Source organism: Ctenopharyngodon idella, chromosome 5, assembly GCF_019924925.1.
Source record: "Ctenopharyngodon idella isolate HZGC_01 chromosome 5, HZGC01, whole genome shotgun sequence".
In the NCBI taxonomy this organism is placed as follows: domain Eukaryota; kingdom Metazoa; phylum Chordata; class Actinopteri; order Cypriniformes; family Xenocyprididae; genus Ctenopharyngodon; species Ctenopharyngodon idella.
Genome location: NC_067224.1, coordinates 13,466,686 through 13,751,889, shown reverse-complemented (window position 1 = coordinate 13,751,889; position 285,204 = coordinate 13,466,686). Strand labels below are relative to the sequence as shown.

General features: G+C 38.2%; 5 protein-coding genes across 26 annotated transcripts; 2 read left to right on the top strand and 3 right to left on the bottom strand.

The window, feature by feature from the left end:
- Window positions 1-6,567: 6,567 nt before the first annotated feature.
- Window positions 6,568-101,712, bottom strand: kcnt1b (potassium sodium-activated channel subfamily T member 1b). Of its 16 annotated transcripts, XR_007930433.1 has the most exons (35): window positions 101,212-101,712; window positions 99,422-99,467; window positions 99,127-99,294; window positions 52,264-52,343; window positions 51,829-51,934; window positions 47,662-47,754; window positions 47,489-47,537; window positions 46,410-46,469; window positions 45,663-45,737; window positions 45,270-45,353; window positions 44,221-44,315; window positions 41,553-41,733; window positions 41,288-41,452; window positions 41,041-41,177; window positions 36,651-36,714; window positions 35,534-35,642; window positions 34,235-34,361; window positions 33,717-33,866; window positions 28,770-29,005; window positions 28,336-28,356; window positions 25,408-25,621; window positions 23,456-23,561; window positions 22,654-22,826; window positions 22,079-22,150; window positions 21,853-21,987; window positions 21,566-21,677; window positions 20,769-20,870; window positions 17,613-17,696; window positions 15,692-15,820; window positions 15,395-15,415; window positions 13,909-14,200; window positions 12,762-12,824; window positions 10,972-11,655; window positions 10,517-10,601; window positions 9,100-9,150 (listed from the first exon to the last, which is right to left on the bottom strand). XR_007930433.1 is itself a non-coding variant. In XM_051895526.1 (34 exons), the coding sequence occupies exons 1-34, from the start codon at window positions 101,240-101,242 to the stop codon at window positions 9,033-9,035; spliced, it is 3,783 nt and encodes a 1,260-aa protein (XP_051751486.1). In that variant the 5' UTR covers window positions 101,243-101,711; the 3' UTR covers window positions 6,568-9,032. The 16 variants fall into 16 exon arrangements, 14 of the variants coding, with proteins under 14 accessions (XP_051751486.1, XP_051751487.1, XP_051751495.1 ...); XM_051895526.1 differs by lacking the exon at window positions 10,972-11,655 and having other exon boundaries at window positions 6,568-9,150; window positions 101,212-101,711; XM_051895527.1 differs by lacking the exon at window positions 10,972-11,655 and having other exon boundaries at window positions 6,568-9,150; window positions 34,235-34,343; window positions 101,212-101,710.
- Window positions 101,713-102,186: 474 nt separating this feature from the next.
- LOC127513046 (kelch-like protein 20) lies at window positions 102,187-111,843 on the bottom strand. The gene is made up of 8 exons (XM_051894515.1): window positions 111,681-111,843; window positions 111,185-111,324; window positions 110,491-110,674; window positions 108,639-108,782; window positions 108,312-108,445; window positions 104,845-105,056; window positions 104,504-104,610; window positions 102,187-103,442 (listed from the first exon to the last, which is right to left on the bottom strand). The coding sequence occupies exons 1-8, from the start codon at window positions 111,701-111,703 to the stop codon at window positions 103,364-103,366; spliced, it is 1,023 nt and encodes a 340-aa protein (XP_051750475.1). The 5' UTR covers window positions 111,704-111,843; the 3' UTR covers window positions 102,187-103,363.
- Window positions 111,844-150,430: 38,587 nt separating this feature from the next.
- col27a1b (collagen, type XXVII, alpha 1b) lies at window positions 150,431-265,434 on the top strand. 3 transcript variants are annotated; one of them, XM_051894871.1, is made up of 62 exons: window positions 150,844-151,695; window positions 154,040-154,110; window positions 158,326-159,590; window positions 171,694-171,747; window positions 178,171-178,224; window positions 181,357-181,410; window positions 181,987-182,040; window positions 194,258-194,302; window positions 202,243-202,296; window positions 203,243-203,287; window positions 204,269-204,322; window positions 205,239-205,283; window positions 208,402-208,455; window positions 210,628-210,672; window positions 210,818-210,871; window positions 213,545-213,589; window positions 215,732-215,785; window positions 215,941-215,994; window positions 216,109-216,162; window positions 216,739-216,792; window positions 216,893-216,946; window positions 220,215-220,259; window positions 221,942-221,995; window positions 222,967-223,011; window positions 223,195-223,239; window positions 223,342-223,395; window positions 223,606-223,659; window positions 224,502-224,555; window positions 225,170-225,223; window positions 231,961-232,014; window positions 232,567-232,611; window positions 234,662-234,706; window positions 234,790-234,843; window positions 236,864-236,917; window positions 237,336-237,389; window positions 237,642-237,695; window positions 238,950-239,003; window positions 239,149-239,256; window positions 245,533-245,586; window positions 245,680-245,787; window positions 246,153-246,206; window positions 246,408-246,461; window positions 246,758-246,814; window positions 246,914-246,967; window positions 247,080-247,133; window positions 248,510-248,563; window positions 248,917-248,970; window positions 249,064-249,171; window positions 249,284-249,391; window positions 249,488-249,595; window positions 250,580-250,633; window positions 256,697-256,759; window positions 256,853-256,906; window positions 257,005-257,040; window positions 257,599-257,616; window positions 257,782-257,817; window positions 257,936-257,962; window positions 258,678-258,743; window positions 260,399-260,567; window positions 260,758-260,867; window positions 262,029-262,247; window positions 263,632-265,434. In XM_051894871.1, the coding sequence occupies exons 1-62, from the start codon at window positions 151,604-151,606 to the stop codon at window positions 263,776-263,778; spliced, it is 5,148 nt and encodes a 1,715-aa protein (XP_051750831.1). In that variant the 5' UTR covers window positions 150,844-151,603; the 3' UTR covers window positions 263,779-265,434. The 3 variants fall into 3 exon arrangements, with proteins under 3 accessions (XP_051750833.1, XP_051750831.1, XP_051750832.1); XM_051894872.1 differs by lacking the exon at window positions 222,967-223,011 and having other exon boundaries at window positions 150,846-151,695; XM_051894873.1 differs by lacking the exons at window positions 260,758-260,867; window positions 262,029-262,247; window positions 263,632-265,434 and having other exon boundaries at window positions 150,431-151,695; window positions 256,836-256,906.
- A 2,078-nt stretch (window positions 265,435-267,512) lies between these two features.
- On the bottom strand, window positions 267,513-272,298 carry cfap157 (cilia and flagella associated protein 157). The gene is made up of 9 exons (XM_051894506.1): window positions 272,132-272,298; window positions 271,403-271,674; window positions 270,862-271,015; window positions 270,214-270,481; window positions 268,860-268,990; window positions 268,622-268,772; window positions 268,365-268,543; window positions 268,126-268,263; window positions 267,513-267,996 (listed from the first exon to the last, which is right to left on the bottom strand). Exons 1-9 carry the CDS (start codon window positions 272,281-272,283, stop codon window positions 267,975-267,977), a joined length of 1,467 nt encoding a protein of 488 aa, XP_051750466.1. The 5' UTR covers window positions 272,284-272,298; the 3' UTR covers window positions 267,513-267,974.
- sh2d3cb (SH2 domain containing 3Cb) lies at window positions 271,796-284,981 on the top strand. 5 transcript variants are annotated; one of them, XM_051894504.1, is made up of 11 exons: window positions 271,796-271,940; window positions 277,383-277,422; window positions 278,875-279,003; window positions 279,136-279,569; window positions 281,276-281,352; window positions 281,440-281,921; window positions 282,523-282,638; window positions 282,736-282,907; window positions 283,235-283,346; window positions 283,743-283,949; window positions 284,273-284,981. In XM_051894504.1, exons 2-11 carry the CDS (start codon window positions 277,396-277,398, stop codon window positions 284,440-284,442), a joined length of 1,926 nt encoding a protein of 641 aa, XP_051750464.1. In that variant the 5' UTR covers window positions 271,796-271,940; window positions 277,383-277,395; the 3' UTR covers window positions 284,443-284,981. The 5 variants fall into 5 exon arrangements, with proteins under 5 accessions (XP_051750464.1, XP_051750461.1, XP_051750459.1 ...); XM_051894501.1 differs by lacking the exon at window positions 271,796-271,940 and adding an exon at window positions 275,665-275,881; XM_051894499.1 differs by lacking the exon at window positions 271,796-271,940 and adding an exon at window positions 276,067-276,223.
- The last annotated feature ends 223 nt before the right edge of the window (window positions 284,982-285,204 follow it).

Below are 285,204 nucleotides of genomic sequence, written 5' to 3'. Positions count from 1 at the left end.
AAAGTGGTTATTCACTGAAAATCCTGCTTGAGCCCTGGTCACCATCGACTTTTATTATTTGAAAATGTGCAGTCTGGACATCTTCTCAACATCATCTTCTGTGTTCCACAGAAGACAGTCATAAAGGTTTCGAAAGATGTGCCTAGTAAATTATTTTTAAATGAACTGTCCCTTTAACGGGAGTTTCAGATTAACACATTTTTATGTTCTTTTTTTTTTCTAGATTATCCTGCTGGCTTGACCTCTGTGATTATCTTTGTGAGTGGTTTAGGAGAAATCAACTTGTCCATGTTTAACAGCACAAACCTGACCTCTGTGAACAGTCTGACTATGGCACACCAAGGTGTCACAGCAATAGGACCGCAAACCTTTGATAAGTTTCAAAACCTCAAAACGCTCAATTTGCATGATAATCTTCTTTCCCAAGTCTCGTCAAACTGGTTTAGCCATCACGCTGCACTTGAGACACTCAGACTGTCAAATAATAAAATCACTACACTGGATCACAATTCTCTTGATGGGCTGTCAAACCTGCTCATGCTAGATCTGTCTCAGAACCAGATTTACACTATAACCCAGAGTAGTTTTCTCGGTTTCAGTAAACTGAGGCAGTTAGATCTGTCCAACAACCAATTGACACATTTGAATGCAGATTTGTTTCTTCCACTTAACGGCACAAAGATTCGTTTGGATGGAAATCCCTGGGACTGCTCCTGCTCTGTGAGGGACTTTGCCAAATACCTGAAAGGTATACATTCATTTCATCTCATACTTTATCTAATTCTGCTGAAATGTCCAATATAATATTATAATAAGCAAATAAAACAAGCAGCGTCACCTCACCCTTATTCCATTTGAAATCTTATTTTTTTTTTAAAGAACAAAAATAAGTTTTGAATTGTAATGTTTTTACTGTATATTTGATCAAATAACTATTTTTGTTACCCACATTTAACTGTATTTTTCATAAAATAAATTCAGCATTGGTGAGCATTAGACTTTTCAAAAACATTAAAAAAAAATCTTACAGACTCCAAACTAGGGTTGGGTATTGTTCAAAAATTTTCGATACCAATACCTTGACTTCGATACCGATTCCTGAACGATACCTTTTTCGATACCAATTTTATAAAATCTGTTTAAACAAGATTACATTACCTCAAAAAATATTTGGTTTTATATTTTAAGTTTAGTCTTTGAGTCTGTAAAAAAAAAAAAAAAAAAAAAAAAGTCAATCTCCTGAGCCACTGCACAAAGGAATAAAGTCTGCTTATAAATTAACATTTATTTAAAATTAAAGTTCTTATTTGGCTAAATTACATTTCCTTAACAGCCTTTAAACACAGGCTTTACTCCCTTCAAACTTATATTTTGCCACTGTTTCCCTACATCATTGTTGGATATATAATTATATATAATTATATCATTTCTGTTAGTTAAGCTTGTGTATATTTATAAGTTATAAAGCAATATCTCATGTAGGGTTTTCCTTTGTGTTTTATATAATGACCACTAGGAGGTGATCTAGGCACATGCTTTCCTTGATTGGTTTTCTCTAAGGAGAAATGCGTTCTGTTGAAAACGAAAGTAAAAGAGTGATGCACGTTCATTGTTTCTTGCCGTGAATAATTATTATTATTATTTTTTTTTTTTTTAAATCGACACATTAATGATTTATCACTCATCCACCCGCAATTAATTGGAATGTTATTTTTTATTACTTGGCCCGACCCGCGGATCATAAACACACACACACACACACACACACACACACTACACACACTATATATATATATATATATATATATATATATATATATATATATATATATATATATATATGCTTTTTTAGGAGACAACAGGTTTGAAAATGTCCGCTCTGAGGGTGTGGTTGATGCTTGCACACAGCGGCAGTATCAGGAGGACGCTGATTCTTTTCCACCAGAATTGTTCGCGTTCTGGAGCCAGATCCTGTGCTCGTGCAGGCGAACTAGAGCCCGTCACGAACCTGTCTCATGTTTCCATAGACTTGAGGAACGAACGCTGATGTAACGCTGTGTTGTACCTGCCTATAACAAGTCTAAAAAGACGCGTCCAGCTGTTTGTGCAGGTAGTGCGGCACTGTTTTGCTGTTCACAGTGTCTGGAGTGACTGTAGTGAACCGGCTGCTGGCATAAACAGCCGGTACTCTCACCCGTCCTTTTCGGAGATAAACTGAAAGTGAAACCGTTGATTCATTCGCTCTCTCGCGCTTAGGGTCACTCTCGCGCGCATAGTTTTATATATAATTTAGATATAAATAACAATGTAGTGCAACGTTATTACATTGCTCAACGAGACAGCGACAGCATTTCTCCGCCCACTCTCCCCTGCTCTGTTCGGAGGTATCGAAATATGGTACCGAATGACAAGACACTTTTCGATACTCGATAGTATCGAGGCAATTCGGTCGGTACCTAAAAAGTATCGAATTTGATACCCAGCCCTACTCCAAACTGTACATGAATAGTGTGCATGAGGATTATGATTAGGGATGCACCACTACCACTTTTTCCAGAACGAGTCCAATACGATAGTTTCATTTTTAGTACTTTCCGATACCAAGTACCGATATCTGTATTTTCATTACATTTTTTATTTTTAAAAATATTGGGCATAAAAACCAAAAGAATATGAATCAAATTAATTGGCTTAGTAAATATATATTTCCTGTTATTTTCACACCTAATTATGTCTGTTAAAATGTATTGTAGGAGCTACTGTTCATGTTATTGCTCTATTATATTTTATCTTTAATTTAATAGCACAGTAAATATTTAGAGCTGCTCCAGCAGGGCTCAATAAGGATTGTGTGTTTTTTTTTTTTTTTTTTTTTTTTTTTTCCCTCCTCCTACTGGTCTGGTTGGGCCAGTGGTTCAAATTTTTAGGTACAGAAATCGAATGTAAAAAAAAAAAAAAAAAAAAAACACTGCATAGTCTTCACTGTATAAAATGAATAAAGATTAATCATTATCAAAGCAGTAGGTTTATTAGGGGCCGTTCACACAGAACACGTTTTTCCATTCCAATGCGGTACTTATCCATTGTTTTTCTATGTAAACACGCTAGATGGATGTGCAAAACCGTTGCGCTCGCGTCTTGCGTCTTTTGCAGCGTCTCGCGCATGACATGGCGTTCTAAAAACGCGGCGCTCAAGTTAAAATCAATTCGACTTTTAAAAAACGCGTCTCGAGACCTTGTTTTTTCCCCATTCCACTGCCCACGTCTCGCCTTTTTCAAAGCAGAAATGCATTCTGTGTGAACGAGCCCTAAAGGCTGCTGTCACTTTAAGAGCTGCAAGTATCCAACATAGTTACACACATTTTCTTTCTCAACTGTTTATGTTCACTTAAGACATAACCTACTATGTTTCACAAGGATACTTGTGCATTTTGACATAATTATGTGTGAATTTGTCCGTTCAAGCGCAAGAAAACATGAAAGAGAGAATTTTCGGATGTTTGCGTGCAGAAAACTTCTTGAAAATGCCATGTGATTACTATACTGTACTGCCTTCCGGTAATGTAGGGAACCACTTATTATACATAATCATGTAACAGTTCATGTACTTGCACATACCATTTAGTACACATTGGTATACTGAGTGAGCGATCAGCAACCAAGAGCATGTAACTGAAGTGTGCATGCTCTCTCTCTTTACCATTAATGTTAGTAATACTTCCTTTGCTATTGACACATCCGACCAAACTACAAACTTTCCAGCGATGTTGACAAGCTTGCGCATCTGTGCCGCTGCTTGCTCAGTCTACTCTGCGTTTTTTGCTTACCAGCTCTCACACAGCAGCTGTAGCGTGAATATTTAATTTAATATTCTGTTAATTTGATACATCTTGGACATCCTTCTCTGATATCTCCATTGTGCTCCATGTTTGCTTTTTTGTCGGTGTTACTTTGTCTGGACACAAAAACTATACACACTGCGAGTTACCGGTTTTTAGTATCAGAGCATTTTTGATGAGTACTAGTACGTGAGTGCAGTATCAGGCCCGATGCTGGTATCTGTGCACCCCTACTTATGATAGATAATTTTCATTTTTGGGTGGAACTTTGTGGATTTTAAATGACTTTCATATATCTTTGCAGGTCTGCAGAATGCCTCTTTGCTGGAGAATGAGATGTTGGTGTGTTGTAACAGCCCACATGCTCTGAAAGGTGTGCCAGTATGGCAGGTACCAGAGTGTGAAACCCTCACAACCACGGGTCCTACCACTACGAGTCATACCAATGCAAGCCTCACCACTGGAAGTCCTGCCACTGTAATTATAACCAAACCTCTCACAATTGGACACTCAACTTTAATCATTTTAATTGGTAGGTAGATTCATTGCCTTACTTCAGCTCCCAGTTGGGCAACTTTCATGTACAGTAGTGTGTTGTTATGTTGTGAATGACTAACCTTTTATTATATAACCAGTGGTACTGTGTGCCCTGGTACTTGTCATTTGTGTCCTTTCAGTACTGTACCACAGGAAACGAGAAAGGAAACATCTACAGGCTATAAAACCTTCTTCAGAGAAATCAGAGATTATACAGGCTAGTAACACAACTGCAAAGAGCTACGGAGAAGAAAACAGAAAAGTGAAATCTGAAATTGCTAATAAAACGCAAATTGCCACAAGAGAGGTCTTACTGAGGACAAACCAAATGGTGGTTGGAGACGAGAGGATATCACAGATTTACCATATTTATTCATCTGGGAAATATGAAACTAGAGAACCCATTAAACGTGTGAGCTCCGCTGGGCCAATCCTCTGCAGGACAGAAATATTTGCTAAACAGACTGAAGCAGAAGCAGCCACTGAGGAAGTTGGGGTGAGGAATGATGAGTATTACAATGGATGGATGACCTCCAAAAGACAAGATGACAATCTGAATATTGAGGAGGTGGAGAAGTTGGAAGATGGAAAAAACATAGCAAATGAAGAGAATGATGGATTCACTGATGAGTTCAGTAACACCACAGACACTCTGGAATCCCACATGGAAGGCCTTCAAGAGGAAAATAAAGATACTGGTACTGATAAGAGTGTTAAAGCCGGAACAAGTGTAGACAAAGATATTCCTCAGAATGGTGTGGAGATTGACGTACTGGAAGACCTGAATGAGTTGACCGTTGGAGCAGGAAGCAGTCAAGATATTCTCCAGGTAAAGCATGTGACATCCCATTCTGAGGAGACTGCTGAGAAACTGCCTTACCTCACGATTGGTGCTGATCCGGAAAACCAGACCTCTGTGGTCGATCAGAACACTGTTAAAGGTACATCTGGACCTTTAAGACCCATTCGGCGGGTACTAACCTGGCCTCCAACTGCGGTCCAGTGGAAGAAGCAGTGGGCTCAAAATCAACAAGTCCTCAATGTGTTCCCCAAACTAATATTTGTAACCGGTTGCAGGCATGAAATCAGACCATTTCATCCCAGGATTTTTCCTGCAACCCTCCCAACCGCCCCACAGTTCAATGCACTGGAGTTTCTGCCAGAAATCACAGCCCCAATGGAAGATGTCAGAGTCACTATTGATGAGGACACTTACAGGGCAAGTCTTGAGTCACCCACTCAAAAAGTCCAGCATTTCACTGCACAAGGACACTTCACTAATGCTAATATATCACTGAGGGAAGATGGCAGAATTATTACAAATGAGGAAACATGGAGGTCAGGTCTTGAGTCGACCATTTTCTCAGACTTATCTTCTAAGAACTCGCCTGTCGAAGAAAGTGAGGTCTGCTCTGAATTGTTCAGCATTTTTAATCCATCATTTGGTGGCACCAAGTCAAAGCCTGCTGTTGGAGAGGAGATAATCAACAAAGATTACATGGAGGAAATGCAGAGCGTAAAGAAAAAGACACGCCGAGATCACCAGAGTGAGCAGGTTGCATCAAAACTGCAGAAGCAGTCCAGGAGAGTGGAAAAGGCGGCACCAAGAGCTGATAAAGACCAGCGGCGGGGTCAGGTGTATAATGGCTCTGACTCAAGAGCACCCCCTTCAGGAGGTTCTCCAAAAGATGACAACCTATTACTGGGGAATGAGTACACCTTTATAGACCTGCTACATGAGGTGGTGGAAAATCATGGGCGCTGGACCCGAGACCGATGGAGACAAACACAAAAAAACAAACACAAGCTCAAACAGAGTCGTTAGGTGCTGGAAATAGGTATAAGATATATAAATATATGATTTTGATATATAAATGATTATGATCTGGTGTCTGTGCCACAATTTAAAAAATGACACTATGATCCTAAAATAATCTGTTCTTCAGCTCTGTAGGCGAAACCTGCAAAACAAAAATACTGTAAGATATGCTGTATATGATCTTGTATGTAAAAAATTTCAGCTGCTACAGTATGTACAGTATTTTTATAACAGACTTGTACACACGTTTGGAAATTTCTACTGCATTATTGATGTATAGAATCACAGTATAAACCAGATTTAACACATTTTACTTTTTTTTACATTTAATAGAGTCATAATATCCGTTGGTAGGAAAAACTGTCACATGTCTCTGGCTGCATGCAGCATTTATTGATTCATTCTTACATGTTAGTACAGACTTCATTTAAGAAATTGTACAAAATTTAGAAGTTCATGTATTGTTCAGTACAATCCAAAAACAGGAGCCAGCAAATGTAAACATGGGTCTCTGACACATTTGGCAAGATTAGGACATGCATGGTCCATGTTTTTCTATAACTACCAAAAAAAAAAAAAAACAACACAAAGAAATTCTGTAAATTACAACAGCTGTAATCAGCTGATCAAGATATCGTATTTAAGTCTTAGGGAACTAGTAAAAATAGAAGAAATCTGCAGGCTGTTATTTTTAACATGCACATTATGCACATCCTTTCCAAATGATGGCTAGAAACAGGGGAACAGTGACCGGAATGTAACACAAGCAGTAAAACATGAACACAGTCTGATGTACAGTACAGTATTTTGAGTAACATGTCAAGGGTTGGTAAAACCCTTAGTAACACCCCCATATACTACTGACAGGTCTTGGAGCTATGCTAGAAGCAATAAATAAACTGATTTCCTATACATGGAAGCAAAATAAGGCAGAAAACATCATGAATAATACACCATTCTGAAATATTTTAAACATAATAGCTACAATGATTTCCCTGTTTTGTCACTCTCAATGTCATCCATCACATTTCCTTATGGAGACAGACAGGTAAGAGTTATATGAGAGGTATTCAACTTTAGCTACTTTGAACAGAAAATGTGAATGCCCACTTTGCTCAATGTCTGTCTGTTGAACGAATAGAAAGATTAAAAGCAAAAGCAGCTTTTCATGATAGATTTAAATGTTCGCTCCGCTCCATATATTCTGCTAGAAATGACACTGGGCAATGGAATACAGAAGCATGTCTCGATTCAGAAGGCAAAAAAAAAAAAAAAAGTCTTGTATATAATCCCCAAAAAATAAAATATCCAGAATAAAACTCTTTTTTTCACCTTTGAAATAACTCATAAATTGGTTTCATTTATGTAAAATGTATTGTGAAATGTAAATTTAAAAAATGTTTTCTTGTGTAGTTTAAAGGGTTACTATGTACTGCTCTGTCAACAGAGCTTCGTGCAATAAAATCGGCAACTTCAAATCATGTAGGGGTGAATTCAGGTTTATTGGGACACTTTTCCTAGACGTTTCAATGGCAAAATGTGTCCCATTCAACCTAAATTCACCCTATAATATATCTGTCCATGTGTCTAGATATATTTGAGTCAGAATCAGATAGATTTGTCTTAAATGAGCAATGTCCACCAAAAAAAGTAATAATTCAAATAAATAATGTTTTTCTTTTTAAAGTACAGGTGCTGTTGTAAAGAGAAAACAAATGAACAAAAAACACCTGGTAGCTTTCAGAAATGTCACTGAAAAATAATGTTTAACAATAGTGTATATGACATTTAATAATATTTCTTTTGTATAACCCAAACACAATTCATATGTTTGACATCAAACCTTTTTCAAAGCTGATTTTGTGTATATTATACTGTACCATTTGGCATCTCTTACACCTAATCAAGATCCATGAAATACTTGTGATGCACATGAAGCATAGTTGGCTTGTGCAGTACAGTTCCTGTGAATCTTCATGTTTGCTGTAGGAGAGGTTCCATTTTCTGCTATAAATTTAAAATCATATGGCGATGAACTTTATGTTCTTTTCTCGGCACATGTAAACTGGTGTAGTGATAACTGACAATTTACAGTAAATCATCATGGCGTTTAGTTGCATGTAAAAGCTTCAGCTTGGGATTAGCTTTTCATATTATAAACATAAAACACTGCTTTTAGGACAAAATCACAACAAAATACTGTGAATACTAAGAGGTCACTGAGCATGTAAAAGAATAAGTGACTAACTTATATATGTACAAATATGTACTATATATGTGCTATATAATTACAAAATATAGCACTGATGTAAACTAATTCTGTTCAATATCATACTGAAACACCTCACATGTATTACAGGGCAGTATTCATTGTTCTGGTCCACTCAAGTCAGCTGACTGGTGTAATAGTTGTTTCTTTCTGCTCTCTTTAGCTGCCCTCTTCAATACTGCTTTACCTACTGTTTCTGATATATACTGCCCTATAAATCCAAAGTGCTTGGACAGCCAGTTTGGTCCAAAATGATTCAACATACCCCACACTCCACACAAGTCTAAAATACAAAAATGTAATAACCAGCCACATCCAGAGAAGTCTGAAATGTGCCACGAGATTCTACATGTCTGTGTCGTAGAAAAGAGGAATCTGTAAATCATTTCAATGGTACAGTTTACAGCCGTTTGGCTTGGTTGGGCAGCTTGGGTTGTGAGTGTGTTGGCACATGGGTCGTGTCTGTGTGGTTGTTTGGCTGGCTGTGTGTCCTGACACTCTTCATGCAGATTGTAGCAGCTCAAGGCGGAGGAGGGAGAGAATCAGGGTTAACGAGAACTTCCAGTTCTTACAGATGGGTCTCGTCCCTCGTTTCAGTTCCATAGTCTTGCCGTAGCTTTGCTCCTGCTGGAGCCCCTGGGAGATTCTCAGGGACATGTGCCAGCGGATCTGAGCGGATGATATAGCTACAAAGAGATGGAAATCAGGTTGTAGGGTTAAAAACCAGCCAGACAGACCCAGCACACAGTTTAAAGGGTTAGTTCAAAAGATTAACAAAAGATTTGTAAAGCTTCGAAGCAGTGTTTTGAAATCGGCCATCACTAGATATTGTTGAAAAGTCGTTATTTTGTTTTTTTGGCACACAAAAAGTATTCTCGTCGCTTTATAATATTAAGGTAGAACCACTGTAGTCACATGAACTGTTTTAAATATGTCTTTAGTACCTTTCTGGATCTTGAGAGGTTCAGTGACATTGCTGGCAATAGAGGCCTAACTGAGCCATCGGATTTTATCAAAAATATCTTAACTTGTGTTCTGAAGATTAACGAAGGTCTTACGGGTGTAGAACGACATGAGGGTGAGTGATAAATGACATAATTTTCATTTTTGGGTGAACTAACCCTTTAAGATCAAATGCTGATCCATAATGAAAGTCAGAGCAATCACAAAATGTAAGAAAAAAATGCTGTCTTTTTACAGTAAGTGCAAATATACCCCGTCCTCTTCGCAAATGCTATTTATACTAACTCCGCCCATCACTGTCTGGTTGAGCCAGACAAAATTACAAAAAGAAACCAATCCAGTAACAGGAACAGTGGCGTGGAGGGTGGAAGAATCTGATGTTCTTGATGTTCTTGCAACATGTTCTTGGATCAACATCTTTGTTGATCCTGGAACAACATTACAATCAATCAATCAGATTTGAGGGACAAGTTTACAGTTTATGTCAAGTTTAGGCTTACAACCAGGGTTAGGTGCTTCTACATCAGTGTTATTCACCTATCATTTCCCTTTGATTTTAGGGATAACCAACCTGATCTCATGGCAATTCGTATGTATTTTACAAGGTGGCTAATTCGTACGAATTCGTACGACCTCACTCATACGAATTTTTATATACGTTTTTTGCTAAAGCGTACATATTTTACAAGTTGCCAAATTCATATGAATTCGTATGATTGACTACCCCTAACCCCGCCCCTAAACCTACTCGTCACTGAGGTTTAGACAGATCGTATGAATTCGTACAAGTGAGGTCGTACGAATTTGTACAAATTAGCCACCTCATAAAATATGTACGAATTGGTCGTGAAATAGCGTTGGGATAACTTATGGGTAGGGATATGGATAGGATTAAATTTTCAAACAGAAATATTGCTCTAGGATCAACAAAATATGTTGACACAGGAAACTCGGCAAAATCAGGACGTGTTGGAGAGTGAGGATAGTCAATTTAGCTTTTGACACGACCGACCTAAATTTGAATACTGCATTTCTGATGCCATTATTCTCCCTATTGCAATCGCAAATAAGTTTAAATATGACACTTACACAATGTCATTGAGCTCTAGAATGGTGTCCGGAGGAGGGTTTATCAGCACATACGACAACGTGTTCTGATTATCATTCATTTCATCTGCAAGAGAAACAAAACAGCATCACTGTCGCACTTAACCTGTATCAGTTCTTAATAATCAAAAACATTCATGTAACACAATTCTCTGTAACATTTATCTCTGTCTCTACTCCCTATTATAAATAATGAAACTATACTGTTGAATTGAGTCAGAATAGCCAACAAAAGTAGGGAAATTTATTAAATAAAATGTGAAAAAGTGAAGCAGTTTTTGTGTAACCCCACAGTGTTACGATTTTGTTACCGCTGGGTTTCTGAGGTTTTGTTGTATTTTACCTGCTTGTAAATGAATGAGAAGTGTAAACCTTTGCAGGTCTGGGAATAAGGGACTCAAGACTGGGACAAAGTGCCTCTGCTTCTCCAAACCCACCTGTTTGAGCCACTTATAACGCCAGGCCAGGTAAAAGAGAGAGAAGGGCTAACCGTTACTGACAGGGCATGGCTGCATTTACGGAACGCCCATGCAACCGCAAGCGCTCCCCATGCGCGGACGCATGCAGACAAGGTCCGCATCCACCCACGCATTCAGTCTTTCAATCCATCCATCCATCCATTCATCAGTTGATTACTGCATCAAAATCACAGCTGACCCCATGAACGTTGCTCTGTTGCCATGCCAACACACAGCCCAAAGTCAGCAAACAGTGAGACTGACATACACAAATATAAGCATGCTTAGAAGATCTGTCAGGCCCACCAAGCCAAAGCTCGACCAATCAGAGTGAAGCAAAAAACATTAGTAGTGTGGGATTGGGAGGAGTCAATAGCCAAATGCTATTAATTACACCAATAAGAAACCCAAATACTTCTTCTCCCAGTATTACCCCGTTAAAAAGAATAAAAAAACAAAAACAACGCTGTAAATCAGCACAAGCAGACTTATAAGTGTGCACCTAAATACCTGCACTAGGTGGACCCTTCCGACAAAGACTGAATGCTTTCTACTCCACTCTGTCCAAACATCCTGGAATCAAAAGCCCTCACTCATCATGTCTTATATCAATGCTCATATGCCAGTGAGTACCTGCAGTACCCTCTGTCATGTAAGTACCCTCTTCAGTTCGTACCAGAGGAGAAAAAGACAACTACATCACTAATTTAACTATAAAATCAGACTTCATTATTTCATAAACACGTCAGCACTGCTGTCAAAATGGCATTGTTGTTCATTTTGCAAACATAATGAGACAATCTTAGGTGTGATACTGCTAAGTCTGCAAATACTGTATATTACATCCACACATACAGTAGTCTATGCAGAATGAAGTAACAAACTTTATTTATAATTGCATCTAATTCATAATAAAATGCTATACTTTTTTGCATTTATGTATATGTACGGAATAAGGTACAGCAGTCATCGCAAAATGATTGTAATCAGGACAGTGACAAAAAGCTGAAGGCTTTTATTTTGCAATAACGACTGGCTGACTGTGCATTATATCACTTATTACACGGCTACTTAAAAAAAAATGTGGGTGGATGGGTGGATGTGGATCATTAATTTAAGTTGAAATAACTCAAAATGTGGTCATTATATAAAAATATTGGATTGGAGGATGCTGTATTTGACCATTTAGAATCAAGTATTCCAGTGAGCTGTGTAATAACAATTATACATAAATGCAAAGTCAAATATAATAACATAAGTTGGCTTTACAGATAGGCGCAAGGATCGTTCAACCATGTGCTTCGTTTTGTCCAGCGTCATTAGAATGTCAATAGCCAGCAGTTTCCTGCGGTCTGTTTTTAATAAGATAAGAGGAAGGCTCATGGGACATAGCCTGCTGATGATGTCATCTGGAAAAAATGTAAAAACAGGAGAACTGCAGGCTTCGGACATTTTCATGTAGCTTTAGTAAGAAACTGTTTACCAAGAAAATGTAAGAATTAGGTACATTTTCAAAACTGTGCATATATGACTTGAAAAAACAAAAAGGCCTATTAAAACGCCACATTTATTTTGAATTTTATTGATTATCCTATTAAATACAGACTGCTGATGCTGTTCCAATTAATGTCACTGGACAAACTGAGCAGTGAAGTTTCCTATTTACATCTGTTTGCAGAACATCTGGCTTCATTCAGCTGATTAATCAAGTGACTTGATCTACTTGAACAATCCCATACTACAGGAACAGTGTTGTTGAGTGGATTTACCTTGCAAATATCCTAGATTTACTCGGTTCATCACATCACTTGCAGTTAAATTAGCTACGTCCTCTACAGCGTGCGGGGAAAAGGCCAAAGTTGAAAGAGATAAGAAAGAAAAGGTCAAGCAAGCAGCAGAGAAGGCAGCACTTTTTCAAGAGAAAGATCAAGAAAAATTCACCATGCAAAAAACACATTCTCAAAATATCATGAATATTTATACTATTATGAATTTATATTAATTATAGGACTATAAAATGTCATTAATAATGTTTTATTTGTAAAGATGAAGTGTGTAATTTCTTTGTAAAATGGGATAAGTAGTAGTTTTAACATGAAAAATTACACATTTCACCTTCAGTTTTCAACAGTATTTCTCAGAGTTGATTAATGGAAATCAGAGAATGATTTTTTGCAACATGGAGAATGGAAAGTGAGTAAAATTAAGTTTTTAGAAAGGTGAATATAGAGTAAAAAACAAGGCAGGACACACAAAACAGAAGTTGTCGATGGTGAACTCTGGCCTGTCAAATGACCACCTACCCTTCAACAGTAAATCATAGACCATTGGACACCATTGTAAAAATTCTTGGAAAAAATCTTGGAAAAAGTAAAATTTGAACATTAAAGGGATATTTCATCCAAAAATGAAAATTCTGACATCATTTACTCACCCTCAAGTTATTCCAAACCTGTATGAATGTCTTTCTTCTGCTGAAAACAAAAGAAGATATTTTGAAGAATATGGGTAACCAAACAGTTGATGGGTCCCATTGACTTCCATAAATATTGAAATTGTGTTCAGCAGAAAAAAGAAACTCATACAGGTTTGGTACATCTTGAGGGTGAGCTATCCCTTTAAAAATATTCCCTTATGCACTCATTTATAATAAAGACAAACTATATTTCCTTTCTCTTTCTGTTTGTAGTTTTCCTGTGATCCCTGATAAAGGACTTTATAGAAGAATAATGATTGATGCAGGGGACACAAGCGGAGGGGGATTTACAAAGAGAAACACTGTGAAAACAGATCTCCAACATATGTGTCATTTATAATGACACAATATATCAAAAAAACATTAATGCAAGTGGTTCTGAATCTTCAGTACTTTAGCAGGCACAAATGGAAATACTCACTTCCCCTTGTCAAACTCACCGTATCCTACAGTGGGCAGCCCTAAGTGCTTCATGCGGTTCTTCACCAGCTCCGACAGCTCCTGTCTCTCAGAGCGCCGGTACAGGTTCAGGCGCTGTTGATTGATGCGTTCAGCTCGACTGGGTGGTTTGGTGTTTTTCCTGCTCAGCCGTCTCGCCCACTGCATGCTCTTCTTCCGCAGGAGTGGGTGCTCTGACTGGTCGCTCCCTGTGGAGTTTCTGTGGGCGGTTTTCTCTTTCCAGGATTCCCTGCGGTCCCGTGGGTCCTCACAGTCCTCCACAGACACCTGAGACTGGTCAGCATTGCAACAGGTTGTCAATAGGTTAACAGTGTTTAAAGTGGTGGGCTGATGTTTTCATTGTCTGAAGGCTGAAGTCATTATGTTGTATTTTTTTTTTTGTATCAGTTTATTTGCAGTTGAACTCTGTAAAGGTGCATTAAGTAAAGGCACATATTTTTAGCTGTCTCTAATTCACCTTCTGATATGATTCTTTTAGCCTTTAGTCTATGTTTAAGGTACACTACTGTTCAAAAGTCTGTGGTCGTTTTAAAGAAATTAATACTTTTATTCAGCAAGGATGCCCTAAATTAATCAAAGTTTACAGACATTTACATTGTTACAAAGATTTTTATTTCAAATAAATGTTATTCTTTTAAACTTTTTATTCATCAAAGAATCCTGAATGTATTATGTTTTCCAGAAAAATATTAAGCAGCAACTGTTTTCAATATTCATAATAAGAAATGTTTCTTAAGCACCAAATCAGCATATTAGAATGATTTCTGAAGAATCATGTGACATTGGAGTAATGATGTTAAAAAGTCATCTTTACCATCACAGGAATTAATTACATTTAATAATAAAAAAAAAAATAGTATAATTTTTTTATGAAATAGTAATAATATTTTACAATACTGCTATTTTTACTAAATTGCAGCCTCTGTAATGATAAGAGACTACATAAAACATCAACAAATCTTACTGACCCCAAACTTTTGAATGGTAGTGAAAGTCCATCTGATGCTTTAGAATAAAAATAGCTTTTCCTATTATTTTCCAGATAACAATTATTATTAATTTTAATTATTTGATTGGGTTTCAGTACAGTTATAATAAAAACAATTATTTAATAATGGAAACAACATTATAATTATATGCTCAATAATTTTACACAGTATAAATGGATATTTAAAATATGAAAATATATAGCTGCCTTTATATTTCTAAAAGGAATCCTCATAAGAATCTGTTTTTTTCTTTTTTTTTTTTTTGAGTCTAGAAAACTACTTAATGCACATTTAAATAAACCCACTAACATTACTAAATTATATTTTTTTTTTAAACAAATAATATAGATTACCAGTAGCATATAATGATAGAAAAGAGTAATAGACTCTGTACAGACAATAAGCCATTGAAACACAGCATAATTACATTAACATATGAGAATGTGGTTGAGAAATGGGGTGAAGTCTGTATTCTTACCTCTTTGCAAACCTCCTTAAACTGGAAAAAGCAAAGTTGTGAATGATCAAAATGAGAAATGATTAGCACAAGGATTGCACAAGCTTCAAGTCACAACACAGCTAATAAGGCAGCCAGCAAAGCCATGATCTAGCCCAAAATAAAGCTGTGAATCTTCAACACTGCACAAGATTAAGTAAAGGCACACTGACAGATCGTATCTGCAGTGCAAGCGTCTGGAGCTGCATGGACCGTATAAAATGAGTGTATTCAGCCGTGTCTGAACTCTCGGATCTCTTCCTCTTAATCTCATCTTACCTCTGAGGAAGAGAACATGTGAGATTCAGTGCGGTAAATCCCAATGGGAATTTCTGCACTGGATGAACACAGCTTCTGGAATAGTCTTCCATACGTCCGGATCCATAAGTCCTCTTCCGTTACCTTCATCTGTTTCAAAAGTGAAGGGTAAAGCTTATTAACATGCAGGTCATATTTTACCAAACTAAACTAAACTAACAAAATAGCAAATATATATATATATAAAACGGTTAGTTCCTGTCCTTGATTCTGATTGGTCAATAGCTGTGTTTTATTCATGATAAAACACGGCTATGACCGCTTCACCCAACGGTTCTGTGTATCACTACACAACACCCTTAGCAACCACTCTTAGCAACGTAAACTGTTTGTTCTCAGTTGATATTGTTCATTTTAACAGTTAAGGGGTTTTCCCGTGACTGACAGCACTAGTAAAAGCATTTGTCAGTTGTTTCTTGTTCCGTCTTCACAACGATTCAGTCTTTTCAATGTAAAAGTCTTCGCTACTGACTGACACACTCATAAAGACAGTCTTTGCCGCCATCTAATGCCGTAATAATGTAACTTCTGTTGCTGTTCACGGTCAGGGACTATTTTTTCAGGCGGAAGGAAGGCTTTTAGTGAAAGTTTACTTCATGAAAGTTGCATTGATACATATGTTTGGCTTTAAAGGTTTAGTTCACCCAAAAATGAAAATTCTGTCATTTATTACTCACGCTCATGCCGTTCCACACCCGTAAGACCTTTGTTAATCTTCGGAACACAAATTGAGATATTTTTGTTTAAATCCGATGGCTCCGTGAGGCCTACATAGGGAGCAATGACATTTCCTCTCTCAAGATCCATAAAGGTACTAAAAACATATTTAAATCAGTTCATGTGCGTACAGTGGTTCAATATTAATATTATAAAGCGACGAGAATATTTTTGGTGCGCCAAAAAAACAAAATAACTAATTATTTAGTGATGGCCGATTTCAAAACACCGCTTCAGGAAGATTCGGAGCGTAATGAATCAGCATGTCGAATCCGCAGTTCGGAGCGCCAAAGTCACGTGATTTCAGCAGTTTGGCGGTTTGACACGCGATCCGAATCATGATTCGACACGCTGATTCATTACGCTCCGAATCTTCCTGAAGCAGTGTTTTGAAATCGGCCATCACTAAATAAGTCGTTATTTTGTTTTTTTTGGCGCACCAAAAATATTCTCGTCGCTTTATAATATTAATATTGAACCACTGTACGCACATGAACTGATTTAAATATGTTTTTAGTACCTTTATGGATCTTGAGAGAGGAAATGTCATTGCTCCCTATGTAGGCCTCACGGAGCCATCGGATTTAAACAAAAATATCTTAATTTGTGTTCCGAAGATCAACGAAGGTCTTACGGGTGTAAAACAGCACAAGGGTGAGTAATTAATGACAGAATTTTCAGTTTTGGGTGAACTAACCCTTTAATATTTGTATTGTGTGGTAACCGTTTTATAAAAGCAATAAGGTACTCGAGGCTAGTGCTGTATCGTGAATAAGTCACGGCTGACTTATTCACGATACAGCACAGCCTCTCATACCTTATTGCTTACATATACATATATATATATACATACATACATCCCCATAAAGAACACAAACAAAGCTGATTTTGGGCTGAAATATAACATTTCGTGAGAGTTTTCATGAGATTCACCTATCATATCACATCTGTCTTTAAAACATGCACTGTTATTTTTACACCGTCTGTCTCAATTCAACACTGCTGTCAGCGCCAACGGATTTGTGGGTGGGCAAGTTCAAATAACTAGCTTTATGCATTTTAACTCAAACAATGACTTGCATGATATATGAAAAACAATGAATGATGCCAGACATACTGGCTGCTGAGGGTGTGTGGGTGTGTTTTTGTTTGTGGTTACACTTACAGCACAGAGGTAGCCAGAGCCCGGGGTGGTGTCTAGACCCAGCAGGAGTCTTGCAATAAGAATCATATAGTCCTTCACAAAAGACTAGAGGATAAACAGAAACTATATAAACACAAAAACAGTCCACAGAAAGCACACAGATGATCTCAAGACCTCACACAATCAATAAAAGCTCTACAGAGACTCAGTGCCTAAGGGGAGCAAAACAGGATCACAACCTAATGCAAATGCCACTCAAGGTTCTCTGCTTCTATCTACCTCACAGAAAGGTATCAGCTTTCATGAGTATCGAATGTGTAGAGATACAAAAATAAAATGCACTATTTTTATATTATTATATATTAAAATGTATTACATTTTATAACATTGGATGAGCAGTGTTCTGTCCAGGAGAACATGGCTGTGTCCGAAATTGCCCCCTATATCCTTAAATAGGGTACTATCTGAGGGGACAGCCATTTGTAGTGGTGTCCGAAACCATAGTGGATGTTATCGAGTGCACTCATTCAATCCCATAATGTACACAATAATGAGTGTACAACTGATGTACGCTCAATGGCTAGATAACACCCATAATGCACTGTGAGGATTGTGCTGAATGAATGAATTCCCATGTCTGGCCAGAAGATGGCACTGGCAGCTGAATCATCTATTCATCCATTTTCCAAAGTGCTGCGAACTGCCAGTTTGCTAAGTTTCAAATGTTTATTAAACAGCAAGCACAAACTATACAAAAGTGGCAGCCCTTCTGGCACACTCAGTGTCCAATTTCACTCACTCATTTTCAGTCACTCCTTTAAATGGGCTATATTAGTGGACTAAATAGTGAATTAGGGTATAGTGGCCGATTTCGAACACAGATTATTACTTACTGCTTATCAAGTTATGTTTCATACATAATTGTTTTCTGTCATATAGTACCACATGATACTTACATTATAAAACTATTAAAATAATCATTAATGATATACAGTCATGTAGTACATTTTACTTCATACATTTTAATGTGGGAGGGACAATGAAACATTCAGATGAACTTGAGTTTCTTAACTTTAACATTGGTTGAATTTAACTTTAAGGTGGACTCAGTAGAATTTCAAAAACACTGTTTGGAAGTTAGTCGTATGACGGTCGAGGAGAGAGAACGAGCAAGAGGGAGATTTGAAAATAAGAAGAACAAAAAAAAAACTGCAGAACGAGAGATGCGACACAATACAAAAGCTCAAAGGAATATCACTGGAATGAAGGTTTATGACTGGGCAAACGCTTTAGGACCCGTGTTTATATTAGAAAAGCTTTCCAGCGCTGGAGAGAGCTAAGTGGGAAGGCATGAAAACAGATGCGGAGGCTGCTTTGAAACCGCATCAAATGTGAGTAACACTGGGTTTGTGTGTCATGAGCTGCTGTGCTATTGGCGACTAACAACGAACACTTTGTATTTACTCTTGTGTACTGTACGTTCATTTTTTGTGCTTCCTTGTCGCTCGTTCATCAACTGCGCTTTATTTTTCGTGAAGCATTTTGTTGCGCGTCAGCTGTGATAAACAGACATCCACTCGCATTGTGCGTGTAATTGCGCGTCATTGTTAGTGCACTCGCCTCGCCTGCCAGCAGCGGACGGGCTGGGGTTCTGAATCGGAGACTGAATCAGAGCAGGGTGTTAAGGATTGAAGTGTGCATTTTGGAGGCGGAGCAATGAAAAGAGGGGTGGGTTTGTTTGGGTTGATTTCAAATATCAACAACGTCCAACAGCATTTTTCAAAATCTGCTGATCCCACCTTTAATATTTTTATTTAATGAATATTGTAATTTTTTCCCACAAATTTAGTTTGTGGTCAAACAATTAGCAACCCCCCTGTTGAAGACCAATAACTTAAAATTTAAAAGAACTAACATTTCATATGACCCTATATATATATATATATATATATATATATATATATACACATACACAGTTCAAAAGTATGGGGTCGGAAGGATGGTTTTGAAAGAAGTCACTTATGCTCACCAAGGCTGCATTTTTTTTTAATCAAAAATACAGTAATGAACAATAATATTATGAAATATTATTACAATTTAAAATAACTATATTCTATTTTAAAATATTTTGAAATGTAATTTATTCCTGTGATGGCAACACTGAATTTTCAGAAGCCGTTACAGTGTCACATGGTCCTGATTTCACCCAAAAAGGAAAATTTTGTAATTTATTACTCACCCTCATGTCGTTCCACATCCTTAAGACCTTCGTTCATCTTTGGAACACAAATTAAGATATTTTTGATATAAGTCTGAGAAGTTTCTGTCTCTCCATAGAGATCCAACACAACTATTACTCGAAGGTCCAGAAAGGTAGGAAAAAAGACATTATTAAAGTACTCCATGTGACTCCAGTGGCTTAAACTCAATTCTATGAAGTGACGTGAGTGCTTTGCTTATGCAAAAAACACAAATTACCAATTTATTTTCAAAATAATATAACATAATATAAAAAGCTCTCGTGAACGCGTGTTGTAGATCTATATTTTTCTATGTAATGTGGTAAATTTTTTGCACAAACAAAGCACTCACATCACTTCATAAAACTGAGTTTAAGCCACTGGCGTCACATTGAGTACTCTAATGATGTCTTTTTCCTACCTTTCTGGACCTTGGAATGGTAGTTGCATTGGATCTCTATAGAGAGACAGAAACCTCTCAGACTTCATCAAAAATATCTTAATTTGTGTTCCGAAGATGAACAAAGGTCTTACGGATGTGGAACAACACAAAGGTGAGTAATAAATGACAGAATTTTCATTTTTGGGTGAACTAACACTTTCAGATATCATTCTGATATGCTGATTTGATGTTCAAGAAACCTTTTTTCTTATATCAATGTTGAAAACAGTTGTGCTGCTTAATATTTGAGGAAACTGTGATCCATTTCCCAAGATTATTTGATGAATAGAAAGTTCAAAAGAACAGAATTTATTTATTAATTTGATGCCTTTACTGTCACTATTGGTCAATTTAATGTGTCCTTGCTGAATAAAAGCATTAATTTCTTCATAATAACCCCACACTTGTGAATGGTAATATATTAGAATACTTGCACAAGACTTTTTAATATTTTTATATAGAATTATCAGAATTTGCATCTGATCTATTACTCACCTGGTAAAGGAGAGTGTCCAGCATACTAATACTGAACACTCTGCCAGCAGCGAATGGGAGGCGGAACATGAATGCCAGATTGGAGCCCTTATCTCTCTCTATCTGGAGAAAAGGGAAAAAGATCACAACAAAAGATTGATGGAACTTTCCACTGCTGATGATCTAAGATCATCTGGCAAATTGCAGTATTATCTTAGTTTCAGTATTTTCATTCTTTTGAAGCATGCAATCACCACAAAAATCATAAATCATACTTAGGAATCACTCGAAAGATTCCTAATGGACCATGTCATAATAAATACATAGATCTCAAGCAAAGTTATTTTGTATAATAGAAAAGTTTGAAATGGTATTATGTTAATGTTAGGCCTGGTTAGAGTACAATTAAATTGCCTACTGGCAAGGAAGAAAAATTATTATCCCAAAAGTCTGAGATCACATTGACAATCTTTGACTCAAAATGTAATTTAAAACTGAAAATAAAAAGAAAGGTTTTAGGATTTTGAAAAATGTAAACAAAGAAATTAGCAAAAAATAATTTAGATTATTATTTCCGCTCTATTTCTAGATCATATGAACCCCATGATATGAGGTTTTACACAAACTCATGAGTTCATGAAGCCTGAATTAAATCATACTGAAATTCATATTAATTTTTCAATTTAACTTTTCACCAAAGCTGTTATTGACATTATAATTTGCAATAATTAAAAAAAAACAAAAATCAAATCAAAAGCACGTCTCAGACGTTTGGACCCCAGTGTAAGTCAAATAGTGTGGCTGTTAAGATATGAGACCTTTTCAAGTTTGGAGAGAGCCAGGGAGTAGCAGTCTTTGGCACGAAACTGCATGAATCTCATATTAGAAGGATGGGTTAGCTCAGTGATTATGCTGAGACTAGGAAACAACCTAGTAGAGGACACAATAACAGGAGAACAAAGACGAAAATGAAGCTTTGCGGGAAAACTCAGCCAACAAAGTAATTAGTACCCAATGCCATCATGTTTCCAACTGATGCTGAAAAAAGACAAAGACAAATACAACCAATTTGCTAAAGTTATTAATGTTTGAGCATAAAACGTACCTGAACATGGTCTGCACATTGACTATGGTTTTAGCGTCTGCCATGTAATCTTCTTCTGCACTCATAGTGCTCTCTTTATCCACCACCACCAGGTTATCAGCATAGATGATGCCACACTGCAGCAGGTTATCCAAACTATGAGAGAAACCAGCACAAACCCACCATTCAGACTGGACTAAAGCAAATTTTAGGATGTGTACATTTACTGAAACATTTAAAGACCTACTTGTCTATGGTACCAGCCATGTAGTACACCATAGGGAAACAGCAGATGGCCTCAAGAAAATGATTATCAGGCCTGGAAATGGAGGGGAAGAGCAGTTTGACAATGCTAATCCATTCACAGCTGCAGTTTTAAAGTTCTTAAAGGCTTGGCACTGGCAAACAACCTTATAAAAATGTATTCTCAGGGTAAAAGCTTGTGCAAAATGCATAAGCAGGTAATTGGAAAAAGGTTTTTGACACATCTCAGAGTTGCTATGGAAACTCTGAGGAAGAATCTACAATGTGACGACAACTGTGTACACAATTTTGCATTACTGAAAGGAAGAATATGTGGAGCATAATGAACATAACACTTCTGAAAGTGTATAGCATTAGAGAGCGAGATAATACATTAAGATGTTCAGAAAACTGCAAACTGTAAACATTTCCATCTGATGCACAATAGAGTGTGAAAAGTCGATAAAGAAATGTGTTTTTATGCAGATATGCCTGGAAGTATTTTTAAGTGGTAAAGTCAGGTTAAGCAAAGTCTAAAGTCATCACTATGAACAGTAACATGCTGATGAGGCAGCTCACTCATTATCCAACAGCAGCACAATGGGATTCAGCTCCTTCCTAGGTCGGTAATAGGCACGCAGCGGCACTATGAAGTTGTACAAGCCGTTTCCCGCTGTCTCAGCAGAAACGATAATCAACTTGTTTTTGAAACCATACGCCTTGGCATCTTCAAAACTATTGTGTCGACAACCCTGAATCAAACACAAGTAAAACTCATGATGGACTGGAATAAATAATGATATCTGATTTAAATGTATTGAGGGATTTAACAGACTAAATTAAAAGAATATATAATGAAATTGATAGGTTTACATTAATATTTAAACATAGAATATTGTTAAAATATTATGTTGCAATAAATTGATAAAAGTACAATAAAATGAAAGCATCAATAAAGTCATGAAATACATTTTTTTTAATGTAAAATGAAAAAGTGAAATACCTGAAATATGCCTTCAAATTAAATGAAATATGAACTGAAATACCTTAAATAACATGTAGCATACAACATAAAGCAAATAAATATAATATGAAACTGAATACTTCATGAAATGTTGCAATCAGTAAATATAATCATGATAAAAATGGAGTAAACATAAAGAAATAGTATGTGAAATGTATTTATGTAAAATGAAAAGAGACCTTTAATTATTTAATTTAGACAGTTAAATCCCCCCATATAAATGCATTAGCACAACTACACACACAAAAAGCTGTTGGCTTTTGGACAATTCCTCTTTCATTAAACTATCCCCTAACAATGAATTAAACTGAATCAGAATATCAGTATTTCAGGGTGAATTAAGAGTTACACACTCACCTTGTCAAGTCGTAAACAACAAAATGGCGCCTTTTGTTGCAGAAGGTGGCAAAGAGTTGGGGAGCTTCCAATGTAAGGGGAGTTTGGAGGGTAGCCTTTAATACACCTTGAAAAAGTAGAATGATATAAAATGTCAAAAGTCTGAGTGTGAATTACAAAAAATTCTTCTACTTAAAATGCACAGAAAATACATACATGAACCCCTGACTGACATAAATCAAACTTCAAAAGCTTTATTTTTGAAAGCATTGCATGTAAATGATCAGTAGAGGGCGCTGTGAGTGCATTAAACATTCAGCAGCTCCGTACAACAGGGATCTTCACGAACTCATTCTGTTCACCAGAGGAAGTATTAGGAGACACAGGAGCAGAACAGAGTCCTGCGGCGATAAGGTCTCAATGCTGTTCTGTAAGAGACTTATCTTTAAAGTCTTTATCAATGGTGTGTGTGGTCCTGGTAAACCCTATGCTGTGGAGACAAAATGTCCCCACATGGATGGTAATACCACAAATCTTTGACCTTGTGGGGACATTTTTGGTCCCCGTGAGGAAAACAGCTAATAAATCATACAGAATGATGTTTTTTGAAAATGTAAAAATGCAGAAAGTTTTCTTTGAGGGTTGTGTTTAGGGGTAGGTTTAGGGTTAGGTGATAAAATATATAGAATATATAGATAAAATATGTCTATGCAAAGTCACCATAAAACAGAAACCCAACGTGTGTGTGTGTGTGTGTGTGTGTGTGTGTGTGTGTGTGTTTGTGACATATCAGGACACAAATTTATATAATGACATGGGTATGACACAGGTATTACAAGGAGAGGGTGACTTATGAGGACATTACCCCATGTCCCCATTTTTCAAAAGGCTTATAAATCATACAGAATGAGTTTTTGTGAGAAAGTAAAAATCTGCACAGTTTCCTGTGATGGGTAGGTTTAGGTGTAGGGGTAGTGTAGGGCCATTACGCCCATGAAATGTCCCCACAATTCACAAAAACAAACGTGTGTGTGTGTGTGTGTGTGTGTGTGTGTGTGTGAATGTAAGTGTGTGTGAGAGAGAGAGAGAGTGCACATGTCTCCTCCGGCTCTGACTGACATAAGCAAACGCTGTAATCATTCTGCAGCGTGACCGTTGAAAGGCTGATAGCAACTAATATGTTTAAGGTTTATCTGATCTTCCTGAAAGCAATTAAATGTAATTCAACAATCGCAATAGAGAGGGTGCACAGTAAGGAAATAACTAGAAGTAATTGGGATCAGTATGATATTTTAAATAAATGAATAGTTTTATTCAGCAAGGATGCATTAAATTTATCAAAGATTTCTAATATTACAAAGATTTCTACTTCTACTTCTTTTTAACTTTATATTCATCAAAGAATCCTGAAAACATTGCATCACGGTTTCCACAAAAATATTAAGCAGCACAGCTGTTTATCAACATTAATAATAATAAGAAATGTTTCCTGAGTATCAAATCAGCATTAGATGATTTCTGTAGGATTATGTGATACTGAAGACTGGCGTAATGATGCTGAAAATTCGGCTTTGCTAACACATAATAATAAATTACATTTTAAAATATAAAAGTTACTTTAATTGTAATAATATTTCACAATATTACTGTATTTATTGATCAAATAAATGCAGCCTTGCTGAGCATAAGATACTTCCTTTAAAAAAAAATCTTAACGACCCCAAACTTTTGAACAGAAGTGTAAGTGTATAGGATTTTATTGGCCAATTTATCATCCACTGGCCATTTTATTAGCCTTATTTTTCTCCAAGTATTGTTTAGTAAAGTAAAAGCACAGCTTCATACAACAAGCCTAATGATTGAAGGCTCATTTCTTTAACATTTGCTGTCTGTTTAAAAAGTCAAAGACAAATGACTCTATTGCTCTTCCCCTGAGAAACCTCATTCATTTTGTACATTACAACATTATTTACTCTAAGGCCAGTGCTCCTTCCTCATCTGATTGGTTGGTCTCATCTTCTGAGGGGTCACTGAGAAGATCACAAGGCAGGATGGCAGAAGAATCGGCGATCTCCAGCACAGGGGCAATGCTGGGTCTACGACTCCCAGCTCCGTTCTCCGTGGGCAGAGCCAGTTTACTGCTGTCAGCCGGGGGATCTGGATTCTGCAGGTCAATTGCCACAGTTCCTGCAATACAATACAAATAAACCATGAGATTGAAGGTTTTCCTTTTCGGTTTTTGTGAAGGTGCAGGATGAGGAAATTCATATAGATGTGTTCACCGGGGAAACAATCTATCTAAAATTTGTTGTCTGATCTGATATGTCAGCTGCTTTTGTGCAAATTTGAGTGCAATGAAAACGGCCAAAAAAAATATTGCATTATGAACATCATTTTTGCCGACATGACTCAGAATTGAGGTAAATTCCAGTTCATTTCCACCAGCGCATGAATAAAAACTGAAAAATTTGTGTAAATTACTAGGAAAATTTCTACATATAGAGTAGATGGTATGAATGTTTAATTATAGCATTTCATAAACTCACTGAAGTTGACCTCAACCCTGATTTATTGTTTTTATGAATAAACACTGATTTGCACATTTCAAATCAGTGCTTTGCAACCAAAAATCTTTAAGCACCGTGAGGTTTAATTTAAAAATGCTTAAGGGAAGAAAATGTTCTGAAGGGAAATTCTGCTGTTATGCAGAAGATTGTTCTGCTGTAAAATGTTATAGGGATAGTTCACCCAAAAATGAAAATTACCCCATCATTTACTCACCCTGAAGCCATCCTAGGTGTATATGACTTTGTTCTTTCAGCCAAACACAATTAAAGTTATATTTAAAAATATCTTGGCTCGTCCAAGCTTTATAATAGGAGTGATTGGAGGATGAGATTTTGAAGCCCCAAAAAGTGCATCCATCCATCATAAAAGTAATCCACATGGCTCCAGGGGATTAATAAAGGCCTTCTGAAAGGAATCGATGCATTTGTGTAAGACAAATATCCTTATTTAAAACTTTATCAAGTAAAATAACGAGCTTGCAGCACAACAGCCATTCGCATTCAACTTAGCTCTAAAAAGCGTTAACTTCTGCGATGTAGTACACAATGCCATGACGTTCTACACTATGTCCTACATCAGTGGTTCCCAAACTTTTTAGAGTGGAGTACCCCCTGAGGCATTTACCATCCTTCTGCATACCCCCTCTCTTCCACTTAGACTGCACCTTTTCCATTAAGGAACAATATTTTCCACCTAAATTGACTTTCCAGTGCATTTTTTATCTTTATAAATACCTTTACAACATTAATAATGTTTTAAATTAAAAAAAAAAAATTCAATAGAGAAATATGCAATGATAAAACTTGAAAAGTGATTATTTTAAATACTAAAACCGCCAGTAGATGGCGGTAAGTCACTGTCTTAATGCGTGAGTCATCGAGTCATTCGTTCAACGAAGCAAGTGGCTGTATTTATGAATTAATCATTAAATCACGAACAATTCGTTCAAAGCTGCAGATTCATTCACGAAACATAGCTGTGTGTTGTAGTTCTGCTGTGGCTTTTGTTGGAGCTTTTTTTCATTGCAAAATAGAGCAAATACTGACAATATTGTGAAGAACATCACTTAATATTACCCTTTTGTTTGTTGAAATGTTGTATAAAATCAATGTCACATTTGCAATCGTGTGAATATTTGGATTTGCATTCTTGCTTGTATAATATTATCAACATTAAAAACAAGAACTCACAAAAGGTATGTTTTGTATCAAGAGATTGAATCATAAGTTGATCTCTATGCACCTTTTGTGCCAGGCTATTTGTTCAAGTGCTAAATCTACAGGTAGGCTACATCGTCGAGAGCGGCAGTAATGTAGTGCGATTTGCTCAGGCAGCAGACTGCACGCAACCTATATGCATCCATATGCATGCTGCTTATGTAGAAATGGACGCTGTCAGATTTGACCACAAAAGATGTGGTATTTTGATTGGATGTATTTATGTATTCATGTAGTCATGCATTTACGGCATTGTGCCTGTTAGAAAATATATGGTCAGTTTTAATGTTATTTTAAGGTGGGGAAGAATTAAATGAACGGCAACATTCGCCATTTTGTTCGCGTACCCCCTCTGTCACCTCACGTACCCCCAGGGGTACGAGTACCCCAGTTTGGGAACCACTGTCCTACATTATAATGCGTATTACATAATGTTATTGTGTCCTATGTCGCTTTTTAGACGCAAGTCAAATGCGTATGGCTGTTGTGCCGGACACTCATTATTTTACTTTATAAAAGTTTTTCGATTCGCTTCAGAAGGCCTTTGTTAACCCCCCGGAGCCATGTGGAGTATGTTTTATGAGCGATGGATGCACTTTTTTGGGCTTCAAAATCTCATCCTCCAATCACTGCCTGTGACTGCCATTATAAAGCTTGGAAGAGCCAGGATATTATTTAATGTAACTCCGATTGTATTCGCCTGAAGAAGAAAGTCATATACACCTGGGATGGCTTAAGGGTGAGTAAATCATTGAGTAATTTTCATTTTTGAGTGAACTATCCCTTTAAAAAAAAAAGGGGGGGGGGACTCTGTGAAGTAAGGTAATGGACTAATTGCTTAGAATTCATTATGTTACAGCCTAGGCCAGGGATATTTTACACATGCAAGTGCAGTTACCAAGCCCAATTGGAAAAAAAATATTTTTCTAGGTAAAACACCTTGCAGGACAAAAGACTTGACCTGTGAATTCCTAATGGAAATGAACGGGAGAGAAAGGTTTCTGTAAATGTTAACATTTACACAGACATTCACTAATGATGTCTTATGATTTAACTGTGTCTTATGATTTAACTGTGATTTAACTAATGCTAAGGAAACCACATGCTCAGACTTACCATATGAAGTAGACTGATCAACTTCAACAAAGGAAAAACAATAAAAGAAAGTATATTTTATCATGAGCATGACTTGAAAATCCTTCTATATTTTGATAAAATCATCCTGCTACTGCTGCTTCTGAGTGTTACTTTCACACCACTAACTGGCATATGGCAACCGTATGGAAATTGCATTAAACCAACCCTGCGGCTGCACTGATGTAAACAAATTAAAACTTGTGCTTCATTTGTTTAGCTGCTATGTAACAATAACAACACCATTAATGTTTAAATCAGTAATTATTCTGCAATTCTGCTTGGTACTGCTAGTGGCACTAGTGGCTACATACTGCAGCTTTAAAGAAACTTGTTTTTTAATTCAACCCTTAGTCTGATGATTAAAAGTTTGAAGACTTCTGTTAATTACATGACTTTCAGGTAGGTTCCCTCACCCATGCTTGCGATGATGCTTTGCACCGGGAGACGAGAGGGAGCGTCATACACGCCGGTGGCCGACAGCCCTTTGCTGTGCTTTTCCTCCTGTTTGAAGATGAAGGCAGAGTTCTCCTCCTTAGTGATGTTAATGTAGTAGCAGGTGTCTGTGGCAGACATGATGTGGCGAGGACCGGGGTTCAGCAGTATGCTCTTATTGTCTTCTCTTTTCGTGCCAATTAGGCAGACACCGTACCTAAGGGAAAGACGATTGTGGTGTGTTTAGCATGGAGTTTAAGAGGAAAAAGCATAGTTCTAACTCACTTTTATTTGAGATGATCTACATCCTGTTCCTGCTTTGGGGATTTTTATTATATTACATTCAACTTTATTGTCATTTTGCACAGTACAAGTAAGCCAGAGCCAATAAAACACATCATCATCTAAAAAGCATCTAAAAAGAAGTGCAATATATCATGTGTAATATATCATGTGAATAAAAGCATTACGATACAAATGGAAAATGCAGTACTGTATACACAGTAGTAAAGTGAAATTGACCATTATAGTGCAAATGAGATTAGGCAGGTACAGTATGAGCCATATAAGACTGAGCACACTAATGTACATATCATGTAAGATTGCAAATATCATGTGTCTGTAAGATTTTCATTTAGAGAAATTAATACTTTTATTCGGCAAGGATGCGTTAAATTGACCCTTCACCGGGAGTTTGATTGACAAGCGCTCTAACTAATTATAATGCAGAATCCGCCATTTTGTCCGACAAATCCAATAATAACCAACTGCAGAAACGCAGAACAATACGTCATGACAGTCTGAGGACGACAGCGCCAGACCTACAGTCTGAGGCCGGAAGTGGGCGGAGTAACAGTCTCATTTCGGATGTGGGCGGAGTTAGCGTCAAACAAACAATCAAGAAGAGAATACGGTAAAAAGTTTCTTTGTGTTTTGTTTTTAATCGATCAAGTTTATTTGTTGTGTATTTAATCGATCGAACAGTTAAGATGACTCTAATCTTTTTTTTAAATGGGCTTTGCGATGAAGTCACTTTATCGCGTCTTTTGATATTTTACGACTTCAGACGATTGCCTCACGTTGCTTGGTTACGGTAGGCTATTAATGTTTTGTGATTTTATTTTTTTGTTGGCGCTGTATTTTATTTCATTGGTTACATTTTCCAATACTGACCAATGTTTATGTGGATTTTTAGAGGCATATTAGTATTCGGAGAAGCTTTACTTCAAAACATGCTTCAACAATTTCCACTGCCCAGTGTTTTTAAACCGACCAGACGGCACAGGTTGAATGCACACCTTTGAATTCACACCAAAAAGGCTGTTGTCGACGTTTCTTTTTATATTCTGAATTTAAAATTTTGCATTTGCAATGCAGTAAATGGTCATTTTTACTTTAGAACAACGAAACTTGTCTCTCTTATGCAATTTTTATGGTTATACATTTAAGTTTTTCTGTTTGATTTTGCAATGCAGTAAATTGACAAGCAGAATCACCCCAGGACAGTGGAAGCTGATCAAAAACAAGGTTAGTTTTATAAGGCTTTCATAAAGACATAAGTTACTTATACAGATGGTGTGTTGTTATATCAGTCAAATCTTTTCAGGAATAACTTTCTGTATTTTGGGGACAGTTGCATAAACCACTTAGACTAGTCTTAAAAGTTAAGACACTATTTTTTTCTTGAAGAGTGGTCCCCGTTACATAAAAAGGTAGATTGGTGTAATTGGAATTGGAAAAATAACATTGATTACTCCTTGGTTAACTGCAAGTTGGTCAAACTAGTTCTTAAGACACAGTCTTAATATAGTGACTAAGTTTATGCAACTGGCCCTTGTCTCAGAATGTTCCATCCACAACAGTTGGCCGGCTCTGTTGACTGTGGGGTCTTCATGTTAATGTTAAGATTAAGTTAATGGTAAGAATAAGAACGGAAAGATAAACGTTTTTAAAAATGTATGAACTTCTCTTTTCATTAGAATGAAACAAATGAGGGCTTTTCACACTTGAAATAGTTAACCCTGGGTGATTGTAAACCCCATGTAAACAGAATCCTAGGTTATCTTGATTTCACACTGATCATCATTTACCTGGGGTTAACAATTAATCCTGAGTTTTCATATGAAACGTTTCCCACTGTACATTACCAAACCCTGGGTTAACGTCCTTATCTGCATATTTGCAGTGTCACTGATTGGACGGACAAAGCACACAATATGTTTACCTAAATGCTCAGGCATTGCACATCCTCATATTACCTACATATAGCCAACTTCACTATCAAGTTTATCCTGAATGGACTTTTCAGACTATAAAAGAATTAAACAGTATTTTCTGTACTGCAATTGTTGCATTTTCTGTCAGCATTTGTTGTCTTTTTTTCCAACTCTGAATTTTCTATTTATATACAACGCACAATGTTTCTGTGACTGTCAAAAGCACGTAAATATACAAGCGTGGAGCGTTACTTTACCCACAGTTAAAAGTGGCATTTAGAACGATGATAACCTGGAGTTAAGTGCAGTGTGAAAATTGAATTGCTTGCCTTTTTAAAAAAAAAATTTAAACTGAACATGATTGATTAATTTAATTAGTGACAGGATATGATTTATACCTCCAATATATAAACATGAGAAAAACAGAATGTCAAAACTTTATTATACATGCTATGCTACATCCTAACTACAACACAAAGTATTGTTAAACAAACATTTCATCCCATTTGTTTGTACCCTTCTCTCATGAAGGAACCACGGATCACAGAAGACCTCTGCGCTGCACTTAAACGGCTGCACAACAACCAAAAGTCTTCAAAGGTTTAGTGGAAGAGCCGTGCTTTCTGATATTGAAAGAGGAAGACCAGGAAAAAGCCCTAATTCAACTTTCACAGGCTGAAACGGATGATGACAGACAACTGGCCAAAGAGCCTTTAGTGTTTCACTTCCAAATTAAGGATGGACATTTTTCTTAATGAGTGTCTAGACAAAAAGAGTCTTGGAATTATTTGTATGTTTATGGAGATTTGATTTGATTTGATTTTTTTTTTTTTTTTTAAGATTTAATTTGTCATGTACCTGCTGTGCAATAATTTGTTCAATTTAATCTCTTTGGTTTGATTTTGTAATTTTTTAGAGCAAAGTACAGCTAGTATATGATGCTTTTGCTAAAAGTACATTCTATTAAAATTAAATAATGTTTGTGTTTTGTTTTTGGGTTTGATGTGTCTGAATTTGCTTAATTCATGTAATTTAGTGTACAACTGTGTAATGTGTATTATGTACTGTGGAAAAATGGTTCATTCGTCATGAAATGCTTGAGTAAAATATACATTTTATGTCAAATAAATAAATAAATATCATTTTTAGTGTTTAAGCTTTGTTCAATTTATATTCTATTAATCATTTAAGACAAAACAAGTTGATTAACTTTTAACTTTAAAAATATTTAAAAGGTTACAAGGGGGTTTAATACACACATGTACATTTTATATATATATATATATATATATACATCCTTGTGACATTTGTGTGTACATATATGAATATCTATCTATCTATCTATCTATCTATCCATCTATCATTTCAGTTAGATCGTTTTAATAAAATTTTTGACATTAACATGATTTTAAACTTTAAAACGGATGGAGCAATGTCTACGAAGATAAATTTGCTCCGCCCACTTCCGCCCTCAGACTGTCGGTCTGGCGCTGTTGTCCTCAGACTGTCATGACATATGGTTCTGCGGTTCTGCAGTTAGTCCTATCTCGACAAAGCAGTCAGGAGTTAGAAGATTAAACTCGGTGGACTTGAATTTGAAAAATGGTGTGTATTTACGTCTTTTTCGCGTTTTAAACAACATTCCTTCTCATGTTCATTCATGTTTATTTGATGCTTTAAATTAACTAGTAGAAAGAGATGATTGGTTCACGAGCCGCTTGAGCTGAGGCACTACAGCAATCTGTCACGACACATTAAAGAGCCACAAAACGGCTTTTATTGTTCGAATTTCTTAAAAAATTACACAGTTTGAAAGCTGGGACTTTGTTTAATATCATAAGTAACCTGCTCTGTCTTGTCTGTCGACGTGTTGTCAATGCCCTCTTTGCTCCGCGATGTATTTTTCACTGCGTGTGGCATGACAGCGCCATGGCTTGTCGGACAAAGCAACCGTAACTAAGGGTCAAATTGAGTAAAGACTTTTATATTGCTACAAAAGATTTCCATTTCAAATATATGCTGTTCTTTTAAACTTTCTATTTGACAAAGAATCCTGAAAATGTATCATGGTTTCCAAAAAAAAAAAAAAAAAATAATAATAATATATATATATATATATATATACACATATATTTACATTTTAAAAGATATTGAAATAGAAAACTGTTATTTAAAATTGTAATAATATTTCACAAACTTACTGTTATTACTGTACACTGTATTAAATGTTTCTTTTTGCATGGGCTTTTTTGAGTTTTACTTCCAAATTTTGAGATGACTTTATTTAATTTTGTCAATTCAAATCAATCAATTGGATAAATACAGTAAATTACGTTTTAAGGTTTTACAGTGTATTTTTTATCAAATAAATGCAGCCCTGCATATTAGACTGCTTCAAAAATATTTAAACATTTTACTGACCCCAAACTTTTGAATGATGGTGTAAGTAGGGAATGTGGTTCAAAAATATCATGAATAAAATTCAAAAAGGTGTAAAATGCAAACAGTGGTGTGCGAAGTGGCAAAAGTGGAACAGAAAAATTTGCACAATACAAGCATACTCAGTCAATAGATGAGTTTTTTTTAACACATTTATCAAGAGGAATAAAAAATGTAATATTTTGGGGAGGGTTTATAAAAAAATCATTTCACACACATCCAAATAGTGAATCGTGCAAATAAATAAATGTTAAATGTTCAACAATCACTCACTTTTTATGTGCATGGAAGGAGGCGTAAGTAAAACTCTTCCCGTCATATTCGCCAAAGAACTTGCTGTCCATCAAACGTATGTGGTAAACTTCATTCCCCGAGCAACGGCCATACGTCCTCTGCCACTGTTCTGGAGATGTCTGTCCCTCCCTGAAACCCCAAGCAGACAGTTAAAATGAAAGCACAAAGATAACACTCTAAACAACTGTGATATTACTGTTATTTTTGGATTATTTGAGATTATGAAATGGTTTCCTCAGAAAGTTCAGGTTACCGAATGGTCAGTCTCTTTCAGACAAATGTTCACAGAAAGTTTAATGGCATTGATTGTCTCTCCTGGCAAATCTGCTCTGACTAATTATATGTGACACTATTATTTGTTAGGGATCACAGAATTGGAAAGGTTACGTGAGGAGCCATTATTCATTATTAAATCCTTCAATAAACTAAACAGCATTTCAGAAAACACTTCTCGTTACATCAGTGTCAAATGAAAGAGGCAAGACATCAGTACTCACTGTCCACGAGACGTGTGTACCAGCAGTGTGACCAGTGTAGAGGTGGCTGGACACACACAGTTGAGGGCCAGCATGGCATACTTGAACTCCTCTTCACACACCACATGATCTGGAAAACAAAACATACCTACACATAATCTATGTGAGAATAATATAATATAATATAATATAATATAATATAATATAATATAATATAATATAATACAATATAATATAATATAATATAATATAATATAATATAATATAATATAATATAATATAAATTCAGTCTCACTTTCAATTTTACAGAATGATCAGCTTGAATGTTCTCTTAAAAATGAAGGAATTTCAACAAAACAACTCTCAAATAACAAAGCAACAAGCACAGATGGGCTCCCTGCTGAATTCTATAAACACTTTTATTGGAGACGTTATGAAATTAAAAACACCTCAGTTTCACCACATTTGTGCACTGCCCTAATCTCAGAACTTCTAAAGATGAACAAAAATCCAATATTACCACCCCATATCACTAATCAACATGGCATCAACATCATCAGAACAGCAATTCAAGTGCTATATTGCACTGGATGACTCCTATCAACTTGTGGATCTAGAATATAATTCAGTGCAACAAACACACAAAAATGAGAAACTAAACAAGAATCTTGCTTTAATTTTTAGAAGTTTCAATATACCAGTGAGTTGAAAAGGTTTCCTTCTCCTTTCTCCATTATTTACCTTCCTCAAGGTGTTTGAATTAACACATTTTTTTTTAATTAACACATGATTTTATAGCACACAAAAGCATATATTAAACCCTCTAATACTTCGTCTCCTCTGCTAAATGAACACATGTAAAGGCAAATGCAGTGACCCGAGAGGTGGAGGCCACACTACACTTAGAAAGCGGAAACTCATAACCATGAAACACTTAATGAAGATGTATAACTTGGGAGGCGGAGAGTGTAGAATCAAGATGGATCTATATTTATTATTTATACAGCAAACACACACAAGCTACAACCATATATACTACAGTCAATAAGCTACAATTGCTAACAGATTGTCTAATCGTCAGGATAGTTTTCACATTTTACACTTTTATTGACATTTAGTGACATTTTATGTTTTTAAATCAAAATACATTTAAATGTTACTTGCTTTTTCAGTAAAAAAGTAAAATGGACTATATAAAAAGAAGATAAATTTAAAGGACATTTTGGTCAAAATTTCTGACTATGAAAAATCAACAAGGATAGATGAATGTTTACTAACTGCATATGAAATGAATTGACTTCAGGAAGGCAAAAGACTCACCTGCAAATTTGACATGGAATTTGTTCTCAGGTTTAAGAATCTGGACATATAGAGGACAGTTTGGAGCAAAGTCCTTCACAGCCCAAGCTCGCAGAATGGTTTGATGATCCTATAAGAACAGACAGCATTCTTACAGTGTCATGATATGAAAACTTACATTATTTCATTTTGCCATTAATAGTAGATTAAGTTCAGGAAAATTAGTTGATGTGTTTGTATATTTGTGAAGAAAAACACAATAAAAACACTGTTCTCACTGAATAAGTGTCCTTAAAGGTGCAGTGTGTAAATTTTAGCAGCATCTATCAGTGAGGTTGCGAATTGCAATATAGAGAAGCTACGGTGACCAACACAGGACAAAGATGTCGTCGTCTGAGACAGCAGAGAATAGCTAGTCAAGCAAACACGCTCTGTAGAGCAGTTTGTCCGTTTAGGGCTACTGTAGAAACATGCCAGCGCAAAATGGTGACTTAACATGTAAGGGGACCCACGGTGTATGTAGATAGAAATGGCTCATTGTAAGGTAATAAAAACATAACGGTTCATTATGTAAGGTCTTTATACACCACTGAAAACATAGTTATGTATATTATATTGCATTTCTGTCAATGGATCCTCCTAAAATTTACATATTGTACCTTTAATAACTTTTAGGGATGCTGCTAACAACTATTTTGGCAACCGATTAATCTGTTGATTATTTCTTTAATTAATTGGTTACACAAATATGTGAGGTTTATAGCTTATATGATGTATGCTATTTTTGTGTGCATAAACAATTTATAATGGGTAAGCCTGCAATATGATTAAACTAAAAAAAAAAATCTAAAAGATTTTGAAAGATTTGAAAGATGATAACAGCAGTATAATTTTAATAAAGTATAAAGAACATTAATATATAGGCTTGAAGTTTCTCTCTAGCTTTAAGATTACTCACATTCCATTTAAGATTTCAAGTTTCTAATTATGGTTAATTTAAAAAGTGAATATTGTTTTGATCAATACACTTGGGTTTCTTGTCTTGTGCTTGGGAAAAAGTATTTCTTTATTGACTTCTCATTGCAGCACTAATGACTTTTACTTTTGGCAAGGAACTATATAACGAGGCTGTATTTACAGCTGCGGTGCGGTCCACTTCATTTCTGCTGCTGAGGATGAAGCACGCCTCTGCATCGTCCATCCTGCAGGACACAGAACATCATTACACATCAGCGTCACTCAAAAAGGACACTTCACTATGCTACTGCAAATCACTATGCTACCTTTTATCTATACTACCCATGAAGTGAATTCCTCCAGAAGGACTGCACATAGGTAATAGGTAATTATTGCCATGTTTCTCAGAGTCAGTACTGAGGGTCAATTTCACGGTATACTAGCCTCACGTCCAGCAGATCACTCTAGCGTTAAGTTGTTTCTTCTCATTGACAAAGTAGCCATTAATATTCTCTGGTTTTCCCACTCTTACTGTTTTCTGGACGTGTTTAAGGTTCCAATTAAGCAGAATCTGTGACATGCTGTCAATTACCACAGTAAATAATTTTGACTCTTCCCTTAGTTTGTGAAAAACAAGCAAAAATTGTGTGTAATGCTCAAACAACGGAAGTCTGTGGTGTATGCCATTGCAATGGGACAAATGTCTTAAAATACACACTGCATCTAAAGTACAGCCACAAGACACTGCTAAATCCAGCATCACAATCACTAACTATCCTTACTGTGAGACTGTGTAGATCAGACCACTTATATCTGTAAATCTACATTGTGGAGTAACAGACTCACAAGTTATTAAAAATGCAAAAGCACACATTCACATAGAGTGCAAATGTAAAAGCTCTACATTTATTGGTGCATTAAATTACAGTTACAGAATAACCTGTGTGTATTTGTGGAATGTACAGTATTGTGAGATTACTAAAATATGTATTTTTGCATTTTTCTGCTTGAATTGCAGCATGCTTTTGTGAAAATCTTTGATACTGTTAACTGCTTTAAAGCAAAATAAAACTGTGATGTGAATAATCTCTCTGGAGCTTGAGGGGAATTATATAATGACAACAGTGATTGTGAAGCAGCAGACAGGAAAAATATAAATCCATGTCCTGATTTTAAGAGCCCTACAAACGATAACCAGGCATAGGAAAAATCTACTATGCTACAATGATATATTAGTGATGTACACCATGTGTAGATATATAATCAGTTTTATATATATTATAGTATATATAATTTTGAATGGCCATCAAAGCAGAAAACTGTTTTTGGGAAGCAGCTGGTGTAGTTAAAGTATCTAGCAGCAGTGTCAGAATTGACTATACAGTTCTAACCAGCAAACCCACTGGTGACAACAGCAAACTCCTTGGTGACAACTGACCTGTGCTGAAATTTCAAGTTTCATGACATAAATAGAAGTGCTTTAAAAATATGAGCTGCAATGCACATTTTTGCTTTTAAACCCTCAATGATGCTTGATAGCATAGACTTCCATTGAGTGAATTACTGCAAGAAAACAAATCGGCATCGGCATGTCAACATGTCACAGATGCTTTCAATAGAGCTTGTTTAAAACCCAGAACATTTGAAGCCTAAAGATATACTGTGAGGAATAACTTATTGGCAAAAGAAATGAAAGCACTAACAACATGCATTATTCATCCATTAATATGCAGCAGCAACAAACAGATATTAAAAATAAGAAAGCATTTTTTTTTTCCACATAGAGACTGTTAACAACAAATGCAATTTCCTCATGAAGTCCTTTAAATTCCAACCTTCCAATTACAACACAGAGATTATACAACTGGCCAGAAAACTGACTGAGTTTTAGGAGAAATTCATACACTGGAATATAAAGTGTGCATACTGAGACAGATTTGCTGCATTTATAATGAAGGAATATAGTAGGATTTTAAATGCAGTTACATTGCAAGAAAAAGCACATATATTATCCTTAAATTTCAAGGCTGCTTTAATAAGGAACAGATGGGCTTGAGACTGGTGTCAGGTTTGGCTCTGATGGTGAAGCTTGCAGGTTTACTCTTCAATTTTCCACAAGACTAATTTAGTTTTTTGGGAGCCTGTCCAAAGCTTCCATTTGGAAACAGTTAATCAGTAAGCCTTTGCTAGTTTAAATTATAGAAATGCCACATTGATGTACTGTATATCACTGTTAAAATATGACATCATACTTACACCTCAAGTTTACTCTTTCACTTTTAGACTCTGAAAAGCCGGAAACACAAGTTTTTTTTCACAGAGAAGATTATGCTAATTTAATTAGCTAAACTGTTTAGCCTGCCATTAGGCCAAACCTTACCGGTGAAGCATTGCTGTGCACTTTATAGTGAGACATAAATCGTCCACCACAATTGCTGTTTTAAGTACCGTTCTTGCAAGTTGTACTATTGATGTCTAAATTTGATAGGCAGTGGAACTGCAAGTTGTCTTGTTCAATATAAAACTGTTCAATTAAAGAACTGCACACCATATCTTCTTCTGTCCTTAAATATCTTTGGTGAATGTAACTCTTAAAATACTGATGAATGCACAAGAGCTCTAGCTGACAGGCTACACGACAAATTAAGGTCTCTGACACTATTAATCTCATTCCAAGGTCAATTCTCAAATGTTCTCAGTAATCTAGTCATAGTATTAATGTATTTAAAAAGGACTTGAAAGGATGAAATCACTTGCGGCTACAGATAAATTTGCAGAAATATTAGACTGATCTCTCTATCAATTTAATGGCTCTCTGAAACAGAGTCAGAACCTCAAATCGGTAGCGGTCCTGGCTCACTTAGTGCCCTAAACTAGTAGTTTTTGTTTAGTGTGAAAAAGAACATTTCTGACATTTTGTTCCAGATGGGACAAAATGCCACGAGTTTTGAGGAACACAAGAGTAGATATATAATCTGTTTATGTGGAAGGTGTGATGGGATTAGGCTGACTAAATTTCAATCATGACAACTCTGTTGAGTAGTTTTGACATGTTAATGAATATGGGAATGTTAGTTTGGTCTCGGTGGACTAGATCTTCTACGCACATTGTTGCTGCTGCAGAGCAAGTATAGACTTGCTACTGCCAATAGATACACAGACATGCTGCCGTGAGCATGTAAGTTATGCTGCTGCTGCATAAATAGGCAGATAAATCCCATTGCAGATCTAGACAGGTGGAGCTGGGGGAGGTGGAGGGTTTCAGAGGAACTCTGATAGCGTGCTGCAGGACTAGTATACAGCAAACACTGAACCAGACTATTTAAATGTTAAGCAAGCAATTTCATTGGCTGCAGAATAAGCAGAGGCCAATCGGGTTGTGCCATGTGATAAAGATGCGATTGCTTACAGTTTGCCAGCACCATCTAGAGTTCCATGACTGAAATAGATATTTAAACAGCTTTTTTTAACTGACAATAATTGTTCAGCTTCATTATCAAACATCATTTTTATTTCAAAGCTGCATTTAAAAGCCACTGGGATTAAAAATCTGAATGGGCATGTAAATCGGCATGTAAAGGCTTATCCAAAATAACATTTTTCGTAGCTCTTGTATCATCTTAGTTTGATCAAGAGCAAAATGCATCCACATATAACCAATATACTTTTTAGGCAAAAATAAACAGTAACACTTTATTTTAGGGTCCAATTCTCACTATTAAGTAATTGCTTATTAGCATGCATATTACTAGGATATTGGCTGTTTATTAGTACGTATAAAGCACATATTAATGCCTTATTCTGCATGACCATATTCTACATCCCCAATACCTAAACAACTATCTTACAAGCTATTAACGCTTTCCCTGCCATTGACGGAATTTTCCGTCTTTCCATGTTTTCACTGTTATACGGTAGGGGGTGCTAGTACGCATCTTCTGAAAGAGTACTGAATCTCCTGATCAAAACACAGTCCAAGAAGAAGCAGAAACAATCGATAGCATGTGTAAGCAGATGCGTATGTAAAATAACGCGATCATCAACATTAAATAGCATATAAATCAAAACTGCCTAACATTACAGAATGAAAGCTATAGGACTGTGCAAGCTTTGGGGGTGTTAACTGAATTCGATCTACTCCATCTATGTTTCGATCATCGTTCTGAATCTGATCCAGACATAGTCTTTGACAAAAAAAAATTCTCAGCTTTTGGCTCAAAATGTTGCTTTTTTTATGAAACTTACCCACACTTTAAATGTTGATTAAAAAAAAAGAATGCATTAAGCTAGAATAAAACTTTTTTTTGTTTCTTTAAAAAAAAGGGTCTGTTCTTTCTTTCGACATATTGCATGCTCAGATATTCATAAAGCAAAATATTCTTGGGGCCATGAAAGTTTTGTGAAAACAATAAAAAATGCTAGCGCTGGCTGGCAACTTTTTCAAAAACCCTGGAGGAGAAAGAGTTAATAAGCAGTAATTAGGAGTTTATTGAGGCAAAAGTCATAGTTAATAGTTAGTTAATAGTGAGAATTGGACCCTAAACTAAAGTGTGACCAAATAAACAACCTACTTGGCCCTCATCAGGTCTTGGTCCTTCAGTGCAGAGCCTTGGAGGTAGATGACCCGTTGAGACCACAGCGGGATCTGCAGTATACGCCGCACCTGGATGTCCATCTCCGTGGGACAGAGTATCACCACATAATAATCCTAGACATTTGAGAAATTTTAATACCACCATCACATACTAAGCTAGATTAGCATATTAGCAATACACAGAACAATAATAAGCACTCACATATACAGGTTTATGCATGTACCTGTAGTCTCGGGTGGGCATAGAACTCATTGAGGAAATCCATTAGCAAGTCTATCTTGAGTGAAGTGACACATAGAACCACATGTTTCTCTGTCTGAGCACGATGTCTGCTGTAGTTTCCACCTGACTTCTGCCTCTCCATCCAAAGATATGCCAACTCCTCAAACTGGTGTTGAAATGAGAGACAGAAAGTACTGTGTAAACGCAGTAAATTATTACCAGTACTCATTTTTTTGATTGTGCTGTTCGTGGGCTGATCGTGACACCTGTAATGGCAGCACCACCAGAGCCACACAGATCATGATGACCACCAGTAGCTGAGAGGGCCAGATTTTGGGTGTGACGTCTCCATAACCAACAGTCGAGAAGGTGACGATGCAGAAATATAAAGAGTCAAAGAGGGTGAGACTCTTTCCTGCCCGCTCGAGGTGCTGAATCCCACAAGCCCTGAAGAGCATTACAAAACATTTCAGGAAACGATTTCGAAAATATAGATTACTTAAAATAAATTTAGCATCATGAGATTTTTAGTTTCATTGGAAAGACATTTCAAGGCTCTTCCCATGAATAGGATTCAGCCGAGCTGCTTAGTCATGATGTCAATTTGTAGGCTTGCCCAGAAGGCCATTTCACCATGGGCTCCCTCAGGAATTTCGAATGTGTTTTTAAAATAGCGGTTTTCTATTTGAGTAAAATAAGGTCTGTGGTTAGCATTATTTCAAGAGACTTTCTCATTTTGTTCTACAAAATAAATGACACAGAGTCATACCTCAAAAGGGAATTTTAAAATCACTGTGTGCTTTATAACATTCATTTAATTAATAATATAAATACATTAGGACTATAACAGCTGTCTGATTCATCATGTGAACTCACATTCTGACGTGGTTGTAGTCCTTAGGTAAACACTTTATTCTGACATGTCCCTTTATATTGGTAAAGGTATATGCAATTATATGTTAATACAGAATAAAAATAAAATGGGCTAATGGGGATAAAAATATGAGGTTAATTTAGCAACTGTAACAGACACTTTGCTGAAAAGCAACAAATTTGACTTTCAATCATTTCCTTTGATTCATTAATGCTTACAGAGTGCAACAGTTGGGTTCCAAAACACCAATTACATTCTCCATAGAGAAAGTGTTTTTTAACATAAAAAGTATGCTGTTCAAGACAGACTTATATACTTAAAAACATAATATATTGTAAAATTTTATTTACAATAAGTGTTTTTTAACATAAAAAGTATACTGTTCAAGACAGACTTATATACTTAAAGGTGCAGTCCGTAAGATTTGCCTCTTTGTCGCCATCTCTGTTTGAAACCTGCAATTGCAGTTATATGCGGAATTATTATCGTTACGTGCGTTGTGTATCGGCACGGCTCCTCACTGCGGATGAATCTAATATTTGCTGTCAGTCACCACATCGGTGTGGATACTGTACATCGGAAACAGAGATTCTACATCTTGGAAGTATGACCAAAATAAACATTTTCACCGGAAAATGTCATCTGATCAAGTAAGTAACATGTCTGCCACTTTTGTTCTGACCAACTGAGGTAAAAAGCATTAGGCCTACAATAAATCGTGCTGCCAATTGTGATTAAATCTAACGATCGCTTAGCTCGGATCACGTCAAACCGTGCAAATTATTATCACTGTTATACTTTATCCTCAAATTGTTAATGTTAACAACATCAGCATTGCGTGACTATGTGTATTTAGTGTGTGTTAGCGTTACCTGTAGATTTCAATTTCTGTAGCCACTCTGTCCGCTGTGTTTTGCTTTTGACGACGGGTGAATCTCCAGTTGTCACTGATGAATGTCAGTTGGACCTTTCTGGATTACAATCCACCATCAAAATGATAAGTTTAATTATTTCAGCTGCTGTGAGAAAAGGCTATAAATGATCCGCTACAACCAGCATCCTCACAAGATAAAACTACTGGGACTCCTTCCTTTCTGTTTACAGAGGTGACGTAATGACGCAAAGACGAACGGCTGCATGCTCGAATGCATGCGCGAAAACCCACCAGTACTGCTCTTATTATAAAACATTATTACAAGCTTGCCGTTGTGAATCGAGCTCAGGTAAGGAGATAGTTTTGAACACTGGCTATGTACTTGCTCAAAAATTGATTTTGGATCATTTTTAACCAAAAAAAGTTACGGACTGCAGCTTTAAAAACATAATATATTGTAAAATGTTATTTACAATAAAATAACTGTTTTCTATTTTAATATATTTTAAAATGTAATCTATTATTATGATGGCAAAGCCAAATTTTCAGTAGCCATTACTCCAGTCATCAGTGTCACATGATCCTTCAGAAATCATTCTAATATTATCAATGTTTAAAACTGTTCCGCTGCTTAATATTTTTGTGGAAATTGTGATACATTGTCTTTGTGATTCTTTGGATTCTGTTTTTATATGTGTACGTATGTATAAATTGTATATATTTGACTATTTTGCAAAAAACTTCAAATATTTTCATCTATCTTCATTTTTATTAAAAGATTACAAAAGATGTTCATTTCACAGCCTTGTACCTTTGTCTTTTTCTCAGACCTTTTGCTTTAAAACGAAGTTTGTGATATTGTGATTCATCTCAGAGCTGGGTATGTGGCTTACATCTCTTTACTAAGGATTCTTTGTAAATCCCTACAGAGAAAATGAATGCTAAAATACTTCCAGAAACCAGACTGCTGAAAAAGGGGAGCCGTGACTGTTGTGCTCTATTAAATACTATGGTAGCATCTTGATTTGACACTATGGTAAAAGAGTTAATTTGGATTAACTGATGTACATTATTGATCAGGATGGTTAATTCGTCTGAGTGTGACTGTTTTAGATCTGCAGCATTAGATACAAGCCTGCAAAAGGCTAAAGCCCCATCAGGGATATCAGAGATCAAAGAGCTTTACCCAGTGAAGACCAGACAGAGAAGTGTGCAGATCAGAATGAGGACCTGGTTGAACATGGCAGAGTGTGTGCGCTGAATGGCACGATGGAGATCATTCTAGAAAAGAACAGAGATACAGTAAGTGAGAGAGATCTCTTTTGTCAGAGAATAAGCCATGACGAGAATACAAGAATAACACACACAATGAAGGTGACGTGAGGTATAAAAAAAGCCACGTTCAGAACTCAAATTTTTAATTTCAATTAACTCAAAAATTAAGGCAACCAGGTAACTTACTTTTTTAAGTTACACAAGTTAACAATTCTTTTTTACAGTGTACTGCTCAGCTATATATGAGATATAGGCCTACATGTATGTTAAAGGGATAGTTCACCCAAAAATGAAAATTCAGTCATCATTTACTCACCCTCAGATTGTTCCAAACCTGTACGAGTTTCTTTCTTCTGCTGAACACAAACGATATTTTGAAGAATTTTGGTAACCAAACTGTTGATAGACCATATTGACTTCCATAGTATATTTGTTTCCCTTACTATGGAAGTCGACGGAGCCCATCAACTGTTTGGTTACCCATATTCTTCAAAATATCTTCTTTTGTGTTCAGCAGAAGAAAGAAATTCATACATGTTTGGAACAACTTGAGGGTGAGTAAATGATGACAGAATTTTCATTTTGGGTGAGCCCTTAATTATCATCTCTCTAAGAAAATATCTTTTAGGAAAGTATGGGGGTAAAACAGAGAAATCTTCAAGACATTGTCACATTTTAGTGACTGTTAACATTCTCTTTTACCAATATCTTTGCTAAAAGCATTTGTAAAAGGACATTCCCCCTGCCAGGTTTTCTCTGGCCATTTGACCTGACCATCTGGCAGGGAAGGGAACGCTGGCACACTCTCAGATTTTGCTCATTGATGATGCATTTCCATTTGTCAAGTGCATAATGAAGTAAACCTTTCCAGCACAGCAATAGATGTTATTCTACTAAGACACCCAATATGATTTCCCGTAGGAATGTAAAAAACACTACACAGCCACACAGGCTACTTACAATCATATTCTCCAGCGCTGATTTGGCAAGCCAACAATTAAGAAACACAGGAACAAAAATGTTTCTTAGCGGAGGCCAAAAGATCTACAAAAATAAATAAATAAATCAATTATAATAGAAAAGCTGTGTTCCACTCCATAGTTTTTACATCTGTAATGCCATTAACATAAAAAAAAATTAAACAACATATAATTTGCTCACAATGACTGCAGGTCAAAAAATGGCTATTTGTTACTTGGCTAATTGTTACATTTCAGTAATAATCATTCCTTCTCATGACTGACTTTCCAACAATATAACATTACTCAACAATTACTGTACTATCAACAATAATTGTGTGACGGCAGCAACTGGATACGTGCTTCTTTGTCCACCAGAATCTTCATCACTTACTGTAATTATAAATGGCACTGTATTGATCATCTCAATGATGAAGGAGATTTGGAAAATCTGCTCCCAAATGTTCCCCTAGAAATGAAATAAATATAAGTTACACTGCAGAAGCATTAAAAAGTACAAAAATGCACATTTAAAAAAAATCACAACACTAAAAAACGGTATGCATCCTAATTGACATCCACTGCATATCTGTCATAAACAGTATATGACACTGAAATTAGTGTATCCCAAATTATAGTGTAATAACAATAGTATGTCAAATGAAACTTGTATTGTAAATACTATAGTTTGTGGCTTGACTTGAAAGTCTATGTATTTGAAAGTATGTATGTAAAAGTATGCCAGTTTACAGGTGAAATGTGTAAAACAGTTTCTTATATCCCACTATTGTGTGCAGAGACAACTATAGGCCAGACATCTATTGATTTCCCAGAAAAGTGTATACTGCCTAAACAAGGTATAAGTGGGCAAATTGGGGTGCTGCCTTTAATTACAACAAATATTACATTCAGCTCCCAACAACAGAAAAACCAGCCTTTTATCTTGATAAATCAAAGAAGAAACAGAAAAACAATTTAGAGATGTTTTTTTTTTCTTTTCTGTTGAAAGTGAGGAACACTTCCCATTACAGGGAAACTGAAGAAACAAAGGGACCCTTTAGCAAGCTGAAATTTTCAGATTTAATTTAGATCAGTGGTTAGAAAGCTCACAAGGGCAGAATAATAATGACAATAATCTTACCTTGTAGCTGAGATACACCAGGAGCATTGCTTGCAAGAAGCTAATTAAGGCCACTGTCACCTGTGGTGCAGGAAACATAATCATAATTTTGATTAGCAGAGTATCAATATCAGTGTATAATGAGATTGTAGGAAATAACTCCTATCAGAGTCTGAGTACCATCAGAGTGAGAGATGCAATTAGTATTCATAAAGAAATGTGAACAGTGATGTACACTCTTAAAAATAAAGGGTACTCAATGCAAAACCCTCCTGGGGTCTGTCCTGTGCACCCATAGAACTGTCTGTCAAAAGAAGATTGCAACGGACAGACAAGACCACTGAGAGGGTAATTGTTTTTCACTGTTTATATCACTCTGTTAGTCTGTGTTCCAGTCAGTATGTAGTAGTGGGTATTTTTCATTTTTTTATGCAGGTTATTCCATTATGCAAATTATTGGTGAGAAGACAAAGTCTTTATAAGTCATTAATTCACTCAACCGATTTGTTCAAAGCACACTGATTCATTAAGGAACCAAGCAAGTGACTGAATTTATGATTTATAGTCTTTGAATTACTCACTAAACCGATTAGTCCAAATGCAATACAAGTGACTATGAGTGAGTCATTTGAGTCATTCACTCAAATGATTCATTCAAAGCACCAGATTCATTCAGGAATGAAACAAGTTACTGTTTTTATATATGTATTATTGAATCATTCACTCAAACAATGTTTTCGAAAACAATGATTCAATCAGGAATGAAACATCTCTCCTTAATTTGGAACTATTTTGTTGGAAAAGCAAAAACAGACAAATAACCTGACAATATTGTGTCTAAAATGTAACTCAATATTAACTTTTTGTTTATTGAACTGATATATAAAAGCAATATCACCCTCACAGTTGTGCAGTCGGTCTGAGCTAGGAAAAAAAAATCCAAAATTCAAATCCCAAAAAAATCTATAATAGCTTTGTTGTACAATGTAAAAATATTCTTTAAAGTCACACTGTAAAAATGTTTGGGTTCTAAATGGAACCTTTATTTTTAAGAGTGTAGTTCATAAAAATAAAAAAAATTAAAACAAATCTCAATCTACCTGTATTGCCCATACAGGAACTCTCCTATTCACCCAAAATATTAACTCCCTTCAAGAAATACAGCACAAGAAACACAAGCAGATGAGTAAATAAAGAAGAACAAGCACACTTTAATTATTTAAGTTTATTTGTGATCTGTCATAATATCTATAAGATATATATAAGTTCTCACCAGTTTATTTGCGTGGGATCTGTGGTCAGGTTTGTTGTGTAGTTTGCACAGGTTTTGCTGCAAAGGGCATCTGTGATGTTTGTGCAGTGTTTCCTAAAACCATGATAACAGGCAGTTAGTACACAACAGACATAAAAGTGAAAGACATCAGGGTTGAAAAGCTGAGGGATCATGCCTGCTGGCTCTGACATAAACGACAGCATGAGATGGACTCTCTTATTTGATTGCTGCTAGTAGGGCTCCCTCTTCTCTGCCAGCATGCATGCACACAAGTGCCCACAGCTCTCTCTTTCTGTCACTTAATAAACACACACACTGTGCCTCATTGTCTCTTAATATTTTTGTTGCTTGTACTGAGAATGACTCTTAGGGACACTTCAGACTGAGGAGTCTGGGTTGATCCTGAGAGCATTTTAAGCGGTGCTTTTGAAACGTACGGTAATGTGTTTTGCTTCAGTGAGCTGCTGTTGTTGTTTCATGGAAGAGTTGAAGAAAATCATTATACAACTGTTAGTTCAGGTCCTCTAAGATGATTGGACATGTAGTGTTCAAAGACTGATGATATTTTGTGTGACATTTAGTTGTTTATCATTCTGCTGTTCTGTTTTAACAATGTTCCACAGTATGTGAATGGAAACAGAGTTGTCTTATTTTCCATCAAAGGCATTAAAAAAAAAAAAAAAAAGTCAGAACGTTTGTGTTTTTTCTCACTCCAGGATCACACAGAATGGGTTTTCTTTCAAACGATCGCTTGGTATCTCACTATAGGAAATGCCTCAAGCGTTATATACTATGGAAGCACTAATTACACCACGTCTGTCCGAAGGGCGGACCAATCACAGCTCATGAGAGCCATAGCCACTCCCATTGTGCCAGGACCTGCTGTCACAAGCGAATGGGCAGATATTTCACCCCCACCCGGATTGGGTCAATCTTTGGGTCTGGCCTGTGAGGATTCAAATTTGAATGCACTCAGTCTTCCCCAGGAAGTTATAAACACTATCTAGATCTTTCATGGCGTGTGTTTGAGGACTGGTGCACTCGTAATGGATTTCGGCTTATTTCGGCTTACAATGTAGGTTTCAAAGGAGCTTCGGTGGGACAACATCCTCTTATATGCTGTTTTATGAAGGGAGTGAAGCGTTGGTGATTAGGGCTGCACAATATCATGATTTATCGCAAATTTTATTGCACGCGATTTGGCAAAGGCTGCGATTATTTTATGCGCAGCTTGTCAAAGCTGTACGGCTCTGTGATCAGTAGTAAATGCTGAAAGCCAGAGGGCGCTCTTGCGCAGAAACTCCAAATATGCCCTGCCATAGAAGTAAATAACACGCGTCATTCCAGGAAATCCCTATGGCCATCATACTATTGCTGTAGCTGAATAAACAGAAGATTGAAATGCTTTGATTGATTAAACATGACTAATAAACACACGACTGCCTTATTCTGTGTAAAAAGCCACATCATCTCACAGAAAGATGCTCAACTGTCGTTATGAAGTGAGTTTGGAGTAAAAACATGTTATTAAATGATGTCTTTTGTTGGACAAGATGTTAATAAATGCTTCTCATGTCTGGAAAGATGTTTGACGCGTGTTGCTTTTTCAAATGTACATTATAAGCGACTCAAACTCGCAGTGCTTTCAGATGGATTAGCATTTGGAGCCATACTTCAATGACAAGCTGCGCATAGAAAAATCCTTCTAAATATAAAAGATGGATGTCACTGCACCTACTATGGCTCGTGCAGTTCTTGAAGTTGGATCTTTGGAGAAATAAGAGGTTATCTTTCATTCTTGCCAGGTCTGTTCAGCCGCTTCGGAAAGTATGCAATACGGGAGCTGGCCATATCATTCCCATAGTGAGATACAGAGCGAGTGTCTGAAAGAGAATGTTAGGTTCCTTGCGTAACCCCAGTTCTCTGAGAACAGAACGAGGTATCTCACCAAGATTCCCTACTCAAAAACACGGGGGAAGAGCATGCTTAGAATGCCGTTTCAGGGATCACAGCGGCATATATAGGAAGGGGGTGAGCTCCTTGTCATGAGCTGTGATTGGTCCGCCTTTTGGACAGATTAATTGGTGCTTCCATATTCTATCACGCCCATAGTGAGATACCTCGCTCTGTTCTCAGAGAACAGGGGTTATGCAAGTAACCTAATGTTTTCTCTCACCAGTAAGGAGGAAACATGAAGTGGAGCTAGAACAGGCTAGATAAAAGTAACATCAATCAAGCAAGCGTGCTGTCATGTGATAAGGCAGTTTGTTGTTTACAAAAATCATTCCCACTTTATATTAGGTGTCTTTAACTACTATGTACTAGCATTTAAATGAATCATTTGATACAATGCACTTATAGTGTATATACATGTTTTTATATTGTACTTGTATTTCAAAAAATGCCTGCATTAAATTACATCTATAATTACACTGAACCTTCCCTTACATCTTAACCCACCCTTAAACCTACCCATACTACCAAACCCTAACCATACCCGTATTCCACCTCAGTAGCAGAAAAAGTGTTTGCAGTACAATATGAACACAATAAGTACATTGTACTTATTTTTGGATGTAAGTAAACACCTAATAAAGTGTGACCAAAAATCTATTTCAAATAAATGCTTTATACCTTCCATTCATCAGGGAATCCTGAAAAAATTTATCAAGGTTTCCACAAAAATATTAAGAATAGGGATGCACCGATCCGATACTCAGATCGGGCATCGGCTCTGATACTGCCATTTTTTCCGGATCGGGTATCGGCCGGATGGAACCGATCCAAATCTGATATTGTGCGTGTAGGCTACTATTCTGTGTTATTGTTAAGCTCCACAAAAGGCACAAAAACATTCAAAAGCACCATAAAGTTTCCGTGCACTATATTCCAAGTGTTCTGAAGCCATTCCATAGTTTAATTTGAGGTACAGATAAATATTTAAGTCGTTAAATTAAAGTTCACGTAAATGCCTCCCTCCGCTGCAGCTGTCAGTCATTCTCCATTCAGCATTCAAACTGCGTGTCACGTTCGGTTACGACAGTCAACACAATGAAACTCTCTCCAAGATGAACCAATTTTTCTATTATTATACTTCATCTGTAGACAACGATACCGGTAATACAATACGCATCAATAAATCTTCACTTTGTGCTTTGAACTTTTCAATGCGGAGCGCTGCCGCTGAGCGCTGTGACTCTTCAAGCGCATCATTCTGCATACAGGATGCGCATAAGCGCTTTGTGCCGCTCTGGATGGGAGCCGTTCATATTATAATACTTTTGCGCAATGAAAGATTGTTAATAGCATTTTTTGTTCTGTCCTATCTATCATATGTTGCTGCCTCATTAAAAAAAAAAAAAAAAAAACTCCGCTATAAATTTAAAAGAAATGTCTTTTAATTTTATAGTATAGCCTATATATATAAATATATTTAGTTTATGTCATGTATGACTCAAACATTCATGAAAAACAAGCTATGAGTCATGGATGAAGGAATCAGCTGGACTTATTTTGAATGTCTACCAAGCTAGTGAAGCTATTGGTTTATTTACAGTTGTTGCACTGATGCACAATTATTTAATAAATTATTCACTACATACAAGTTAGGAAAGTAATGTTTAAGTCAAGCCTGATACCTTGCACAAAAGAATGATCCCAGTTTCTTCCACACAGTGAGGCATACAGTTTTTTAGGTAATTTAGCACTTTTTTTAATTATTACTTGAATATCGGATCGGTATCGGTATCAGGCCGATACTGAATCCCAAGTATCGGAATCGGTATCGGAAGTGAAAAAAGGTGGATCGGTGCATCCCTAATTAAGAAGCATAACTTTTTTCAACACTGATAATGAAAATAAATGTTTCTTGAGCACAAAATCAGCATATCAGAATGATTTCTGAAGTATCATGTGACACTGAAGACTGGATTTATGACTGCTGAAAATTCAGCTTTGCCATCATAGGAATAAATTATATTTTAAAATAGAAAACATTTTTGATCAAACAAATGCAGCCTTGGTGAACATAAGAGACTCCTTTCAAAAACATGAAGAAAAAAAAAATCATCAAACATTTGAATGGTAGTGTGCATGAAGTTGAGTAAATGATGACAGAATTTTCATATTTGGATGAATTATCCTTTTAAGTAGTTCATGTTTACTCACCGTGCACATGCGACCTGGTTAGATGGATCATCTAGTGAGACTCTGATTATATAGAGGAGGCATGTTAACAACTTCAAGGAGAGGTTGAAGAGGCGTATTCTGAGACCTGCAACACAGTAAATTATGAAATGGAGCTTCATACAATATAAAACACATCTGGAAAATGTATTAGAAAAGTCAGCAGTCTGGCAAACCTGCAAACTTACAGTACCATCATAAATCCAAACAAACAGTTAAAACCAAGTCACCTTCTCTGTTAGGATGATTTAGCTTGTCATAGGACAAGTAAAAGACAAATATATGGAGGCCTTGAACGTGTACACGTATAGTGATGTCGAAATCCATAAAAATTGTTTATGCTTGCAGTAATGGATTTTGCTTTGTTGGTTTCTCAGTGATTGTAAATGGCTCAAAGAGTCAAAAGATTTGACTTACTTGACCTTTGGTTTTTGATGAAAAAGAGCTTCAACCTCTCCTTGAATGTGTTTTCATTTACATAAAATTCCACCTGAACCCTGTGAAAAGAGAATATAAAATGATGTTTAATACAATTCTTTAAATTCATTGTTTACATACACCCAAAAATATTTGAACACTTTAATCACATTCAGGACATTCACACATTTTTAAGTGTCTAAAATCATTTTAATATGATATGATTTAATATGATTAAAATTAAAAATAATTTTAATTAATGACATATTTATTATGTCTCTGCATTGTGCAACATACACAAAGTAATCCCATAATGCACTGCTGAAAACTTCAAGTAGCTAAAACTGTCTAATGGGTAAGTAACTTCTTTTAATCTCCAGATCCATCTTTAAGATGTATGCGAGCGTTTCAAATCTATCAGGACATCTGACAGGAAACATTAGCAACGGTGACGCTTCAAATGAACTCACAGTAGATGTCATCCTCTGCCATCCGTGAATGTTTCGCTATTTCAGTGTCTAATATTATCATCTTATTGCAGCAAAACCATCATGATCCAAAATCCAGCATCTCTGAATCTAGCCCAAACACTGCTTCACGAAATCTGCAGTGTCACCACCCACACAATGCTGTAAAATTTTGATTGATCACATTGATTCTCATCATCACTAATAAGATGCTTTGGGGTGAAAACTCAAAATCAAACGAAAAATAAAATATTTTCTTACAGAAAATAAATCCTAATGTCAGGACCACAAAAAAAAACAACAACAACAAAAAAAATCATTTTATTTACTGTAATACAGCAATACAAACATTCTGTCCAGATACACTGATACTTTTTTTAATTGAAACCAAAATCAAGTAATGAGTTTTTTTCTTTCTTTTTTTTTCAATTGCAGTAGGCTGCTAAGAATTGCAATGTGTGCTTACTGGTGGAATACGTGACTTAGGTGTCCATCATTTTGTTTTCTTCCATCATCCAACCACACCTTTAAACCAAAACCCCTCTCTTTGACACATTAGCAAACTCAATGCCTGGAATCCCATACACACAAAATCACAGCATCTGAATATACCTACTTCCCTACTATGTTTAGAATGCAGAACACATGGTGAGCAATTCCCACTCCTTCTAAAGAGATACTGAAATGTGCATCCCATGAAGCCATGTTCATACTATACACATGCATATTTATAGAACATATTTTATGGTCAAGAAGTAAGATCATCATCAAATGCTATACATTTGACAGTATGTGATTTTGGAAGCAGCTAATGATTCACAGCAGATAGTGCTTCTCCTTGCTGGTACGCTCATGGGTGTCACAGAGACACACTGTTTCCCAGGACACCAACCTGTATTTCAGTGATATCTGTCAGGTATAGAGATATTTTATGCATGGTCTGAAATACGCACACACATATTGGGTTTTACTGGAACTTTCCACAGACATAATGATTTTTATACTGTACAAACTGTATATTCTATCCCCAAACCCTTCTCCTAAACACAACCCTCACAGTAAACTTTTTGCATTTTTACATTTTCAAAAAATATCATTTAGTATGATTTATAAGATGTTTTCCTCAGGGGAACAAAAACTGTCCTTATAATATTGCCATCTATATAGGGACATTTTGTCCCCATAACATAAAGTATACCTGACCCCCCACCGCCTCCACACACACACGCGCACACACACACACACACACACACACACACACACACACACACACACACACACACACACAGGTTTCCATGTTTTATGGGGACATTCCATAGATGTAATGGTTTTTATACTGTACAAACTGTCCTGTACAAACTTTATCACAAAAATCATTTCAAAATGCAATTTTTATGCAAAACTCAATTTGTTCTTTTGATTTTGGGACAAAATAGGATCTAGAAATTTCTTTGTTTAAAATTTTTAGCTTTCTATTAACCCGTTTGTATTTCTCAGTATATATTTATTCTAATTAAACCCATATTTATGGGTGATAAGGCATATTATATCATAAAGCTTGAATAATACACGATTTTCACATTTACACTTTCATTTGGCCTTACAAGCTGAAATCACTGTGGTATGCATTCACTATGGGAATCATTATCCGAAGTATGTTTGCTATTTGTGATGTCACAGGCATCATACTAATGGTAGGCTAGAGCTTCCCAAAGCCCTTTATATCTGTCGAGGGCATGACATGATGTACATTGCAGGCAGTAATTATGAGCACCATATTCAGCAGAGAAAGAGAGAGATAAGCTAGAGAACAGCCATTGTTTCCTGCTTCCCCTGTTCTGTCTCCATGGTGATGCCTTTAAAACAGGCTCTGGTGACACATACAGTATATGGTAGATATTTACTAAGCTGAGGGCTGTTTTGTGTCATAGGCTAAAAAAAAATTACATAAAATGTTGACCGTTGTGACAAATTAGCAAAAACCAAACAATACCAGCTTCTTGAAATAGAAGGCTGAATTTCACTTACAGATTGTGTATGGATGTATGCATCGGCGATTTGCACCCACATATATGTATGAGCGCACAAGCACAGACCAACAGAAACCTGCTCACACACACATTCCAAACTTGTTCGCAAGTCTTCACTGTGCCAGAAATAATTGCTCTGCCTGACTGTCAAACTGTTTCTCACATTAGAAAGGACTGAAATTATAATTGCAAGGAAATCCATAACACTTCGTGCCAACATGGAACAATAGGGCTGGTCAATAATAGCTGAAGTGTCAGTAATTTAGTCTCTGTAAAAATCTTTATTCTTTTGATTTGAGCAGCCCCAAATATACCTTCGCTCCACCCACGTACACTAGCTCTCCAGCAGACAGATACTCTATTTATAGTGCAAGAAGCATAAATATTGAAGACTCAGAGCCTGTGTGCTCATGTCAGCCTACTTTACAGAGCATTACAAGGGAACAAACGTTAAAAGTTAGAATGTGGACATTCACATCACTGTGTAAAGCAAGTGTTTTCTTAGCATTGGAGTAACAAAATGAAAACATTTATTGAAGTAAGACACACAGCAGCAGTAAGTGTAGAAACTGAACATCAACTGTTCTCCTCCTAGGTAGATGATATAGATTAGGGGTGGGCAGACTCGGTCCTGGAGGGCCAATGTTCTGCAGAGTTTAGCTCCAACCCTAATCAAACACACCTGAACCAGCTAATCAATTCATTCAGGATTACTAGAAGGCTAGAGGCATGTGAGTTTTATCAGGGTTGGAGATAAACTCTGCAGGACAGTGGCCCTCCAGGACTGAGTTTGCCCACCCCTGATATAGATGCACAATATACTTCATAATGTTCTCTGAGTGCTTGTTGTTCTCATTTATGGGTGTTATAAGTTGTTAGTTAAACACAGAATGGCTCACAGAAGACTCGTTTTAGTATCTTAGGGAGTTTTGCCTTCTTACTTTCACCACTGGCTTGATTGCTTGGGATCGTAAGGTTCTATACTTTGTATACAAATAATATATTTAAATGTAACTGAATTTGAACCCTATACAGCACATAAAAAAACAGAAAAGTACATACTAGCTGCTTTTCCACCGTCAGGACGAACGATTCTAAGAACTTTGAAGAATGGTTCCATTATATTTCCACTTGAGCTTGGTTCGGCACGGCACAATTACAAACAGGAATTCTCAGGATGGTTGGCTAACCGTGCTGAACCATGCTGGTAGAATGCGTGTAGTGACGTCACCACTTAGATTGGTCACTTCTCTGTTGCCTGGCTACCAGTTTCTCTGTAGTTGGCCAAGTGCACTATTTGAGCGACGTAAACAAGTTAATAATAAAATTAAAATATCCATAATGTGGTCGCTATTTACATCTCATACCGTTTATAAACTCTTGCATTACCAAAGCAACGACTGACGCATTTGTATTACATTTCAAAGAGCTCTGTTATCAGCCCACCACAGTGGAAAATGAAACCATATCCACACCGGATGGGCCGGATCGGCATAGAATGAAACAGTTAAATAGCGAGAACGTTTTGGCCTGATGGTGGAAAAGCGGCTACTATGAGTCAGGAGTTAACATCCCTTTTGATTCCATAACATAATACAAGATATATTACCATAGAAATAAGGATACAGAATTCCCTTGGGGAAAAAAGACATATGAACATATATTTAAAATCTTAAAAATGCTGCATCAGCAACGCACTTTGTGTAGGAAAGAATAGTTCACCCCCAAATTCTGAAAACTGACATTGTTGTCCTTCACTGTAGCTCTCAAATTTCTAATATATTTGTGCATATTTAAACTTGAATCAAGGCACATCTCAATAGGTTTGATATTAATGATTATGTAATATTTGTGGACAGTACCCATACGTTTATTTTTTAGAAAGTTTAATATGGGCATGAGATGTGTACCATGTGCACTTTTTAAATACTATTTTCTGTGTACACTAGGGCAGGGTGGTATGACAATGACAATATATATTGGGACGACAATATCAAGTGTCTAAAGATGGAGAATTTGCTTTATCATGCATATCCCAGTATGTAAATACACGCAGCGCAGGACTGCTTAAAATTATCCACATGTTAGAGTGAAAAAAACCATATATGAATGAGAAAATAAAGAGAGGGACATGCTTGATTTTGAAAAGAATTATTAAACCTAATAAGCCACAAAAAAAAAAAAAAAAAAAAAAAAAAAAATGGGGTACTCACGTTTGAAGACTGACATAACTTTCAGAGGCTGAAGATGTGTTGTATAACAAATGTGATTTAAAGGAGCACCTGTACCCTCGTTTGAACATACTCCTCTTGATGGTTCAAAGAGCACACATAACTCACTCGAGAATTTTCAGCATGTCCACATTCAACAAGTAAATACAGAGCAAACTGAAAGCCATTTGAGTCAGGAAGCCAAAAACTAGACAGCAATGTGACGTTTGCAGCCTACTAACCACAATCAAGGCACACAGTTGCACAACATCCGCTACCTCTGAAACTTTTTTCACAAGGGCAGCTATTCAGGTATAGGTCCTATTCTGCTCTAGTATTTATTACTGCGACTGTCTTCAGAACAGTGGCGAGGCCAGAAATCTTAAAATGGGTGGACCTTGGTGAAATAGGGTGATCCTCTATTTTTTGTCAAATATATATATAATATACTAAACTAAACAAGATAATGGTTCTAACAAAATTATAATTGCTGCAGTCTATTTAAAAATATAAAATTTGAATTAATTATTAAAAAAAAATTTTTTGAATGGATGATTCAAGGAATCACTCATAAAGACTTTTACTGTTTCATTACTGAACGAATGAGCGTTTTTGAAGGAATCTCTTGAATAAATGATTAAATAAAAAAATAAAAACATTTATCAGTCACTTGAGGCCACCAATTGATACAATATTTATCTGAAGTGTCTAGTTCACTTCAAAAAGATTTAGGCCTACTCAATTTTAATTGCTACTGTGGACATCAGTTTATATCTAAAATATAAACTTTTATCCAAGTATATTGTTTTATATTATATCAATTTGAATGTTTGTTAGACAGAAATAATGTTGAAAAAACTTTCTGTGTTTTTTGTTTAGCCTAATAGGCCTATTTTGATATATGATGAACTAAATAGTCCACTACAAAAAGAAAAAAGAAATGTCATATGGGACTCGAATCGGTGAATCTGTTCATTACGAACCTTCCGAACATAGTGATTCACTAGAATGAATCAGACTTTCCAAAGCTACACATGAGAGAGATAGGACCGTTTAGATGAACCGATTCGCTAGAATTAATCTGTTTTTCCAAAGCGACACATGAGAGGATGACCATTTAAGACGAACCGATTCAACAGAATAAATTGGACTTACCAGCGCCGACAGTTTGATTGTTTACCTCCGCTCACTCGTCAGTAAACAAGTGTGGCATTAAAAACAGAGACTGCCGCGCTACACAGCTATTTTGGGGAAAAAGTAGCTTTTTTACTGAAAAAGCTTGTGTTGAAAGCAGAGCTCTTCAAAGCTATTTAGTGTTTGGAGAGTTACCGTCATAATAGTGTGCGGGACGGACACAATACTGAACCTTAAAGCTCGATTTAATTTAACTGTCATCACTTTATTTTGTAGAAATTGTTTACACACAGGTGACTATGTTACTGTAGAATAAATAATCACTGTAAAAATGAAGCAAACCGACACACACAGGCTACTATAAGCGCGACTCATGTACGGTGACGCACGCTGCATAGAAACAGCTGCTGTCGTGAATCTGGAAAGCTGAGTTTACCGGAGTGAAATATAAACATATTATGTTATATGTATTTTTAATAATCCATTTTTTCAAATTATATATAGGCCTTCACAACATGATTATTTCCAGACCAGAGTAGTGTCTGGAAATAAAAGGAAATATTCTGTCACCTTTGATTGGGTGGACCAGCCAACAATCTGGGTGGGCCAGTTCCACCCTGGCCCTTATGTAGCCTCGCCACTGCTTCAGAAGCCATATGCCTGTTTCAGTGTGATTGTTTGTCAAAACTGTATGTCCTGTTAGACTGATTTCACGGTGTGTGTGTGTGTTCACTGCTGTGTGTGTGCACTTGGATGGGTTAAATGCAGAGCACAAATTCCGAGTATGGGTCACTATACTTGGCCACATGTCACTTCACTTCACTAAAAGAATGGCAAGCAATTTAGGAGATGTGTGCCACCATGCCCCACTGTCTTATGGGAGACGACTCACATATTTCTTTGCTGTTTGTCTGGGAGCAGAGCACGCTCAGTCAGTTCTCGAGGAGGCTGACTGAGTTCATTGGAAGCATTTTAAATAAGGAAGCGTCACTTACCTTCTGACTCTCATCTCGAGGGATGAGAGTCAGACATCTGCTATCTGTGGTTCGGGTCCCGTGTTTGTTGAGGCAGCATGACAGCTTTTGATCAAGGGTATTGCAGGTTGAGTTGGTTATGGCAGAGCATCAAGCATTGACGGCTGTTCTGCCACCCCCTCTTTGGAGGGCATTGGGGCATGTGAGGTTGCAAGAGCAGTTGGCTCCCCAAAAGGTTGGGCACACAACGAGTCTCCAAAATGAGTGCATTGTCTGAACCGTACTCTCAGTATATACAGGTTCAAGTTGTTAAAGCACATCAAGTCTCAAACCTATTCTCCGGATTGGTTTGTCATGAGAGATCTGTAAGATGCTATCTACCCCAAACTAGTAAGTTTCTTGGTATGCCGTGGGTGAAGCAGCTCCCGGGAGTTATAGCCAGGTTAAGCCAGGACAGAGTATGCCTGCTACTCGTAACTACATTTTGGCCAGCCGGGTCTAGTTCTCGGACATAGTCTCTCTCCTGGAGGGCTCTCCGTGTGAGACTCTGACCAGGAGGGACCTCTGTTTAAGTTCAGGGATCGATCATTCACCCCCGACTCCACCCCCAGCTCATAGATTTTAGTCTCTCAACCGAGGTTGTTGAGACCATCATAAATGCTATCAACCCCAGGCTTTCAGGTCCTGTTGGGTTAATCCATTTTACTTGTCCACAGGGTCTGTGCTTATGCAGACTTTTCACAATCTTGCTGGGCAAGTATTTTTCAGTAAGGCAATGTGGGTATTAACATTCCCATAGTGTCAACACTATGACGCAGCATCGAAGTTCCCTCATAAGGGAATGTCTGGGGTTACGCATGTAATGAGAAGGGAACAAGACACTGTCACTGCCAAACTTCACAGATGCCTGCGCTGCTGCACGGATTCTTCAGACAAATAGAATCTGGGGATTCTGTGACGTAATTGCGCTTTTATGGTCTTAATGGCATCCTGAAAGAGGACCTTTTTAGAATTATACTAAAAGGTCTTTTACTTTCTTTTTTTCCTTTTTTTAAAAAAAAAGTAAATCAGATGACAGAAGGCATGTTGGAGACTGTGTACAACAGATTTCGCAGCACAGTGTTGATAATTTAGACCCCTTCGAATTTACGTATCAAATATAATACAGTAGGCTTTATAGGTCAATTTAGAGGTCGACAATAATGCACAATAATAAAAACTGTCACTGACGCCAGACGTGTCCGTTGATCTCTTGAATGCAATGGCCAAACAGAGGCGTTTAAGTTAGTCACTCACCATTCAAAACGCAGGAGTTTTTGTTCGGTACAGAAATCTGCATGCTTGCGAATCCTCTTATTATAACAAAGTGTAGACACAATGTAAATAAAAGATTCACTGTGCAGTGTAGACAGCTTCACTGATTATAACTGAGATGAGTTACAGCTTTTTAGTGATTATAAAGAGAGCACTATTTGCATGCTTTATATAATCCATTCAGAATTTGATTTAAAGTTTTGTTTTTCATGCTGCTAAGAGGACCAACCACCACGAGCACGCTGCAAAGTTAATAACGTAACCTTAGTTCCCTTAGAGGAGGGAACGAGACATTACATATGGGGAAACCCTTTTCCTCTGAAATGCTGAAGCCTGATTGAATCACTCTATTGTTTTGCAATATCCAATTATGTCTGGGCATTCACCTGATTGGCTTGCTCAGCCAATATATAAACGATGTCAAGCGCCAGAACACCTCAGAATCTTTCGACTGAGCAAAAGCTATTGAGGCTATAAGGAGGTTTTTCACACGGAAATCAATGTAATGTCTCGTTCCCTCCTTTCAGGAAACTAAGGTTACGTCGAGTCAATTTCTCGACATTACATACGTGTAAAACCCCTCTATGTGAAAAATAGTGCCAGCCAACTCGCACATAGCCGATGCAATGGGCTAGGCGCTGAGGCAGTAGCAAAGACAATTCAGCATGCTCGCCCTACCCCCTCTAGGTCAGGTATTGGACCTGGTTGAAACACTCAGATGCAGTTTAGGCAAAAAGCCAAGAGTTTCAACAGCTTTTTTGGCAAAGAGCCTCTGCTTCGATAGCAGGCCACCCTTCTTAGCACCTGCAAAGCAGACAAAAAGCTGTTCTGAAGTTCAAAACTGGCTAGTTCTGTTTACATAAGCACACAGTGCATGCACGGGGCACAGAGCGTACTTCTGTGACACTGAATCGGTGTTTGGCTCAGGGGAGCAGAACGCTTGTATTGTGATAACCTGGGCCCTGAACAGTGGGTTGAGAGCACTTTAGGTGTGTAGCCGTGTCTGGGAGTGAGTCTGACCAGGGCGGGAAGGATTCAGCTGCCTTGGACCCCAAAGAAAGCTCGATATTAGGGGGTATTTACCCACCGAACAGCCCTCCAGCATGTTATGAGAGGCCGCGATAGCAGCCATGTAAACTTTCAGTATAGAGGGAGAACTGCCAACATCTAGGCGTTCCTGCAGGAAGGTCAAAACAGTGGGGATATCATAGCTTATCGGGTCTTTATCTCTGCTAGCACACCAGTTCGCAAATACTCTCCACTTCAATGCGTATAGGCACCTTGTTGAAGGTGCTCTAGCTTCCGCTATCGTGTGCAACACTCGCTGTGAAACGGTCAAATGGTTTACTCCATACAGACTTGCCACACATGCAGATCCCACAATTCTGGCCTGGGACAATAAATCACTTCTCAATTATTTGCATCCTTGCTGCTTGAGGGTATTTGCATCCTTGCTGTTTGAGGGTGTAATCTCCACTCTCCATGAACAATGCCCTCCCTGGACAGCATGTCCGCGCCGCGGACTGCCCGGTACATGTACTGCTCGAATCGAGAGGAGTACCTATCTGCCCACAAGAGCAGACATCTTGCCAAGCCCTGCAGGGTGCACGAGCGCATTCCTCCCTGGTGATTGATGTATGCCACCACCGCCATGATGTCCGTTTGGATTAGAAGATGGTGGTCTTTCACGAATGGAAGAAAATCCTGCAGCGCCAAATGAACAGCTTCCATCTCCAAGCAATTTATATGCCAGCGTTTCTGGTCTCTCACCCACACACCGAACGCTGGTCTGCCGTTGCGGAGGGCTCCCCAGCCTGACAGTGACGAGGCCAGTGCACTGTGAATGGACTGTGAATTCTCTGTGCTGATTAGAGTCCAAAACCATACCCAGAAAAGTAATTGACTGGCAAGGCTGAAGCATGCTCTTCTGCATGTTCACAGACAAACCTAGACACACTTAATGGGGCCTGTGTTTGTGTTCCTGGAGCACACTCTTTGATTGAGCGATGATCAGCCAGTCGTCTAGATAGTTCGGCACACTGTATAGCCTGCACTTCCTCTGCTCCTCAGGCGCTATCTTTAACGCCTGCTTGGCTAGAAGGGAGGAGATTTCTGCCCATAACAGCAGGGTGCTCTGACACATCTGACATAATCACACTGCCGAAGCGGGGTGGTCTGCGAGTGAACTGAAGAGTATAGCCGCACTTTATAATGCTGATCACCCAATCTGACGCCGCCGGGAGCGCTGCTCTTTTGGTCGCTGGCCCACTGTTGTGCATGGACCACGCTCTTTTCTTCCTGGCATGAGCATCAGGAACGCTGCTCTTTTCTCTCTGCCGGCCGTCCTTGTTGATGAGGGGCCAGCTTCACTCTGAAACAGGACTTCCTGTACTGCCTTTGACAAAGTGGTGGTTCAGGCTCACGGTGCGAGCCCGCACTTGGGGCTGAGGCGCGGCCAGCGTATCCAGTTGGTCGCTGAGCCGACGATGATCTGGACCTCGCCCTGGGGGGAGCCACACCGCGACCCCAAAAGCGACGTGGGCGTTGGGCGAAACCAGGCTCCAGGTGAAGGAGAAAGATTCTGAGTTGTTCTGGTGCCCGACATCACTTATATAGTGGCTGAGCCAGCCAATCAGGCAAATGCTCAGACGCCATTGGCTATTGCAAAGCAATAGAGTGATTCAGTCAGGCTTCAGCATTTCAGAAGAAAAGGGTTTCCCCATATGTAATGTCGAGAAACTGACTCGATAAGGGAACTATCAGTTAATTAATCGGTTATTGGCAAGTATTGCCCAACTTAGTTCTCGTATCTGTAAAATCCAATATCGGTCGACCTCTAGTTCAAATAGCAAAATCTCTCCCAAACTCTTGGCACAGGATCAAGACTCACCTCTTTTATCAATTATTTGCACTAGGTTTTATTGTACTGTATTTGTATTAGGTTTATTTGTTCTAGGTAGTATTTCATTATATGAACAGGAAGCATTTAATTGCCTTTATCTATTTTCTGCAGCTAAATAAGTCACTCTGGATAAGAGCATCTGCTAAATGTAAATGAGCCATGAGTCTCTAGTCCAAAGAGAGGTGACAACACTATAAAAAGACAGATTTCACTCGCCACGAAAGGCTAGATGGATACGACGCTTCTGCTCTGACTTACTGTGCATTAGTTGAATCCATACTGTACTCCTCTGTGTACCTAGATAAAGCAGACATGGGTGACACAAAAAGGGAAAGAGAGTTTTCAATAAAGGACACATGCAAATTATAAACATGCAAAAACATGCTGGAAAAGGCTGGGTTGGCCACAGTCCTTCTGAAAAGCACTGCAAAGGAATATCTGACACGCATCTTTGTCAAATGTGTGTCATTGTGCTGTGACACACTGCATTTTCACAATGTGTTTAGCTTCTGATATTTTGAAGTGCCATATGAAAGCTTTGAGCACTGAGCTGAATCCACAATCTAGATGAAAACCACAGGAGGATGGAGTTTCCATAGCCCCAGGGTTGCTCTGTGTGGCTATTTAGTTGGCACAACAATGGATGAGCATGATATGGATCACATGGAGGTTAGATGATGACTGCATTATCACAAACATCTTGATCATAAATTAAGAGCGATATGCTTTTATTGATTAATGTAGTGTAATAATATTGCACTAAATATTGGTGTGTACAACTGTCATATAGGTACAACTGCAAAACAACAGAAAATGGAAAAACAAATATTATACTGATAAGCAAAGGAAATGGCCATTTCTGAAGGAACAGGCTGAGTGAATATCCGTGTCATATGAACTGCATATTCTGTCTGAATTTACGGGCTAAATATTCTCTGTGAATGGTTTACATTAAATATTCCCTCTGTGTGGTGTGGTGAGCAGTGCAGTATTTCAGCTTAACAACCACAGGGCTGTGAAGGGTTCATTACGTTGAAGCACCATCCCAGTGGCATAAACAACAAAGTGTAGCTGAAATTTATATTAAGAGTCCAAAGGCAGAAGGCCATAACCCCAAATAACCCCAAACTCAAAAAGACTGTGAACTCAAAAGAAATGTTTTCTCATGGGACTTATTTTGTGTGTTCAGTGCATACTTAATAATCAAATTCAAAAACCTATTATCATTATCTAATAATGTCATTATCACCTAACTACATAGTTAGGGTCACTAACATGACAAAAGTTATTCAATTACTGATTGTACCCTTCCTCAACTCTGTAGGTTTTACTCAAACATTAAAGGTTTAGTTCACCCAAAAATTAAAATTCTGTCATTAATTACTCACCCTCATGTCGTTCCACACCCGTAAGACCTTTGTTCATCTTCAGAACACAAATTAAGATATTTTTGATCAAATCCGATGGCTCAGTGAGGCCTCCATTGCCAGCAAGATAATTAACACTTTCAGATGCCCTACTAAAGACGTATTTAAGGGTGCGTTCACACTTGTCATGTTTGGTTTGATTAAAACAAACCCTGGTGCGATTGCTCTGTTAGTGCGGTTCATTTGAACATATGTGAACGCTGCCATCCGAACCCTGGTGCGCACCAAACAAGCGGACCGAGACCACTGAAAAGATGGGTCTCGGTCCGCTTCCAAACGAACTTTGGTGCAGTTCGAATGATATATGAATGCAACACGGACCAAAGACATGTAATCGAACCAAAAACAGGAAGAGGATACCCTAAAAACAACAGAATCCTCACGCATATCGGTTTTTCGTCATAGTCGTGAGTTTGCCCATGACAGGCATCAGATGAATGTCTCTCACGCAGCAGATCATTTGTGTGTGTGACGGATGGATTCCCGCCGCTGTTTTGACTCCTTTATACATTTTATAAGCTCTTCACGGGTTCCCAGCTGGCCAAAATACCATCATATGCAGGCTAGACACACACAACAAGCGCATTTACCTCAGCACACAGCATTGTTTTGGATGTTTGGTAAGTTCTGTCTCAGAATTGGCAATACGTCATAAAATCCGACCAATCTAAATGCCTTTAGGTTCCGTATCTTTTGGTTAGGTAATAAAATTGCCAATCTGAACGCTAATCGGACCAGGACTAAATGTTTTTTTTTCTTCTTTTTTTCTTCTTTGGCTTCATTTGAACTGCTTCATGAAGCTTCGAAGCTTTACAAATCTTTTGTTTCGAATCAGTGGTTCGGAGGGTGTATCAAACTGCCAAAGTTAGTTTTATTGTATACTCTATACAATACAGTGACTCAAATGAATGAATTTCTTGATGAACCCAATGGTAAAAGTGCTGAAGTAAGTGAATTTATATTTACTTTGCTGGATATAGGATATGATGGCAAAATGGACGTGTTAAACAAGATAAATGGTGTATGCTTAATTTCACGATAAGGGTGCACGATTAATAACGATTAAAAAATTTAATCTATTGACAGCCCTAATATAAATAAATATATATATATGTATATATATATATATATATATATATATATAAATTGAGGCTCAGTGCCATTATTTATCAGTTAGAATAGAGTTTCAGAGAGCCACCTAATTTACAGGTGACTGCATTTCTGACTGCAAATGACTGCATTTTGCAAATCTGTTATTCCAAATCAGTCAATTTTTCACAATGCCTGCTTAACAATGTAATTAACAGGCATCCAATCACAGATGCAGTTTATACAGACATGAGTTGAATCATATATCAACCTGTATGACTTTTTCTTTTCACATAAAAAACATAAGGAGGATTTTTTAATAGTGTACTGGCTGCTCTTTTCCATGGAATTACAGTCAATAGGGTCTGGAGCAGAATCTTCAAAAGCTTCAAGGACAAATAAAAAAGCACCATTAAAGTGTCATACTGTAAGTGGTTCACACGCTACAATCCAAGCATTTCATGATGGCTTCTGTCTTTTTAAGCCTGACCATCCCTTGACCATTATTACATTGAAAAAAGCATTCAGTAACTTTTTGTTTTCACAGTAGAAAGAAAGTTTTTGAGGATTAAAACAACATGAGGGTGAGTAAATGAGAGAATTTTGCTCTGTCCCTTTAATGGGTTGAAAATGGAGTGAAACATCTGTTCTAAAAGTACAAGTTCACATACATCACAGCAGCAAATTAGCAATGACAGTTAAAGCAGCAAGCTCTCCTGTATGGATCCCTGAGACCAAATAATTGGCTAAAAAACATTTTGCTATTGCTCCATCCAAGAAACTGTCAGAACTTCAGTCTTCAAAATGACCACTTTATTCTATAGGGAACTGCTCCCACTTATATCCCCAGAAAATCAGGAAGAAACCAAATGACCAATCAAAACAAGTGACACAGAGAGCCACATACAGTATAGGATTTGTGCACAATATTGAGGTGTAGGAATGATTTTAACAGTCTTCCAAAAACTGAGTGGATGAACCCCACCCCCATCCTAACTCCCATTATACTGATTGCTGTGAGTCCGACCAGGTGGCAGATTTTCAAGCTTTTTTTAGCACTAAAAACACTTGTGTTCTAAGTTACCACAATATCATCTAAATCCCAGTAACATCTGGGGCATCTTTATAAAGCTTCACGCAACCATTTTCCAAACAACATGTCTAACACTTTGTTCCAAAGTGTCACAAAATGTATGCTTTAATAAAGGTAAAATTAGTTACTGGATGATTTCTGTCATGTTTTACAGCACTTTAAAATAATATTTCAAAATTAAGCTGAATCATTTATTGCTCAATCTTACTGCTGGAGCTCAACTTTTCTGCAGAGCTGGGTACTAACCACCAAAGATGGGAATAACGGCGTTATAAATAAACGGATTACATAATGAGAAAGTAGATTATTTCTTTTCATTTTGAATTATTTCGTTTAAAGGTAGACATTTCAAGCTTTCTATAGATATATTTCTCATGTCTGTGAGGCAAGCAGCCGCTGAGTTTTGGTTTATTTAGCGTATAAGAGGCGCTCCAGTTCACGTGCAAGTGATCACGCCCGCGCCTCCATCATGATTATATTGTCTGCTATATTTGCTTCTTATTTATTAAATCCAGGCAAATGGTTGATGAAACATTGATTAAAATTAAGATACAATATTTACAAAATGAAATTCACTTTAAAGAAAGGCTTTCTACAAAACAAAACTTAATGAAGTGGTCAAAATCATTTCTGACCCATCCATGTCTCCCGATGTATTGTGCATCTTATGATGCATCCTATCTTACTCATGCTGTTCACTTTTCATAATCAAATAGATGAATTTAAAACATAACATAGGCCTATTTAAACATAAATATGAAACTACGTTTTACGTTTACGTTACGTTTACGTTACTACGTTTAACTACGTTTCTAATGGCTACCAACACATAGTATACAGAGAAATTTCATGTCTGAGTAACAGCGGATCATGAGTCGAGTTGGATCAAGCATAATTTATTTTTACACTTATATTTAATATTGGGGGCATCCAAGTTATTTGACATATTTGAATTTTTTTTTTAAAAGTAACGCATTAGTTACCCTGGTAATTAGTTACTTTTATAATGATGTAACTCAGTTACTATTTGTGAGAAGTAACTATAACTAATTACCTTTTTAAAGTAACGTGCCCAACACTGCTAACCACACAACCACACATCTTGGGTTTCCATGTTTTATAGGGACTTTCCATAGACTTCCATAGACATGGTTTTTATACTGTACAAACTGAATATTCTATCCCCTATCCCTACCCCTAAATGTTAAAATAGTAAATATAACAGATAAAATGTTAATTAAATGTGTTAATTTAATTAACAATGTCTTAAAGAATATGGAATATGTGCTTCCCTTTTGAAAGGGAACTCGACGCTGCATAAACACGCTAGGGAAACCGCCTCCGCGGGAACCGGTGTCTGAAACACATATCCAATCTCGGCAATATCATATTGCCCGGCGACAGCCCATCACACCATAAGTCTTTTCGTCTTCAGGGTCTGTTTTTTTGAAGCACATATTGGCAAGTGAAAGTAAGCAAAATGAAATGCACAGAAAAAAACAGACTTACTAGGAGGTTTGTGAAGTGTGTTGATCTGTGTCCACGTTATCTGACACCAGATGACACACACGTTCTGTGCGTTCTCTGTCTGGGGGAAAAGCACGCATGGGAGGTTCTCGAGGGAGCTTCCTGTGTGAATTGCGAGCGTTTTCCCCTGAAAATGCTCCGGTCTCGTCTGGCTCTCTTCTCGAGGGGAAAGAGTTCGGCATCTGGACCTGGTGGCTCGTGCTGAGGCAGAGCGGAGACTCAGGTCATGGGGTTCCCAGATGGAGCTCGCCGAGAAGTTTGAGAGGGGCGTGGACCTCTCGAGCGGCTAGGCGGCTGACGAGGCAGCGCTGCTGGGAGAGGATGCAAGCTCATCTGCATCCTCAGGTCCAATGGCCAGTGCTCTTCCAGCCGAGCAGGAGATGGCTGAGGAGGATAGAGAAGGTGATATTACTGAATCCTCTCAGTCACCCTGCCCTGCGTATGCTGAGTTGTTAGAGGTAGTGGAACGCTCTGCTGGCAGGTTACAGTTGCCATGGCAGCACGTTAGGAAAGAGGTTTCTCTCCGGCCATAGCCCTCCAACTCTAGTGAGTCTTCCATTCCATCCCGACCTACATTCTGAGTTTGAGAAGGCATGGAAAAGCCTGTACTCAGCGCGAATCCATCAAAGTCAGCGGGCGAATTTCGCTGACGTCGAGGGATTGGCAGATTATGGCTATGTGTCGATGCCACCGATTGACGAGACGTTCACGAACTATCTCGTATCGGGGCGGACATCAACTCTGAAGGCTCCAACCCTGCCATCTAGACTGCTTAAAGTGACATCACGTCTAAATGGCAGGGCATACGCGGCAGCAGGCCAGGCTCTTGTTGCTATGCACACAATGGCTGTGCTGCAGGCATACCTGCTGAGGGACTTAGACCAGGGGGCAGGGCTGTCCCCTGAAGCGGTCATAGAGCTGCGCCGCACCACGGATTTGGCGCTCTGGGCCACCAAACAGACTGCGGGCTTGGTCGGTCGATCAATGGCGGCAATGGTGGCCACGGAGCGCCATCTGTGGCTGAACTTGGCAGACATCAGGAAAAAAGAGAAGTCCTTTCTCCTCGATGCCCCGGTTTCGCCCTCTGAGCTTTTTGGGACCTCTGTCGTGGTTGGAAAGTTCACTTGAGAGTGGTTTTGAGGCTGCTATTCGATTGCAGGCTGGCCTTTTTAAATACAGGCCACCTTGATAGCCACCTCAGGTCAGGGTAGTTGTCTCCTCTACTCACGTTTTGGAGAATTTTATGTATCAAAGAGACAAGCCCTTTTGCTTCAGATAGATTTATGTCCAGCGTCGGCCCACTGGGCCGCCTGACATGCTTACCTGGTTTATGTCACTCATTTTAAACGAGTTTAGGACAGATAAGACTTTTTATTGCATTTCTTAGCCACCTTTAGCGGTGTTATTTGAGTGTGTTTTGCCTCCTCTCAGTTGAGAGTTTTGCTTAGAGGCCGCTGCTCTGAGGAGCACCAGGTAGATCTATGTGCTATGGGCTGGCCCTCACCCGGGCCACCCTGATAGCTGACTCAAGTTAGTATTAGAGATAGTGAAGGCGGTCTGTGTACATTCCCGCCCCTGACCCCTCATTAGCGAGTGTAGGTCCCCTTTTTTATCTCTAGTGCTGGCCTCCTCTTATTGAGAGTCGTCTGGCTAAGGCCTGGCCCCCTTCTGCATGATGCAGATTGGTGTGGAGGCAGAATAGACTGTTCCCTTCCTATTTGATTAGTAATGTTTGCTGCAGCCTGCATTTTGGAAGCTGAGCTAAATAGGCCCTCACTAGGCTCCTCTTAAGCCCGCTGAACTAGCATTCAAGCGTTGGGTTGAGTGTGGGTGGTTTTTCTATGAAAAGCCCTTATTCCCCTGGGGCTGAGTACAGATATTATTTCTGTCATGATGGAGTCTTTGTGGTTGGCCTCCACCCTGTAGTTTCTCAGGGTTAGGTGGATAGTACTCCCTTGTAAACAAGGTGTTTTCTGAGTGCTTAGCTTATAGCTCTGTTGTTATCTGCCCTGCACCATTGTGGCTCAGGTCGAGCAGTATTTGACCTTCACTGCGGGCTGGTCATTTGGTACGCTCCCTTGTAGCTCAGCATTGCCACGAGCTGACGCTCATGTCATCTGGAGTAGTAGGCCCATGTGGGCCTCCTCCAGGGCATGATGGCGTATGTTTGTACTCCCCTTGCTTAAAGGGTAAAAAGTGTTTTTTCTGAGTACACCGCTCGTTGGCGATGTGATAAGGATATCACCAGGCGTTGTTTGAATAGTAAACTACTTCTGCTACTAGACTCGCTATAGGGTAGTAGGCCCTAACAGGCTTCCTCTCAAGGTAAGTTCCCACCACGTTGGGCCTCTAGCAGCCAGCACATGCGCTGTCAGGTAGCTGGCCTTAACAGGCCTCCCTGTTAGCAGCCCCAGTAAATGGGTTTTCTGGTAGATATTTTTTATGCCGTCAGATAGTAAGCCTTAGCAGGCTTCTCTGTGGTCAGCCCCATTAGTGTGGATGCTGTAGGAACAAGACACGCTCCGGGTAGCTGGCCTTAACAGGCCTCCCTGTGAGTGAGTCCCCAGCACTTTGGTATGTGAAAGCTCAGCTAGCAATGATTTGCTTTGAATAAGTAGGCCTTAACTCCCTCGGGTCGGCGGTCACGCCGGCGATACCACCTCGGTTTTTTTCTTACCAGTGTGAAAGAGACTCAAAATACTCCATCAATGTTGCACATATAATTAAGAGTTATACACCATTAAAATTTGTGGAATATCTTCTTTTATTTGTGTACACTCAGAGTAAAAACAAAATTATGTGCTTTTTGCAAAATAAAGAAAACTAACATGATGCATGATCTCTCGTCTCCCTCTGAACGAAGTTTAATCTGATAGTTCTCAGAAAATGAACTGTAACTTAGTGAATACTAATGACACAAAAATGAGACTTATGTCTCAAAAAACGTTGAAATGTCAGGTTTTAAATCGTGTAAGTCAAATCGAAAACAAATATTCTGTGTTTATGTAATCTGTATGAAAAGAGACACATGTCAGACGCCCGTGATTCAGCTCATTATCTGCTAATGCGGCCACGCCCACGGAGCGAGCGCTATTCAGACGCAAATTCTGAGGCAATACATGTATACATCGTCTCAATCGTGCATTTATTGTCTTGAAAAGTGTTTATCTGGATGTTAAAGCCATGGTTAGCGATCTCTGGAAGATATACCGTTAGTTCCTGAATGTCCTGTTCTTCTTTAGAGTAATTTGTGGACTAACTGTGCACAGAGCGCCCTCCGGCTGCAAGTATGAATTGAAAACACAGTATCCAGCGTTCATAGTGATGACAATAAATATTGAATAAATATTACTCCTCTGTATAGAAAATTGACATAAACATATGAAAATCCATCAATATGTCTCCAAATGTGCATGCTTTTAAGCTAAAAGGCTATATGAAATGCCATAGAGGTAACATGAATGTTTAGACGCTTTGCATCACAGAAATACATTATATTTTAAAGTATATAATAGAATACCATTATTTTAAATTGTAATAATATTTCGCAGTATTGCTGTTTTTTCTGTATGTTTGATATACACCATGATGAGCTTGAGACATGATCACAGAGGGTTTTTTCACAGCCTACCTGACTGAAAGGCCTCATTAATATGCAGCTCATTAGAGGTTCTTTATGCGATTCTTTTGTCTTCTCAGGTGTAAATCAACCATTATTCATGATGATTCACGCCTCCACGCATACTGTGTTTCTTGACAAAAAGTGTCTTACAAAAACTAAATCAATATATTGTTATAAATGAACGAGTATGCAGGATAATTTTTACATCATTTTGAAGCAAAAACTCTAGTCTACAACCTCCAATACCCAGAAGTCTTGTGAACACAGATTTAATATATATTTTTTGGCTTTATTTCAGTGACTTAAGTTTTTTGTTTTTTCAATAACCACGCATGAACGTTATTCCTTCAAAAACACAAACATGTACATACATGTTCCTCACATATTATTGTAGCCTAGTTTGTGCTGAATACAGTGTAATGACACTTTTTCCATTAATATGTTTATGAACAACTGAAAAAAGCACAAATGTCAGGGCATGTCAAAACTTCTCCAGGGCCCCGAAAATACCAGTCTACCAGGCAGCTGTCCCTGATGGGCCGCCCTGGAGGCTAGTCCCCGGCAGTAGTGGACTTGCTTCAGATTGCAGGCCTTAGCAGGCCTCTTTGAGGTTGAGTCCCCAGCAGTGTGGACGTCTGGCATCCAGCTGTTGCTTGTTTTCAGTTTGTTGGCCTTAGCAGGCCACTCTGGAAGACAGCAGGCCTCCCTGTGGGCGAGCCCAAGGTTGTAGGCTTTAGACAGCTAGCTAGCTATTTGCTATCAGGCTGGTGGCCTTAGCAACTAGTTTTCGGGCAGCAGGCCTTAACTGGCCTCTCTGAGAGCCAGCCACTAATAAGTAGGTGTATGGCAGCTAGCAATGGCCACAGTCAGCCATTGAGATGCGTAGCCGTAGTAGGCCCCTTTTCGAGGAGAATTTCCCACAGTATGGTTACTTCTCTGCCAGTCTAGATATCAGGTGGTTGGCCATAGTAGGCCTCCCTGATGCAAGTTCCTAGTAGTTGGGTATCGGTCAGCAGGGTCTTGTTAGCAGGTGCTTGGCCTCCCGGCCTCCCTGAGACCGCACGCTGCTGTGTGTTGCTGGCGTGGCTAGCCTCTCTCACCTTTGTTTCTAGTTTATAGCCTAGTCGACCTGATAGGTCGAGCTGGTACTCTCCTCACTCTGAGAGTGGGCTTGAGTACTTAGCTTCCTAAGTCTGGTCAGTGGTTGAAGGCTTCCCTCGAAGCCTCCCAGTTAGATCAGCTCTTAGGCTGTAAGCATTCCCCTCACAAGGGTTCCTTTTTAGAGTGCACGGCCTTCTTAGCGCCTTGAAACATAGGTGCTTTGTAGATCCTAGGATCCAGCAGAGTAACTCCCCTCGCTTGCAAGGGTTGATAGCACTTCGCTGAGTCCTGCTCTCCAGAATGCCAGTCTCTAAGATCCGGTCTGAGCGCTTTGAGGCTTGTAGCTCAGGCTTTGACAGCTGGGAGCACTGTCACCGACAACTCATTTGTGACCTGTATTGTGAGTGTGTCTGGTATTTCTTTGGAACTTGCCGGATTCTGACAGTTGTCACTGCCATGCATGGCATGCACTCCCCTCAGCATGGCGGCGTGGGTATATCGTTCCCCTAGTGTGTTTACGCAGCGTCGAGTTCCCTTTCGAAAGGGAACGTCTCAGGTTACGGATGTAACCATGGTTCCCTGAGAAAAGGGAACGAGACGCTGCGTCTCTTAGCCATGCCTCGGGGCCCGCCTGCTTACAGTCCCTTCAGACAATAAGTGGATGACATGTTATTTGGGTGCCCCTTATATACATGCGGGTCGCATTGTTATGATGTCATGGGCTGTCGCTGGTCAATATGATATTGCCGAGATTGGATATGTGTTTCAGACACCAGTTCCCAGGGAACCATGGTTAGATGAGACGTTTTTTTTTTTTTTTTTTAATTTTACTTATCTTTTGACTTATCTTAAACATACGGCACTCATCGTGCAAGATGAAGGGGGTGAAAAAAACACTGAAATACTACGCAACAGCCAAAGACTTTAGCGATAGGCAATGGTGCGAGATGAAAGGAAAAAAAAAACATTGTTTAATTAAAACAAACAATACATTGACTTCTAAAGCCACTTTTTGGGATGTCAATGATTTACTTCTCTACCACAATAATGAAATATGTTAAATTATCTTCACTCAAGAGCTTTTCTCAGCAAATGTGGTGAACTGCATTTTGATTGTAATTTAATTAATAAAATGCAATTCATTGATTATCAGCCCTTATAAAAAGCAACAATTAAATAGACAAATAAATGAAACACGCAGAAAGATAAATCTGTAAGAGTAGAATTGACAGACCTATGTCACAGAATCCCCAGATTCTAATTGTCTGAAGAAGCCACACAGGCATGCGTAATGTATGGCAAAAAGACACAGTGGCTCATTCCCAGCTCAAGGAACTGGGTTACATACGGAGCCCCAGACGTTACCTTTCAAGGGAACTTTGACACTGCGTCATGATGTTGATGCTATGGGAATGTTATACCTATGCCATATTGAAAAATGCCAACCCAACAAGACTGTGAAATTATGTACAAACACAGACCCTGTGGACAAGCAAAATAGATTAACCCAACATGACCTGAGAGCCTGGGGTTGAAGAAGCCACACTCCGAGTAGAGTGGGCTCTGATGCCTAGAGGGGAAGCCAAGCTGTGTGCCTCACAGGCAAAGGAATCACATCAGTAATCCAATAAACACTGCCTGGTGGCAACAAAACCTTAGCTGCACCCCAAAAAGCAGTGCAAATCTCCTACTTTTTTAAATGAAGTTATCAGCAATAACAGAGGCTTGAGAGTCAGAAAAACTCTTCTGAGGCTCAAATGGAGCCTTACATATTAATTATAATTCTTATAATTAATATAATTATAAGAATGCATACAGTTTATATTTATGAAACCAATTTGAAAACAAGCAGCTTTGTCATAATTACATCAGAAATACAGAAAATATCTATTACGGGGGCAATATTGTTTTGGACGACAGGGAGGTCTACGTGTCAGAAAGGGTTATAACCACTGATCTAGCTTATCTATTCACTCACAAAAAGAACGTGTATAGGATGATGAAAGAATGTGCAAGGAAGGAACATGGTGCTAGGACATGGTTTCAGACTGTTGAGTCCCTGCTGTCAGATTGGATACATTTTTGCTTGTCTAAAGCTACACCTACATACAGTACAAATACAAACCCTGCACTGCACCACAGCATTTCACAGCACCCTCAGATACATTTCACTCTCACTGCAAGGTGCTCTGAAGCTCTAGTTCTTTTACAAACCTGATCTATGTAAAGCTCAGAAAGGGAGTTGTTGACATATTAATGCACAATCATAGATGATTCATTTACATCGTTATTATATGAAAACTGGTGTCAATCCGCTTATAATTTGGCTCACAATACACTGTGTAACAGTGCACTTATGTAACGCTCATTTTCAAAAAAAAATAAAAAATTTGTCTCAGTGAACCAACTCAATATGAAAAAAAAAGTGACGTCAAATTGTCAAACTAAAAATGAAGCAGACTGTTCAGGTATAGTTCTGTATAAATCAAATAAGTTTTTCCTGCATAGACCTCTTGTTTGACAGCTTGAATTTATGAAACATTTAACAATTTTGGAGCACAAAAATGTGTCATCTGTGTTATCAAAAAGCATGATGGGCAAACACTGCTCTATACTACTGAGTGATCTTTTAATGAGAGTTGACCATGCAAACAATTTCCTTCTCTTTCACTCCTTGCTGTCTTAAACTAAGTGCTGAAATAAGAAATGGAAAGAGCTGACAGGGCAGAGAAATGTCCTCGGGTATAATCAAAACATGCCATGAAGTGGTCTGAAAGTAACTTTGAAGTCACTTTAGATCATTCAATTTTTTTTTATTTTATTTTTTTATATTTGGGTTGTTTAGAATTGACAAAGCAGAGGTGGCTATTTGTGTCATGGTACGTTTTGCATTAGTCAATATCAAAGGTGCAGTTACTGAAACTGAGACATTTAAAAAAAAAAAAAGCGACTCGGTTCCAACTCCATCTTTGCTCTGAGTTTGAATCACTTTAACATGTGAAATGAGCATTTGGGAATGCAACATACAACAACCATCTTCCCATAATTGTAATGAGAAGCACTTATCAGAAACAGAAGCTTTAAGGGCTCCCTGCGGTTTTCTGTCAAAATAAATGTTTGATGGTTTAACATTGGTTTAAAAGTCATAAATATTAGTATTGTAAATTTTACAGTTGCAATGTAAAAGTAAATTACTATTATGATTCTTTTTATTAAAGAGTGAAATATTGTGATAGAAATTTTATAATAATACTAATAAGTTAATTTTCAAGCCAAAGGCAATGCCACCACATGAAGGTAAGCATTAAGTCAAGAAAAGGTTTTAATGAAGTTTTTAAAGTTGAAATGTATAATGCATTTTCAAATGTATTTGTGAAATGCGTATAATAAAACACAATTGTGGAATATATCATAAATGAAAAGCAGCGTTAAGTGTTTGAAAGTTTGTCAAAATATGATGTCACATCAAGAAAGTGCCAATGCACTTGGTTGGGGTAATGATTTAGGGAGTAGTAACAAGGGTGGAAAGCAATTTCACGCTGATTTTGGAATTTGAATGACAACGTAAATACACTGCATAACTACGGCGCACCTAATGGGACATGGTAACGGAGAAAAAAAAGAGATGGAAGTGCAAATAGCAATAGATGCTATTTACAGTAAATTAAAATAGCAGCGTTTTCTTAGCGATATGCTATTTACACTAGGTGAAAATAGCGATAGATTCTATTTACACCATGTAAAAGTATCAGCTCTTTTCAATAAGAGTTAATAGTAATTAGATGCTATCTATACTTTATATTGGCAGATACTATTTGCAGCTCAGTATTTTTGTACATTAACAGGATGCAATAATATCATAGAGTGTAAATGATTATATTTAACCAATAAACATTTTTAATATTATTGAACACTCGTTTGCAGTTTATTTCCACTTTTGAACATTATTTTCATTTTTATTGAAAATAAATGTGAGCTCGACAAAAGGCGGATTCGAACCCACGTCAATCGCGTTAAAAGCTGTGAGCCTTACTCGCTACTGCTGCGCCACTGAAAACACATTTTTAAAACTTGAGTGGCCCAACCAGACATTGGTGGGCAGAGCTAGTTTAAATAGTGTTTGCCAATAAAGGACGCTATTTGCACTTAGTGTAAATAGACACTCCAAAATATATATTTCAACACTTTTGCATTCGCTCGCAAATGTTAATGCGTTCCCCAGCAAAACTTTGCGCTTGCTCAGAAAACCTTGTAAAAATGTAAAAATATTGACAACAAAAACATCGATTTTTTTTTTCCTCCCATCTCATATTTTTTTCCTTCACCATGTCCCTTTAGGGGCTCCGTACATAACATAGAATGACCTGAATGTGTCGTTAAATTTTATGAGCAAATCTAGGCAACTCCTATTCCATTTTACTCTGTATTGTTTTTGCAATTATTTATTTTTACTGGACATCATGATGGTAAGAAAGACAGTTAATTGACATTCCTATTCATCCTTGTGTAAGCTTTTGCCCTATAGCTGCCCTTGGCAACTAATGCCAAGAAAGACTTGCCTATTATACAGTGTTGTTAAGGCATCCACTGAGTGGATCAACGGACATATTTCCTCCTTTCATGCCCTGGAGGACTCAAAGGATACATTAACATCATATTCAATTTATACGATCAATAAATGCTATTAAACACTGCTGGCCACCAGAGCATGTGAGCGGAGTGGAGCGCGAGCGGAGCGGAGTGGCCAATATTTCCTCTAGAGCGGAGACAGTCTTTCTGAAGATTCCGCTCCGCTCGCTCAACCCAGAATGCCCTGAACATCAAAGTTAAGTATGAAGAAGTAGACCTAGACCTAATTGAAAGGGTGTGTGGAGAAACTGAGTTAGCAAAGATTCATTTTGTGATGTAATCACAATGAAGTTCTTGTTTGTACTTTGTTTGGGGGTAAAAAGAACTTTGAAATATCTTCGCAGCGTCATACTGTTAATGAACATCCCGATGTGACCATCTGAGATTAATACGCGAAGTGCGCTTTCCTCTCAATAACAAAAACACACAACAAATATGAAAAAAAAAATTGTAAGAAAGCATCTGATCTGATCATAGCGATGTGGACATGTTTGCACCAGCTCTGTAATTCAGCACTCTCCAGTCAAGGATTTTATTTATAGCCTACCACTTTATACAATATGGCCTATTTCTTTAAAGCCACAAATATCACAACTATCTATATGCCTACTATGATTGAGACATGTATTTAAGAAATGTATTAAAACAGAAAGACATTGTTTCCACCTCAAAGGCCGCGGAAACATAGAGGGTTCGTATGTTATGCACTTCAATCCGCACCCGACGTTCTTGGTTTTGTTCTCATGTACTAAATCTAGGCAATTGGTTGATGAAACATTAATTCAAATTAAGATTTATACAAAACAAAATTCACTTTAAAGAAAGGATTTCTACAAAATAAAACTTAATAAAGTGGTCAAAATCATGTCTGACATGTCTCCTGTACGGTGTACATATTAGGACATTCTCACACCTCAGTCATACAACGAAAAGGCATCATGCCTCAGACTAAAAGGATTCAGTCATCGGACAAAACGGCATCACGCCTCAGACTGAAAGGCTTCAGGTCTCAGGAAAAAAAAACGTCAGGTGTCAGGTCTCGTATAATTAGGCATCGGATGAAACAGCCTCAGACCAAAAGGCATCAGACAAAACGGACTCAAACAAAAAGGCATCAGACAAAAAGGCATCGGATGAAACGGACTCAAGGTCTGATATATTCACTGCAAAGTTCTTTGTTTAGGGTAAAACCAAGTTGGAAATAACAACAAAAATGATGTGGATGTTTGACCAGCTCTGCATTTCAGCCATCTTGTCTTTTCACATCACTTTTGCCTACTTAGCCTAATACAATAGATTACTTTATTATGTTCTACTATAAACAAGGCTCTTAGTCTCTAAGTTTTGTATAACTTTCTATTGGCTTTTATCCCATCATAATGCCACCATAATGCCATCATAATCCCTTTTTATAAAAAACCCTTTTTTTATATTTAACTGTATTCTCAAATTGATGGTGTGTGTGCATGTAGGCCTATGTGAATTATGTAGAATCTATCTATGGTTTATTTTATGTAGGCTATTTATGTAATCCCTGGGCAATGTTCTTTATGTTATTGATATTCGAGCATTAAAAACGAATAAAAAAAAACAGAGAGAGCGAGAGAAGGGCCGAAAGTAAGCTGAAGGCTACCTGATATTTTATTCTTACAGCTTTAATTAAATATTACACTGGTTAGGTTATATACAGAAAAGAACATTACTATTTAACATTGGTCTGCAGAAAAACAGCAACGGGCTGAATGAAAATGTAATCGCCTCTCTGACAGTAGGTGGTGCTGGAACAGCAGAAATAAAGCCGTTTCCCTGGTAACCTCTGTACACAAAGCAGTTGTGCTTATAACAATGCAGCTCGAAAGATTTTTTACTTCCCTTATGAAAATGAACCATGGTTTTACTACAAATAAAACCAAAAACATTATTGTAGTTAACTATGGTAACCACAAATTAACCATGGTTTTAACTATAGTTTATGGCATTTGTAGTAAAACTATTGTTATACAAATACAATAAACCTGCCAAAAAAAACATAGTTGCCACACTTTTACTATAATAAAACCATGGTTAATTTTCGTAAGGGTCACAATAGTTTGTAACATACAAGCTAGTTGCAATGTGTTATTTAGCTAACTTTTTAAACATGCAAATAAAACTAGCGAATAGGCTAATACAAATTTACAAAATAATCTCAGTGGGACATGTTTTATAAAACTTAGTATAACATTTAACAGTTAGAAAACTGCGTGCATGTGACGTCACATTGAGGCGGCGCAATTCGTTTCCTTCTGAGTTCGTTTCATCCGATGCATTTTTGTCTGAGTCCGTTTTGTCTGATGCCTTTTTGTCTGAGTCTGTTTCGTCCGATTAATTTATGTCTGATGCCTTTTTGTCGGAGTCCGTTTTGTCTGATGCTGTTTCATTAGATGCTTAATTGTACGAGACCTGACACCTGATGTAGTTTTTCCTGAGACCTGAAGCCTTTCAGTCCAAGGCGCAATGCCGTTTTGTCCGATGACTCAATCCTTTTAGTTTGAGGCATGACGCCTTTTCGTTGTATGACTGAGGTGTGAGAACGTCCTAATATGTACACCGTACTCCCGTCATTTTGCGCATCTTATAATGTAGTGTCTAACTCATGCTGTTCACTTTTCATAATCAACATAGATGAAATAAAAGAATGAAAATATATATAATATTATAATATTTAAACATAAATATGAAACTAAATTGGCTACGTTTTCTTTAACCCTGTTCAACGAACGCACCGGCGCATTCTGCTGGATTTTTCGACAGCGGAAACAACGCCGTCATTTTTAGCCATACAGATTAGTGTAAGACAAAAGGGTCTACTTTTATTTGTGTACACTCACAATAACATCAAAACCTTGTGCCTTTTTAAAATAAAGAAAATAAACGGCGCGCCTTCAACTGCCTCTGTCTTAGCGAGAATTCTGAAACTCAAAAATGAACTGAAACTCAGCGAATAACCTACTTATCACTCAAACATGAAATATATGTCTAAATAAATAAATAAATAAAACAATTCTCATTTGAAACAAATATTGTCCTGCAATGTAATCTGTATGAAATTAATTATCATTAATGTGATCACACCCACTCACAGAGCGCTCTGTTCATAGGTAATGTGCTGAGGCCATCTATGTAAAATGGTAAACAATGCCCAACAATGCATCAACAAAGGCTATAGTACAGTACATAGAAACTTCATGTCGGAGCGGGATTTGAGCGAACGTTGTTTTACCGGTGAGTGTGAGCGACACACAAGTGGAGCGTTCTCTTGGGCCGTGAGCGATTGAGTGGAGCGCGCTGGCATAGAGCGGAATATTGAGCGGAGCGTCACACCGCTCCGCTTCGCTCACATGCTCTGCTGGCCACCAACACCTCTGGACTGTTTACCTTTAGGGTTTCACAGGTTTATGGGTTTAGACATCAGAACATTAAAAATCTCCATTTCCACTATTACAGAATTTTAATAAGGTAATGCAAGAGAATCAAGGTCTAGAAGAGATGATTATATTGAAGGTAAAGTGTCATAAATACTTATATTTACATGCAATTATATACATAATTGTTGACATGCAATAAAACATAATAATCTTGGTAAACTCAAAGAAGCATCAAAAAAGACATAACCAAAAACCAATTCTCTCTGTGTGCTACTTATAAAAACTATTTTGACATTTTTGCACAACTCTACAGCTCTCTCTTTGCTCATCTCTCATATTCAGCTCAACTGCGAACACAAGTGCCTTTGTGCACCATTATCACAGTACACTTAAGGGCAATAGGCTGAATGGGTAGTTGGAGTGGATTACATTAGAGGACATCATTGAACAGATATGAAACCAGCCCTGCAGAAAGCTGCATTAGGTCCATAGAGCTTCAGCACACATTGAAAGAACTGCTGTATAGTGAGATGAGAGCTGGGTGTGGACTAAGAATAAAGAAAAACACTGTGAATGATCAATCTGCCTAACAAAACCATAATGAAATGTTGAGATGAGATTTGCATCTAGATTGAGATATTGATTTATTCCACCTTAATAAGTGATAGTGTGCTTGACAGCCTCAGGTACATGTTAGGCAAAGGAACTTCAGTCAACAATCATATCAGCATTATATGACCATAGGGTTGTATTATTTAAACTCATTAATATAGTTAAACTCATCTGTCAGTTGGATCCAACAATATTTAACAATGAGATGTAAAATAAGACATGCATTCAAAATGAATGGATGGGGTGTATTAATGAAATAAATACACATTAAATATATGAATATGATATAGGCCACACAGAGCAAATGTGACAATGAAAATACATCCTTTTGCTTGTTCACCGGCTCTTTAAAAGCCACAGGTATATCATTTGTCTATAAAGGCACAATGCGCTTCAAACAAAGCACTATATTTGACTGTCAAAAGAGTATTTGACACACAAAATTATTAACTAGTCCAGCTTTCTGAACTGTTGTTGCATTAGGCTACAATATAAAATTAATATCTACAAGCCTAAGTTTCATTTTTTAATGTAGCCTAATAAAGAGCTATTCTACTGGATGCAGCACCCTCCTGTCAGTCATATTAAACTATAAACGTTTTAAGTGGCTTTAGTAGTCTTTGGGGCAGATTAATATTGCCACGGCATAATCAGGCAGATATGACATTCCTGTAGGCTATTAGATGATCAAAACGAATAAAGATGCACTGATATAATTCGTTCAAGACTACTTGAACAAAACCGCCACCTTTAACACGCAAGCTCCACTAAACACGAAATAGGATGGTTTTTGATAATTTCGTCTAATATAAATAGCCATTAAGCGCATTCGTTTCGAATTATTCTCAGTGAATGTGGCGCGTGCTGGAGGATGCTGCAGTTTTGTTATCAAACAGTGTCACACACATGCTGCTTGAAACGGGACTGCGGTACCTTTGGCCAGCATCGCTCTCAAAAGAACCCATCGTCCGAACCGGCACCGCCGAATTCAGCCAAATGTGCTCGAAGGATTTCCTGGCTTCGGTCTTCCCGTCCGGGTCGATTTCGGACGGCGACTCGGTTCTTTTGGCACCTGCCATTCTTCAGGCTCACAAGTTACTACCAGCTGAGATGTACGGGGACTGTCAGCGCGAGTTCATGCTGCACTTTACCGCGCGTCGCATCGGTAAATACACCTGCTACCGGACGCGCGTATCGCGCTCACGACGTCGATGAGGGTAATCACACAACACACACATTCGCGAATGAAGAACTGAAGAAGCGCGTGGAGTCTTTAGTGCTCAATATGGTCTCAAGATTCTCCAGCCTACAGCCTCAACTGCGCAGGTCCGGCTCAGAAGTGTATCTGTACCGAATCACATTACCACATCAAAACCAAGACATCAAGCTTAGCCACACATTTTAATAATGCTGAATAATACAGCCTTTCCGGTATGAAATCAATGGAGAGATGAAAGGTGAAGATAATGGGCTGTATAAGTTATGCATTTCCGAGAACAACATAATCTGCATTTAAAAATATTTAAGTGAGGCGAGAAAGAATTATTTAAACAAATTCAACTATTCATCCAACCTAAAGTCTGTCTGCCACTGCAACACATAAAAGATTTGTAAAGAATGAAATGAGACATTTTGTTTTTCGATTAAATTGTATTTAGGCCTATTCTTTATTGGTAACTAAATAGCTATTGGGTGCAAATAAATGTGTAACAAACCTGAGATTTACACTAGAGCAACTTTAATGGGACAGTTGTGTGTTAATTTAAGGTTCAGATAATAACAATGGAGTTACATAATGAGCACCGAATAAAATTTTCTGAAGAAAATGCTGATTTAACTTGCCGCCATGATGCTAGGGTGTTGCGAATGGTTGCTTTCATATTGCTATGGTGTTCTGTGTAGTTGCTTATTGCCCAACTTAAAAGAGCCCATCCCCAATTTCTAAGATATTCTCTGGCCTCTAGTTGATTGTCAGGGTGTTGCTATGCATTGCTAACATATTTTGAGTGGTTGTTAGCACATTGCTATGGTGTTTTGTGTAGTTGCTACTTGCCAGAGTTAAAGGATTAGTCCACTTTCAAATAAACTTTTCCTGATAATTTACTCACCCCCAAGTCATCCAAGATGTTCATGTCTTTCTTTCTTCAGTTGAAAAGAAATGAAGGTTTTTGATGAAAACATTCCAGGATTATTATATACTTACAGAAAAAAATTTAACTGCGCTGCGTTCGTTCCGTAAGTTGAATAGGGTAGGCGTAGGACATACAGCGTAAGCTTTTTGAAGAATACAGAAATGCGGTTTTGGCGGAGGCACTTAGAAGGCGAATGTTTGTTTATATAAAGCATATACAGTTGTATTTTTTTCGAAAATGACCGATCGTTTCGCTAGATAAGACCCTTATTCCTCGTCTGGTATCGTTTAAAGCCCTTTGAAGCTGCACTGAAACTGTAATTTTGACCTTCAACCGTTTGGAGGCCATTGAAGTCCACTATAAGGAGAATAATCCTGGAATGTTTTCATCAAAAACCTTAATTTCTTTTCGACTGAAGAAAGAAAGACATGAACATCTTGGATGACATGGGGGTGAGTAAATTATCAGCACATTTTCATTCAGAAGTGAACTAATCCTTTAAAAGAGCCCATCCTCAAGTTGCAAGATATTCTGGTCTAGTTGGTAGTCAGGGTGTTGCTATGCAGTTGCTAAAGTGTTCTGGGTGGTTGTTAGAGTGATGCTATGTGGTTTTTATGGTGGCTAGGTGGTTTCTAGGACGCTGTAATAGTTTTATCCCATTTAGTCTGCTGAAACATATCACACACATCCTCAACAAGTCAAGTGAAATTATGTTTATTTGTATAATTGTTGTAGGGTTTGCTGCACTGTTAAACTGAATCAATGAGACATGTTAGATAAGAAGTACATTATCTTTTTACTTTTAATACAATTGATTTTTCAATTACAGTTCAACACTGATTTGATGAACTGTATATTCTTTTTCATTATGACATTCATTATGTGTAAAGCATTTTCCTTTAAAGGCACTGTTTATAGGCTTACTAATAACTACTGTAGGCCTACTTCAGAAACCAAACACCTTTTATATCATTTATAACAGCACATGCAGTGGAAACCAAACATAAACACGCAGCTGTAAGCAAAGTCGTGAAATCTTCACGAATAGAGAGTACGGCCCACCACCTGAGTGGGAGTCTCTGTTCTTGTTCAGTCTCTGCACTGAGGATGACGATTATGTAACACTAGATTATGAGAACAGTAGACAGGGGATTCCACCAATGAAATATCACAGTGACACCCTGTGGTCAGAGGAAGAGCAATACACATTTTTCTCAATCCTCCCTGACAGTGTTATTATTCTACGTCCTGATTTTTCTGAGTTAGATGCATTCCTGGGTCAACATATTTTGTTGATCCTGGAACAATATTCCTGTCTGAAAATGTACCCTACCCCTAAACCTAACCCTACCCATAAGTTATCCCTAAAATCAGAGGGAGATGATAGGTGAATAACACTGATGTAGAAGCACCTAACCCTGGTTGCAAGTCTATACTTAACATAAACTTTAAACTTGCCCCTCAAATCTGATTGGTTGATTGGAATGTTGTTCCAGGATCAACAATGATGTTGATCCAGGAACATGTTGCACTTGGTGAAATCAGGTTCTGCATTATGGTTACTATTGATTTTTATGAACTGTGTGAGGCAAACATTCAATGAGCTGAATCTAGACATTCACATCACTAACCAGATTTTAATCAGTTTTTCAATCAGTTTTAGATAATCTAGTTAAAAGTTCACTGCAAAATTTCCAGTAAAAATATCAAAATATCCTTAAAACAAGATACATTTACTTGTGAATCAAATTGTGTGAAGACCTTTCAGAGAATATATTTAGAACAGAGTACATAGTACTAAATGTTTTTCTCACCCCAATAAAACTTTTTGATTTTAGGATTTTATGTGTCAGTTATCCAAATCAATTAGCCAATAGTGCAAAAATGTAATTCATAATATATTCTCTTATGTCTCTTATGTTTTTCTGCCATAACAGAGGAAAACTCTCACCCTTTAACATGTAGAAATACCTTCAATTAACAATGACCTTAAAACACTACATGATGTTACATGATGCATGATGACTACATACAAGTACCTTTATGGAGTACTTAATCATGTTTTATGCACTGCAGTACATGTTACTAGAGTAAATTACAAGTTTTACAATGTGTATTTTACACATTTTATGTGCCTTTTTGTATTGTAACTCCAACATAAAAAAAACCCTTTAATAACCTCTAACACTTGCTGCAATTCCTTTTATGCTTTAATACTGTACAACATACTACATATCCCCATCCAACATATTTACCTGTACACATATAGAAACATGCTAGTCAATGCAGCTTTTTTTATTTGGCTACAATTCTCATCTACTTGAGAATGTGTCATCTACATTTAATTTCCTTCTTCACTGATAACTCCTGTCACCAAGACAAATTCCTTGTGTGTGTAAACATACTTGGCAATAAAGCTCTTTCTGATTCTGCTTCACACTATATGTGTCTTTGGTGAAACAATCTCTTGATATTAAAGAGACGTTCACCCTAAAAATGAAACTTCTGTCATCAATTACTCGCCTTCTTGTTGTTTACCTATATGACTTTCTTTCTTCTGCGGATGAAAAATGAAAAATGGTTAAAACCACAGAAGATTTAATTATAAAATATATAACTGGCTAATACCTGTGGTAGCTTGTCTTATAAAACACATTACCTATATGTTGTAGACCTATATATTTCCGGATTATTCTTATCTGCTGTTAATCACATATTATCCGAAGGCAAGCAAACAAATGTTACACAAATTCAAAAAAGCACCGCAAAGTCAGAGAATTCACAGCAAAGCATCTGACAGAACAGACCACTAATAACTAAACCATTTCCCCGTTCAGAACAGCAGATGGAAGTCTTGAGTGCAGAGATGATTTCCTGTCACTACACATTAGCACGAGGCTGAGAGCTCCAGATTCCTACAGCAGCTGCCTGAATCAGTGCGAGAGCCCTACTGGGCACAGTCAGCTCACGGCACCAGCGAAATCAGCAGAAAACACGCCTGTGAGAGAAAACACTTGCTGCATTTCCTTTAATGATCTTCTACAGATATTATATACAGCAAAGAATTGGATTCTTTATGCCTTCTGGCATAATATGACATCCTTATCCAGTCGAGATACAGCATGTGTAAGATGCTCCGGTCTGGAGGGAGAATCATGCAAAGAAAGCCGACGGATTTTACAGATGGATGATTCAGAATATGGCTCTATGCACTGCGCAAGTTCCACATTACTGCTCTTCATTAAAGGGAAGCAGAGATAGAAAAACCAAGATAGAGACAGTCCAAAAGACATCTAAATGAGAGGAAGCATTGCTGGCTGTAATTCTAAGATTTCATGACACATTTCACAAGGAAACTGAACATCTTAAAATTAGTAATTATAGTCATTCAACATTACTGTATACTTGAAAGCCAGGCTTAAACTGCAAATATAGAACATTACAAATATTATAACAACTTCTAATTGTATAAACTTTAACATAAACCTACTATAATAAATGTCACTTTTAGCTGTGCCTTTTAAATGGTGTGTTTGATGATGTTTCTGTCTCTGTCAATACTCTAAGCTCTTGCGGAGCGACAGATAGCTGTAATGCTAGCCAAAGGATGTGGGGAAAAGACATTGGCATAGCTACTTCAGGAATTGAAAAAAATGGATGGAGCATTTGTGTTAATTATTTTTGACATTTAAACAGGAAATATTATTTACAGAAATCAACACCAGTCCTACTTAGAATATTATTTTAAATTATGTATTTAAAATTGGTAGAAAAGTCAAATTCCATAACCAGAGCAATCACTCTGAGATTGTATTTATTTTAAACAACACCGCCAGGAGAATGAATGGATACAAACAGATCTTAAAATTAATATTAAACAGCCGTGTTATTACTGAATGTTAGTTTAGTAGGGAAATGTCTGTATGTAATTGCTATGCAATCATCACAATATTCCAAAAATACAGATGGGATTTCTTGGCTAATCTCTTCATAGGCTGCCATTTTTCAGTAAGGGGGATTGAATAATTAATCAGGGAGATGATATTGTACTGTCGTCTTTGTACAGTGGTTTGAAATTAACACATTTACACAATCAGAGAAGGACTCTGTCTCACTGTTAACATTGATCACAGTCTTTGAATGCAATTCAGATGGCAAATGATGCAGACTGCCTGTTTAAACTGAGATAACGGGTATCATAGTGGTTGTCTCTAATATAAGTTGTCATGGCCACAACACACACTCAGTGACCATAACATTGTTTATTCATGGTCATGAAATGTGCACACCACCCTTAAAGGAACAGCCACCCAAAAATGAAAATTCTGTCATTTTCTCAGCCTCATGTCGTTGCAAACCTGTATGACTTTCTAGTTTCACTTTATTTTGATGGTCCCTTTAACACATTCTTTTGACTATAAGTAACATTGCACCTACATGTCTGCTAACTCTCATTAGTGTGTTAGTAGAGTATTAGTAGCAGGGCTGCCCCCCGAGAAGAGACTGAGTTGACCAAAATGTTATTAGTCGCATAGTCGCAGGAAAAAAAAATCCACAGGAAGTGGCAAAGTCATGCAGTCTGTGATGGACAAATGGTTAACAGCTGGTCTATGTGGTAATTACAGTACATCGGGTAGGACATCCAAACGCTCGCCTATCATTCACCAACCTCAAATATGGCTTATCATATGAAACATGTAAGTAGTAGAAACTTTACATGGCCGCTCACTTTAACGTTAACCTAGAAAAAATTATATTATGTACCCTGAATAGTAGCGTGCTTCCTGCTTGACAGCTAACATGGAGGTGCCAGTGCGATCACAATACTTTGTCATTTTTGGTCATACAGATAAGAGTAATACATCTTTTGAATCTGTAAAGTCTGATTAGGCTATGTATGCATTAAAGGTTCTTTATTATGATTTAAATGGTTTATTAATAAATGTGCGATTAGTCAACTATTCGCTTAAAACAAACGACTACAAGTTGACCAGAAAAATCTTTAGTTGAGGGCAGCCCTAATTAGTAGACTGGTAGGGTTAGAATAAGTTGGCATGTAGTTGCAAAGTTACTCATAGTAAGTAGAATGTCTGTTGGGGGAACATCACAATAAAGAGTTAGCAGATATTGAGCAGAAAGTCTACTAATACTCTAATGAGTGTTAGTAGACATGTAGTTGCAAAGTTACTCATAGTCAACAGATTGTTCAAAAGGGACCATCAAAAAAAAGTGTTACCGACTTCCTTTCTTCTATGGAACATAAAAGAAGATATTCTGAGAAATGTCTCAGTGTTGGTTGCAACATATGCTCATTGGAAAAACATGCCTCATACTGCAGTTTCAAGCTGAAATGAACAGTAGTGGTAGCAAAACACCATCAACATTTATTGCTTTTCACAAAAAAAAAAAAAAAATATGATTACTGGGCAGATTATTGGTTAATCTGTTAATCTTATTGGTACATTCAATATTCATGAAATTGGTTAATTATCACATAACCAGCTTCAAATGTATATCTTTTCTGACATAGTAAACTTACTTGGTAGCTTACCTAGCACAACATTGCACTTGCAAATGTTCAATTAAAGAGATCTATGACTTGTAGAAGCAAGCTAAACTTGCATGGCTTCATCAGCAAATCTATTTTTATCTCATGTTTGCTTTTGTTAACACAATTGGTTAAGTTTAGTGTAGGTGGTCCATTATTTTTTAAATACGATAGATTATTAAGCTTTTAGCTTTTCAACTGCCGTGGTACATACAACAACCATCATAATAAAAGTTGTCAGATTCATCCGTTTTTGGATATTACTGAACCTGCTTTTAGCAACACTTACTAGACATTTCACTTTGAAAGGTTGTGAAACGCACAAGAACCCACATAATATTATTCTGCAGAAATGTTGCCACAGGCAACGGTAACATTCTTAACCCTTTTTCAGTTTTGTTTTGTTTTAATCATTTTGACTATGTTAATGCCAACTGCAAAAATTGTGTGTATTTTTATTGGAATTTTACTATTTCTCCCCCATTTCCTTTAATAAATCCATTTTACACCAGGTACACAACATAGTTACACTCAGGACCTTAAGGACAAAAATGTCCCCATTGAAACCCAGTGAAACTGCAATTTTTAATCCTACGGCCATTTAACTATAAAATAATGCAGTCTTTGTTAATAGGCTTTCATTCTTTTGGCAAGGCTTCAAAATTAAAATCTTTACTATTTTTTTTACCAAATGGTGCCATTTTCTCAGGTTTGGCCTATAAAGCAAATACTCACTTTATTCCTGTTTTCTGCTTCTGCATATTATAGAGCCAGTTGGATAAATTATGTGGCTATAATTGTGTGGGTGTGTTGGTATGGATGTCAGAGTGTGGTTTATATGTTTATATTAAAAAATTGTGTGTGTGTGCATGTAATATTTGAGAGGGTAAAACTCTACTGTACTGCAAATCACAAATCCAACCACTGTGTGTACCAGTGGAGCTTTACTGGCATCTAATGGGGAAAATTTGGTACTGCCCCCCAAACAAAATCTTACTGAAAGCTCATTTTTTGAGATATCAACCTCGAATTTCGAATACAACTTTTTTAGATTTATGGCTTTGATTTTCTAGCAGTTTTAGTGTTCAACATGTTTCATAAAATATATATTTTATATAAAATATTGTTTATAAATCATTTTCATAAACTTAAACCTCTATAACTTTTTTTCTTATTTCACTTTTTAAACATTTTTACTTCAACAATAATCTGCCAAGGGTCTTCTTCAATATTAAAACAAACTTGTGTCTGTGCTTCCCAGCTTCAAATTTTTATGACAGTTTTTGAACATGGACATTTTTGTCCTCTTTGGACCTATGTGTAACTTTTTTTAATTAACGCCCAAGGGTTAAAAACATTATTTACTGAAGACAGAATATTCATTCTTGTGTGAAAACTATATCCTGCACTCACAATCACATTCAAGTCAAGTCAAGTCACATTTATTTATATAGCGCTTTTTACAATGCAGATTGTGTCAAAGCAGCTTTACAGTGATAGAGGGAACATAATTTTGTCTGTAAAGCAGCTCTAGAAGAAAATAGTGTCATTGTCAGTTCAGTATTGATTGATTCCGTTGTAAAAATCATTAGTTATTAATTTAGTTCATTTATCTATACAACAGTGATGTCATCATTCAGCTCAGTTCAGTTTGCATACAATGGTGTCAATCAAAGACTATAGAATAACACAAGACATGTCACTCGTATTGTTTTGAATGGGAGAAAGTGTAACGCACAATATGGCGGAATAAGTCCCGCCTTCAAAATAAGAGCCAATCGCCGACTTGTAAAGTCATCGCGTCACTGCAGCGGCCGTTAGAAGCACCGGTTTCTATAGAAACAGTCAGACGCGCGCCTCCGAAATGAGGCACAAAAGACGCGCATTTAGGTCTGTGCATGCACATTAGCTTGATCCAGCCTGAAAAATGCATTTTTTTTGTCATGATTCGAGCGTTTAGAAACTAAATTTATGAGCCGGTTGTTGTTAGATTTCATTGGTGATTTCAAATATGAAATTTAATCGTAAGGTTGGCGAACAGTTTTGGAGAATTTGATGTTTCCCCATTCAAAGAGATAGGAGCTGCATGATGCCCAGGATGCCCGAGAGGCGTTTCAAAGATGGCCGCCGAGTGAAATGACTTGTCTTAAAGAGACTTTGGTGTCAATGCAGGCAGATCAAAAACATTGTTGAATATCAAGATTCCCACAATATTAATGATGTGTCAACATCAGTTTCTGTTTGGTGCTGTTCACGGTACAGAAAACCGGTTGCTTTAATTGTTCCTTACAAAACTGAAATGTAATCTGACGAACCAACTTAATATGTTCCACAGAAACTAGATTATATACAAGCATAAAATCATCTGTTGGCACTGTGTAATATGAGACGGCAGTATAACATGAGATTAAATGCAAGCGGTTTTATTTTCTGGTCTTGGGAAAATTACTCAAGCTCTAATGAGAGGATTGAAATCTCCACCTCCACTAAGCAGCATGTCTCCCCCTCCACTGAATAGCTCTTCTGGCTAACCTCTGAGACATCTCTTCACACTCGCTGAGCCGTGTGACACACACATACACACGTTCTTGCGCTTTTGCTCTCTCTTTCGCTACCTTCATTAAAACAGCTTATCACATTCGACAGCCAGGGCTTCAACAATGTCAGCTAATTTAATTGTCAAGCCAGAGGTCTTATTTGCAGCACTACCACAATCTTTTATTTGGAGAAGTATGTCAACATATCATAATGGATCCTTTGGAAAACACACTGATGATTGCATTTATAACAAAAGTTGTTTTCTCTCTCTCTCTCTCTCTCTCTCTCTCTCTCTCTCTCCAGATTTTGCCAAGTATCAAAATCCAGGTGGACATAATACAAGCTAAATTTGAGCATTATCTAAAGAAAATGTGATTGATGCTTGCCAGTGCAAAAGTTGATACCATGCAAAGGTTGCCAGGTTGTTGCTATGCAATTGCTAAGGTGTTCTGAGTGGTTCCTAACATGTTGCTGTAGGTGTGGGTGGTTGCAAGGGTGTTGCTGTGCAGTAGTATAAAATAAGCTTGACATTTAGGTTCAGTCCCATTTCTACCCCTTACCCTACCCTTTCCCCTACCCCTGCACGTGAACGTGGGAGGGGGAAGGGCCAGATAGCCCTTCATACAAAGATTTTTCGGGGACCCCACTTCAAATGAAGGGGTACGAGAAATTTCCCTACACCAGCAACATGGCTGCCCAAGCGAACAAGGAGACCCGTAAATAAGTATTTTTTGACATTAATAAGGATTTTAATGACAAATAATCATTTGTTTTATGTTACATTCAATCTTGTGTTCATATTCATGGTCATTTTCTTCAAAGAAACATTTGCAAAAAATCATTAAAGTTCTCTATCGTTACACCATTAAAGGGTTAGTTTACCCAAAAATGAAAATTCTGTCATTAATTACTCACCCTCATGTCGTTCCACACCCCTAAGACCTTCGTTCATCTTCAGAACACAAATTAAGATATTTTTGATGAAATCAGATGGCTCAGAGAGGCCTCCATTGCCAGCAATGTCACTGAACCTCTGAAGATCCAGAAAGGTACTAAAGACGTCGTTAAAACAGTCAACATGACTACAGTGGTTCTACAATAATTTTATGAAGCGACGAGAATACTTTTTGTGCACAAAAAATAAAAATAACGACTTTGTTCAACAAGTTCTTCTCTTCTGTCTGGGCCTCTGACGTGTACTCACAAAAACACCATGACGTAGAAGCTGGCGTTCTGACATATGACCCGGAAGCGCAGCACTGTGTTTGCAAGCAGAGGAAGACGCGCTGTATGTAAGCTATTGAATTCTACATTTATTATGCTTTAGGTCTTGGTGTAGTGTTTAAAATGGTGCTAAAGTGTGCATTTCCTGGATGCCTGAACCATGAGAAATGAATAAGAGTATGTAAAAGTGCCTTATCAAAGCCGCAAAATGAATGGCTTACATTTCACCATTTCCCATCAAATGATTCTGAGCGACTGAAGCTATGGCTGCTGGCTGTTCATCAGGATGTTGATTTACCGCTTGATTTACCGCCACGTCAAACAAATGAAGTTGTGCAGTGGACATTTTTCACCAGACGACTTCAAACCAGGTCAAGGAAACACTCAACGACTTCTGAAACCAACAGCTGTTCCCAGTCAAAGACTGTTTATGTACAGAGCGCTTCTTCCTCTGCTTGCAAACACAGTGGCCCAGACAGAAGAGAAGAACTTGTTGAACAAAGTCGTTATTTTTTTAATTTTATCTTTTGTGCACAAAAAGTATTCTCGTCGCTTCATAAAATTATTGTAGAACCACTGTAGTCACGTTGACTGTTTTAACGACGTCTTTAGTACCTTTCTGGATCTTCAGAGGTTCAGTGACATTGCTGGCAATGGAGGCCTCTCTGAGCCATCGGATTTTATCAAAAATATCTTAATTTGTGTTCTGAAGATGAATGAAGGTCTTAGGGGTGTGGAATGACATGAGCGTGAGTAATTAATGAAAGAAATTTCATTTCTGGGTGAACTAACTCTTTAACTGACTGCACGATAGTCCCACAACATATTTTCATGTCTGATGCCCAGTGACTTGAAAGTATACCATTTCAGAAATAAAAGTCCAGTGGCAGGAAATTTGCTTATCTTTATCACATTGTTTTCTTGTGGTTACATCCATGAATACGTGAACACGATGTAAACGAACAGTGCTTACAGTTCCATGCTTATTGCAACATGATCCACCTTGTATGTTCTGTATCAACCAGAGATGCCTGAGGAAACCCAATGGTTCATACGTTTTTGAGCTGAAAATGAGCAATGTTTTCTGAAGTCCAAATACAGCTGACGACGGCATCTTGGAGGTTTGTGATAAACATCAGCACATCTCCTTTGACGTAGGTGCTAGCGATGACGTATGATGATGTGTAATGGTTTAGGAGTGGTGTTCCATTTCTTAGGGGAATATTTTCACCCCTAGTCCTTGCCACTCTGTTTCAAGAGGCAAGGGGAAGGGGTAGGGGTAGGAGAAGGGGTATAAAATAGAATTGGGATTGGGCCTTAGTCATAGATTATTGTCAGCAAACAACCCTACATTTGCCACACTTATAAGAACATTCTGGGCATACAAAGTTGATTTACAAGAACTTCAGAAAAGGGAGGACTTCAGTGAATGCAGTTGAACGCAACCAAGTGGCTGTTGTGAAAGATGGATATTCTGACAATAAATGGCAGTCGCCCACTCAGTGTGATGCAGAGGCTACTTTGGCCTTTAGTCTAGACTGCATCATAGGAGGAACAGCTGAAGAACAGCCCTAAAGCACCTTCACCCTTCATAATCATGCCAGCACAGGCTCAGATTAGCACACTGGAAAAACACCTCCACACTGATGCAGTCAGATTGACATCATTTAAAAGCCCCCAGACTGCTTTCATCATAGATCATTTACTTTATGTTATAAATCACGTACAGCAATACATATTCAGTCTTACTAGCTGATATAGATATAGGCACTGCATTGTAACAAATCCAACAAGTAGCTGTTGTGCTCATGGGCTTTTTGGAAATAGTTTGATGCAATATTATGCAATAAGTTACTTTTGCTAGTTTAGCCAGAAATCAGTTATCCATCATCAGTTTAGACTAACAAACATTATAATGCCCACAAAAACAAGCCTTTGTATGTTGTTGAGACCATCTGACATCAGTTTTGTGAATGAAAATGAATTCATAAGTGAATATATACACACACACACACACACACACACACAGATTTTATGGGGACTTTCCATAGACATAATGAGTTATATACTGTACAAACTGCATATTCTATCCCCTAACCCTACCCCTACACACAACCCTCACAGAAACCTTTCTGCATTTTTACCTTTTCAACAAAAACAACAACAACAAAAAAGAAAATTTAGTATGATTTATAAGCTGTTTATAAATCATAAATCAAAATGTCCCCACAAGGTCAAACATTTCTGGTATTAGTAATCTTTGTGGGGACATTTGGTCCTCACAACATAGGGTTTACCAGGACCACACAGACAGACAGACACACACACACACACACACACACACACACACACGCACATAAAAATGTTCAAAAATCTGGTTTTTAATACTTTTATTCTGCAAGGAGGATTTAAATTAATCAAAAGTGACAGTGAACATTTATAATTTATAACATTTATAATGCACAATTGATGGTGGTGCAAAAAGTAGCAAAAATAAATTATGAAGGCATGGTAAAATAATTTCCAAGGCCATTTTAATGTGACCATTATGCATCAAAAGGGTATTGAGCCCCAAAGGAACATCTCTGTAGAACACACCCAACCCTATTTTGTATAGAGATTGTTTAGACTAGAATGGTGCATTACTTTTGCTGTTGTTGATGAGGATACAATAGCTTCCACTGACAACCACAAAAAGGTGAGATTGATGTGATTGACTGGAGCAAAGTCACCTTTGACTGTCTGAAATTAAGCTGGAAAAACTACTACTAGTGCTCTGTACTGTCAATTTGGCATGAGAAAATGTCCTCTGTCCTCTTCAACTCCCACACAATATATAGGTGCATATATACATGCACATAAACAGTGAAAACATGAGTGTTGGGATGGACAGAAACTGTAATGGAGGGAACAGTAATGCATCTGAGAGAGCAAAATAGTCAGAGGAAAGGACCTCTGGGTAACCTTATAGATAATCACAGGACTTACAAGCACACACACATACACACAAACAAACAGCCTTAATTTCTGTGTTCAGAACAGACACAAACACACTTTCCCACTCACAATTTCATAATTGAAATGACAACATGTGGAGATTCCCGACTTCACGCCACGTTAAAGCATTAGCCTTTGACTCAAGCGCACTCACACGCACACACACACACACACACACACACACACACACTGTAATCTCTAATGATCGAGGATGATCAGCACCAAACTGTTCTGTTGCACAGACAGCATGCATGTTGATATGCTATGACAAAAAAAATAGCCTGCTTGTGTCACGGTCATGTTTAGATTCACTGTCTTGTTTAGTTTCTAGTCTCGGGTTTCATTGTCTGTATTTGCCTGAGTTCTAGTCACTTATTAGTTGTCTTGGTTTCTCATTAGTTCTCACCATGTTTCATTGATTGCCTTCCTCCAGTCTATTTAAGCCTTGACTTTTATTATAAGATATTACATCTTACAATCATGACAATTTTTCCAGTGTAAAACCAAGCGTAATGTATCTTCACAGAGAAGACATGCTAGTAAAAGAAGTCATCAGTGATGGAATGAGCCCACAATTACAGCACTCACACACGGCAGGATATTGCTTTCTGTGTGCTTCGTTTCTAAAAGAGCTCGAGTCACAGTTAGAGACTTAGTGTGAAGATAAATAATGTAGTGTTCTTGTTAAATTGACCTGGCCTTGCCTGGCCTGGAAAAGAAACTTAGAAAGGGAAAAGTTTGAAGTCAGCAGTCTCCCCTGAGACATATGGACCACTTACAACCTGCCAGAAAGAGCTTAAATAAGTGTGCAATTGTTGCCATAAACATTGCAAAACAATTAAACTGAGCCAGTGAATCTTATAATGTGACTACCTGCTTTGACTAGCTAAGAAATGCAACAGAATGAAAGAGTAATACAAGAACAGAAGCAGATGGATTTCAAATAAACAGATCAATGATTTGTGGCTTGCGCCACAATAGAGCACAAATTTCACACACCAGAGGGAAAACTGATACTGTGGCAACTACACCAAGAAAACCACAGCAGACTCAGAGCAGCCATGATGTCTGTTATAGCTAGCTAAATGATGCAGAAATAATGTATTTCTTGTGTAAATCATTGTAAAGAAACATTCAAAGAAACAGAGATCCCACTCAAAGCCCAAGGATGATAACGTTTTCTTGAAAACATAAAGGTTCTCCTGAATTTCACCTCTGCGTTTTTCTGTATGCATGATCAGAAACAACAGCTCACAGCTATTTAAATAAGTTACAATGGTTCTCTTATACCCAGGCAGTCTTGACTGTACTGTATGTCACGGCCTTGAATCCATCACAAAGCGTTGAGTCATTGAGCAAGATGCAGAAGAAACATTTACAGTGTTTCTTCAGCCATGCATTTCAGCCTCTATTTAACTTCAGCACCACAGTGAAGGACAGCTCCCCATAACCCAACACACACACACACTTCATGTTATTCTCACACAAATGGACAGTTTACACTCATTATATATTATATACATTATATATACATTATATAAGTCCATAAAGCAAACATAGAACATATACACCACATGTACATAAACAATTTGATAAGATGCATTTTATATCTGATATTATATAACAGTTAAAGCCAGTCCACAGGTTTGTCAGTCCAATAGTTTGATTGTACACTTACTTGTGTGGTATTGAAATTATTAATTATGAAACAACATCTGAAATGTAGTCTCTTTTTGTCAGTTAAAGTAAAAATGTGCTGCATGGGGAAACATCTACATGTTTATGTATGTTCACTCTAAAAAATGCTGGGTTAAAAACAACCCAAGTTGGGTTGAAAATGGACAAACTCAGCGAATGGGTTGTTTTAACCCAGTGGTTGGGTTAAATGTTTGCCCAACCTGCTGGGTAGTTTTATTTAACTCAACTATTGTTTAAAAATGACTGTATAATGAACCCAAAATATGTTGGAAATTAACATTTATTAATATGTTTAATAAATGAACATGTATTTATACATTTAATGAATAATAATTAAACAATAAACATTTATTAAATTGCTTATTAATAAATGTTCACCTTTTGATTATTATTGTTGCCTCTAGTAATTATGTGTCTGATTTTTAATTTCCAACCTATTTTGGGTTCATTTTAACCCAGCCATATAGTAATTTTTAAAAATAGTTGGGTTAAATAAAACTGCTCAGCAAGTTGGGCAAACATTTAACCCAACCGCTGGGTTAAAACAACCCAATCGCTGGGTTTGTCCATTTTCAACCAAACTTGGGTTGTATTTAACCCAGCATTTTTTAAAGTGTATGTATGTATTTATTTATTTTTAATTCATTAATTTGTAGTTTAATTTAAACCACAAATTATTTAGTTATATTTATTATTTAAAGCTGCACTTAGTTATTTTCCCCTTATTAAAAACATTTTACACATAAAAAATGAATAGTTGTTTTGAAATATTGTTTAAAATAATGTACACCCACATAAGATGATATCTAATAAGCAGACTAATTAAAGTTGTTTTATTTTACGAGGAGTGGGTTGCCTCAGTAGGGTCGATGCGTTAAGATCACATGACCAATTTCACTTGCAGAATAAATTAAACATGGTTGACTGTTGATAGTCCATTTCTACAATGGCATTAGTAGCTGTAAACTTTTACTTTTGTGTGATTCTGAATGTAAACAACAGTGGTGGAGCCAACAGTGATCTAGCCTAACAGATTTACATTGGGTTTCACCAACAAAGGTAGTTTGTATGAGTCAGATCAGGTAGCACCACGATTTCACTGTATATGTGTGCCTTATGAATGCTTTATGAATTCTTAAAATACACCTCCCGAGAGTGACCCGCTGAGGACACACAGTATGAAGTTACCTGTCATCATTCTGAAATGATTGATCCCCAAGCAGCAGATCTCTAAAGCGGTATCGTGGAGGTAGAGGAGGAACCTCAGAGTCCACATCGGCCATTTTCAGGGTGGAAATGTCCAGAATAACACCAGTATTACTGCTGTTATTCCTCTGAACAGTCTCCGTAGGCAACCTGAAGAAACAGACGTAAATCGTAAATACAATCATGTAACATACATTATGAATGCATACACATAATGTATTATTCATTAATGGTGTCAGGACTACAAATAAGCAATTGTATGTAAGGTTTGGTTTACCTGTCAGCAGCGGAGGGTGAGCATCGTGGCGGAGTCATGCTTGGCTCTGACAATATGCAGAGAAATGGGATGGATTACTGCTAAATGTTATAGTCACATATAAACATACAATTAATCCATGCAGGGTTACAGCACAAATACATTACTTTAGGCTTTTTCACATGTCCTGTAACTGTATGAGTAACTTCTAAGCTGGAAAGCTTTAACAGTTTCTATCTAACAGTTATTCAATAACAAGACATCTTTCACAGATAGTTCACTAGTACTCTTGGCCATAATTATACCCTTGAGGAACTACAATCTACGCACTGATTTTCACCTTTTATGTCATCCTCGTCACATTTTGTACACTGTGAAAACTATCATCTAGAATGTTCCCTGCATGGTTTCTATTAGCACTCTCAGGGACACATGAGTGTGTAATGACAGTAGTGAGCGACTGCATTAGTGTGCAAATCGCTGATGAGTGGGTGGAGGGTGATTTGGTTGGCCAAGGGGTACAATGAAGTACAGTGCATAAAACTCAGACTAAAATGTGCCTTTGCTCAAGGGTTATACAGTGCTCAGACGCTAATAAAAAGGACTGTTAAGGTTGTAAAAAAAAAAAAAAAAAAAAAAAGGTATTCCTAAGAGGAAAAATGGCAGTGACACAAAAAAATGCATCTGAGTGTACTTGCAGATACAGTGTTAATGCCTTTTGACAGGCAACTGAAAAATGTACTTAATAAGGTAACATCTAAACGAATTGGTTTTTATAAATAAATAAATAACTGGAAAAAAAACTGCCAGTAAAACTTTATTTTAATGTGTCCTTGTTACACATGATACATGTATTTACTATAGTAATAACCATAAATTAGGCATAATTACATGCAACTAACCCTAAACCAAACCAAACCCTAATCCTACCCTAACCCTAAAGTAAGTACATGTACTTAGTTAATATTACTCAATACTATTACTGTGTAATTACACAGTAATAGGGACACATTAAAATAAAGTGTAACCAAACTGACTACAGTGCATAACAAATCACACATATATTAAAGTAACTTATAAAAGTCAAATAAAAAAGCACAATTGAAGTGCTAAACAGAAGCTATACAGAATATCACCCAACAATGATATTCACAGTTAACAGATTTAATGCATTGTTTGGACAATTATTCACCCTTTATATATCAGCCATTTAGTCTCATTAAATTATAAATAATTTGACTCAAAAACAAAGATGTAAAAAATCTGCATATAAAAGCATTAATTAACAAAATTATTATTATTATTATTATTATTTGAATAGTCATCATCATCAATGATTATAATATTAATAATAATCTGTACGGGTATTATTGGTCATTTATTATTATTATTAATAAAAATGCAATATTTGTCCAGCTCTACTTTAAGGTAACAACATTAAAATAACATAAAAACATAAAAAACAATGAAAAATCGGTTCTGCATATCAGTTATCAGACACTTACACAGAATCTTCACCACCATCATCATCTGTACTGATATTAGTAATAAAATTCAGTATTTGTTCTTCTATATTTTACAGTAACAACTATATACTTTTACTTTTTATAGCGTTGTTTGCTTTTTTTCCTCAAAATAGGTTTTCAATAATAATAATAAAGCAATGTATGTTTTATTTTCACAAGCAAACCTACAGCACTACTTATGCCTAAAAGCAGTCTTCACAGAACAATATGATACGTGTAAAAAGTACTAAGCACAGCGCAATAAAACACGAATTAGTCATCCATGACATGACATGATGTCCTCACCTGCCTGAGACTGGCTGCGCGGTCCCATCATTGTAAATAACCGTGTTACTGGCGAACCAAGCGCCGCACATTTTTAACAAAAGCCACTGCGAAGTGTCCGTGAAGGACTTCCGACGGTAATGTCCTCCTGATAGATCCGTCCTCCATGGAAACTTGCATTAAAGGGGCGTATAACGACCCTGATTAAACCCTCCTCTTACAGACGACCACCACTGGGCGAAATTCCCAATACCTTCAACATCTCTGTTTCTTTTTGTCGTATGCGATTCAACTTTGCATCTATGAGATGCTGATAATGTTGATTATTATTTAAGCATGATAATATGTTGTCCTCATCATACAACCATCTAGAAGTTCACGTGTTCAGATTCTCTCTGCATCCAGTGAGCCCAAAACCTTGATTCACGAGAAGAAAACGGCAACTGCTGCGCGTCAGACGAGATGTAGAGCAGCAGGGAAATATTTGAGATGCTGTCACCTCTGCATCTGTTAGGTAAAGCCACTAAGTCATCCGTACAGCCTCTCTTCTCTCTCCTTCAAAGCTTATATCGCCATCTCCTGGACCACCTGAAATCCTCTGCAACACGTGCATAATTAAAGAGACAACTAGGCGCATGCAATCTTAATCAATTAAACTATATGCACCACAAACATTCACAAAGACGTCAATCATTTCATGCTATGTGCATTCTTACAATGAGCTGCTAACCAATCAAAATCAAGCCCTAGATGAGGCCATTAACTTTTAGATGCAGTTAATTTCATTTGCTGGTTTAATTCTAGCTATATACAAAGGCAAGGAACTCATTTTCTTTCCCATAAAATCATTCAAGCAGAATTAAAGTGCATCTTTCAGTAACAATCATAGTAAATCTTTATCAACAAAATGACATTTTATTTGACCATAGATTCTAAAAACCAAAGATTAACTAGGCATTTCATATTAACATGTAAAACGAATAATACAAATTCAAAGACAATACAATTGTCCTTTATTTTCAATACTAAGGTAATAAAGAGCAATAATCACATCCTTACAAGGTTCAATAAATAAGGCTTTTCAGAGAAATCTTTTAAAAAACTAGTTTTAAAGACAGGCACAGAGTTCATAGAAATTTCATCTTTGTATTTATGTCGGTTTTTATCTATTTCTAAACAATGTTTATAACAAAATTGATTTGGTGTAACCATCAAATAAAAAGTATGGAAATACTTTCTTGGACCTTGAATACATATACTCAGTGAACAATGTTTTTTTTGTTTTTTTTTCCTCCACATAAGAGTTTAAATGGGTCCTATCTATTACAGTTATATTGTCAGAATTTTGTCACATGACAGTAAAATGTCTTTCAAAGTATTGGTTTCTGACTTTGATTTGGTGGATAACCAAGCTGATTTATTGCTTTCATTATTATAAGAATTAATAAGGAAAGATTATGTCAAACATATGCATTCCTAGATTTCCATTCAAGAATTTCACTCTCTGAGACAGTTGTGTGACATTTTTGACATCCCAAAAAATATCAAAATTACTTTTAATTCTGAAATTGAAAAGATATTCACAGAAAATGTTCTCGCATAATTTGTATGAACCTCCTTGTGTATTTTCATGAGTCGAAGAACAATTTTTAACAGAAGAGCTTTAATATTTTTTACGCAAACTTTTAAGCTTTGTACTTTGTCAAAAGTTGTGTTTAGTTCTTACATGAGGGAGATGTTGAACCTTCATAGGGTGGTTGTACTATTGTGATCTGGGATGGAAACTCAAAGGCCTGAGGTTTATAACCTGAAAGAGGTTAAATGGAGAAGTACTAATATCTCCTTTCATTAAAGTGCCATTGACCAATGCATATAACACCAAATTGCTCCAGAGGGACTGTCTATTAGTAGGAGAACTTAACAAGGCACTTTCAATAACTGTGCACTCATATAAAACCTTCCCAGAGAGATCCATCTAATAAGGGATGGTTTCTCTCATGGTTGATATTAAATTATTTTTCTGCTTACTCATTTCATTACTCACCTCAATAACCTGACATACACTATTAGCTCCACCAATCATAAAACTCGATGATAACGCATTTTACTGCTGTCACAGATCTACTAAATAGATTTTTACTCAAACTAAAAGTTTAGCAAACAAAGCACAAATTTAGAGCAAGTCCTTAATGTGTCTTTTTAGCAAGACAACCCCAGCCCCTGCGTGCTTAGTCTTCATACATCCGAAGTGTCTGTCAAGAGAAGAAAGAGAAGAAACATTACCAAACAAAGAGATAGAGTCCTTTATGTTCTGAATAGAAGACTTGATGGATGTGTAAGAATACAAAGTTCTGTCATGAAACTCTAGATGGTGCAGTCTTATGAACTCAATCTGCTTGTAATCACATCATTCTCTATAAGGCACAGCTGATTGGTTCCTGCTGTATCAGTAGCCAATGAGCTCGCTGCTCAACCTTCAAATACTTGGTCAGCATTTGCAGCACTCTTTACATATACATATGCTTCCACATATACAAATAGGAGGATAGAGGGTTTTGACAATGACAATTATCAAATGATACTAAATTACCATTTTTGCTCTTTATTTCTCATAATCTCTCTCAGCCTGCAACGTGGTATCATTTGTTCAAGCCACACATAGTGCGCATTCTAATTAGGCACATTTGGGCCATATTGACTCAGGCACACATAGCGTAGCCCACTAGCGTTAAGCCATGCAGGCTGAAAAAAACACCTGGGGGGTGGGGGGGTACATTAGTACACTTCGAGCTGTTTCAAACACCTTATATGCACCTAATGGCAGTCTAATGGCTATATCTGCTTGAGGAAATACTTGCCTAGGTAGATCTAGTCTGTCAAGACCAAGCATATGCCCCATTTCTTAAATTCAAATAAAACTAAAGGGCCAGGCACACATAGTTAGCATACATCCAGTTCATATGGCTCTTTGGAGCAGCAGCAGTACATATGTTTTGGTGGCAGATCTGCTGGGGAGGGCCTGAATTGTCAGCTCCTTTGTCTCCTACAAGTTAGGGGGTTTTCTATGGCGTACACTTGGCTTGTATTGTTCAATCTTCATTGTCACCTGCCCTGTTGGGGGGTAATTACTTTCTCACATCAGCGTATCATGTATGAATTGGCAGTAGCAAGTCCTGTACTTCCTTTGCAGCAGCAATGACAGCAGCAGCAGCGTAGCAGATCTATTCCGCCAAGACCAAACATATCAACATTGTCATATCCATTACCATGCCAAACACTCTGAGAGTTGTCATAACAGAAATATAGTTCACACCTCCAAGTGTTTGAGTCAGGATTATAAGCCTCAACTGATGTAAGAGTTGATATCCCATCTGAGCCTCCGACTGCCTGCAGCGTCCCGTCAAACACTGCCAGTGAAACCTCCACAATGCCAACATGAAAAGAGAAGGAACAAAACACTTAGAACTATAACCTCACTTTACTCTGTCAGCCAGGAAGCAAAACTATATTGACTATATAAGACTATATTGACTATAGAGTGTCAGTTTTGCTGCAGTGTACTTCAGTCAAAAAAAAGTCAATAGGTATGTCAATAGGTGTGTACTAAAACATGGAAAAATAGAAAACAGGCTGCTGTGAGGAAAATAGTCTTACTTTAAACCGCTTGTGTCTCATGTGTTTGACCGGGGTCCACTTGAGGTTGTCAGGGTCAAACTTCTCTGCCGTGCTGAGCTCCAAAAGTAGTTCATCTCTGCCGCCCGCCACATAGATCCGTCGTAAGTACACCGCACAGCCTGGATTCTCTCTGGCAGAGCGCATAGGAGGACATGGACGCCATGTTCCTTCCAGTGGGTTAAAGCGCTCAACTGGTGAGGAAAATACAGACTGGTCTGTTATGCATACTTGAAATTTGAAGGTGTACTAAATACTTTATTGTTAAAGGGATGGTTCAGTCAAAAAAATAAAAATTCTGTCATCATTAAAGGCACCAATATACTTCAAGCGAAATTGAAGAATGAACTGGTATGATGTAATTTCAAACAAAATCAGGCCAAAAGGAGTTTGATTCGGCAGTTCAAAACAGCTTGACAAAGTGTTCGCTCTGGCTGGTAAACACCTTCATACTACCATTGGTCCATGGTGATGATGTAATAGGTGGGCGTGAGTTGGAAACTTTTTCCTCTTCATTTCTTCTGTTCAGTCCGTTGAGGTCAGATGTCTGTGAGTAAAAACATGCGAACCCTGGAGAGCAGCTTTATAGCAGATGTTTGCTAATAGTATACTGCACAAGTATTTCAAACTTCTTTTTGGACCTAAGCAAAGAATGAAAAAGAACTTCCCAATGAGTATACTGGGGCCTTTGCTCTTCCTCGTGTCATTCCAAACCTGTATGGCTTTGGTAGAACACAACAGAAGCTATTTAGCAGAACGTCCAAGCTGCTTGTTTCCATATATTGGTTACTCCACACAGAATTTGATTTGGTGCATATAACCAAACTGATTCACTTTAGTATGAACTTCCTCATGTATTTTTGAATAAGTTTCAGATAAATTAAAGGGTGACGTCTTGACTTATGTTGTTCCAAACCTGTATGACTTTCTTTCTTTTGATAGAGGAGCACATTTAGCAGAATGTCCAACTGCTCATTTCCATATAAGATAAGTTTAACAACTTTTCATTTTGAGGTGAATTATTCCTTTAAGCGATGTTTTGATGGCCATATTGGTCTTTATACTGACTATATGTGTAAGTAAAGTGTTACACAAATGGAAAATATTTTGGTTACTGTATGCATTTGTAGCAATATCATAGGCAAAAAAAGTAGAAAATACTACTATTTAAAATGTAAAATAATACTATTTGGCTGGTCAAATGATGGCGACACCCATGGCGACCCACACTATGCAGTTTTCTAGGCCACTGATGTGAGTACATCATATTATACACTACAACATCTTTGACAAATGTACTATTCATTACTTTCGGAGTAGATTTGTATTATTATTTTTAAAACTTCTTTTTTAAAGCGCACTTTTAAAGATGGTGAAGCAAATGATCCAGTAATAATTCATATTTAATGCAGTAAATAATGCAGCACACAATGTTTTACCTCAGTATTTATCTACAAACTGTTATTTTTATTTCTGTTCTGTATAAGATTTACTCTTTTTTTATTTACATGCACTTTTTTTTTCTTTCTTCTTTTTCTTTTCTTTTCACTGAACAGCTTGTTAACATTGGTTCCAGTACACTGATAAGTAAATATCCAGTAAAAGGTTGTGGGAGTTCTCTTGACCCTCACTTCTCACAGACAGAAATAGGCATTAATACATTCAAGTGTAGCACTTATATGTGCCCTTGTTCTCTTGGAATATATTTATAGCTATGACCAGTTTTTTTTGAGTTTGTGTGAGTGTTTGCATGCTGACAGGAGAGGCATTCGGGTCACTACTGACAAAAAAGCATCAACAAACTCTGGTCTGTTATTATTATGTGCAGAGTTACAGCATTATATAGTGTTTTTCATCAAAATAGAATGTTTTTTTATTATTCTTTTTAAATTGCTGAATAACTTTTTACTGTAAACATTGGTGGGCTTTGCGGAGCAGCCATTCAGAAATTAACTGTGAGACCTGTGGTCTAGAAACTAACATACACACTCTGATACAATGAGTCCCAATGGGGGTAATATGAGTTCAAATGTAGTTGGTGTAATTTCCTAAATTTCTTCTTGCCTCTTCTCGCTGCCAATTCCTGTCCTCCCAATAAATAACAGATTAAATAGCACACTTTTTAAAACAAAAAGAAAAATGCTCTCATTTTGTGCTACACTGATTAGATGGTAGAGTGCATAGTAAAAGTGTAAACTGTATAGTATGTTAGTTGGGACACAACTGTTGTTTTAAAATTAAGACAGCTTTATGGATACTAAATAGGCTCATTGTAAAAACGTGCCTCTATACATTTACAACCACATTAATTATTGAAGTTGATTTGACAAAAGAAAAAATGTATTGTGATAAAAAAAAAATTCAGTGTTGTAGAGCTCTTTTATCATGACTCAAGTTTCACTGTACTCATCCACAAGCATTCTGCATCACAAGTGCGATGTTGTACCAGGTGAGCAATCGAGCAAGTTTACTATGTGAGAAAAGATCCATACATGTGGAGCTGGTTATGTGATGCAAATGTAAAAAGGTATTAGTTTACAAATCATGCACTATGGTAAAAGTGTTTTTGAGATCATAAAATAATTGTGCAAGGAATTGTGCAATAATAAATGTGTAAAACATACTTACAATTCACTTTTCCACAATTTCCAGCCTAAATGACCTAAATGATTCCTTTACACACAAAAATTATGATTACAGGGGTAGATTATCAATTGATAAACATTTATTATTGCACAATTCCTTGTACAATACTCTGTTATGATCTCAAAAACATTTTTACCATAGTGCATGATTTGTAAACTAATACCTTTTTACATTTGCATCACATAACCAGCTCCACATGTATGGATCTTTTCTCACATAGTAAACTTGCTTGATTGCTCACCTGGTACAACATCGCACTTGTGATGCAGAATGCTTGTGGATGAGTACAGTGAAACTTGAATCATGATAAAAGAGCTCTACAACAATGTAAAAAATTTATCACATTTTTTTTCTTTTGTCAAATCAACTTCAATAATTAATGTGGTTCAGATAACATAATATTTTGAGTTTCTGTTGATTAAACCAATCGCCTTCATTGTATTTACTCAAATTTTTAATTTCAATGAACTCAAAATTTTAAGGCAACCAGGTAACTTAACTTATGTTAGCTTTTGCTAACACTATTGTTTAGGTTTAGTGTAGGTGGTACATTATTTTCAAATCCGATAACTTCATAGAGCCACTTACTGGACATTTAATTTCCGAACTGCTGTGATACATACAACAGCCAACATAATAAAATGTCGCCAGGTTCACATTTATCTGTTTCAGATAACATTTCATTTTGAAAGAGTTGCAAAACGTACAAAAAGCAATGTAATATCATTTTGCAGAACTGACGTCACAAGCAAGTTTTTTCCAACGAGCCTGGGTTATACTAAACATCACTTCTCAGTTCTGACCTGAATTCAATGGAATGTCTCCATCAGTTCCTCCCATGACATATAAGAACCCATCCAGTACTGCCGCAGCCGCCCCAGAGCGATGCTGGAGCATTGGAGCCATTTTGGTCCAAGTGTTCAGCACAGGATCATACCTGAATAAAATAATTACATTTGTCCAAAAAAATAATAGAGAGGAAACCAGTATGTCATATATTTTCCATATGAACATATGAGACAAAATATATTACTATTGATTTTTGAACACCAACTGTAAAGTTTTGCTATTATCTAAAACATATTTTTGTCTACACAATGGATAGTCTACATGTGGCATCTGTAAAGTACCTCTCTACGATGTTGGTACAGACTGTTCCATCAAATCCCCCCAGGGCGTACATGAACCCATCCATCTCCACCACACACACACCACTGCGGGGGCTGCTGAGGGATGTCACCTCACTGCTCCACAGATTCGTTTTCGGGTCATACCTGGCAAAGAATTGAAATGCCATGAGGAGGTTTAATCATTCTGTTTTAACATGTTTCTGGTGTTGCTGAGTGTGAGATGAGTCAGACTATAGAGAAGGAAGGGACAGTGTTTTGCAACAACATCAAGTCTTAGCTAGAGGTCAATCAGCAAAAGCTTAGAAATAAAACAATAAACTTCATACCGACTGAATGATATCATTGAAATGATGATTAATAGTACAAATGAACTGCAGAATCTGTATCTGCCAAATGAATCTGTCCTCAGAGCTGCTGTACTGGGAGACAGAGGAAGAGGAACTTTATAAAGGCAAAATTGCAGGATGTCACTATCACATAATTTGATCACTCACCCATCAAGTCAAATGCACAGTGGGAATGAAACTTCATTTGTTTTGTGTGTTTATGTGGTTGCAGAGGAAATCAGCTTTTTTAAACCATTTTAATAATGTTTGTGTGTGTGTGTGTGTGTTTAATGAAGACTATATGAGGTATGAGAGTGTTTGTTAATGGAATTGCTCAGTTTTTGGCTTCAGGTTGCTAATTGAAGCCCGTCTCCATATGTCAGGACAGTATCATCATTCCTCATCCAGTTCCTAATCTAATACACACACATACACGATATTAATGATTTTTCCTAACCCCAAACCTTCAAGAGATCTTAATGACCCTATAATGAAAATTCTGTGATACTCAACCTCATGTTGTTTCCATAAGTAAGTAAAAGATGTAAACAAAAGCCTAAATTAAATCTGTTTATCATATAAAGTGACAGTATATCTCTTCAAAAGATTTGGATCAAACCATTCGATTCATATGGATTACTTTTACTATGTTTTTTGTACTTTTTAAAGCATGACATTTTTGGTTGGATGGACAAAATAATGAGAGAATATTACAATTATTTTAATTTCTGTTTTGAAGACGAAGTCTTATGGGTTTGGAATGACATGAGGGTAAAGAGAAATTTTCATTTTTGGGTGAATTATTCCTTTAACAAGCCTCACAGAAACCTGATGATTCGAAGCAAAACTTATTTTGCCCTATTTATAAGGTTTTCAAAGAGCGAGGGTCACTTCAAATGTCTTCACAAATCTATTTTTGATATTTCATTATATTTGTGAGTAAGAATTTTCAAAAATTTGGCCCTCAAAAGTATACACACACATAAACAGCTGAACGAAACCAGAAAGTTTTCAGGAAATCAAATCAATTATGCTTCAACAAAATAGACTGTGAACCCCTATACATATTTAGCAATGATTCATTGTTTCCTTAATGGAAGGTGAATGGAATATATCACTGACAGCATGTGAGTAAAACAAAATGTATCATGTTCAAGCAGTGGTGACAATACTCACTGAAGGTTGATTTGAGTTCAAACTAAATTACACTGCAGTAGGTTATTAGATTAATGATGAGACTGACCAAAAATAGGTGATGATTTATCAAAGAGTAAAAATACCTCACCTTCACACCTTGTGCTGCAGTGCATAATGACCAGCACACTTTTTTCCATCTTTAAAATGATGTACTGTGGAGATATTTAGGAGATGACGAGACCTTCTAAAAGTGCACTGACCTCCTTTATTTACCTAATCTCAATGTTAATAATTATTTTGCTCTTCACATTGTGATTAAGATGGGCCAAGATCAAAGGAAAGAGTACCAAAATCAGAATAACGATTTTTAGATTTCATCATGTTCTTACTTCTCCACACTGCTCAGACTGGTGATGTCATTACGTCCACCTACAGTAAAGATCAATCCACCCAATGAGCAGACAGCTACATCTCCACAACGCTTCAGCATTGGTGCCATTGTTCTCCATTCATTATAGAAAGGATCAAATCGTTCCACAGCACATGACGCAGCTGTTGGGGTCCAACCACCAACTGTAAAAAAAAAAAAAAAAAAAACAAGAAAAAGAGACTGTCAGAAAATATATTTGCTACACAGCATTATATCATTGCTTTGACTCCTCATATCACAGTGTTTGTGAATGACAGCAAACATCATCATGAATTTGACAAATGGATGTATTACGGACCGCTATGTTCCGTCACCCTGAAACAAGATCACAAATTGGTTTATTTGATTAGTGCCCTAGAAATAGTACAGAATATTTCTTTACTCATTTTACATAACATTTATTGAATGCATTTTTCAAAATCCTGTTTATTTCAAGGTTTGATTAAGTCACAGATTGCTAATGTGCTCTGACTTTTGAATATCACAGTAGATAGTTGATCAGAGCTTGAATGTGTACCAAGGGCTGTTCACACAATGTAAAGTAAATGAGAAATGTTTTCTGTCCCTAGTTCCTCATCAGCAATGTAATTTCGCAATTGCAGATTTTTTATTTAATTATTTAAATTTGTGATAGATCATTTAGTGATTCTTACCAATGAACATTGTGTCCACAAGCTGCTTTTCAGGAGGGATTTTGGATGAATGGACGCAGGTAATGTGTGGGCTGAAAGGAAGACGGTTCCCCTGTGGGCTTCTCTGACCCGATGTCTTCATGAGGTCAGTGACTGTCCGTCTGACAGGGCAAAAACACCCATGTTACATTTTGATCTTTTAGAGTTGTCAAATACCTTACAAATGTAACTTTTATAATATAAATAACATTTTGCTTGTGGGAAAGATCCCTAAATGAGTTTGTCAAATGTACTACAACCATATAATTTTAAAAATAAACAACAAAATAAGCCATGGTCATAAGGTTATTTTTAATCATTGTTAGATGAACCTTTTTTCTTAATTAGCAACAATTCATCATAAGTATTTAATAATATTGACTGCATTTCAAAGCATCATTATAGATAACCACATGAGAAATATTCTAATTGCTCCTTTACATAACCAACCACAGCTTTCATAAAGGGAAGTAATTACCCTTGTTCATCAAGTATCCTCATGTCCTCTGTTCACTGGCTCTGTGTGAGGCAGTAGATGTGGTTGTAGTCTGTTGTTTAGTGAGGCAGTATGTAGATATGCAGATGTACATGGTTTTCTTGATTAGATGGTGTCCTTTTCTTGCCCCCACAGATGATGTTTTGCCCTTTGGGTGAGCTGGAGATACCCTAGAGATACATATCGTATTTGCAGTTTGGTTTAACAGTCTCTAATCATAAAAACTCCAAGTCATCTGATATGTCTTTTGAAATAGAATATGTTCTAGAAAGTGTGTGGAAGTGTTTTGGGCCTGTAAACATCACAATAAAGGAACAATCTTGACCAATAATGGATAATACTGAAAATGTCACACACAGTGTTGGGTGTAATTACTTTCAGTGGATAAGTAATTAAATTACTTATCCACTGAAAAGTAAAGTAAGGGATTACTGTTCATTTTTAGGTAATTTAATTACAGTTACTTATAATGTACTTGCGTTACATACTGTAAATTAATTCAACAGTTCTGTATAAATCAATATTGAATTTGAAATCTAAATTGGTCGTCTAAAGGTAAAAGGAACGCCGCCTCTTTAAAATCGTTAGCTGTAGTGCAGTTGCGCGTGAGTTCGCAACTTCGAACCAGTTGGCTGCATAGTCGCTGTCTGAAGATGTCGGCAGAAGCGAGTGGCTGTTTTGCAGAATGGAAATATTCCAATTACTTCACTTTTTTGACACAGGTAGGCAAGAACATTACGGTAAAATGTAAGCTATGTCCTAGGGAGAAAAAACTGCGCGCACTCTCTGAGAGACGGTCTTCAGTTAGTGCGCTCTCAACCAAAGCGCACACACATAGCCGCCTCTCGCGAGTGTGAGATTTTCGCGGTTTATTACACATAAACGTTCAAATACACACACAGTTATGTCAAAATGCCCGTATTCGCGTTGGTTATGTGAATGTGAACAGCATGTGTAACAGCATATTGTCTCCGTCCATTAGCAGCCTTTAAAACATGTCTAGTATTGGCTGTCTGTATTATAAATGACTATCAAACAACAAAAGAAAAGTTTAATAAGGATTAATCTATATTTAATTTATACAGTTATGACTATGCAGAGTTATTTTATATTTGATTATTCAATTTCTGTGGTATTTTTACTTAGCCTACTACTATTAGATACCTGAAAAATATATAGCATGTTTTTTTTTTTTTTTAATCTTTTTATCTTTAAATATTTTTACCGTGGTATCAACTTTGGTGTCGAGTATTGTGCACTTTTAGTGGTATCGGTACCGACTACTAGATTTTTGGTATCGTGACATCCCTATTTGTTACTAAAAAAATGTAAGTATTATAGTATGTTTTAATAAAGCTAAAATGTTTTAAAAAGCTATAAAACGCTAAACTATTCCATGTTTGACTCATATTTAAATTATTAAAAGAGTTTCCTTTCTATTGTCTATCCGGTCAAGGTTTATAGGGATTTTAAGAAGTAATTAGTTGAATTACTTACTAATTAAATTACTTTTCAGACAGAGTAATTAGAAAAGTATTTTAAATACAACATTGATGATGTAATTAGTAATTAGTAATTAATTACTTTTTTGAAGTAACTTACCCAACACTGGTCACACATATGGTTAGGAATTAACTGAACAATCAATAAATTGGTTTAGTATCTTTTTTCCCCCCAAAAATCTGTCATATTCATCTGTTTCCTGTATACAGGTATAATATACAGAAATAAATGAATCAATAAATACTTTTTATTTAGTTAAATAAGGTAAATTACACACAGTTTACAATATATGATATAAAGTCTATAATAAATAAATTAACATTACTCTGATAAACATTTTATTTAATATTGGTTTTCTTACTTTCAAAGTCAACCTCACCTAACAGTCAATATATCCCAACAGTTGAGGGTCCATTTTTCCTAAAAAGCTTATGACAATAGTATAAATGTATTCTTTTAAAATGTTTAGATTCTAGTGTAGTTTACTGTCCAAAAATACAGTGTGTGCAAAAATCACAGCACACCATTCACAGCTCTGACAGTTGTTGTCATTGTTTTGTTGCGCCTTGGGCCATTTGTTGATTTGTCACTTTTTGTTCTGACACAGCATATTTATATGTGCACTTTCACTGCAGACAAATACAGTTCCCATTCAGTCGGTCACGTTCGACGTACGTCGGACAGACCGACGAATAGGAATCTCGCTAGAGAGGCCAATCTACTTCGAGTGTAACTACAACGAGCCAATGCACATTGGCATGCAATCATATGCATCAGCTGCTCGCCTCGCAGCGCGGGTATATAACAAGCAGCAGGTGCGTTGCATCTTCAGCTTTTCGCTTCGGAGCCGAACGGTGTTTGTTCCTGTTCTCTGCAAGCAAGTGTCTGCTAGAAGACGAGTCAAGCTTTTTGGTTGAACTTCTCTTTTTTTTCGAGTGCGGGCGAACAGCACAGCAGCGGGGTCGAAGTCCTCTCTTTATTTTCTGTTTTTTGTTTCGTTTGCCGTTATAGAGCAAATAGCTGTTTTGACAGCGTCAGAAGGCTGTTCTCACGGCCGGTACGGTGCGCTTCGAGCGCTGAAAGCCGTTTTTACGGCTGGTAAGAGTGAACGCCTTCAAAGAGAGAAAGAGCACACGACAGGCTGCACACAATCCCTGTCTGTGTTGCGGCGGCCGTTCCCCTGCGTGCTTCAGCACTCTAAAAGAGTAAAGTCCCTAAAAGAGCTTACACAAATAGAGCTTGCGTCTTTTTAAAGATGACATTCTATTTGTGTGTTTCTGGATGCGGTCGTTTCCTGTCCTCACTGACGGCCACGATCACTGTTTCACATGTCTGGGCGCGTGCTGAAACGATGTTCGTGGGTGGTTCATGTTTTCGTATGAGAACATGATCACGTCGACACGCCGGTCGTGACTCTTCTTTCTCCGGGAAGCTTGAGTCCCCTCTGTTGTTGGCCAGCTGCCGCTTGTGTGTAAAAGCACAGCCGCGGGTCTGCCCGACACTCTGGGAGACCGCGGAGATCAGCGAGAGCAAACCTCTCGCTCCTCCTGCGTGTCGTGTGCCGTCGAGCTGTCTGGCTGCAGCGCGGGTTGTCACGGCAACCCAGCGCTCGCTCGGCGCTCTAGATGCGCGGTCTCCTTGCCTAATCTCCATTGTAGCGCCCTCTCTGGTGCACCAGAAGAGGTCTACTTTGGTGAAATGGCTTGGGTGTCTTGAGGTTGAGGGGTTCCTTCGGGGAACCAACCCCCTAGGGCCCCTCCCTCTAGCGCATTACATGCTGTGCAGCTTCTGGATTGGATTGCTGGTCCTCTTCATAGGGGAACCTAGCATTCCATTTAGGGCTCCAGCTGAGGGTCAGATGTCGATTGCAGCATCGGAGAGAGGGCTGTTATGCTCTGGAAATGAGGGTGACGCTGCCCACTGTAATGGTGTGTGCTTATGCTGACTCAGATTCAGAGTTTACAGCCATGCTTTCCCGGGTGTTCCGGATGTGCATGAAAAACTTGGCAGTATGGAGCTATATTGGTGCCATAAATATGGAATGCCAAAAGTGCCAAAATCTGCATAGGTTTTTACTCTCTCACTACCCTTATGGGTGGGGTGGCTGTTCACAGACCACACCCACCCTGCATGTGAGGCCAAGGCACTCTTTATGCATGAGGGTAGTTCTGAGCCGGGGTTGAGCTGCGCTTGTTGACTAACCGTGATCAAAGTCACGGCGCAGGCCTTCGGCCAGACGATGTCCACCTCAGTGGTCCAGAAGCGCCCCCCTGGCTTACCTTGCTGAGGTGCAAGAGGTCGTCAAGCTAAACGCTTTCTCGACACTCCCATCTCACAAGGTGGCCTTTTCGGTGACACTGTCGGGGACTGAGCCCAGCAGTTCTCCTCAGTTAGTGGCAGACCGGGGAGCCTCCCCCGACAAACCATTGAGTTCCTCGTGGGCCCTCAGTCTGCTCGTCGCCAAGGGTGTCGTCCCCTGCAGAAAAAAAAAAAACTCCGGCCCAGTCTGCTCTACTGTGTCCGCTGCAGGAAGATGACACCTCCCGTCTCTGCTACTGTTTAAGTGGTTAGTGAAAAATCACCCCTGAGACGGGTGACCCAGAGACGGGTGGGGCTGCTCTCCCCCCCCCCCGGAGGAGGGCCGGGTGGTAAATCCTGTTGGTTGGGTTTGTTTCTGTTCTCCCGCTGGTCCAACAGCCAGCGGTACCCAAATTTTCAAAAAGAGAGCAGTTCCTCCATCTCTGGGTCTGAAGAGGGCTCGGAGAGCAGTGGGAGGAGAAAAGCCTCACCACTCTCATCCCCCTCTTCCTTCGCCAGAGGGCAGCAGCGTGCAGTCGAGAAGGCAGCAAAGCCTCTCCTGCGCCCCCTGCCCAACCGTGGAACCAGGTAGGTGTTGCACAGCACACTCTGACCCCGCTTCGGGCCGCCTCGCAGAGAGAGCCTCCCGAGCTGCGTCCCTGTGTTCCACCTCGCTGCCTCACTGCGGGTACGCCTGCGGTCCCTTTGATCCCGCCTGTACGGTCTCTGTGAGCCTGGTTAGCGCTCCCCAGTCCGTCTCGCTGGCTCATTCGGACCATCGGGCTCGGCTATGCGATTCAGTTCGCCCGGCGTCCCCCCAAGTTCAGGGGTGTCCACCTCACTGCAGTGAAGGCTGTCGATGCCCGTGTCTTGCGTGCGGAGATCGCGGTCCTACTGGCGAAGGACGCGATAGAGCCGGTCCCTCCAGCCGATATGAGGTCAGGGTTCTACAGTCCCTACTTCATTGTACCCAAGAAAAGCGGTGGGTTACGACCGATCCTGGATCTGCGAGTTTTGAATCGGAGCCTTCACAAGCTACCGTTCAAAATGCTCACGCAGAAATGCATTTTCGAGTGCATCCGTCCCCAGGATTGGTTTGCAGCGATCGACCTGAAGGACGTGTACTTTCATGTTCGATTCTTCCGCGACACAGGCCATTCCTGCGTTTTTGCGTTCGAAGGTCAAGCATATCAGTACAGAGTCTTACCCTTCGGGCTGGCCCTGTCTCCCCGTGTCTTCACGAAGGTCGTGGAGGGAGCCCTTGTTCCCATGAGAGAACAGGGTGTTCGCATCCTTAACTATCTCGACGACTGGCTCATTCTGGCACAGTCCCGGGATCAGTGGTGCGAACACAGGGATTTGGTGCTCAGACACCTCAGCCAGTTGGGTCTTCAGGTCAACTGGGAAAAGAGCAAACTCGTCCCGGTGCAGAGGATCTCTTTTCTCGGTATGGAGTTGGATTCGGTCGAACAGATAGCACGCCTCACAGAGGAACGTGCTCAGTCGGTGTTGAACTGCCTGAATACGTTCAACGGCAGGACAGCGGTTCCACTGAAATTTTTTCAGAGGCTCCTGGGGCATATGGCAGCCGCAGCGGCAGTAACCCCGCTCGGTCTGCTTCATATGAGACCGCTTCAACACTGGCTCCACGGCCGGATCCCGAGATGGGCGTGGCAACGCGGCACGTTCCGGGTGGCAATCACTCAGGAGTGCCGCCAAACCTTCAGCCCGTGGTCGGACCCCTTGTTTCTTCGGGCTGGAGTACCCCTAGAGCAGGTGTCCCGGCATGCTGTGGTATTCACGGATGCCTCTGCCACAGGCTGGGGTGCCACGTACAACGGGCATGCAGTGTCAGGGGTTGGACGGGCCCCCATCTGCATTGGCACATCAACTGCCTCGAGTTGCTAGCGGTACGCCTTGCCCTGAGCCGCCTCAAAGGGCCGCTACGGGGCAAGCATGTACTGGTCCGGACGGACAACACTGCGACCGTTGCGTACATCAACCGTCAAGGTGGTCTACGCTCCCGTCGCATGTCGCAACTTGCCCGCCATCTCCTCCTCTGGAGTCAGAAGCATCTGAGGTCGCTTCGTGCCATTCATATTCCCGGTGTGCTCAACCGTGTGGCCAACGAGCTATCACGAGCTGCGCGGCCAGGAGAGTGGCGACTCCACCCCCAGGTGGTCCAACTGATTTGGAGAGAGTTCGGAGAGGCTCAGGTAGACCTGTTTGCCTCACCAGAAACCTCCCATTGCCGGTTGTTTTACTCCCTGTCCGGGGAACACTCGGAACAGACGCATTGGCGCTCAGCTGGCCCCGGGGCCTTCGCAAATATGCGTTTCCCCCAGTGAGCCTACTTGCACAGACCCTGTGCAAAGTCAGGGAGGACGAGGAGCAGGTTCTGCTAGTTGCGCCCTATTGGCCCAACCGGACCTGGTTCCCAGAACTCTCACTCCTCGCGACAGCCCCTCCCTGGCCCATTCCTCTGAGGAAGGACCTTCTTTCTCAGAGACGGGGCACTCTCTGGCACCCGCGTCCAGACCTCTGGAAACTCCATGTCTGGTCCCTGGACGGGACGCGGAGGTTCTAGGTGACTTACCCCCCGAGGTACTTAACACCATCGCTTCGGCACGTGCTCCGTCTACGAGACGGGCTTACGCCTTGAAGTGGAACCTGTTCGTCGAGTGGTGTTCTTCTCGTCGAGAGGACCCCCGAAGATGCTCGATCGGTGTTGTGCTTTCCTTCTTGCAGCAGGGGTTGGAGCGTAGGCTGTCCCCCTCCACCCTCAAAGTCCATACTGCTGCTATCTCCGCATATCATGACCACATAGATGGCAAATCTGTTGGTCAGCACGACCTGGTCGTCAGGTTCCTTAGGGGGGCGAGGCGGTTAAATCCTCCTCGTCCTCCCTCCATACCCTCTTGGGACCTTGCTCTGGTGCTGAGAGCACTTCAGATTGCTCCCTTTGAGCCCTTGCAATCAGCAGACTTAAAGATTCTGTCTATGAAGACTTTGCTGCTGGTTGCATTGGCCTCCATCAAGAGGGTAGGGGACCTGCAGTCTTTTTCGGTCGACGAATCGTGCCTGGAGTTCGGGCCGGGTGACGGCCATGTGGTACTGAGACCCCGGCCTGGCTTGTGCCCAAGGTTCCTACCACTCCCTTCAGGGACCAGGTAGTGAGCCTGCAAGCGCTGCCCTCGGAGGAGGCAGACCCAGCCCTGGCTTTGCTCTGTCCAGTTCGCGCTTTGCGACTGTACATAGACAGAACTCAAAGCTTCAGGACCTCAGACCAGCTCTTTGTCTGTTACGGAGGCCAGCAGAAGGGAAAGGCTGTCTCCAAGCAGAGGATGGCCCACTGGATAGTGGATGCCATCGCCCTGGCTTACCAAGCTCAGGGCGTGCCCTGCCCGCTCAGGTTGCATGCGCACTCCACGAGAGGCGTCGCATCTTCCTGGGCGCTGGCTCGTGGCGCCTCGCTACAGACATCTGTAGAGCTGCGGGCTGGGCGACACCTAACACGTTCGCTAGATTCTATAGCCTTCGTGTCGAGCCGGTCTCCTCCCGTGTTCTCACCTCAGGTCAGAGGCACGGAGAGGCCCCGGCTTAGTGTCGGCTTGCTGCGCTTACATGCGCTTTTTTCTCCAGAGAGTCCCTACAAGGCAGACCCTGTTGAGTCCTCCGATCTCCCTTCGGCAGCCGACATGGCGGAACGTCTGGCGCTAGGCCTATACTCCGTTGTATCCTTGAGAACCGGGTTTAGGCTGGGTACCATATGTGTGACCCTACTGGGATCCCATATGTCTAGTTCCACGGTTGCTCCTAAACGAAGCCTGTGTCTTTCCCTCTGGGAGAACCCACCTCTCATCGAGTTGGAGTCACCCCAGTTCTTCCATATGTAGTACAGCCTACGGGTTAGTCCATATGTACTTCTCCACTTAACTCCTTCGGGAAGGATGTGGCTTCCGCAGCGTTCCTTTCCCAGCGGAAGGGTACGCTTTCCCAGCGTTATCCAATAGTCTCACTGAATGGGTTTTGGGGAACAGCAGTGATTGACACTCTCTGTGTTAGCCCTGTCCCTCCGTCCGTAGGCAAGGGGGTTCAGGTGGCTTACAACAGAGCGCTGGAAGAGGGCAGCCCCTGTGGCGCTTTGGTAGGGATTCCTATTCGTCGGTCTGTCCGACGTACGTCGAACGTGACCGACTGAATGGGAACGTCTCGGTTACAAAGGTAACCCTCGTTCCCTGAAGGAGGGAACGGAGACGTACGTCCCGTCGCCACAGTCGCTGTACCCCGCTGATGCTGCCGCCTATCCGGTTCGGCTCCTCAGCGAAAACCTGAAGATGCAACGCACCTGCTGCTTGTTATATACCCGCGCTGCGAGGCGAGCAGCTGATGCATATGATTGCATGCCAATGTGCATTGGCTCGTTGTAGTTACACTCGAAGTAGATTGGCCTCTCTAGCGAGATTCCTATTCGTCGGTCTGTCCGACGTACGTCTCCGTTCCCTCCTTCAGGGAACGAGGGTTACCTTTGTAACCGAGACGTTTTTCCGTTAGTGCTGTATATCACCACCTTGAATGTCCAAAGATTTTCTCAATGTGTCTGTTCACAAATTGCATTGCAAAGAGTTACTGCTCTGTTGGTCCAAAAAACAGAGTTAACGATTGCAAGCAATGCAACCATATATCGGACGACAAACACAGTGTACTGGAATGAACACAATAAGAAAACCACATTGTGATGGGGTTGCTCATTTATGATAATGCTAATATAAATCAACTGATTTACAACTAGGATCGAGAACATGGCCTGTAGTATTTAGAATCCATTGCATAACCAAACTCCCCAGCCACACTGAGATACAACACACAGGGCAGCTGTAAATTTACCTTATTCTTTGCATAATTTGAATGTTGTTTGTTCTAAGATGAGTGCAGTTTGTTAAACTGTATATTGCCTAAAGGGCGAGTGAAAACTGAAATCCCACAGGTTCTAAACAAGCGGCAATCTAGTGTGCTAAGGTAATTTGGGCTTCAAAAATTAATCCATCCAAGCCATTAAATCTTAGTTCAGCCAGAAATAAACATGATTTAAATATTTTTCCCATTGTACCTTTTTCTGAAAGTAATTTCCGTCATGATCAAGTGAGTCTCCAGAGTGTAAGCTCCAAATGGCCATCATTAACTTCTAGTCCTGCATGCTACATTTGGCAGATCTGCTTTTGGGTGTTTGAGCAAACAAGCTGTATATATAATCCTGTCATGTAAATTGTGTTTACTATCAAAAATAATGTAATGCTTCTGTTCCAAAATAATCACATCTAACTGATTGACACTTTTCGTACAAGAGATTTCCTGACTTTCTCTTAAGACTACTATTTATGTGATTGGCTTTCTGAGATATTTGCTAAAACTGAATGCTTATACAGCAGATGTATAGACATCTCAATAACAAAAGCACGTCCATTGAAAGGACTCACCAGGGGGTTGGCTTCTGAAATAAACAAAAACAGAGGTGGTCTTATATGAGACACCAAATGTCAGAACAATTTAAAACCAGACAGAATGTGTTATCCTCAATATTGAACACAGCAGGGAGTTATAAGTTTTCAACAGGTTTTTGCCCTTTCAAAGATTGCAAGAAGGAGCAAAACCAAAGAAGTAGAAATGTTATTGCAAATCGAGAGCTCATGATGTTCTCTGTGCATGTTATTAAAGAGCAAAGGGGAAAACAGCCATAAGGATTTGATATACTTATGACATAGCACTTATTGGGTAATCCTGTGATGAAATCACATGACTGTATTAGTACATGCTCTTTTGACTAGAGGGGTGTTTGCCTTTCATATTTTGGTTCAGCCCTTATCAAATTTTTAGCACCTTATGAGGTTTCTGTGCTAATTATCATTTGATAAAGACTGAACTATAATATGAAATCATCAACTTAAGTTCTAAAACTAAAATGCCCTACATTTGTATATCATTATATAACAATTGGTCCTGGTCCTCAGTCCAGTCTTTATCAAATGATGATTAAAGGGGTGGTTGATTACAATTTCACTTTTTTTAACTTTAGTTAGTGTGTAATGTTGCTGTTAAAGCATAAAATACGTCTACAAATTTACAACGCTCAAAGTTCAATGCATAGGGAGATATTTTCTTTTAAAGAATTTACATAAACGCTGTCCACGAGAACAAGCAACAAAGGGGGTGAGGTCATGTTGGGCTGCTTTAGAGAAGAGGAAGAGTTGTTGTAATAGAGTGTTGTTGCCATGCCATCATTTTTACACCAGACTGCTTTACAAATGAGGGTCAATTCAATGCTGGATTTGCACAAAACAAATGATGGCACATGCTAGTCGATGAGTTGAATCAACTCCACAGCAACTACATAAATTTATTAACCAACTAGTGATGTTACGTTCTGTGCCGAGGCTTCGGAGCGTGTGTCGAGAAATCCCGTAAGCTTTCAGTGAAGCGCGTATCGAGGCTCGTATCGCTTTAGACCAATGACGTCATTGATGACGTTCGAAGCCTCGCTTCCACCTGACTGGTTCAGGATGTGGTTCGAATATTGGCGCAACATTTTGACAGATATATAAGCGACCCATGGGATCCCCTCAAAATGTGTTTTTAGAATAATAATAATCGCCCCTCCTGCCTATTATGACCAAAGAATTTATTTAAACACATTTAATAGTCCCATTCGTTTGAAGCCAATACGTTTATTACTCAGTTATGTTATACAATCATTATATACCACCAGAAAATACACATTATATTCATATAAATAGATTAGTCTATGTGGAAATTGATTTTTTCTTCACCGTTATTCTAAGCCTTAACTGGCGCAAAATAAAGTGTATCACAGATCACATCGGGTCATCTGTAATGTATCGGCTTGTTTTACACTCTTTGACTACTAGGTGGTATTGTGAGCAAATGAAGCCTCGAGAAATGAACCCTTTTGTGAACCACTTGGCTGAAAAGCTTCGATGCTTCATGAGGCTTCATCTCGCCATCACTACCACTAACCGTTCAGAAACGTCCAGATGTATTCTAAAAGCTGTAACTTCTTCCTGAGTCTCTACGACTCTGGTTTGAACAATGTAAGGCTGAACACCATTATGGACAATCGTCATTTTGGCTGTGTGAGATTCTCCAGCTTTGTTGTTGTTGAGCAGCCAAAGCGCAAGCTGTTAAAGCTCCGCCCTCTTCTGGAAAGCAGGTCGGGAGCAGCAGCTCATTTGCATTTAAAGGGACACACAAAAACGGCATGTTTTTGCTCACTCCTAAATAGGGGCAAATTTGACAAGCTATAATAAATCATCTGTGAGGTATTTTGAGCTGAAACTTCACAGACACGTTCTGCTGACACCAGAGATTTATATTACATCTTGTAAAAGGGTCCCCTTTAACACAGAAACCTTTTATCAAATGATGATTAGCATTGACCAGGTGTTCTGAAACAGTCCAACAGCACTATTTGTACTACTCCACTTGTCTGTGTTTGCTTGTTTCAGAAAGACTGTCTGTTAATATGTAGGTGGTGACAAGTGACTGCCTTTATGAGTGAATCACTAAACTGAATGATTCATTCAAGCAATTCATTGAAAAATACTGATTCATTCACGAATGAAACAAGTGACTGTCACTGAATCATTCACCCAACACAACCATGAAAAAGGAGGGATCTTAGTAACACAGTATCTAAGGGCCAAAATATCTATGATTAAGTAATCACCCAGTACACCCAAGCAACTGCATAACAACAAACTAAAAATAACTCTGAACATCCCAGCATATTTTGACAACTTTTGCATGTACAAACAGTTTTAAATGTAGCATCTCACAGCGTATGCCAGAACACTGCATCTTCCTGAAAGATACTGTAAGTTATGATGACTAATGCATTTTGTCTTGGTGGAACGTCCAAGCGGGACTTCTGAAATACCAAAGCAGCTGTCTTAGTCTCTCACAGCTCAGGCAGAAGATTACACAAAGACGTGCCAAAAGACCCCGCAATAGGATTTCTACACCCTGAGCTGTAATAGGGCCTGAATTCTCTTCATTATTATTGTTGGATCTACGTTTTATAAAAAAGCTGGTGATCATTTTACATTTTTGTTGTAAGTGGATTAAATATTTTGTGATAAATTCAGAAAAAAAAAACAACGGAGGCTTTTATTTTTTACATTGAGTTTTCTTTTTCAAAAACATCACAATTTATCTGAATGCGCCCTAGTGAGTGGAGCATATTGACTTTTCTGCATGGACAAGAAACATCCTTCACCATACAGTAGGCTGCAACATTCAGAGTTGTGACAGAGTCAGATTTAAACATACCAATATTACTGGAAGTAGGCAGTGACCGAATCAAGAAACAGGAGCTAGTCTGTGAGACGACTGCTCTGATCGCATGAGTCATAATAACAGAGTGATTCATACAAGCGCATCCATCAGGTCAACCAGACGTTAATCATCAGCTGGCCCTTCTTAGAGACCTGAGGCTGGAAATGTCAACATGCAGCTATTTTCACAGTCAATCTGTCAAACAGACCAACTGGTGAGAGTTGTTGAGTGGCTGAATTTATTAGTATAATCAAAAGGCCATCATCAACCCTACTAGGCTAAAGAAGAGTATACCAATACAGACAGAGAAGATTCAGGGCTTCATATCAAACTGGTACATGTTGTGAAAAAAGTAAATCTCAGAAAATAGATCCATTTAAAAAAAAAAAAAAAAAAAAAAAAAAAGCAAATGCAATTGCTACCTTAGTGTAATAAATGGGAAGGATAAAGTAATATTCTGTGTGTGTGTGTATATATATATATATATATATATATATATATATATATATTAAAGGTTTTTAATAAATATCTTTCTTCAGTACTTAAAATTGAATTTGATTGTCCACTATATCCAAAATGTCCCATTCAGCCAAAACATTCTTAAGGCCAATTCACACTGAACCGACAGGCGGCGACCATAGACTGTAAAAAAAGATGGACGATGCACCTTCTCTCTCTTCCGTTGTAGTAACTGAAGCTGCCAGTGTGTCAATATGGTGCTGACATCTTGAGTCTCGAATTTGCGCATAGTAAACTTGGAGCCTGAGTCTGCAGTGGAGCCGCGATATCAAGGTCCCGCTTACACTCCCGCAAAATCGGTTAATACTGCAGAACAACACATTATGTCGGTGTGAAATAAACAGTTCTGGAAATGTAGAAATTAAAGTTAAAGCTCCTCGTCCTCAGTCCAGTCTTTATCAAATGATGATTAAAGGGGTGGTTGATTACGATTTCACTTTTTTAACTTTAGTTAGTGTGTAATGTTGCTGTTAGAGCATAAAATACGTCTACAAATTTACAATGCTCAAAGTTCAATGCATAGGGAGATATTTTCTTTTAAAGACTTTACACTAACGCTGTCCCTGAGAACACGCAACAAAGGGGGTGAGGTCATGTTGGGCTGCTTTAGAGAAGAGGAAGTATTGTTGTAGTAGTGTGTTGTTGTCATGCCATCATTTTTACGCCAGAGTGCTTTACAAACGAGGGTCAATTCAATGCTGGATTTGCACAAAACAAATGATGGCACATGCTAGTCGATGAGTTGAATCAACTCCACAGCAACTACATAAATTTATCCACTAACCGTTCTGAAACGTCCAGATGTATTCTAAAAGCTGTAACTTCTTCCTGAGTCTCTACGACTCTGGTTTGAACAATGTAAGGCTGAACACCATTATGGACAATCGTCATTTTACCGCGTGAGATTCTCCAGCTTTGTTGTTGTTGAGCAACCAAAGAGCAAGCTGTTAAAGCTCGCCCTCTTCTGGAAAGCAGGTCGGGAGCAGCAGCTAATTTGCATTTATGTTTTTGCAGTACTTAAATTTGAATTTGATTGTCCGCTATATCCAAAATGTCCCATTCAGCCAAAACATTCTTAAGGCCAATTCACACTGAACCGACAGGCGGCGACCATAGACTATAAAAAAGATGGACGATGCACCTTCTCTCTCTTCCGTTGTAGTAACTGAAGCCGCCAGTGTGTCAATATGGTGCTGACATATTGAGTCTCGAATCTGCGCATAGTGAACTTGGAGCCTGAGTCTGCACAGTAGTGAGCGTGAAATGGAGCCGCGATATCAAGGTCCCGCTTACACTCCCGCAAAATCGGTTAATACTGCAGAACAACACATTATGTCGGTGTGAAATAAACAGTTCTGGAAACGTAGAAATTAAAGTTAAAGCTCCAATCTCCTCCCGAAGATCCAGAGAAAAGTCTGTTGGTGCTTCAGTGACGACTTCGCTCAGAGAAGCTGTAATCTCAGCTGTCAATCATGACGTCAAAACCCACGTAGCATCAAATAACTAACTTAAAACAAACTTATTTAAAGAACGAACACTTTAACTAATATCAGCGTGATAAAAACTGCTTAAAATTACAGAAACCATCGTTGGAATAAAAAATATTTGACGCAATTTGTAATTTGATTGTCTCACGTTCATTACATTTCATGGAGAGGGTGGGGTTTATGACCTATTCTGCATCCAGCCACCTAGGGGTGATCAGGATGCTTTGGCTTCACTTTTCAGGACTCGTGTGGCACGTTTAGTGGCAGTGTTGCCAACTGCTTTCAATTGAAAGTAGCTTAAACTGGTAGCTAAATGTCACTAGATGACATCATAATGGCAAATTCATTGAGCTATCTATATAAATATGAATATAGATCAGTGGGCAAAATAAGAATCTAGATAAGGTTTGTCCAAGAAGTTGATAGATTTGTCTCTAAACTTTTGAAAAAATGTCTCAAAAGGGGCGGTGAAGTCACTAAATCTAATAACAAAATCCCTAACACTGCTTAGCGGCGACCAATGATAGACAGACGCTTTGTCAGGTTTTGTCGGATAAGCGTGTTACGCCTGTCAGCTGTGTTGGCATTGGTCAGCAATTGTTTGTTGAGTCGTGGAATGTCTGAGAAGTGACAACACTAGTGAAACAAATAACCAATTCACAACCATTAGCCATATACTTAATATAGTAAATACAAAATGTTGCAAATTCTGTCTCAGAAAAAAAACAATAAAAACAAAAAACAAATGTAAGTGCAATGATATTACAAAGATGCACATACTGTAGACCTCACCATCTCACACACAAACCTCAATAATGGTGACAAATCTTATTAAGTAAGATTCAGACAACAAATAACTAACATTGACGACAAAAAGAACAGCAACACTATAAATAAAGCTTGCAAATGGTAAAACAATAAGCCTGTTACACTAATCGCATAATTTATGCATACTGCAATGCATGCTAGGAGCTTACAAATCAAATCAGTTATATTCAGTTATAAATAAATATTGTTCATCAAACACTTGTACTTGTGACCCAAAAAGCCCTGTATGCTGGATAAATAATGTTTCAAAACTGATTCATTTATATTTACATTGGCAGAATTGAATTTTGGTCAGTCTCAAGGTCTTTGATAACTACATTAAAATGGTCTTGCCTTGAAATGTTACATAATACATATTATCTTTCATGAGGTAATTAAATGCAATAGAAACCACTCATATTTATGCCACTATCTATATTGAGCAATATGGAATAAGAGGTTCCCTGAATATGATGACCAGCAAATGCTTGTCCAGTCACATGGGACAAATGTGCATGAGTGATGCATGCTGATGTGGAGGCTCTGCCCAGTTCCATCTTAAATGTTATTCTGGGGAAAGATAATCCCTCACCTCATAAAGTCCATTTTGGTCTACAGTCATATGGCATATGATCGTGATCATGTCCTTCAATTCCCAGGCCAGCTCCCCAAAGAGAGTGGAACAAGGATATGAGAGTAGAACAAGGATATCAGAGTAGAACAAGGACAGCTACCCGAATATTTTAGTCAGCCAAAGTAAACCTTGATGACCTAAATTATTTTCTGGAAGTAGGTCTGCCCCCTGAGATTTCTAAAAATGTCTCAGAGAAGGTTTTAATACATATATGAAGAAAAACTTCAATGACTTCAACATAAATTTATTTGAATTTTATTTGATACATTATTTATATTAAGGCATTTGGCAATAATTTGACATTTTTTTCACAATATAAAAAACCACCCGCAGTTCTTGTGAATTGTGAACCCCTAGGGATTTTCAAACCCCTATTTGGGAAACCCTGAGCTAGTATATGGTTAAATAACAGGCAATAAATCAATATACTGTATAGGCTTATTCCTGTCTTCTACATCAATACAGATCAGGGTCTGCAATCATTTAAGAGAAAGCTATTAAAATGTAAATTGGCAGTTATATGTATTGTGAGGATGTATTGTGACATCAATGACATTATATATTACAACCAGAGACTTCAAAATTGGATTTGGTCTGATTTTTTGCTGCTATCCATCAGTGGATATCTCACACCTATTGCATTGGTCACATAATATCTAAATAATGAACCTAGTCTGATATTCAAAACTAATGGGTTTAACCAGTAATTGCCCTGTGAAGTCATCAAAATGATATTTAATATAACATTATGCTATTACAAAATCTATGAAAGGTGACATTCTCAATTAGAGCAGTCCCTGAGAATCTTTACACAATAATATCAGTGTTACATTAAAATCTTAATACCTGATGGCAATGAAACTAGATCTTGGACCTGCAGTTACACAGCAACTTTCACTTTATGTAAGTGAGACTGCAGACTTGAGTCTTTCCCAACTCATTGTCCATAACAGTGACTGTTAACCAGCTGTGTCCATAATTGCCCTCTATATCTTTATATAGTGCATTATTTGAGGAGACAGCCATTTGTAGTGATGTCCAAAACCATTGTGTACATCAGGGATGAGATACTTCAGTCATGGAGGGCCACTGTCCTGCAGAGTTCAGCTCCAACCCTAATAAAACTCGCCTGCCTATAGCTTTCTACTTATCCTGAAGACATTGATTAGCTTTTTCTGGTGTGTTTGATTAGGGTTGGAGCTAAACTCTGCAGGACAGTGGCACTCCAGGACCGAAATTGCCCATCAATGGGGCCAGTTGCATAACCTGCTAAGACTTCATCTAAACTGCTAGTCATCTAATTTTTTTCTTCAAGATGGGTCCTAAAATTTTAAAGTCAGCTACGTAAAAAGGTAGATCGGTCTAGTTTGAATTGGAAAAGTCAGACTGATTACCCCTTGGATAACTGCTAGTTGGTCAAACTAGTTCAAACTATTGCTTTGCTTAACCTTTATAACAGAAAATACAGCTTAAAAATAAAAATAATAAGTTTGTCCAAAAATTGAAGAAATTTAAAACAATTAATCACGATTTTTTTTTTCTGGAATTAGCCAAATAAGTATATAAATACATAGCAAACACAAATATTAGGTCATATTTTACACTATGGGATTATCTTTTAAACAACAAATACATGCAATACTACCAACTTGGTCTCATTTCTCTGCAAGAAATCAACAAAATCCTATTTTCTCAGCCAGCCAAACCAATATCAATCAAAATGCAGTTAGAACATAACAGATACTCATACCGCTTTAGTTCAAGAGGAAGCTACTTGTGTTTTGGTTTTTTTACTAAAAGTAACAATTGTTTAAAAGTGAGTTATTGTAATAATGGCCATTTTAATCATGATAGCCAAATGATATCCAGTACAGTTCAAAGAAACATATGTCTGGTTTAGTGTCAGTGAAGGGGTACTTGAGCTGCACTTGATGGGCAAGAGGGACAAAAATGTTGGGAAACTCTGGGAAACTCAGTTAAAAAAAAAAAAAAAAAAAACACTGATTCGAAAAGAAAGGAGTGAACATTTCATGTCAGGACTCGTTGATAACTCATTGCCTCCTGTCTTTGTGCTGTAAGTGAGAAAGATAAGCTATGTGCCATGTGTTGTGAGCAGCAGGAGACAAGAGAGCCTGAAGGGAAGCCAGGTCCTCCCTTCTTCTCACTGTGCTCTCTGCTGAGGTCTCCATCAGCTGTACACTGCCAGTTAACATTAAGAGATCCATTTGTCAGATTTGTCGGCTGCAAGAGCTGATTTGCATTATGAAACTTTTTTTGTTTGTTTGTGTTAAACCAGTACCTATTGTTGAAGTATAAAAAAACAAAAAAAAAACAACAACACTGGAAAAAACACTGGATATGACCGCAGACTGGACTGCACATCATTAAAGCCTTTTTAGCTCTTCCTGTTTTGAAGATGTTCCCATTAAACAGATCTTATTTCATTCCCTTGGCAGAAATGAAAATGTGATACAGCACGGTTACGCCAGGAAAATTAACAGAGAGAGCCAGTAATGGCCAACAGCACAGAGATTCGATTCTCTAGCAGACTCTAGTGGTTACATTTGTTATTGCTATATTTCCAAACAAACGAGAAGCACGGATCCTTCCTCGCCATCACTACTGGCCAACACTTCTGCCTGTCTGATGGTACTTTAAGCAAAATGACTACCACATGTGAATGTTCTGATATCAGCAAAACTCTGACAGCTCCAGAACATTTCTTTGCCTAAAGTAAAAGAGGAAATCAGACACCCTAAACTCTAAAACAATTTTAACAAACCAAAATGCTTAACTTCTCATGGTAAGGCAGGACAGTCCAACTCATTCAGTGACTGACAACTCGCTTTAGTGGGACTGGCAGGGAGCAGGACGAGATCTGCCAAGCACAACACGAAACCTGGGCCTGTTTATGGACATAACGAGCGCAGCGGGGAGGCAGCAGCTGCCCGCTCCAGAGGCTCTCTGAGGCTAATAGAGCAGATCCTTTCCATTCACAGCAACTGCAAAAGAGAGCCTGGGGTGACTGTACAAAAAGATTTAACAGAGTATTGATGAAGCAGAGATGAAGCTTTAAATGACCACAGGCTCATAATTTAACTTTCACTCACAAACAACAAAAATGACTTTTTAAAATGTGCTATAGGTAACAGAAATAACAAATGAGATCTCATTAAAAATCTCAGTTGTTTCTCCAAGACAACAATTTAATTAAATGGAAAAAATTCTGCTTTCCTAGATTTTTCTCTTGAGAAAAAAGACCCCAGTAATCTCATGTCTCCTCATTTTTGTGAAAGATATTAAGCAATGTCTTAAAGGCACAGTATGTAAGTTTCGCCGCTAGAGGGCGTTTATTCAAAACAATAACAAAGGCGTAGCTTGACATCGTGAATGAGCGTGGAATCGTAGGAGTTGTTTCAGACACCGGTCATGCTGGAGGTGTTCCCCAAAGCGTCCTAGGAATCAGTGACTCGTTCCCCTTCTCAGGGAACCATGGTTATATTCGAAGACGTTTCATTAAATTCGTCCCAAACAAAAACAATTTACGCTATCAGTTCTCAGCCAGGGAACTGGGCCCAGTTAGGGGCTTCGGCAAACCTCTAAGGAGCCTCAAAATTATTTATTTTATTAAACTCCCTGAACAACTTTTATTCCCCCCATGGTCTTGAAAAATACATACTGGATACTGTATATGAGGAAGCTTAATTTTTAAATGTGTGACTTCTAGACCTGGAAAAGTCTTAACAGTTCAAATCTTATAAAATAAGATGAAATAAAATCGCATTTTTTGTTAATGAACATACATTTTTCTTGTTATGCCAAGCTCTAAAATATGTTATGAAGTAGAAATTGTGTGCAAAAAAAAAAAAAAACATTTATAAAAAATCTGTATCCTTAATCCTCGTCCATTAAATCACAAACAAGTGAGAAAGACACAGGGCCTTTAAATATTGCTGTGGACAATGGGGAGCCTGGGAGTCAAAAAAGTGCTCGATACTATGTGCCAACAATTACCCCATTCAGAAAGTTAAACAAAACATAATTGAGAATTCCATTCCAAGTTTCGTTAGCTTCAAAAAAACATCTGAGCAATAAAATTTTCATCTGCGTTTGATTAAAACAATTAAAAGTGCCTCTAAAGGCACACAAGGCTTTTGGCTGAAATAAAGTAGCAATTATATCGTTTTTGTTTAGTTTTTTTTCTCGAAGTGTTGCTGCCACAGGCCTTCATGAAGCTTTCAACTTTTAAATGTAGGAAAAAATGGAATAGCGGAAACTAAGCAACACCTGAGCGCAGCATACTTTCCTCTCTGTCCTGCATATGGCCCTTGTACCAGCTGAAGACGGCAGGTCGCAGCCTATTAAAAATACATGCTATTGTAGAGTATAAGACCTGGGCGTCAAACCCATCTAGGTATCAGATGACTCCTTGACGACAGAGAAAGAAACAACAGGTAAAACCACAATATCTCTGCTTTACCCAGATGAAGCTGTGAAGAAAAAATATCTGGTAAGTTTAGACTTACTTTTTTAAAACTAAGCATGTCATCATAATATAGATGTGATTCTAGTTGTGTACTTGGTTGTGTTTTTTAGTGTGAAAAATTTCCATCCTACCATTAAATTAGTTTAAGATGGATGACTGCTACCTATTTTCCAAAATAACCTTCAAATATATTGCAAATCTCTTGTTATCAAAGTAATCTTCGATACAGTGAAGGTATTTTAATAATCAAATAAACAAGAATTTAAATTAGTCAACAAAAGCATGTACATGTATCAACAAAATATGTTTGTACAATTCTAGATTTCAGCATCATTCAAGGCAAATGACTGTTATCTCTCTAAAACACATGTATGGTTTTCATCAGGGTATTCTAGGTATTCATGCATTATTTAAGCATGTGTCTGCACCTTGGCTGTTTTCCTGCCATCTGCTACTGACACTGAACACCTGATGAAATTGCTCAAGACTCACATGTATCTTAGTGTAGAACAGGAGTTGAACCTGAATTTTTTTTTTTTTTTTTTTAAATGAAATGTTTACTTTATTACCAACTGTGAAGTGTGGATAAACAAAATGATCATTTAAAATAAAATTATGCTTATTTGCATTTAAGAGAGACCAAGGATGGAAACATATCAGAATGAGTCCATGAAACGCATCCGCAGACATAGTCAGAGTGTCCTTCAAGACCTGCTCCTCAAAGGGTTCAAAGATGAAGTCAAAGATGTAAGTATTGTACAATAAGATAATTTAGACTGTAAATTGGCTATTGTGTAAGATATCCCATATGGCAAAAACATTTCATATATATAAATTCCTTAGCTTCACAAAAAAAAAAAAAAAAAAAACAACAACATATGAGCAATAAAACTTTCCTCTGGGTTTGATTAAAACAATTAAAAGTGCTCCTGATACACCAGGCTTTTAACTGAAATAAAGTAGCAATTATGTTTTCGTTTTTTTGTTTTTTAAGATTTGTTGCTGCAGGCCTTTGTTGAAGCTTTCATCAAATTTTTAAATGTGGAAAAAATAGGAGTAGAGCAAACTAAGCAACACCTGTTGCTGACACTGAGCACCTGATTGAATTGCTCAAGACTCTGCATGTCCCTATGTATCTTTCTAAACAGATGTACCTGAACATTTTCTCTTTTTTTAATAAAATATATTCTAAAATATATTTTAAAATATAAAAATATGGTCGAAATATATTTCTAATATAAATTTTGATTCAATATTTTGACAACACTTTACAATAAGGTCTCATTTGTTAACATTAGTTACTGTTTTAACTAACATGAACTAACAATGACCAACACATTTGTAGGTTATTGCTGCTGCTGCTGCACAGCAAGTACGGGACTTGCTACTGCGAATTTATAAACGTCATACAATATAGCATACATGAATTACCTGTAGCAGATATATACAGGTGGAGCTGGGGACGGAGGAGGGTTTCTGAAAGCGTGCTGCTCTGCTAAGGCAAATGCTACCAAAGTATTTTGACGGTTGAGCATGCAAGCTCATTGGCTACTGATACAACAGGAACCAATCAACTGTGCCTTATAGATAACGATGTGATTACGAGCAGGTTGAGTTAAACAGGCTATTAGCCTGTGCCATCTAGAGTTTCATGAGTTCCATTTGCTTTTAGCAATGCTAAAAGCTTTTTGCAATGCTTTTCATTGTACTTTTTATGTACATTGTATTTTTTGTATTTCTTACCTCTTGAAGTACATTTGAAATTCATATTTTGGCATTTGAAGGTTTAAACTAAATGCAAAACCACACTATTTACAACATAGCATAGATTTTAAATGTATTTTGGCCAGAAACCATATGGGATGTTTCTTTATTCTGTTTATCCTTACAAATGAAAATCGATCTTGGGCACAACTAACCTTTCAAAACTTTTCTCAATGTTCTTGTATTTGACAGCAGACTCGTCCTCGAGGTCGTAGGGGAGAGAGACCTCTGACTCCAACATGGCATAATTCTTTGGATAGCGTCTTCACACGTAAAGGCAGCCTCATTCTGCTGGATGGAAACAATGCTGTGGAAATCTACAAAGTAATGCAACAGATACAGCACTTGCATGTTGTGATTGACACTAACAGTGAAATACATTTGTCAAGTACCAAGTGAACAAAAGAAGTCGTCTTTTTGTCTTCCATGTTGAAATTATTTGCTTCAATCTGTGCAGTCCAATAAGTCAAGCCAGCCAGCGATCAGAGGACGGTTGAGTGACTTGTATCTTCCTGCTATAAGAGGAACGATGTCAAACCTGCAGGCAGCAAGGGCCAAACTCAGTCACTCATGTCCTTATCTCAGCACCAGCAGACGCCGCGGCTCCACCTCCTCCATCAACTCTCAAAGAGCTCCTGACTTCAAGCAGGTGAGTTGGCTCTGACTCTGTTCAGAGATTACACAGCAGCTTTGAACCAGTTATGTGATGAGTTATAAGTTTTAGTTGGTCTGTCTGTCCCTGGGGAAAAAAAAGGTTCTAAAATGTTTCAGGGCATCTTCACTACAGTATTTGTTAAACATGCCTATTCTTTCACCTTAATGGCTTCTGAAAGAATTACATGATGTGAAGAAGATTTGAATTCTGTCTTCCAGAGTTACCTCAAAGCACAGAAGGAGTCCAAGAAGTCAAATGTGATTGTGACAATGATGTACCTGGGGCAGGGGCTTCCTGGAAGCACTCAGGATGAGATGAAAGTGCTTCAGCAGATCTGTGGAGGGGAGAACATCTGTGTGTTTAAAGGATTTGTCCAACCTGGAGGTAAAGGCCATTATCCTGTTACCACACTAAATACACTGCTTGAGATCTTATGCCAAGGAAAACCATTTATATAATCTTAGAAGCTTTTTCCTCAAATCTAAATTCTGACCACATATAATTGTTTTACCAGTTCTACAAAAGGAAATAAAAGAAATACAAAGAAAGCATTATGCATTTTCAGCATGTATAATCAGAATTTTCATAATGCTGAACTAAGTAGAAATACAAAATATTAATAACGTAATTATGGTGAAGGCATAGTTCACCCAAAAATGAAAATTCTGTCATTAATTACTCAACATTATGTTGTTCCAAACCCATAAGACCTTCGCTCATCTTTGGAACACAAATGAAGATCTTTTTGATGAGAGCTTTCTGTCCCTCCATAGACAGCTACGCAACTGACACTGATCTTCATTTGTGTTCCGAAGATGAACGAAAGTATTACAGGTTTGCAAAGACATGAGGGTGAGTAATTATGACAGAAATTTCATTTTTGGGTGAACTAACCCTGTAATAGAGTAACAAAAAGCACAAAAGTACAAGTGCTATTACTTGTACTAAGTATAAAACAAAAGCTAAAAACAAGATATATAAGTATTCAGCATAAAATAATCAGTTTTTTACTTTGCCCAATAGATCTGAAATATTATTTATTATATTACTAAAATAAATGAAATGTTTAAATGAATATAAAAATAAATGTTTAAATACAACCCGAATTCCGGTAATGTTGTGACATTTTTTAAATTTGAACAAAATGAAAACTTCATCGTAGAAGAGACTGGGTGCTGAATTGGCCTGCCTACAGTCCAGATCTTTCACATATATAGAGAACATTTGGCGCATCATTAAACGAAAAATATGTCAAAGACGACCATGAACTCTTCAGCAGCTGGAAATCTATATCAGGCAAGAATGGGACCAAATTCCAACACCAAAACTCCAGAAACTCATAACCTCAATGCCCAGACGTCTTCAAACTGTTTTCAAAAGAAGAGGAGATGCTACACCATGGTAAACATGCCCCTGTCCCAACTATTTTGAGACCTGTAGCAGGCATCAAATTTAAAATGAGCTCATTTTGTGCATAAAATTGTAAAATTTCTCAGTTTAAACATTTGTTATGTTATGTATATGTATCTATGTTCTATTGTGAATAAAATATGGGCTCATGTGATTTGAAAGTCTTTTAGTATTCATTTTATTCAATTTTAAAAATGTCCCAACATTTCCAGAATTCGGGTTGTAAAGAAATATTTACAAAGTTAAAAAGTATTGTGAATTTAAAAAAACACAACATGTTGACTTTTTGCCACTAGAGCAGTTCCAGTTCACATCCCAGAGACATCTGGGCTTCCCCTTCAGTGCTACTATCTTTGTGAATGGAATCATGGCAGCCAGGATCAGTTCCTGCTGTGAATATAGATATGCCCCCGGCTTTCAGCAAGGCCGCAGGAGCTGCTTCAGACTGACCCGTCTAAATGGAGGGAAACCCTGCTACAAGTGAGAAATGATGCCGTGCAAGATCAAGAAACGATTTAAAGCAAGACCAAATAGGTTGCCACTGTAAACATTTTCTCCTTTTACAGATGTGTGAATTCAAGGCACGGTATTGGCACCCAAGCGATCGATAGTCCAGCTCCAGCCTTGACAAGAGCCATCAATTCTAATGAAGGCTGGTCTTAATGCTATTGCTGTTAGATTTTCCCACTGGCATTCTTCAAAAAATTTCAGGGCACATTATTTACTCAATGCCTCACTGTAATCATGCCTTCTGTGCAGGTGTTATGGAGTCGTGCCCTTCTTCACCTCTGTTTATCCCTCTTGGAATGGAAAGACCTGTGCAGAAGACCAGAAAGCTCTCAAAAGATGGAGGTGCTTTGTCAACTGACAGTGAAGAAATGAATGGCAGCGTGAAAGAAAGCAGGAATCACAAACGCCATAAAAGACCACGCAGCCAGCGGGGAGAGGGCCAAGGTTTGGAGGAATCGCAACCACATAAAGATGGAAATGAACTTGAAGGCAAACCACCTTCCAACACCAAAGAACAACTGCAAACATCAGCAAAAGAACATGTGAAAAGCAAAGAGAATTCAGTGACTGAAAATAAAATGAAAGTGCCAGGTGAGTACAAATCTTTTCCAGCAATATGGTTCTCTACTCTTTATTGTGCCTGTGAGAGGACAAGGCCGTTGGATGGAGTTGCTTGCCAGCACATTGTAAAACTTTGAAGTTGTCTCACGAAAAGCTTTGTTGTAAATCACTAGGTTGTATTTTATTTTGAAGACAGCACTATCAGGACAGTTGCATTTCTTAAGATTCATTGCAGGAAGGAAAAACTCTGACTAAGCGCGATAGGGACAAAATGATGGATCCTTCGAAATCGAATGGAAAAAGCAGGAACAGGGGAAGACTGAGGGACTTCTATGAAGAATGTGTTGAAATGAGCACTGGTCTGGAATCAGGCCTAGACCAACAGAGGTGGTTCAAAGTAAACAGTAAGTCAAGAACTGTGGCTCATTGCTCATAGACAGGGTTTCCCCTGAGTCTTTTAGTCTGATTTAGAGAGAGTCAATCAATTTACCATAAAAGTTATGACAAAAGTAGTTTCTAATGCAAACATATACTAAGGTTAGTGTAAAATTTGATGAAAAGAAATGTATGAAGAAAATAGTTGTTGTGTATTTTGCATTTGCTAGAGTCTGAGAGGAATAAAATCAAAGAGCAGCTCACTTCAGGACTCCCTGCCAACGGCTCGGCATCAGAGGTGGAACTTAGTGAGGAAAGTGACAGCAGTGTCACAGAAGCAAGGAAACCTAAAATTAATAAAAAACAAGGTTGGTAAATCTAAGAAGATCAGATTTTACAATATGGTATTGTTTTATGATCAGTATCTTCTATAACATAAAAAACAGTAGTGTGTTTAAAATATAGTTTACACAGAATGTGAAAGTTCTTTTACAGATATGACAGATATGACATTCTCAAATTCTTTTGAAGGTCCAGAGAATGAGAAGCAGCAAGACTTACAAAAACAGGTAATCTTAACTCTAAAAAATACTTTATCTACAAACCAAATAATACATCAGATATTTCTACAGATAACCAGATACAGATATAATATAAACCCTGTTTTACTGGGCCCTGCTTCTGTTCTGCACAGTTTAGCAAAGGATACAATCTTGCTTACTATTCTAACTTCCGTTCCCTGATAGAGGGAACAAGACGTTGTGTCGATTTGATGACACTAGTGCTCGCACTTGGGAGTCCCAAACACCTCTGATACAGTTTAGTATTTTGCCTCTGCGCCTTTTGTGAAGATGCAAGGTTACAGGGAAAGCCCGTAAGGGAAGAACCTTGTACTGATATGCTCATCCCCAGAGGGCAAACCATAGGGATGGTCTGTACCGAATGAGAAATGAGCACGTCAAAATGTGTTTCTGCGTTAACCTTTTGAACAGGAGCTTATGTAGGGCCCGATTCAATATATCTCCAGTATGATGAAATGAGGGCTGTAAAACCCTCTCTTCATCTTTGTTGGAGAAACAGGCTCTATCGCATCCTTCACAGCAGGACCGCAACCTTTGCATCGAGGGAAAAAGGACACCTCACACCTGGGCAGTCACCTGGCGAACTGAATCAAGTCGGATTGTTCTAATGAGCTGGCACAACAGAGTTGGAAGTGCAAGCCGCACGTTCAAACTCTGCCCGAGGGGCACCAAGGAACAACAGTTTTTCAACATACCTGTGGTGGGTGCTTCGTGGTGAGGCCACATAGAAAGCTTCGCGTCCTGATCCAGTGGCCGTAAGAAACCTACCTTGTTCTGGAGGCCCACAATAGTATCGGTCTGCAACAGTTGAGGAAGCTGTTTTTTGCATCCTTGTAACTACTGCATTTCCCCGACTTCAGCGCTGGGTTGGGACTACTCTCATGCACGTCCATGACATGCAGGGCAGAAGCGGCCTGTCCAGCAGTGCTGTAAGCTCTTGCTGTCATAGATGACGTGAACTTACATGCTTTGGATGGGAGTCTCAGATGGTTCCTCCAGGTGGCGGCGTCTAACGGGCACAGGAGAACTGCAATTGCCCGCTCAACCTGAGAATGTTAGAGCAATCCCTGGCTATTGAGGGTAGTGAGGGCGGAAGAACCTGCAAAGCATGTTCTGGCAGTAAAAAGACACTTTCCACTTCTTCATGAGCTTCTCGTGCACCTCCGGGAAGAGGCCTAACTCATCAATAAAGTCGACAGGGAGAGACCAACATACTGAGAATGGAAGGTCCATGGGGACTCACTCTGCGGAAATGCTTCCATTGGCACCCTCAGATTGCCCTCAGCGCTTGCTGCTGAGGCCTTGTGCATAGTAGCAGAAGGACCAGAACAGGGAGCAACCGAGGTGACTTTCTGCATAGAAAAGCAGATAAATGATAAATTCCCATGGCCACGCTCTCGCAATGACTGCATGTACCATCCACAAAAGCTACTCCAGCTCTGGCATGGCCCAAACTGTCATCAGCAGTGTCATCAAATCGACACAAGGTCGAAGGGACTGATAGATAGGGAACCCATGATTTCATACCAAGAGAGAAAACGGTCACACCACACCAACCTGGCTTCACTCAAACATTCCTACAATATATCTTAAAGGCACAATATGTACATTTTCGCCACTAGAGGTCGCTTATTCAAAACAAAGGCGAAGCTTGATGACGCATTATTATGCCGCAGTCACCACTTCCACTTCTTCGGTTAAGCATATGTGAAGTAAAGCAGCACTGTTTTATCATATTAGATACATTAGACACATCTTAGAAATCAAGATGGGAAATTTAATAAGCAGAAAACCACAATATTGAATAATTTTTGACATACTTCATGAAATAATACAAGACTGGCATTACTTATATGAGCAAGAGAACATTTTAGATATTCTGTAAACTGAGAATTTATTATTAGAGGAATCTGCTGTCTTTGCTTCAGATGGATGCCATGACAGAAGTGCTGAACAATTCTGATGAAGTGGAGCAACTAATACTGAGAAACACAGGTCTGACTGATGAACTGCTCAAGAGTTTGGCAACAGCACTCAAGAGAAGCCCATCCGAAGTCACGGTGATTAACCTTAATCTGAACCAAATCGGACCCCCTGGAATCACTGTTTTACTGGACCTTCTGCAAGCCAAACCACAGATCAAAGAACTACTGTACGTTTCATGCAGACCTTGTAAATATGTCTAAAAATAAGCTGACTTTACAGGACAGCATTGATAAAGAAACTCTTGAAGGGTGTTATAAATCATTATGAATGATGAAGGTCTTTTTCTTTCTTCTTTAGATTGTTTGGAAACCAACTTGGCGATCTTGGAGTGCAGACCCTGCTTAGTGGATTGGCTGAACTTCAAGATAAAACAGCAGCGCTGTGTGGAAACTCTGACCAGATCCACTTCTCTCCAGTTAGCATTGTGATCAAAGAGTTAGACATAGGAGGAAATGGCATTGGCAGTGATGGCCTGAGGGTTCTGGCCACATTCATGAGGTATCATTCCCACCTTCAGTATCTGGGCCTGGCACAGACATCATGTTCAGACATGGAGGCTTGGACAGTCTTGTTTGAAAGCCTAAAAGTGAACACTTCGCTGACACACATCATCTTAGATGAAAGCAACCTTGGGGACAATGGTATCAAGCTGTTTTCTGAGGTTCTGAGATCAAATAAGACCCTGAGGAAGGTGGACTTAGATAATAATAGTTTCGGTGAGGTTGGAGGACGTTATCTCCTGGATGCTCTGCAATCTGGGGGGAAATGTTCCCTCGAGCACCTCAGCCTGGAAGGGAACTACATCAGCACCACACTCATGGCCAGCATACAGCAGGAGCTCAAATCTAACAGACCAGCTGCTCTGTAAATGGAGATGCATCATCAATTAATTTCTGCTTTACAACTCAAACCACAGGTGGGATGTACTGTAAATAAGCCTGACATCTTTAGCAAAGGACAAAGGGGAGGAACTTTGTGGCCAGTATGTGGGTGGCTTCCAATAATCCTAAATAAATTGCTTTATTCAGTGATCTGTCTACTTGGGAGTTTAAACAGTGGAGGAAAATTTCAGAGAAATATTTGCTTGGGCTCTTGACCCGTTCTTCACACCACAAGCCAACATATTCTCCCACTCATGTCTTTGAAGTCTGTGAATTGTCTGTGCATCTAATGGAAGGTGAGATGTTCATTTTGGTTCTGGGTAATATAAGAGACACCATTTATTGGATGATAAGTAAAATGAGCTGTACCTGGAGAGCAAAAAATACAGTTCTTGATTAGAATTTGCCTTAATCATCGAGATCTCATTGAAGATTGTTGCACTGGACCGTAAGTCTGTTATATCCATTAGGTTAACATCATAAAAAGCTGCCTCTTCTGTTGCCTCTGGTTCAAATGATAAGAACAGACCTCTATAGCAGACATTATTTTCACACATTCTGTGTTCCATCCTACTAAAGGAAAGATTAAAAGTAAACTTTGGGAATTTAATGCCTGACCTCAATGTCAAATACTTTTCTCATTTTATAGTCCTGTTGATTGTAAATGTTGTATTCATGCATGATGAGATTGATATCATGAACAGAAAGTTGATGACCACTTTTGGATGTAAAGTGTCATTCTTTGCAACCAATGTATTCACAATGTGGGTACTGAGAATTCATAGTGGAACAATTTGGAATCTTTTTCCAATGAAATACGCACATTATCACTATTCTGTGAGATTTCACCCTTAACTGAAATAAAATTTATGGGAATGAAAATTTTTCATGAATATATAACTCATGAACAAGGCAATCTGGGGCCTTTTTGGTGAAACCTTGAGTACAATGCCTTGATTCATAGACAACTAAATGAGTCTCAGACATTCACGTTACAGTGGAATGACACTGTTCCATCAGCAAGGACATTCGGAAAAACCTTGATCAAAGCTTTTCATAAAAGAAATTTCTGCTGGAGGTTGTTGCTGTGCCAGAAAGAAACACTGGTGTACCCTTTGTGTTTTGTCTGGTAGTTCCTTTTTTCTTTATCTGCTGATAAGTATTATGTCAGGTCTCCTTCAAAGCTTCAGCTGAGAGATGGCAAAGCTCTAATCACTGATAAATGGCATTTTCCCCCTAAAGGCATAAAAGACAAAAGAAAATGCACATTCATATATGTCTGAACATTCCTATAAAAAGACTCATGGTTAGTGTCATTGCCAGCCATGCACCTTGATTTGTGCAATAAAAAAAAAAAGGATTAATAGAAATAGTGGTCATTAAGGTGTGAATGTTCAGTCATATCAAGTGACTGCTAATAATTTGCAGAAGGAATTTATAGCAGTGATACTGAAAAAAAAATCCAATGTAACACTAAAGTATAAATAATCCAATTAATGATGTCAAGTCAAAAATGTTGTATTAATCTCGCTAAGTACAGAAATTGTTTAAAAAAAAAAAAACCTTTTAAAAGCAATGAAATAAGATCCCAACTTCTGAGGCATTCCTGGATTCAAAGCTCTGATCCTAATGCCTTAAAAATTAATCTGCTTTGAAGAGAAAGCCTTTTCAATTTCTGTGCCATGAGACAGTACACTCTGCTCATCCATGGCCTTCATGGGTATGCAGCTTACGAAAAGGTTTTGATAGTTTAAAGTTTATTTTTAAAACTAGCACTAGTTTTTGATATTTTACTGACATGAGACTCAAAAACAAAATGGGAAACAAAATCAATATGTGCATTTGTTAAACAAAATCCTAGAAACCAAAAAGGTGAAGAATAGTACTGAGATGATTTTTTCCTCAGGGGTCAATATAGTTTGGGTGGAAGCCTTAGGACTACTGTATATGGTACAGAAAATAGTTTGGCATTTTAAAACTGTTTGTTTGAATCATTACTCTCCATGGTAGTGATGTGTATGGAAAGTGGATGGAAATTGGATCCACCAGACAGTTGTCTGAAAGGCAAGTATAAATGCAACAGACAACAGAGACTTGGTGTTGAGGATGTGTTTGTGTAGTTTCGGCTGGCATGTGTTTTTGTTTGCTGGAATTTTGGTCAGACAGCAGAGTCTCTGTTTGCTTCTCTGAGTTTACTCAATGCTTTAGACCCGTGTAGACGATTTTCTGCTTTTATCTTATTGAGTTAGGTTCACTAGTTAACATTAGTTAACTAAATTAGTTAACATGAACTAATAATGAACTGCACTTCTACAGCATTTGTTAATCCTTTAGCATTCCTGTAAAATTTGCCTAAAATGCCTAAAAAAGGCATACCCAATGTAAATTGCATGCTGTTTTTGAACCATTTGGAGTATATGCATGGTTTTGTTCTCTTTTGAAAGAGTCAAAAATACACACACACACACACACACACATATATATATATATTTTTTTTTTTTTGCATTAGTGTTGCATGAGCACAATGAGTGTGAGCTTTAGGGACACATCAGTCTGTCTAAAACATGTTATTCTTAAAATTAGTTAAAAAAGAAAAATGTATGTAAAGATTTTCTACAAGACATTTACAATTTTACACCAATAATATTCTACTATATTTTTGCATTATTTCCTAAATATTAGGTTGGTTAAGGATAATTACCTCCAAAATGAAAATTCTGTCATTATTGACACATTGAATGGGAACTTAAGTTTTCAAGCTTCAAAAAAGACACAAAAGAATCATAAATGTATTATATAAGTGGTCCATATGACTAATGTAGTATATTTCAAGTCTTCTGAAGCCATATAATAGCTTTGTATGTTGAAAAGACTGATAATTAAAGGCTTAGTTCACCCCAAAATGAAAATTCTGTCATTAATTACTCACCCTCATGTCGTTCCAAACCCGTAAGACTTTCGTTCATCTTCGGAAGACAAATGAAGATCTTTTTAATGACAGAATGCTATCAGATTTCCTTCCATTGACTGCCTTTGTAACTACCACTTTGACGCTTCAAAAACTTAATAAAGAGATCGGAAAACTTATCCATATGAATCGAGCGGTTTAGTCCAAATTTTCTGAAGAAAATCGATTACTTGTTATGTTGAACAGATTTAATTTAGGCTTTTACTCGCATGTAAACATTGATCAGTAAACAGAAGCTCAACCTAATTGATTTCTTTATGAAGTTTTTGAAACATCAAAGTGATAGTCAATGGACGGAAATCTGACAGCATTCTGTCATCAAAAAGATCTTAATTTGTGTTCCAAAGATGAACGAAAGTCTTACAGGTGTGGAACGACATGAGGATGAGTAATTAATGACAGAATTTTCATTTTGGGGTGAACTAACCCTTTAAGTTTATTTATTCACTAATGCTAATCTTCTCCTCCAGTAAGCTGTTAACTGAGTTGAGCTTAAGAACCTGAAAAAAAAAAATTCTTTTGCTGATTCACTGAAAATATCTGACAGAAAAGAATGATACACTTATGAATCAGACACCATTACTTCTATCAAGAACTCTTATGTATGCACCAAAGAAGAGCTAGGGCAGATTTCAAGATTTTAAGTGAATAACGACTTAAATATTGTTCTGTTCCTCACACAGAGCTTTTGTAACCTATCATTGACCAAGAATATAGAGCACAAGTCATGAACCACTTTTTTGGAGCTTTTTGTCATTTTAGAGTTTTACAGCTCCAGTCCTCATTTCCTTTCATTGTTTTGGAAATGCTTCAAAAATTCTCATTTTGTGTTTCACAGCCAAAAGACAGTCAGAAATAAATAAAATGAGGGAAAAAAATTTAAAAAAAAAAAGGATTCAATTAAACCTTTTCAAATGAAAGAGTCTACAGCACTGCATGCAAACTTGTTTCCACAGGCTCATAAGAAATTTATTTGACAGTATTTGGTCTCATAAATGCACAAAATTATGTAATATTTGACCACAAACATCTGTCAAAACCCTCTGTGGACTATATGAAGCAGCATATATTAGCATTTTCACTCTTGGTTTGTCGTTAAAATGCACAAGCCAAACTACTGACTACAGCAAGTGGTTTCACAAGGGTTCAGTGAACATATTCGAGGTATGTAGTTAACTGCATATCACTGCAGCCAAATCCAAACAAGACACTTGTTGTTTAGGGCAGGTGAATGCCAAGTCTCAACTGATCCAAACAAGCCAGGAAGTGCTCTGCAACAAGATGAAACACTTAGAGGAATGCCTTGCTGATATACAGTGCTTTGTAAAGGGCAAGTGCAACTAGGAGCCATATTCAAATATTCATATTCAGAACACACAACAAAACAAGTGAATCTTCTTAAACCCAAGTGGGATCAATGATATCCTGTATATAACTTATTGCTGTCTTTTCTGTAGACACATTAATGAGAATGTTTTTATATCAAATATTTCTGTGGTAGCACTAGACAGGCGCCTAATGAGGAGTGGAATTCAAATCAGGTGGAATTCAATGTGGGTTTGGGTGAAGATAAGAGAAAGGCGGTTTATCTGTGAGATTTATCAACATGGTGTTACTGGCACGACTTCAAGTGGCTGCTAACTCAGATCTCTGAAATAGGAAGTTCTGTAATAGATTTCTTAAACTGTTTGGTTTTCGATAGAGGGGGCTTAATTTATTTCCAGCAACCAATCAGCTAATCTGAAATTGAATTTGCTGCCAGTTAGCTCCAAGTCAATGTACTGGAAAAAAAAGATTTGATGTCCTCATCTGTTTGTTAGGATTGAGTTATGGCTGGGTGGGTAAATAAATGATTGAAGACTGAAATGAAGAAATGTTGAAATGGCTGATAAGCTCTAATAAATGAAGTACATTTTTCTTTACTTAATCACTGATTAGAGCTTATCAACCATTACATTTGAAATCCAACTAATGATAAATCCATGTTAAATTGACTTTCTTATCCTAGGTTTCCTAGAGTGTAGGGTGATATTGATATGAGTCAGCAACAGAGTTACTTGAAATTTGAGCCTTGACCTACCAGACAATCTGTTACTTTTATTACTACACTTATTAGGCTGATGGAAAGCCAACCAAGAGTCAGAGATTAAAGTCATGAAGTTGTTTACGTGCTAAAAATGTTGAAATTCTTACAGAATTTGCTTTAATGCATCTATGGAAAAATGAACTTGTTTCTTTCTGCAACAAAGTATCATTCACTGCTGTTAGCCATTTTCTAAAAATTCTACTTTCCATTTCATTCGTTCCTGCTGCTGCTGCTTGATCTCTCTGTGAAGTGTCTTGGCTCATTTTTGACAGACCACTGTAATGGATCATTTTAATCCAAATTTACAGTAATGAGAGGAACATGCATGTATGCATTAATGTTTGTACTGGGAGGACTGTTGTAGAATGAAGTTAGAAATAATGCACCGTAAAAAGTATTTAATTCATCTATTACTTGTACTGTAACTCTTGAATACATCCGAGTGCCCCCAATAAAAAGAAATCATCATAATCAGCATCAATGTCAAGTATGATTAGTTGCCATAAAGTTAAACATAAGACAACTAGGACCCATTCTAACAAAAAAAAAAAGAGAAAAGGACAATCAGGATTTTTTAGGACAATCAGGACTGGATGGACTAAGCTGCTTAGATGTGTTTTTTCTGCCTTTTAAATCTTCCCATAGTTGTAGAAGCTCACAGAACCAAGAGGAGACAGAAATAACTGAATTTATGTTTTTACATCTTATGGATCTGTAGCAGTTAAGTCCTCCTCAGCAATTCTGAGACAGAGATGTGTTAAAATGTGCACAATTTATGTTTCCGTCAGTAATGGCACACATTTGTGAGGAAAGAGACTCAAAAGGAGGAATTACCTCACACTAACCCCATTTTCTTTGACTTTGGCCCAACATTACACCTTCTCACATGTAGGATCTATGCAAATACCTTACAGCCCCAAATGCCTGAAATGCCTCTTTAACAAATAGCCTCTTCATAGGCCCTTTTGATCCAGCTGACATCATAAGCTTCCAGTGTCCGTTAATCAGGTTAAGTAAATCCGTATAAGAGGGTAAAAGATACATATTTTAAAGGCAGTAAGAGTCTGTATAGGACGAAATTACAAACCTTGAGTGAAAATATATTGCACATTGAAGATCAAAATGTTTCTCATTGTAATTAGGAACTTAAATACTCTCAACTTGCAGTCTAAAAATTTTGTAGTTTTGGAAGCAGGTCAATAGTCACAGCTGGTACGTTCACAATTCAGACAATAACAACATTTCTGGGCTAGGATTCTGCCCTTTGTAGATCTACCTCAGTGGGAAGACAGACAATTTTTTCCAAATTTCCTGTTTACATATGTGGACAGGATAAATACTCCAACAGAAGTGGACTTGTTGAGTACAGATGTACCACAGACAGATGCTTTAGCTGTGTGGTGGTACTGCATGGAGTTTATCAAATCAAGGCAGCAGTTCAAGTCTTAAGGCCCGTTCACACCAAGAACGATAATTATAAAGATAAAGATATAGTTCTAAAAATCGTTCTAAATATAAAAGAATGGCACTGTCCACACCACAGCTATAACGATAACGTTATAGAGAAACAATATAATTGAGATCACTTTCAGAACGATTTTTTTCCAGGTGTGTCTCGAGCATTTAAAATAGCAGACGTCATTGCGGAGAAGTTAATCACCAAGGTCCAGAAAAAGCCACCACATTAACAGAGATGAGATCATTATGCCATTATTTGGTGATTACTGCTATTACTGCTAGAGATGGTTTGTGGAGTCTTACAGCAATACTTGTTTTAAATTTTGTCTTACGGTGTTCACTTAAACTGGGAACACATTTAACGACTAGCTAAAACATTCTAAGACTGTGCTCAACACACAGTGATTGTTTCCTTCGACTGAAGCAGATTTACATACTTACACACGCAATTTGAACACCGACTGTAATCGCTGACTGAACACAACTAGCTCTGACTGGATGCGTTTGAGCACGATCAGTCATAAGTATCAATTTACATTCATAATCGGCCATTCACTCTTTGGCAATTCTGACACCATGTCATTATTTAGGGTATGTTTGAATTTGCTGTACAAAATCAACACGCAAAACTCCTGCTAGAGCAAACACACATTTGTTGTATTGGACTTTTGAGTTTTGACTTTACTGAGATGTAGGCTAGCTGACAACTAGCTCAGAGGTTTTCACCACCTTGAAGACGTGTTCACATTGCACGCCTTTCTTATGTTGGAACAGCGCTGTAAGGCTCTGTACACCCTGGACTGAATGTCTGCTATGTTGGAACATCCCTGGATACTATCACTTGTGTTTGGACTGAGCAGCCCGGTCAATAAACACTTTATTTTTGAAAGGAATTTCACAGCACAGGATGGCACCAGCACACTACATTCAGACACAGGGCCGAGCAAGATCAAGGTAAAAAAAAAAAAAAAACACAGTTATTTTGCCAATGATCCCCAAATTTCTGGGTATTGCTGATTCATGTAATCTGGATTATGTAATCAGATTCCAAAAGTACTTGTAATTAGATTATATTACATTTTAAAATATTTGTAATCAGACTACAATTACTTTTTTATTGATTTCATGATTACATGTTATTATATAATTCATTGATTCTCCGTACTACTTCTGTTTTATCTTTTAAATGTTCTTTTCTAAAAAAAGCATACTGCTTATCAGATAGCATTTGATCACTGGATTTACAGAAATCACTTCACTTCAGTGTTTTCTCCACATTGCACATTGCAGTATTGCATATCTAAATGGCTTCTGACAAACACATTAATTATTATTTGAATTATCACTCATTGAGTCATTTAACCATGTATTACTGTCTTTGGAAGGCTTTTGTTTTTCAAACACATTCAAATTCATGTTATTTCTTATTTAGCTACATGCATTGCAGGGATTCCCCAAATTTTTTGTCAGCTGAACCTCTTTGACCTAATATATTTAAGCCCATTTTAAATTAATAAGTTATTGATTGATTTTATTATTGACCTAATAATCAATAATAATAATAAATAATATAATTAAAGTGTTAGTTCACCCAAAAAAGAAAATTATGTCATCATTTACTCACCCTCATGTCATTCCAAACACTTTCGTTCATCTTTGGAACACAAATGAAGACATTTTTAATGACAGCTGTCAATAAATGAGTGGTTTAGTCCAAATTTTCTGAAGATTAATTTAGGCCTTTATTCACATATACATTCATCAACGCACACATCGGTTATGGTAAACAGAAGCTCAAGCATGTTCGCTTGAAGTGCGACAACCAATGAGGTTCATTCTCGTGTTATGCAGTACGTTTGAGCTTCCGCAAGAGGTTGTTCTCACGCTGCAGGTTCGGTTGAGCTTCTGTTTTTGTTCGCTGATGTTTTTTTTATTAGCAATCTTGCATATAATGTGAAATTAAGCTTCGGAGCGTTATGAATCTTTTGTGCCGAATCATGATTCGGATCGCGTGTCAAACCGCCAAACTGCTGAAATCACGTGACTTTGGCGCTCCGAACCGCTGCTTCATGAAGCAGTGTTTTAAAATCGGCCATCACTATATAAGTCGTTATTTTGTTTTTTTTGGCGCACCAAAAATATTCTCGTCGCTTTATAATATTAATGTTGAACCACTGTACTCACATGAACTGATTTAAATATGTTTTTAGTACATTAATGGATCTTGAGAGAGGAAATGTCATTGAGTCATTCTACGAAACAGGTGCCATTTGGGTCCGCAACGTTTGATCAGATGCATAAGGCACAAAAAATGTCCCAAAGTCTGTTTCCAAAGCTTAAAGTTATTAATTCAAGTGTTCTTTTTAACATGATATATGATAAAATGCTTTTTTTGAAGATTAGCATACTATTTTTAATTATTTTTCATTATTACATAGACAATTTCACATGTCCGTGTTAACCAACATGACAGTTGCATCTAAAATATCATATTTTTTTCAAACATATACTATTTTCAGGATTATATGTGTGTCCCTGTTTACATAAGATATATTTATTCACAATAAACCTTATTTTTTTTGTAAATATTTTATGATTTGTGCGTGTCCTTCAGTTTGACTTACCACCCCGTCACACTAACTTGTTTTATCTATAAATAATGCACTGTTCCTTTAAATGACATCACAAAGCCGAAGTGACATCATTTGAGCCTTATAGCCACCAAGAACAAAAGAAGGCAACTATGTAAATTTTTTTTACATTGTTTATTTGTTGCTTTTTCATGTTAGGCAGGGCCCGTCAAGCTCAAACCTACCACCCCGTCACGCAAAATAGATAGGGAAAACTGTTTTTTATGCATTTTTTTTTACATTATTAATACAAAGAAAATTATATTTCAGATTGAATGCATGTATGATAGGTGAGAAACTTGACCACATGGGAGATTTGCGGACATTTTGGGATGAAATTCACGTTTTTGTGACGGGGTGGTAAATTTCATCCCAAAATGTCCCCCGATAAAAATCACGTTCTGGGGGGGTGAAACGTTTTTTTTTTGGCAGGGTTCCCTTGGTAAAATGTGTATTCCAAGGGCTAAATATAATGTTATTTGGGCTCGCTTCAACCCGTGGACATAAAAAACAACCTGCGGCAACAGTGTAAAAGTAGCCCAATTCCGCAGACTTGGCAACACTGTTTGGTTCATTCTTTCACTCATTCACTCACTCACTCACTATATCACTCACACACTTTTTACTCAATTTGAATGTCTCCCCTTCCCCAATTTTTAAAGTTTAAAACCAGCAGATCATATAGAGAAACACTTCACAGTCCATACCACCCCATCACATCAGTTACCACCCCGTCACATTTACCACCCCGTCACAGGGTCATTTTGTTAAAGGTTTATGGAAATAAAATGAAATATTACATAAATTAATGTTGAATGATGTTTTTGTTGTGTGGACTAATCAGATAAATGTAACTTTATTTGTATTTTTTAAGTGAATTAATTTTTTCAGTACAAACAATGAGGCCATTGAAACGTCAAATTCATATTTCAAGATTAAAAATCTAAGAATATATATAAAAAAAAAAATAAAAAAAAAATTAGACTTTCTATTGATGGTTTCCAAAAAAGGGACATTTTTACTATTAGGAAAATATGTTTTTTTGGAGGATTAACGTATATTTCAAGTTGTAGGTTTGTTTAAAAAAAAGTTTGTTCTTAATGAAAATTTCGAAAAATGCAAAGTGGAAATGGCACCCGTTTCATAGAATGACTCCATTGCTGGCTAGAGGCATCACTAATAAATGACATTATTTTCATTTTTGGGTGAACTAACCCTTTAACTGTGGACTTCCTTTTTAGTGCTAGACTTTGTAATTGTTTTAAATTCATAAAGCGTTTTATTTTTTCTTGTTGAAAGTTAAATAACCCTTACAAGATACAGTTTCACAAGAACAAATGCCCAAATCACTATGAAAGCGAGTTGAGGGAGAACTAATGATCCACATCTGTGGTAAATTACCGGATTTGTTTTGATATGAACTTGTATGACGCCCTTCAATATTTATTTTTTTATTATTATTATTTTATTTTGGCTTAATTCTTTTATTTTATTTATTTATTTTTTCGAGGAAAGCGAAAATAAAAGTGTGGGTTTGGAAAGACACACCTTCCATTGAATCCCTTCTAGTTTCCAGAGAGAAGTGTTTCTTTCTCAGAAGACAGTTGAGGGCGACAGAGGGAAATATGCTTCCAGTGTCTAAAATCTTCAGCATGTCTACTAAGTACTTGAGTTTTATTTGGCGACTTGACTAAGCGGTTGTACTTCACCTCAGCAAACGATGTCTGTTTCTCTTTGGACTTAAATTTCTAGTTTACAGCACCATCGGATCTATTACTGTCAGATGGAGAAGTCTGCATCGCTCCTCGCAGGTTCCTCTCTTTGGAAAGTACTACATTTGGCACTTGGGAAAGACTACGGCATGTAGTTTTGTACTACAGTGGTGCATTAAGACCTTTAGCAGTTATTAAGGGACATTGTGATATGGAAGTAATTCAGCAACTCTGTCATGTCCTGAATGCAGCAAACACTCCCGAGGAAGAATGAAGTAAGCGCGATGGAGCCGGACAATGCCCCGAACTCCAGACTCAAAGCAGCTGGTGTCGGGGGGTGAGTAACAGCGCTCTCACGTCATGAAAATAGTTAGATAGATAGATAGATAGATAGATAGATAGATAGATTTCACTCAAACGTTAAATGGGTCATAAATTAGCCTGTTGGCTGTCAGCTCGGCTACATAAGGAAGAATGAGTTCGCGAAGGGAGGTCCGTTATAATGTCCTTTCTGGAGTTTGGAGAAACTTGATGAATGAATGGGACACAGAAAACTTGTTTAACTTTGTTGAACAGCATTCATCCAGAAGTAAAGATTTTTTTTGAGCAACATATAACTGTTTGTTTTAGATTAACTTCTTTTTACTGATTTAATTGTTTTTATGACTGAATAACCAGTAATTCAGGTTGAGTTTAGAAGTTATTTATTTCTTATGTTTTTTAGTGTCTGGAATGTATGACCATTCCTGCTCAGCTGTTTTGTCATTATTATTTATTTATTTCATTGTTTTCCAGTGAAATTATTAAGAGAAATCGTGTTTAGATTAATGCTGTCTCTCTCTCTCTCTCTTGCACTGAACTGTATCATTGTCCATGGTGGGACTGTATAAAGGGATATTTAGCATGGCAAGTGTTTAGTTCTTGTGGCTATGACAGAAAATGCTGACTAAAGTAAAACTACAATATCTGGTCATGAATGCATTCCCACATCCACAGTCAGCACATGGGGGCAGAAAAAGAATACCAGAGTGATGAAAGAGTCTCAAGATGTCACGTAGAACCACTTTTGCTTATTGTCATAGAAGAAACCAAACATTTTTGCTGCATAGTGCAAATTGACCAACACTCATTATAAATAAATACCTCAATATAAGGACCCCGTGAAAGAAATCTGCACTTGTGGTTTCCATTAGAATTTCAGTAACACTGCAAGACCACCTAATGCACAATTATTTCTTAGTTTTTTTCTTTCATGTTTCATGGGTGATAGATCAAATTTAATAGTTTAAGAATCGACTCATATTGAATCTGCACTAATCTAAATATTTTGGGGGGAAGGGGCTTATACTCATTTCAACTGCACTCATTTTCAGTATATTAATTGATTTGACTGATTTAAGAGCTCTTAGAACGAAGCTCTCAGAAGTTCCTCGCCTTGGCATATTGAGAGGAAACACTCACTTTCTATATGGAGCATCGCAAATTTTTGGTATCCAGGCAGATGATAAGCTTTGACTGCCTGAGCAGAAACAGCTGTTAGGGCTTTACAGTAAAGGCTGCTGCTGCTGCTGCCAAGTGTTACTGGGTCTACAGGCAGATGGAGCACTGCTTTTGGACACTGACTAGACTGATAATTTAGATGGATGCGGTGATGCTTTAGTGTAGAATGGAACAATGTGATCCCAAGACTTTGTTTTCTTTCGGTAGCCGAGATAAAAAAAGACCAGTGGCAAAGAGATTTTGGTTCTTTGGTTTGACCTTTTCTGGGTTTTAAATAACTCTCTCAGAGGCATTGTTGTTGTTTTCTCAGTGTTGCAATACAGAGGCATTGTTGTTTTCTCAGTGTTGCAAGACTACGGTTGGACCTTTAAGCTTATAGTGTTTGTCTCACATTGTCATTTGAGAGATTGGACACATAAGCTTTGAAAACAGATTTTTAATCAGTATGCATGTGGGAAATAAATGTTTGACATTATTAAACTCTTAGGATATACACTACCGTTCAAAAGTTTTGGGTCAGTGAGATTTTCTTTCTTTCTTTAAAAAAAAAAAAAAAAAAAAAAAAAAGAAATTAATACTTTTATTTAGCAATGATGCATTAAATTTATCAAAAGTGACAGCACAGACATTTGTAATATTACAAAATGTTTCTATTTCAAATAAATGCTGTTTTTTCTATTCATTAATAGAATAAATAACTAATGCTTAATATAAAAATATTAAGCAGCACAACTGTTTTCAACATTGATAATAATAAGAAATGTTTCTTGAGCACCAAATCAGCATATTAGAATGATTTCTGAAGGATCATCTGACACTAAACCTGGAGCAATGATGCTGAAAATTCATCTTTGCCATCACATTACATTTAAAAAATATATTAAAATAGAAAAGTTATTTTAAATTGTAATAATATTTTACAGTATTGCTGTTTTTACAGTCTTTGAAAAAAAAAAAAAAACTTTTGAATGGTATAGTATAAACCTGTTTTTATTTTAAATTCATTGTCTGGGGGTGGGGGTAGTCAAATTCATGAGTCAAATTCATGCTAAGTTGTATCTACCGTTTATATTAAAGCTTGAGCTGTGATGTTGCCAGGAGACATTGTAAAATCACAAATCAGTGTCAACTAGATGTTTGATTTGGTCAGTTTGTAACTGTAATACTTTTTTTTTTAACAGGAGAGCTGTCTTTCTCTGCATGATTCTTTACTGTACATGCTGTCTGAGGTTTGCACAAGCACAGTCTGCAGGTAAGTGATTTTCATTCATAGATTTTCAAAACCTGTACATTTTCTAACACAATTTTAGTGCCTGATCAGCATGCAAAATACAATTCTGTTAACTTTCACCATGGTCTTGACATCTGTGTCATAACCCTGTACGTTACATGAGCACATGGGTTCATTGAAGTCCAAAGACCTCACACTGCCTTGCAAAAAAGTTTGAGGATACTTGACAGGACTTGGACAAATAGACCTCTAATGTTACAACCCATTGGAGTTTTCCATGAGTCAGAGGTGAAAGAGGCTACAGGTACTTTGTTTTTAAGAAGCAATGCGCTCCATATTTGCCAGAGTTAACAATATTCAGATGATATATGGAGCAGCGTTTGATCAACAACATATGAAGGTTCTGAGTCTGTTTATTTTTCACTATAAATCAGAAGCCGTTGCTTTTGTGATTCTATATGCTTTGCATTTGATTTCCAACCTTATTTGAATGGCATTGTGCCTGATTGGATGTCACTGACTGAGTCTGCTGACTGTAGATGTATAAACTGTTTAATATTGAACAGATTCTGTATTTACATCTAGCGTAAATATTGCTGGTGGTCTGTTACTGCAATGTACAACTGTCAATTCAATTTAGGTATTATGCTTGGTAGAGATTGAAATTACAGCACTGACTAGCTATGCATGACATAAAGAACTAGCATGTGCACTTTTAAGATGTTAAGATGTACTTGTTGTTTCAACCAAGTAGCCTAAACTTACAGGTTCTTATTCAAGGTGTGTCTAGAATTCCCACATCTGCTTTGACCAGATTTAATATGGTGGGGGAGGTTCATAACATCCGTCACATTCAGTCTAACTCATTCATGTACATGTAACATATGGTGCTTCTGTGTCAGACATTAATGAAATGCACCAGCCATCATGTTTTAAACAAGTCATGAAAGATACCTTTGTTCTTGAGTGTATGTTTGATGTTTTTACCATATGTGAGACAGTCCATATAGCACATTCCCCATCTGCTGTCCAAGATTTATCCGGGTATCCGCCGCATGACTTATGATCAAGTCATCTTTGTGAGCCGTTGCTGGAGAGTTTCTGGAATTCTTCTCTAGCCGTTACTCTTATCTGTAGTGTAAAATATGATTTCCAGTGTATGACATTCCACTTTCCACTGACATTTCATTCTGACATAAATTTCTGTTGCCCTTGAAATTATAGTAATTTCAGGCTGCTTCTGGTCAAGTCAAAGTACTTTTACCGCAATGTTCTTCCTATGTGGAGTAGCGTATCAAATTAATGAGAGTATGAACCCTTTAATTAAACATGCTCATGTGAATAGCTTTTATATACAATAACGTAGATCTGTTGTGTTTGTTTTATGCTTGTTCGAGAATAGACATGACTTTTTTTCCTCACTGGAATTCCTACATAACTTGCAATATTCTAAAACAACATTCAGAGGTAATAAATACTACATAAAGGTAATTCTAAGATGGCATTCTATGCGTTTGTCGTGTCTACTAAAGTCTGTCAGTCATCATTAGAGCGCCATCCTCAGGCTGAATAATGCAAAAACATTAGAATTCTGCCAAAAGTGTGTCTGATGTGTTCAGCAATTAGAATATAAAGCTTAAAAATGTTTATCATAAACTAGCGCTAAGACCCAGAATCTGTCCTACCTAAATTTATGGTCAGGGGCCACTACTGCTTACCTGAGTATTCCAATACATTAATGGTACATTTACATGACAACGATGTACTAAAAACAGAAAAGTTTTTCCGTTTTTTGCGCACAGATGACACCATTGTCAAAACAATTCCTGTTCACACAGATCAGTGAAAACGACTAAAAACGATGTATGCATGCCAGGCCAGTAGTTGGTGTTGTCACTTTGTAAAGAAACACTGAGCGCCTATAGACTGAAAACGTACGCATGCGCATGAAGTCACCGTTTTTACAAATTTGCGGTTTTGTAGTACACACGGAGGCGATAACGGTATTGTTTTCAAATACGTGCACTTTGAAACCTGTTTTCAAAAGTTCACGGTTTCAGGCCCCCAAAACACCATTGTTGTGTGAATGAATGGCTAAAGGCATAAAACGTTTTACGTTTTTAATTGAAAATGGTGTCGTGTAAACAGCCCCTGAAAGTTTCATAATGAGATGGCTGTCTGGAAAGAAGAAAGTAAAAGCCTGATTCATATTCAAAATGGTTAGCACCAGCACTGCTTTGTTTCTGATTTATATAAACTACTGTCACTTACTGATAGAGACAGTTATTTCATCTCACTCTAGGCGGTCGATAACTGCGGTATTCACGGTGTGTTCAAGTGCAACTTTTTGACCCCAACTTGAGGCAACATCATAGTCTGCTTTCGTTGTTGCTATTTCTTTGATGTCAGTTTAGTGTGTCACGGGCTTGACTAATCACTCTGGAGCTGATTGACTAATGCCTACAAAAGGGCGCACACAGTTCCAAACCCTCTTCTGATTGGCTTATCATTTTCAACTAAAACACTCCAATGACTAATCATTTGTATGAGATGGTGGAAAATATCACTTTTATAAGCATATTGGCCATGCGCTTTTCTACAACCCAAACCATATGATTTCTTACAATTTCACCATCTTGTACAAAATATTACGACTTCTCATGAGACTGTGCTGTATTTAAAACCTAACTAACAAAATTACTGCAAACTACTTTAACCAGCTAGAAAACCTTTTACCCGGGTAACAAAAACAAGTTTAAATGACCAGCGTTTGCACCAGCAATGTTCAAAGCAAGGCATAAAAAACAAGTGTAGATGTAATGGCAATGCTGCAGTTGCCTGATGGGGCAAGATCACTTGTGTTAACTGGTCCTAAGCTCGCTCACACTGGCCTCGGGTCAGTGGGTCATGCTTATAGTTGAGCCCTGCTTTAAAGAAGTTTATTTCATGCTGTTTATGACTCTTTCAGACAGCACTCTTTACTATGATTTGTGAGTAGAACCAGAGGATGTTCATCATGTGTTCTGTTGAGGTGCATTGCTGGAGTCTTGTTTTTGTTAGAGTTTTGTGTCAGGATCCCATGTGATTTATGTGAAATTATTCAGATCATTAATTTTCTAAATTCAGAGCAGTTGTTTTCCTGCTGTTTGTCAGAAGATAATCTGTCACCTCTTTCTGACATGCTTGATAATGAAGTGGCCATTATGTTAGTAACTCTGTTTAGATTTGCTTACAATACTACTGCAGACATAGTGCTTTCTTTCAACAATTCTCTTTCAAAATATGCTGATCATCATCTGTTAAGGGATACAGGGCTTACAGGGGGAAAAAATCTGTGCACATTATTCCATTTACATGTGCTTTTCATTTAGTGCTCGTTGGGTATACTTTATAACTGCAAAAGTTGAGTAGGATTTTGTTTAGTCGGGATGTGTTTGGGTTAGATTTGGTTTTATAATGTATACACTTGTTTGTTTTTAATCTAAACTCATTACTGACTGTTCAGAAGTGGCAGCCCTAAGATAGATGGCTTTGACCATTTCTTCCCACTTTACGCGTCATATTTTGTTACATCTACTTGCTAGCAAAAGGATCATATGGGGCATCATTGATATTGGTCATAGCAGTTTTTTTTTTACAGCATTTCTTTTTTTTTTTCATGAATAATGTTATTGTCTTGATTTCCAGAAAAAATATAAGTTAGCAAAATTGTTATAAAACTTTAGAGATGTTAATTTATTTATTTATGTAATTTTTGCCATCTTATACCCAAATCCACATAATAAACTGGAACGCTTCAGACAATACAGACTAATATGCTTGTGGTTTTGTAACTCTTAAAGGGATGTTTGATATGCGTACTCCCACTCGCTTCACTTGACCTAATTTATTGCAGACCTCTAACGATCTAATGAATTTGTAGTACAGTTGATGATTCCGTAAAACTCACATAAGCCCACACAGTGTTATTTTTCTACTTGTAACAATGTCAGCAGAGTATTTAATAAAAAACTGAAGCATTACCCCCGGTGAAATATTACCTTTGCCACATATGTTCTACATATGCTTTTGTTAATGATCTGTTCCTGTAATGAGCTCAGTGTCTCAGTGTGTGAGAAACAGCTGCAAGCCTTCAGTCGACTGCGATGAGATCCATTTTGCTCTTAAATCCTTTTTTAGTCACAGTACATGTATAGTGATTATTCCTGCAATTATTTGTTGTTTTCCTTTTTGTAGATGTGGACGTGCTACAAAGACTGGGATTGGTTGGGAAAAGACCATCTGGGACACGCTCCACACCTCAAGGTGTCATCCCCTTCAAATCGGGAGTCATCCTAACCCAGAGGGCGAGAATTGACGTCCCAGTGAGCTCTGTCGTCCCTGCATCACTGGGCTCTGCGTTCTCTCTCATCCTTAGCGTATGTTCACATCGCATAAACAATGCTTTCCTCTTCACCTTCGTGACAAAGAGGAAAAGACTGCAACTAGGGGTGCAGTTCATCCCTGGTAAAATCTTAGTTTACTTGGGCCAAAAGAACACTGTACATTTTGATTATGATGTTCACAATGGCCAGTGGCACAACCTGGCTTTGGAAATCCAAGCCCAAAGGGTTTTGTTATATACTTCTTGTGGGAAGACAAGTGTACATGCAGATTTGCATTTTAAAAATGAAGAAACGCTGGATCCAGAGGGCTCCTTTCGCTTGGGAAAAATGAGCCAGAGCTCTGTGCAGTTTGAAGGAGCCATCTGCCAGTTTGATATTCATCCCTCTGCTAAGGCAGCTCACAATTATTGTAAGTACATTAAAAAACAGTGCAGGGAAGCTGACACTTATCGGCCTAACCTCCCTCCTCTTTTACCGCTATTACCCCTGGACCCCAATATATCTGTCACCATTCAGACCCCAAGCATTGTAACAGAGCTAAATGACAGACACTTTAGCTCTAAACCTTCACTAACACAAGACAAGATACACAATAATCATGAAACCTCACAAGGCCTAAACATGCCCACTCTAATGACATCTCAGTCTGTACAAAGCACAGTGCCACCAACGATAGCCCAGCCCACACTACAGCCCCCCCTGCAGGCCACAGCACAAACTGTCATGCCATCACAAATATCTCCAAAGCCAACTCAACAAAGCAGCCCCAGGAAGAAACTTGTGAGGGCAACTATAAAGCCCCAGATGTTAAAAGAGAATGGGATGGCTGTCACTGCCGGACCAACAGGTCAACAGAAGAACAAACTGGATATCCAGACCCCTGCCACAACAAAACCTAAACCTTCTAGTACATTCACGGTGTCAGAGATGACAACAGCATCAATAGCATCACAGGATCCTCTACCAAAGGAGACCTTAGTTTTTGGCGCCAAACCCACCTCTTTTGAGCCTGTCACCCCTGCGGCCACAGATGGTTTCCAAACCTTTGACTTTGAACCAACTCAATACTCCCTCTTGGCTGAGTCACCTGCCCTGAAAGGAGAACCTGGACCACCGGTAGGATGTTTTTTAATATTTTTGGTTGCCATACTCTTTGCATTTTTCACATTTCTGTAGGGATTGAAACAGACTGACACAGGTCAAGTTGTTGGAAATTTTGTAAAATGTTCTGCTAACATTTTGATTAGAAATAGTCTGACACATAGAAGTAGGGCTGGGAGAATAAATCGATTCATCTCGATTTGTGGATCGATTCTGAGATTTTCTGAATGCATCACGATTCTCTCTTGAATCAATTCTGAGCTTTGTTTTTAACAGCAGATGGCGCTCTAGGCTAGTTTTTCACCACACGCTCAAATGCTAACGAAGAAGAACGCTCATGCATTCGACTATGTACTTGCACCTCAGAATGCTTTTATGATGCGAGATTAATGTAAACAGCCCACTGCAAACACCCTTGTAATTCGTTTTAACCTTTTCAAACTTAATGAATGATTATTTTATAGAAGGTTCAAATGGTGTGCGTATCAAGTTCAAGTGGCTATTTCTAAAGCATGCAGTGCCATCTGCTGTTAAAAACTAAGCTCAGAATTGATTCGAGAGAGAATCACGATGGATTCGGAAAATCTCAGAATCGATCTAGAATCATTTCTCGATTCGTGTTTCAACAATTTATTGTTCCCTGCCCTACATAGAAGGACTTTATCAGGCCTTTCTCATTGGTGGTGAGGTATTGACAACTAGTAGTAGTAGTTGTAGAATTAAAATTTCCTGATAATTTACTCACCCCCATGTCATCCAAGATGTTTGTCTTTCTTTCTTCAGTCGAAAAGAAATTAAGGTTTTTGAGGAAATCATTCCAGGATTTTTCTCCATATAGTGGACTTCAACAGTTACCAAATGGTAATCTTGCACTACCTCTGCGATGTGCCACGCATTACATAATCATGTTGGAAAGGTCACTTCAAAATCGTCCAACATTGTTGTTTTATCTTTTTTGGAAAAGGCTTCATAAACACTTGCTCGGTACTTCCGTCTACGTCCCGCGTGACCTTTCCAACGTGATTACGTAATGCGTAGCGCATCGAAGAGCTAGTGCAAGATGAGCATTTGTGGTTAAAAAGTATATAAATGTTATTTTTTTTAGAAAATTACCAATCGTTTTGCTAGATAAGACCCTTATTCCTCAGATGGGATCCTTCGAAGCTGCACAGAAACTGCAATTTGGACCTTTAATCCGTTGGTAACTGTTGAAGCCCACTATATGGAGAAAAATCCTGGAAAGTTTTCATTAAAAACCTTAATTTCTGTTCGACTGAAGAAAGAAAGACATAAACATCTTGGATGACATGGGGGTGAGTAAATTATCAGACTGTAAATTATCAGTAAATTATTTTTTGGCATGGTTAGTTCAGGTTGTAAAAAAAATAGACAAGTAATTTGTCTGTCAAGCTAGTAAAATGATCCATTTATTTTACAGTAAAATGTTATTATAGCAGGATTTTCCCTGATTATTTTACAGAAGGTGGGAATTTGCTTGTTGAAATACTCAAAGCTAAGTCAGGTTACAGAACCATAACAACAAGGTCTTCAGCTTTCAACAGACCACTAGAACTCCATGGTACGAAGACCATTTTCTTTCTTTTTTAAACAGTGTCTTATGGTGGCCAGATGGCAAGTGCTGCTTTGCTTATTTTGAAGAATGGTGAAATGTGAGTTATTAGCTGTGGCCGTGTGTGTGTGTGTGTGTGTGTGTGTGTGTGTGTGTGTGTGTGTGTGTGTGTGTGTGTGTTTTTTTTTTTGTGCCTTGGTCTTGTCATCTGCCTTCATATGTTATATTTAGGTGCTGACTGTAGCATTGCATAAATATGGATTCTTAGTCAGTTGGTTTCCATTACCTCTTGAGGAGTTCAATATATAATACACCACACACTACACAACTACATCTTTTACCAGTTTAACAACCTTGTCTGGGTGCAAACTGTTTGTTGAAGGCTGGAAAATGGTGTCATCATTGTTGCCTTTGAGCTTTTGGTGGTCTTGGTCTTAAGCCTAGTTTATAAAATCCTTTGAAAGGGCATTGCATGCCGGTAATGTGTAATGCTTGCACACTTTTTCCTTGTAGTTAATTAATGAGGTCACAAGCCAGTGGGTGAGAGGACATGCACTAAAAAACAAAACAAAAAAAAAGCAGTTTGTCTTGTTTTCCACTCAACATATCTAAACATCCTTGAAACTCAAAAACAAGATAAATTTACTTGAGAAGCAAAATTGTGTAAATTATTAGGACTTGTTTTCAGAGAATATAAATATATCTTGAATTATTTATTGTTCTTTACCCTATTGTCATTTTTTTTTTCTAATTTTAAAACCAAACCTTACTAAATGTAGCTTTATACTTAAACAAGAAAAAAAGTTTAAAATATCTTTTTAATTTTTTGTCAAGTAAATTTATCTTAGCTCACGAATGTTTAGATATTTTTTCTGGAAAACAAGACAAAAATGCTTATTAAAGGGAACCTATTATACAAAATTCACTTTTACATGGTGTTTGTTTGAACATAAATGTGTGTCGGCAGTGTACACAACCACCCTATAATGATAAAAACCCACCAACTCCTCTTTTTTACCCGACAGGTGACCCGCCAAATTTTATGTAACGGGTGGAATAATATTTACGTGTCGGGTGCGGTGCGGGTGCGGGTCGGACGCGCGGTAGGCACGGGCGGACTGCGGGTCCAATAGCCAAGACTATTCCAACTCAATTCGGTGCATTTGACAGCTGCTTTCAAATGGTCCCGTGCTTATTTGTGTTCACGCTTTGTCTGAAGACCGTTAAAGGCAGCACGGTTTGCAGCGCTGAGTATTGTAGCCAATCACGCTGCATCTGATTAAAAGCTAGTGATTATATTAAAAGGAACGCGCTTTGCTCGCTATTTAATATAGGCTATTCACAATTTGAATTGAAGCTTTAGAATATTTTTCGCGCTGCTACAAAGAGGACTGGCGGCCAGGTAAACACTGCAGAAGAGACAACCGTGTTTATATGCCGAGTGAAACTGCTCAAATATTTACTAGCTTTAAGCTTACAGTTGAATAGGCCTACTAAAACATTCTTTGTTCTATTATTTTACTTTGTTGTAAAATGCAATGTTTAATAAAATGCAGCAACATAGAATGCCTAATGTTGGTTTCATTGCTTGTGTTAGGCTACATGACAAAATGATTTTGTCTACCTCATGTAGGAGATTTAATGCGGGTGCGGGTCGGGTCGCGGTTTTTGTGTCAAACGGGTCGGGTCGGGTACGGGCTAAAATGAGTGTTTCTGTCGGATGTGGTGTTAATAACTGCGGGTGCGGAGCGGGTGCGGGTTTATCAAACAGGACCCGTGCAGGACTCTGGTGCCTCAGAATAAGCTGTTTGCAGATTCTACCTTTTGTGACATCACAAAATGCCGATAAAAGCTATTATTATCACTATCGGCCATCGGCCGATTGTTTAAAAACTGCCGATGATCAGGGCCGATTATATCCTGTCAATCAAAAGGGTGCGGAAAAACGTGTTCAGACTGCAACTCATACATACTGTGTGTGAAGAAAATCACTCTTGTGTTGAATTTCTTCTTCTTCTTCTTCTTGGTGGTTGGCAAACCAGCTTTTGTGTTGAATTTTAACGCATTAACAGTTTAAAAATAGTGACGCTAAAGCAGGCTCTTTTTGACCCTATGAATCACCCGTATTTCAAGCCAGGGTTGCCAGGTCTGCGTTTTTATTTTTATTTTTTGCTACATCAAATATTATTTGTAGCGCCTCCCGTCCAATAATCGCAAAAGGCTTTGTGCTTGTTACTTCTGATAAGAATAAAAGTTTCAGTTTTCAAATTCTGTCCATTTTATAATGAAATTCAAACAATAAATGGCGTTTTGACGCTCTTAAATGTGACGTGTCAGATTGCTGTAATGCCTCAGTTCAGGCGGCAGCTCGGAGCGCGAGTCTTTTCTTCCTCTTCAATACAAGTTATATCTCGAAAAACATGCATGAATATCAAAGGTATGTTGAAAGATATAGCCTGAATGTATCACGTCTCATGTAATCACTTTATTTGTGCTTCAACCGCGGAAAGACGTCAATAAAACTTAGAAATTTAGTATCGGTGCACTTCTACTAAAATGTCTGTGCGAATCATTATACACCAGACTGCTTTGTGAACGAGGGTCAAAATAAAAGGACAATTAAACACACACAGGTTTTGTTAAAAAGTTGTACAAACCTCAAGGTACAAACTATTCGTGATCCAGCTTATAGTCTCCGCAGCGATAATGGTCACTGCAGTAATAAAAAAGGGAGAGCATGCACTTTATTAAAGTTCATCAGAGTTGCTTTACGGATATAAAGTTTACCAGTTTATTAAGCAAACACCGGGAAAAAAAGGGTCTGTATTCCTTTGTTTACTGTAATGAGTGTTTTTGTGTAATCTGCTGTGTATGTTGATGATAGTGCAAGGGGGAGAGAGAGTTTATAGATAAGACTTTAATGCGCACTTCTTGCACTTATTTAGCTCTTACGGTGATTTTCTGGAGTAAAAACAGACATCTTTTGTGTGAACTTCGTAGAACTCATCATTAAAGTTTTGGCCATCATTCGGTTATCATTCAGTCCGCCACAACAGGCTTGTACAAATAGTGGATAAAAGCAAGATGACAACATAAGTTATAGCGTAATTATACCTGTTCTGTCTCCATGCAGCATATATTCTCTGGCTCTATAGGCATCATTGTCCGACTCCGGTTTGAACTGAACACCGCTACTGACAGTTTCTGACATTTTCAGTGCATGAGATTGTCCTGTTTTGTTGTTGTTGGTATGCCGGAGCATGAGCTCTTGAAGCTCTACCCTCTTCTTGAAAGGGGGCCGGGAGCAGCAGCTCATTTGCATTTAAAGGGACACACACAGCATGCTATAAAAAATGATCTGTGGGTTATTTTGAGCTAAAACTTCACATACACACTATGGGGACTTCAAAAACTTGTTTTACACAAAGGGGCATTTTAGCGTTTTAGTTTACCTCCAAATTCAGTCACCGTTGGGAAAACAGTAAATCATAGGGAGTTTGTGTTTGAGTAGAAAGACTCTTTTTTGTAGGATGAATAATATGTTATTCAGTGATAGGAATAATTGAGTGGATTATTTCATATTTGTACAAACAGGACAACTTCTCAAGAAAAATCTTGGCCTAATTCACAATACGTGAATTTATTCTTAATCTCGTTCTAATGAAAGTGAATTTGGACTATTTAAAATGATCGGCCGCATGCACAAGGTTTGTCATTTGCATAAAACACGCCCAAACCATCTCCATATAAGGGCTTTCCACACAATCTTTCCTTTACAGCCTTCCGTTACTCTCGTCAAACATATACTGCTGTCTGCAGAAGCGCTCGCCAGATCCTCAAGCAATGCCAAGTGTGCCATTCTCAAAACCATAGACCCAGATTATAGACCTCTGCTTAGCCAGCTGTACATAAGCGTATATATCTCCGTTATTCAGAGAAACCTCGCAGCTGTAGCTCAAATGCAGCTTTTCTTACTCTTTCACTCTATATGATTAAATATATTTAAGATGAAATTAAATTGTATTGTTTATTAATTTTATTATATAATTTTAAATCGAGCGCAGCGTTAGTTCAGTAGGCATAGTGCTTCGACCAGCTGATGCGGTCAGCTGTCAAATCGCTCCAATCACTACCATTCTCCTATTAGACCGGGGACATGTATACGTGGCATTACTGCTCGGTAAGTATGCTCAAACTGCTCGCAACCCTCCCTCCCTCCCCATTATAAGCATGAGCATATTACTGTGCACTTTCTGGTTGTCGCCGTCTTTTGTTTCAGATTACTAAGGCTTTCAAGTCCTAGTAGGCATGGACCTCTCTGCTGAGAGACACTCATCCTCATAACCAAGCTAAAGTATAGATGTCCCACTGCCACATCTACACGATTACCACTGTTCGCTTTTAAAGACATTACTAAAGTGTCTTAATTGTCTATGTATTTCCAAGCTGATGGTTCCATGGGGGGTTAATGTTAAAGCTCTTGTATGTTCAATTAATTTTGGAGCAAGAATCCCCATAAGGAACCATACCGCCAAAGATAACTTGTGTTTCAGTAAACTCAGAGTAACTTGCCAAAGTGGTCCTGTCTGAAATAAAGATTATGTAATATAATATAATATAATTATAGTCGTTTTAAGAGGAAGTAACTTCTTAACATGATTAAGAGGCCGTACAGAGAAAGTGCTTTTTGCGTACATGGTTTCAGTTGTTCCTACGTTTTTCAAAAATGTAGCGAATGAGACCCAATGTCCTTTAGCTAACAACCTGGAGGAAGTCAGTGGGGTGAGGTTGTGGATGTAAATGTTGGTACAGTGAAGCAACTGAAGGTTGCACTGTGATTGGATGAGAATTAATCGATCAATCAATCTTGTAACAGACTTACAACTACAAGTCTTGCTGGATAAGTTTCCATTTCTTGTGCATAAGATTTTTACTACAGGCTTGGGTGGGAGCAGAACTGTGCTCTACTGAAAGTGAGCTGATATTTGCTATAAAGTCTGCCGACCTCATCCAGCACTATTATGCAGCGTATTATGGTACTGTATATACAGTCACAGTGAAGCTCTGAACTCTTTTCCAACAACAAACAACAACCAGATGTGCTGTTCAGTATGGCTGTCACACAGATGGCACTGTGCATTTTCGGGAGAGATCCCCTTTAGCAACTGCTATAAAAGGCCTTGTTTCCTCCTTTTCTAATCTTTTCATTCCTTCTTGGAGGCAGATAGAGAAAGAGAGATTGCTTTCATTCAGGAAATTTGCCACGTGGAAAAGAAAGAGTAGGGGGCTCAAATGGGCTCTTCTGTCTTTCTTTCTCTCTGGAGCTCAACATTACCATATTAATGTCATTCATATCAAGCAGACACTCTGTGCATAATGTCTCTTGGTTTATTACTCCATAAAAGCTAATTTTTAAAAGTTTATTGCACAAAAAACTAAAGGCAGAGTCAATATGCAGTTCATGTTTATTTAAAGTAGTTTTAAAGTAGATTTCTTGAAAACATTAATAGCGCACACCTTTGAATAATCTTTTATTAGTGAGTGTTGCTTTCAAAATGATTAGAAACAGGAAGCCTGCAAACATTGTGGAGTTCTGGCAGCATCACTCTCAGTATGAGTATGTGGGATCTTGCCAGGTCTACAGGTGTTACGAAACATTGCCAGGAATTGTCTCGTAGAATTTTTTCTTGTAAGAAATGTTTTTTATTAGTTCAAAGCTGTCATCAGATGTATATGCCACTTGGATTTGCGCTGACACATTTTTCACTAACACAAGGCAAATTCCAAAGCACATTGCAGGTAAATTATATCAAAACTAACATGGATGATTGAAGTCCTTTACTAATATTGCCATATTTTTGTGATCTTGATAGAAAGAGAGATAATAATATAAAAACTAAATGTTTTTTGGCTTAACGAGCCCTTTTCACATGACGTCACACAACTTAGCCCACTGAATTATTCTCAGACTTAATGCTGGCAACAATGGATCCACTTGGTAGAGAACTGTCAGGAGACTTATTAGTACAAAAGAGGACAGTGGTACAAGAGGATTACCCAATCATTGTTTTAAGTGTGAAAATACAGCAAAAGTAACACAGAAATTCAAAAACAATGACAAGGCCCCTGAAATAATCAGGCCTTCATTTTAAGCTTCCATTTAGTGATGAGGGATTTTTTTGCTAGACAAAGAGCAGGAGAAATACCAAGCGAGTGTCTCAGAGCCAGCAAAAGCTATGAAAAGAGTGACTGTTTATCTCACAGAGTAAGATGCAGCCTGCAGAAATGACATACATGGTTGTTGTTCTCACTGGAGCTACCTACCTACCTAGTTAGCCATTTCCATTGTTGGGCATTTTTTCAACATGACAATGAGGATATGCATTCTCCCAAGGTGAAAAACCTTCTGTGGACATGTATTGCACTCAATCTTAACACTCTTGAGCGCCTGTGGGGGATTCTGTAGAGACGAGTTGAGCAACACTCCTCATTAAAAATCAGGGCATTTAAGGAGTTCATCATCCAGGAGTTAAACAGGACAGATGTGACAATTTGTCATGAACTTGTACACTCGGTGCCAAGAAGGGTCAGAGCAGTATATTCAAAATTATGGAGGGCATACTAAGTGCTAGAATGTTATACATTTGTTTAATTAAACCTAGGGTGTACTTATTTCTGCAATCCTTCATTTAAACAAAATTGGCTAATTTACTTATTTTATGGCTATTAATGACATATATTTCTCAGTTTTTATTATGTATATGTTTAATACATTTTAGTTTTGCCATCTTTCCGTGAATTGTATTAGTGATCATAAAGAAAATACAACTTTTGTATTTGCTCATTTATGTTGTGCACTGTGTATACAGTGGTGGTCAGAATTATTGGCGCCCTTGGTAAATATGATCAAAGATGACTATAAAAATAAATCTGCATTGTTTATCCTTTTGATCTTTAATTCATAAAATTAGCAAAAATCTAACCTTTCATTGAAGGAAAAGAATTGAAAGTGGGGGGAAAATCACATTATGAAATAAATGTTTTTCTCCAAAACATGTTGGCCACAATTATTGGCACCCCTAGAATTTTTTATGAGTAAATATCTCTGAAGTATATTCCCATTCATATTTACATTTTTTTTTAGCACACCAGGGTGATCATGAACATGAAATTGTCCAGCCATGACTTCCTGTTCCACAGGAGTAAAAACATGAGGAAACACAAAAGCCAAATTCCCTTAATCATTCATCACAATGAGTAAAACCAGAGAATATAGTTCTGATGTGCAGCAAAAGATTGTTGAGCTTCACAAAATAGAAAGTGGCTGTAAGAAAATAGCTAAAGCATTGAAAATCCCCATTTCCACTATCAGGGCAATAATTCTTAAGAATTATTGCCCTTAAGAAGTTCCAATCAAGTAAAGATGTTACAGATCTGCGTGGAAGAGGACGTGTGTCTAAAACGTCCTAATGCATGGTGAGGAGGAAAGTTTGAGTGGCTAAAGACTCTCCAAGGATCACAGCTGGAGAACTGCAGAGATTAGTTGAGTCTTGAGTCTCAGAAAGCCTAAAAAAAATGATCAAACAGCACCTACATCCCCACAAGTTGTTCGGGAGGGTTTCAAGAAAAATCCTCTGCTCTCATCCAGAAACAATCTCCAGCATATTCAGTTGTCAGACATGACTGGAACTTCAAACGGGACTGGCTTTTATGGTCAGAGGAAACTAAAAAAAGAGCTTTTTGGCAGCAAACCCACCAGATGGGTTTGGTGCATACATGGATAAAAAGTACCCCATGCCCACGCTTAAATATACTGCTGGATCTTTAATGATGTGGGCCTATTTTTCTGTTGGAGGTCCTGGACATCTTGTTCAGATTCATGGTATCATGGATTCTATCAAATACCAAAAGATAAAAAAACAAAACCTGACCGCTTCTGCCAGAAATCTTATAATGGGCCGTGGTTGGATCTTCCATCAGGACAATGATCCAAAACAAACATCAAAACCAACACAAAAATGTGTCACTGAGCACAAAATGAAGCTTCTGCCATGGCTGTCTCAATCCCCTGACCTGAACCCTAAAGAAAATTAGTGGAGTGAACTGAAGAGAAGAAGCACCAACATGGAGCTGGGAATCAGAAGGATCTGTAGAGATTCTGTATGAAGGAATGGTCTCTGATCTCTTGTCAGGTGTTCTCCAAACTCATCAGGCATTAGAGGTGAAGACTCAGAGCTGTTATCTTGGCAAAAGGAGGTTGCAAAAAGTATTGAATAAAAGGGTGCCAATAATTGTGGCCAACGTGTTTTGGAGAAAAACATTTATTTCATAATGTGATTTTCCCCCCACTTTCAATTCTTTTCCTTCATTGAAAGGTTAGTTTTTTGCTAATTTTATGAATTAAAGATCAAAAGGATAAACAATGCAGATTTATTTTTATAGTCATCTTTGATCATATTTACCAAGGGTGCCAATAATTCTGACCACCACTGTATATATATACACAAAGACATACATATATATGTCTTTGTACATATACATATATACACAAAGACTTTGTAATGTTATAAAAACAGATTTGTGAGCATTGGTGGAAGTGAATTAGGTGTGAGTGAAATGTATGCCGTTGCTGTCTTTTTTTTAAATTTTATTTAAGATACCATAGCAAATAACGAACATAAAATATGATCAGTCATTAAATAATCAATTAAAATTCACAAATAAATAAGAGGGCATAAATTAAAAGAAGGAATTTATGTAATTGTACATGTCCATAGTCGTAATAGCTGTACGGCTTGAAAGTCCTTGCAATGTTTCAAAATGTAGATTAACTTTATTCTTCAACTGGAAAATTATGGGTTTCCTTTCAGACCACTTGCATTAATGGATGTGAAATTTGCCATGTAACTTGAGAATACTTAATATAAAACATGACTCCTGTCCATTTAATTTTTCATATTGTAAAAAAAAAAGAAAGAAAAAAAAATAATGTCATTGTTTGTCTTTTTATTGCAGAACAAGAACGTTGCATACACAAAATATAGAGATATACAGAGGATTTACACCATAGATATAGTATATACATTTGAACATATATATCTGCAATAGACAGAAGATCATTTTCACAGCATTTAGTTTATCATTAATGTGATAGTTCTGCATACTGATATTGCATATTGAGTTATACATAAAAACACAAACCATCACATTCTCACCTCTGAAAGGTTGTCCCATTTCATCCGGAATTTATAGTGCACGATGCTGTGAAATTTACAATGAAAATTCATAGAATTTTTAGTGTAAGTGATGAACAGCATCATGTTAACCATTCCAAGATGGTGGACATATCTGGAGTGGTTAAATCTGTCATCTATACATATCTATGATTTACACAGTATACTTACTGTTACAGTCATAGCAGCATCAAATGAAACAAACCAAATAAATTATCCAGGGAATAACATTAAATGAATAAACACATATTCTATACTTTTGTTTTGTCTTTTGTATTTCTTATGTATTTTAGAAACTTAAAATATTGCATCAGTTCAGTTTAAAATGGTATGATGTAAACAAAATGGTTTAAATTCTTCACACCATTAATTCTTTTGAGTATTTTATGTGGATGTGATACTTTCAGTTGTCCACTACTCTTAAATAACTCTCACCAGTACAATACCATTATCATACCAATTTCTAAAATTAAAGAATTGTTTTTAAACACAATAGACAATATTCTTGTTATTCCAAATAACAGATTTGTGTGGACATGTAATCGTTATCATACAACTCTGACAGCAATTCAACTACACAATAACTAGGCTAAAGTTGCTGCTAGTTAGCCTAATTCCCTAAGCATCCATGGCAGAATGGAAATAATCAGTAACGTTACCAAAACAACCCAACTGAAAAACGTCAACATTATTAGTCTTACTCTTAACGTATACTTTTCGTATTTTCATAGAAGTCTCTGGTGCAAAGGTAAGATGGAACTACAGATACTCTGCTTTGCGGATAGGCGGAACTGTGAAAAGGGTCTATTCTAGCCAGATGCACAAGAATTGCTGGATGCGTAATATCAGACCTGCATGTGCTCTTGTTTTTTTTTTGACTAAAACCAGTAATTTGCCAGAAAAACAAGCCAAAAAGTGCAGCAGTATGGACAGTTTATTAAAAACAAGAGTAGTCCAATTTTGATTAATTTTAAAAAATAACTTCAGCTTTGCTAAAGACTTTTAAAAAAAATATCCTGTCTCTCCAATGCCCGTTTTCAACTTGTAACATTTTAAAATAATCTACTTCAGCAATTTTTTCTTCTCTCTTCAATTTACTTCTTTTTTTTTTTTTTTAAACCAGCCACTAAAACTATATATTTGCGAGTTTAAGTGTCTAACTCTCAAAGTATCTTAAAACATTGACTAGAGTTCACTGCCTCCATCTAATAGGGGGATTATTGCCTTGTTTGAGAGTTCATTCAATGTCAGCAGGTAGATATTTAACACTAAATGACCCTTTTTGTCATGATTTCCCTCCCTTCTTCTCTTTCAGGGACCTCCAGGACCTCCTGGCAAGCCAGGATTACCAGGAAAGAGAGGACCCAGGGTAAGCCTGTTAAAATCCTTCACTTATTTTATTATGTCTCTGTTGCCTAGCCCTGGCTTAGGAGATTTCTATGTTTGTACTTCATCCAAGTCAACATAATATTTCTCTGCATGTTACATTAATGGATTTTGTTTGCCAAAGCTGCATTAAAAGGTGATGAAATTGGCGTTTTGCGTTACTCACACTGGCAGTTTCGCCATCAACCACACTACCATGCTCCAGTTTCAGACGCACTCATATTATTACTCCATCTAGGACACTGGAACAACATGTTCTTTTTGTCAGGTGTTTTAGAAGGGGTAACAACATTGTAAAGTAAATTAGTAGTTTTAAAATGCATCTGTTGTAAATATTGCAAACATATTATGCCTAACTATGTCATTCATTATTGGAGGGTGGAGGGGTCTTTGAACTGAGGTGCATTCTTTTATTTATGGTTGAGGAAGGCCAGTTCCTATTAAACACTAATTACCCATATGTTTGTATAAAACCGAGTTCAACTTTGCATTTCAGATGGCCTGCACTTAAAAATTGATTTTTGCTACTTGTTCAGTTTTCATGTAAAATCTAGTTTGTGCCATCAATTTTTGAATTGTAAATTGTTTTAAATTGGTTGCTTAGTCCATTTGCATTGGGACTATATGAATAATTTTCATTGGCCATAACCAAATGTATGCAAATCCGCATCTAGACCAGCACAGACATGTTGAAAATAAACCATTTAAATTAAAAATATTAACCATTAAATTGAAAATATTATTTCCATATTTTTTGTTGCATATATTTAAATGTATTTAAAATCTTTAATAAAATTATTAGTTCACATTACAAAACAATACAAGACTTTTGTTGTTGTTAAGGCTTAATTTTATTTTGTGAAAAAGTTTTCCTCAATTTATTTAATCTCATTAAAGTCTTTCTTTGTTACAAACTGATAGTTTGTCATTAGGATGAGTAAGTACCTTGTAGAAATGACTTTTTGCTCAGTAAGATTGTAATCGAGAGTGGAAGAAAGAGTGAGACAATGAGATATCAGTTAGTCAGAGATTCAAAGAGACTTCCCTTGGTGGAAGTCTAGATGTTTTGTGTGTGGGATACCTGCCCTGGCCTATGAGACTGCCCTTTAGAGAGGCCCCTGAGGGCTGGACTGTGGGAACCCAATCTGTTGAGCTAAAGAAAGGGCTCTTTGTAGCAGTCTTATTAAAGGCATTTAAAGCCTCACTGGTGCTCACCGGCTCTTAAGCTCTCCAGAGTGGCTGGTCAAGAGCATTGGGATCCCACAGCCTTAGTCGGTGCATAAGTTACTAAGAATATTTCATGTAACTTCTGATATATATATATAAAAAAAATGTTTTCATTCATAACATTTCATATGCAAGATACAATTCAGTGCATTTAGACCTTCAAAGATTAAATGGATCATGAACATGTCAGAGCAAACTGGGTATTGCGATGCGATGGCCTACAATGGATTTACTCTACATAGTGTTTGCCTCAGTTGCTTATTCATAACACATAGCAACACAGCTAAATGTATTCCTAATATGATGGACCTTTTATTGAAAGTACCTTTTGAGACATAGCTTGACAAGCACCTGTATGAGATGTATTTGTGATGTTTGAGTTGGGGCAGGAAAAGATGGTCAGTGGGGATATCCATGTTTAAATATTCGCCGTTATTCACCTTATTTTTAACACGGAAGTAAGGTCTTTTCTGTGAATGTGCGAGACTTCCAATTCATTAGCCACTAAATAACGAGAAGAATATCAAAGTGCAGTAAACTGTAAAACTGTTTGCACTACAAACCAGTATGTTTATAATTAAGACAATACATTAAAATAATATGGTAAGAAATACCAGTTTGCAATATCAAGCAGCATAACAAGCTGTTTTGTACAGCTAAAAATAACCGCAATTGAATGACACCCGGAAGCCGGACACATTAAACTTACAAATGGCCGCACCCGCTCTTAACTGAAAAATAAGGCAGATAATCCAATCAAATCAAGGTCTTGTGTTCTGTCATTTGTTGCCGTATGGTTCAATCTATGGAAGATGCGTGATGGATCTAAATATAAATGTAAAAGTAATGCAAAAGTACTAACTTGCTGCCCATATAGCAGCCCGGAACACACCAAGCTGACTCCGACGAACTAGTGGCGACGAAAGCAGACTGCGAGGTTGGCTCACGTCGGCAGCGTCTGGGTCCAAAGTTGCCCTGACACACCAAACCGACGCTTGACGCTTGACCAAGTAGCACATCCGTTCTGCGCCTGCGTAAGAAGAAATGCCTTTCCATACCAGCAGGTGGCAGTGGCTGAACAGTTAATCAGAATGATCAGATGGCCCGACTGACTGACGAGCTCCGATGCCGATTCAACATGTCGAATTGGCCGAAAAAAGCCGACGAGGACGACGGTGCGGAACACACTAAGAAAACTTAGTAGGCTGACGAACAAAAACTGCCCGACGGCCGACCGTCGGCTTGGTGTGTTCTGGGCTTAAAAAACAACAATAACAGAACTAGTTGCTTTTTATAATATAACTTTTCAAAGTAAAGTTCCCCAACACTGCTCAAGAATTGTTGAATGGTGAAGAACATTGGCATGCTGCAAAAATGATAAATGTGAGGGACAGAGGTCATGAAGAAATCATGTTAGTGAACTTGCCCGTACTTTCACATCTTTAACTCATTATAATAGCAAATTAAACAGTCCTCTAAGAAAAGAAAAATGATCAAGCAATTTGCTTCACAGTTTCTTCTACCATCTGAAATTGTTCTATTATAGCTTTTCTTTAAAACTTAGTCAGGCTAGTTTATTTAGTCTGGTGCCTTGTCACTTTCTTATTGTCACTTGCACATTTTGGCTAATAATTATTTTTGAAGAAAAAAAAGCAATTGTGAACAATTTCCATACTTCTTTAGTGACTATACCAAGTATGGTAGTGTTTATGTAGTAATTCATCCCTCAGGTCTCTCACAACTGCACAGAACTGTAAACCATTCCCTTCTGTGTCACCATGCGCTGGGTCATGTGGTCTGTCAGGGTTGTCTGGTGTGAATCAATGCCTCATAGATGACAGACAAGTGTTGGACATACTGTATCAACACAGTAAAATTCTCTGACATACAGTTTGTCTCTGTCGTTGGCGCTGCACATGCTGTCTTAGATCCAATTCTTTACAATGCCAACACTAAAAAGTTCACTTTAAACATAGTTTAACTTGGTCAAGAGGCCAGATCAGACAAAGATATTCCCTCAAGTGCACTGGTAAACATTAGCAGGGGGCTTCTTTGAGCCAGGTCAGGGAGCCCTACCATAAGTCAGCCATTCTCAAATATATGAGGCGGAAAGTGACAACCACCACGCGCGTCTGCCCACACGAGTGCCTGTTGGAGAACTGAAAGTGAGCAGGAGAGATTAACCAATATGTAACTTGATAGGCTTTCTTGATACTCCTCTCTCAATCTCCTCTGATCACTAACCACGGCCACATGTGCAGAACCTGACCAAACATAAAAAACGAGGTGGAAATCTGTACATGAGCTTCTTGTAAGTATCTCCATATGGCCAGTTTGTGTGTACTCAGCAGGAAGGGCAATGAATAAGAGCCCCACTCATGGCTAACCCCTGGTGGATCATATATAAAATAATAGCGTCGCTTTGACAAGTAGACTTAGCATTGCCTCTTGGCTCTCGCTAAGTCTTTGAATCTCACCATTGCATGTTATTTGCTCTACAGTATAATTTCCCTGACGGTTGTCAGCTATCACTCAAAAATATTTAGGCCTAAATTTAAGATTTATGTATTTGAATTGTATATACTGTATAAATTCCATCTATTTGGATTACACAGTTTTAACATAAACAGATAATGCATATTTGTCAGTCATACTTAAATGAAACGGATAAGATTTAAAAGCACAAATGAACTGAACGTGTTTCAAATACACAATAACCAGGTTTATTTATCATCAGTGAATCCCATTTCTTTCCATTTGAAACATTTTAACTAACTGAATATTGCTTGTTACACTGCTAGCCATATTTTAACCATGATTATACTTTTTACTGAATACATTTAATTGATTTCACAATGAACAGATTTATGCTGTTTTTTTAAAATGTGATTAACGTGAAAACGTAATTATTTAAATAAAATCAAATAGATATAATCATTTTGCACTTTATGAAACACAGAGGCGAACAATTGCAGTGTTTCAGTGCAAAAAGAACGACACGCAATCCATTTAAGTAGCTGCTAAATGTGCTGAAATAGGGCTGCGCCAGTAAACTGTAAACAGATTTTCATTTTATGAGAGATACTTGTGTACAATTTCTAGTAATCTTGGCAGCAGTAATTTATGAAATGATAATTACATGATAGAGAAAAGTAGTTAAGTAACCTGTATATATACAGATATGAAATGTAGTCAAGCACACTTTCTGCATTTTAAAGAGCTGATTGAGGTGTCTAGATCACAACAATGGAGTGATGCTGTACAGTCTCACTAACATATAACAGATTGTAGTCTGCTGCATCCTCCACAACACCCTTAAGATAGGGAATTGTATCATGACAATTACATTCAGCACATATTTTGTGCTTATTTACCTGATTTGCTTTTGCCTTTGATGAATCATGTGCTAAAACAATGCAGAAAGTGTGAGCAAATAAACAATAACATCAGCAGGCACGAATCATTTTCCCCAAAAGTTTTTTTTTTTTTCTATCAGTGTGGCCTTTAGTTTCAGTTAGCACATCTTATCCTCCAAAGTGACAGGCATTGTATTGTGGCTTTTGCAGTTTGTTGTTTAAGATTATTTCCATTTTGTCTGCTTTGCAAGCATATAAATCAGTGTCTAGGGAGCTTTTTTGCACTCTTTCTCTACTCAAGCCCCCTGGTCGCTGCTGGAAAAGTCAGCTAATGAAGAAAATCATGTCCATATGTTATATGCCAAAAGCATATGCTAGAAGTACCTTTTAAAACACAACACTTTCTTGTTAAGTGGAGGGCAATTTTCCGAATGCATGCCTTGGGCAAACTGTGCTACTTACGTACAGTACTTTTCATGAGGGCCAGAATAATAAAAAATGTATGAGATATTTAAACATTTCTCCATTCCGTAACTTAGACTAGGCTGCTTCCCTCAGATGCCGACAGGGTTGGTGACTTTAAGGGACTAAAGTAAATGTCGTGATTCTTGTTTAAAAACCTTTTTTTTCCCCCAATGTTTGAGCTGAAGGTGGAGGGCTGAGAGGTCCTGAACCCCTGTATGGTCTGCTGATTTATTGTCCTGACATAATGTGATTTTTATTTCATTCTTTACAACTTTCTGTCTAAAATGTATAAAGGCACGCAAGTGTACCACACATCGTTTTTTGAGGAATTTACAGATTAATATCTGCTTTGATGTCAAGTTATTATATATATATATATTCATGTACAAATGTCTATTTATGTTATTTGAGGGGAAAAGGTGTGGTATTATAAAAACAGGTTGTTGGCTAACTTAAATCACCCTTTTTTGTTACTGTACTGAAGTCAAAGTCAATTATTAAAAAAACGTATTACTTAATTTTTAATTCATTTTAATGCATTATTATTTTTATTATTTATATTATTTTTATTTTTATTTCAATTAAATTCTAATTTATTTGTATTGTATTGTACATTTATTTGTACATGATTATATCAGTGAAATATTGCTAACCTTTATTCATTCACTGGCACTGAGATGCAATTTTACCTGATCTGTTAAAAAAGAATAAATTCATTTATCCTTCTAATTGAACACAGGGAGTTTTGGGGAAGATACAATTTGAGAAAAATGTGTCACCACATAGAGGAAAAAAAAACTTTTAAGGCTTCCAAACTAAATGTCTGACAATACAATTTCCACTAAGGAAAAAGTTGTTTAAAGACAGATGAGATGTGACAGATGTTTTCTTTAATAGGCAGTTGTCGTTGATTTAATTAGCTTAAGTCGCTTACATCAGTGAGGGTCAAATTATCATTTTACAATGTGATTTAAATCATGTTGCAATTCATAACTGGGGAGTTACCTTTACCCGCCAAAGTCAATTTCAACTCACATTGACACTTTATAAGTGTTAATTTGAGACCCTGATAGCAGTGATTGAACTGACAGAAGTGATGGTCAAGTGCATGTAAAACAGTCCACTACATGAGTATTTATTTCACTCACTCTTTTTTCTCTCTCTCTCTGTATATTTAGTTCTCTTTTATGTCCCTCTCCTTTTGATTCTAGTCTTTTTACTGGCCATTTCTTTTGGCAAAAGGAAAAACAATAATGTGGGTCAAGGCCTGTGACCCAGCTTAAGTGTCCTGCAGTGATTGCACAGTAACTATAGTGAAGACAGCACACAAATACAAGTGAACATGTGTTGTTTTGTAGGGTCCCCCTGGTCCGCATGGAAACCCAGGCCATCCAGGGACCCCCGGGCCCAAGGTATGTACCACTAAATACAGTACTGTGATGTTTTTGTGAATGTGATCAACTTAGACTTGTGTGTTTGGAACTATGGGATCATTTCCTTGTTTAATTTAATTTAATTTAAAAAGCAACATGTGATGAAATTGATCAGTTTGTTTGGACATACCATAAAAAGCTGTCCTCATAAAATTCAAGTCTTTTAACTTTTTAGTGAATCCCACAAACTTAAAGTGGATCATTAAACATATACAGGGGTTGGACAATGAAACTGGCTTTAGACCACAATTAAATTCAATTCATTTTCACTTTATTGTTGGAATTTCTTCCAAAAATTGTCTCGCATCCCACAGCATTTACTGTCACACATAAATTCACATCAATATACACCCACATCAAATAATAAGACACTACAACAGACAAAAAAAAACTATATATATATATATATATATATATAGTGAAGAAATGACACTTTGCTACAATGTAAAGTAGTGAGTGTACAGCTTGTATAACAGTGTAAATTTGCTGTCCCCTCAAAATAACTCAACACACAGCCATTTGACACACCTGCTCCCCATTCACACCTGAGACCTTGTAACACGGTCACATGACACCGGGGAGAGAAAATGGCTAATTGGGCCCAATTTGAACATTTTCACTTAGGGGTGTACTCACTTTTGTGGCCAGCGGTTTAGACATTAATGGCTGTGTGTTGAGTTATTTTGAGGGGACAGCAAATTTACACTGTTACACAAGCTGTACACTCACTACTTTACATTGTAGCAAAGTGTCATTTCTTCAGTGTTGTCACATGAAAAGATATAATAAAATATTTACAAAAATGTGAGGGGTGTACTCACTTCTGTGAGATACTATATATATATATATATATATATATATATATATATATATATATATATATATATGGTGTAGGGCCTCCTTTTGCAACCAATACAGCATCAATTCATCTTGGGAATGACAGATACAAGTCCTTCACAGTGGCCAGAGGGATCTTGAGCTATTCCTCTTCCAGAACAGTGCCAGGTCACTACCTGATGCTGGTGGAAGAAAACGTTTTTTTGGATACAATCCGGGATAGTAACTGGACATCCGTTTCAGACAGCTTCCTCTTGCTTACTCCTGTTGGATGTGGTTCGTCCTACGTGGTTGGTATGCCAACATTACCCTTGATACCATAGTTCTCAATATACCACAAAGATTTGCTGTCCTGGTCATAGATGCGCTAGCGAGACTCACACTAATAATTTGTCCTCTTTTGAACTCTGATATGTCTCCCGTTATGTTGTGTGGATTGCAATATTTTATGTACAGCTGTGCTATTGCTCTGCTAATTCAACCTTCACACTCTGCTCTTACTGATGGAATGTAAAATCAGTGAAGATTGACCACCATGCCACGCATATATAGGCATTAATCCTCCCAACAATTTTTGGCCAGTGTTTCAGTTTCATTGTCCAACCCCTGTACATGAGCTTTGATCTGCTCAGTGGCTTCTATTTGTTAGCCATATGTGCGTTATGTAGCACTTGAATTAGTGATTGTGTTTTATTACAATAGTGATATCACAAGGTAGTTTATGTATTATTTTATAATACCTAAAAAGATGACAGCAATAAAAACATACTACAACAGTACTACAAAAAAAATATGGCTACTTTGGGACCCAAGAGAAAACCAGTAACTCTTCCATCTACATTTAGCTGTTGTAAATTAAAAGAGAAACAGTAAAAGCATGAGTAGCTGAATTCTAATGAACACTGGCAAGAAATTCAGGATGATGTATGACTTTCCTGCTGAAAAATCCAGCTAAAACCAGCCTAAGCTGGTCAGGCTGGTTTTAGCTGGGAGACCAGCTTAAACCAGCTGAACACCAGCTAACCCAGGCTGGGAGACCAGCTTGAACAGCTAAGCCAGGCTGGGAGACCAGCTAAAACCAGCTACTTCCAGCTTAAACCAGCTAAGACCAGCCAACCAGCTTAGGCTGGTTTTAGCTGGATTTTTCAGCAGGGTTTGAGGACATTATTGGACCTGTTTATTTCCATTCATGTTTGTCACAGTTGTGCATTTTACCACATCTGGCTGCTTGTGGCAGTCTTACAATAGACCAGGAGAACAAAGATCTTTCTTGGCCATATGAAGGCGAGCCCAAGTTAAAATTTCCCTCTTTTATTATTACTGCCAAATGGGACAAAAATGAGACAAAAAGAACAGAATGAGACTCACAGAATTACCACTAGTTTCAGTATGTTTGTTGTGGGATTCCAAGCAGGCTTTTCTCTCTGAAATAGTAGTAAATTTATCATTCATTGAGCAGTAATTCTTCAAATGATGAATAAGAGTGTGATTACTGGCATATATCCAGACACATGGTGTAGACAAGTACATGTTTGGCTTTTAAGAGCCGAGGTGTCTGAATCACAGTGTTGGAATGATGCTGTACTGTCTCCTGAGTCTTCCACAACCAAACTCAAAACTGCCCCGTAAGATTATGACATGCAAATTGCATTCAGCACAGATTTTATGGGCATGTTTGCACCATACTTGATTTGCATAGTTACTTTTGTGAAAGTGATGCAAAAACAATGACAGAAGCATTGTCAAAAAAAAACAACAACAAAAAAAAACAACAACAACAACTTTGCATTCATTGCAAAATTATTCTACTTAGATTAATTGGAGAAAAAAATATATTAACAGATGTTTTTAAGCATGGCTTCATCCCATTGCCTGAAAAGGCAGAAGAATGTGGTGTGTGAACCCCAGTGTCATTGCAGAGTCTTACTGTAAACTTATTCTTCAAGCGTACATGGGTCACTCTCTTGTGTAAACAACACTCCTTTCCTTTGCAAGCCTTCATTACTCTTATCCATGTTGACTATATAGAAAAATTCAGAGAGGAATCCTGTTACAGTCTTCTGTTTGGAATTAATTTGAGAGCAGGGGTCACAATAACTCCCCAGCAACCGCCTCATTTCCTGTGTGATGTATGCATTATTCACAAGTGGTATGTCACTATAGGTAGTTTGAAAAGTCTTTTCATTTAAAAGCCTTTTAAAATAACATACTCTGTTTGGATCCCATATACATATTCTGTGTGAGTATTAGTTGTTTGTCCTCTGTGTGTTACAGGGGAAAAAGGGAGACCCTGGAATCTCACCTGGCAGAGCACCAAATGGAATAAAGGTATGTGTTACCATATCCCCCATTGTTCATTGTATTCATTGTAACATTATAAATGTATTTACTGTCATATTTGATCAATTTAATGCCTCCTTTGTTGAATTTATGTATTCAATTTCTTTCCAAAAAAAATCTTACAGACCCTTAACTTTTCAGCAGTAGTGTGCATTATATCTATGTATGTTTATGTCCTGACAGATGAAAGATGTTCATATAAAACAATATTCCTCTTTTATGAGTTTTCACAACTATATTTTTACGTTTTGTCTACATTGTTGAACATTTAAAAAAAAAAAAAATGAAATCAGCCAATATCAAAGTCAGCCGTCATCATGAAGGTTCTCTTTATATTTTTCACCTTCTCAAGACAAGGAAAAACTCAGACTTTGTGTAAGAAAATGGAAGAAGAATGAGATAACACCCTAACATAAGTTTTAGTTTTTAAATATTTTTAGTTTTGTAACCTGTTCTGTTCCAGTTCTCAGGAATCAGTGAGCAGTGAGTTGTGTGGTGTCTCTGAATATGTTTAAAATGCCAAATTTACCATACCAGAAGTAATTTTCAGTGTCCTCTTTATAGGGGGACCCTGGGATATTAGGGCTACCTGGACTACCCGGTCAAGCTGGTCGGAAGGTAAGAGGCATTCTTTGATTCATCTACTATAGGGAGACTCCACCAAGGTCACGTCACAGAACGGATCCAAGAGTAGTTCCCAACCCAGATGTTTGGAATTGTTCAGCACGCTTAATTTGCAACAGCAAAGCATTATGTTTTTCCAGGAAACATTATTGCTTTATCAGCCCGATGCTAAAGTAATCCCTCACATGAAATCATACCACTGCATATTCGGAATGGCGGTACATCAGTCTAACTCAGTAAATGCGAAACAGGTTCTCAAACGGTGACTAAAATTAGTTGTGTGAAAACCCATTGGAAAAGTTTCTTGTAGAAAACCTAATGGAAGCTTAGAGCATTTCCCCTGTTTTTTCTGGAGAGAAACCCAATTTGTTTCAGACATGTCCACCTGACCTTGGTGTCCTCAAACACTGCTGTGAATGGGATAGCCAGCGCATTACCTCATTGTATTCCAATTCCAAGGGATGTCTGTGGAAAATTCCTTGTAAAATACTGTGGTTTACCTCCATGTAGTATGTGTATTTTATTTTGAAATGTGCTTTACCTAAGAGGACCAAATAGGTGTCATTATAGTGCAACAAAAGAGGTAAATGGATACCAAATCAAATGAACCGACAGCACTTTGGCCAGGGCAGAAGGCCTGTTTCAAAACATTCATATTTCCAGTGAACATATACACAGTCTACACCGCTGAGATGAAGTTGACTCTGCCAGGTCCCTTTGCTAACACTTTCAGTCTGTCTGCTACAATCTGTCTAATGCCAAATTGCGAAGACGTCCATACTCACTTTCTCCAAATTTGCTATTAAGCTTTTAGGAAACTTTCACCGATGAGGCAGAGTGACATTTTCAATTGGGTTTAAGAATTTGGCATACAGCACACTGGCATTCATGATTCTAAGAAGTCATTTTATGTGCTGTTGAGTAGCACATGCAGTCACACAACACACACAAAGAGACCCATACATGCACATCATATTACATCAGCAGTTTTACATATATTTAGAATCAATGGTGTTTAAATGTGTTTGTTTGAACGTTTGGATCAAAACGATTCCCTGAAACATTGTAAAGTAATGGAATTACCTGGCATTTTCTCTGCCTCCATGTGTTTCCAATCACACAGCCACAGAAATAAAAAAAATATATATTAAAAGGTTGTGGAAAATAGTTGCAGACACTACTTGTGCTAAATTACTGCTGGCAGCAAACCAGAAAGTTATTCCATCCATGGGTCTTGGCCAGAGACAAAATCTTGTAACAATAAAACAAATGAAAAAAGTAATACTCAAATGTACTGTAAAGTAACACATGTACAGTAAGTAGCAGTGACACATTTGGTCATATGAGCAGGTAACAATCGGTTGGGATTGAGTTATGCTTTTAATTCCAAAATATTAAGCCATGTACAGTCTTTCAATCCTTTCAAACTAGGCAGATGTGAACTCTGGCACATCTGGACAATGTGTCGTAATAGGACAAGCGTAGGCTACTAACGTCTGCTTGGAGATTGTGCTGCTCCACCCCTTCTCTTTCTCACTGAGGTTCACTGGGAACGGTCGTTTATACACCGTATTTGTCAGTTGGTTTGTGTACCTTTTTTATAGACCCAAGCTGTGAACAGTGAACTGCTGCATGCCGTGTATATGTTAGTATTTTTCTGTGATGTGTCCTGAAATGCTTTCTGTAGAGCTGACTCCACATCATTCGTCATTACAAGCTCCAGATTCCTTTCTTCTTACTCATATTCCCACACTCAGCTGCTGCTCTATGCTCATTTGCCCTTACTTATCAAAGTTCTCAGACATAGTTGAACCAGCAAAGCATTTAAGGCAAGCATCATTATTATTGCTTCTAATCGGGTATATGGATTTCAACAAACTCCTTACACTAAGTATTAAACTGGTAACACTTTACAATAAGGTCCCATTAGTAGCCTAATGTTAGTTAATGCAATAACTAGCGTAATAATCTTTGTTAATGTTAGTTCATTGTTACTTCACGTTAACTCAGGTCCATTCAAAATTATAAACAAACACAACTTTTGATTTTAGTAATGTATTAGTATGTTGAAATTAACATTAACTAAGATTAATAAATGCTTTAGAAGTATTTATTAGCATGTTAACTAATGTAGTTAATGTTAACAAATGGAACCATATTGTAAAGTGTTACCATTAAACTTTTGTGCTTCAAACGTGAATGACCTCAAATTGTGTGGCTTTTTGAGAAGAGGTGAGCAAATACTTTTCTTTGTGATCAGACTGGCAGATTTTGCTTGTCGGACTATAAAACGGGCAAAACAAATCCCATATTCTTAAGCCTGGTTTGCTGGCTTGAAGCTGGTCAGGCTGGGATTCCAGCTATGTCAACTGAAGACAAGCTTAGTCTGGTTTGGAGACTGGTTTGAGGTGTCTCTTTTAGGCAGTGGGTTGATTCTTTTTATGTGCACCAGTAAGTATCCTCCTAGCAACCACCCTAGCAACTCTATAGTAACACAATAAAAACACTTTGAACACCTTAGCAGCTGCATGGCAACATCCTGGCAACCATCCACAAAATCCTGCATACTAAACTTTGTACAGGTAAACACCACTTGCGTTTATTTATTAAATTGTAAAAATATTGACATTAAGGCCAATAAAAAGCCTGGGACTAGAAACACCCAGTGGTTGTTCTGAAAACGGGTAAACCATAATTAAACTGGAACAGTACAGGAGACAAGAAGACCTGCTACTCCTCCACCATGTGCTGACATTATGTGGCATGGTTTAAGCTAAAAACCTTGCATAATTGAAAGGAAATTAGTCTTAGGAATCCTTAACCTTAGGAATTGGCTGAAAATAAATCTTAGACACAGGGATAAGACAGCTATAAAACAGTTAACATCACATTCTCTCAGCTAAAAATGGAGTTATTTTTCTTTCCTTTACAACTGGGCTTTTGAACACGCCATTCCCTGCCACCTGTCTGAGCAATAGGAATATGTTCGTTCAACATCAACAAACTCAGACTTTCAACCACATCTGTTACTGAGTATCAGTCTTGTAGATGTCCTTGGTTGTAATAGCATACTTATATTGAACTTTATTCTCTGCTAATCCTTGTCACAGATTTACTGAATGAGAGAAAAGGGGCCAGCTTCTGCAAGGGGAAAAAATACTTTTGCTTTTACTCAGCTAGAGGTGAATGACCATTTGGGAGGAGGACTGTCCTTTGGCATTGACTGTGAAATGGAAATAGAACAAGAACATTTTTTTTTTTTTTTTTTTGGAATTGGAGGCATCTATTCATAGTTACCTGGAAGAGCATTTGTGTCTGCAAAAGTTTCATAAAGTGACGCTCTTAGGTCAAGAGAGAAAAAAATATATTAGTCTTTTTTTTCTGTAGCTAAGGTTTACATAAGAAAAATAGTGCAAAACAGTAAGAGGGAGATGGACACTACAGACTATCTTGGACTATGTTTGGTTTGTTTTGTCTTGGCCAATTTAATAGCGCTCAATATCAACAATCACATAATAAGAATTTAATGATTAAATTTATGAATCAGTTTCCCAGTGGAGAAATTTCAAATCTTCTAACTAAATGAAAATTATCCCATAATTTACTCACTCTCAAGCCATCCTAGGTGTACATGACTTCTTTCAGTCAAACACAATTGGAGTTATATTAAAAAGTATTCTGGCTCTTCCAAACTTTATAACGGGAGTGAATAGTAACCTTGAAGCCCAAAAAAGAACATCAATCCATCATAAAAGTAATCCATACAGCTCCAGGGGGTTAATAAGGGCCTTCTGAAGTGAAGCGATGCATTTTTGTAAGAAAAATATCCATATTTATAACTTTATAAACTAGAATCACTGGCTTCCGTATGCGAGTCGATTCCAGCGGAAGAATGAACTTTGACCTAACACATGACGTATTGACAAACGCAGAAGCACAGAGGATAGAGTAAAACAAAGCACCGGTCATGAATTAGAAGTCTAAAATGGGGATTTTTAAAGAGAAATGTTGGAGGAGCTTGAGTTTGTTGCCCAGCCCTATTTGTTTGAACAGCGAGAGACGTCTACTCTCACCTAAGCTTATGCTACTCCTACTTCCTACGTCATACACCGGAACTCGACTCTCTCGTGAACACGCGGATGGACGTTAGCGGGATATGGATATTTTTCTTACAAAAAAGCATTGCTTCGCTTCAGAAGGCCTTTATTAAACCCCTGGAGCCGTATGGATTACTTTTATGATGGATGGATGTGCTTTTTTGAGCTTCAAAATCGAGGTTACTACTAAAAATTAATATAACTCCAATTGTGTTTGACTGAAAGAAGAAAGTCATATACACCTAGGATGGCTTGAGGGTGAGTAAATAATGGGATCATTTTCATTTTTGGGTGAACTAACCCTTTAAGTCTGTTTTTTTTTCTCAACTTTACTGTCTAATGGACTTTGTGAAGCCAGGCAGGAAAAAAAATTGTGTAATTGTTTTTTTCTCAACTTTACTGTCTAATGGACTTTGTGAAGCCAGGCAGGAAAAAAAAATTGTGTAATTGTTTGTTGCATGAAATCTGTTTTTTTACAAACCAAATTTGCATGTGGCTTGATCTCTGATTAAAGTCAGATTGGAATTCATGTCAGATTTCAGGCCGTTTGGAATTAGGCATGTCATGCACAATGTTCACTCACTTACTGAACTACTGTACATGGCATTCATTATGTAGTAAATTGTGAATAAATGAACAAGTCATTGAATTAGGCTCAAATGAGTAATATACAGTAATTATGTAAATATATATATATATATACACATTTTCTAAGGAGACATGGAAAGTGCAGTACCTTTTACCTAAAAATTCTGTTGCTATGTAACGTAAGTAGCGACAGATCTTTTCTTCCATATTGTGATGTACATCCAAATGAAACAGATTATCAAAAATGAAAACTGTAGGACGGGGACTTGGTTCTATCCATCGGTTGTTGTTGTTCATCTAGTTATATTTTTATTTGAAATTACGAAGTAAAAACTGCATTGATGAATTTTTCATAATAAATTAACATGTATTTAGAAAATAAATAGGGTAATTTTTTTTTTGATTCATGCTCCGAACCACTGATTTGAAACAAAAGATTCGTAAAGCTTCGAAGCTTCATGAAGCAGTGTTCCCTTCAGCTCACACATCTGGGATTTATTTGTTCTCTGTTTATGCATGGCACAAACATAAGCACCAGTGGCAAGACACATTCTTTTATCATGGTGATGGAGACTTGTCCTGCTTCCTCCTCTGACTCTTTAGTTCTACGCTAGGGACGTCCCTCTTCTTATGTAATCTATTTCCATAGTTTATGGGGAGGAAGGGCATTGTTCATTGTCCTCCACGTCAGATCACTCAGTTCCAGTGTGGAGATCACAAGCCTGTGTGTATGCATTTAACCTGTCTTTAATTGCTTGTGCCAGCCTATGATTTGTTTTGTTTACTTTGAAGAGTCCTTACTAATTAGGTTTCTGTGAGCAGTGTTTTGTACAGAGATTTGCCCCAGCTGGCACAGATAAACACTGAAAACTGTTGATGGAACAGTTGGCACTATCACAGAAGCTGTGGATAGAACGTTTGCTCTTAATAATATATATTGTAGCCTCAAAAAGTATTTGGATACTAAAACCACACTTAACAATGTATGAATGTCATTGCTTTATGTAAGAAAATATCAAACCAAGTGATATTTATTACTTATTTTAAAGAAAGATTTTCACACAAAAAAAAAGGTTTTGAATTATTTAATAAAATAATAGATGCAATAATAAAGATACATGTTACACTGACTTCATAGATCTACTAAAAAGAGCAGTTGGTTAAGATAATTAAACAATTGGTTTAGAAAAGTGCATTTAGTTCTGTGAAAAGCTTTGGCATTATTTGTTTGCAGAATATTTATTGATATTTTTTCTAATGTAATTGAATTCTTGTATTTTTATATGTAAAAAAAAAGTGTCAAATACTTTTGGGAACACTGTAAATATATATCTTTATTTACACTATTATTTAAAAGTTTGGGGTCGATAAGATTTTTTAAATGTTTTGAAAGCAGTCTCTTTTGTTCAACAAGGTTGCATATTTCAAAATAAAGTAAAAACTGTAATATTGTGAAATATTATTACAATTTAAAATTAAAGCTGCAAGCAGCGATGAAAGGGCCCTCGCACCTGTGCCACCGCCACCCAGTGGCTTTAGGAAACGGGTGGCAATATGCATTTAATTATATAATTAAAGTATAATTAAAGTATATAAATATTGCAAATATATGCATTTAAGTATATAAATATAGGAGGACAACGTCAGTCATTTGTATTTGCCACACTTCCTGCTACCAGCTGGTGGCGATATGACTATAACTAAATTTTGGCATGAAGATGTCTTCAGGCCAGGACACTTATCAAATGTGAAGTTTGAGGCAGATTGGACATTGTTTCCTGTTTCCTGTTCACGATAATAGCATGCTTTAGCACTCAGCTAAGTGTTGCTAGCATGTTTTGAATGTTTCTAGCATGTTAAGGACTCAATTGCATATTTTAGTATGTTGCTAGTAGTGTATCACGGTGTTAAACATGTCACTTCCTGTTGCCAGTGGGTGGCGCTATTACTATAACTGAATATTGTCATGTAGATGTGTTCAGGGCAGGACTCTTCTCAAACATGTGAAGTTTGGGGCAGATTGGACATTGTATGGCTGATTTACAACAACTTCCTGTTTCGTGGCGTTAATCGCATACATTAGCACTTAGCCAAGTGTTGCATGATTTAAAGGGTTAGTTCACCCAAAAATGAAAATAATGTCATTTATTACTCACCTTCATGTCGTTCTACACCCGTAAGGCCTTCGTTCATCTTCGGAACACAAATTAAGTTATTTTTGATTAAATCTGATGGCTCAGTGAGGCCTCTATAGACAGCAATGTGAGATCAGTGTGAGATCAGTGGTTCAACCTTAATATTATAAAGCGACGAGAGAAAGCAAAATAACGACTTTTCAACGATATCTAGTGATGACCGATTTCAAAACACTGCTTCAAATCTTTTGTTTCAAATCAGTGATTCGGATCGCGTGTCAAAATGCCAAACTGCTTAAATCGCGTGACTTTGGCGCTCCGAATCACTGATTCAAAACAAAAGATTCAAAGTAGTGTTTTGAAATCGGCCATCACTAGATGTTGTTGAAAAGTCATTGTTTTGTTTTTTTGGCGCACAAAATGTTTTCTCGTTGCTTTATAATATTAAGATTGAACCACTGATCTCACATGAACTGTTTTAAATATGTTTTGAGTACCTTTCTGGATCTTGAGAAGTTCAATGACATTGCTGTCTATAGAGGCCTCACTGAGCCATTGGATTTAATCAAAAATAACTTAATTTGTGTTCCGAAGATGAACGAAGGCCTTACGGGTGTAGAACGACATGAGGGTGAGTAATAAATGACATTATTTTCATTTTTGGGTGAACTAACCCTTTAACGTGTTTCTAGCATGATTGGTACTTCATGGCATATGTAAATGTTTTTCAGGGAGTGAATCACAGTGTAAAGCATGCATTTCCTGTTGCCAACAGGTGGCGCTATGACTAACTAAATATTTGCATGTAGATGTGTTCAGGGCAGGTCTCTTATCAAACATGTGAAGTTTGGGGCAGGTTGTATGCCTGACTTACAAAAGCTTCCTGTTTCATGACGAAACATCAAACTTTGTCAGGCCGTCACGGACACGCCATTCAGCGAAAACTCCAGATCTTCGCAATTTAAGCTCACAGCATGTTTTATTAAAAATTCTTATTTTAAACAACTTTTTTAAAGAATTGAAAAATGTTTTATTTGAAGGTACAGAGCCAATCACAAAAAAAACAACAACAACAACAACAACAAAAAAACAGAACACTAAAATCAAGCAACAAGGCATTCAATTTGATCAGTTATATATTCATAGTGAAGTGTCATTCAAACACATTGCAACATCTAGACTAGTCCTTGTTCATCTAAGCAACACATTCAAAAATCAGTTAATAGTAGCGTAAGCTTTGATGCCTTTTGCTGTTCAAACAAATAGTGCTGGGCAACAAACTCAAGCTCCTCTACTCTTGTATCGAAATCCTCAGATATTTCTCTTTAAGAAATTCTTGTTTTAGACTTCTAATTCATGTAGATGTTTTCAGGCCAGGACTAATAAAACATGTGAAGTTTGAAGCAGATCGGACATTAACTTACTGTTTCATGCCGAAACATGAAACTTTGTCAGGCCGCCACGGACATGCCCTTCAGTGAAAAGTCAAGATCTTCGCCTTTAAATTAGACTGACCAAATATGATGTTGATCTAATCAAAGCTCTAGGAGAAGTTTGTTAAAATACAACGTCTGGAAATGGCAAAAACTGCAAAAATTTTGCAGAGAAAATTCAAAATATCTCACTTCTTGTTGGGTTTTCAGATTTTGGCCCCGGGGACTTTTTTGTAGGTATTGGGCTGTTACACGTGTCTACCGAATTTCATAAGGGTGCTTAATTGAAATTTTGTAGGTAGCGCTATCGAGCCATTTTGCCACACCTAATTCTGAAACCCATATCAGACGTACATTTTCACCACTTCTGACACGTGTGCAAAGTTTCATGAGTTTTCGAGCATGTTTAGGCCCTCAAAAATGCGATTCATTTCAGAGAAGAAGAAGAATTGACCGAGCAATTACAATAAGGTCCTCACACCATCGGTGCTCGGGCCATAATAACAGTTCCTTTTCACTGCGTCAGCTGCTGACGCTATGGGGACGTGCCCTCATGGAACCCTGTGTCTGAGGCACATGTACAAACATGGCATACAATGACTGACGCAGTCTGATGACGTTGCAAGGTGCGCCGTGCGTATAAGAAGGGCTCTAGCTCTGCGTTTGCTGAGGCAGCACGCAGGCTACGATCGTGGGAATCTCTGACGGAGCTGGTAAAGGAGCGTGAGTAATTTCCTCTCACCTCTCCCGCCAGCTACAGTGCATTGTCTTTGTGATTCTTTGTGCGAGAAGCAGATGTGCGCTCAGTTTCTTTCATGGAAAGCGAGGACTCATTTCTTGTCTGTGATTCTGATATAATAGACGTGGTGTCAGTAGAAACTGATTTATTTAACATATCTGTTTCCTGCTCGATGCAGCAAACCGCTGAATATGATGAGGAGGTGAAACTTATGACAATGCGCGACACTACGAAAGGTCGTTTAGATGAACGATATCTGTGGAGACATAAGTATGAAGCTCCGGTGAGCCTTCCCTTTCTCCCAGACATGCACACTGAGGTGTCAGTTAAGAGGTCCATTCGGCTTCAAGTTGTTCGAATGTAGAGTGGCTGAGTGAGCAGTGTTATAGGTGGATGCCTCAGGTGGAAATGAATATAGAGAATTACCTTTCCCTGGGGACTTTCCTCATCACTGAAGGCTCCTGTTTTGCCCTCTAAACCATGTCTGATGACATCGAGGTTGATGGGCAGAGTGTATGCGGCGGCTAGTCAGATTGGTGGTACTCTGGATCAGGGGGAGGGTTTATCTCCTGAGGCAGTCTCTGAACTGCATATGGCCACAGATCTAGCTCTCTGTGCCACCGAGCAGGCTGCTATGCTGGTAATGGAGCAACATCTCTGGCCATATTTGTCAGGGATCAAGGAGTCAGATAAAGCTGTCCTCCATCGGGGCTGTTTGGCACTGCCATTGAGATGGTGGTTAAAAGGTTTAGAGAGGCAAGGACACAGGCGGCTGAATTTGGGAAATATATCCCTCGCCAGGCTCCTGGGGAGAAGAGCAGAAGACTAGTGCGGTTGCCTGGCCTCCCCCTCTGAGGAGTGGGGGGCAAAGGCAGCACAATAGGAGAAAGCTGTACACAGATTGGGGAACTGTGGGTATGGTGAAGAAAAAGGAGAATGGTTGAGCAGAGCTGAGGCCCATGGTCTTGCCCCTTTTTCATTCCCTTTTTCATCCCTTTCCAGGAACAAGTTCCTGGGGAGTGAAAGAGTGAAAGGTGAGTGTGGCTAAAGCTAGCAGTCCTTCTGAGGAACCGGGGGTGAACCGAATCAAGTCACACACAGATCTGGGGGCTGAAAAAAGAGAGAGTGATTGAGCAGGGACGTGGTCTAAGCCTGCCCCTTTTTCATCCTTTTCCTTCTTCCTTTCTTATAGTCTCCCCCCTCCCCTCCCTCCCCCTGTGAGAAGGGTGTTGGGGTACAAGACCCCAACCCCTATTTAAAGTAGAGCTTGGGAGCCTGGCTCTTGTGGCTATTGGCTGGTGCGGTCTAAACTGAGGTTGGGCCTACTCCACCCAAAGAGTGAACAATCATGCTTATTGTAGCCCGACAAGCAGGCTGTTTTGTTTGCAAGGCCCGCTAATGGCACAGGACTGAGGCCTCTGAGCTTTAGTGCTTAGATTGTTAGAATGACGTAGATGGTATGGCATCCCCATAGCATCAGCAGCTGATGCAATGTAGTTTCCTCAAAAGGGAACGTCTAGGGTTATGATCAGTGTTCTCAGGCACCTTTCTTATACCTTTCATGCACCTTGTGATGTCATCGCACTGCGCTGGCCATTGTATGGCGTGTTTGTACATGTGCCTCAGACACAGGGTTCTGTGGGGGCGCGTCCCCATAGCATCAGCAGCTGACGCAGTGTCTCGTTCCCTTTCTCAACATTTTCTATTTGAATATATTTTAAAATGTAATTTTAAAATGCTGAATTTTCAGCATCATTACTCCAGTCTTCAATGCCACATGATTCTTCAGAAATCATTCTAATATGCTGATTTGGAGCTCAAGAAACATTTCTTATGTGATTAAAAAAGGGGCTCAACCCCCCAACCACCACATCTCCTCTTCCTTCATCTGCCTGCTGTGACATTAATTTCTTTCAAGAACAGCAGTGTATATAATAGCTAAGCATGTATTATCTCTTATGTATATAATGTGTGTGTGAGAGTATTACTCACAATGTACATCTTATTTCAGAGAGCTGAATTTTACCATAGAATTTCCATTCCTCTTCTTGAATTCTAGTCAATGGAAGTTTCCTCTCTGTTATTGAGATCCCAAAGGTTACTGCCAATTGCCTAGCCAAGACACATAACACCACATGAATTTTCACTCACTGTGAAGGTGTCGATGATGTCTTCATTACGTTTACAGTCCCTTTAAATTTTCATAGAAGGAGAGGTTCTTGAAGTGGTACCTCTGCACATTGAAGATTGAGTTTCATGAATGTTTCTCTTGCATTAAACCACTGGTCATTTTGAAGAGCTCCATAGGTTGATTCTGATTTGTTTTGTGGGTAACTTTTTGTTCATTAGTTCTTGTTCTTCTGAAAGTAATTGTTCAAAAGTGAAAAGTCTGTTATCATGTACTCACAATACAAACTTAAATACAATGTAAAGAGCAGTTTGGACAGTCTGTGAAATATCATGGTTTCAATGGTTTTGACCACAATACTAGCAATGCCAGTAGTGCCCCCTCAAAAAAAAAAAATTCCCTACCCATTGCACATTTTTTTTTTTTTTACTGCTTATGAGAAATTTGTGAAGAAGCAGTTACAGTACACAGTCCAGTAATGTGGTAAACTCTCATAAAAATACCAAATAAGCATAAATTGATGTCTTCCCTTCATTATGGGCTGATATGAGAGTTAATTGGCCTGTCCCCAGACAGTTTAACCATCTGCTCAGCCGTTAATGAGTTGGTATTGGTTTGGAAGTGGTTTGCTGTTAGTGTGGAATCTGTTGATGTGCGCTTTGAGACCTGTGAAGTTTTTCTACATTTATTACTTTTCCATTCTTCCATCCTGGGAACATTTGTTTACCGTTGGGATTGTACATGCTGGTTTCACTTTGTTCTTGTGGTTGAGCTCATTGGCTAACAGATTGAATGCAAGGCAAATTTTCATCTCGTCATGTCAAAAAAGAATTAAATTGCTCAATGAGTAACGTGTAATGAGAACGAACTGTCAGCCTATTTTCATTTAATAGCAGTTTGCGGGAAATTATTCAGTTCCTTTAGAATGACTGAATTTCTTCTGAGTTCTTTATGTGGAAACCCCCCAGGATATGATTGAGCACATGTTTGAGAAGTGAAGCCCTTAAAGGCACATTATCCTTGCTGTAATTTACCTCCTCAATGGCAGTGTTTATATCCTTTCTCAACACAGTCTCTCTCTTTCTGCCTAGGGACAGAAAGGTCATCCTGGTCCCTCTGGCCACCCCGGAGATCAAGTGAGTTCTCATTCATTTTTTTTTTTTTTTTTACTTTCAACAAGAGGAGAGTTAGAGGAATTAACTAGAAAATTAATAAAAATATGACTTTTACACTCCAGGGGCCATATTACAGAAAAATCCTAAAGGTGCTGATGGCGGTCTGGTGGCAAAATTATTTCCCTTTGCAAATATTGCATCTGGTTCAAGTTTTCAAGTTTGCTAGCTGGTAGAATATCAATTAATTTTTATTCATTGTCATTATTCCTGTATTTCATTCATGGAATTTTTTCAGGTCTGGTGATGGTCACACTTTCGTTCACCCAGAAATTTAGACTAAACTTTTCAGATCTTTTAAGACTTATGATGGGATGTTTCTGTAATACAGCCCCAGAGTACTGGATATAAATTTTAGAATTAAAAAATGAACAGAGTACAGAATCACACAAAAATATTAAATGCATTCATTTTTGTCAGATTATTTTGTCACACAATAACAACACTAAATTCATATTAAAATGACATCCCTATTAAAATATGCATGTGACAACAAATCTCTCATCTAATCAGGACAGTCTTACTTTGCTGCTCAATTGAGATGCACTCCAAAGCATCCACACTAGCATACATAATAAATTACACTCTAAGCAGTGGACAGAGAAAATGTCTTGGTTACGACTGTAACCTAGGTTCCCTGAAGAGGGAACGAGACACTGCGTCGAGAATGATGCTGTGGGAACGCTCTGCGTGATTGTGTCATGAAGCACATGTGAAATCAGTCCAATGGTGTGAAGAGACGTCAGAAGCGGGTGACGTCACAACCAGGAAACTATATAGCATGCTCAAACAGTGTAACGTTAGCTTTAAAAAGTCTGAAGTCGCTGACAGGCATGCCAGAAGTATGGCAGGCGACGCTGTGTCTCGTTCCCTTATCAGGGAACCTAGGTTACAGTCGTAATCGAGACGTTCCCTTTCAAGGGAACTCGTGCTGCGTCGAGAATGGCGCTGTGGGAGCGTTTATACCCATAGCATGCCATAGTGACCAATGCATGTCTAGTGTGAATCATAAAGCACTAGGATGAAAGCACTTGAGCCCCAGGAGTAGAGCCCAGGTCCAGGTCATAGAACCTCACGAATGTGTGCGGTGAGGACCAGCCTGCCCCATCACAAACATCTTGAAGAGACACTCTGGACAGGAGAGCTTTAGAGGCAGCCATACTTCTAGTAGAGTGGGCTCGGACTGACATAGGGGAAGGTTGCCTGGCTGACTCATAAGCAAGCGAAATAGCCTCAACTATCCACTTGCTCATCCTCTGCTTAGATGCTGGGGACCCTTTGCTAGGAGACCCAAAACAGACGAACAATTGTTCCGTTTTACGCCACAGGGCAGCTCTGTGGACAAAACCATCCAGCGCCCGAACAGGGTACAGCAGATTGTTTCTTTCCTGGTCTGGATTCCCGAAGGGAGTAGAGGATAGTCTCAACCTCAGTTGAGAGACCAGTATCTATGAGCTGGGCCCCCTCAGAGGCCAAGCCCACAGGTTCCACAGTTTTTGGCGGGGGTGAAATCAGAAGGTCCCTCATGATCGGAATCTCTCAAGAAGAGCAGTCAAGGAGAGACACTAGATCCGCAGAACCACACTTTGCCCGGCCACCACGGAGCAATCAAGGTGAGCCGGACTTGGTCCCGGCGAACTCTCTCCAAAACTTCCGGGAGCAGAGCGATCGGGGAAAATGCATACAGACAAAGCCTCGGCCACGTCTGCACCATAGCATCCACTCCGAGAGGAGCTGGGTGCATGAGGAAAAACCAGAGTGGACAGTGAGACATCTCTCGAGATGCAAACAGATCCACTTGTGCCCGTCCAAACACCTTTCATATCTGCTCCACCACCTCTGGGTGGAGCCTCCGTTCCCCAGGCCTCAGCCCCTGCCTCGACAGGATGTCTGCTCCCATATTCTGGCACCCAGCGATGTAAGCTGCCCTGAGTGAAAGCAGTTTCCCAGGGAACATAAAAGGATTTGATGCATCAGTTTGAAAAGTTGACGTGGGCGCAAACCCCCCTGGTGATTTATGTAGGCGACCACCAATGAGCACATGTTGGCCCCTGAGGTCTGAGCCAGCCAGCATTTCTAGGTGATTGATATGCCAGGACAAGTGGTGTCCCCTCCACAGACCCTGGGTTGTGCGACCATGTAGAATCACTCCCCACCCTGTGAGGAAGCATCCGTCGTTAGCATCTTGCAACGACAAGGTGCTCCCAGCACAGGACCTTGGGATAGGAACCAGGGTTTCTTCCACATAACCAAGCATAAACGTAAGCATCGCCGCATGACCTTGACCATGAGAAAAGGATTTCCCCTCGGGGAAAAGCCCCTGGTCCTGAGCCACCACTGCAGGGGTCTCAGGTACAGCAGGCCAAAAGGTATCATGTTAAATGCTGCGTGCCATCAAACCTAACAGTCTCTGGAACTGTTTTACAGTGAGTGACTGGCCCAGCTTTATTCGGTTTACGGTAGAAAGGATTGACTCTATGCGTCCAGGAGAAAGACATGACATTGCAACCGAATCCCATACCACGCCCAGAAAAGTGGTCCTCTGTGCAGGAGAAAGTACACTTTTTTGGCATTTAACCTCAACCCCAACATTTTCATGTGAGCGAGAACGACATCTCAATGCCAAATCACTAGCTGATGTGACTGAGCTAAAATCAACCAATCGTCAATGTAGTTCAGAATGCGGATGCCTTGTAGACGCAACGGTGCTAGCACTGCATCCACACATTTGGTGAAATCCCTGAAAGCGAACTCAGGAACTTCCTGTGTTGTGGAAGGATGGATACATGGAAGTATGCGTCCTTGAGATCTATCGTGACAAATCAGTCCTCGGACCTGATCTGTGACATGATTTGTCTCAAGGTTAACATTTTGAACTTGAGCTTCATAATTGACTTGGTCAGATGACACAGATACAAAATGGGACACAACCCCCATCCTTCTTTGGATCGATAAAATAACGACTGTAGAAACTGGTTTCTCTGTCGGGAGGAAGTACACGTTCTATGGCTCTCTTCTCTAACAACGTTTTTACCTCTTGTTCCATAACCAGAGCTTGCTCGGGGCCCACCACTGTGGGTAGGACCCCCATAAATCTGGGCGGGCGAGACCCGAACTGAATGGTATAACCCTTTTCGATTGTACACAGGACCCAACAAGAAGTATTTGGCAGTAGCTTCTACGCTGTCAGATATTCTACTAAGGGAACCAGTCTCTCGAGACTGGCCTCGTTCGATCGTTCAATTATTCTGATGATTACTCACTACTCATTAATCAGTTTCAGATATTTAAATACACATAAGTACTAGTAAAAATACATTTAGAGTTTGTAAAATATACACTGATGTCTAAGGAAGCAGCAATAATAATCATTTCCATTATAATTAGACGACGCATTATATTCATATCAGATACATATTACATACTGTAAGGCAAGCAACTATAAAGTTTCTCTTGTTTTTCTCCCAATTCACCGGACACTTACATCTATCCGTGTATTTCGAAAGAAGTGGATGAATTCACTTGTTGTAAATCCGACAGATCTATTCTCTGAACTGCGGCATAAACAAACATGGCGGCAGCCATAGCGCATATAGCTCAACTACTAACGCGATCATTATAAAGGTGCTTGCACAACAAAACACATTCACTTACACATATGGCTTAAAATACATATATAATAGCAATAACACAATAATAATTGATTCAAGTAAAGTATTAAAAGCAAGTAGTCGTATGGTTTTATTGAACAAAACTGTCAAAATACATAATATATTGTACTGTACAACTAATGTTCTTTATGTGTTATAACAAATGCCTGCTGAGGGCGCCAGCAGCCTGACAATTGTTTTTACACTTTACAATGCGGTCTAATCCTTGTGGATTAGACCGCATATATGGGCTTACAATATATGGGCTTACAACATTTATTTCAAATGTCCAATTAATCTTTAATATTTAGCCATTTCTTTACAACAGACATGCTACAACCACTGTAATTTCTTGAACAAGAACATGTGGATTTAAACAAGGGCTTAAACTTTTATTTTGAAATTGCAATGAGCGGTTAGCACATTTCACCAAGTAGAACCACGCTGTTGTTTATAGATGCTAAGGTTTATAGATGACTTACCTTACAAATCTGATTAAATGCCACACATTGTGTTTCCAGATGAACGATAAAAGCAATCCAGACTCACAGCATATGCAGAGATGGAGGTCGAGACATGCCACTAATGTAAATGTCATGATAACAGTTCACATGGAGCAGCATTTACTGTGAACGGCGCTGCTCTGAGATGCACGTAGATAACCGACATGCATGTAAATAATTACAGTGCATATCTATTAAAACTGCAGCACGTACATTTATTTAATTGATTCCCAGCCTTTGTAAATTCACAAAAGCAGTATGCTTTATTATGATTTTTAAACAGGTTTAATATTGTGCAGCCTCAGAAAATGGTCTAATAATGCGTTTCATGGATTCTTGTCCATGAAAAGCGCCACTTCCGGTATTTTACTGGTTACACGACACAGTCAAATTGAAATTGAGGATTTTTTAAAATCAAGTATTCGAATTTAATTGAGGAATCATTACAACTTCTGGAACGCAACTGCCTGTTCATTGGCCTCCTAAAACCTCTCAACGACAGTATTGTATGCATCGCAGAAGAGGCCAGGAAGCCACAGTGGTGCGTCCATAAGGAAGTTTTTCTCTTTTTCCTTGATAGCGCTCAAATTTACCCAAAGGTGTCTCTCCATTTCCACCAGGGCTGCCATAGCACGGCCGATGAATCTGGCCGTCTCCTTGGTGGCACGGAGAGAAAGATCTGTGGCCCGACACAACTCGTTGACAGCATCGGGACCAATACCCCTACCCTCATCCAGGTCTCCTAACAGATCTGCCTGGTAGGCTTGTAGCTCGCCCATAGTATGCAAACATGCTGCAGCCTGACGGGACGCTGCATAAGCCTTGCCCACCAAAGCTGATGTAGTTTTTACTGGCTTGGTGGGCAATGTCGGGGCCTTTAGGGACGATGCAGACTGAGGTGAGAGATAGCTCGCAAGCATCTCTTCCACCTTAGTCATCGCCCCATAACTGTGCTCTTTAAGGCCCACTATTGATGAATAGTGAGATGTCTGCTCACTATGCACTCGATAGAAGACTGGTTTCTTCCATGATCTCAACATATCAGTGTGGAGATTGGGAAAAAACGGCCCTGACATGAAGGTTGTGTTCGCGAGGGCAGGAAGCGTTCATCCAGCTTGCTTTTAAGACGAACATCCAGCCTCTCAGCTGGCCATTCAGTATTTAACTTGGCAACAGCGCGAGTGACAACCTCCACCAGCTCCTCATATGCAGGAGAGTGAGATGGTGAGTCCTCAACCTCTCCTGCATCGATGCTTTCAACATCCAACTCCTCAGAGCTGGATACATGAAGCACCGGCGCCTGGCAGGAGCAGAGCGTCCGTAGTGGAAGCTGTTTACAGTGTACACAGCCATCACCCTCGAGTGCTGACTGTGCATGAGCCGCTCCCAAACAAACAACACATAGATCATGTGTATCCCCACCCGTGATATAACGTGGGCAGGGAGGAACACACAATCTAAACTGCTGCTTGCTCGCCATTTTATATATATATATATATATATATATATATATATACAGTATCTCAAAGAAGTGAGTACACCCCTCACAATTTTGTAAATATTTTATTATATCTTTTCATGTGACAACACTGAAGAAATGACACTTTGCTACAATGTAAAATAGTGAGTGTACAGCTTGTATAACAGTGTAAATTTGCTGTCCCCTCATAATAACTCGACACACAGCCATTAATGTCTAAACCGCTGGCCACAAAAGTGAGTACACCCTTAAGTGAAAATGTCCAAATTGGGCCTAAAGTGTCAATATTTTGTGTGGCCACCATTATTTTCCAGCACTGCCTTAACCCTCTTGGTCATGGAGTTCACCAGAGCTTCACAGGTTGCCACTGGAGTCCTCTTTCACTCCTCCATGATGACATCACGGAGCTGGTGGATGTTAGAGACCTTGTGCTCCTCCACCTTCCGTTTGAGGATGCCCCACAGATGCTCAATAGGGTTTAGGTCTGGAGACATGCTTGGCCAGTCCATCACCTTTACCCTCAGCTTCTTTAGCAAGGCAGTGGTCATCTTGGAGGGGTCGTTATCATGTTGGAATACTGCCCTGCGGCCCAGTCTCCGAAGGGAGGGGATCATGCTCCACTTCAGTATGTCACAGTACATGTTGGCATTCATGAACTGTAGCTCCCCAGTGCCGGCAGCACTCATGCAGCCCCAGACCATGACACTCCCACCACCATGCTTGACTGTAGGCAAGACACACTTATCTTTGTACTCCTCACCTGGTAGCCGCCACACACGCTTGACACCATCTGAACCAAATAAGTTTATCTTGGTCTCATCCGACAAGAGGACATGGTTCCAGTAATCCATGTCCTTAGTCTGCTTGTCTCCAGCAAACTGTTTGCAGCCTTTCTTGTGCATCATCTTTAGAAGAGGCTTCCTTCTGGGACGACAGCCATGCAGACCAATTTGATGCAGTGTGCGGCGTATGGTCTGAGCACTGACAGGCTGACCCCCCACCCCTATAACCTCTGCAGCAATGCTGGCAGCACTCATACGTCTATTTCCCAAACACAACCTCTGGATATGACGCTGAGCACGTGCACTCAACTTCTTGGCGAGGCCTGTTCTGAGTGGAACCTGTCCTGTTAAACCGCTGTATGGTCTTGGCCACCGTGCTGCAGCTCAGTTTCAGGGTCTTGGCAATCTTCTTATCGCCTACGCCATCTTTATGTAGAGAAACAATTCTTTTTTTCAGATCCTCCTTCTATGGCACCACTATCAACGCCTAAATGAATCTACAGCGGTCAGGTGGTACAGCGGCCACGTGATACATGTAGTAGCTTTCAGAAAACTCTTAGCTTACAAGCTGTAATTACAAGCTCTACGAGGATGTGAACACTTTTTACGAGCCAGAATCTCATAGTTACAGGAATTACAATATGGCGTGAATGCACCATTTCACTTACGGGTGTACTCACTTTTGTGGCCAGCAGTTTAGACATTATTGGCTGTGTGTTGAGTTATTATGAGGGGACAGAAAATTTACACTGTTATACAAGCTGTACACTCACTACTTTACATTGTAGCAAAGTGTAATTTCTTCAGTGTCGTCACATGAAAAGATATAATAAAACATTTACAAAAATGTAAGGGGTGTACTCACTTCTGTGAGATACTGTATATATATGCTTGTGAACTGAGACAAACAACACCAAATAAGACAAACAATTCACAGAGAGCGCTTACTGAAGACACAGAAGCTAACGTTACACTGTCTGAGCATGCTATACACCATTGGACTGATTTTACATGTGCTTCAAGACGCAGTCATGCAGAGCGTTCCCACAGCGTCATTCTCGACGTAGCACGAGTTCCCTTGAAAGGGAACTAAATAGACACTGTATAACCAATTTAATAAAAAAGGACTTTCCTCAGATTTCTGAAATTGAATTTCTGGAATTTATAGTTGTTGACTTATAGTAGTAGAATAATGCTTTCATCATTGTTTCATAATCTCACATTTCTCTGGTGGGCTATACACGCTCTGTATTTGTCATATTGACAAAAATGGCAACACATGAAAAAACTCTGAAACTATTTACAGACATGCATAAGAATAACATGTTGTTTTAATAGAAATGTTTTTCATTCCTCTCTCTCCATTATACTTTTTATCTTTCTTTTTGTTTGTTATGGCTCTCTACGAGAAGAGCTTCCAATGCTATGATATATTTGTTGTAATGGATTTTTTCCTCCTTATTCTTTTTATACTTTCTCTTTTACGCAGGGAGAAAGAGGACCGGATGGAAGCCCGGGTGCCAAAGGTTATCCTGGCAGGCAGGTGCAGTAAATCTTCTGTTGTGCTGCTGACTTGCACAGTACTCACAGATATGAGTACGATGAGACTAATAGGAATGTGTCAGGGCTTGTATTGGAGACTAAAAGAGCTTGCTCTGCCAATATGACCCCAAGTTTTGACATCATTTTTGAAAAATGAGAATTGTTTTTGGAATTAAGAGGCAATGAAAATAGATTTTATATTTTGAGCTTAATGCGCTGGCACTAAATTAATCATTTTTGGGGTGTCAAAGGCATGAATGATACCTGATCTTTGGAAAAGTCATTTGCAAAAGATGATTCTCCCACTTTTGAACGTAAATGTGATTGGTGGAAATTATTAGATCGGCCTCAGCTTTTCCTTGTGAACTACCAGATTTACATATTCAGGGAAGCAAATGCAACTTACCCAATAAATGTTTCTGGTAGCTTCCAGTCTTATATAACTTCACCATTAGGTATGTTCTAAAAAATCCTACTGGAAAGGTACAGTAAGTGATTTCTGAGAAACGCTGTTGAAAATTTAAATCAACAACTAAACAATTTTGGTAATATTTGCTAGATGCATGTTCTGTGTGTGTGCTGAAAAAAATAAGTCCTGGCTGTGTAAATAGGAGAAGAAAAAAACAAAACAAAGTGGATCTTTAATTCACTTGGCCAAGTTAGGCTACTCAAAATTGGCACATCCCAGTTCAGTATATACTGAGAGTTTGGCAAGTCTGTGGTGGTCATTTTTAAAAGTGTCGCCAGAGTTGTTTCATAGTTCACAAGTATATCCTTCAAACACCTGATTGATTGGCACTAGAGCATATTTGCAAAATTGCAACAGCATAACTCTTTTGGCCTCCATAAAATGGAAGTCTTTATTTTGTGATTGAAATTCTGTAGGCACAAAATTATTATTGGTCCAATCTGCAGGCATGAAATATTGCATTGTTTGTGTTTTGTAGGGTTTACCAGGGCCTATAGGAAATATGGGATCAAAAGGCGCACGGGTAAGGGACAAGTGTTTTTGTTTTTTGTTTTATTAATCAGAAATAATTTAGACTGTGCTGGCCATAAATGAATCATCATGTATTCACTGAGTACAAGTAAGATTTTTTGCATTCCATGTTTGTTCCTACAAATAAATTTGCTTTAGAGTGATCGAGCATTTATGTTCGGAAAGTTTTGTAAGGGCTGTTACATATTTGGTATTGAAACCTTGTTTTCCAGTTTGGAAACTGTGAAAGGCACCAGAAAAGGAAATGGTTGTAGACATTTAAGGATCCGTTATTGAGAGTTGTTTTTATTATAAAACCTCAGAACATCAGCTCTGAAAGTATACTGCTGTCAGGGATTTGTCAGCTGGGTTTTACATTATAATTCCACTAAAATTTTAAAACCAGTTTGATCTTGTAAAGTATATGGCAACAGTGTACATCCGAAGTCTTTTCCATCTTGTTATTCTTTTTATTCTCTGCCTTAGTGTCAGAAAGATTTTATTTATTTGTTAGTTGGTTCTTTTTTTATATATTTTTTTTTTTGAGATTTTACTGTATAAGAACACAAAACATTTTTATTTTAATGTTTTAACATTGTTCAATTTTTGTAATAATTTTTTATGTTTATTTATTTATTTATTTATTTATTTTTACTATTATATTGTGCATCATCTCATGTTTTATTTGTCTTTTTCTCTTCATGATTTCATTGTATGTTCATCTGTATTAACCTTGTGACCCAACCTTAGCCATCCTGCTGAATGCCAGTGTGATCCCTGGTGTGAGGGTATGTGCCCTTGGACTACATCGTGGAAGCCAGCACCATGCAGTCCATGGGCATATACACTTGCCTCAAGGCCTAGATCTTCACCAAGCGACCACTGTCCTCAAAAGAACTTTGCAAGTCAATCTGCAGTTTAGCAAGGGATATTTGGACCATATCGCTCTAAAGTCTCTGTTTATTTCTTGTCTTCTTACACTCCCCTGTTGTAGGGCTTCATTGGAATCCCAGGCGTCTTCGGTCTTCCTGGACCTGACGGAGAAAGAGTGAGTTTTGCTGTTGTTTCTGTAATTTTTTCTAATTATGAAAGTTTTACACAAAGAATTGAACAGCAAATAATTTGAATTTGAACAAATGTATAGATGAAGAGTCCAGACATAACAGTCTTATAGAAAAAAAATCTGTTTAATTTTACGTGGAGCAAGTTGCCCCCTCAAGGGTGCGCCATATTGAGATCAGTTGTGTCAAAATGTTTACTTTAAATAGGTCTGAACACAGCAAACAAACCAAACAATATAACAATAAACAAGAGTGCAACTATAATAACTGTTATTAAAGTTTTGCACTAAAAGTCCATTGATGTTCCCTGAAGTCTTTAGTAAAACTGTGTGGCATGATGGAGATATATAGGTTTGGTTTTTAGTTGACCCTAGAAGAAATATTCCTGGAACAAAACCCACACTATTACACTTGTGCCATACATGTACCATTATTCCTTTCTAATGGTGGCTTGTAAATCCAAAGCACTTGCTTTGAATAGGAAGCCTGGTGAAAGGGGCATGCTCTGCTAAAACCACAGAGATCCCCCTTCAAAACAGTAGTTAGTCTCAGTTCTCACAATATTTGCTCAGAAACCTTGAGCTGGTGAATTCTGGCCTGCAGTACTTTGTGGAAACGGCAATATAAGCCCCCGAGGGCTGGAATATGGCCTGCTGCAGATTAGCCAGATCATGTCTCCTATTTTCAGGCCCAGAGGGACAGATTTCATAGAGATCTGAGAGACCCTTTTGTGCCCAGAAGAATAGAAATTAAAGACCTTTCAGCATTCACACAGTCTGTTAAATCCACTGGAATTGGTAATCGATTAATTGCTTTGTTTGTTTGTTTTCTTTTTTTTTTGCCATTTCTGTCTCCTTTTACCTGTCTTTCCTTGCTTTCCTTCTCTCTGCTGCCTCCTCTTAGGGTTTACCTGGTGTTCCTGGGAAGAAGGGCAAGATGGGTAGGCCGGTAAAGTTTTCTCTCACCATCCTCTCTAGACAACCTTCTGTGAATGACTTGCCTCTGTGTTAATTGATTTGTGACCCATTTACACTGTTGAAAAAGACGATGTTTGAGTTAGTTAATTAATTAGTATTAATCCCGAACCATCACGGTACTGACATCACGGTTCGGTGCATACAGACAGACGACGAATACAGTCAGTCACAGGCAATCCACGCTCCAATCCAGAAGGGCGCATGTGTGCGGTAATGCAATGCTGTTTGCTAACCACCACAACAGAAAAAAGCACAGAAGAAGAGGAACAGATGATCTATGCATAGATATGTTTATGTGTAATCTCTCAATGAGCTTTTCAAGCACGGAAAGATATCAATAAAATAGCTTGAGAATAATATCTCATGTAACATTACATTTACCCCAGGCTAGTCATTCAGTGTCCGCAGCATGTTAGTTCACTAGAGAAATAAACTCTAGAAGGGAGCATTTCACTAAATATATGGACTATGTTAACTTATGTATTCATTATATTTACTTTACAATGTCTTAATAAATTTGTCATGAAAACAAGTTATGACAGTAACTGTGTAAATGATTATATTTCATAAATTAGAGTAGAAAAATAAATGAAAAATAATTTTATAATTAGATTTAGAAGTTAATGGAAAAGCTGCCTTATGTGCAATTTATGTTGGGTTTTTTTTATTTGAGTGTTGATTATTATATATAAAAATAAATAGCGACTGAATTTAATAGTTTGGGCTATGTTGTTAATTGTAACAATATTATAGTAATGTGCAAGAAAGTGTTAATTATAATCGAATGTATTTAAAGAGAGAGACAATTTATTAAATAAACCACAGTTTAATAGAAAAGAAGAAAAAATAAGCAATTTTATGTTTAGTTTATGTCATAATACAATTATTTTTCATTGTTCCTGACAATCTGTCCTGGAAGTAGACTGAGCTATCTTATTTTGTCTGGATAAATACTACTAAATTACCACTAATTATTAGCAAAAGTCTTTACCATCTCTACCACCCATAATCATTCTCTATTTACCAAAATTACTTTGGCACTGTGAGTCTGCATATTTTATTTTCAAAAGAACTAGACATTAAGAATTCAAGCTCATCTTTTTCCAAAACAACTACCAATTATGTGCAGTTCAAAGCAAACGTGGTGCCAAACACAGATTCATCTGTTCTTAATAAACAGTTCTCTAACTCTGCAGTTCTGTTTGATAGGCAGCTCATGCACCTCGGCTGTAACGTACTGTTTGCCTTGTTGGAGGACAAAAAAAGATCTCCACACAGCGCAAGTGTTGACTTTGGCTTTCAGACAAGCACACGTTTAGCACACAGTGGAGTGCGACGTCATAGCTCTTGTCCTCTTATATAACCTAACAGTAGATAGAAGGGAAACAGCGCTGTCAGCGAATCTCTGCCGGTCCTCCTCTTGCTTCTCCTGGCTGTTGCCAGTGCAAGGAAACACTCAGCCATGGAATTTCCTGCAGGGCTGACACAGACGAGAACTGAGGTTGTTTCTGTGACTCGACATCAGGCTCTGTTTTCGCAAAACAAAACTTCAGTGCAGCAGCCATATGCTTTTTTATTGGTACTTTTTATATGCTGTTGAAAAAAAAAATCAGTATTTTTGTCTCGTTTCCCCAAAACTATCTAAACATCTTTTAAAATGTCTTTTAATTATTATTATTATTATTTATTATTATTATTATTATATGTATATACTGCCATTCAGTAGTTTAGGGTCAATAAGATTTTTTAAATATTTTTGAAAGTCTCTTATGCTTACTAAGGCTACATTTATTTGGAATACAGTAAATTAACATTAATTTTATGAAATGTTTTTACTATGTTGTTATTGTTTTAATTTTGGTGCATAAAGTAACATTTCATATAATTATCAATGTTTAAAACAGTTATACTGTTGTTTAATATATTTTTGGGGAAACCGTGATAGTTTTTTCCCCCTTGAAATAGAAATCTAAACGCACACACACAGACACACACACACACACATATTTCTGTCATGACAACTCTTGGAGTGCTTGGCATGGTAATGGGTATGACAGTGTTGATATGCTTGGTCTTGGCGGAATAGATCGGCTACGCTGCTGCTGCTTTTATTGCTGCTGCTGTTGGTTATTGCTGCTGCTGCAGAGCAAGTACAGGACTTGCAACTGCCAATACCTACACAACACTCTGCTGTGAGCAAGTAAGACATGCTGCTGATGTACAATGTAACATACCTGAATTACCCGTAGCAGATCTATACAAGTGGAGCTGGAGAAGGTGGAGGGTTTCTGAAAGCGCGCTGAACTGCAAAGGCAAATGCTACCCATGTATTTGAACGTTGAGCACAGAAGCTCAATGGCTACTGATATAGCAGGAACAAATCAGCAATGTCCTATGGATAATGTGATTACGAGCAGGTTTAGTTAAATAGTTAAAGGACCTATTAGCCTGCGCCATCTAGAGTTTCATACTTATATATATATATATATACATACATAGTATATAGCTGTCTCAGTTAGCTTTTGATTTGAGTTTAAATTTTGTTTTATACCAATACATTCTGTATAGAGCAGTTTATTTATGCATTTATTAATACAACAATTGAGATCTTTAAATGTCTGTTCAGTATTTATTATTTATCATTGCTATATGGGTGCAAATGCAATAGAAAAATCTGGTATTTTGTCCTAACTTACCATACTATCGACGGTATTAATAATACAAAAACATTAATTCCAATTTGTTTTATTCACATACTCAAATAGTGGTAAAACAATTATGGCCACTGACATATCCCTTTTCTAGATTGTGTTGGCTGTATATGAAATATTGTTAGTGGTTAAAACTTATTCTATCCTATTTGTGCTTTCCTGTGGCTGCTTTTTGAGATCCAGTTTTTCAATATCCCATGATTATGGAATGGTTCTGGTATTACAGAGGTTTGTGCAGGATTAAAGCGAAGGGACAATGTTTACCCTGTGGGAAACTGGAAACAGCAATGCACAAATAGTATCTGCCCTGAGTCTAAGTGTGGTTTCTCTACGTCTTGCTCTGCTAAACTCTGCTGTCTCTCACATTTGTGTGCTCAGGGCTTTCCAGGAGATTTTGGGGAGCGAGGACCACCAGGACCTGATGGAAACCCAGTAAGTAGTGCTACATCAACCATTTGGCTGACTGCCATCTGGGGCAACTCCAGTTTTCTAATGCCCTGAGAGTTTTAATGTTTGGGGTTATACGTATTATCAAATTTAGTGTATCAAAATATTGCCACACAGTGGGAGAAATGTTCACCAAAAAGTCATCCCTCCTAGCCTCTGCATACCCTTTTTCTGCCTGTCATACACTGTTAAGGACATACGATTATACAAGCTGACCGGGGCACTTAAACCGCTACACTCTAATAAATACATTTGATTTCTGCCACCACAATAACACACACAAGCCAGTTGGGTGTTCAGTGTGTGCCGATCAGTGTTGAATAATACTGGTAATGAGGAAATCAGCTGTCACTACTGGAGTCTACAGCAGAAAATCTGTTTTTGCCATTACAGGGGTTGCTTCACTTCTGATCGTTTTACCATATTCTTTACCTAATATTTCATCCTTTCTGTGTTATTCATGTTTCCATGTACCATCATTTTGAAATTTGTTATTTGTTCTGTCACTAATTTGCATAATATGAATTATGATATATTTAGAGATATTAGAATTAAGAGATATAAGTATAATATTTTAGTAATGTATAAATGTGTATTGTCAAAAATTATTAGATCTGCAGAAAAGACAAGTGCACACAACCACATTTCACCAGCTTGTTAATGTTATTTCCTAAGCCAATCATCACAATTACTTACGGTTAGGGATTTGAACAAACCTCTAATTTCGAGTATTAAACTTCAGCACATAACTCGTCCCACACCATTTCTGCTTTGGACATCCAGTCTTGTGACTTGTTGAGGAGATGTTAGCAATCAGACATTTGCCTGGCAGATGATCCCCAAATAAAAAATAAAATTCTGTTGTTCCAAACCCAGATGATTTTCTTTCTTCTGTGAAACACAAATGAAAGTAATTAAATATCTGTTTGAGTAATCAGTACAATGACAGTTTATAGAGACTCATTTCATTTCTTAATAAAGCACCCCCAAAAAAAGTGCATGCTTCTCTGACATGCTCTGGTCTTTTTGTTGTTGTTGTTGTTGTTTTAACAGTAAAATAGTAGTGTCCAGTCCAATAGTTGGCAAAAATGTTCTGTTTCTGCTGTTTCTGAGTAGAAAAGTTCTGTTTCTTAACAGTGCCCAAATTTGTGTACATGATATACTGGCTTCACGACCCCTTTCTTACAACTGACTGCAAGCTTGCATCCAGATCTACCTCCATCTAATCAACAGCCGAGTAATAGAATCAAGTCACCACCCTAAATTTTTATTTTTTCATATTCCATTTCACTCGGATGTATGTCACAATATGAAATATGATGTCACTACTTCCCTTACATTGTGACTTTAAGGTTTTTGTAATGTCTGGATGCAGAACATCATTAAGACGTTCTAGTGAGGTCAGTTTACTTGGGCTATTTACAAGCCGCCTAGCAACATCCTAGAAACTATTCACAACTCCCTAGCAATAACGTGGAAACACTTTGAAAACTACTCAGAACCCCTATCAACAACATAGCAACATCCACCCATCCTATCTTCAACCTCTGCACACCATTCACATAAAATGTAGTTTTATTTAAACATTGTGACTACAAAATTCATTCAGTAAGGAATCGTGCTCTTTTGAGTCTTTTGCAGACAGCTCATTTAAAATATACACTCATGTGAACTAACTTTGTCCTCACTAACCCACTTTAGCTGTCTGTAGCTGAGCCAACAGTAGCTTAGCTTAGCGCTAACCTGACCGCCTGACCGTCAACGCTGCTGCACTGTAACCCTAACCATATCACAAAACGGACAAGACATGCACGCCTTCACTTCAATCCCTTTCCTTCATCAGCAGTCACTCGGCAAGAGCAGCCGACCCCCTAACATTTATCTGCTCTTTTTCAAAGAACAAGGAGAGCGAAAATACACAGGGGATTTTTTGGCCTGCTGCTGAGGGAGGAAGTTGGTATGGCAGGTAGCAGCCGTCCAGTCACGCCACACAACAAGCCCCTCTCTGTACTCCACAGCGTGTCTCTTTCATTGGCTCACTGAGGGGTAGATGCAAGCCACAGATTAGCTTGCTATCAGGGAACAGAGGTTTCACCCCCCTTCCCCAGTGTCCTGTTGTGCCAGTAACGCTCAGTATCTGTTCTCCATTTCTCACAGGGAGAGATCGGTGCCCCAGGTCCTGTTGGCATCCCTGGTTTTATTGTGAGTGAACCAATATTAAGTTATTAACATCTAACCTCATAGCTATAGTACTTTCCTCACTGACAGTGATTTCTGTTGGCATGTAAAAATAATGCATGCAGTGTACAATTTTATGCTTGTTTATGCTTTTTATGTTTTATGACAGGGTGATATGGGTCCTGTTGGAATTGTGGGTCTTCCTGGACTAATAGGACCAAAGGTGATTGCATTGAAATTGTTATGAACATCCATGTTGAAAAGTCCATGCTAAAAGGATTTCTAGTCTTAGCTGATTTAAGATGGTTTGGCTGGTCTTCCAAGTATAAAAAAAAACTCATAAACCAGAAAAACACACCAGCCTAACCAGCTTGACCAAGCTGGGAGAAATCAATGGAAATCTTCAAACACTACATTGGAATAACAAAAAGAATTTTAGGATAGAACAATTACTTTGTCACACATCTATGCTGGAAAATCAGCAAAAAATCTGTCATTGCTGGTTACCAACATAAGGTGTGTTTTGCATGCTGGGACCAGCATGGGATGCAGGTTGCTGGTGGTGGACTAGCTACATCATCTCAGTTTTACTTGTGAACAGCATGACTATACTGGTCCACCAGCTAGACCAGCACTATACCAGCTCTAACAGCATAAACCAGCCTGTACCAACATTGAATTCGTGCTGGAATTTTCAGCAGGGAAAGTATTACATAATACTGTGACTTTCTTTTTCAACACATTTAATGACTAACATATTAATATGGATTCTTTTCATAACAGCAAATATTGTAGACATATTAGTTAAATGGATAGTTCACCAAAAAATGAAAATTATTCCATGATTTACTCACCCTCAAGCCATCCTAGGTATATATGACTATCTTCCTTCAGACGAACACAATTGGAGATATACAGTAGTCAACATTTGAAGTGGATCAAAACCTTTCATCAAAGTTGTCCTAAAACCTTCTTCTTAGGACAGGGGTGCCCAACACTGTTCCTGGAGATCTACCTTCCTGCAGAGCTCAGCTCCAGCCCTGCTCAGCACACCTGTCTGTAATTATCAAGTGCTCCTGAAGATCTTAATTAGCTGATTCAGGTGTGTTTTATCAGGGGTACTTTGTAAAGCTAAACTTTGCAGGTAGGTAGATCTCCAAGACCAGGGTTGGGCACCCATGTCTTAGAACAACTTAGTTCTTAGGACAACTTTGATGAACTTTTTTGATCCACTCCAAATGTTGACTACCGTATTTAAAAATATCCTTAGTCCTCCAAGGTTTATAATGGTTGTGAATGGCTGCCCAGATTTTGAAGACAATGACGTTCTACACTTTGCCATGACGTACTACGCTATGTCCTACACTATAACACGTAGTGCGTCGTGGAATTGTGTACTATGTCACGGAAGTTAACGCTTTTTGGACGTACGTCGAATGTGTATGGCTGTCGCTCTGGAAGCTCGTTATTTTACTTTATAAAGTTTTAAATAAAGATATTTGTCCTACGCAAATACATCGATTCGCTTCAGAAGGCCTTTATTAACCCCCTGGCGTCGTATGGATTCATTTCTTCTTTTTTTTTAGATGGATGCATTTTTTTTTTTTTTTTTTTTTTTAAATTTTTAAATATGTCTCAGATTGTGTTCATCTGAAAGAAGATAGTCATATACACCTAGGATGGCTTGAGGGTGAGTAAATCATGTGATCAATTTCATTTTTGGGTGAACGATCCCTTTAGATTTAAAGGTGCAATATGTAAGATTTTTGCAGTAAAATATCCAAAAACCACTAGGCCAGTGTTATATATTTTGTTCACTTGAGTACTTACAATATCCCAAATGTTTCCAACTATTTGTAAATCGTGAGAAAATTGCAATTTTAACCAAGGCTCCGGGACGTGTGAGGAGTTGCTTGTCAATTGCGTCATACCCGCGTTAACCCTCAGTCTGCCTCGGTTTCCGGTTTTATTTTGTAGAAACCATGGAAACACCAAAGACGCTTTCATATATTACACGTTTTAATTGACAAGGGAACAACTGTTTTGATATATTTATAGACAGAAAACTAATTGTTGTTATATAGCTCAACACATTTAGTATTATTGTTTAAATCTAATTTTCTTGATTTTTTGCATGTACCATGCTTTATCATGCCTCGGAGAAAAACACTATTTTGTCAAGTAGCTAACATAGCATAATCAGATGCAGCTTTATTTTTAGTAACAGTAATACAGAATTTTCTCCATCATACAATACATTTTAAAATGAATTGCATGCCATTTATCAACACAAGCCATCCAGTATTTAATATGATATTCTAAAATCGATCTAGCTTACTGCAGTGTGTAACAAGTATCTCACAGCAGCCGGCGAGCAAACGCACAGAGTAACGTTATTACATCATTTTCAACACTCTTAAATGTATCTAATATGATAAACAGAGCTGCGTTACCTCATACTGATGATCAGAAAAGCGGAAGTGGCGCCGGCGACTGTGACATAATAAAAGTACCGCTGCTCACAGCGTGTGTTGCGCAATCGCTCCAGCGGCCTCGTTCAGCTCCCACAACACTCGGTCCTGCTCTGCTTCATACCACAATAACGTTAATAATCGCATCCATGAACATGATTTCTTCCCGAGTCCTATCCCTATTCTTTTGCACCTTCCATTGAGGTGAAGACCATATGTCTCAAGTTTCTGCGCTCAAACTTGGCTTCATCAAGCTACGCCAAGTTTGTTTTGAATAGGCCTCTAGCGACCTCTAGCAGACAGAAATCCTACATACTGCACCTTTAAGTATAAATTTCATTTGTCTTCACGTGGCATCAATTCATAAAACAATGGCTATTGTACCAGTTCTTCTTAATAACATTTGTCTCTTTGGTGTCTTGCAGGGTGTGCCAGGAAACCCAGGGGAGCCTGGACTGAAAGGTGATAAGGTGATCTAAATGCCCTTTATTAGCTTTTGCTTCTTCTGTATTTGATTGCACAGAGCCACTTTTGAGGGAGACTGAGGTCAGCTGTAACATACCACAAGTTATCAGTCACAGATAAAAAAGTTCAAAAAGTTTGGGTTCAGTAAGGTTTTTTAAAAGAAAATTAATACTTTTATTCAGCAAGGATGCGTTCAATTCAAAAGTGACAGTAAGGACATTTATAATGTTACAAAAGATTTCTGTTTCAAATGAATGCTGTTCTTTTGAACTTTCTATTCATCAAAGAATCCTGAAAAAAGGAGCAGCAAAACTGTTTTCAACATTGATAATAATAATTTCAACATAGTTAATAATGACAATAATAATTGTTTCTTAAGAACCAAATCAGCATATTAGAATGCTTTCTGAATGGTCATGTGACACTTAAGACTGGAGTAATGGCTGCTGAAAATTCAGCTTTGCCATCACAGGAAGAAATTACATTTTAAAATATTATAAAACAGAAAACTTGTAAAACTTATAAAATAAAGATGTTTGCACTTTATTTTACAGTACGTGCACTTACGTATGCTTACAGTGTACTTGCAGAAGGTACTGGTAATATAAGGTAACTACATTGGTTAAGGTTAGGTTTAGGGGTAGGTTCAGAGTTAGTACCTACTTATAACCCAGTTATTGCAATTACTATAATAAGTACATACAGTAGTATGTACATATGGAACAGGACTGTAAAATAAAGTGAGTATGGTAACCCATACTCGGAATTTGTCCTCTGCATTTAACCCATCCAAGTTAGTGCACACACATTAGGAGCAGAGTAGTGAGTAGTGAACACACACACACAGCAAACCATGATACACACCCAGAGCAGTGCCCAGGGAGTGCCCAGGGAACGATTGGGGGTTAGGTGCCTTGCTCAAGGGCACCTCAGTCATTTCCTGCCGGTGCTGGAATTGAACCAGCAACCTTTGGGTTACCAGTCGGAATCACTAACCATTAGGCTACGTCTGCCGTCGTTTTCACAGTGTAACTATATATTTGCTACTATACACTATACAAGTGCTGAGTAGTACTAATTAACAACTTGTACTTACTATGGGGTTAGAGTTAGGATTAGTGTTTAGGTTTTGGGTTGCATGTAATTATGCATAATTTACTTATTACAATAGCAAGTACATATAACGTGTAACAAAGACACTAAAATAAAGTGTTACCAATTAATGCATAAATTTGACAATAATAATATTTTTGATCAAATAAATGCAGCCTTGGTGAGCAAAAAAGTCTTCTTTCAAAAGCATCTTACCAATCCCAAACTTTTGATTTCTGTGATAGTCCATGCAGTCTCTCTGCCAGCTAGCCAGGTGCTGACAGCTCTGTACTTAAATGTCATATTTTGCTGCTAGGCAAGATATACATAAGGCTTTGTTTTCATCTCCATGTCTGCAGTTTTCTTCAGGCACATTGTAACATGACCATAGATATAGTAGAACTTGAATAATGCTGTGATTGAACTGCTGGGACATCCTGACTTAACGTGGGCATGAAATGGAAGCTGTGTAAAGGCCATCTGTCATCTGCTGATTTAAATGTTCGAGGATGGATTCTGATTGGCTGTCAAAGTTTTTATCATTCATCAGCTGGAAAAGTAATTCCAACGATATTGTTTCTCTGTGCCATTATAGTTATAGTTATGATGTGCTTTTCTTTTATATTTAGAACATTTTTTTAGAACTATATCTTAATCGTTATAGTTATCATCCGTAGTGTGAACAGGCCTTTAATCTTTTCTTCCCTATTGTGGTGTATATCTGAGTGAAACAGCTTCTCGAACCAGAACAATGTAGGGAAGGGCTTGATTTTGTCCATCTGGAATTGATTGGACCATTGTGGTTTGCTATTGCTGCAATCTCACGTGAGTGTTAGGTTACCTTAAACATGTCATCAGAGAAGAGAAGAGATGTCGCTTGCAAAAAGTAAGGGAAGTTATTTTGATTTAAGATTATGAGGGCACAATAATTAAAATAATAATTATGATGATGTGCTGCAATACTGCAATATTCCATAGAAAACAAGAAGTGTCAATTTAGATTTCATGGTGACATTAAAGGCTAGAGAGTGACATTTTGTTGTCTCTGTTGACAGGGTGAAGTCGGGTTGCCAGGTGAACCGGGGGAACCTGGATTTCAAGGTGACAAGGTATTTCATCTAACGGCTTTACGTTTGATTTATTCACACAGAGTCTATGTTTATATTTAGTATGTGCATGCATTTGTGTTTGTGTGCATTCAAACATCCCAAATAGAGGTTTTTATTTGAATAACTATGTGCTGATGGTTAATTGAATTTTCCAGGGTATTCAAGGCTCACCAGGTTTACCAGGAATTCGAGGAAAGGCAGGACCACAGGTTAATTCATAAGCTTTTTTACATTTCATTGTATGTTACCATGATGATTTATATTAAATCTTTAGTGCTGATTTGACAAAAAGCCAAATTATACCAAGCTCTTTTGACTTTCAGGGAAAGCCTGGAGATCAAGGCCCAGATGGTTTGCCAGGCCCACCTGGCCCTGAGGTAATTGTGCTGTCACTTTAGGCCAAGTGTACTCTACAAAGACAGGTCATCACCTTGTGTGCATTTAAGGACTAACGGTTTCTTGTTCTACAATACACATCTAATCACAAACCAGCTGTGTCTATTATAGGATCATATTCCTCCCTGACTGTAATTCAGTTCTCACACAAACTCATGCACAAAATCACACATAATAAAATTAAGTAAAAGAGCAAAAGAATATGGTTGAGAAAGGCTTTGGAGACATGTCAGAGTGTCTTTCAGCTGCACACAGGTGCTCTTTCATGTTTTAAATCTGCAACAAAATGCAGCCAACTCGCAGACTTACTACATAAAAGTGTGCTTGTAGTGCACTTGGCTTTAGTAGTTCCTTCATTTTGTGTTCATTTAAAATCACTGCGAAGAGATGGGCATTAATTTGCTCACACAGTCCTCCAATAAAATTCAGAGTGAGAAGTTGTAAAGTAGGTAAAGTAGAGTAGCTGTGACAGAGCGAGTCTTCTTAGATCAAGTATAATGAATGTATGAATCAGAAAAGACTTTCTCATATTGTCTAATGTTGTTATGTTTTCTCAGGGTTTTCCAGGGGATATTGGACCACCAGGACAGAATGGCATTGAGGGCCCAAAGGTGTGCATCTCTCTTCTTTGGAATTTGGTTCCCAAAATTTGTAATTGGGTCCCATATTGTAAATTGGTGGCAGATATGCTAATTTTTAGATACTTTCCAGGGGAATGCAGGAGGTAGAGGGATTCCAGGCCCTACAGGAGTTCCTGGACTTGAGGTAGGACCCGTTCATTCCTAAACCAGTGAAGGGCCTGACAAGGAGAACTGTATATAAATCCTGAATTTATAGCTGTAAATCTTAATGTACGACTGTTATATGTAATTATAAACAGTGTTCAATATAAACATGTTTATGTGATAATTAACCTGGGTGTATAACTGTATGTGTCATAAAAAAACACTGTAATTGTATTTTTTTACAGTAAAAAAAACAGCAAATGTGGTTTCCAGAACTTTACAGTAAAAATATGGGAGCAATATTATAAGTTTTACAGATTAAACTTAAATTTACAGTAAAAAAACAGGTCGCATCACTTCTGGTTCAGGCCTTTTGTATGTGCTTCCTTAGATATAGACCTGTTTTACTCGATACCTTCAAAGGAGCGAGCACAGATGAGCAGCCGATGTCCATTGCATATGTAGATTGATTTCTAAAAGTTTTTTATTTGTCTTCTTATCACTAACATTTAGATATTTAAATCAAATAAAATGCAGACAATAAAAAGAACTAGCTAGGTTAGCTGATTAACTTTAAAGTCCATAGATATCGCCATCAGTTCGTAATTCTTCACTGTATATTACACTGCCTGGACAAAAAAAAAAAAAGTCGCTGTTTGGATTTTAATAGGCAAATACTTAAGAATCTATGGATGGATCATTATTACAGTGATTATTATGTTTCTAGCATGTTATATGTTTGCCAACGGTTCTTTTAACCCTTAAAGATGGAGTGTGTAGCTTTTCATTTCTTAAACAACCATGTAGGAAGGCCATATTCCAGGATGACAATGTCAAGATTCACCAGGGTTAAAATTGTGAAAGAATGATTTCAGAGAGCATGAAGAATCATTTACACACATGAATTGGCACCTCTGAGTCCAGACCTTAATTTCATTGAAAGTCTTTGGGATGTGCTGAAGTAGACTTTACAGAGTGCTCACCTCACATAACGTCAAAACATTTATTTCCATCGAGAGGTGCATCATTTTTTGGTCAAGATCTTGAATTGACAATGCAAGAGGTGAGTACTCTGTAAAGTCTCTTCCAGGACATCCGAAAAACTTACACTGCGGTTAAGGTCAGTGCCAATTCATGTGTGAAAATGATTCTTCATGCTCCCTCCCAACAATTCTTTCACAGTTTGAGCCTGATGAATCTTGACATTGTTATCCTGGAATATGGCCATGATACATCTTAAAACAAAATGGTTGTTTAAGAAATGAAAAGCTACGCACTCCATCTTTTAGGGTTAAAAGAACCATTGCCAAACATATAGCATGCTAGAAAAATAATAATCACTGTAATAATGATCCATCCATTGACTCTTAAGTATTTCGCTTTTTCTCTTCCAAAAAATGTACAGCATTTTACTGTAAAATTACATTAAATGTCTCATTAGATCTATTACAGTAATAGACTACTATCTATTATTTCACCGTATAGAGTAAAGGTAACGTACGTACCGTTAACCAATTAATAGGGTTTTACTATACCATTTTTACAGTCTTTTGCCATTCTTATATTTTTTACAGTGTATTGCCAAAAATGTAATGTTTAGTATCTCAGAAACTACACCACATTTTATAAGGATCATTCCTGTTTTAACGCTCAAATGAATGTACACTATATGGACAAAAGTATTGAGACACCTGATCATTACACCAACAGGGATTGTAATGGCATTGCATTCTAAATACATAGACATTAATATGGATTCAGTCCCCCTTTGCAGCTATTACAGCTTTTCTGGGAAGGCTTTCCACAAGATTTTGGAGTGTTTATGTGGGGATTTTTGCCCATTCATCCAATAGAGCATTTGTGAGGTCAGACACTGATTTTGGACGAGAAGGCCTGGCTCGCAATCTCTGTTCCAGTTAATCCCAAAGGTGTACGATGGGGTTGAGGTCGGGGCTCTATGCAGGCCTGTCAAGTTCTTCCACACCAAACTCATCCAACCATGCCTTTATGGATCTTGCTTTGTGCACTGGGGCACAGTCATTCTGAAATAGAACGGGGTCTACTCCAAACTTTTACTACAAAGTTGGAAGCATAGCATTGTCCAAAATGTCTTGGTGTGGTGAAGCATTAAGATTTCCCTTCCCTGGAAGTAAGGGACCTAGCCCAACCCCTGAAAAACAGCCCATACCATTATACCTCCTCCTCCACCAAACTTTACAGTTTGCACAATGCAGTAAGGCAGGTAACGTTCTCCTGGCGTCCACCAAACCCAGCCTGTCAGACTGCCAAACAGAGAAGTGTAATTCATCACTCCACAGAACATTTCCACTGCTCCAGAGTCCAGTGGTGGCGTGCTTTACACCACTCCATCCACCGCTTGGCATTGTACTTGCAGCTGCTCGGCCATGGAAACCCATTCCATGAAGCTCTTGCCACACAGTTTTTCTGCTAATATTAATGCAAGTGGAAGTTTGGAACTCTTCAGCTATGGAATCAGCAGAACGTAGGCGACTTTTCACACCATGCACCTCAGCACTCGGTGACCCTGCTCTGTGACTTTACATGGTCTTCCGCTCTTAAACGCTTCCACTTTCCAATAACACCACTTACAGTTGACCATGGAATATCTAGCAGGGATGAAATTTCACAAACTGACTTATTGCAAAGGTGGCATCCTATTACAATACTATGCTTGAATTCACTGAGCTCTTCAGAAGGACCCATTTTTTTCACAAAAGTTTATAAATGCAGACTGCATGGCTAGGTGCTTGATTTTATACAGCTGTGGCAATGGGTCTGATTGAAACTCCTGAATTCAAGAATAAAGAGGTGTGTCCCAATACTTTTGTCCATATTTGTCCTTATGCGCCAGAGAAACAAGCTCACAGCCATCTTTAGAATTTTGTGTTTTTGGCACCCCCGTCGAAGAGTAATTAGCTGGTGAAGTGGATTTACTTATTGTAGAGTTAACGAAAGTTATCATGAGCATTGTAATGTTTGAAGTAGACCGCGAAGATTTTAAAACGAGTGGTTCATTCATAAATTCGTAAGATCTTACCTTCATACTGTGGAAATACAAACCGGAAGACAGAACTCAACGAGAAAAAAGGGGCAGGGCTACATATGGTCTGTAGTGTATATTATATTATGTCTCAACTTATCAGAAGCTCATTAGAATCCAAAGTGTTTTCAGAAAGGTTTTGCTCATATGCATATCAAAACAAAGATTAAAAAGATTAACATCTTCATCAATTTAATTTTGTAGATGCTTATTACTTCTAAAATAATAATCCTATTTTAAACCACAGGGAGATCAGGGCCCAGTAGGACCAGCGGGGGCTCCAGGACTAGAGGTGAGTGCTCTCTTGAGATACCCACTGGAAATCTTGAGTTAAATGAATTAGACATCTTAACTAATGAATTCATGTCTTGAATTAAGGCCTTTGCACACTGAGTCCGAAACTCGCATGCGAAATTTTCGCACGTAAAAAAATAAATAGGACCTCACGTTATGTCAATCACGTTTGTACACTGCCTCCGAAACTTTCGTCCGTCATAAAAAAATTCAGATCAGGTTCGATTTTCTGCGTTTTTCACATTCACATACATTTTCACATACATTGATCCGCGTCGTCTACAGCACAAAGCAGTAGCACTGAATGACAAACAAAGTGCGGAAAGAGACAGAATATAAAGATAGAGTGTGTCAGTATCGCTGGCAAAGCATCAAACTGAGGCACTGACATCCTGAAGTAAACTTTGAAACACTCGGGATAATCACGCAGCTCCTTGATGAGGTGGAACTCTCCTTCCTCTCTACGCAATCTCAGGATTGGATGTACCCAATATTTCCTCTTTAGTTTTTGTCTTTTTAAGAAGAGAGAGGACAACTAAAATCATGGTCACTGCTTGAAGACTTCATTTTGTATTATTTTGCTAATTTTTTCGCAACGGATTCATTAATACGCATCGGACTCAGTGTGCAAGGTCTCTGTGCATAACGAATTATTAGGATCACGAATACGAAAAAATGCACACAGAAATTTCGGACTCAGTGTGCAAGGGCCTTTAGACATCTTAACTACCGCCACATTAGCGTTACAGCCTTACTCACACTGTAGGGAACTCCACGGCTCATAACCTGAGACTTTCCTTCAAATCTATTGACGCTGGTTCATGTTTTGTTACAATGATAAACTCTGTTGAATGTACATCTCCACATTTATAATGTGGTATGATTACTTATGGTGTTTACAATATCTATGACCAGTCTATTCCAGCCTTTTCATTTTGCTATTGTGGAATCAGTTTGGCTTGCAAATCATTTTGCTTAGCAACTGGCCATAATAGCGGCGGCCTCTTTTTCTTGTATTTTTATAATTTTGTCATGCTACAATTGAGCATTTAGAGTAATAAATAATAGGCTTCACACACTCCTGTTGGTTTATGTCACTCTGCAAAGACTAATGTGTGAGTTTCAAACCCTCCAAATATAACAGTTTTCCTCTCTCCCAAAACAATTTCACAAGAGTTTGCTGCTCTGAACGCTGCATCCAGACTTGACCCAGATTCAGAAATGATAGTATAAATTGTAGTGAAGAATAGTCTGTCCTCATGCCAAAGCCTGTTGTACAAACAAACCTGTACCTGGCAGTAAGAGATGAATTCAAATTAACAGTTCATTACATTTAACCCAGTTTTTCATGTACAGACCTTGCCAAAGAGCCCACAGTTTGGCCTGTCCAAATGAGGGCAGTATGGATAATTTAGCTAATAAGACAGAGGGGTCAGACATTAGCTAATAGATGACCAGAGAAAATCCATCCAGGCTCCAACATAAACACTTCTTTGTGAGACTCAAGGTGACAGATGCTTCTGTTTCAGAGTTATTTAATGAAGCAGCTCTCTCTTGGAGAGCTGATATGTTGGTGAGTGGAGGAGATTGGTCCCAGGAACAGGAGATAATGAGATGTCAGGGAGTAGATTTAGAGGGCTGGGAGTCCAGTACTATGGGTCATTTCTGCTTTCTGTTCAGGGCAGACCTGGGAGGAAGGGTGTCCCTGGAAATCCAGGGGAAGATGGAATAAAGGTAAGAATTCATGACATCCAAATGACCACTATAATTTAGACTCCAGTTTTCCTCTTAAATGTGTTTCTTCAACTATGGCCTATGGCCCTATGGAAAATCTTCAAACTCTGACATGTTGATTTAATTTGTCCATTAACAATGTCAAACAATATAAATACAGTACATTCACTCATTGTTTATTTCTTAAAAAGTTATCTACCACAGTGTTATTTCATCATCACATCATAAATGGTGTACAGTATCATGTTTAACAGCATTCTGTATTTTTGTTATAATGTTTTGTAATAAATTTATTGAAAACTTTCATAGCTAGCTTTTCTGAATACTCACAGACAGGGCCGTATTTAGGGTTTTATAAATACAGAGGTCCCAAAATTGAGCTTGCTGGTAAGTTTGGGGTGTTTTGTAAATATTTCTTGTCTTATCACATTAACACTTGCGGATTACATTACATGAATCACATAAATTATTTATTTTCAATTAAAAATGGTGAAATTAGACAAGTTTATTAGTTTGCATTCCTGATTATTTCTGTCCATCATTTAACATTTCTATCCTGAAACAGCTGTCAAATATTAAATGTTTAGTTTAGCTACTTACATCTTATCTCGCATCTTATGGCCGATAACTGAAGTGTCGCTCTGGAATTTGCAGTCAGCAGCTTGTGTTAACATAAAGCCCACTTATCTTGATTTGATTGGTCATCTCAGACATTTTGACATTGACGAACAGTGTCCACTGAGGCAGCTCAGATGAGAAGGTCAGTTATCTTGGTGTTGAGCAATATCCTTGCAGCACTGAAGCAGAGTTAATAATAGGCTATTATTTCACAACCTTTATTATATACACTTATCAACGGTGGGTACGGCCCTGACTTCACACATTTTGCATAATTTTGACTAAATTAATGCTTGAATGGAAATGACACAAATATAATATTTTATTTTTCATATTTCATTTTTCATTTCAAGCTCTTCACTGACACTGTTGTCTCCTTGGAAAACAAGTTCACTAAGGTTGGATAAAACCCCATTAGCAGCAATATATAGGATCATAGTTGAAGAAACACCCTTTACATTTTTTTTTTGTTACCAATAATGCATGAATGACTCCTCTTTTTAGATGTTATTATGTTGTTAATGATTAAAATTAACAACTAAGTGAGTTTTTGTATTACAAATCTTGGCCCTTTGCTCTAGGGAGAGCCTGGAATCACTGGAAATCCTGGGATGCTTGGTGAGAGGGTAAAGGAATTTTCATATACATTTCTGGTACCTTAATAAACACGTTTTAAACTAGAGTTAATCATCTTTTATTGTTTTTGTCCTTTTTATTGTGTATAAAAGGGTCTTATTGGTTTCATCGGACCTTTTGGTGAGGTGGGGCTTGCTGGAGAAAAGGTCAGTAGGTTGTTTGCTTTCACAGCATTCAACCATGTGTAATCATGTTAAATTCCGATTAATCTTGGTTCCTGTTTCTGTGGCATGTGTTTTAAATCAAACAGAAGACATTTATGTTGGTTTTATATGATGGTCAACGTTGTCTTTCCTTGATGTTAGTATTATCTTTTATTGTGTTTTTTGGCTTAGATGTGTTTCTTGTGCTCTCAGGGAGATCGTGGTGAGATGGGTCTGCCCGGGCCACCTGGAGAAATGGGAGCGATGGTAAGGAGTAAGTCTGGATCTCGTCTCTGCTCTCAGGGGAACTCTAATACCCACTTAACCTTGAGCAGTCAGTATAACTCAAACAGCTACAATGGCTGGAAAGTAGTAGTATGTGGGAAAATGCCTCATCAGCCATTTTCCATTCATGAGATAATCAGCTAGACCACTGCAAGAGTCATTTCCCTTTCAATGACATAAGGAAATTGTGGCTATTTGCTGAGTAAAGTGGTTTAGGCCACTCCAAAGAAATCCAAGAGCAACCTTCTAGCCTTTCCAAGAAGCTTTGTCATCATTTCAATGTTTCAACAGTTCCTATAACAAGTAAAACTGTCTGGATGTATTTGGTGGCCATGGCAATCCAAAAAAATAGTTTGTATTAATTTCCATTGTTAACTTTTGTGCACTTGCCAAACAACATAGAAGTTTTTTGTTACCACACCAACAACCTAAAATGGTAAAATAGCTGTGTTTCAGTTACCCTTCAAATTGAGCAAATTGAAATTGTGAATTGAAAATTCAGACCTCGAAACACCCAGAAACACCTCATATGTGGCTGCTCCCAAGTATAAGGGGCTTTTCTTGCCATTAATGCTTGGATAACATGTCTACGTTTCCCTTCAATTAAAAATAATGGCTAGTGCAGTGGCTGCTATATACTTAAACCTACTAACATCCATTGCCATGACTTTTGGAATAACTTATCGCGAGAGGAAAAAATTACGTTTTAGTCGCATAACATCAGTTACAACTAAATGAATGGTAAATAAAAGGTGTCAGAGATTATTGCTTTAATTAGAGATTATTCTATTATGATGTGTCTGTGATTGTGATTGTTGTTTTAGGGACACCCAGGGGCTCCGGGTGAGAGAGGCCCATCTGGACCAGTAGGTACACCAGTAAGTCAATGTCATGTATTCTATATATATACTGTATATGCCTGGCCAAGAGTCTCTGCAAAAAGTACAGCACAGATCAGTCTGTTTTGTGTCTTACTTTGCTGGTGTAACCTCCAGGTTTCGTGCAATCATCTGGTCTGAATCTTTCTAGGTAAATCCAGAGTACAGAAGCATCTTAAAAAGCCATGTCTGTCTCATTTCATGCGATAATTAAATGAACATTTTGCCTCTGCACAGCACTGTTTACATTCTCCCATTAGAGCTGTCCATGCACATTGATGATAGACACAGACACTAACGTAATTACTGTCCTACTGAATGAAATCCAACAGCTCCTTTCGCTTCTTTGCTCTACTCTCAAATGTTGACGTCATACAAGCGTTTGGCAGGAAGAGGTACTCAGATGACCCTATGAAAAGGGCAGAGTGCAGTGGAGTACAAACAAACACCGGCCTTTGAAGGACAGAGCTTTCGCCCTGTAGTTGTAATCGGGTCAAGTGATGTTTGTTTGCCTGCCAGAGACTCTTGCCAGCTCTAGCTGGGTTTTCTGAGGGAACATTCTCTTGCTGCCTGATTCAGGACTCTGTTCTTGTCCTCTGTTCTGTGTTCTCCAGGGGCCTCCTGGTTCTAGGGGCCTCAGCGGCACCAGAGGACCCAAAGGCAGAAGGGTAAGAACTGTTTATTTTAATTATCAGTAATGATGATCCTTGCATAAACGTGCTTTGGAAAGTAAAAATGTTCAAGAATTAAAAGTAAGACGTAATTTTATAAATAAAACAGTGTAATGTTCAAGCCAAGCTCATCGGCAGAAGTCTTAATTTCACAACTTTATCAATTAAAAGTAGGGGTAGGCAATTTTTATTATACTGGTTGAAACTCTCTTCACATCCTGATAGCAATCACAGAAGTGCTCTAAATATTAAAACATGGGCCAATATCTTCTGTGGAAGTCTCATTCACGTCCTTAGACTCGAATTTTGCATTTCTATGTCATCACTATCAATGCTGAAATGAATCTGCAGCAGTCAGGTGGTACAAGTAAGAGCTCTGTAAGTCATTTACATTTATTATTATTGCTATTTTTATGTGCTTTGAGACATGAGGTAATTTAACGCCGTCTAGTGATGCGCGGATCGCAATTATATCCGCGGGCGCTGCGGATAATCCGCAGGTCGGGCAGTTCGGGTGATAAAAAATAACATTCAGTTAATTGCGGCTGGGTCGCGGGCAGCCATGAATGTGTTGATTTTAATAAAGACACAAACTCTCATTTTACGATAAAATGCAATGAACGTGCATCACGCTTACTTTCGTTTTCAAAAACAGCATATCTCTTCAGGAAAAACCAATAAAGAAAAACATTTGCTGAGAGCAACTCCTAGTGGACATTACAGAACACAAAGGAAGAAAATCTACATGAGATACTGCTTAATACTTGCTGTAATTTTTCGTCAGGCACTAATTTGCAGACTTAATTGCGGGGTTCAAGCAGCAATGAAGGCAAAACACATCCGAGAGAAATTTAAAAAAAAAGGAGAACTAATTAAGTGTTGGGTATGTGATATGTGATGGCTGTGAAACGCTGTATATTAAACAAATGAAGTCTATATCCAGCCTTTGCTTCGGCTGAACGTCGGCTATTTATTGAGGCTGAACACTGAGAATTTGAATAACTGTAATATGACGATCGGGTGCGGATAGAACCAAATGAGGGCAGTATGGATAATTTAGAGAACACTGAAGCAGAGCTGGCCCAAGGCATAAGCGAACTAAGCGGCTGCCACCAGGGGGCCCCCAAGAGCATATGAAATGACAGCTTGATTTTTACAGCTCACAATCAGTTGCACTTTTAGTGCCACTGTCCCAATAATACTGTACAACTCAATGTACATTCGATAGCATTGATATGGCGACGTGCGCATCCAAGATAGTCACATCGCAGGAATTGCAAAGTTTAACCAAAGTTCCACGTGTTTTGGTCCTGTCACACAGAGCCACGCAGACGCACGTGAACACCGAGTTGCGTTTACTTCCGCATCTATTTGTGCTTGAACGGACATATACACGCAGAATAATGTCAAAATGTCCTTGTAAACACAGTTACTTATGGCTTAGGTAACCCAAACAAAGAAAACGGATGTGTATCATTATAAAGGATCCGTGCATTCGGTCTTAAAGTCACAGCAGGCTTGCTGTTTTCTGCGTCATGAATGTTAACAAACAACAAAATACAAAAAGAAAATAACTTTTACAGCTTTAACACAGATTAATTATATTCAATTTATACAGTAAAGACTGCAGTGTTATTTTACATTTGAATATTTATTTTCTGGACCTGAATACCTACCTGAAAAATATAAAACACCCATTTATTTCATTTAAATCACCCCAATCATTCTAGAATTATTCTTTCCAAATAGAGCTATTCAAGTAATCTGTTAAATTTATTTCATATCGCAACATATATCTGCAGAAAAACAAAATATCGCAATGTCAGTTTTTTCCAATATCGTGCAGCCCTGCATCACATTAACGCAGCGGTAGAGTTACACTCATGGGACACTGCACTTATTCACAATCTCTAAAGTTTATTATTTGCATGTGCTTTAAAGCCTTGCCGGTTAAACATTTCATTCATGTGCTGTTCTGATATGTGCTTTTTCTGAGTGCGTACATTCGAAGCACGCACACTAAAAGCCTGTCAAACAGCGCCCGATTACATCTGATTGCGCTAATACTGTCAAATACACACAAGGTTTACATAAACACAGTTGGTTATGTCTAAAGTGAAGTAATCATATGAGAGAAAATCGTATGCTTGTCTTTTTGTTAGATGCGTGCAGGTCTTAAAGTGACAGCAGCCTAATAGTAAACATGCTGCCGCTTGTCCTTAAAGGGATAGTTCACCCAAAAATGAAAAATTCTGTCATTATTCACTCTTTCTCATGTTGTTCCAAACCTGTATTTATTTATTTCTTCTGCTGAACATTTTGAAGAATGTGGATAACCAAACATTGCTGGTCCCCATTGACTTCATAGAAAAAATATACTATGGAAGTCACTGGTGACCAGCAACTGTTTAGTTACCCACTTTCTTCAAAATAACTTTTATGTTCAACAGAAGAAAGAAACTCTTTCAGGTTTAAAACAACTTGAGAGTGAGTAAATGACAGAATTTTGATTTTTGGGTGAACTTTCCCTTTAATGTTAATACATTTATTATTGTTATCTTGTTACAGGTCCATCTGATCTGTTGTCTAGACAGGCCCTCTGTGTCATTATTTAAGTATTTAATTTAATATTGTGCGTTTTGTATATTTACATTTATTTTTTATAGAAGAAGATACTGTTTATCTTAAGTTATTTTAACTGAGGGGCCTCCCAAATAAAATTCTGCTTAGGGCCCCATAAAGGCTTGGGCCGGCCCTGCTCTGAAGGGAGGGTGGGATCTCATGCTTTCAAAGCTAGCTTGCTATTGCTAGCCACTCAAAAATTGCTAACTCTACCTTTACTGTATTTTTGTAACCTCCCTAGATGATTATCACTGTATCCTCAGTATTCTCAGTGAACGCGATTTAAGCTCACACAGGCCTGTAATGAGTTTTTGCATTGGCATATAGTTCTGTCATCTTTGGATAGTTTAGCGTCCTGCTGATGCACTGGTTACTGGAAGCTATATTGGGCTATATTTCCTGTATATTTACAGGCAATGACGTTGTCATGGCAGGAGACCTTGACAGATGGTGTCTTTACATCAGCTCTGATTACATTACCATTAAAAACTAATCAAAACTATAAAATTACACACCACTTTTTTGTTCAGATTTCATGTATTTTAAACTTTATCCTTAAAACTTTGAGTAATGATAATGTCTACAAAGCACAATCACAATACATTAGGACAAACCTGTCACTCATTGGGGAAAATACTACTTTGCATTAAGTAAGTTTATATATATATATATAAAAAAAAAAATTAAGTCCAGCTGCATCTAGACTAGGCATTCTTTAGATGTAAAACAATACTATCACAATAAAGGAGTCAATGCCACCCACAGGGTTCTGCTCCGAATCAAAGCGAGCAACGGGAGTTGAGGGTAAACAGAGGACAGACTCGCATCAGCTGGGGAGAAGTGGCATTACTCATGAGCAGCTTGGGTCATTTTGGATTTACAATAACTGTGAAAGTCAAATTTTAGTCGTTTGGATGTTTGTTGTGCTGGTGGGTGTTATGGGTAATGGAAACCGGTGGGGGTTGCTAAAGAGTTGGGAAAGTCCCAAGCCTGAGGATTGGATTATGTCAATGCTGTCAGATTTATGACTATTCTCAGCAGACGAGAACACTGAGTAGAAAAACCTTTCAAGTCACTATGTGTTGCCATATGCAAACTCATTTTACTTCCGTAGTTTGACGTATTTCAAAATTAAACAATATATTTAATGAGAAAAATTGTAGGATGGGTTGATTTTATTTTTCGGAATTTGATTTATTGTAAAAATTGTCCATTCTATTAGCTAATTGGATTATTAGCCAATAATAGCCTGTACGACCTACATGAAAAGATCAAATTTTATTTTAAAAGTCGCTCGGTGGCTGCTGTGAGACATTTGTTGCACACTGCAGTAAGCTAGATCGATATTAGAATATCATATTAATAAATGCTGGATGGCTTGTGTTGTTAAATGGCATGCAATTCATTTTAAAACATATTGTATGACGGAGAGAATGCTGTATTACTGTTACTAAAAATAAAGCTGCATCTGATTATGCTATGTTAGGCATGATAAAAACATGGTACAATATTCAAACAATAAAACTAAACGTGCTATATAATAATGATTAGTTTTCTGTCTATAAATGTATCCAAACAGTTGTTCCCTTGTCTAATAAAACACATAATACACATAAGTACACAAGTCAACAAAATATATAACTGTTCTAGTGGTTTTTGGATATTTTAATCCAAAAATATTACATATTGTGCCTTTAAGAAAGTTAATAGGGTCTTATGGGATTTCATGTGGACTTTATCATTGAAGCTTCACACTTAAAGTGAAAAAATGAAAATAATGTCATTTATTACTCACCCTCATGTCATTCTACACCCGTAAGACCTTCGTTCATCTTCGGAACACAAATTAAGATATTTTTGATGAAATCCGATGGCTCAGTGAGGCCTCCATTGCCAGCAATGTTACTGCACCTCTCAAGATCCATAAAGGTACTAAAAACATATTTGAAACAGTTCATGTGAGTTCAGTGGATCTTAATATTAAAAAGCAACAAGAATACTTTTTCTGTGCCAAAAAAACAAAATAACGACTTTTTAACAATATCTATATGGGCCGAGTTCAAAACACTGCTTCAGAGCTTTACGAATCGAATCAGTGAATCGGGGCGCAAAAGTCACATGATTTCAGCAGTTTAGCCATTTGATAAGAGATCCGAATCACTAATTCGAAACAAAAGATTCATAAAGCTCAGAGGATTCATGAAGCAGTGGTTTGAAATCGGCCCATTTAGATATTGTTGAAAATTTGTTATTTTGTTTTTTTGGCGCACAAAAAGTATTCTTATCGCTTTATAATATTAAGATGGAACCACTGAAGTCACATGAACTGTTTCAAATATGTTTTTAGTACCTTTATGGATCTTGAGAGGTGCAGTAACATTGCTGGCAATGGAGGCCTCACTAAGCCATCGGATTTAATCAACAATATCTTAATTTATGTTCCGAAGATGAACAAAGGTCTTACGGGTGTAGAATGACATGAGGGTGAGTAATAAATTACATTATTTTCATTTTTGGGTGAACTAACCCTTTAAATGAATTTCACACTCATAATGTATTAATATAATCTCTAATAGCTTGCTGGCTTCCCATCAGAAATTTCAGCACTCATAGCTGTCTTTCCTCACATCACAAAAACACATTTTAAACTAAATTAACCATTACAAATGAAACATTACTCCTTCAACAAACAAAAGATGAACGGCAGCACGGACTGAACTACCAATGATGGAGAACGCTGAGGTCTAGGATTTGAAGCTCATCATTTTCTAAATGATCAGTGTTAGTTCCCATGGACATGTGCATTTATCTCACTGCTCTTCAGAGGCTAACATTCATGTAATTTATTGAGGAATAGAAAGTCGTCTCTCGGACAAATAAAGAATAGTTTGATAAATATTGATACATGATGTCAGATCAACTCCAATTCTTTATTCTTATTATGTGTAAGAATGGGAATTTCGTATTTACGAACCACTTTTTTAAATTATCATTTAAATTGTACAGTAAGTTTTTTTGAATATCGGCTTAGAAGCATGCTATTCAAATTCATCAAGTTTTGTTGGGTTTTTTTCTTCTTCTTTATTGTTGTTGAAAATCTACAGTTGCCATTGAAACCACGCAAGGCCATCTTTTAGAATTAGGATTCAGAAAGACCCTTAAAGAGATCGTTCACCCAAAAATGAAAATTTTGTCATCATTTACCCACCCTCAAGTTGTTCCAAACCTGTATGAGTTTATTTCTTCTGTTTAACACAAAAGAAGATTGAAGAATGTTGTTAACCACCAGACAGTTGACTGTAGCCATTGACTTCCATAGTAGGAACAAAATACTACTAAGTCAATGGCTACTGTTAATTTTCATTTTTGAGTGAACTATCCCTTTAAAGAATGTTTTATTTTTACCCCTTTTATAATTGAAGTTTCTGTCCAGGCCTGATTTCAATCAGTCCAAATGTTGTCATTAGTCCCTGAAAGGTCAAAGGTTTCCTGAATGACATCAGATCAGGAGAACAGAGGCAACAGTGTTGCACTGGCCCTCAAAAAACCAAGTGCTCTCAGAGGAGCACCATGCGTCTGTTCTTCGGCAGGAGCCACAGTGGTTGCAGCCATAATAATATCCCCATTGATCATTGTTTCCACCTTCCAGACAAAGAAATCCCTCAAAGTCAGAGATCACCCAGCTGTGGCTCTACATTTTTCATAAAGCTTATGAATAATCACAATGGAAATATAATGGCAACTTTCCATTTTACTGTAACTGAACTTCCATGATGTGAAAGGCTAATGTTTCACAGAGGTCTTTAAAGCTGCATTCATTCAGGTTTTTGTCCATGGTGAGCCAGAGATTTGACTTGTTCAAGACCATAAGTCATACAAATTACTTTGAATGAGTTGTCCTTTTGTGATATGGGTTTGTCAACCTTGACAAAATGCCATAATGTACATCTGCTAGATAGTAATAGTAACTTGTTCCCTTGACCCAGTGTATCACCTCTGATAACTCAAAATGTCTTTGTTTGTACAAGTGTGCCCTCTGCTGTTCAACTAATTATTTTCTTACACCATATGTGCTTCTTAATGCCATTCTCACCTCCATATATTCTACACAGGGTGAGAGAGGACCAGATGGACCAGTTGGAGAAAAAGGGGTGATGGGAATGAAGGTGAAACAATTTTATATTACTGTTTCCTTGTTTTCACAATTCTTTATAAACACAATTAGTTACTGCATATGATTATTTTGATATTGATCTTCACTGGCAGCTTAACTTTTAGATCTTGAAACATTTAGCTTAGTAATTGTTAGCAAATTTATTCTCATGTGTTTATGTCATACTTTGTTAACTTCAAAAAGTATATCTGGGTGTGCATGATACAGCTGTATGAAGTAAAATAGTGCATGTTGAAAACAGCATTGTGATACTATGCTATGTTTCAAGATGAAGTAACTGGCTTCCGCCATGCTGGCATGCACTGCATTTTCCCTACCACAGAACAAAACAACATATGAAACACATCTAAATTGTCAGCACAACATTTTTATTAACCTTACAATGATGGAAACTGGGTGCATTGAAGATTTATCCAAAACATGTCCAAAATACTTGGTTTTGGTTTGATTAAACAGAATAAAAAAGGATCATTTCATTTGGCTCTCAGTGTGTTGCAATGGAAAATATTTGGTGACTGTTTGGCGTTTTATCCCTTTTCTGCAGGGTCCTGAGGGCCCGCCAGGAAAACAAGGTTTCAGTGGACAAATGGTAAAATTACAGTTTTTATTTGTTTTATCTCTTAAAGGGATAGTTTACCCAAAAATGAAAATTACCCCATGATTTACTCACCTTCAAGCCATCAGACGAATACGATTGGAGTTATATTACATATTGTCCTGGCTCTTCTAAGCTTTATAATGGGAGTAAATAGAGGATGAGATTTTGAAGCCCAAAAACGTGCAACCAAAAGGTAACCACACGGCTCTGGGTGGTTAAAGGATTAGTTCACTTTGAAATGAAAATTAGCCCAAGCTTTACTCACACTCAAGCCACCCTAGGTGCATATGACTTTCTTCTTTCTGATGAACATAATCGCAGAAATATTAATTAATATCTTGACGCATCCGAGCTTTATAATGGCAGGGATAGAGTTCAATGAGTATGAGCTGAAGAAAGTGCTTCCATCCACATCCACCCATCATAAATATGTGCTCCACATGGCTCCGGGGGCTTAATAAAGGCCTTCTGAAGCGAAACGATGCGTTTGTGTAAAAGAAAAAATCCATATATAACAAGTTATGAAGTAAAATATCTCGCTTCCGAACAAGCCACGCCAGTTACACTTTTTCCTTAAGTTGAATAGGGAAGGCGTAGGACGTAGTGTAAGCTTTGTGAACTGCAAGAGTTTTACACTTTCTGCGTACATTGAATACGGAAGGCGGCTTGTGCGGAAGCGAGATATTTTACTTCATAACTTGTTAAATTTTTTTTTTACACAAACGCATCGCTTGGCTTCAGAAGGTCTTTATTAAGACCCCGGAGCTGTGTGGAGCACATATTTATGATGGATGGATGTGGATGGAAGCACTTTCTTCAGCTCATACTCATTGAACCCTATCACTGCCATTATAAAGCTTGGATGCGTCAGGATATGTGTTAATATTTCTGCAATTATGTTCATCAGAAAGAAGAAAGTCATATACACCTAGGATGGCTTGTGGGTGAGTAAAGCTTGGGCTAATTTTCATTTCAAAGTGAACTAATCCTTTAATTAAAGCCTTCTGAAACGCAGTGATGCTTTTGTGTAAGAAAAATATCCATATTAACGTTAAAAACTTAAATAACTGGCTTCCGGCAGACGGCTGTATGCACGTCGACTTGCGCCAAAAGAGTAACCCCATGCGCGATGAAGGAGTAGCGTAAGCTTTGACGCCTCTCACTGTTCAAACAAATAGGGCTGTGTAATAAACTCAAGCTCCTTTTCTCTTATATCGAAATCCTCCATCATTTCTCTTTAAAAATTCTCATTTTAGACTTCTTAATTCATGACCATTTTTTTTGTTTTGCTCTATCCTCTGCGCTTCCGCGTTCGTCAGTGCGCCATGTGTCAGTTCATAGTTCACTATTTCGCCAAAAATCGATGCGAACGACCATCTGTCGGAAGCTAATTATTTTAGTTTTTAAAGTTTTAAATATGGGTATTTTTCTTACACAAACGCATCGCTTTGCTTAAGAAGGCCTTTATCAACTCCCCGGAGCCGTGTGGTTATCTTTTATGATGATGGTTGCACTTTTTGGGCTTCAAAATCTCATCCTCTATTTACTGCCATTATAAAGCTCGGAAGAGCAAGGACATTATTTAATATAACTCTGATTGTATTTGTCTGAAAGAAGAAAGTCATATAAACCTAGGATTTCTTGAGGGTGAGTAAATCATGGGGTAATTTTTGGGTGAACTAACCCTTTAAGTTAACTTCTGATTGGCACTTTAATATCATTGCATGGTGGACAGAGTTTAAGGTTAGCTGATGCTTAGGTCTTCAAAAAATGCTGACACTCTTCCTTATAATAGCATTTCACTCATCAAGATACTTTGTACATTTAAGCATTTTTCATATGCTTTTATCAAAAGCGATTTTCATTGCATTCAAGATATACATTCCCTGGGAATCGAACCCACAACCTAGGCGGTGTTAGGTTGATTCAATGCTTAGTTGCACAAAATGTTCTTATAAGATAGATTGTCATTTATATAACAAGCAGTATAGCATTTAAGTGTGTTTCTGCTGGAGTACTGAGATTTTCTCTTGTATATTAGGGTAAAATTGGTGAAACTGGTGAAACAGGACCAACTGGATTTACAGTAAGTAAATGAAGTAACTAATATCCTTATAAGCATAAACTCTGTTAAATGTTCACAAATCTCTGAAAAACATCAATTTCTAGGGTGTTCAAGGACCAACTGGACCTCCTGGAGCAAAGGGCATCTTAGGAGAACCTGTAAGTACATCTGCTAAAAGGAGTTATTTCTGTCACCATCACTCTTTTTTCAGTGAAACACAAAAGAAGAAATATTGAAGAATGTACTGGTTGGTCTTGTCCATATAATGAATAGAGACTTGGGCTTTCAAGCTTCAAAACACCAAAAAAGCAACATAAAAGCTTCATAAAAGCATAAATTCCAAGTCTTCTAAAGCTACAGTGTCTCACAGAAGTGAGTAAACCCCTCACATTTTTGTAAATATTTTATTATATCTTTTCATGTGACAACACTGAATGACACTTTGCTACAATGTAAAGTAGTGAGTGTACAGCTTGTATAACAGTGTAAATTTGCTGTCCCCTCAAAATAACTCAACACACAGCCATTAATGTCTAAACTGCTGGCCACAAAAGTGAGTACACCCCTAAGTGAAAATGTCCAAATTGGGCCCAATTAGCCATTTTCTCTCCCCAGTGTCATGTGACTTATTAGTGTTACAAGGTCTCAGGTGTGAATGGGGAGCAGGTGTGTTAAATTTGGTGTTATCGCTCTCACTTTCTCATACTGGTCACTGGAAGTTTAACATGGCACCTCATGGCAAAGAACTCTCTGAGGATCTGAAAAAAAGGATTGTTGCTCTACATAAAGATGGTGTAGGCTATAAGAAGATTGCCAAGACCCTGAAACTGAGCTGCAACACGGTGCAACAAGATCATACAGTGGTTTAACAGGACAGGTTCCACTCAGAACAGGCCTCGCCATGGTTGACCAAAGAAGTTGAGTGCATGTGCTCAGCGTCATATCCAGAGGTTGTGTTTGGGAAATAGACGTATGAGTGCTGCCAGCATTTCTACAGAGGTTGAAGGGGTGGGGGGTCAGCCTGTCAGTGCTCAGACCATACGCCGCACACTGCATCAAATTGGTCTGCATGGCTGTCGTCACAGAAGGAAGCCTCTTCTAAAGATGATGCACAAGAAAGCCCGCAAACAGTTTGCTGAAGACAAGCAGACTAAGGACATGGATTACTGGAACCATGTCCTGTTGTCTGATGAGAACAAGATAAACTTATTTGGTTCAGATGGTGTCAAGCGTGTGTGGCGGCAACCAGGTGAGGAGTACAAAGACTACAAATGCCTACAGTCAAGCATGGTGGTGGGAGTGTCATGGTCTGGGGCTGCATGAGTGCTGCCGGCACTGGGGAGCTATAGTTCATTGAGGGAACCATGAATGCCAACATGTACTGTGACATACTGAAGTGGAGCATGATCCCCTCCCTTCGGAGACTGGGCCGCAGGGCAGTATTCCAACATGATAACGACCCCTCCAAGATGACCACTGCCTTGCTAAAGAAGCTGAGGATACCTAAACCCTATTGAGCATCTGTGGGGCATCCTCAAACGGAAGGTGGAGGAGCGCAAGGTCTCTAACATCCACCAGCTCCATGATGTCGTCATAGAGGAGTGAAAGAGGACTCCAGTGTCAACCTGTGAAGCTCTGGTGAACTCCATGACCAAGAGGGTTAAGGCAGTGCTGGAAAATAATGGTGGCCACACAAAATATTGACACTTTGGGCCCAATTTGGACATTTTCACTTAGGGGTGTACTCACTTTTGTGGCCAGCGGTTTAGACATTAATGGCTGTGTGTTGAGTCATTTTGAAGGGAAAGCAAGTTTACACTGTTATACAAGCTGTACACTCAATACTTTACATTGTAGCAAAGTGTCATTTCTTCACTGTTGTCACATGAAAAGATATAATAAAATATTTACAAAAATGTGAGGGGTGTACTCACTTCTGTGAGATACTGTATATCAGCACTGGAGTAAACAGTGATGTCACCATCCAGCTCAGTTCAGTTCGCATACAATGGTGTCAGTGCAGGCAGATCAAAACACTGTTGAATATCAAATGTCAAGTGTCCCCAACTAAGTAAGCCAAAGGCGACAGTGGCAAGGAACCCAAACTCCAACAGGTGACATCAGGTGATTCGGTAGCTGACATCACATGCATTATCAATGTCTTCTGTCTCTTAATAGGGTCCTCAAGGGCCACCTGGAGTATTAGGTCCATTGGGTGAGATTGGAGGCGTGGTAAGATTTTTTACGTAATCTGTTGATATGTTTTATATTGTACATCCAGCAGTATTAAGTCAGTTTGCTATTTACTTCTCCAGCTGTGTTATTACCCATTATACCACTCTGCCCTACTCTCTTTATTGAAAACAAACAATTATCATTACGCCCAAATTTAACCAATGCCAAATTAGTTTTGGTTCCTGTAAACAATTATAATGTCCTCAAGTGGCACTAGGCAACACTTAGCTTGGCTTTGCTAATTGAAATACTTTACCAGAAATAAAAAACAGATTTTGTCCCACATTGTCACTTTGTTTCTAATTACCAATCCATTATTCCCACATGTTTTGTTAGCTGTGAGGGACCAAAGACTGTAGCAAGATTCAGAAAGCTAAATGCTCAGCATTTATTAGTTTCCTGGTTTGTGTGACAGGGTTTACCTGGGAAGGTTGGGGAGCGGGGCTTACCAGGTGAACCAGGAGAGAAGGTGAAATCTGCTGTGTTTTCTCATTTTTTACTGAATGCTGATTAGTGTGTTGTAGCCGTTGTGTAATGATGTCTCGTCCAACATTTACCATAGTGAGGTTACCGTGATCATATGCAGATGTTTTATACAAAGCCTATCTGGATATAAATAATTATCCTATTTGAGAATGTCTCAGTATTGTTATAAAATTAATTATGTTGAAATTTCAATACTTGGTCACAAAATGGAGTCACTTTTTTCCACATTTTCTAGGGTGCGATTGGATCTCCTGGGAATATTGGAGAGCAAGGCTTGATTGGACCTCGAGTATGTTTCTTTATTTTAGCTGCACTTTTTTCAGGAGAGATGTCATATTTAATTTAATAACACTTAAAATACGTCTTTCCAAAAATGTACAGTGGACAGAATAGAAAACATTCCTCGTGAAAAAGAAGTGTGCTTAATTATTTTGAATGTGCGCTTGTAGTATACTTCCAATCTTAAAAGTATTTTTTTAAAAACAGTACTACTACTACTAATGAGTGTATTTAAAGAGAGTACACTGTTAAAAAGTGCACTGTAATAATGTTAAATTAAAATTTTGCTTTAAAGTACAGTTTGATTCATTATGTTTTAATAATCTTATGTTGTACTTTAAAGAAGTATGCTTATTTTGATGTGTTGGCATACTAAAGCACATATAAGGTACTTATAATTTTAACTGTAGTGTGATATTCAGTATTACAGTTAATATACTTTAAATGTACGAAATTGCAACTTCTTCATTACAAATGTGTAATTACACTTTTATTTAAATACATGACATAAAAGTTTTAATAGGAATGGCACTTGAGAATATTTTAGTTTACCATGAATGCCTGTCAGTATATGTATATGGTAGTACACTTATACCATATTTCAAAGACAATTATAAAATTATGTATAAAGATGTACTTAAGTCCTACTTCAGTGGGTCAAAAACACTGTAAAGTTCAGCTATTTGCATTTAATGTAAATTTAAAATATAACATATTTTTTATTTCATTTTAATTAACATGCATTTAAAAGAATAGTTCATCCAAAAATGTCTCAGCAGATCTTGCCCCCCATTGACTACCATAGTATTTTTTTCCTCTTATGGTAGTCAATAGGGGGCAAGAGCTGCTTGGTTACAAACATTCATCCAAATATCTTCCTTTGCGTACATCAGAACAAAGAAATTTATACAGGTTTGGAACAACTTAAGGGGGGAATAAATGATGACAGAATTTTCATTTTTGGGTGAACCTATCTCTTTAAGTGTCCAAAAAATAAAAACCCATTATATTCAGTTCACACTTAAGTATATTTTTTTTAGGTATATCATTTCCATAACAAGTACTCTTTTTAAAAGTAGTCTAAAGTGTACTTGTTTTTCACAAGGGATGGTTTATAGATGCAACCTAGAGACTCTACATGTTTGTCCCTTACAGCATTGTTTTCATTTGTGTCAAGTTAAATATGGCATCTACCCTGATTAAAGTCCATATCTGTCTCTTTAAAGTAGTACAGTGATTTTTTTTTAATGAAGCTCTTGTTTAGGGTGACCATGGACTTGAAGGGGAGGCTGGTCTGAGCGGTCCTGATGGAGCTAAGGTCAGGAAAAACACCAAATCTTTTTTTTTATTTTCGCATAATCACTTTTTGATTTTAAAAAACGTCTGTAAACGTTGTTTAGTTCTTTGCTTGGAGGGATAATATTTTATTGACCCTAAGTCTCAACAAGTGTTGTTGTCTGTAGGGTGAAAAGGGGGATATTGGAATGGAGGGAGAAACAGGTGAAAAAGGAGCCGTCGGATTTAAAGGAACTGAGGGGCGTCTTGGAGATCCTGGCTTAATAGGCATCAAGGTATTTGCTCTTTTCTATTTAGAAATAGCAGATCATTTTGTTGAGTTTTACCAAAGTCCCTTTTAAGACAAGTCATTTCACTCAGGGACCATCTTGGAAACGCCTCTCGGGCATGCAAGTGCAGCTCCTATCTCTTTGAATGGGGAAACATCAAATTCTCCAAAGCTTTTTGCCAAGCTTACGATTAAATCTCATAAATTTTGTTTCTAAATGCTCGAATCATGACAAAAAACTGCATTTCCCTTTCAAGGAACTCACGCTGCATCGAGAATGATGCTGTGGGAACGCTCCGTGTGATTGCGTCATGAATCACATGTGAAATCAGTCCAATGTCGTCATAAGCGGGTGACGTCACAACCAGGAAACTATAAAGCATGCTCAAACAGAGAAACGCTAGCTTCTGTGTCTTCAGTAGCGCACTCTGTGAATCGTTTGTCTTATTTGGTGTTGTTTGTCAGGCAGCAGTTTAGATTGTGTGTTCCTCCCTGCCCATGCTACATCACGAGTTGGGATACACACGATCTTTGTGTTGTTTGTTTGGGAGTGGAGCATCGAGGGTGCTGGCTGTGCACATTGTGAACAGCTTCCATTCTGGACGCTCCGCTCCCGCCTGGCGCTCTTCGAGGAGGGCGCTCAGGCTCGCCTTCCCCTTGGTTGTGGTCCTGCTGCTGCTGAGGCACAGCGGCGATCTAGGTCATGGGGATTGCAAACTGGATGAATGCTTCCTGCCCTCGCGAGCACAATCTCCACGTCGGGGCCTTCCATTTTTTCCCGATCTCCACACCTCAATGGAAGAAACCGGTCTCCTATCATAGTGTTCATAGTGCACAAACATCTCACTATTCTTCGATAGTTGGCCTAAAAGAGCATGGATATGGGGTGATGCCTAAGGTGGAAGAGACGCTAGAATGCTATCTCTCTCCTCAGTCTGCGTCAGCCCTAAAACTGCCCACTAATCTAGTTAGAACAACTTCAGCTTTGGTGGGCAAGGCTTATGCAGCTTCTGGTCAGGCTGCAGCATGTCTACACACTATGAGCATGCTGCAAGCCTACCAGGCTGATCTGCTAGGAGATCTAGATGAGGGCGGGGGTATTGGCCCGGACTCTGTCAATGATTTGCGTCGGGCCACAGACCTTTCTCTCCGTGCCACCAAGGAGACGGCCAGATCCATCGGCCGTGCTATGGCAGCCCTGGTGGCCACAGAGAGGCCCTAAAGGTTAAATTTGAGCTCAATAAAAGATAAAGACAAGAACTACCTTATGGACGCACCGCTTTCGCCTCCTGGCCTCTTCGGCGATGCAGTCACCACTGTTGTCGAGAGGTTTCAGGAGGCCACTAAGTAAGCGGCTGCGTTCCAGAAGCTTATCCCCCACCGCTCTCAGGTCTCAGAGGCTGCTGAGAGGGAGCAGCCCCACACATCAAAAGCCAACTCCTCGTACCGTGCCACTCAAAAACAGAGCGTCGCCACTCAGGCTCCCCCCCAGAAAGCATCAGTCCCCAGAAAGCATATATCCCAGTGTCTGCCCGGAAACGTAGCGGTGCTAGAATGCTTGCCCCTTCTGAGGAGAGTCTCAGAGTGACCAGTTTGGTTGCTCCCTGCCGGTTCGCCACTTCAGGGCACCAGATTGGCTGTGCGAAAAACACCAGAGGCCAGTCTTGAGAGACTGGTACCCTTAGTAGAATATCTGACAGCATGGAAAGGGTTATGCCACTCAGTTCGGGCCTCACCCGCCCAGGTTCATGGGGGTCCTGCCCACAGTGGTGGGCCCTGAGCAGGCTCTGATTATGGAACAAGAGGTAAAAACTTTGTTAGAAAAAGGAGCCATAGAACATGTTCTTCCTCTCTGCAGAGAAACCGGTTTCTACAGCCGTTATTTTATTGTTCCAAAGAAGGATAGGGTGTTGCGTCCCATTTTGGATCTGCGTCATCTGAACCAGTCAGTTATGAAGCTGAAATTCAAAATGTTAACCTTGAGACAAATCATGTCACAGATCAGGTCCGAGGACTGGTTTGTCACGATAGATCTCAAAGACGCATACTTTCATGTCTACATCCTTCCACAACACACTAAGTTCCTAAAACTCGCTTTCGGGGGCAAAGCATACCAATATCAGGTTCTTACGTTCGGCCTTGCAGTATCACCCCACACTTTCACCAAATGCGTGGATGCAGCACTGGCAGCGTTGCGTCTTCAAGGCATTCGCATTCTGAACTACATTGACGTCTGGTTGATTTTATCTCAGTCGCATCAGTTAGGGGTTCGGCATCGAGATGTTGTTTGCGCTCACATGAAAATGCTGGGGTTGAGGTTAAACGCCAAAAAGAGTGTGCTTTCTCCAGCTCAGAGGACCACTTTTCTAGGCATGGTTTGAGATTCTGTTGCGATGCAGGCACATCTCTCACCTGTAGCGATATTAGCTCAAAGGGGAAATATTAATAATTATTCATAACTTATTATGATTATTACTTATGATTAATTATGAATATTTTAATCAGTTAATCAGATTAACTTGATGTAGCTACATTAAAATAACAATTAATCAATCAGTTTCATTCTGTGAACACTCAATATTGATTATTAATTAATTCTAGGAGAAGGGTATTTTTCATGGCCATAGAAAAATAATTCTTTCTTAGCATTTACAGCACTTAAGAGCTGGTAGCAAAATCTAAATCATTTAAGAGGCAATTTATTAGCAGACAGGGAGTCAGAACCAAATATGTATTGTGCACAAGTTTTATTAACTAAATCACAAACACATAACTAAACTAACGGACACATACATACACAAGTCACACATACATAGGTAAAATGATCAAAGATAGAGCTAAACCGGAAGTGGGACAAAAAAATGGAACTATGGAGAAGCCAAAAAAACAGGAAAGAATCATCAGTATTCATTACAAAGCTCCTTTGGTAACAAAGGAGGTTCACAACTTTAACTAGCTAGCAGCAATTTAGTATATTGTACGATACTTGCATTAGGCCTCTGCCTTTTTTGAAGAGCGTCTGGATACATTGTTGCCGTAGGAAGTCCTGAGAATTCAGTCCGATGGTACTGAAGTTGCAATCGATGTCTTCTGCGTTGAATGAAGAAGCGATAACAAACTTGCATGGTTAGTTTGAATCTTAGTAGGAAAGAGTCCTTTTCTCTCCTAGTTAAGCACATGGCTGGGGTGCAGGGCAGGCCTAGGCAGAACCCCCCACTGATGCAGTTTCGGTCAGATCAGCAAGAGAGAGAGGGAGGGAGCACTGTGCGCTGGCTTTTAACCTCTGGTCGAAGCCACACCTCTTAGGGTTGACCTGACCAATGAGAAGGTTGAATTTCCGAGCAACAGCATTCCTCCTGTGGGGGCTTTTACGACCGAGCCTGATTAAACTGGGCCGTGTGGATTTGTGTCCATTTATACTCCCATTAATGCAACAAACACACGCTGCATCCGATGAGGAAGTCACATACATAAAAATGTCAGTCGTGAAATGAGCATTAATTTGATGGAAGACACGATATATAAGTGAGGTTACATGAACTAGTAGTTCTTATCATAAAATATGCATAAAATACCATACAAGAGACATTTTGCAAGACAGTTATAGAACAGTTCATCTATAAATTAATGCAGGAGAGTCTGTTTTTACAGGCTTCATGTCTTGTCTTTGTAGCCTGACTCAATGACTGAACTAACCAGAGGCCTGCATAGTTTCAGATCATAAAACCATGGCAACTAGATTTATTACCTTGGGGGGTCAGGCAGACACCCCGCTTTGCATTCGGTGAGGAGTTTTAAGAATATTTGTTAAATATAACAAATATTTGTGTCTGATTCATCTCAGTCGTTACACACTTGTACGCATAGAGTCAATCCTTTCTACTGTAAGCCAAATAAAGCTAGGCCAGTCACTCACTGTGAAACAATTCCAGAAATTGTTGGGGTTGATGGCAGCAGCGTCTCACTGTCCACTCTGGTTTTCCCTCATGCATCCAGCTCCTCTCGGACTGGATGCCATGGTACAGACGTGGCCGAGGCTTCATCTGTATGCATTTTCCCCGATCGCTCTGCTCCCAGGAGTTCTGGAGAGAGTTCATCAGGACCAAGTCCAGCCGGGCAGAGGATCTAGTGTCTCTCCTCAACGGCTCTCCCTGGGAGATTCCGATCAGGAGGGACCTTCTGTCCCAAGCAGGGGGCTCAATATTTCACCCCCGCCCAGAACTATGGAAGCTGTGGGCTTGGCCTCTGAGGGGGCCCAGCTCATAAACTCTGGTCTCTCAACTGAGGTTGTTGGGACCATCCTTCACTCCAGAGCTCCCTCCACGAGGAAACTGTATGCCCTGAAGTGGAGAGTCTTCACTTCTTGGTGCAGTGGTCGTCAGCTGGACCCAGTTAACTGCCCTTAACTTTAAAGGTCTATGTGGCGGCCATAGCTGCTTACCACCAGTGTTCCCGCGGATCCTTAAAAGGTCTTTAATTAGATTTTTAAAATTTAAGGCCATAAAAAGTCTTAAAAAGTCTTATTTTTACTCATGAGAGGTCTTAAATTTTAGATGACACTTTGATATATCTAATTTACCAAATTAAATCTAATCCACTACTTGCACAACTACTTCCACATTCTACTTATTACGGCTCGAGCATTTCCGGTCAGCGTTCAGTGCACTTATATAAAGAGAGCTTCTCATGAAAACTTAGATTATTACTACGTTTTAGGGCTACCAAATGTTTTTTAAACAATTAATTATATTTTCTGCATTAACATTCAACCTGCTGAAATGTTTATTGATATATTTCCCTTCCTAATGCGCATTCTGAATAATATATAAATATATTTACCCAATAACCTACCGCCATCAAGTGCTCGTCTTCTCATTAGCAGTGTTTTTCTCTTAGTCATCATATTTCATACCTGTTAAATTTACATTTAAATGAATTTGACTGATAAACACACTTAAGAAAGCACATGGTTTTACTATGGTAAGTGTAGTAACTATGGGTGACAATGCATTATCACGATGGCTAGACTATTTTAAGTCACAGTTGCACTGCAAACAAAAACAAGTTAAAACTGTCAAGCATCGCTGATTCCCTCTGACAATCTGTTAACAGAATGACAATCACTGTAAGTCCGTTAGCATTGCACGCTAGCTGCTTTCTGACTGTAAAAGAGCAGAAGAGCATACAAGACATGCACAAACAAACCAAGCTGATGATTAAACAGCAGTATAACGTTGGTGCTCTTTTATTCCAGTGTTTGAAATAGTTGAATGAATGTGATAAATGCGATGTTAAATATTTAATTAATCTTAAAGAATAACGCAATGACAGTGCAACTACTTTGAATATTAGGATTTTTGGCATAAATGTGTGAATTACATACAAATGATTGTCAGTGAAAAACAGAATAGTGACTCAAATATTTTTATTCTTATCTTATTCATCACATTTCACACTGCAGCGTCGCGATCAGAGATAGAGCGCCAGCACCCTGTGGTGAAAGAATCACGGTTTATGTTTGATTAAAACTTAACGTCCCATTGAGTTTGGAAAAGTCTGTACATGGTAATCATCAGAATATCTCTTCTCCTGTCTCTGAATATGTTTGGAATTTAAAATCATCCCAAGGACTCTCATTTTAAGAGGCGTTTAGTTAGCTATGTGATAACAGCGCCTTGAAAATATATATAACCGGAAACAACTGAGCCTTATTATTTCAAACCGGATGTGCGTCACGAGGCTCAGAGGCTCCATTAGCGTATATATTATTTTTATTATTCTTTTTTTGTGGATTTGCTTATTCATGTGACAATTCGCTGCATTTACAACAGCTTACTTACTGTCTCCTGCACACAAAGGAAGAGAGAAGCGGAAGAAAATGGGTAAATGTCAGTTCAGTTGTAAGTTCATTGGCAGGATGGCAGGATCACATGACTAGAATATGACACAAACAAGGCTACATGCACATGGCAAACAGGAACATAAAACATGATTAAACTTCAAAATAAGACATGAAACATGAAACAAAACAAAAACTAGATGTGACACACTGGTTTCAGCAATTTCTCAGCAGGACTGGCATAAATCATTTCACTTTAGGACACTTTATATTGCACATGCTTTAAAATTAAGAATGAGTGATGTTGGATGACAGCAAAGACAAACTGCACATTTTTGTGGTAGTTATGAATGATCAAACTCATAAGTCATTACTGAATGTGTTCATTCAGAGATATCTGTCTGTTAATCTTTGCAGTGTGTCACTTCTGTAATGTAATTTCAGGGCCCTGAGGGCAAACCTGGAAAAATTGGTGAGAGGGGAAAACCAGGAGAGACGGTATTTTAAGTTTGACTTTTTAGTTTACATGGTTACCCATCAAAACTTTTTTTTCCAAATGTAGAGTATAAATGATGCTTAAATTCATTTCAGGGCAGCAAAGGTCACCAGGGTCACCTTGGCGAAACTGGATCAATGGGAGAGCAAGGTGCCATGGGTTTCATCGGGCCAAAAGGAAGCAGAGGCACTACTGGATTTGTGGTACATATTTTGTTGTTTTCAAAGGTTTTTCTTCTGCAAAACCATATTTTTGAATGTTCAACGTCAGTGCAGTCAACCAAAACGGCCATTGATTGCAAAGGTCTGATGATGCCACAGTAGGAAGAGAGAAATAATTAAAAAATGCTTTGCTCTGAAAAAGACTTTTCTTTGCCAGAGATATACTGTTTGATTTTAAACATCTCATATTACATGAAGAGACCATAGAAACTGATGATATTTATGTCATAATAAACAAAAGGAAATATTGTAGAGTTTTTTTATTAATTATGTTTTGTTTTGGCAAGAATGCAATTTCTGATTTTGCTATCTGAAACTAACTCAGATCCCATGGCTATCATTTTCAGGGTGCTCCGGGAAAAATGGGTCAGCAAGGAGAACCGGGTTTAGTGGGATATGAAGTAAGTGTTATTTAACATAAACATGCCTTATAAGACTTTATTTTACCTCAGCATAAAGTGGTACAAAGTCAAAACAGCTGCTCTGCTTTATGTGAAGTTCTTCTGAGCTAATAAGGCTTGTTAGAGCTAGTTGACTTGTCTTTGTGCGCTCAAATGGTTCCATACTCCACTTCTTTTCTTTTATTTTCACATTTACTTTAGGGTCATCAAGGACCACAAGGTCCAATGGGATACCCAGGACCAAAGGGTGAAAAGGTAAAAAAAAAAAAAAAAAAAAGATTGCTTATAACTAGAAGCTAGTTTCAGAAGCCCAATAAATCTAACAGATGAATGTTCTTTGTATTTGCATAAAAAAACATTGTGTTTTTCAAAAAATCTAAATGGACTTTGGAGGTTAACCTTCTTTTAAATCACCTTCCAGATTATCATAAACTCTAATTTATTGATGTCATTTTACCTTAGGATATACACACAGCACATGGCCAAATATACCAGATATTTTAGGTAAAAAATGTAGAAATCAATGCTAAAATCAATTTCATTTTTTTCAGGGAGAGCAAGGAGATGACGGGAAGGTTGAAGGTCCACCTGGTCCTTCAGGTGACATCGTGAGTCAGTCCGCTAGATTTACTACACATTTATGCCTTGTTTTGGGAGAATTCTGGATGCCAACCTGATCAATGTGTTTGGTTTTGATTGGGAATCAGGGACCTGTCGGCAACAGAGGAGAAAGGGGAGAGCCAGGTGACCCTGGATACCCAGTGAGTTTTTTACTTTTTATTTTATACACAAATTTTTTAGAAAAAATCCAAAATAGATGACTAATTAAACATGCTTTATGTCAAATTTTGAATTTCAATTTTAAATCTTAAGGGTCATGAAGGTGTTCATGGGGAAAGAGGAAAACCAGGGGCTCCTGGACTCCCTGTGAGTGATTCTAGTGATATAGTATTATAGTTTTGTTAATATTTTAAATTAGATTTTATTTTATTATTTATTTTCTGTTTTCATTTTTATTGTAGTTAAAGTAATTTATTTAGTCATTTTGTCATTTTTATTAGTTTTTTTATAGTATGTAAATAGTTTTTTATTGTTTTATTAAGTTTTTACTATAACTTAATAATGATTTTTAGTTTTAGTTTATTTAATTTTAGTTATTTTAGTACTTCAACTTAAACTAAATGAAAATGAGAAATGTTGCTTTGGCAACTAGCTGACTTTTTTTTTTTTTTTTTTTTTTGAAGTATGTTTAAGTTTTTTTATTTATTTTATTTCAGTTAATGTTTATTTTATTTCAAGTAATACATTTTTTTTTTATGGTTTTAGTTTTAGTTAACATTAAAAACCCTGCTTTAAAGGATTAGCTCATTTCTGAATGAAAATTTCCTGATAATTTACTCACCCCCATATCATCCAAGATGTTCATGTCTTTCTTTCTTCAGTCGAAAAGAAATTAAGGTTTTTGAGGAAAACATTCCAGGATTCTTCTCCATATAGTGGACTTCAGTGGGGTTCACCAGGTTGAAGGTCTAAATTGCAGTTTCAGTGCAGCTTCAAAGGGCTCTACGCAATCCCAGACGAGGAATAAGGGTCTTATCTAGCGATAAAAATGTATACACTTTTTAACCACAAATTCTCGTCTTGCACTAGCTCTGCGATCCGCTCGCATGACGGAATCACGTTAAGGTCATGCGTGACATAGGCGGAAGTACCAATCCAGTGTCTACAAAGCGAACGTGCAAAGATTAAGCCAAACGCCCTTTACAAAAAAAAGGTAAAACAACAATATCGGACGATTTTGAAGTTGGAGGAGAAAATTAGATTACGTTTTTCGCCCTACCGCGGTACTTCGCCTACGTCACGCGTGACCTCTCAATGTAATGCGTGGCACATCGCAGAGCAGTGCAAGACAAGCATTTGTGGTTAAAAAAAAGTGTATAAATTTTTATTTTTTTAAAAAAATGACAGATTGTTTCGCTAGACGAGACCCTTATTCCTCGGCTGGGATCGCATAGAGCCCTTTGAAGCTGCATTGAAACTGCAATTTGGACTTTCCACCCGGTGAACCCCACTGAAGTTCACTATATGGAGAAAAATCCTGGAACGTTTTCCTCAAAAACCTTAATTTCTTTTTGACTGAAGAAAGAAAGACATGAACATTTTGGATGACATGGGGGTGAGTAAATTATCAGGAAATTTTCATTCAGAAGTGAACTAATCCTTTAAACTGTTATAAATAAACTGTTATAAAATATACATTTTCATCATTTTCTTCATCTTATTTTCCCTGTCTATAACCACAGGGAAATGCAGGGCCAAGAGGGTTTCCAGGGCCTAAAGGATCCAAAGGCAATAAAGTAATTTACCATGTGAACACAAACATATTGTGGATTTTGTTTTGTTTATAATGCACACACACATTTTAAATCATATTCCACTGGTTTCACAGACGAGGCTTAAGCTTAGTCCCAGACTAAAATGTAAGTTTGAGCTGTTTCAACTGAAAGCAACTTGCACTGACATATCTTAAAATATGTCAGTGCCATTGTTTGGTCTCAAGATGCACACCAGTAAGGCATGTTTATTAAAGCTACTTAAATGTCCTAATTAAACTAAGGTCTAATCCTTGCTTAATCTAAGCCCTGTCTGTGAAACCAGGCCAACTGTGAAACGTAATATCCACCTCAACTGAATAGCCGATTTTATTCAGGGTCCAAAAGGCAAAAACGGTCCTCATGGTGAATCTGGAAATCAAGGGTCCCCTGTAAGTAATTTTCTTACACGCTGAACTGAGTTCAGTGAGATCATGATAAACCTACAACTGATGTTAATATAAACAGTTGTGTTTCTCCCAAAGGGTCCCGTTGGTCTTCCTGGCCCCAGAGGAGTTGTTGGCCGTGAGGGTCTTGAGGGTGATCCTGGGGTTGATGGAGCCCTTGGGAAAGATGGAGCTAAAGGAATGCCAGTAAGACAATGAATGTAATTCTCAATGCTCTCAGTGTAACACTTTATATGGCCCAGGTGCTTTTTGTGGTTTGTGATGTTTTGGTTTGTTTTTTCTCTGTTGTGCGCTTTAGGGTGAGCAAGGAAGTGATGGGGAGGTTGGTCTGCCTGGAAAACCAGGTCCTCAAGGAAACACAGGTGTACCAGGCCTGCCAGGAATTCAAGGCTCTTTTGGACCAAAGGTACCTTGCTTAAATGGATAATGACCTGCTCTTTATTTGCATCTATCACAATATTAGCTGGTTTTTGCGTAAACATTTCACTTTGTTGTGACTTAGGGTGACAGGGGCATCCCTGGCCAAACTGGAGCTCCAGGCAAAAGAGGATTTATTGGAGGAATGGGATTTCCTGGAAAACAAGGTGACCGAGGGGTCAAAGGGCAACCTGTGAGTATCGTTTCTCTGTTATGACAAACAATCCATTGCAAATACGACAAACACACCAACAAATGTTGCTCAAATTATGTCAGATTGCTTAAATCATAAACCTCTAAAAATCAAACATAAGTAACTTCTTACACAACTCTCTAAAATACTGGACAATTACAGCATTTTGACTTTTTAACAAGGACACGGTGCACCTGCCTACGCAATATACTGTACCCTACCATTTGGCTGCATTTACATGATCAAAAATACAGTAAAAACAGTAATATTGTGAAATATTATTACAATTTTTATTTTAATATATTTAAATGTAATTTATTCCTGTGATGGCAAAGCTGAATTTTCAGCAGCTATTATTCCACTCCTCAGTGCTACATGATCCTTCAGAAATCATTCTAATATGCTGATTTGGTGCTCAAGAAACATTTTTATCATTATCACTAATATTTTTATGGAAACTGAGATAAAAAAAAATTTCAGGATTCTTTGATGAATAGAAAGTGCAAAAGGACAGCACTGACATATTTTAACATATGTGACCCTGAACCACAAAACCAGTCATAAGGGTCAATTTTGATTGAGCTGGATAAATATGCTTTCCATTGATCTATGGTTTGTTATGATAGGACAATATTTGGCTGAGATACAACTATTTGAAAATCTGGAATCTGAGTGTGCAGAAAAATCAAAATATTGAGAAAATCACATTTAAAGTTGTCCAAATGAAGTCCTTAGCAATGCATATCCACCCAAAAAAATACATTTTTGTTATATTTACAGTAGGAAATTTAAAAAATATCTTCCATGGAACATGGTCTTTACTTAATATCTTAATGATTTTTGGCATAAAAGAAAAATCGATAATTTTGACCCATACAATGTTTTCAGTCTATTTAACAGTAATGAATGAATGACAGTGACATTTCTTTAACACTTACTGTCACAAACCGTTTCTGCTACTGTTCTGTTTAAATTTTTCTTTAGGGTGATACTGGTGAACAGGGATTTCCTGGAGTTCTTGGAATGTTTGGACCAAAGGTAAACTCACTTATTGCACTACCATTATCATATAAATTCAAATTTCAAATAAATTCAATCTGTGTTTAATATGTGTTGGTAGTCTTATTGTGAATGATCTGTGCGTGTTCCAAATAATAAAAAAAGTTTGTCTTCATAATCTTTCATCAAAATGTAATAATTTCCTCCACATCCTTTTTAACCGATGTTACCAGGCCCCTTTCCCTCCAACCACCTGCCATATAGATACTACAAGATTTCTAATCAAGTCCCTTTCTATAATTTTAATATGTCACATTACAGAAGTAAAATGATGTCCTCTCTATTCTGAGTAACTGAAATGATTTCCTCTTTTACCAAAGAGGCTGAAAAGAGTAGATTACACCACAAATCAAATCTATTTCACAAAGTAAAGCTGTTAGGTGCTTTATAATATTTAATGATGCTTACATAAAACCATTGACTAGTCTTGTGATTAATGAACAGTCTACACTGAAAAAAGAGCACTTTTATGTGATTCATCAGAAAACAATTAATCAGGCAAGCATTAATTGTTTTTCCCTTTCGAGGGAACTCGCGCTGCGTCCGATAGGATCGCTTTGGGAACGCCCTCAGCGTGATAGCGTCTGATGCACGTCTGTCAACTAGTCCAATGGCGAGAGTGAACGTCACAGGCGGATGACGTCACGACCAGGAATGGATAAATACACATCCGGCGAGACCGGCTTCAGCTTTTTTGCCTCAGCTAAGCGCTCTATGTGAAACTGTCTTTGTCTATTTATTGTTGTCTGTCCCGATATAGTGCAGCTCAATATATACAGTTATGGCGAACACACAGGCATTTAAACCGTGTACTCCTCCCTGCCCTCGTTTCCTGACGGGTGGGGATACACACGATTTGTGCGTGATGTGTTTGGGAGCGGAGCATGCTCTTTCAGCCTTCGAGGGGGCTGAATGCGAGCATTGTGAAAAGCTTCCTTTAAGGACGCTCCGCTCCCGCCTCGCACTTTTCGAGGAAAGTGCGCAGGCAAGCGTTCCCCACGGCTCTGGGCCCGCGTCTGCCGAGGCGGCGCGGAGAAAGATGTCGTGGGGTTCGCAGATGGATCTGTCAGCGGGGCTTGAGACGGGCATGAGTGCTCTTTCTCAGCCTTCACCTGGCAGATCCCTCGCCCCCTCGCTGGTGTCGGAAGCCCGCCCCGCGGCTTCTTCCGCCCAGGGAGAGGGCTCGTCGCGTCAGCACTCTAGTTCTGAGGAATTGGATGTGCTGAGCGTCGATATGGGGGAAGATGACTCGCCATCACTTTCCCCTGAGTATGAGGAGCTGGTGGATGTGCTTTCTCGCGCTGTGTCTAAGCTAAGCATTGATTGGCCAGCCGAGAATCAGGGCGCTCGTCCGAAAAGCAAACTGGACGAGCGCTTTTTGTCATCAAATAAAGCACTTCCACCACGGGGTCTGCCATTCTTCCATGATCTGCATGATGAGCTAACGAGATCATGGAAGAAACCATATTCATCACGCTTGTTCAGCCCTCATGTCAAGCACTATTCTAACATAAGGGGGCTGAAAGAATATGGTTATGGGACGATGCCCCGGGTTGAACAGACGCTTGCGAGCTATCTGTCCCCGGGTTCAGCGTTGTCCCTGAAGGCCCCCACGCTTCCCACAAAACCACTTAAAGCTACATCAGGGTTAGTGGGAAAAGCGTATACGGCAGCAGGTCAGGCTGGTGCGTGCTTGCACACTATGGCTGTTCTGCAAGCATACCAGGCAGACCTGCTGAAGGATCTGGATGGCGGGGAGGGGATTGGCCCAGACGCAGTTCGAGAACTGCGTCGAGCCACAGATCTGTCTCTTAGGGCCACCAAGGAGACCGCCAGAGCTGTTGGGCGGTCTATGGCAGCCTTGGTGGCGACAGAGAGGCACCTGTGGCTCAATCTGTCTGAATTAAAAGATAAAGACAGGGCCTTTCTCCTCGACGCCCCGCTTGTGCCTTCTGGCCTGTTCGGCGACGCGGTTACATTAGTCGTCGACAGGTTCCAGGAAGCTAAAAAGCAAGCGGAGGCGTTCAAGAAATATTTACCACGCCGCCATCCATCCTCTGGGGCTGCTGGGCGTGAGCAGCCCCAGCCGTATAGCTCCTCATACCGAGCGCAGCAGAAAGAGAGTGTCGCTTCTCGTGCTCCACCTCAAAGACACGGTGGGCCGGGACGGCACTCTCAGCCCAAGCCTTCTAAGCCGAAGACAGACCTGAGGGTTTTGCTTCAGGCGAAGAAGGCTGGGCAGAAGAAGTCCTGACGCCAGGGGTGTCAGGCTTCTGAGGGCAGCCCCGCACGGGGTGGTGCGGTACACACCTCAGTATACGGTGCCCGTTCCACCTCGTGGCCCTCAGGAGGCCGTTCTGCCAACCCCGCCACCTTTGGTGATTCGGGGCGCAGCGGTTCCCACCGAATTAGTGACGCAGTGTTCACAACAACACAACGCTGCGTCACATCCTCTGAGGAGGATAAATTTACATCAAAAATGTGCTGTGAACAAAACACCAGAGGCCAGCCTCGAGAGGCTGGTTCCCTTAGTAGATTTTCTGGTAGAGTGGAAATCTCTTCAAAATATCTCACGTTGGGTCCTGCAGATTGTAGACAAAGGTTACAAAATCCAGTTTTGGTGCCATCCACCTCTGTTCAAAGGAGTGCTGCATACGTCAGTGCTTCCTCAGCAGGCTCTGGTGTTGGAGCAAGAAATAAGAACCCTATTAGCAAAGGAGGCTATAGAGAGGGTTCCGGTTGCCGACAGGGAGTCGGGATTTTACAGCCGGTATTTCCTGGTTCCAAAAAAGGATGGGGGGTTGCGCCCTATTTTAGATCTAAGACATCTGAATCGAGCAGTACGAAAGCTAAAATTCAAGATGCTGACGATAAGTCAAATCGTGACTCAAATCAAATCCGAGGATTGGTTTGTCACAATAGATCTCAAGGACGCATACTTCCATATCTCCATCCTTCCACAGCACAGGAAGTTCCTGAGGTTCGCTTTCGGGGGCGAGGCGTACCAATTTCGGGTTCTTCCGTTCGGCCTAGCTCTCTCACCCCGCACATTCACGAAATGCGTAGATGCAGCACTGGCCCCGCTCAGGCTGCAGGGCATACGCATCCTGAATTATATCGACGACTGGTTGATTTTAGCACAGTCAGAGGAGATGGCGGTTCGGCATCGAGATGTCGTTCTCGCGCATATTCAGAAATTGGGGTTGAGACTGAATGCAAAGAAAAGCGTGCTTACTCCACGACAGAGGACCACTTTTCTTGGTGTGGTGTGGGATTCAGTGATAATGCGAGCATGTCTCTCTCCAGTTCGCATCACTGCCATTCTATCAGCCATGAAAGAATTGAAGCTAGGCCAGTCACGCACTGTAAAGCAGTTTCAGAGACTGCTGGGTCTGATGGCAGCAGCGTCCAACGTGATACCTTTTGGCCTGCTGTACATGAGACCCTTACAGTGGTGGCTCAGGACCAAAGGGTTCTCCCCGAGGGGCAACCCACTTCGTATGATCAAGATTACGCGGCGCTGTCTCCACGCCTTGATCATATGGAAGAAAAATTGGTTCCTGTCCCAGGGCCCTGTGTTAGGAGCTCGATGTCGCCGTGTCACTCTGACGACAGACGCTTCTCTCACAGGCTGGGGAGCGGTAATGGAAGGCCGCTCAGCTCAGGGTCTGTGGAAGACTCATCAGCTCTCATGGCACATAAATTGCCTGGAGATGATGGCGGTCTTCAATGCATTGAAGTTCTTCCTTCCAGACCTGAGGGGCCATCATGTGCTGGTCAAGACGGACAACACATCGGTGGTCTCGTATATAAATCGACAGGGGGGTCTGCGGTCGCGCCCATTATACAAACTGGCGCAACAGATCCTCCTGTGGTCTCTGGGGAAGATGCTCTCCTTGAGAGCTATCTACATTCCAGGGACTCAGAATATTGGAGCAGACATCCTGTCGAGGCAGGGGCTGAGGTCAGGGGAATGGAGACTTCACCCGGAGGTGGTGAAGCTCATATGGGAGATTTATGGCCAAGCGGAAGTGGATCTGTTTGCGTCTCAGGATACGACGCACTGTCCACTTTGGTTCTCCCGCACACATCCAGCTCCTCTGGGACTGGATGCTATGGTACAGGCGTGGCCGAGGCTGCGTCTGTATGCATTTCCCCCAGTTGTTCTGCTCCCAGAAGTTCTGGAGAAGATTCGCCGGGAAGGGATAAGTCTACTGTTAGTAGCACCTCACTGGCCGAGCCGCATATGGTTTTCGGACCTGATAGCTCTTCTCGATGGCTCACCTTGGAAGATTCCGATCAGGAGGGATCTCCTGTCTCAGGCGGGGGGCACAATTCTCCATCCCCGTCCAGAAATGTGGAATCTGTGGGTTTGGCCTCTGAGGGGGCCAAACTCATAGAGGCTGGTCTCTCAACTGAGGTTGTAGAGACCATTCTTCAATCCAGAGCTCCTTCCACGAGGAAACTATACGCTTTGAAGTGGAAACTTTTCACTTCCTGGTGCCAAGAACGGCAGTTGGATCCAGTCTACTGCCCGATAGGTTCAGTACTTGAGTTCCTACAGTGCCGCTTCTCATCTGGGTTAACCCCATCTACACTTAAAGTATATGTTTCAACTATATCTGCTTACCATGCCCATGTGGATGGTACTACTGTCGGGAAGAACCCGTTGGTTATTCGTTTCCTCCGTGGCACCCAGAGGCTGAGGCCTGCGATGCGCACGAGGGTCCCTGCTTGGGATTTGGCCATTGTGTTGGAAGGCCTATCTACAGCTCCATTTGAGCCACTTGAGTCAGTCTCAGATAAGTTCCTGACACTTAAGACTGTCTTCCTTCTTGCTATATCGTCCCTTAAGAGAGTAGGAGACCTTCAGGCCCTTTCAGTGTCCCCAACCTGTCTTGAGTTTGCGCCGGGGATGGTCAAAGCCTTCCTCTACCCCAAACCTGGGTATATCCCTAAGGTTTTGACTAATGTTCCAAGGCCTATTGTGCTGCAAGCTTTTTGTCCTCCTCCGTTTGTTACCCCAGACCAGGAGAAACTGAATCTGCTGTGTCCAGTGCGAGCACTGGACACATATGTCCACAGAGCTGCCCTGTGGAGGAAAGCAGACCAGTTATTTGTGTGCTTTGGACCACATAACAGGGGTCGTCCTGCCTCTAAACACACTGTAAGCAAGTGGATAGTTGAGGCTATTTCGCTCGCTTATGAAGTCTCTGGCCAGCAGTGTCCTTTAGCTGTCAGAGCGCATTCAACTAGGAGTATGGCGGCCTCCAAGGCCTTAATTTCGGGGGTTTCCCTCAAAGAAATTTGCGATGCGGCCGGTTGGTCCTCGCCTCTCACTTTTGTGAGGTACTATGACCTTGACCTGGACGCAGCTCCAGGATCATCTGTGTTACTGTCCTAAGTGTGCCACAGTTTCACACAGACAGGTATTTGTGATTATGGCGTTTTGGTATATCGTTCCCAAAGCGATCCTATCGGACGCAGCGCGAGTTCCCTCGAAAGGGAACGTCTCAGGTTACGTATGTAACCATAGTTCCCTGAGAAAGGGAACGAGACGCTGCGTCGCGTTGCCATACTCCCTGCATCCCTGTGATCGATTTGCTTCGGCAGTTTGAGCTGAAGCCGGTCTCGCCGGATGTGTATTTATCCATTCCTGGTCGTGACGTCATCCGCCCGTGACGTTCACTCTCGCCATTGGACTAGTTGACAGACGTGCATCAGACGCTATCACGCTGAGGGCGTTCCCAAAGCGATCCTATCGGACGCAGCGTCTCGTTCCCTTTCTCAGGGAACTATGGTTACATACGTAACCTGAGACGATTTCTTATTTTAATGCTAAGCTTTCAAGCAAACAAGGCAACCTACTGTAGCATTTCATTACAGCTGTAGAAGCACTGTAGCTTAAGATGAAAAATAGCTTCTTAAGCAGCTTTGAGAGATCTAGTCACAAAGTATAACCAAACACAAGCTTTGTGATGACACTGGTGTCAGTTTAAGGCCAAACAGTTTTGATTTCTAAAGTGTTTCTGTCATTCACAGGGCCCACCCGGAGACCTTGGCCCTGTGGGTATCCAGGGCCCAAAGGGTCCTCAGGGTTTAATGGTAAGTACCACTGTGAGAACTGTTCTGAAAACACCAATGAGATGGATGAAGAGTTCTTGATCAGCAACTACTGTAGGTGTTTCTTCTTTTAAGGGAATGCAAGGAGCTATCGGACCCGTTGGTATCATTGGGCCTAGTGGTAACCCAGTATGTATGATCTGAATCACTCAAGATGTTTCATAGGTGGTTTCTAATTGGGGGCATATTTAAAAAAAAACATCTATCTCTTCCTCTCTTTGTATTAGGGACCACAAGGAGACAAAGGAAATAGAGGGGAAATGGTAAGAATCCTTTTGAAATGCTGAACTTCTAATATGTATGGTTCCCATATAATCCTGTTTTAGACTGGCATTGACTTTGGCATAAGCTCACTTCTGCTTTATCATCTCCATTCAATAACATTACTAAAGGCCCTGATATACTCACCGCGAAGTACTCTTTCATTTTTTGCTAAAGGGTAAAAAGAAGTTGAAATACTTTTGCAGCGATATACTGTTTACGAACGTCTCAACGCCGCTTACACTACTCAGAGTGGCGTTTAGATCAATATGTAAATATGTGCTGGGTGCTTTCCTTTCAATAACAAAATAAACATACTACACAAATGACAGCAGTGAGAAAACAGCAGTTAAGAAAGCATCTAATCATTTATGTTTATGATGAACTGATTGACATCATATGGAAATAGAGAGTGGAATGACACTTGGCCTGAGACACTTTTAAGCTACATTCAAATTAGTAGGGAGAACTATTTCTAGTCAGTTTCCAAGTGAATTCATGGTTAAAAAGGGTTCCCGACTGAAAATAACATTTTGTGTTTCTCCTTTTATTTTAAACAGGGTGTTCAGGGACCCAGGGTATGTTTCCCCAATGTTACTACCACGTCAAGTCACCTTTATTTATATAGTGCTTTATACAATACAGGTTGTTTCAAAGCAGCTTTACAGCGATATGTATATATTTGGATAAATTATGTGGTACTATTTAACCAACATAAAAATGTTCTTTTCGCCACCCTTTAGGGACCTCCAGGTCCTCGTGGACCACCTGGACCTCCAGTAAGTAGTCTTGATGCATTTTAACAAACAAATGAATAGTATGTGTAATGCTTTAGTTGTATTTAGCTGAAGCTCATTGTCAATGCTTTCTGTTTCTTTCTCTCGCATTGGTTTATAGGGGCTTCCTAGTGTATCTTTTCCTCATGTAAGTATGCCTTGAATATATTAAGGTATTTTTGTCGGTCTTGGCCACTTGAGAGCGTGTGTATGCGACAGGAAGTTCACAAGACTGTCTGATAAGTGCCAAAGCTCTGTGCCCTTAACGCACACTAAATCCACATCTCTAATACCACTTCTAAACAGCATTTGAGGCTAAGCAAATTCCATCATTTCTCATGTTTAGAAACTTGCGTGCCCCAAAATCACGAAAATTTGAGTTTTGAAGACTTTCCAGTGTAAGTTAATTAGATTAATTAGATATTACATATAATTTAATGGGAAAATCAGCTAAAGCAGCCTAATTAAACACACATGCCCAGATGAAATTACAAACAAAAGTAATTATTGTCAAGAAAACCACTAGGTGGAGTACTGTATATCCAAGGCTAGTCTAAAAAGACACAAAGATTACCAAAGAAAAATAAATAATTTCAAAGAAAGGGACTGAAGTCAACCCCAACCACCACCTCATATATTGTTCCTACTGTTTCTATTACTTCCATTATAACACTGCTGTTATGAGCTACCTGAAAATGTCTCACCATAGGATAGTCCCTATCCTTCAAATGCCCCTTTGTTTTCCTAAAATAAAAACACTCACACCTACATAATAGCCGCTACACCACATATTGTGTTTTTCTCTTAAATCATTGAACTGTTTACCTTCCTTTATAGTCCTATGCTACTTTGTTTTCTCTTAGGAAAATGAGGCTCTTGGTGTTCCTTTATATGTTTTTGATTCCCGTTCTGCTACATTAAGGTCTGAGGTAGGTGCAAATAGTGTTCAAAATGTGTAAGAACTTCTGTGTCAGAGCTTAGTTTTAGTTTGTGATATCACTGACCTTAGCAAATGAACTTGACCTCAAAGCAGTGACTCGGCCTGTTCTGTGGCATCTTCACTTAACCTAATCAGGTAATAATAACAAGTGTTGGGGGTAACTCATTACAAGTAACTTGAGTTAAGTAATCAGATTACTTTTTAAGTAACTAGTAAAGTAACGCATTACTTTTTCAATTTACAACAAAATATCTAAGTTACTTTTTCAAATAAGTAACGCAAGTTACTTTTTCACATTTTATTGACTGACAGCTCTCCTGTCCCCATGTTGAGAGAAATTGAGTGCAGAGGTGCTGTGTGCGCTGTGTAAACATAATGGTTATTGGATTTCTAGACTAAATATGAACATGCATTTACTCATCTATCTTGCACAAAAACATTCAGTATTCCTCAAAATGAATAAAAACTGTGAAATGCAATCTCAGAATTTTATGCAAACCCTTAATAATTAACTATATTAAATTACACAAATATGCTTTATGTATTTAATTTCACTTTATTAACCAATTTTCTGCTGACCTTCAATTATCTAATTCAACCATATGAATAAGCAAAAATTACTTTAGATTAGATATAGAATTAGAGTGTTGAACTTCCTTCTCCTATATCCTATTCTTTAATCCAGAATGGCAGCACAGCTGAAAGGTTTGTTTGAATTTCCTTCAGCCTGAGGCTTATTCATTTCACTTTTGGTGTGAAAGGGCCTTTACATTTGCCAAAAATATAACTTTTTTTTGTTGTTTTTAAAAAAACAAACAAGCAAGCCCTGCCCAGTTGAGAAAAAGTAATGTTCTTAACTGTTGTTTTCTCACTGCCGTCATTTTTGTTGTGTTTATTTTGTTATTGAGAGGAAAGTGCAGCACATATTTACATATTCATCTAAACGCCGCTCTCAGCAGTGGACGGCATCAGGATGTTTGTTAAAATTATATCGCTGCAAAGGTCCATCCCTAACAATGTGTAGTACCATACTATGGTACTGAACCCAAAACTAGCTGTAGGAGTTGGCCTGAGTTCGGTTGCAATGATTCACGTGAATGTGAAAGCAACTTGCACTCAGGTCCGGACTTGTTCACGAAGTAAAGTAACCTGCGCATGCGTTTTAGCTGATGACAACGTCATTAGTTCAAAAGAACACAATTAGGGGAAGAAAGTGGTCATGATTTACATTGGATACGAACGAGAGTGAGCGTGTAGTGTAATCATGCAGAACGAGTGAAATCTGAGCGGCAAATGAATGACTCACAATCCACAAAGGAGTCCGTTTGTGAACAGCAGTCATTCACTCTGCTGTGCATAATAGCACCAAATTAATTAAAAAAAGAAAAAACTACATATTGACACACGTTCTGTTTTCTATTATGCGGCATTCACTTTAGTGATGATGTAAGATGAACGCAAATGCACCAGGGTTCAATTGAATCAAGTGAGTGTGAAACCAGACCATCACTGCGGGGGGCACCAGGAACAGTCACACTCGGATTCAGACCTCAGCTAACATGCCCAGTGTGAAAGCCCCCCTAGTCACAGGTAGTCTGCAAAACATCATAGACCATCTTGACTTTGTTTCATTCCATTCCACAGATGTATCAAGATACTGACCTTCCAATGCTGGACCAGGGAACCGAAATCTTTAAGACTCTTCACTACCTCAGCACCCTGATCCACAGCATCAAGAACCCGCTGGGCACGCAGGAGAATCCAGCCAGAATGTGCAGAGATCTGTTCGAATGCGAGCAGAAGTTGAATGATGGTGAGTACATTATATTGATTGTAAATGTCATTGTTTTAGCTGTTCACTATAGCTACATTAACACAAGCAATTATGTAAAATAATAAAAGTAGCCAATAGCCAATTGCAGTTGTAGTTTGTCATGTATGATGGGAATGAATAGGATCAACAGACTCATTCATTTTATTTTTACCTTGTTTCTTTACTAAAGGCACTTATTGGATAGATCCTAACCTGGGCTGCTCCTCTGACAATATTGAAGTGACGTGCAACTTCACCAACGGAGGTCAAACCTGCCTTAAGCCAGTCGATGTGTCCAAGGTCTTTAAAACCGACAACAACCATAGAACATTATGAAAATCTGAACCAACAGAATCCCACATATTTCTGTAGAATTTAAAGGGATAGTTCACCCAAAAATGAAAATCACCCTCAAGCCATCCTAGGTGTATATGACAATCTTCTTTCAGACGAACACAATCCGAGATATATTTAAAAATATCCTTAGTCCTCCAAGGTTTATAATTGTTGTGAATGGGAACCCACATTCTGAAGACAGAAAAAATGCATCCATCCATAAAAAAAAGTAATCCATACGGCTCCAGGGGGTTAATAAAGACATTTTGAAGTGAAGGGATGTGTTTTTGTAAGAAAAATATCCATATATAAAACTTTATAAATTCGAATAACGAGCTTCCGGTAGACGACCGTATGCAGAATGTGCAAGTTGACTTGCGCCAAATGAGTAACCCGTGACGCGATGTATGACGCAGGATGTAGGAGTATTGTAAGCTTAGACGCCTCTCACGGTTCAAACAAATACGGCTGGGCAACAAACTCAAGCTCCTCTTCTCTTATATTGAAATCCTCCAACATTTCTCTTTAGAATTTCTAGTTTTATGTGATCAGTGTTTTGTTTTGCTCTCTCCTCTTCGCCTCCACGTTCGTCATTGCGTCATTGCGTTCGGGTCAAAGGTTGTTCTTCCGCCCAAATTGACGTGCACAATATGCGTACGGTCATCTACCGGAAGCTCGTTATTCGAATTTATAAAGTTTTATATATGGATATTTTTCTTACAAAAACTCATCTCTTCACTTCAAAAGGCCTTTATTAACCCCCTGGAGCCGTATGGATTACTTTTTTTTTATGGATGGATGCATTTTTGCCGTCTTCAGAATGTGAGTTCACAATCGATATAAACCTTGGAGGACTAAGGATATTTTTAAATATATCTCGGATTGTGTTCGTCTGAAAGAAGATTGTCATATAAACCTAGGATGGCTTGAGGGTGAGTAAATCATGGGATAATTTTCATTTTTGGGTGAACTATCCCTTTAAATGGCCATATTTCAGGAAGCTCTGCTTTTGTGTCCATTTATATACAGAAAAGTTCACTCGGAAGTGAAAATCTGTCAGCATTTCTTCACCCACATTGTTCCATTGTTCTAATATACGATTATATTGTTATTTCTTTCCTAAAGTTGGAGACTGGAGTAAGTCTAATCCAGATGAACTTCATCCACCTCCTGAGCTCAGAGGCTGTGCAGATCATCACCATCCACTGCCTGAACATCTCTGTTTGGGCAGCAGGGGACTCCAAAACACCTTCCTCTAGTGCAGTGTACTTTAAAGCCTGGAACGGACAGATAATCGAGTCTGGGGGATTCATCGAGCCTGATCTAATAAAGGATGAGTGCTGGGTAAGCATAAATTTATGCAGGGTTTCTCAAAAAAGGGTTTGTGAGGAAACTGCAGGTAGTTTGTGAGCTGATGAAATGGGACTTTGCAATAATCGCGATATAGCTTCGTGCGAATATCAAATCAAAGGCTGTGATTTGATTACAAATCACTGTTTCAGCGTGAAGCACGGCACTATGTTATGATCCGGTGTCTCAGAGCGGCTCAGTTCACAGTAAATGTACAAACTCCAAACCTGCATGTGCTGCGATTTTAACATGCATTTGGGAAAGTAGCATGTGCTGTTGTTTACTTTATTTACACATTCACAATTTCCAAAATTGCCTAAGCTTCTGACATGTTCACAGCATTTTACCAGTATTCCGCCAAAGCAAAAGCTTGAGAATTTGAAATGTTAAAAGCTCTTTGTCTTATAATTATTCTCATATATTTTACGTAAAAATACGACTAAATTATAACAGTAATATATTTCTGTCTTCATTTTAATAAAGTTAAAACAGTTCTTATCATTCAATTTGATAATGTTCTTAAAACATTAGCGTAAATGTAATGTGAACTGAGATTTGAGTCCACTTTAAAGCTACTAAGTCAAAATAAAACAAAATACAAATAAAAAGATTAAATGTTTTATCTATTTACTTGCATGTCATGTGACCATTAATTACATTAATCAAAGAAATGTGAACATGTGAATGTGTTACATAATTGAAATATTAACATAAAATCTCAGGGGGTACTTAAAGGGTTAGTTCACCCCAAAATGAAAATTCTATCATTAATTACTCACCCTCGTGTAATTCCAAACCCGAAAGACTTTCGTTCATCTTCAGAAGATCTTTTTGATGACAGAATGCTGTCAGATTTCCTTACATTGACTGCCTTTGTAACTACCACTTTGACGCTTCGAAAAATTAATAAAGAGATCGGAAAACTAATCCATATGAATCAAGTGATTTAGTACAAATTTTCTGAAGAGAATCAATCGCTTGTTATGATGAAATTATTTTGGACTAAACCACTCGATTAATATGGATTCGTTTTCCGATTTCTTTATGAAGTTTTTGAAGAGTCAAATTGGTAGTTACAAAGGCAGTCAATGGAAGGAAATCTGACAGCATTCTGTCATCAAAAAGATCTTCATTTGTGTTCTGAAGATTAATGAAAGTCTTAAGGGTATGGAACAACATGAAGGTGAGTAATTAATGACAGAATTTTCATTTTGGGGTGAACTAACCCTTTAAAGTAAATATTTTAATGGTTCCAGTCAACAAAAATTTTGGGAACCCCTGGTGTAGCATAATAGTGCTGTTTGGCAATATAAAAACTACTGTCATTATTAGGATATCTCATTATTGCAACTGATCCTTCCATGTTTTATCCTCTCAGATCACAGATGGCCGATGGCATCAGGCACAGTTCATTTTCCGGACACAGGACCCAAACTTACTGCCCATTATGGAGGTCTACAACTTGCCCAGCACTAAACCTGGCTCACATTACCACCTGGAGGTGGGCCCTGTATGCTTTTCATAAAGAAAGCAACAACGGAAGCCTTAAATACCCCTGATCAACAGGATTACAGAGCTTCTCCAGGCCAACAACTGGCCTGAGTTTTGTACCTCTCCTTTCAAGCATGGACCTCAGCATTTAAACAGGAGGAAAGAGGAATCTAGAGCAGCTTTGGAGAAAACAAGACTTCTTATGCGAGCAGCTCGAGATGACAGATACTGCCTTTTCAGAGCAAAACAAGGCCTGGATATGTGGTTAGAGGTGCTTATTAAACTCTGTTAGAAGTCTTAATTTATTCATAGATGTGTTTTTCGCACATGATCCATTTTGGACAAACTAAGGAGCAATTATGACATTTATGAAGTACTTATTTTGTATTCTATAGTTATACATGATCATGTGTATTTATACATGTACATGTGTGTGTGTATGTATATTTTCTGTAAAGTGCAATAGAGAATGAACAGATTGTTTTTAAAAGATGAATCTTCTTTTTGGCTGTTCTAAGTGAGGTTTACTGTCACTCATATCATTCAATTCAGGTTCATTGTCATGTGTACTTGTGTATATCTGCAGGTCTGTTGTAAAAGCTTCAGATACCAACACACGTGCACATACACACATAGACACACATATACATTAATCCATAGCCAGAATATGAGTCAAGGTGAATCCAGACTTGAAAAGTTAAATGTAAACATCTACCTCCCATCTCTAATGTTTTTGGTGTTTTGGGACAAAATATTTTAAAGAAATGGATTCACATGCATTTAACTCCTGTGGTTAGATTTCTGTTTCCATCAAATGTTTTTAACTTAAGTGCCTTTTACACATTGAAAGGGAATATTTTTGTATACGTTTTTTAAAAGGAAAGTTAAAATGATTTTTTTCCAGCCAAAATTGTTTTAATCTTTTATCTTCTATTATGCCTTATTTGTACAAATAGTTGAACTTTAAAGGCACAAGAACTCTTTTATTATAGCAAACGTGGTGTTGTAGCACCCACTGTGCTTTATATCACTCAGCTGTAGGCCCTTCCATTATTAAGTACATATATGCAATTGCATAAGCCCTATCTGACTGCAGAAGTAATTGTTTGACATGGAAAATATGCTCTGCTCTGTCAAAATTACTGATTTTTGTGTTTGTGTTGAGGTGCGTGTACAAATCTGAATGTTACAGTTTAGAAACATTACAAACCCAAATTGTAATATTGCTGTTGCTGATCAAAATGAGAGCACTAGAATCTTCCACTATATTAGGTTTGTCATCAGCAACAGCTAAGACATCATGGTGAGCTAATTATTTCAATATCTGTGACTAAAAAGAGTTATGTATGAAATTCTTGTGAAATATTTCTGTTATTTTGATCAAAACTGTCAGGAGCCATCTTATCTTGCCGCAGGGGGTTGTTAAATATCTGTTCTTTGTTTGTGTAAATTTGAGGTCTCACTGTAATGCATGTTATGATTTCAGAGCAAAGAAAGTGGTGGATATTCTCACAATGAATATTTTTACATTACCTCCAAAATCCAGCAAAAACCAAAGAACAAAGATTTCAGTTTTGTGTAAATTAAATCACATTGATACCACAGAAATATTAGTATGGAGGACAGCAGTCCTTATATCTTTCTGTCTGAAGTTGTTTTGGCCGTTTGAATAAAGAATGATGAAAACATGCCCACCCTCATTTTGTTCCAAACCCCTATGCTGTTGTTTTATCAATAAAAATAGAAAGCTTGAAGAATCTTTATGACACTTTTGACCATATGACAACAGTTCAAATTGACCGTGAACAAATTTATAAAACTTACTGGATTCACAGGGCAATGGACACACCACCCGTTGGGTCTGCTTCTCAGTTGGAAGGCTGCCAAGTCATCAAGCTCGGTCAAAGGACGTCTCAATTTGAAGGATCCTTGGAAGGCAGCCTTTGTTCCGCGTCCTTCATGTGGCTCATTTTGAAGGATGCATGTATCCTCAGCAGCCTTCAACCACAATCCTTTTCCAATTCAAGAAAAAGAATGGACGGAAAACAAGTCGACACTGAGCTTGTCTGAGCTCATTATGAAATGTAAGACAAAAATATTTTTTTCAGAGATGAAGCTATATTATCTTTTGTTTTGATGTAAATTAATTAAATTAAGCCACTGGGAGACCACAGACGGTTGTCATTCACTGTATTGCATTAATAGAAAGCCAGTTAAAGGGTTAGTTCACCCAAAAATGAAAATTCTGTCATTAATTACAAACCCTCATGTCGTTTCAAACCCATAAGACTTTCGTTCATCTTCGGAACTCAAATGATCTTTTTAATGAAATCTGAGAGCTTTCTGTCCCTCCGCTGACAGCTACGCAACTGACACTTTGACGCTTCAAAAAGTTCATAAAGAGATCGGAAAACTAATCTATATGAATTGAGTGGTTTAGTCCAAATTTTCTGAAGAGACTTGATTGCATTATGATGAACATTTAATTTAGGCTTTTATTCACATATAAGTATCCCAAGATTGGCAGCAAAAATGGCTGCCCACTGCTCCGGGTGTGTGTGTTCAGTACTCGCTGTGTGTGTATACTTGGGTGAAATGCAGAGCACAAATTCTGAGTATGGGACACCATACTTGGCTACACATCACTTTCACTTTCTCTAATGTAAAGATTTTTAATAAAAATTATTTTTCTAAAATTAAGTTTTAATATAGTATCTTAGTGCCATGACCGTGGAACATGAGTGACAAAGCCATACACACTTACTAGACCGTCTCATTCTAGCATTTAAATACCCAGGTAGCCAAAACGGTTCGGCCCGATAAAGGCCCAGATCTGGCAGGCCAGAAGAAATAACTCGGCCCGGTTGCGGTTGCCAGACTCGGGATGGACGCAGGATGAATGACACCCCAGAATCGGCCCAAATACACTGGCCCAAGTCCAGCTGCCAAAACTGCCGGTATTGGGCCACAATCATGCTGACAAGAATTGAACACTGAGCCGGTATTGGGCCAAGTCTGGGGACTGAAACTGAGCCGACATTGCCGGCATTGGGCCACAATCACACTGACAAAAATTGAACACTTAGCCGGTACTAGCCCGAGTCTGGGTACTGAAACTGAGGCGACATTGCCGGCATTGGGCCACAATCACACCAGCAAAAATGGTACTCTTAGCCGGTACTGGGCCAAGACTGGGTACTGAAACTGAGCCAACACTGGGCCACAATCATGCCAGCAAAAATACTACACGTAGCTGGTACTGGTCCTAGTCTGGGTACAGAAACTGAGCCGACATTGCCGGCAATGGGCCACAATCACACCAGCAAAAATACTACAAACGAAACAATTTGTTCAAAACTGATAGGGAAAAAATCAAAATAGTCTACACTTTGAAATTGACTGTATGTAACTGGTAAAGGTAAGTAGGCCTAATGTTAACCACAGACATATGCACACAATAACTAAAATAAAATAACAGTCAGCTTTTCAACTATAGCTGTTGGAAATTTTGCTTGTAGGAAACACATTTCCTACTCGTTGGTCATAATTTCAACTAACCCTTGATAAGGTCTCAAAATCGTAATAAGGTTGAGTCATTTATTTTATAGGCCTATGTGTAAACATTTGCAGTTGTGTTACGTGATTGTATGGCCCTCAATAAATCCAACCACAGGGACACACCCAAGGCCTATATACCCAGAGAAAGATGTCCATCAGCATTATCATTCATCTCAAAAGAACGTGCTCGGCTCGCTCAGGACCCCCCAAAATTATTTTTGAAGAGTTGTCACTGGAGAAAAATGGTTTTGAAACCAGATGATGTATTTATGATATCACCAGTAGGGGGTGATGGGGCAATACTAATAAGCAAATTTTTTAAATCTTTTGTCCTGTTCAAATTTAGCCTAAAGTTATTTTAGTAGCCTAGATAGTAAATAAAGCATATTATCCCCTTTGCTTGCTTCGTAATTCTTCCAATCTAAAAATAAAAAAAATAGCGTTTGATATTTAATAATTATAGACAACACTTGATGAACCAGACCTTTTCTTTTAAAAAAGTACACTTTATTGCTATTTCAGGCCAAGTTCACTTATCTATTCATATAATGATACAACACTGCCACCTAATGACAAGACATGAAAACAACAATGACATTTAGAATTATTTAAAAAAAAAAAAAAAAAAATACATTTAAAAAACATCCCCCACAAAGTTTGATGAGGTATGACTCATTTTTCATTTGATAATTTCCTAAAAGACAGAGTTAAACACAGAGTTAAATGTACATTAAATTCATCAGCTTCAATATAAACAATATTTCACATTACATCCATAGTCACATGCTGTCTGTACTGTTGATGTGCCATAACTTATACTTACTTATGTGGAGAGGTATAAACACTCCTAGAGAGATTTCCCATCTTTAATGATGTGGTGTGTGTTTTGCGAGGGACCAAACCCAGGTCTCCAGTTTTGAAGTGAGAAAGATTAATAGATTTCTGTCGGAATTCACTCGGTCTGGAGTTGAAAGCAAATATGAGAGTCATTGCCATAATCATTTCTTCATACTATATAATGGCTATGTTTTCCACATCATTGAAATAAAATACATTTTGTACCTTTTCACGTCAGAGACTTTTTTAAGATCATGTCTGCAAGCCACATCTGGCATAAATTCAGTAAGAGTGGGACCTTTTCCTAAAGCTGCAGCACTGTCCAGCACAGCCAGAAGCTTTTGCATCATCTGATTTCGTCTTACAGTAACTTTCAGTTCCGAGTCTTCCTCTTTAGGGACCTCCTGTAACCAAAACAAGACTACTGTTTATTTACTTCTCTGTAGCACAGAATGATAATGTATCTTTATGTTTACTCTTACCCTTAAGGCCTCTTTTAGCGCTACGGCTGCTTCTTCGAGAACTGTCTTTATCTGTCCTCTCAGCATCCTTTCCTCCTCAAGCTCTTTCCTGTGTGTCTTGGCTTCAGCTTTTGTTTTGTTCAGCACTTCTATAACTGTTGCATGTTTCTTTCTGTAAGTGGTAGTAATACTATTAAAATACATGTAGCAAGTATTTAAAGTCATTTATTTAACTCATAAGTGACTTCAGGAGTCCAACCTGAGAGCATCAAGCTCTGTGCATACTGCAGAATGACTGTCCAGCAGCTCTTGGTGCTCCAGTTTAAGTTTGGCACATTTCTCAACTTCAGACTGCATTTGCTTGCACTTTTCTGTCAACTGATGGACCACCTTGAGAAAGAATTATGTTTCATTTGTGTGTTAGGCTATATAAAATTCACGTGTTTCAAAACAGCAAAAAAGATCACTTAAATTCATGAAAGTACCCAGCTAACAAAAATACAGTATGGTCCAAGAATGTTTTGCTAATGTTCCCATTAAAGGGTTAGTTCACCCAAAAATGAAAATTCTGTCATTAATTACTCACCCTCATGTCGTTCCAAACTTTCGTTCATCTTCAGAACACAAATAAAGGTCTTTCTGATGAAATCTGAGAGCTTTCTGTCCTTCCATAGACAGCTACGCAACCACCACTTTGATGCTTCAAAAAGTTCATAAAGAGATCGTAAAACGAATCCATATGAATTAAGCGGTTTAGTCCAAATTTTCTGAAGAGACACGATTGCTTTATATGATGAACAGATTGAATTTAGGCTTATATTTACATTTAAATATTCATCAACTCACACAACAGTTGTGGAAAACGGAAGCTCAAGCATGTTTGCGTGAACCAATGAGGTTCATTCTCGTGTGTTACGCAGCACGTTTGAGCTTCTCGTGCCTCAATCAGGATCGGTTGAGCTTGTTTATGTTTGCTGATCAACGTTTATGTGAGTATGTGAGTAAAATCCTAAATTAAATCTGTTCACCATATAAAGCGATCAAGTCTCTTCAGAAAATTTGGACTAAACTGCTCAATTCATATGGATTAGTTTTACAATCCCTTTATGAATTTTTAAAGCTTGGAGGGACAGAAAGAAAAGATCTTCATTTGCATTCCGAAGATGAATGAAAGTCTTCGGGTTTGAAATGACATGAGGGTGAGTAATGACAGAATTTTCATTTTTGGGTGAACTAACCCTTTGAGATATAAAAATGTTATTTTTGAATATTACAATAATGTTTTAAAATGTTTAAAATGAATGGAACATTCTATTTGATCATTTTGCAAACATTATGTGATTGTTTCAGAATGTTCAGAGAACATTCAAAAGTAGCAAGTATGTCATTTACTAAAACAATTAGAACGTTCAAATAAAACGTTTCAGGAATAAGGAAAAAAATATGAATGTTTTAAAAACATTATGAAATACCAGATAACTTTGAAAGAATGTTCTGTTAACGTTAGTGGAAGAACGTTTTTGTTCATAACTTTGAGATAACCTTGCAAGAACATTTTCCAAAGTTCTGACAACGTTCCCTGTTAGCTGGGTATAGATGGCTAAATTGACAACCTTTTGATTAGCAACATTCTTCTTGGTTATTTCATGCAGCAGCGGTTCTGTAATGCCATTCTCTATTTTGAGTTGTCTTTCTCTTGCTCGTAGAGCATCATTCTCCTTCAGCAGCTCCTGGGTCTTGTCTGAGAGCTTCTGAAGTTGTGCCGTCACAAAGAGGTTCTCTTGCATGGCCCTCATTGTTGTCTCGGGCATCTTTTGGTCTGATACCCGCCGGAATTCAGCTGCTACAGCTGCAACATGCTGCAGCATTTCTTTCTTTAGCCTGTATTAGCCATAAAGGTGAAATAAATAAAAATGTAATATTTATTTTATTTTAAACATCTTTATTTACCAACTTTATATTTAAAAATATACATTTTAAAAATATATAAATGTATTAAAAATATTTAACATTGATAACACTTTACAATAAGGTTCCTTAAAGCACTTATTAAACTTAGTTCATGTTAATTTCAACATTTTAATTTCATGTTAATTTTATTGCATTATTAAAATCCAAAGCTGTATGTTAATACAATGGCTTCAGACCTCAAATTATGTGCAATATTTATAAATAAGAGTCATTATTGATAAAGTCATATTCAAAGAAGAATGCATCTCCCATGACCTAGATCTCTGAACGATGAGTATGAACATGCTCACCTGTCATTGTCCAGTACAGCTTTTTTCTCCAGATTATAGATTTGTGCTTTATGTTCCTCTTTTTGATTTTGAAGCTGCTCTTCCAAAGACCTGCGTTCAGCCATAAGCTTCTCTCTCTGCATAGAAAAGTCTTCCAAAGATGCCAACTTACTGGCTGAACACAAAAAAAAAGTAAACACATTTTAATTATAGGGACACTGGCAATCTTGATAGGTAGAAAAGTGCATTTATTAATACCAGTCACTTATATGATAGTGCCTCACTCTCACATAGCAGTACAGCTAAGACCCAAAAAACATTCACTTTTTTTTTTTTCTTAGGGTGAAGAATATTGAAATAATCTATAAAACCTTTTCCCAATACAAAGAACCTTTTGCGCAATGGAAAGGTTCCGTGGATGTTAAAAGTTCTTCATGGAACCATAAGGAACCTTTATCTTTAAGGGTGTATCTCACACTTAGTGACAATCGATATACGTTTTCATTTCATTAGATATTTGTATTGTATATATGCAAATATGTGACTGCTCAGAAGCTTGTACCAAGTGCCATGTTCTCAGATGTAAGTTTTTCCTTATTTTCCTGAAGTTCATGTCTAAGCATGCTCAGTTGTAACTCAAAGGACTCTCTCTCAGCCTCTTGGGCTTGCTGGTGTCTTAATAAAGTCTCAGTCAGATCAGTCAGTTCATCCTCTTTTTGAGCCAGTGTGCCTTTCAGGTAGAGAATTATGTCTTTCTTCTCTTTCTCCACATTATCAATCTTAGAGGATAAGTAATTTTCTTTAACCTCCAGTTCATCACATTTATGCTGGTATCTGCAAGAAAAAAGACAAGGTAACAGTTCTTAATAACATGTATGAGGCAAGTACTTCCTGTTGAGGATATATTTGTTGAAGTACATTGGCTGGTTAATTATTAACATTATACATTATAATCCAAAGTCTACTCCATTTTATTTCCCTCAAAGACACAGACATGAGCTAAACGAATACAACACAATTAAACAACTGATTTCTGAAGATGCGATTATAATCTTGTACTGAAACTTAAATCAAGTGGTCAAATCGACATCATCATTTAGGTGAGTGTTTCCTGCGCAAGTGCCCTTTGCTTCAGGTTTACTATATAGGCTACAGGAATGTGCAAATGCGTTTTTGTGTTGTTGTTTTTTCTCAAATAAATTAATTTGAATACCGTGTAAACCCGTAAAAACTCTGTGTAACATAATAAACAGCAAGGTCAGTGGTCGTGATAACTTGCCAGAGCTCTCACCTTTCCAGTCGCTCCTCCAAATCACGTATTTGAGCCCGATAAAAGTTTTTGTCACTCTCCGTTAATTCTTCGTCGTTTTTCTGCTCAGGCTCAATACTTTCCTTTTTATTTGAGATATCTCCGCTCCCCTTTCCATTCTTTTTGGGAGGCATTTACGTGCTTTAAACTAAACAGTCTGAGAAGTAAAAACCTAAACAAATGCAATTGTTTTTTGTTGCCATGGACGTGAGGTTTGAGTTGTGTGTCATGAGCTGCGCAGAGACGTGCGCAAGGCTACATTTTGTGCTCTTTTACATACTTTGAAAACCTGATATTGTTGAAAATATTATACAAATAGGTTTGGCCATATAAAACAAGTTTCACTTTCATTTTTTGATTAAAAGCTGAGTTGTACAACTTCATTTACTAAATCGGCCGATTAGGTTAGCCTAATTCTAATTTTTTATTAGGTAAGCTAGGCTAGCCTATTTCTATTTTTTCTTAACCCTGTTTGGTCAGATTTCGACAAAGAATGCGCAATAAATAGGCTACCAAATGGTGTTTGGCATGGGAACCAATAGACTTTGATCCATGGAAAAGTATAACAAACAAACAATAGGCTATACAAATTGTCCAAAGAATATTTACATTTATTTTGCACATATTGTTCTCAATAGATCAAAGGTGCTTAAGGTCACCTGGGGTAAAAGGCCCTTAAATGTGATTTGCAACTAAATATGCAACAAAAATCCTTACAGCACTTTTCCAAACACCTGTAATACTGAAACCAATTGAATTTTGACCCACGAGTTGTATCCCACATGTTATTTTACACAAATTGTGTTACCATACTCCGCCAGTATTCTTTTAAAATAATAAACTAATAATAATAATAATAATAATAATGCAGTTTCCTAGGACCAGGTTAAAACTGCATGACTGTTGAAAGACATTGACTCATTCTCATTGTTCACATTCTCAGATATTGAGAATTTGCACTAGAACGGCCTTCTTATCTGCTGCAATGTCCTTATTTACCCTTGCAGAATTCCCCTTTTTAATAATAAAAAATTTAAACAGTCCATGTTAAAATTACAGTCAGTCCCACTTTAAGTGTTTTTTATGTATTAACAATTTAAAGTAATCATTTGATACAATGTACTTATTGTGTACATACATGTTTTACATTGTACTTAGCCTATATTTAAAAATACCTGCATGTAATTACAGCTGTAATTAAGTAGTTAGGCCTACATGTATAATTACACTGTGCCCCTTTAACCCACTCGTGTTTTTCTGTAAAACGTTTAATGAGCATTTCTATAAAAGTTTTTGCACTTTATTTAAATTTAGATATTTTACTTTAATTTTACAGTTTTTACAGTTCCAGTTATTTTACCGTTTTTCACTATTCTTTTTTTTTTTTCATTGTGAGGAATATTACCAACTGTCCCTTTGCGCCATCTGGTGGTGATTTCGAGAATTATTATCAACATTGTTTGTAATTTTACATACATTTGTATAAATGAAAAATACTGTATAAATAATAAAATATTTTGTTCTGTATGAAACATGAGAATTAGTGTAATTTGTCGTTAATAGCATAATATTTAAAATAACAACCAACCTTTTTACAGATAGCCTATATTGTTTGTAATTTTACAGAGTTTTGAATACAATTTAAAACAAAGAGAAGGGAGTGTAAAAAATGATTCATTTTCCATATAATTAGGATTTTTTAGAGCGTAACCATGAAACCTGCCCCTAACCTTACCCGTATACCACCAGCAGCAAAAGTGTTTTGCAAATTACAATGGAACATGAACACTATAAATTGTACCTACATTTTCTTGTTTGTTTGTTAGATGTAAATACATAGTTAAAGATGCCTAAGTAGCCTACCTTACAGTATAATCTTAACCAAATCTCCATACATTTCTGACATTTTCATGTAGGCTGTGCTGTATCGTGAATAAGTCACGGCTGAAGGGCGTTGTTATTCACGATACAGCATTAGCCTCGAGTACTTTATTGCTTTTATAAAACGGTTACCACACATTAGAAATATTAAAGCCAAAAATATTTATCAATGCAACTTTCATGAAGTAAACTTTCACTAAAGCATTCCTTCCGCCGGAAAAATAGTCCCTGACTGTGAACAGCAACAGAAGTTACATTATTACGGCATTAGATGACGGCAAAGACTTTATGAGTGTCAATTCAGTAGCGAAGACTTTTACATTGAAAAGACTGAATAGGTTGTTTGCAATCACGTGGTTCTGGTGACGCGCGAAATTAATGTGGCGGGCAAGCAGTGAAAAATTCCTATCACTCAATAAAATAATCACAAAGCTGAGTGTTTTTGAAAGTGTTGTATTTTGTTTGGTTTAATAATTAACATTACATTTGCGAGTATTACTCTCATTCTCGGCTTGTGAATGAGTATAACTTGCACGCAGCCACTTCAAAACTGTTCACAAGCTATATGGCTTTGATTTTGGTTGTCATTTGTTGAAATGAATACAAAACAAACAAACAAACAAAAAACAGTGCGTCGGTGTCTGTGTAAAAAAGGTGTAAAAAAGGGTGTCTGCTGAATGCCCATCCAATTCTCCTCTGTGGTGGTCATATGGTAAAGTGAATATTTACAAAGACAACATTAAAACTACAGTTACATTTACACTCTTCCAACAAAGAAATGGATCTACTTCTGTCAGCTTGTTGAACACATTTTTTATATTTGGACTTTTATGTTTCTACCATATGGCTAAAGCAGCAGCACGTGCCCAGCGCGTGACACTGTTTTCATGGTAACCAGATCAACATTGTAAACGGAATTTTACAAAACTGAAGTGAAAACACCAAATGATCATGGGATAAAATATCTTCTCTTCCCTGCAAACGATACCACGAAGAATGTGATTATTTAACCAAGTCAAAAACAAAAAAAGGTAAGCAGGTAGGCCTATCCATATTCATTTCAGTATCAGCAGACGCAAAACACTAAAAGGTGACAACTTTTAAAGTTAAAAAACGATATAAGTTACATAAACGATAAAAGCTCATTGAAACATATGAATTTTGAGTTTGTGATAGGATTTCTATATAGAAAAATCACTCCTTGCCCTCCAGCCGCATTTCGCGTGCAGCAATGACGTTATGTGCAAACAACCTATTGACCAATCAGAATCAAGGACAGGAACTAACCTCTTTATAAATAGTAAATAAGGTTTATGGGTATTATGTTTTGTTTACTTTTGACATTTTTAAATCCTCACCGTTAAATTAATTTAATAATGTTTCACACACACACACACACAAAGCTTTCTGTGCTCTATATGCAAGGAATAAAACAATGACCTGAATGGGTATCTGCTTCAGTTGGTATTACTGAACTGTATAAACAAAAGTTGCTCTTTTTTTCCGCTTTTCTTTTTTCCCTTTTTCTTTTTCTTTTGCGTACAATAACAGGCGTTTTGTGAGTATGATAAAGTTGCCAAGTTGGAGGGGGAGGGATGCGAAAAATACAGAAAGAAACGACGTCATCATGAGATACTGCAACATTGTAACAAAGAATAATAGACGCTCTGCGTGTCAATGTACTGCTGGTGAAATACACACAAAAGAGTGATGGACTTCCTCTCACCAGGCGGGACCGAGTTTAATGACCATGTTAGTAGTGGTTAATGACAGTTAAAGTTACTTAAACAACTTTAAAAAACGGAATTAAAGAGAAATTCTATAGCAATGAGTTCTACACTGAGCGCTGAGGTGAGATATTACAAAATTATTTGAAATGTTGAACTGACCGGGTCTTCTGATTATGAAACTAATCGTAGCATTTGCATTTTCTGTACAGGTAAATTGTCACATGATAGGGTAAAAGTTACATTGTCAGTAATTCGTTTGTGTTTATAGTGATAGATGGTGCTTGTTTATGGATGTCTGAGAGGAGAGAGGCTCGGGAAGGGGAGTCTGCTCATTATGTAACTGCTGTTTGTAAATGTGTTTTCGCGTTTCGCTTTCTGAGTCTGACATTCCTGCAGTTCCATTGGGATTCCGTTATAAACATCAGAGTGAGAACAGATCACAGAAGAAAACAGCGTGCGCAGAGTACGTGTTCATCCTCATCCTGTCGTATCGAACCTCAATAGGTTATTTGTGGAAGAATTTTGTATCGAGAACAAGTGAAGTGTCTGAGAGTCTAAGTATATAGGAGGATGACTTTGGTGAGAATCCCTTTCTGGTAGGAGGTTATTTTATGGTTGTTAAAAGGGTGTTTAGGAGACTGATTTATACTGTAAACGAATTAAATTAATGGAGTAAGGTGTTAAAGTGTCTTCTTACATGTTTATGCCATATGCCTACTGCAAAAATAATGATTTCACAGAGGAAGACCGCAAAACAAAGCACAGTACGTGCTCGTCCTCATCCTGTCATATCGCCTGTTGTGTTTGTGTCTAAAAAGTGTTTTATAGAGAAGAATGACTTTGATGAGAATCCCTAGGAGGTTATTTTAAATAAAGGTTCTTTAGAAGACGTATGATTTATATTGTAAACAAATTATTGGAGTAAGGTGTTACTAATAGCCTATGTTTATGCCATTTTGATAAACAGCAAAAATCTTTTCTTTATTAGTTTTTTGGTTTGTTTTTAGTTAATATATATAAACATCTATAAAGAAACTATGAAGAAAAATCAGTTTGCCAATGTGGTGGTATGTGTGGTATTTATTACTTGAAAACAACAAAAACAATGGTTAAGAAATTCAGATTTCAGGTTACATTTATAAGTCTCTTACGTTATGTGTCTGACTGTGAACACCATGTGCTGAGGAATGTGTTTTGGTTTTTTTTGTTTTTTTTATGTGCTGCATTTTTAAACCCAGAAGGCTACGTTCTGTACAGAGCGTTAAATATTTGATTGTGAAACCGTTAGAGGGAACTGGTGTTGTAATCTCTAAGATATTCAGACTGTTTGGCATGGAGGCTTTTTGTTTGGGAATGGACACAGCAGGCTGTTACTGGGTGTTGTCAGATGTGTCTATGGTCCAACAGTTAATGTTCTGAACTGTGTAACGGCATCCTCATTATACACAGAGGATATAGTGATCATGGGAAAGAGCAGCAGGTGTTTTTCCTCTGACAGTTTCCTGCCTAAGAGCCACCTGCCTGTCACTTTATACACCAATGTGAAGTTACATTACAAAAAAAGTTACAATTGACATGAGTTACCACACTGGTCTAATTTGATCATTTTCCTGCATTTACAGGCATTCAGGTCCCATGGAAAACAGCGGTGTTTATGTAAAGGTAGGCTACTGCATGATACATGTAATATACTAACTTTTTAATTGACAAATTTCAGGGTGACATTGTGACATTGTTAAGGTAAACTTGGCTTCATGGCTTTCAGTCATGCAGATCATTTAAAGGGATGGTCCACCCAAAAATGAAAATTCTGTCATTATTTAGTCACCCTCATGTTGTTTCAAACCTGTATGACTTTTTTTCTTCTGTGGAACACAAAGAAGATATATGATGTTATATCAACAAAATTCGGGAGGAGCAACATTCAAATAATCTGACTAATCATCACATCATTTCAGCCAGCTGTTAGCAATCAGTAATCAGCATATCTACCCAATCATCATGAGTGAAAGCATATATATAGACACAGTCGACTCACCCATATTCCTCGACAGTTTTGCAGCACCCTCCACCACCCCGCCTCCTCACACTTGCCTGGTTACTTTCTCAACCAGAATACGGGGGGAGAGCTCTGGGTTCGGACCAAATACCGAGCTCGGAGCCCTCTCCTTGGACAGCACGCCAAATACGCATACTATTACACATACTATTTACTATCTGATTATTTGTAAGTGTGAACTCGTGAATTTGAAGAATGATGGTTACTAAACATTTTCGGTTCACATTGACTTCCGTTGTATTTTTTGTCCATATAATGGAAGGCAATGGGAAACAAACTGTTTAGTGTTGCCCAAAGAAGAAAGAAATCCATATAGGTTTGGAATGACTTGATGGTAAATGAAATTCATTCATTTTTGGGTGAACTAATCCTTTTGGTGAAAATGATGAGCAGTGATTATTAAAGAAAAAATAATCCGCAATACAGTTCGTTGGTTATTTTGCTTTTCTGGTGACATTCCTTCACAAAGCGATAGTCACAAAGGAATCTGAGAGCATAGCCATTAAACTCTAATTGAATTAAGATGGGTAACACAAAAGGGCTTGGACTGCTGCCCATGTCTTCAGAATGGTTGAGGACAAACAGGGTTACTGTAGGCAACCAACTGTGCCAAATGTTGCTGTTTATTTTAGGGCAACTGAAAATGGGCTCACATTCAAATAGAGATGCGTCACATTATACCACTGGTAGTTCTGTTGTAGCCTGTCTAGAACAAAGACAGTCTTTTTACCATCACTGTCGTTTGTCTTTTGCACAGTGGTTATTTAACATTCAGGACATTTTCCCATCATTTAAGTTCACCTATATCAGTTTTATTGCTCCAGATGAACATATAAATATATTGGATAATAGGGCTAGTTGGTGCACGCAAGACTCCACACAATGTTGTCAGCGATAATATATTGGCCTGTTGCAAACTGTAAACACAGTGATGTCACCTTAACAACTGACCAAAACCACTGTAGATGTGAGTCACTTGAGTCATTAGTTTCATAGGAAGTTGCTAATGATTTCTTTATTCTTATGATTTTTCATCATTGCTTTTTTTTCTTTAGTTTTCTAAAGAGACATGCCAGCTGAATTCCCCATCAGACAAACTAAAGCAGGAGTTGGAGAAAGAGCTGAAATTGAGCAGCTGTAACCTATCAAGTCATGGCTGGTACCATGGTCGCATACCTTGGGAGGTGAGATTGTAAATATTTTTATATAATATGTTATATCCTTACATGTTTGCAAGTTCTTGGTTTGACTAATGTTTCATCTCAAAATACATATTAATATAATGAACAAATATGACTTAATTTTGCTTCTCACAGGTGTCTGAGTCTCTTGTGCAACGGAACGGAGACTTTCTAGTCCGTGACTCCCTCACTAGCATTGGAGACTATGTCTTAACCTGCTGCTGGAACCAGAATGCTCTTCATTTCCTCATCAGCAAGGTTCAGCTCAGATCTTATGACACATATACTCAAACGCAGTATATTCTGGAGGGGGAAACGTTTGATTCTGTGCCGACGCTGGTTCATTCATATGTTGGAAATAAAAGGCCTCTGACAAAGCAGAGTGGCGCCTACATTTACTCACCAGTTAACAGGACACTTCCACTAAGATACCTAGAAACCATGTTTGGGCTACCAAGTGTGGAGAGCAGCCCACTGAATTCACCAACCAGGCAGAAAGGAAGCCAAAAGAAGAGGGAAAGCATAACTGTGACAGAGGCTTTGGAAATTGAGCTGATAAGACCACAGAGGTGAGTTTTATGATAGAAATTGTTCAGAAAATCTTAATTCGTTGGTGTTAGAGGTAAAGTGTGTAATTTCTTAGCCTTAAAGGGGCACTCCGCCCAAAAAATGAAAATTCTCCAATCATTTACTCAACCTCATGCCGTCCAAGATGTATGACTTTTTTTCCCCCGTGAACACAAACAAGGATTTTTTTTAACTCTGTCTCTGTGAGTCCATATAATGCACTCTATATACGAGACTTATAAACCATTGCTTCCAGCTAACTGCCAGATGAGTTCACTCATGCGAGAAGTGATGGTGAAGTTTCACATGCTTGAGTTTCGCAACACAAATCATATGACAGTTGGGCAGAAGTGATTGTTAATCATTTCACTTCAGAAAGCATGGTATGGACTACCGTCATGTTCACTTTGTTTGGTTTTTGAAGCGTCAAATTTGGAGGGCCTGTACCCTTGTATTATATGGACTCACAGAGATGGATTATTTTTCTAAAAATCTTTGTTGTGTTCATGTGAAGAAAGGAAGTCATGTACATCTGGTACAGCATTAAGGTGAGAAAATGATGAGAGAATTTTCCCTTTTAAGCAACAACAAACAGATTTGCAAAAATAATTACTGTTTTGAAAACATTCCTCCTATATGCCATTGGTCAGTCAAACGCATGGCCATTCCCCAAACACATCTCATTGGTTGAGCCAATGTTGCTGTTGTCAGGCTGGTTGGGATGCTTAAAACTGCACCTCTTAATGGAAATAAATGTTGTGATGTTATTTCCATCAAGAGGTGCATCAGTTTTTAGTCAAAATGTTGTATTGACAATGCAAGAGTCGAGCACTCTGTAAAGTCTACTCCAGCACATCCCTAAGACTTTTTATGAATTTAAGATCTGGAGGTGCCAATTTATGTCTGAAAATGATTCTTCATGCTCCCTCCCAACAATTCTTTCACAGTTTGAGCCTGATGAATCTTGACATTGTCATCCTGGAATATGGCGATGATGTTTGTTCCTACATGGTTGTTTAAGAAATGAAAAGCTACACACTCCATCAATTAGGGATAGAAGAACTGTTGCCAAACATATAACATGCTAGAAACAATAATCACTGTAATAATGATCCATTCATAGACTCTTAAGCATTTGCCAATTTAAAGATGCAATGTGTAAATTTTAGAAGGATCTATTGACAGAAATGCAATATAATATGCATAACTATGTTTTCATAAAGACGGTGTATAAAGACCTTACATAATAAACCGTTATGTTTTTATAACCTTACAATAAGCCATTTCTATCTACATACACCGCGGGTCCCTTTACATGTTAAGTCACCATTTTGTTCTGGCATGTTTCTACAGTAGCCCTAAATGGACAAACTGCTCTACAGAGTGCGTTTGATTGACTAGCTACTCTCTGCTGTCTCAGACGACGACATATTTGTCCTGTGTTGGCCACCATCTTCTCTATATTGCAATTTGCAACCTCACCGCTAGATGCCGCGGAAATTTACACACTTCACCTTTAAATCCAAACAGCGACTTTTTTTTTTTTTGGCCGGGCAGTGTGTATATATATATATATATATATATATATATATGAATGAAAGTATTTTTATTTACACACATTTACCCTTTAAGGTATGTACAGAAATCTAATCCTGTAAATGATTAGGTTTTGTTTTAATAATTGATTGTCCTGTATTGTATTCCACAGCGATGTGGTGAGGAGTTTTGATGGCACTGTAGAGCAGCGCCTTGTAGTGTCAACTTCCCCCATATTAATGAGCACATGTAAGATTCAGTTCAATATCATCAAATCAAGTAAAACCAGAAAATCAGAGAATAGCATTGTGATTGTGCACCTGTTTTTGTCTCCAGTGGCCAGGCGGCGACGGAGCCCCTCCGAAAACAGGAAGTTTGTTATTGTCCCTTCATCACCTGTTCTGCAAAAATCCAGTGAAATACGGCTTTGTTCATCCCCCCCTGAAAACACTCTCATCTATTTGGAACCAACAGTACATCTTCTGTCCTCCATGACACATTCCCATCAAAACAACAGAGAAGCGAACCATCCACAAAATGAGCCAGTGATTTCTCAAACTGACCCTGCTACTACAAATCATCCCTTTGTAAGACATGAGATACAGACTTTGGATCGCAGAGAGGAGTACGATGAGGATTATTTAGTGCCTTTCACCATAGACACAGTTTCCTGTTTCAGACCTAGTATATACCAGTCGCCACTGCTGCCCCCAGAAAATAAACCTTTGGAGACCAAAATGCTGAAAAAAGTGAAGGATGTCCTGTTTGAAGTTGACATAAAGACAATGGCAATGTATATTACCAAAATTGACTGCATGGTAGGTTTGACTTTATAAAGTATTAATCTTTTGCCTATACTTTTCATGCATTAAAATAACTGAAATTTACATTTATCAAAATAAAACCAAAATTGCAATATGGCTTAGTGTGATTATCAAAACACAAAGGCTGCATTTGAATTTAATAAACATATTCAATCATTCAAAACTTTAACATTTAATCTGGATCTTCTGAACATTTTAATATGTTATTTTTCCAAGTAAATTATGCACTGCACTGTGCTCTTAAAGGGACAGTTTACCCAAAAATGAAAATTCTGTCATCATTTACTCATCCTCAGATTTTTTTAAACCTTTCTTTTTTTCTTCTGTTGAACACAAAAGATGATATTTTCAAGAATGTTGGTAACCAGACAGTTGACGGTAGTCATTGATTCCATTGTATTTTCTTCCTACTATGGAAGTCAATGGCTACCGTCAACTGTTTGATTACCAACATTCTTGAAAATATCATCTTTTGAGTTCAACAGAAGAAAATCATACAAGTTTGAAACAATGTGAGGGTGAGTAAATGATGACAGAATTTTCATTTTTGTGTGAACTTATCCCTTTAACAAGATTTCTAATCTTCACTCTGCAGGTTGCTCGAATTCTGGATATGTCTGATGAGATGATGAAAGGAATGGGGGTGAGTTCGGGAATGGAGCTACTTACCCTCCCACATGGACATCACCTCCGTCAAGATCTGCTTGAAAGGTTGGTTACCCCCAGTTTGTCCTATAAATTCTTTCTTTGAGATGTTAACCTCCACATTAAATTAAAATAACCAAATAACTCTTCCTTGTCCCCTCAGGTTTCACACTATGTCCATAATGTTGGCTGTACAGCTGCTGGGCTGCACGGGCAGTGCCGATGAGAGAGCCACCCTGCTACATAGAGCCATCTGCCTGGCCTCTGAACTCAAGAGCAATTTGGGCAATTTGTTTGGCTTTGCCACAGTTATGAAATGCCTCGAATTACCACAGGTTAGGAGACTGATGGAAGCATTTCTCTTGAACCATGAGGGAAAAGTGTATCAATAAAGTAAATAAACAACATTCCAATCAACCAATCAGATTTGAGGGACAAGTTTACAGTTTATGTCAAGTTTGGGCTTACAACCAGGTGTTAGGTGCTTCTACATTAGTGTTATTCACCTATCATTTCCCTTTGATTTTGGGATAGAGATAGGGTTAAGACTGAATTTTCAGACAGGAATGTTGTTCCAGGGTCAACAAAATATGTCTTATACTTGGCAAAATCACAGTGAACTTTTATAATATTCTAATCAGTCAGTCTTCTGCTTTTTTCAGATTGCTCGTTTGGATGAGACATGGACGGTTTTACGTCAGAAGTACACAGAAAGTGCTGTTCTTTATGAGAAAACCCTTAGATCCTCAATGAGGATGATGAATGATGGAGAAGGTATACATTCACACATACTAATCGTCTAATGTAATTCATATTGTGTATGTTTGTAGAGTAATTTACAACGGCTTTGAGCACGGCTCAACCAATTATAAACGTTGACCGGAACTTTCCGTTTTATAAAGTAATGTTTTAAAAAATGATAGGTGAACATCCAACTAAAACATTGCAGACAAAAAAAGTTAGATGAATGATGTATAAATAATGTTTTTGTGCTAATGTTTTGAGAACATTGTAGAACTAGATGAACGAACATTCTATTACTTGAAAATGAATAAAATTGAGAGAACCTTGCCAGAACATTCTAAGAATGTTCCCTGTTAGCTGGGGAGGTCACCTTTGCTTTAAAGATTCTTTTAAATTCTCCAGTGACAAACTCAAACTCTCTTTCAGAGATAAGTGGACCCACAGAGACAACTTTTCCCCATGTGCTCCCCCTGCTGTCCCTTCTTGAAAGGAGTGTTGTGGCTCTTGAGGAGTCCGAGTCATGGGAAAGTGCAGACACTGGAGTGGCCATGGTCTTGAGCCATCTGAATGCTGCACGTACGATTGCGTGCAATGGGAGGATGTTCAGTGCTAATGCAGAGGCCAAACTGCAGGGTAATGGCTTTACAACATAAACAATTTCTAATGGTTACAGAATTTTAGGGCTATTTAGTATAGCTACACTTTTATAAAGACAATAAATGGTTGCATTTATATTTCTTATACCCAAGTCTAAAGTATAAAATGTAAATATATTTAAAGTATAAAATAATAATGTAAAAACATTGGAATTAAGAACAAGTCAGAAGTTGATTAGTGATGCAAAACATAAAATTTGCATGCTATTAATGAAAAGTGATTTAATTAATTCAAACACCCAGTGAACATAAAGGCTATGTTATAGGTCATGAGGCTTATTTCTGAATTTTTATTTGCAGGGTTTCAGGAGGAAGCAGATGTTCGGGAGGTCTTCCTCACAGAGTTTCAGATGCGTCTCCTGTGGGGAAGCCGTGGAGTGGAAAGAAATAAAGATGAACGATATTCAAAGTTTAATGAAGTGCTAACAGCTCTGTCCCATAGGCTTGAGCTTTCTCACTCACCAAAATGACAGAAGGGATGATAGCTATTCACATATTATGTACAATATATCCACTATGTTTTGTGAATTTATTTACAGTTTTTTTTTTTTTTCATGGAATATAAAGGGCATGTATGTCTGCCACTGTACATAAACTGAACACATTCTGCAATTTTAACTTATTTGATTTTGATTGTTATTGGGTTTTTGTTCGTTTGTTATATTTTCAAGAGGAAATAACTGTAACTATACTAATATTGTTAGCTTTGATCTTTGAAGTATGTATTTAATTGCACTTGTTATTGGTTCATATAATCAATGACCAAATAATGGGTAATATTTACTCGTTGGTAGACTTTTTGGAGATTTTAAATGCATACATTTAACTCTACTATTTCATACTTACATTGTTTATAAATAAATGTAGTTATTTCAGTTGACTGTGGTACTGTATGATATCCAAGTGAAATGTTTGTTTATCTGATTTACAGCATACTGATTTGAAATTGTATCATGTACTTTGATACCAGTCGCCACATCACAGTCAAATAAAGCTTGCGTCAAGTGAATATATTACGCTATGCCTAATTTATTTGTTTAAAAATAATAGATTCAGAAGCATCATCCTTGGTAGCCTACTAGTAGTAATTCTTAATATCGTTATTTTGAATGGATTGTATTAATAAAGCTTGTCTGAAAAATTCGTTTACAAACTAAATCAGTTCTAGCGGTTCACGAATCACTGAACCGAGAACGGTCTCGTTCGAACATGTCCGATTCGTAATGAGTCGA

What these genes read in the sequence shown, in the direction of transcription:
- kcnt1b (XM_051895526.1), bottom strand. Translation starts at nt 101,242, where the DNA reads ATGATGGGACCGCGCAGCCAGTCTCAGGCAG. An exon ending in TGGACACTCTCCTTTACCAG is followed by an intron (nt 17,697 to 20,768) that starts GTGAGTAATAGA and finishes TTTATCCTCTAG; the next exon opens with TCTTTTGTGAAGGACTATAT. An exon ending in ACATGTTCTCTTCCTCAGAG is followed by an intron (nt 15,416 to 15,691) that starts GTAAGATGAGAT and finishes TGCTTTTTCCAG; the next exon opens with TTTAAGGAGGTTTGCAAAGA.
- LOC127513046 (XM_051894515.1), bottom strand. Translation starts at nt 111,703, where the DNA reads ATGAGGATACTTGATGAACAAGG. An exon ending in AGTCTGAGCAGTGTGGAGAA is followed by an intron (nt 108,783 to 110,490) that starts GTAAGAACATGA and finishes ATTCTTTGCCAG; the next exon opens with GTATGACCCGAAAACGAATC. An exon ending in TGAGACACAAGCGGTTTAAA is followed by an intron (nt 104,611 to 104,844) that starts GTAAGACTATTT and finishes GGCATTGTGGAG; the next exon opens with GTTTCACTGGCAGTGTTTGA.
- col27a1b (XM_051894871.1), top strand. Translation starts at nt 151,604, where the DNA reads ATGCAGCAAACACTCCCGAGGAAGAATGAAGTAAGCGCGATGGAGCCG. An exon ending in AAAGCAGCTGGTGTCGGGGG is followed by an intron (nt 151,696 to 154,039) that starts GTGAGTAACAGC and finishes TTTTTTTAACAG; the next exon opens with GAGAGCTGTCTTTCTCTGCA. An exon ending in CAGGTGACCCTGGATACCCA is followed by an intron (nt 246,968 to 247,079) that starts GTGAGTTTTTTA and finishes TTAAATCTTAAG; the next exon opens with GGTCATGAAGGTGTTCATGG.
- cfap157 (XM_051894506.1), bottom strand. Translation starts at nt 272,283, where the DNA reads ATGCCTCCCAAAAAGAATGGAAAGGGGAGCGGAGATATCTCAAATAAA. An exon ending in ATCTGAGAACATGGCACTTG is followed by an intron (nt 271,016 to 271,402) that starts GTACAAGCTTCT and finishes TTTTGTGTTCAG; the next exon opens with CCAGTAAGTTGGCATCTTTG. An exon ending in AAAGTCTCTGACGTGAAAAG is followed by an intron (nt 268,264 to 268,364) that starts GTACAAAATGTA and finishes TTTCAACTCCAG; the next exon opens with ACCGAGTGAATTCCGACAGA.
- sh2d3cb (XM_051894499.1), top strand. Translation starts at nt 276,114, where the DNA reads ATGTGTTTTCGCGTTTCGCTTTCTGAGTCTGACATTCCTGCAGTTCCA. An exon ending in ATGGTCGCATACCTTGGGAG is followed by an intron (nt 279,004 to 279,135) that starts GTGAGATTGTAA and finishes TGCTTCTCACAG; the next exon opens with GTGTCTGAGTCTCTTGTGCA. An exon ending in TGCAGAGGCCAAACTGCAGG is followed by an intron (nt 283,950 to 284,272) that starts GTAATGGCTTTA and finishes TTTTATTTGCAG; the next exon opens with GGTTTCAGGAGGAAGCAGAT.